Below are 235,469 nucleotides of genomic sequence, written 5' to 3'. Positions count from 1 at the left end.
AATGACGCAGCCATACATGAAAGATGACTCACAGTCCTACCCCAACAGATGGTTTTCTCAAACAACAAGATTGTTTCTCATTTCTTAATGCAGAGGAAAAGATCTACGAATGATAGAATTTGGTTGTTATTCCTTTATCAAAAGGTTTTTAAAGGCGTTAACAAAATCTTTCAGTCAAAATTTTAATTTAAAAAAATAATATTTGACTGTATTTATTGTCTTTTGATCACCTAAAGAGAGTAATAAGTAGATTTATATTTCATGGTAGGCAGGTTATAAAATTGGTCTTATCTTACCTTCTCCTTTAAACTTTCTAAATGCTTCTTGTTTTCCGGTTTGTTCTAAAGTATTTAAGGTGCTTCTTTAAGATTGGCATGTTTTATGAAAAACATCAATTTTTCTCTCAATGAGGACTTTTGCCATCATTTGGTGTTCATTCACTGTTGTCCGGAATCTGTTGTCTCAAATTCTTCCTCTCAGAAACTATTGAACAAAATATAACCAAAATTGACCTGAATGTTCCTTAGGTTCAAAATTGATCCATCAACAAACTAGGCTACTGCTGTAAAATTAAAGCATGGGTAAAATGCCATTTTTTGACAGATAGAGAGAATTGAGTACAAATGACCCCCCAAAAATCAGATCTACTCTTAAGTCTACATAGCTGAAATTGTCATTTGACGCCTTATAAGAGTTATTGCTATTGATTTTTTGCCCTTGATTATTTGCAAAAATCTATAGAAGAATCATCAGTAGTAAAATATAAGGCAAAATAAAATTTATAATCAAGTCAACATGAATATAATCATTAATAAGAGTTATTGCCCTTAAAAGATGTGTTTTTAAAAAAATTGCAGGAACTATTAGAAAGAAATAGTGAAGATCTAAGCAAACATTTTCAGCAAAATTTGATCTATCAATTCAACATGTCAGAAATGGTTAATTGACCCCTTCATAGGTGGATCCAAGGCCCCCCCCCCTTTTTGTGGGAAAAATTGGTTGATTATATAGGGAATCACTGAAGCATGACTGAAGCGGGACACCCCCCCCCCCTTTTTAGGTCAGTCACAGTCAGTGGGCCCACCTAAGGAAAAGTTCTTGATCTGCCACTGTCAGACCTTATAGAAGTTATTGCCCTTGATTTTTACACCTTTTTTTGCATAGTTTGCAAAAAATATAGAAGATCAAGAGAATTGTCAGAAGTAAAATGTAAAACTTTTACTTAAAGTAAACATTGAGGAAATAATAAATATACATTTTATAGATATTATAATGTTGCCCTCGAAAGATATGTTTTACCCATTATTTGCAGAAACTATTAGAAAAAAATCGTGTAGAGCAAATATTTTCAAAATAAGATCTACAAATAGTCAACATGGTGGAAATGAATAATGAATTCTTATTGGAGTTATTGATTTGAAAGATGATTTTTGCCCTCTTGTGCAGAAACCATGATACAGAGCAGGGACTTTTTTATACTATTTAGTATAGAAAGTCCCTGTACAGAGAGAATCTAAAAGTAGCAAAACTGGCAGTGAAAATAAGATCTTCAAAAAGACATGTTCCAAAAATCGTCAATTGACACCTCCTTGTTATATTAGTTATTTCCCATATTTTGCACTACTGTCAAGAACTAGGATTGATATATAGAAACTTTTAAAATAAACAAAAATATCAGCAAAATAAGATCGACAAATATTTATTGCCCTTTAATGGTGATTTGTTTTTTTAAACACTTCCTTCAATTTTGCCAATTATTTCGAAAAAAAACTTTAATAGATTAGTTTAAAATGTAGACAATGAAAAATTATTATCTATAGAAGATCTACAATAATGCCAACAAATAAGATTTAGAAATAATCAAACATAATAATGATGGCATCAAAAGTTAAATACATGTAATTTTAAAAAGGCATAATTTTACCAGGTGATCGATTTGGGCTCTTGGGGCCTCTTCTTTCCAATCTAAACCTAAAAAGTCGAATTATTTAGTAGTATCTTTATGAAAAAAGGGTTTAAGTAACTTGGATATTATTTCCTTATTTCTTTTTGGCACATTATTCTCTTTTATTTATATATACGCACTCATTCTTTATTCCGTAGTAAACCCCATTCGCATCCTCAATACATGTCTGTCATTCTGGTTATATATTAAATGCCTTTGTAATTCGGTTTATGTCGCGGAGTTTTGAGTGTTGAATCATCAAACATAAAATGCGATCATCGCATTCTTACTGCATTATCCGTTGCGTCCATCGAGTACCGATAACTATGATGTTTAGTAAGTAATAATAAAACGGGATTTTTTGGTTTATTGATAATGAGACAACAACACAGACATTCAAAACATTTACTGATCTTCGTAAATAAATAAGTGTCTGACCATTATGTTATTCTCCAAATCGTCAGAGTCTAGAAAATATGTGATATATTTTGTTTATCAGCTGAATTCATATACCGGGTAATATAGTTAAAAGCGTTTTTGTTTTGTTTCGCCTCCAAATTCAGTCATAGTCAAAGGTATCTATTGTTACAGATCTTTTCATAATTCTATCAATGATAATTCATGTCAGCACAAAAGTTCTGACTACTGGGCTGGTGATACCCCCGGGGAAATAAATCTCCACCAGCAGTGACATCGACCCAGTGGTAGTAAATAAACTCATTATAGATATCAGGACTAAATTTTGTATATACGCCAGACGCGCGTTTCGTCTACAAAAGACTCATCAGTGACGCTCGAATCCAAAAAAGTTTAAAAGGCCAAAATAAAGTACGAAGTTGAAGAGCATTGAGGACCAAAATTCCTAAAAGTTTTGCCAAATACAGCTAAGGTAATCTATGCCTGAGGTAGAAAAGCCTTAGTATTTCAAAAATTCAAAATTTTGTAAACAGTTACTTCGAACATGTTATATATATCTTTAGCAATTTTGGACAGATGTACTCAAAACAGTTTAACTCAAGTGTTTGATTTACACGGACGCGTAAATAAAATGTTCATATGGCATCTCTTGAGATCAAAGCTGACTCTGGATCAGCTGGGTCTGCTATAATACTGGCAACTTTTCACTGACATACATTTTTTTCACTGTAAGTGAAGAAATATAACAAGTCTCTGGTAAATGAATAGAATATAACAAGTCTCTGGTAAATGAATAGAATTAAGAGATAACTGTATTGTATTTGAAGCTTTAAGGACGTCCATCGTAAGTTTTACTGTCGCAAATTTAGTTTATTTGGCGACGCGGAGCGTTTTCTGGCTTCTGTGCCGCTTCAGAATGTAATAAAATTTGATAAAAAGAAGATTTTCAGGTGCCACATGTGAGTTTTTTGGTTTATTATTGTAGAAATTACATGTCAATACATTCAACAATTCAAAATGTCGGCTTCCTTAGTTACAGACAAGGAGATAAAGAATTTTACGCTAAATGTCATCCAATCAGAACCATTAATACAAAATAATTGCATTAGAATATTTATTGACCGTGACTGAAGGCATTTTTTTTTACGTCTGACGTCCTCGATGACAAGAGCCGTTCTAAATCATAACCAGAAAGCTACTATAATTTATGTCAAATAGAACTGGTATACATTCTGTAAGTTCTACAGTTCTACCATTAAACAGTTTTAGACCGTTTTACAAATAGATCCATGTATCTGTAGCTGTATATATTTTATCAATATAGGCATATCTTCAGTAAGAAGATATCCAAACTCTAATAGAATAATAATAAAGTCTGTACACTTTACAAGTATGTCAACGTGTGCCTTCATCAGTATCACACAGATCTGGCTTACTTATAATGATACTTCTACTCTAGAACAAAATCTGACAGTTAATATGTAGTTGTATGACAAACGTTATGATTCCAGTTATGAAGAGAAGTCAGATTTAGTCCGTTGAACTACGTGTGTTTTAGTTACACAGAAACAAGGACCACTGAACTAGACGTGTGGGTCCATTGATTTTGGTTTTATCGAATAAACAATCGGATTTTGATTTTATTCATTCAAACATACGTCGAATAGTTTGTAAAAATTACACTCAATAAAACAGTAAGATTCCAGTATCATATTCGATCAAACGAACTTTCCTATATAATCATATAAAGGCAGATCAACGGACTGATTTTTTCATATATCTGATTCTAGTGGCAAATATTTCGGTATATTTAAAGTCAAGTGTTACTTTGTATAGAATGAAAAAAAGGGGGTGGGGTTAAGATACATAAACTCCAAACAAAAGTACATATGACACTTGCATATTATCATAATGACTAGCTGCTCGTCTTTTAGATCGAATCGTACAGATAACGGGATTATGTAACTCTTACCAAAAAAAACCCTTTATTTTATAATATAATTATCATATAATCTGATAATTAAACAATCTTCAGTGTCGTAATATGCATAGATTTTACATCCAGTTTGATATCATGTCTGTCAGTCGATTTCTTTCAAATGATTTTTTTAATTCATTAAATGGTAACACCACCATAGAACATATCTGTTTTTCGGCGTGAAGTGAATAAAACCGATTGGAAATGATACCATAAACGAAACTAAAGAGTTCCTTCTGGTATGATATAATTATCTTTCTACTACACATCTTTTTATTGACAGTTTTTTGGACAAGTAAGAATAGATACAAGAGATACAAAGTTAAGAAATATACAACCCCTTTTCAGTAAAATACAGTGTTGGCTCTTTATTATATATAATGCTAATTGTCTACAATATTTAACAGTTTAACCTTTAGAAGTAGTAAATAAGCAGCCTGGTGAATCTCATTCAAAGTTTGTACGATCACGGAAAATAATTGAATTAAATTGGATTAAAAAAATACGGACAGTCTACCCTCTCGGTATTAATGATAATACCATGGGAATTGGTAATATATCAAGAACCGATTCTGTTATCATTTTGGATATAGTTTCTCAAGAAAACTGTTCGTAAAAATCGTTCTCATGGACATGGAAAAAATCGCAATCAAAGGAAATATTGGACCAACCATACAAATATTTCGGACATAATTTCTATTTCAAAGAACAACGGCAGATATTATCTGTTAACCAAGCTCTGTTCTTTACCTATAAATAAATTAAATAAAATTTTAGAGGATTGCAACACAATTTCATATTGCAGTCCTAAGTATGAAATCGTTCAAATTATAATGGCATATTTAAATAAAGTATGTCAATAAAGGTTTTAATTTTGTAAATATTGCCGGTATTTTTAACGACCATTCTGTTAAAGACCAAATTCCTGGATATTTTGATAATACTGAACTCCCTCTTATTTGTTATATTTACAAGAAATCTCCCCAGAAATATGTGTTTAATTATAGTCAATTGTGTAAAGATGTAAATATCAGTGAAAATACACCTATGTCATATAATTGCAGTAATTCCGAATACACGTATGGCCCCATATCGCATGTCATAACAGGAGACCTTAACATCGTTCGCGACCGAGAGTTAAAATCATTCCTCAGTAAAGGACCTAAATACCCCCCCCCCCCATCCCCCCGTCAATTATTACTTGGAATGAGTGTCGTAATATCATAACACGACTCACTCCGTAATTACTGTTTGAAATGGGTAAAAGCTGACAAAAAATCTTTGCACTCTTTTTTTTTAATTCAGTAATGAAGATAGTTGATATATTCCTATACAACATTTTAAGGAACATTTTACTCTTAACAACAACCGTAAAAACCCTATTTCGCGTATCAAACATAACTAAAAGAACTAGCCAAGGAATTTGTGTTTGTCCCGGCGGATAAAGCTGCTAATAATATCATTATTGTTTGACGTAAATTTTATTTTGAGGTTCTGCAAAAGGATATCAAGAATTCACCAACATTCTAACTGACTTCATTTTCAGGAAACGACATCTGTAACAAACACAAACTTTTAGCTACTTCTTTACAAGCAGAACCAAATACAATGTAAGTCCCAACTTTGTACTGGCTTCCGAAGCTACACAAAAAAACTTACAAATATAGATTTATTTCATCTTAAAGCCATTGTTCCATTACTAAATTGTCTATTCTACTTAATACTACACTTGGTACAATAAAAAACCTGATAATAAATTGTTCAAATGAGGCCTTTGAAAATAGTGGAATTAATTACTTTTGGAGTGTCAAAAACTCGTTGGAAGTACTTGATAAATCGCATGCATATGTCGTGTACATGTTACGATTTTGTACAGGTTATAACATGAACAAAAATTTTGTACATGTTATAATTTGTACAATGCTAAAATACAAGTTATAACATGTACAAAAGTACCTCGTACATGTTATAACATGTTCAAAATAATGCTTAAAAATGGATTTAACTTGTACAAAATTTGAAAATAGAAATAATTTTCTTTTATTACAACACATGCCATTAACCTCATTAATATTTTCACCATTATTTTAGTGCACATTGTTATTACCAATTCATGTAAGTGTGTACATCTACTTTTATACTTCCTAGTAAGAGAGCGCTTTCTGGTCTGCATGGTAGTTATATTCCTCATATCAATACTAGTAAGGGTTTTTCTAAATTTCAAATATTGACACCAAGCGAGCACGAAAAAGGGTCGTTTATTGCTAAAAGATACAAGCTGATGCCTTTACAAAAACACAAATACTAGATTAACTGTTCTCTTCCAAGGTAATAACATTATCATTCCAATGCAATCAATTGACACGGGCCCTGTCCTTGAGTGAAAAAAAAGGTGTTATGGTATATGTGAATAAACATGGCAGCTACGTTGGAGAAATAAAGGGATACTTGAGTAAAAACTCGGGTTCAATTATTTGCACATACAACTTTAAATGTGTCTGAAGTCCCAATGAAAGATATGAGTGTGAAAAAAATACCACACTCTAAGGAAGATTAAAAAACGGAAAGTCACAAATCAAATGGTAGAGTCAAAACTGAAACATATCAAACGAATGAATAACAACTGTAATCTTCCTGACTTGGTACAGGCATTTTCTTATGTAGAAAATTAGGGATTAAACTTGGTTTTATAGCTAGCTAAACCTCTTACTTGTATTTAAGTCACATACAATGCCATTATATTGACAACGATGTGTGAACAAAACTCAAAAGAAACAGACGCAATAGGTAAACATGTCAAACTAGGTTTACAACAGTCATCATTATACTAGAATCTTAATCATAGATAGTGCAACTCAATGTGTCACATGTCTTGAAGCAACAAGTAAAAAACTGGTTTCTAAAATATATGAAAATATAGTAATTAATGCATGCTGTAAATAATGCATCTTCTGTTCTTTTGATCATTGTTTTTTAATGTTTTTAAATAAATTTCAAATGTACAATATCTTGTTTAAATATACTTTCAAATTTTGTACAGGTTAAAACCATTTATAAGCAATATTTTGTACATGTTATAAAATGTACGAGTTTCTTTTGTATATGTTATAACTTGTATTTTTGCATTGTACAGTTTATAACATGTACAAAATTTTTGTACATATTATAACCTGTACAAAATCGTAACTTGTACACGACACATATATTGGTGATTTTGAATCTGTTCAAAGTTTTGATTTTTCTACCCTTTATACCACTTTGCCTCATATTCTTATTTAGAAAAAAATCACTTCCCTAATTAACTGGGCATTTAAAAAGTCAAAATGCGAGTACATATGTTCAAACTCTTTAAGGTCATTTTTTAGTAGCAATTAAAGGGGCACTAGCTACGAGATATATAAAAAAATCTAAAGTTTGAATTTTTTTTTGTTCAATCAATAATGAAAGTGAAATAGTGAAATAACAATTCGCTTTTTGCAGCCCAAAAGGTTCAATTTTGTCAAATTACGCTAAGAAACATTGATAATTAGTTTTCACTTGCAAGTGAATGAGTCGACCTCTTTAAATCCCTATTCATGTGAACTTCAATTTAACCCCTAGCTAGAGATAGACAACGCATGCATTGTACGTGTACTGGTTCTTTAAAGAAAAAGAATGGCAACAATGAAAGTGAAACTACGTTAAATCATTTGATTACTAATTCGATGCACATAAAATCATTCTTATACGCTTAAAAACAATGAGAAACATATATTTTTAATCTATAAAATAAAATCAAACAGACCTATAAAACTCCAATTGCACGTGTTGGTTTAATCTATTCATATCTTTATTTATGTTTACATCGCTTATATGGTCGTCTGAGGTCAAATCGATTTCTATATAGTTAATTAGATGGCGTCTGCACTAAAATACACACGAAACGAACCTATATATTATCTACCCCATGCTCTATAAACTGTTTATTTTAGACTTCTGATAGTTTGGATTAATGTCTTACATTGTTATAAATCAAATATGAGAATTTGACTCAAATCGGTGATCATGAATTTGACAGCTAGTGCCCCTTTAACAAAAGAACTATGTCAATTGGACATGCTGTGATACTATATCTGCGCTTGAATTCTTACTTGATTACATTTTTGTTCGTTTTGGAGATTCCGTATATCGTCAAGTTTTTGGAATTCCAATGGGGACTAAGTGTGCACCACTTATTGCGGACCTGTTTTTTGTATTGTTATGAGTTACTATTTATGACTAAAATTAGCAGAGACCCATCGAAACAACATTTGATACAAAAATTTAACAATTCTTTTAGATATTTGGATGATATATTGGTTCTCAATAATGACGACTTCAGTATGTATACTAACGAAATTTTTCCTGTTGAACTTACTTTAAATAAAGCTAATACTAACAATGACCACTCGATTTGATATTTATATCATTAACGGGAAGCTTAATACAAAATTATTTATGACAAAAGAGATGATTTTTCATTTCCTATCGTTAATTATCCATTTCTAGATGGCGACGTTCCCTTGTCACCATCTTATGGTGTTTATATATCTCAATTTGTACGATTCGCTCGTGTTTGTAATAACGTATTAGATTTTAGCGAGAGAAATTTATGTATTACTGAAAAATTATTACACCAGGGTTTTCAATATCACAAACTAGTCAAAACATTTACTAAATTATATCATCGGTATAAGGAAATAATTCGTAAATATAACTCAACATGCAGACATCCGTTATACGTCAGGTATTTCACATCCAATCTTTTATGGTAATATTCTTTACAAAGCACAAAAATGTCAGTATTCACCTCAAAAGCTTACAAAACCTTTAAACAGACTTATTAAGAAAGGATATAGTTACGATACTGTTGTCAGGTCATTAAAGATTGCATATTTTGGCTTTAATATTGATTCACTTATAGGGTCTTTGCATAAGAACTAAACACATTTATTTAAAAAAAAAAAAAAAAAACAGTTGTTGGCATAGCAAGGGTTATGTTCTTCTCGTATATTTTATGATAGTTTGATACTAAACCCCTAACGGGAGGGATTGTTCCTGATATTCATATGATGAAGACATAATCTTTCAATCAGTTTAATTGAGGTTCCGGAGCTGGCATGTCAGTTTACTGCTAGTAGTCTGTTGTTATTTATGTATTATTGTCCTTTTGTTTATTTTCTTTTGTTACATCTTCTGACATCAGACTCAGACTTTTCTTGGACTGAATTTAAATGTGCGTATTATTATCCGTTTACTTTTCTACATTGGCTAGAGGTATAGGGGGAGGGTTGGGATCTCATAAACATGTTTAACCGCGCCGCAATTTTGCGCCTGTCCCAAGCCAGGAGCCTCTGGCCTTTTTTAGTCTTGTATGATTTTTATACAAATTATATTATTATATATTAATTTTAGTTTCTTGTGTATAATTCGGAGTTTAGTATGACGTTCATAATCACTGAACTAGTATACATATTTTTGAAGGGGCAAGTCCCTGTGCGGGAGTTTCTCGCTGCATTGAAGACCCATTGGTGGCATTCGGCTGTTGTCTGCTCTATGGTCGGGTTGTTGTCGTTTAACACATTCCCCATTTCCTTTCCCAATTCTACAATTGTGTCGCTCTGACTGATTTGGTTTTCATGTATGTTTTTGTTCTGTAAGTTAAAATATCAAGCATGTTTTCATTCTGTAATATCTTTCTTAAAAAAACGCTTTACGAGGTAATTTTATTTCTGTTAAGATTTAAGTTATTTATCATATGTTTATCTTTCCGTTTCTACGGATATCTTTGTTGTTCAGTATTCATCTTTATCACATGGTAATTGCAAGATGCAAACATAAAACTACCATTTACTTTTGAGTCCTTTACCTTTATATTTTTTTCATAAAGAATTTATTTAAAAAGAATTTTCCATAATGAAAACGTTTACCTATATGATCTTTAAGAAACCAACCTCCTGTTTTCTCTTTTTATACTTAGGTATTTCAATCAAAGAATTTTATCATTACATACATGATTGTGTTTCCTTAGAATTGCATCATATGCCAGTGTCAGTATTCTACTGATTTACCTGACCGCGTTTAATACTTGGCATAAGAAAAGTATAATAATAATTTAAAAAAGAACACGGGAAATTCGATAAAAACTGACAAAAAAACAAACGTTGGGCCTTATCAACCAAAGGAACCAACGAAAAACCAGTCATATTGCTGGCTTGACACAGTAATTTTCTTAACAGTTTTGGTTAAACCTGGTTTTATAACTAGCTAGATATGGTGGATGGTTATGTTTGTTGTGAATTTTAGCTTGTTGTTGTGTTGTGTGTTTTTCCATGAGGCTTTAATGCTGTCTGCAGTTAGATTTATCTTCGTTTATTTGCTATAATGTTGTGTTTATTTTTATTAAATTGTCCAAGATCGAAACTAAATTGAAATATTATTGGGATGATATAAGACAGCAACACAACAATTTTAAAATATATCGGATAAATTATATACAAAAAATCGGAAGTCGTTTATCCAAATCAACGTGCTTCAACTTTGTGCTTCTGGTGAAGCTTTATTCAGCAATGTGTAATGAATGCCGTAAAGTTACGCTTTACTTCCATTTGTACAACTTTACCGACGAGGCATCGTCATGCCTTTTGTGATACAAGTAACTTCGACGAAGCCTGATTAAAAGTTGACTAGGAAAATGTCAAATAAGTTTAACTTGGTAGCAAAACATTATTTCATAAATATGTGGAAACATCGAAGAAAATATTTAAATAAATATACTGCAATGTTAATTACGTGTACATTATTTATCATTATTCAATATATAAATAAGGAGAGATGTCATAGGCGGACCAGGGGGAGGGATTTTGTCGATTATAGAGGGAATCACTGAAGCATGACTGAAGCTGCCCCCATAAGGTCAGTCAGTGGGCCGTACAAAAAGTTCTGAATCCACCACTGGATGAGGTATGATTCTCAGTATACAACTATCCAATAAAACTAAAGTTGTACATTGAGAATCATACCACATCCAGTGACGGATCCAGAATTTTTTGTAATGCCTGATTCCCAATATAATCAACCAAATTTTTCAAAATTTCCGCTTTTTGTCATCTTTAGACATTCATAATTCAATCACATTTTTGGTAGTACGCCTTAAAATTTGAAAAAAATCTTAAAGAACGCATTAAAAGGTAATAATTTGAATTCAGATAAAGGTTGAGAGACTTCTAGGAAAATTGACCATATTTCATTTATCCGACTGATGCTATCTTGATCAACTGATCACCTTCTATATCACCTTCTGCTTTTCGAAATGCTGTTACTAAACTCTGCCAGAGCATATTGCAATAAGACTCTCACTAATAGATTCGAAATGACACGATTTGTTAAATCTTTGTTATTGTCCTGGTACAAGTGTTCTGAGAGTTTTGACGCAGCATATGTATGCATACAGTTTCCTGATACGATCTAATATTAGGTTATTGAGTGAACATTTGATTCTTGTTTCCGTACACAATCTTTGAACCAAACATGCATTAATAATGTTACCATGCTTTCATCATCTTAAGAGTGGGGAGATGTTGAACATAAGATCATTTGAGGATGAGGTAATAATTACCAGGTAAAGCATCTGTTTACTTAATCACACGTGGTATTCCTGCTGTTAAAACTTTTAAAAGTAATCAAGTTCAAATATTAATATACTTTTGTAATTTCATGTAATTTCAGTATTCATGAAAATTCATTTTGTCGCCATATATACAATATAAGAAAATGTGGTAGACAACTATCCACCAGAGTTTAAAGATAAAGTTTAAATAGGATTACGTGCGGTCGTCAACGATGAAAAAAACACATAAAGGTGTAGTCGGCTATTAAAGGTCCCGAAATGAAAAACATGCCCCAATTCAAACGAGAAAACGTACGCCATATTTATGACATAACAATTTTCGAAAAAAAGCACCCAAATATGACTAATATGAACTAACGACAAACACTGAATTACAGAAACCTGGCCCCGGTGCCATAAAACTATTTGAGTAAAGTTGGACAGGTACATAAGATATGGCGGGTAAACCATTTTTGTGAGCGCTCAACCCTCACCTTACATTGGACAGTGATGCAATAGAAAAACATTACCAAAAACATGTAAAATTTAGTTGCAGTGCTCTTTTCTTCTTTGGGATTTCGGAGAATCTTTTATAGCAGCCATAAAATTTTATCAAAAGGGGTATGTTTTACTGGCATAAATAGAGTATTGCACTCTCCCCATTCCTGCTGAAAGTAGATGCGTATTTTTAAAACATCCCATACAACCAATCGAGCACCCTCCTTAGCACAAGCTACGATGATTGATGGGAAATTTCCAGATGACCATTTTCATTATCCAGTCACTCACGAGACTCCTTAAAAAAGTTGAGAAGTCTATGGGACAATACATCAAGTTTCTTAAGAAAAAATCTTGAATCTTATATACAAACCACCTGACAAAACTCTTTGTATTGCTATATGAGCCCATTTAATGGAAATAAAACATCTTCTTCTTCTTAATTTTCCTAATCACATGGCTCATTATAAGCATATCAATCAAATGAAAAATACATAAGATACATTATATAACTATCATGGATTTTAAAATACAAACAAATTCACCAAACAATTGTTGTTATGTTTTAAATTAGTTTTTTATCGTGAAAAAAAGTGTGCATGTATAGCCTGTTTGTTGTTGGACATACCTGAGACTACTATAACACATATTTTTTTTATAGCCTGGTTTGTTGTTGAACATACCTACGCGATACTAAGTAAAGCAGCTCTTTATATTGGTCTTGTGGTGTAAAATGTTGGTGATATTGATTGCATCAATTCCTTTTTTGGAGAACGGAATATGAAAGCTGTTTTTATTTTCAACTCAATTGTGTTTTGACTCGTTTAAAAAAGTGAAACTTGGCTATATATAGAAGAAGAAAAAACGTCTACACAACCTTTACTTATTGCTTAAACTTTCAGTTTAGCGTTGTTGTAAAGTGATTATAATTAATTCAAAATGTAGCCATACAGAATGTTTTAAGTTCGAAAAAATCGAACCCTTAATTATTTTTCGTCTATTTTGTAATGTTAAGAAAACTGCAATTTTGTATCCAAAACTTCGGTCATCTCTCAAACTTGAATTACATTCACGACTTGAAAGAAGAATACAAACACATTTTGATTGCACATTTTATAGCACTATTTATTTTGCATTGTTGTACATTGATCTTTTATTTCTGTCCTGTCAGTAAAGCCCAGCCAAATGCACTGCTACATATATATGTTCCAACTATTGGTAACTTCAGAGACATATAATACAACTTTTACACGTATTCACTTGGCATATGATGCTAATAGGGTGACACATATTAGCATTATACTTAATTACAAACTTATTATAACATCGTTAATATGCTCTTTACCACAGTGCTAACCCGATATAAAATATGCAGATGCAGCTTTTTTCGTATTTCTCTGTGAGGTGTATTGTAATATTTCAGGTAATACAAGGTAATTAGTGCGAATCTGGATTGCTTTACTATTTTACATCAAAAGCATACTTATAACTAAGATGTGTATACAAAGTCCTAAGTGTTATTCACCTGTTAACTTTTGGGGGGTTTTGTTTTTCTGATCTGAGATTTCCCCCTGTGAAAAAAAGAAGGAGACATTTCTGAAATGAAATGAGATATACATCAGTGCAGTATTTAAACGTATCTAATTCCATCAAATGAAATTACCATTAGATAGAAACAAAGATTTGTATAGCAAGAAGGAATAATACATGGCCCCATTTGTTACCTGAACAAACGATCTTGTCAAACTAGTTGCATATAATCCTGCCCTCTGTATACAGAAATACAGTATTGATAAACTACTTTATTACATCAGAATGCTTTACACGAAGTTCCTCTTGTCACATCTAATTTGTGTTTTAAGTTCTGGCAAGGTTCGTTGCTAGGTTCTAAATCTACTGGAAGTGACATCTTCTTGCGAATTTTTCTATCTGTATATACTCCATCATTATCCTTCCAATACTGGGTCATCAAAGTACCATTAGATACTAGAGAATCTGAACGATTTTTAAACAGAAGACACAACGAACACAGGTCATGCTGAAATAAATATAAAAAACATACGATAATTGATGTATGTCGATTAGCTTATTAAACATAGAAGATAAAGAAAATCATATGTTAAGAAATATTATATTCTTCAACAAACGACACCAAACACAGGTCAAGCTGAAATAAATATAAAAAAAAACATGCGATAATTGATGTATGTCGATTAGCATATTTAACATAAAAGATTAAAAAAAAAAAATCATATATCAAAAATATTGTATTCTCCATCAAACGGCAACCACAAACTAATTTAACTTAAAAACACACATTTAAAGTATCAAACGTTATATTAGCTAGATGGATTGTGTCTTGGTGTATTTGAAAAATGTGGTCGGGGCTTACACCAGTTTTCCGCGGGTACACAGATCTCTGTCTAAAATAAAAATGAATTAAAATAAAATTACCAGACAGTGATGCAGCTAAAAAATACCAATTAATTGAAGATTTATATAGCGGGCTCAGTTTGCAGATGCTTTTAACAGAAACAATTGTGTTATTTTTGTAAAACAATCGCTCAACTGAACTGCCATTCATTTTACTTCAATTTTTCTCTTCCTGAATCAAAAAACTGAAATTCTAACGTGATGGCTGCGATGTCCTCCTCTAGAGACAACCGAAGGTTGAACGAGAGACAGCATTTTTTTGTGATTTTCAGATGTAGATATAAGAAGATGCGGTATGAGTGCCAATGAGACAACTCTCCATCCAAGTCACAAGTTGTAAAAGTAAACCATTTTAGGTCAAAGTACGGTCTTCAACACGTAGCCTTGGATCACATCCAACAGCAATCTACATTTATAAATAATTTATTCATCTATGTATGCATTTTTTTTATATATTTGTGTTGACTTATATTGTTTTGTCACTCGTGTCTTCTGTCGAACATCTCAAGCGATTTAAGATCATTCTTTATACAGAGACGAAATTTGACGTTTGCATATTTTTACATAAAGTAAAGGAGCAGTAGATTTTCTATTTTGGTTAGACTGTTTTGTCGCAATGACATGTAACCAAGGTACCCCTTGTATACCTACACCTATTTTTATTATCTTACCCTGAAACTGGCGTTCATGAATGTATAGATGATGGGATTTACGAAGCTGTTTGACATAGCTATCCAATGGACTACGAAATATATTGTCTGTATCACTGGCATTAAATCTGGACGTTGCAATAAGTCCGAGTTGAAATCAAGAGTCAATATGAACGCATGCAATGGTATCCAACAAAGTCCAAACAAAGTTACTATTGTGATCAACATTTTCACGATCTGAAATTGGAAAAAAATATTTTGACAGGTATCTTCTTGTATATTTGATTGCAGGTGTCGTAAACGTTCGCCATCTTTATAAGGTTTCATTTATGTCTCCCAGAGGCAGGGCAGGTGCAATTTAAATTACATTTTTTTAATGACAAGAATCTTGAAGTGTAAGAATATAATTTCACACATAGCTGTAAATTGCAAATAAATATACTTCTGGTGTATACTAATTACTGATAAAAACACAACCTTTATATATGCATTTCTCCATTTAATAAAAATTCAAACCTGAATTTGAAGACTTCCTACGATACGCTTGCAGAAGATTTTCTTTGATTTTCAGAGCTTTTCGGTTTTAACGTTTACAAATTCATCATTTTCAACAAAATAAAATGAAATTAACACTTCGGATGGCAATTTCTATCATATTAATAAAGCAAAGTTTATCAAAAATTATTTTAAAGGCATATAAGCAATTTTGCTTTGCATTTGGTCAAGTTTGATCACGTTTGTAATTTGTGTGTTTTGATTTTGACCCTGTATGAATAATTGCAAGGTTCTAAAAACCAACAAACATACGTTTTTTGATTGAGTTAAGCCTGCCAATTGATATTTTATCGTGTGTTTTTTCTATGTTATGATGTTATGCTATTGTTTCAGAAAAAGGGAGAAGGTTTGGATCCATTAAAACGTTTAATCCCACTGCAAATGTTTGCACCTGTCCTAAGTCAGGAATCTGATGTACAGTAGTTGTCGTTTGTTTATGTAATTTATACGTGTTTCTCGTTTCTCGTTTTTTTTTAATAAATATATATAGATTAGACCGTTGGTTTTCCCGTTTGAATGGTTTTACACTAGTAATTTTTGGGCCCTTTACAGCTTGTTGTTCGGTGTGAGCCAAGGCTCCGTGTTGAAGGCCGTACATTGACCTATAATGGTTTACTTTTTTTTAAATTGTTATTTGGATGGAGAGTTGTCTCATCTTCCTATATCTATAAACAACTACAACATGCATGTCGGAGTAACAAAAATCTAAATATTTGAGGTATGCATTTAAAGAGCATTTTGTATTGTTATACCAAGGATTTGTATAGTCTTACTATACAAATCCTTGGTTATACTTAAATATAATGTGTTGCGTTTCTATGGACATTCAGTATATAGTCAAATTTCTTTTATTTTCTGATGGCGATATTAATTCATGTAAACAATTTGGATTGAATTTTTTAACACCCGATACTAATAAAATTCAGGTTTATATAATTCTTATCTCTATATGTCTATGGTAAAACAGCAATTGTATTGCATTTTTATTAAGTTCTTCAGCTGGTAGGTTAATAAAAGATAATGCTTTAAAGATGACTTCATATGTTGGATATTGAAGTTATTTTCTTTCTGACTTGTGCTATTCACAAATGTGTGTTAGATACACCTAGAGGTAGACCTTAGTCCGAATGTCTGTATCTAATTTACACCAAGTTATTATTATAAATAAAGTTTTCAATAACATAGGAGGAATGCTTTTACCGATTTGATCACATGTTATTGTCGTCCTGAACATGCATGAAATATTTGCCACTAAACGTTAAGCAACCAACAATCAATCAATCAATTACATGTTATTATCTATATACACAAAAGATGCAGTGTATTCAATTTCATTTATGGTGATTTATCATTCTTCACGAGACACAGCGATGTTGCGTAACTGAAGGAATAGGTATAGAAATGTCAGCTCGAGGTGGGATGGATGTATATATAACGCTAACCATCCAGTCAGTATGAGGAATTTACATCCAAAGTATGTCTTGAGTTTGTGAATGACCATCCGTTATCCTCTCTGTTCTAAAGAATTCGACCTGTAGTGCTTAATTTTATACTGTAAATATCAAAACTTGTTTCCCAATCCACTATAAATAAATATGTTTAAACTAACAAACTAATCATCCAATAAAGTGTGCCTTTTTCTTAATCATCTGTCCCATCATATTTTTTAATTATCAGATTTCGAAAAAAGATTTATGTCACTGTCCTTAATCCTCGTCTTTCTTTTTCAAACAGCATTCTTCAGATGTACTTGTTGTGCCTCTATGCTGGTTTCAGTTTCTAGTAGGTTTATTTGTTCTTATAAAAGGGTTATTGTGTAACAAAAAATAGACATCAATTTTGAATTGAGGAATACACTACCTCAGCCATAGCTCTAATTCCTAGTCTGAGTTTGGATTTAATGTAAGCCTTTTTTATGTTTAATTAGAACTCCAACGTTTGTTTTAAATTTCTTAGTTTAACATATTGTGGCCTCGAGCATCACAGAAAAGACACTGTTTGTCGTTTGCATCTTGTGCAGTGAAATTGATACCGCAAATGTTATTGATATTGGGACTAGATTTTGGTGTTATTCTACTCGTCTGTTTTTGAATAGAGTTGTCCCTACTTAAAAATCCGATTGAAGCATTTTTTGTTACAACTATCAAAGAAGTTGGTCAGTTGAAACGATTAATTTTTGTATCAATAAAACAGATATATTTTTAAGCAAATGTGAATAATCAGTCAAACTAGTCGGAACTCTTATACATTGTATAATCGTAATTTGTTGTTAATTTGTGACCTGCTGTATATCGAGTTCAAAGTTTATGTTGTGATTCTGTGATGAGAAATAGTCTTCTGGTAGTCTCATTCAGAAATATGGCGGACAACTGCACGGACAGCTTTTGTTATATTTTTATTTTGTTATACGAGCGTTAAAAAAAAATAACGAAAGTTTATCATTGAGCCAAAATATATGCAAACAGTACAATTTAAATACCAACAACCATTCTAATGAGTATTTGATAGATCTAACTTGAAGTATTCCAACCGTCACGGTAGTTTGACCACAGGAATAAATTACTTTAGCTGTATTCAACTGTTTAAACTTTTAGGAATTTTGGGTCCTCAATGCTCTTCAACGGCATACTTTATTTGGCCTTTTTTTTTATTCGAGGGTCACTGTTGAATCACTTGTAGACGAAACGAGCGTCTGGCGCAAATACAAAATTTTCAATCCTGGTATCTATGATGGGTTTATTTGTTAGTTTTCTCGCTATAAATGTAAAACATTTGACATATTGCGTTCTCAGTTTTATAGCTTGCTATGTTGTATGGAATTGGCTCATTTTAAGGGGTCGTGCAGTGACCTATAGTTGCTTCTACATGTATGTCATTTTATCTCAGTTGGAGAGTTGTCTCATTTGCAATCATATTGTCTTACTGATTTTCATAACGGTATATTAAGGACCAAATAAAACTTTTTGAGCATCGGATAAAATACGAAAAGACAACTATAATACCATTATATTCTGAACTTTCACACCAAGTTTTCAAAGGTTTCTTGTTGTTCCATCTTTGTCAAGGTGTTGTCACGGTCTCTCTCGACAAATGAGTTTTGATTTTCCCCTTTGGTATCAATATCTTCCGCCTTTTTTGTATCTAGTAAAATAAATATGAGAAAAACTTATCGTTATAAGTACCTGTCTTGTTGCCTTGTTATGTTGCTGGTCTCTGGCCTCGTTGACCTGACCTGGCATTTTTCTCCTCCATAGAATACACCCGACGATACTGTAAGTCACACTTAGAGTGGCCAATGGAATTATCAAAGTTATAAATAAAATGAACAAAGTATAAGCTCTTCGTGTGTATAAAGTATTGTCATTCCAGTCTTCTACACATTCCAGTATTTGAGTAAGATTATTGTGTCGAGCTTGGACGACTTTAAACTGGACAACATTAAACGTTATAGATACTATCCAAATGACTGCAATCATAATTGTGTGTCTTTGAGAAATTATTCTGGATTTCAAGGGAAACGCCACGGCATAAAATCTATCTATTCCAATGGCAGTGTTCGTAAAAACACTCGCAGTAACTGCAGTAAGTTGTAGAAACAATACAATTGGACACATTGGTGGAGAAAAGACCCATCTTTGTAACAACCTTGTAACAAAAGTAAATGGAATACAGAATATTGCCATGATCAGATCAGCAACCGCAAGATTGAGTAAAAAAGGACGTAAGTCGGTGCGACATTTTCTTCCTTTTGTAAATACAACAATCGCTAGGATATTCCCTACAATTGCAAGTAATGTTGTTATTGAGTATAACACAATAAATATCCCGGCCGCCTCGGGTGACAAGGCCATGCCTGTCATCGTTACATTATTAAATCCCGAGAAAGGGTCAACATTTTCAATTTGTCTTGTCACTGATAATCCTAAAGAACTATTACTTCCAGTATCAGTTGAATTTAATGCACGAATGCGTCTAAAATCTCCCAAATTAGCCATTAGATTTAAAAAGTTAACTATTCACACATGTTATTGTTTTCAAACAGCGACGTCCTTTTTGTTCCAGACAATTTTGTGATTCCTCAGTATTTGTAAACATTTTCATAATTTGATCTCCGTAATTAATCAGATATCAAACACATGCAGTCTGTGATGTTTGACTGATATTCAGAAAGTCAGAACTAACAGAAGTGCAGTGTTATATGCTCCGTCAGATATATACAACGTATAGATATGATTGCAACTAAGTATAGAAAACAACAACGTCAAACCTTGTCATCTCGGCAGATAGTATCACAAATAACCGGCTGTCCATCATAAACATATCATAAATATTGTTAAATACAACAAATAGCACAATTAATTAATATAATTGAAGAATCTATTAATAACATACTAGTATCACATAATGCATTTTGTCACCCCAAAAATGACTGATTTGTCCAGATGTATCAAGATTAATCAAATAATAATGTTGAAAGATAAAGGTTTAATTGGCATGATAAGTACTTTATACAATAACAAATTTCTGTACTGGTGATTTGAAAATAAATGAAAGATTTTCAATAGAGGTGCAGGTTCGTTTAATATTTAGTTTAAATTTAAATATGTTTGCAATAATTTCTAGGTTTATGTTTTCAGAGTATAGTTTTAAATGTTTCATCAGAAATATAAAACGGATCTCCTAAGATTCTTCTCCGTTTCATTTTTAGTTCATTCTTCTAGAAGATGTATTTTTAACTAAACCGTTTAATTAAAGGAAATTTGGCATGTCTGTTTTATTTCTCTAGTTCAATTAGGAAAACTTATTGATCAAAGTCCAACATGAAGGTATTATATCAATTAAAGATTCGTTAAAAGATCGTGGTTTACACGTGAAAAACAATAAAACAAAAAAAAAAACAAAAAACACTTGAATATAGTAGCACCAGTTGCATTTAAAGATCGGGATAGTGTTTCTATATAAGTTTTAACATGCTATAGGTTCATAAATACAAATATACGATGTCATAGTATTAGTATTCATAGAAGGATTTCAACGATCATTCCAATAGACATGAAAAAGTTCGTTTTGCGTCACAAATTAAGCCATGTTTGCTCATATTATAAATGAATACCATATACACATCAGTCCCAATTCCTTTCTACTTCAGAAAATGCAACTATGTAAGCAAACTGAATAAGGTTAAATTAAACATGAGACTAAGTGTTGTTCGATTATTTCTACAAAAAAAGTGGATATTTAAGTTGGGGATATGTTTTCTTTTGATTTCTTTTTCCGATATAGAAACGACAATTGATGAATACTAAAGTCTAATTCAGTAAATATTATGAAGCGGGTTTAGATTAATTTTGAAATGAAATATTACCAAATGTTCTTAATTACTGTATACTTGATAATAAAAATGTGAATAATTGAAATAAAAAAAAAAATGTCAGATTTTTAAAATTTTATGAAAAATTCAAAGAACAAGATGATAGGAGGAGGACTGAAAGTCAAATAGCAAAAAAATATTTTAGGAGGACTACTATCTTGTTTTTATTTTCAGGAATTTCTCATTTCTAATCGTATATGATATGTATGCCTGACATCGTCTACCTGTTTCTGTTTACGTAAAGCGGTATTTTCTGGGATACGACTGTTTGTCCTCAGCATGTTGTTTATATGTTCATTGTGTTACCGTGCATGTAAATTTTATAATTTAACAAAAAGCACTATATATAACACGACGCAATTGCATTTCACTGGTTTATAATGGACAGGTAGGGTTGTCTTTTCAGATAAAGTAGTCACGGCATTAACTTATTCAGAATCATGAGATTAAACAAAATACCAAGTTTGCCGTCAGAGATTTTTATTAAGGCAAAGTTATCTCTTAAACTTTTGAATATCTTAGACCCCAATTTTTAATTTAAAGAAAAAATACCTTTTAGGAATAAGAAAATGTTGTATGATTGGCAATGGAAACACCTTTCCGCAAGATACCAAATGACGTAGGCATCTATAAACCAATTTGCTGCTTGACGAAGATGCGACCATGGCGTACAATCGCCCTTATACATCACCCACTATTACTTGTATTACTATAAATGACCTTCTACCATATACAGAAAGCGTTCCAAATGCACTTCATCCTCGCGCTTTTATATCTCAGATATTGCCAAACACAAACTTTAAATCAAATAAACTGTTATTACAGAGATATGTCTCGCCATTTTGTAATTTTGATTATGCAAATGTTGAAATCAAAATACTTTAACATCTTATACAAGTTATGCAAGTATTCAAAGTCAATGAACCATGACTGAGTTACATGGCTAAACAATCTCCATGTAAATAAAATGTGCCAATGCTAATACAACTGCATACCAAATACCATTGACTTAATATAATTATAAGTCGTTCCCAAACCTAAATACAAACATTAACTTGTAAACTATGTAAAAGATTAAAAGTCAAAGATCCATGAAGAGGGGATGGGGCTATATAATCTCCATGGAAACAATACTTGCAAATGCCAATAAATTTGCATACCAAATATCATAGACTTAACATTAGCAGTTCATCTTAAACTGATCTAATCACAAACTAATACATGTATATATATATCTTTATTCTCATCACCAAATACATAGGTACAGAGAAGACATGCATAGATAATACAATATATTAACTACATAAACATAAAGTTTAAAGTCATTAGACTGTGACTGAGGGGTGAGGCCAAATATTCTCCATAGAAATGAGATATGCCAATGCTTATACAACTGCATACCAAATATCATTGACCTACCACTTGTGGTTCCCTATAAACTGACCTAATCACAAACTAAAACATGTAAAATAAGCAAAAGTTTCGAAGTTAATAGACCATGACTGAGGGGACAGGGCCAAATAATCTCCGCATGGAAATGAGATATGCCAATGCTTATACAACTGCATACCAAATATGATTGACCTACCTCTTGTGCTTCACCATAAACTAGACCTAATCACAAACTAAAGCATTGTTGACGCCATCGCCGTCGTCGCCGCCGACGCCGGAAACAGCATACCTATGTCTCGCTTTTTGACTCCGTCAGGCGAGACAATGAAAATCATGAAACGGAGTTTTTCGGTTTAAACATTTTCTGTTGCAAACAAAGGTTTTGAAGCCATTAATTAAGGCAATATTCTTTATTATAATTCATTCAAGTCTGATCATATTTTTCCTACATTTACGATCAGTCTTTTCTCAATTATCTCACACCTATTGCGGCTAAAATTTCTAATTACTAGCTTTAAAAAGGAAGATATGGTATGATTGTGAAAGAGACAACTCTCCACAAGAGACGCAATGAAACAGAAATTAACAACTATATGTCACCGTATGGCCTTCAACAATGAGCAAAGCCTATACCGAATAGTCAGCTGTAAAAGGCCCCGAAATGACAAAACAATTTAAACGAGAAAACTAACGGCTTAATTTATGTACAAAAAATGAACGAAAAACAAATATGTAACATAGAAACAAACGATGACTACTGAATCCCAGGCGCTACTGACTTAGGACAGGCATATACATACAGAATTAATGAGGCGGGGTTTAATATGTTAGCGGGATCCCAACCCTTCCCATAACCTTGGACAGTGGTGCAACAGTACAACATAAGAACGAACTATAAAAATCAGTTGAAAAAGGCTGAACTCATCAGATGGATACAAATAGAAATACATATAGCAAACACACAGAGTCGACGTGGTTGTTTTTGTAATTTAAGTCTTCTTTGGATGATTTCAGGCAGTTCACGTTTTAACTGGATTATGTATGTCCTTCAATATTTTACAGTTATGGGTTTTTTGCATGTTAGATGTCCACTTATATTTGAACTTTGGATAGTTGTCTCATTGGCATCTATTTCATTGTGACCTTTTAACTCTATTAACTATACAACACTTTTTAACAAATTGTTGTATATACTGAAAACAGTCACTCATTGGCATCTATTTCATTGTGACCTTTTATACAACACTTTTTAACAAATTGTTGTATATACTGAAAACACAACTTTAAAAATATTACTTGATCCAGTCTAGCATTATGGATGTGTTTTCAACAGACAGTCGATTTTGACGTAGTAACAAAATGAGCTACTCTAAGATCTCAAATTGACGACTTGTTCCTATCATCCTTTCATACAAAAGTTTCTTAAAAAGAATGAAAAGAAGATATTTCACACTGAACATAATTATGCTCTCCCTTCGTGCATGGATGATTAAAATGGTGTGAATATGTTGATCATATCTGTCCCATTGAGCTTGAAATAAGGGATACCACAGAAGTATGTTGCATATCTTGACTTGAATAAAGAAGTTGACAATGGGTCATTTGTAATACAAACTTTACAACAAAAAGATCCGTTTTTTTTTGCAATTGTGAACCATCTGTTTCTATGTAAAACATTTTAGTATCACTTTCTAATGGAAGACATATAGCTACCATTTTGCGTTTACTCTATGTCTGGTTACAATATCAAAAAGCTCATGCATCCGAAGCAATTTTCTGGATTTACAAGGCCTAATATTTGAAAGCCGAGGATGTATAGTATTGATACATGAGGAGCTTTATGCCAAAAAGTACCTGGAAATAGCCAAATCCATCTAAAGTCAACTTTCTCTGAGGGAGTTGAAATCTTAGCTACTTTATTATCAAAATTTATAAACGGTCAATTTTAGAAAAGTTTGTTATAAATCATGTTAGTACAATCATGGCAGTTACAACTTACAAGGAATCTCTTGAACGGAACGTATTAAAGATACGGTTAAAGTCATAAATTAGTTGAAAAAACAGAGTTCTCATTTCAAAATAGCATGTTTGTAAAAATTTGAGTGCGGAATAATATATTTGTACAAATGTTTTATGAATCGGTTATGTCTTGATGTTTGACAACAGACATGCACCAAATCTACTTTTTACGATAAGACAGTAATACTCTAGCTGCTATACTTGATCAACGTCAGTTTATAATGAACAACACGGTCGAGGGTTATCCGAATAGTGGATTACAAATCGCTGACCATCATAGGGTAAATTATTATATCCTCGGGTTCTGCGGAATTTGTGTTTACTCTTAAATTTCATTTGTTCGTCTTCTTTATTTTTTGTCAGGTCCTGGTGTTGTCTGTTTTCTTCGACTTATGCACAGTTGATTGTCCCATATCTTTTCACATTTTCAGTGAATTAAATTATGTTTATTCACATGTCATACACATCTAATACATAGGTTTTAAAAAACCCACTTGAAATTTAGATAAACCTGCAAAGACATCTTTATCGTTATTACAATTTTTAAAATTCGTTATCACTTATATAATTTGTTATGACATTTTTTTTATTGGAAATGAGAGATTTGGTGCATGTAACCATCGTTTGTGCTCACCGCTGCCCAATAGGGACAATTGTGATAAGCTATTATCATCACTTGGCGTCTGCCGTCCGGGTATCGTGGTCCGGTAAGTCGTGGTTCCTCTTCCGGTCGTCAGTAAACGAAAACATTCTCCTCTGTAATGACTACTTAGCCAAATTTAACCAAACTTGGCCACAACTTTTATTCACGCGGGTATATTGTTTAAAAGATATGTGCGTTGATCCCGCCTTCCAACTATCATGACTAAAAATAAGACATATGTAAGTTTTGTTTATTGTCCGGCAATGTATAGAAAAACTTCTGACTGTAGCTAAAATGTTTAGAATGTTGAGCTGTCCGATGATTATTCATAAGTTATTCCGGCCTTCCTTAGATGACGAATTATACTGGTTTATTTTTTCTTTCAAATTTGCCCATCTTCTTGAAAACTATGATAGATGGAAACTTTAAATACTAGTTGCAAAAAATGATTTTCATCAAATAAGATTGTTTTTGTTTTTTTATCTCGAAAACTGAGATCAATTGATATATAGGGATTGATATTTAACTCCACTTTTCAACACTTATGTACTATTTCGTGGCTGTCAGTTTTATTGGTGGAGGAAGCCGGATTGCTCGGAGATGACCACCGACTTTCGGAAGGAAAGCTGACTGGCATTCCTAGTTTATTAAGAAACTTTGATAAATAGATAAATATAGTAACTTGAAAATCAGCAAGACAAGACCTGCAAATAGGTCAACATATAAAAATTGTCAGATGTCTTCTTATCGGAGTAATAGCGTTTAAATGACGAATTTTTTTTAAACCTTTTTGTGTTTTGGGCAAAAACTATAGAAAATCCATATAGAAACTGTTTATTTTCCTTTTTAGGGGATGTTTTTATTTTGTAAATATTCTTTGCCGGATTGTATTATCCATAAGCTAAAACAATAGCAGATTAATAGCAGTAAATTTTTCCATATTCTTATTTGATTGCCCCAAAACTGAAGGGAAAAGAAAAGGGGGTACATGCACTTAGCGCCCGAGTGTGGTTATCATGAATAGATACCTCCAATAGAGAACATGTGATATGATTGCCAATGAGACAACTCTCCACAATGCATCAATAGACCAAATGACACAGAAATTAACAACTATAGATACATTAACATATCTCTGTTTTCCTCATTCGATGGTCTATAAAGAAATACATAAAATAGAAGGAGAATGGACGATTCCGGCTTTAACGCGGACGTCAAAGAAGACACTTTTTTTCGGAATCCTGTCGCTTCAAATCCAGATCCGATCACAATTTATAATCAATACTGGTAACTGTCTCTGCAATCATTTGCATTAGATCTCGGGTAGACAAACTAGCATATATTGAACCAGTCGTCAATCGGTTTCACGTGATGATGGCCAGTTGTTTTGGCGAAGACTTAGACTGCATTAGTTTGTGTAAAAAAATGATGTATGCATATGTGGTATTACTGTTTGCAGCAACAGTATGCTGTAATGCAGATGCCAATTATATTATAGGCACAGGAATTTCAGATATCACAGGACCAGCTGCAGAAGTTGATATGGTATGCACTGGGGTCATGTTTTTGAAACAAACATATACAATACATGTATATAAAAAAATAAATGGATTGGGTCAATATATAACGAATTTGTTGTGCCTGTTGTCCTCAAGTTAAATTTTTTTGAACTGAATGAAATTTATGTGTATGTGACGGGATTGCTTCCCTTTTAACATATAGTCGATACTTTACTAACTTAGTCAGCCGTAAGCGGTTGAGCTAAGGAAGTACTTCTTTAGCTCAGTCGATTAACGCGCTGCCTTGTAACATAGAGGTCCTGGGTTTGAGCCCCCTTGGTGACAAGCAATATTATAATGAAATTTATGTTCTCCAGTTACATTGTCACCCAACTTAAAACCCACGTTAGAGAGGAATTCTAGCTAAGGTATGTGTTGTTAGAGTCATAATGGTATAATGATTATGACTTGAGATGGGAAGTGTGACGGGATTGCTACCTTAGAACATATGGTAGATACTTAGTCAGCCGTAAGCACTTCTTTAGCTCAGTCAGTTAATGCGCTGCCTTGTAACACAGCGGTCCCAGTGGAGACAAAGCAGTTTTGTAATGAAATTCATGCTCTCCGGTTACATGTATGTCACTATGTGTAAAATTTTAGTTTAGCATAAAAAAACGACTATTTTCTTGGCACATGACGAATTTTGGTAAGAGTTCTATATATGAGACAATATCTGAAAAAGTCTAATTTTTGGAAATAAGAAAAAACAATTTTTTTTTTTTTAGACCCAGTATTTTAATAGCACAAATCGAAGAACACACATTGGGGATCTAGGAACTGTTGTCTGTAATTCAAACAATTGTTTAATAAGGAAACAATGGCTATTTTAAAAATGGTACAAAACAAATCCAGTTCTTTCCTGTTACCAAAGTGAATCAATTTTAAAAAGTTTCTAATGGGAATAAGGAATAAGTTTAAGACAATATTTGTGGTTTACTAGTATATCCTGCAATAGTTTATCAAATGCCAATTATTTATTTTAGCATTTGCAATACAAAAGGTTTAGAAATATACTTAAATATAGTCAGATATGTCGGTAACATGAAAGAATCTTGAGTAACAGCACACCGGTAACAGGACAGAGTTGGTAACAGAAAGGATTTTTCTGCTTTATTTTAAAGTTTAAGAAAAATACATCATTTTAAATTGGTCACAATTGGAAGATAACAGCAAACAATGTCATTTATCCTTTGAAACTGTATTTGCAAGATGAAAAATCTGCCTAGGTAAGGAAAAATTCTAAAATAAATTCCTTTCTGTTACTATCTACTAAACTAGAATTGCACAATGTTCTCTGCTGTTATCAAAAGCAAAAAACCTATTTTTTTATTAAATATACTGTATTTTATTTAGAAATTTATTTAATATGGTGGTGATAACTTATATTAAATAAAATGGTTGGCATATAGTAGATTAACTTTTCGATTCTTCAGTGAAATTGTCTTGAACATCCTTCCTGTTACTGATGATGGTTATGCTGTTACTTTTTATCAGGTAACATGACAGAACGTAACAGAAAGGAATTACGCGATAGTTTTTGTCCTTTTTATCACATTAAATGTAAGTGTATTTCCTGTGACATATAACTTTTAAAAAGATGATATAAAAACACACTTAATGCTGTGGTGCACACTTAAAAATATTCTCAGAAAGTGTAAGAAAAGGCTGTAACAGGATAGAACACCAATAAGTATTTTTCTATAAATTCTTACCTTGGATGGGCTTGAATTTTCAAACCTGGCCGCCTTTCCAACTATTTCTTTGTACTAATGCATTCAGGAAATGATGCTCTTCACAATACATAATGGGAAAATAACTCTTGGTCTTGTAAACGTTTCCACAGGTAAAAAAAACCCAGTGGTAACAGGAGGGAAATCACCCCTGGGGACAAATTTTTTTCTCTTAAAATTTGCAAAATTTTATTACATGCTATAGTTATAATATAAAAAGACAAATTAGGGGCAAGTTTATTATATTATATATCATATATGTGAGAATCGGACGCCTGTTTAATTAATTTGGATATTATTTGAATGATTTAGTTTTCAAAGAAACACAGGGGACAACATGATTTTAGGGGGGGTTGAACATTTAAATTACAATATTTTATTGGAAGAAATATAAGAATGAGTGTTTAATTGGCAGGCCATGGTGCATTATATAATTTAGTTTATACTGAAACTTAAAATTTTCAAAAAAGATGGTTGAATAAAAAAATAATTGCTGGTGAAGTGCGGGACATGGAAATTAGACTTTTTCAGATATTGTCTCATATGTGACTTCCACTCCATATAAAAAAACCTAATGACATCTTGCAGTTTATTCTATAGAGGTAAAAAAATGAGCTCTTCTAAAAACATACTGAAAGACCATATTCTTTCTTTAAAACATGCACATTTGATGGAAATCTTTAAACAAATTGGCTTGACTTACTTGAAGATGTCTCCTAGTTATGCCCTTGCTCCAACTGTTATTGCTGGAAAATGTAATACCAGAAGGTATAGTGTACATGAAAAAAGGGCACATCCTCAAATCAGCGCAAAATAGAAAAAGGCATGAAAACAAGAAATCAGTTCAGATTAGAATAGATAAAAGTAGGTATTGGTTGTTGTATACATCAATGAGAGAGCATCCCAGAGACCAACAAAATATTAAAAAATCTGTAAATAGTTGTGTATAATCATATATTGGGTAATACACAGACCCTGTTTTGGCATGGACATTTTTGAAAAATCTGTTTTGACACTTGGAGAAACTCTGTTAAGTTTGAATTTTAGCAATATGATATTGAAAGTATCTCAAGCCTAGAAAATACAAAAATGTGGATGATTTTGAATTTTGGCACCAACAACAATTTCTGTGAGGAACAGAAACATAAAACATATTAAGTTAGAATGAAAATTTACCTCTGAATACATACATGTAAGCTTCCGACTTAGGGCAGGCACCTGATTGACCACACTGCAGGGTTTATTTTCTTTCTGCACATAATCATCCCCAGAATATTGATCAAATTTACCTTTAATAATTTAGATGGGGTATGCCAACCCAGCACAAACCACACATGGAATACATTTGAGACAGTACAGCAGAGCATTTATTATCTCTGATATAAAGAACAGCAGTCGCATAGTGTTTGTCAATACAGATTCATGCATGCAATCTCAAGGCTTAAAGTTAGAGGTAAGAATTCAATGTTATTTGACTTTTTTTTAGTAAGTGATTGTAATTGGTATCTGTTATGCCACATTTATTCTACTTATTTTAATTGGGCTGTTTGATTTCACTTTTAAATTATTTCATGTTAAATTTTTTCATCTTTAATTTGCATTAAATTATGCATCAGTATATCTTTCTCAAAACTTCTTTGTCTCTTGTTCTGTCTGTCAAACTGTTGGCTAAAACAAGTATCATATAAGGAGTAATGTTTCAGTTGGGAAACTGAAGAGATTGTTACTGTCATGACTTTAGGATAGTAAAAATATCTTTTTTTTGGGGGTCTGCTTTTGAAAAGTTTGTGTCAGTGTAGGATTTTGTCATTCATATTTAACATTTTTAACATCAAGGACATATAAATGAAATGATCTTTTTCATATATAACATTTTTATATGACTGCAAAAAAAAATTTGCATGGTATAATGGTATCGTGTCGTCGTCTGCGTTGTCTGAAGATGCATTTAGTTTCCGGACAATAACTTAAGATTTAGTGAATGGATCTTTATAAATTTTTACCAGAATGTTTGATACCACTACAGGAAGGTTGGGATTGATTTTGGGGGTTATGGTCCCAACAGTTTAGGAATTAGGGGCCAAAAAGGGGGTCTAAAATAAGCAATTTTGTAGTTTTCAAACAATAACTTGTGTTTAAGTGTATGGATCCCTCTAAAATATATACCACAAGTTTCCATACTATGAAGGGATGGTTAGTAATGATTTTGGGGGGTAATGGCTCAAAATGTTTTGGAATTAGGGGCTAAAAAAGGTGAAATTATTCGGCCAAAAAAGGGGGAAAACTAGGTTTTCTGGACAATAACTTTAGATTAAGTGAATGGATCTCTATAAATTTTTACGAGAAGGTTGAAAACCACTAAAGGAAGGTTGGGATTAAATCTGGGGGTTATGGTCCCAATAGTTTAGGAATAAGGGGCTAAAAAGGGTGCCCAAAATATGCATTTTTGTAGTTTTCAAAAAACAATAACTTGTGTTTAAGTGGATGAATCTCTCTGAAATTACACCACAAGTTTTCATACCATTAAGGGATGGTTAGTAATGACTTTGGGGGGTTATGGCTCAAAATGTTTTGGAATTAGGGGCAAAAAAAGGGGGGAAACTAGGTTTTTTTGGTCAATGTACAATTAAGACAATTTAAAAGCAGTGTAAGGAAGGTAATTCAAAAACAGTTAATATACAATGTTTGTTATGTTCCGATTTACCTCCCTTACACTACTTATAAATTATGTATAAAGACATGTCAGGTTTTGGACTTATTTAAAAAAAAAAGGGGGGGTGGTAGTAGTTTTCATTTTTTTTTTCCAAATTTCTCAAATTCCAAAATTTTGAAAAGTTTGACGAAGAAATCTTTAATTGCACAATATTCCATAATAGATTTGTAAGATCTTGACATTTGTTTTGTGTCAGAAACTCATATTATGTCAAGAATTTAATCACAATCCAAATTCAGAGCTGGATCAAGCTTGAATGTTGTGTCCATACTTGCCCAAACTGTTCAGGGTTCGACGTCTGCGGTGGTATAAAGCTGGGCCCTGCAGAGCACCTGGTTAAGGTTTATACGGCAGTCAAACTAGGCCACAATTGCACTACAATCTCTGAAAAAACTGCAAATTTTGATGATTGTAGTGTGATCATGTAGATTGCAGTAAGGTCATGGTATGTTCGTGGTGAGATCTTTAGGATCATGATGATAGTGGCCAACATTGAACAAGTTCAAAACAATATTGATGCAGTCTTTTCAAAATCAGGTCTTAGTTAGATCGCAAAGGTCGCTGTACCATTGTAGCGATAGCTTAGTAAAAGTGTAGCGAAAGCGTGATTCTAGTCGGAGATATAACTTTACGATCTCACAGTGACGTTACTACGACCATCATATTCTCTCTTTAACCCAAAAACGATTCTACTATTTCATGTTTATACGACACTATTCAAGACCATAGTACTATTCTAGTACCCTCATGCCATCCTCATCACGCTCGTCTAGCGACCTGACTATATTCATTCTAAGACCAGTTAATGATTTTGAGTTTTAGCCATGCCATTGTCATTGTCACACAAAATATATAAAAGCTATCCAGGTTTTGTTTGTCTGTATGTAATTTGGACCTCATGTTCCTAATTTTCAACTGTTCAACCATTTTTGACACATCTGTATCATTCTCGCTATTGTTCTATAAAATATTAACATTTGATCTTATCACCAATATGTTGCTACTATGCTATTTATAATTTATTTTATTTCAGATAGTAAAAAGATTAAAATCTAAGTATGGTAACCTATATACTGAAAGAAATTTATGTATCAGTGGTACACACACACATTCTGGACCGGGTGGATTCCATCAATATCTTCTGTATGATATTACATCTCTTGGTTTTGTCAAAGAGTCTTTTGATGCTTTGGTAGAAGGAATTATTATGGTAAATTCATTTAAACATGATCTTTACGGAATATTATTTTCTCAAGACAGTAGACACCAATTAGATAATCAGGAAATTATTGCTTTTATATATACATGTATGATATGTCAATGTTAATATTTGAACCAATTTTGTAGTAATGTGATTAATACTAATACATATAAATGTAAAAATGGTTATGTCCATTTCCGTGCCACATTTTAACAATGGCCATTATATTTTACATTTTACATTTGCCATTTATTGTTTATCCAATATTGTTTTGCTACAGTTTAGTAGAATTTATATAAGATATTTATATATTTGATTTTACATTTACTAGAGTATAGATAGGGCTCACAGTAACCAGAAGCCAGGGAATATCTATGTAAACAGTGGAGAATTGTTGGAGAGTAATATAAACAGGAGTCCTACATCTTATTTGTACAACCCACCAGAAGAAAGAGCCAGGTAATGAAGGGGGTTTACATTGTTACAGAATTTTACTGGTACAGTAGAAATTAATTAGAAATTTAAGAAGAGATGTAGCCCTTTCATTGAGTCAACAGTGAATACTTTAAAAAAAAGTCCAATTGATCTTTAACAATATTCAATTTTTTATCCATCAGTCAGTCAGTCCTTTTGGTTACAACTTAAATTGGTTTCAGGATATATATGAGAATACAATCTCAGATAGGTGATCACACTTAATAAGTGATTGAAGAGGAAGATCCCTATTGATTTTATAGTCACATGGTCTAAGGTCAAGGTCATACAAAAGTGTAGATTTGTTTTTATACGACAGCAAAAAATTTTGGGATCTTATAATGGTTGTCTGTCCGCATCCGAGAACACATTGGTTTCCAGACAATAACTTTCATTTAAGTGAATGGATCTCTATGAAATTTCTCAAAAAGGTTCAATACCACAAAAGGAAGATTGGGATTAATTTTGAGGATGATGGTCCTGTTTAGGAATTAGCGGCCCAAATAGGGCCCAAAACAAGCATTTTTCTAGTACAAAATGTATCAGGATAATAACTTGTGTATAAGTATTTCGATTGCTCTGAAATTGTACCACCATGTTTACTACCACAGGTAGAAGGTTGGGATTTATTGTAGGAGTGTTGAGGGCAGTAGAATAGGAATTAAGGGCTAAAAAGGGTCCAAAAAGAAGCATTTTTCTAGTTTCCAGACAATAACTTGTGTTTAAGTGTATGTATCTCTCTGAAATTGTACTGCAAGGTTCCATACTTCAAAGGAAAGGCTGAGATTGAGTTTTGGGGTAATTGCTCCAAGGGTTTTTGTCGAGCCTGCAACTTTTGTTGCAGAAAGCTCGACATAGGGATAGTGATCCGGCGGCGGCGGCGGCGGCTACGGCGGCTACGGCGGCGGCGTTAGCTAACTTCTTAAAAGCTTTATATTTTAGAAGGTAGAAGACCTGGATGCTTCATACTTTGTATATAGATGCCTCATGTTACGAACTTTCCGTCAGTCACATGTCCAATGTCCTTGACCTCATTTTCATGGTTCAGTGACCACTTGAAAAAAAAGTTAATATTTTTTGTAATGTTAAATTCTCTCTTATTATAACTAATTGGATAACTATATTTGGTATGTGCGTACCTTGCAAGGTCCTCATGCCCGTCAGACAGTTTTCACTTGACCTCGACCTCATTTCATGGATCAGTGAACAAGGTTAAGTTTTGGTGGTCAAGTCCATATCTCAGATACTATAAGCAATAGGGCTAGTATATTCGGTGTATGGAAGGACTGTAAGGTGTACATGTCCAACTGGCAGATGTCATCTGACCTTGACCTCATTTTCATGGTTCAGTGGTTATAGTTAGATTTTTGTGTTTTGGTCTGTTTTTCTCATACTTTATGCAATAGATCTTCTATATTTGTTGTATGGAATGATTGTAAGGTGTACACGTCTAGCGGGCAGATGTCATCTGACCTTGACCTCATTTTCATGGTTCAGTGGTCAAAGTTAAGTTTTTGAGTTTTGGTCTTTTTATCTAATACTATATGCCATAGGTCAACTATATTTGGTGTATGGAAATATTTTATGATCTATATGTCAGTCGCGCAGGTTTTATTTGACCTTGACCTCATTTTCATGGTTCATTGCTCAGTGTTAAGTTTTTGTGTTTTGGTCTATTTTTTTTAAACTATAAGTAATAGGTCAACTATATTTGTTGTATGGAAGCATTGTTAGCTGTACATGTCTGCCTGGCATGGTTCATCTGACCTTGAACTCATTTTCATGGTTCATTGGTCTTTGTTTTGTTATCTTGGTTAATGTTAAGTTTATGTGACAGTCTTTAATAAAGCTTTATACTTAGGACTATCAACATAATATCAATGATATGTAAAGAAGGCGAGACATTTCAGCGTGTGCACTCTTGTTTAAAAAGTTTGGTGAGGGATTTTTTTCCCAATTTTTTCAAGGGATACATATTTTTTTTCCAATTTTTGAAAAGCTTTAAAAAAAAATTCTTTAATTGCACAGTATTGGGCAATAGATTTGTAAGATCTTTGACCACATATATTTTGTGTCAGTAACCTTTATTATGTAAAAAATTTGATCACTATCCAAATCTAGACAGTATCAAACTTGAATATTGTGTCCGGATAATAACTTTTGAATAAGTAAAAATAAATTGATAAAATTTTACACAATGTTTATAACCACAAAAGGAAGTTTGGGATTGACTTTGGGGATTATGGTCCCTAAGGTTTAGGAATTAGGTGCCCAAAGGGGCCAAAAACAGCATTTATCTAGTTTCAGAACAAAAAGGTTCATATTGCTTGAAAAGGAAAAAAGACTGAGTGGTAGACATTGATGGCATTTGAAGATGTGATTTTGACATAAAGAATGATGATTGATCAGCCTAAATCACCGAGGTTTAACTGTAAGATCACACAAACTTATCAGATGGGGTTAACATGGTTAGCGAATCAAGAAAATAACTATTTGCACAAAAGGGAAGACTAATTGAGGGTATTCTTTCAACTTGGTCTAGTTTTTTCAAGCATGTAAAACGTGCAATATACTAAGGCAGGTGTTTAGGGGGATGAGCTGGGAAATGACTCTTATGCTACCCAGATCAGGCTCTAATGGATGGCGAAGGGACAAAGAGGATAACTTTTAGATAACTCTTTCTAAGGCCTCATCATTTTGTCAGAAGCTTGTACATTGTGGATGTACTGGGGAATGCGGTTCAATGCCAAAAAATGCTACATCCTAAGCATCAGAAACAAAAGCCATAAAATCTACAGTTTAAATGGACACATACTACAACAAGTCAAATATAACCTGTACCTAGGCCTACAAATTTCGGAAGACCTCAAATGGACCACCCACATATTAAAGTGGCAAAGAAAGCAAATTCAACACTACGCTTTCAAAGAAGAAACTTGAAATACTGCCCACAAGATTGCAAAAAAAAACAGCTTACATCTCGCTCGTTGATCAAAGATGGAAAATTGAACCATAGTATGGGACCCCTACACGGTAACAAACATAAATAAGCTAGAAAGGATACAACGGCAAGTGGCAAGATTTATCACCATAGATTACAAGTCAAGAGAGGATGGGTGTGTCTCCAATATGCTTGCCCAACTGGAACTACCATACCTCCAGACAATTGCAAGACGAACAAGCTAAAGTTGATATTTATGTACAAAGTGGTTTAGGGGCTGATTCCCGCTATTGAACCAGACGAATTTCTCAAAAAAGGACGTCCTATGAGAAACATAACTGCCAAGAAGTTCGAAGAATACCACGCAACAAATATTGTGGAAAAGCAAGTAAAGAATCACTCTAAGTGTTTTGACATTCCACTCAGCAAAACACCACAATACTCAAACTCATTCTTTGTAAAGACAGTGATCACGTCGAATCAGCTAGACGACACTGTAGTGCGTGCATCAAGCGTAGAGAACGTCAAATCTGCTCTAACGCTTCGTCAATAAATCGGCGGCGCTCTCTCAAACCGTTATATTAAAGCCAGAATTGGTATCGACAACGTATGCATACATATACAGATACAGAGGATGTCGCGGTCTTTGTTAATGTGGAAAATCGGGTCTCCCGTGCACTGCTGTGTTTGCATGTGGTGGTGACTGTGAATAAACATGTATTTTTAGCCAAATAGTAGTAATTTGAAAAATGTTTTAGTACTTCAGTAATTTCATTTTGTTTTAACCAATCTATCTAAGACTCATTTTTGAAATTTACACCATAATGGTTTTTTTTTTTTTTACCGGAAGTGTGATTTAAAAATTTACAATAGAATAAAATTAGTGGTTTTGAGGATAATTAAAAACCAATAGTTTAATGACAAGCAAAAAAAAAACCAACAAAAACATTTTCTTTACATTTTGAAAAAAGTTGAATATTAAAATAGAAAATTGATATGTCTATGTCCGCCATTCTGGATATTACCGGAAGTAAGGTTTTTAAAGAGATGTCTTATACATTGTATCCATGAGAAGCACAAAAGAAAGGTTCCTGCCCAATGTAATGATAGTAGCAATACATTAAAACACATTTCAATTACCCTCCCTAAAAATAAGCTTATTCTAGTACTATATCCGCCATGTTGGATTTTACCGGAAGTAGGGTTTTTGAAGACATCTTATCTATATAATATATCCAACAGTAGTATATAACAAAGGTTGGTACCAAAAATTATGTTAGTAGCATGATAATAACACCTTTTCACATACTAGCCTTCGATATAAGGCCGATTTAAGTATGATGTCCGCCATTTTGGATTTTACCGGAAGTGAGACATTTTTTTCAAATGCCTCCCTATCTGAAATAAAAGAGTAATAGTTGCGGAAGGTCTATGCCAAATTTCATGCTTGTAGCAGGATGTGCACAATTCGTCTGAAATATGCTTGTAGCCGCCGGACTATAAGAATTATATTTGATACTGTAATCATGTCTGTTTTATAATACAATGTATATCAAAATATATCTCGTTATGTTAGAGGACTTGTTTCAAAAACTTTCTTTCAGATATAAGCATGACGTAGATAAGAACATGACTGTACTAAAACTTGTTGATGCTGAAGAGAAGGACATTGGAATGATAAGGTAAGTTTAATTCATCATTTACGCAGCAGCAAGGAACATTTCACTGTCAAGGCAATATTGGTCATATCACACACTTAATATTTGCAATAAAAGAGTTACTGTTATCGATAATTATTTAATACAAAACAGTAAGATTTCAAATGAGTATTGCCTTTATATCAGGTAATTATCTAAATAGTTTACTCTGATAAGTTTAGACATCAAAGATGATAGGGTAACCCACAATTTTATATGAAACATGCTTAATCATATTATGTACTGGTCATCATTCATATTTTAATATTTTTCAATATTTTTTAATTACTCCAAAACATACATTAGTTGTACATTTGTAATAGCAGATATTTAATTATTTTTATTTTTTAGTTGGTTTGCAGTTCATTGTACGAGTATGAATAACACCAACCATTTAATCAGCAGTGATAACAAAGGATATGCAGAACAACTGTTTGAGATGAACAAAAATGGAGGAACCTTCCCATCATTTGTAAGAAATACAATTATAAGAACCATTAAAATCAATAACTTTTTTCCAATACTTACTTGCCCATTCTTATTGCAATTAAGGTTGATATACATCCAAAATTGATTGCTCATACACCTCATCGCTAATCCTGGCTGACCCGGCCGCTTGAACTTTTGATGCATACAACAATCACTTTTCCATTGTGGCGTCAGATATTTTGATTTAAGAAGTAAAAATTTTACGGGAACCTGTGTGATATCCAGTAATGGCGAACAAATAGTGATAAGGTGTATTGCTAGAAGTTTTAAAATTTTAGTTTTACTCAATTCATAAATCTTCTTATTTTAAAATAGGCAAATGGTAAATTTGTTGCTGCTTTTGCTCAAGCTAATGAAGGTGATGTTTCTCCAAATACAGCTGGTCCAAGGTGTTTAGATACAGGGAAACCATGTGACTCACCACACAGTACATGTAATGGCAGGGTAAGTGTCTCATTTTTCATTTCTAATTTCATTTTCTTATTTAACATGTTTTTATAGACAACTGCCGAATTCGTTGCAAATCCATAAAAAAATTTGGTTTTAGTGAACGTCATTCATGTGTTTAGGGGTGTCGTCACTTCCGTTCCTTTGTTGAGCGATTGGTGGGAAAATGATAATGCTATATTATTCGTCAAATTAAATTCTTATAATTGATATTCAGAACTGCTGTCATAAGGGAATTGGAATTAGGTACCTACGGAACAAATATTATTTCTAGTTTATCCTGCACAATGACGATCACTAAGACAATTGATGAACCTTAATAGTGCAGGTATACAGGCGATCCCTTCTATCTAGTAAATGACATCATAGAGGTACGCATAATTGACGAATTTGTTCCGGTAACTGACAAACTCGAAAGTGGTCTATTATTGTTTATTGTACATTTTCTTTTAAAAGATTTTTTAAAACATGTCTGCAAGGAATCTTTTAATAGCAATGTTTCAAATGATATTTTCACTATTTCTCTATGGTTACATTTTACAATACATTGCAGAATGAAATGTGTGTAGCTTTTGGACCAGGAAAAGATATGTTTGACAGTACAAAAATCATTGCAGAAAACCAATATAAAAAGGCATTGGTAAGTTGGTTGACTACATTTTCACTTGTTCATTTAAAATTAAAAAGGAGAAATTTGTTGCATATAATATACAATTTTGTCAATTATTGTAATACTGTCTGTTTAATTGTACAATACAAATTCACCAGTCACAGAATAATGTAAAATATATCTGTCTATTAGCTTCAGGTGCACAGCATGCTATGTAAAGACTCAATTACTAGTAATATTTTTTGATATCTTAACAGATATGTTGATTTTATATATTAATTATTATTCCATGCCAACTAACTTTGATATAGGAATCACTCTACTATCTGTTTGTATGTCCATGAGCCTTATAAGTGCAACTGCTACTTAATGTCTAGACCGATATTGATAAAATTTTATACGGTTGTAGTTCACTAACTGAGGATGTGCACAGAAGAATATAATTGAGACAATATCTGAAAAAGTCTAGTTTTTGTCAATAAGAAAAAACCAGAAAAAATTCTTTAGACCCGGTATTTTAATAGCACAAATCGAAGAACACACATTGGGAATCTAGGAACTATTGTCTGTAATTCAAACAATTGTTTAAAAAGGAAACAATGGCAATTTTAAAAATAGTACATAAAAAATCCAGTTCTTTCCTGTTACCAAAGTGAATCGATTTTAAAAAGTTTCTAATGGAAATAAGGAATAAGTTTAAGACACTATTTGTGGTTTACTAGTATATCCTGCAATAGTTTATCAAATGCCAATTGTTGATTTTAGCATTTGCAATACAAAAGGTTTAGAAATATACTTAAATATAGTCAGATTTGTCGGTAACATTAAAGAATCTTGAGTAACAGGACAACGGTAACAGGACAGAGTTGGTAACAGAAAGGACTTTTCTGCTTTATTTTAAAGTTAAAGAAAAGTACATCATTTTAGATTGGTCACAATTGAAAGATAACAGCAAACAATGTCATTTATTCTTTGAAACTGTATTTGCAAGATGAAAAATCTGCCTAGGTAATGAAAAATTCTAAAATAAATTCCTTTCTGTTACTATCTACTATACTAGAATTGCACAATGTTCTCTGCTGTTATCAAAAGCAAAAAACCTATTTTTTTATTCAATATACTGTATATTACTTTGAAATTTATTTGATATGGTGGTGATAACTTATATTAAATGAAATGGTTGGCATATAGTAGATTAACTGTTCGATTCTTCAGTGAAATTGTCTTGCACATCCTTCCTGTTACTGATGATGGTTATGCTGTTACTTTTTATCAGGTAACATGACAGAACGTAACAGAAAGGAATTACACGATAGTTTTTGTCCTTTTTATCACATTAAATGTAAGTGTATTTCCTGTGACATATAACTTTTAAAAAGATGATATAAAAACACACTTAATGTTGTGGTGCACACTTAAAAATATTCTCAGAAAGTGTAAGAAAAGGCTATAACAGGATAGAACACCAATAAGTATTTTTCTATAAATTCTTACCTTGGATGGGCTTGAATTTTCAAACCTGGTCGCCTTTTCAACTATTTCTTTGTACTAATGCATTCAGGAAATGATGCTCTTCACAATACATAATGGGAAAATAACTCTTGGTCTTGTTAATGTTTCCACAGGTAAAAAAAACTCAGTGGTAACAGGAGGGAAATCACCCCTGGGGACAAATTTTTTTTCTCTTAAAATTTGCAAAATTTTATTACATGCTATAGTTATAATATAAAAAGACAAATGAGGGGCAAGTTTATTATATAATATATCATATATGTGAGATCGCACGCCTGTTTAATTAATTTGGATATTATTTAAATGATTTAGTTTTCAAAAAAACACAGGGGACAACATGATTTTAGGGGGGGGGTTGAACATTTAATTTACAATATTTTATTGGAAGAAATATAAGAATGAGTGTTTAATTGGCAAGAGTTGGTGCATTATATAATTTAGTTTATACTGAAACTTAAAATTTTCAAAAAAGATGGTTGAATAAAAAAATAATTGCTGGTGAAGTGCGGGACATGGAAATTAGACTTTTTCAGATATTGTCTCAATTCTGATCCTAAATGTTTGAGGGGAGATAATATAAATAAAATTTACCAATATTACAATATGTGATAGTTGTTTCTCAAAACTTTTAATTGGTTATACAGATGTTGATGAATCTTTTGTAATATGGAAATTGAGAATTCGCTTAAAGGAAATAAAAATTTGGTCCTACATACAACAGGGGAGATAATCCAGTTAATTTTTTTCCATTTTGCATTACAGGTAATCTTTAAATGTGTGAAACTAATATCCAGGAACATTTTGAACATTCAAAATGTTCCTGGTTATATTTTTTTTTTTATTCAAATAGAATAAAATTGTAATAAATGTGCTTCTTATTTACAGGAACTATACGATTCTGCCAAAACAATGTTGACAGGTCCAGTTGATTTCCGCCATTCTTATGTAGATATGACAAAAGTTGAGGTGCAGCTGAATGCTACAACTAAGGTTTGTAAATACTTAATGGTCTTTTGTTAGTTAAAAGCATGTTCTACTATTTGAAAATGGAATTCAAGAAAACACCCATTAACAACTTTTTAAAATGGTGACAGTAACCGTTATAGTACTTTTTAAAATTATAACTGCATGAATAGGGAATCATATAGTAGAAATAAATATATATATAACAGTAAGAAGAATATATATTATGAAATGTATTGTACTAATTTTAAAACATTAAACATGCCCTGTACCCTTTTTCTTCTTATTTCAGGTAAAAACGTGTAAACCTGCCATGGGATACAGCTTTGCTGCTGGAACAACTGATGGACCTGGGGCATTCAATTTTGAACAAGGTAAAAACATGCAAAACTTTTCAAGAAAATTATTTAAGTGAAGACTTAATTATTAAAAACTGGTAAGAAGAAAGACTGAAATATGTTATTCACACAATAAATATTATGGTAGGATATAGTGTTCATAGTTTGGTGATATTTTTTTAGGTTTAAGAAAATTGGATTTAAATAAGATGCAATATCAATATAAACTAAATAAAGGTTTGAACTTCATCAACAACAATTTCAAGATAAAAAGATTGCAATATAGGTGCTTAGATTTTGGGAGAATTATAGATTATCGTTGATCATCTCAATGAGATTGATATTCTGGATTGAGGCGGGACGGCAAAAGCGAGAAAGGCAATCGAGTTGAGATGACCAATGATAATCTGTTTATCGCTATTTTCCCTATGACGATGTTGTCAATTTCATGTCAATTTCGTTAGCAACGCAACGTGCCTGCTTAGTTTCTAGCAATAATTTTCCATCTCAAGCGAGTAGCATGATATGAAAAATTATCACAAAAAAGATCAAAGGAAAAATGCACAAAATAGCGATAATGTAATTTAAAGTTAAAAAGATGTATGTCTTTGTATCTCACTTAGGATCAAACTCAACCAACCCATTCTGGAACCTGATAAGTAGTTTCCTGAAAGCACCAACAGCTGAACAAATAGCATGTCACAAACCAAAACCTATACTACTGGATACTGGAGAGGTGAGAAAGTAGTAATAAGTATGATACTAATCGTTGAACTTTATTATACTTGAGAGGATAGTCATGTAGCATGTCAGAGTCTAAAATATTGGATACTAAAAAATTGAGAAAAAGTATCATACCAGACATCTCAGTTTGAATATACAGACTTCGCTGTTTCATTGCAAAAGAAAGGTATTATTTGTGAGGTATGCCCATAGTTCTTACGGTTTTGTATGAAAATATGAAAACTAGGATTAATACATCTATTAACCTCAGATTAGAACAAGTAATGGATTGAATGTCAAAGTATAAGTGAATGAAAATAAGATTAACACTTTATGAATTGTGTGTGTCTTTTACACTTTTCTGGGTTTACTTTAATCAGGAATGCTCAAACAAACCAAGGATGTATAGACCTAAACAGCTGAAGAACTATATTACCAATCAGAGACCTAAAAAATTGCCCAATTCATCTTAGGTCAAAAGTCATACTAGGATAAGTGAATAAGAAATGTTCTTAAAGTCCTTTTCAATATCTATTGGATCCTGTCATGAAATTTATCTTACCTCCTATACATTTCTAGAAATAATATTGGTTAAAATCGTCCTTGTGGAAACCGTGTATATTCCATATTAGGTTAGTAGGGAGGCAAGGCTTATTTCATACACAGTTGGTACTTGTGTGACGTCCCTTTATAAAAACAAAAATGGTGACAAAAAAGACTTAAAGGTTTCAACAGACAAAGAAATTGATGATGAAGATTGAAATAAATTCTTAAAACACATTTAAACCTAACAAGTTTTTATTTTTGGCATCTGTTTCTGTAGGATCAATGGAAGAAGTTTTTTAATGCTAACGGTATTGAAGACTGATCATTTTGATAGGGCACTTGTCTAAATTTCACACGTTAAGATAGTCGGCAAGATAAATTTGTTACATAGTGTGCTAGTGACCTAATAAGGCATATATGGGGTTAGTAAATTCCATATGGGGTGAGAGCGAAGCTTGAATCCCAATATGGAATTTACTGCCCCCATATATGCCGTATTACACACACTGTAACTAATAATATCTTACATTATCAGATACATAAGGGTAAGAACAAAAAAGAAAGTAAAACCTGAAGTTTAACTGGATACTGGATATGTGAAAACATGTAGTTTGCCTTCATTCTGTATTACTTGATACATTGACCAATTCAAAATGTGTCCAAAGATTAAGATAGTCTTTACATTGTTAACACATTCAAATCTTCTACCCTATCAATAAACAAATTTATTATGATATGGTTACCATTGACACAACACTTCACAAGAGATAGAAATGAAACATTAATATAATGTAATATATAGACAACTCTCTCACAAGCAAAAGCCCTAATGTTTGTTTTATTTTATCATCAATAGATGTCATCTCCATATATGTGGGAACCGGAAATTGTTGATGTTCAGTTATTGAGGATTGGACAATTAGCTCTAATTGCTGTTCCAGCAGAATTTACGTAAGCAATAGTGCATACGCTTACAGCTTCTTTGCATAATAGCCAAAGCACTTCAAGAGGTTAATACTCAAAAATTGTATCTTAAGAAAAGGGGTGGTCAGTAACATTAACAGTACCAATTTTTTTTCACTAAATGCACATTTTGACAGTAAATGTCTCTTCAGTGATGCTATTTGCCAAAATATTTTTAATTTCAAAAGATATTTTATTCATCTTAATAGCATTTTATGATTTTATCATCCTTTTTCTGCTTAGCTGAATATGATATTGTCAAAATATATAAATAAAAGTACAATAATGTATTTTTTTTTTCGTTTCGTTCTAAATTGAGATTTAATCTTATAATAGGTTGTTAAGGTCCTAGTTTTAAGAATATGCATGCATAAGTTGAAATATTTTATAAAAAGATAAATGGTAAAAATGAAAGGAAGATAAGCCAAGAAAAACAATGAAAAACAATAAGTTCTGTAATTGAAATCAACAAATTATAATGATATAACAGTTGCCATGGAAAGTTGAATACCAATCAGTATTTGATTTTCGTTTACAGAACTATGTCGGGTAGAAGAACTAGAGATGCTGTGAAAAAGGTATATTATTTCTTATATAAAAACAGGGAGGTATGAATGCCATTGAGATTTATTTCAAATAAAGTGGATGTAAGCATTATAGCCAACCATACAGTCTTCCACAATGAGAAAAAACCCATACCATATGGTCGGCTATAAAATGCTCTGACATGTAAAATATGAAATCTTGTTTGATAACCTTCAAATTTGAAAGGATTATTATTAAAAGATAATATAAAGACAGCTCACAGAGATTTGTTAAATGTATGTAAATACTTTTGTGTTACATGTTTAAAAAACATTGCCTAAGTACCTGGTATTATTACAATGTGTCAACAATATTCTGGAGAGTTAAAACATTTTTGTGCTTCAGTACTATTCAAAGGTAGTAACAATATAATAAACAACTTAGCCTGTTGTGCCCCAAAAAAGATCCTCCAAATTCTTTGACAGTAAATATATTATGGAATAGTTATCAATAAGTTGTTTGGAATATTGAAGATCTATTCATATTAACATCCCTTTTAACTTGTCTCTGTAGACTCTAGTTATGAATGGATTCCCAGCTGATACCATTCCAGTTATAGCAGGACTATCTAATGACTATGCTGATTATGTCGCAACATTTGAAGAATATCAGGTATGTCATGCTTTTATTTACATGTTATATTGCTGACCCTTTCCAAAATGTATTGACTTTAGATGTTACTTTTCATCTGTTTATGTCTTGATAAAGTAATTTTATTTTTGTCTGCTATTATGTTACTTATGGGGGAGGGGGGTGTCAGAATGAAACCTGTCAGATTTTTTATTGAAAATTTTAAAAGAATGGAGCTAGTATTTTGCTGCAGGTTTTCTGAGACTGAATATTGGATAAGCTTGCCAACCTGGAAAAAAAATCTCAGCAATCCGAAAATATTAAAGTGCAACCTGAATTATAAAAAACAATTACATTCATATATACAAGTAATTTTCATCCAGCCAAATAGGCTTATGATGCACTGTACATTGTGTATTATTATTGAAAATAAAATAAATAAATAAATATAAATCAAATTTACACTCAAATTATAGCAAGGCACGTTATCAGTTGATCACAGATTGTCTGATGGTAAAACAGTTATATAACATTCATAGGATTTTTTTTTTACTTTCCAGGCACAAAGATATGAAGCAGGATCTACTATTTTTGGTCCACACACATTAGAGGCATATATACAACAGTTTGAGATATTAGCTGAAGCCATGGCTAAGGTTTGCAATTGCTTTTGATAATAGAATGTTTTTATTGCAAGGAAGATGAGATATAAAAGAGGTCAAGCCTTTTATTTATCATGTTTACTGAATGGTGTATATGCTGATCATTGTGTCTGGTTTTATATTTTATTACATTTGGTATTGAATGCTTTTATAATGAGTTGTGCTGTGTAGAAGATTTCCAAATCTGCCAGATTATCACTTACTGTTAAGACAATACTTTACTTTATTTTTTTTGTCATTGTATAATAACGAATAGATATACATGTATAATATGAATAATATTATGTGCAAATGCTTGTTGAAAGCCATACTATCACCTGAAATACTTAAATATAGAAGATTCTGACTGCAATAAACCATACTTCTGTCTCTATTTAGGGAACACCTGCGGCACCTGGACCTAATCCTCCAAATTTGTTAGACAAGCAGCTGTCATTTTTGTTACCAGTTGTATTTGATCATGCACCTTTTGGTTCACATTATGGTGATGTTGTGGTTGATGCTAAACCTTCATACAAACAGGTATTTAAGTTGACATAATACTCAAGTTAACCAATTGGCAAGCAGTTATCTAACCTTTATTACTTCTTTATTCTGAAGATTCTACCTTTATTTTGTCATATAGTATTTCAACAAAAGAGAAGTGAGCATTGAGAGCAAGTAAAATTCTTTACTTAAATGACAAGCTGTAAAAATTATGGATGTTGTGTTTGATAATTGTGTAATGTCTTAACTTCATTAAAATAGGATAAATATTCACCAATATTTCAGGTCAGAATAAGACATGATTTGATTCTGTAAATATCACAAAAAAATCTTATTTTAATCAGATGAAGCCATTCAAGCAGCCATCAGGAGTACCTAGTCTAAGCATACTTTTTAGCTCACCTGGCCCGAAGGGCCAAGTGAGCTTTTCTCATCACTTGGCGTCCGTCGTCCGTCGTCGTCCGTCGTCGTCCGTCGTCGTCCGTCGTCGTCGTCCGTCGTCGTTAACTTTTACAAAAATCTTCTCCTCTGAAACTACTGGGCCAAATCAAACCAAACTTGGCCACAATCATCATTGGGGTATCTAGTTTAAAAAATGTGTGGCGTGACCCGGTCAACCAACCAAGATGGCCGCCACGGCTAAAAATAGAACATAGGGGTAAAATGCAGTTTTTGGCTTATAACTCAAAAACCAAAGCATTTAGAGCAAATCTGACATGGGGTAAAAATGTTTATCAGGTCAAGATCTATCTGCCCTGAAATTTTCAGATGAATCGGTCAATCGGTTGTTGGGTTGCTGCCCCTGAATTGGTAATTTTGAAGAAATTTTGCTGTTTTTGGTTATTATCTTGAATATTATTATAGTTAGAGATAAACTGTAGACAGCAATAATGTTCAGCAAAGTAAGATCTACAAATAAGTCAACATGACCAAAATGGTCAGTTGACCCGTTTAGGAGTTATTGCCCTTTATAGTCAATTTTTAACCATTTTTCGTTAATTAAAGTAATCTTTTACAAAAATCTTCTCCTCTGAAACTACTTGGCCAAATTAATCCAAACTTGGCCACAATCATCTTTGGGGTATCTAGTTTAAAAAATGTGTGGCGTGACCTGGTCAACCAACCAAGATGGCCGCCACGGCTAAAAATAGAACAAAGGGGTAAAATGCAGTTTTTGGCTTATAACTCAAAAACCAAAGCATTTTGAGGAAATCTGACATGGGATAAAAATGTTTATCAGGTCAAGATCTATCTGCCCTAAAATTTTCAGATGAATCGGTCAATCGGTTGTTGGGTTGCTGCCCCTGAATTGGTAATTTTGAGGAAATTTTGCTGTTTTTGGTTATTATCTTGAATATTATTATAGATAGAGATAAACTGTAAACAGCAATAATGTTCAGCAAAGTAAGATCTACAAATAAGTCAACATGACCAAAATGGTCAGTTGACCAGTTTAGGAGTTATTGCCCTTTATAGTCAATTTTTAACCATTTTTCGTAAATTAAAGTAATCTTTTACAAAATCTCCACTGAAACTACTAGGCCACAATCATCTTTGGGGTATCTAGTTTGAAAAATGTGTCCGATGACCTGGCCATTCAACCAAGATGGCCGCCACGGCTAAAAATAGAACATAGGGGTAAAATGCAGTTTTTTGCTTATAACTATGAAACCAAAGCATCTAGAGCAAATCTGACAAGAAGTTAAATTGTTAATCAAGTCAATATCTATCTGCCCTGAATTTTTCAGATGAATTGGACAACTGGTTGTTGGGTTGCTGCCCTCCAATTGGTAATTTTTAAAGAAATTTTGCCGTTTTTGGTTATCTTGAATACTATTATAGATAGCGATAAACTGTAAACAGCAATAATGTTCAGCAAAGTAAGATCTACAAATAAGTCAACATGACCTAAATGGTCAATTGACCCCTTAAGGAGTTATTGCCCTTTATAGTCAATTTTTAACAATTTTCATTAATTTGGTAAATTTATGTAAATTTTTACCAAATATAGTTCTCTGTTACTAATGGGCAAAGTTCATGATAGATATAATTGTAAGAAGCAAAATCGTTCAGTAAAGTAAGAACTTCAAACACATCACCATCACCAAAATACAATTTTGTCATGAATCCATTTGTGTCCTTTGTTTAATATGCACATAGACCAAGGTGAGCGACACAGGCTCTTTAGAGCCTCTAGTTTTTATCATGAAAGCGATCTAAGGAGTTAGTACTGGTACTGTAGTTTCATTCATAGACCAAAACAATAAAAGATTATTTTATTACTTCCATGCATTTTTTTCTCCAACAGATTTTCAAAACTACCACCTATAATTTATAACTATTATGATAGAAGAAATTAAACAGTTGATAAGAATGTTGTTAAATTGATTATTCAAATCTTTTTTCAGGGTGATTCAGTTGTGGTAAAGTTTATTGGAGCCAATCCAAGAAATGATAGAAAGGTAGAGTCTTTTTTTATAGTTCACAAATCTTGTATATTTATGACAATTTTATGTTTCAAAAATATATTATTGTCTCTATGTATAAAGGGATTATACATTTTGATCATGTGCATGTATGCTCTGATTGTTTTGTGTATTATTTAGGGACCTTTGTAGTGGAATTGTCTAAGTAGTCAAACTGTTTTATCACTAACATGTCAACTATGAAGTTGTGAGTTTGAATCCCACAATAGGAAGGTGCACTTGACATCAATCTTGAATGGCTAGGATTATCAGTTTTCCCAAAAAAGGTCATTTGTTCTCCATGGGCACGCATGATTCTTCCACCAATCAAAAATGACCGCCATGAAAAAGCACAATGGTGTTAAAAGTGGCATTGAAGCACAAATCAATCAATCAATCAATCAATCAATAAACATTGTAGCTGAGTGTGCTGATATTTGTGTAAATTGGAACTCTGGGCTCTGTAATTGATCAATCAATGAAAATTGTAGCTGAGTGTGCTGATATTTGTGTAACTTGGAACTCTGTGCTCTGTAATTGATCAATCAATGAACATTGTAGCTGAGTGTGCTGATATTTGTGTAACTTGGAACTCTGGGCTCTGTAATTGATCAATCAATGAACATTGTAGCTAAGTGTGTCCATATTTGTGTTACTTGGAACTCTGTGCTCTGTAATTGATCAATCAATAAACATTGTAGCTAAGTGTGTCCACATTTGTATAACTTGGAACTCTGTGCTCTGTAATTGATCAATCAGTGAACATTGTAGCTAAGTGTGTCCATATTTGTGTAACTTGGAACTCTGTGCTCTGTAATTGATCAATCAATAAACATTGTAGCTAAGTGTGTCCATATTTGTGTTACTTGGAACTCTTTGCTCTGTAATTGATCAATCAATGTACATTGTAGCTAAGTGTGTCCATATTTGTGTTACTTGGAATTCTGTGCTCTGTAATTGATCAATCAATGAACATTGTAGCTAAGTTTGTCCATATTTGTGTTACTTGGAACTCTGTGCTCTGTAATTGATCAATCAATAAACATTGTAGCTAAGTTTGTCCATATTTGTGTTACTTGGAATTCTGTGCTCTGTAATTGATCAATCAATGAACATTGTAGCTAAGTGTGTCCATATTTGTGTTACTTGGAACTCTTTGCTCTGTAATTGATCAATCAATAAACATTGTAGCTAAGTTTGTCCATATTTGTGTTACTTGGAATTCTGTGCTCTGTAATTGATCAATCAATAAACATTGTAGCTAAGTGTGTCCATATTTGTGTTACTTGGAACTCTTTGCTCTGTAATTGATCAATCAATAAACATTGTAGCTAAGTGTGTCCATATTTGTGTAACTTGGAACTATGTGCTCTGTAACTGATCAATCAATGAACATTGTAGCTAAGTGTGTCCATATTTGTGTTACTTGGAACTCTGTGCTCTGTAATTGAGACATAATTTAGTATGGTGAAACCCTAAAAATGTTTAGGTATTAATTATTTTACCCGCTGACAATGTACTTTGGTTTATATATGTTTATATTGCGTCCAGAAAACTGTAATCAAATTCTAATCAGTTGGAGAACTATCACAAAACAAAAAACAACATTGCACAATTCATTCAATGCTAATATTACTTTTGTATAAAACTTGAATTTGTATTTTCAGTGGGAGAGAACATTCCTGACAGTTGACATGTTGGGACCTGGTCAAAACTGGACAACTGTTTACACAGATGGACAATGGCCAACAAAGTAATTACTTATTCATTATTTGAGATTATGCTTATTAATCCTTGTATACAGTAGTCTTCTTTCTTATGTTCATTCCATTCCTTTAAGGCTAGTATAATGATCATATCATAGGAATAGACACTGCTAAGAATTTAAATAATGGAGAAATGACCGACCTCATTTGTGAAGGTATTTTTAGAATGGGTTATTTTACTATTGATTGACACTGTCTTTTCAACAAAGTAGATCATAAATGTCATTAGATTGGTAATAGTGACCCGTTCTCAGATATGGTTGAATTTTTATTAAGAAGTTTTTCTGGTCAATGCAAATCTCGGGTATGACACTTGCCTTCTTAAAACTTACACAATTTCCCTTCTGAGAAGATGTTAACAATTGATTCAGGCAAGTTTTCTTAGCTTAATATCTAAAGCTTACTTTTAACAGAATGTTTCTTGACAGAATTGCTTGTTAATAGGTATGGTTGTACGTTCCAAAATTTACTTCGGATTTCTGTAGGTGATTGTTTTAGAAATAGTTGAGAGAACAGGAATTTGAATATGAACTTGAGTTAATGCTTTAAATATTGATATTTTAGATTTGAATGGCATTCAACCAGCATGTTCCTAGGTGAAAGTCAAGCTACCATTACATGGGATATTCCTGCTGACCAACAAATAGGAACTTATCGTATTCAGTACTTTGGAAATTGGAAAGAAATAAGTGGATCCGTTACATCTTTTCAAGGAAAAACAAAACAATTCAAAGTTACTTCGCTCAAAGACTTTTATAAAAGAAAGCTTCAAAAGTCATCATTGAAAGAAAAAATTAGGCAGAATATGGCTTTGACAAATGATATACTTGCATCAAAATTTCAAATTCCACAAAATGTAGGTTAATTGAATTTTGATATTTTTTGTGTAGATTTCATTCCAGACTAGTTATTCTAGGGTAAATGTATGCTAGTCATATTAGTTTGCAGTGAATTCAGCAATGATTTTGTCTCTTTAATTATATTTGATTGTTACTAATTTATTTGAATTGTTTTATAATTTTGTAATTAAACCAATCTTGTTTCAAGCATTTTTCTGTTTTCTTTTTATGAATGCAATTGTTCATAAGGCATCTTGAACAATTTGTCACAATTTTAACTGATTATATTTAGATGCAGCTTTGATAACCCTATCATAAGGTCAACTTTAAATGACTGTCTCAATATGTGGATTGTTCTTCTGATTGATTCTGATGACATACCCACCAGTACAAACATAGGCAATCCTCTGATTGATTCTGATGACATACCCATCAGTACAAACATAGGCAATCCTCTGATTGATTCTGATGACATACCCACCAGTACAAACATAGGCAATCTTCTGATTGATTCTGATGACATACCCACCAGTACAAACATAGGCAATCTTCTGATTGATTCTGATGACATACCCATCAGTACAAACATAGGCAATCCTCTGATTGATTCTGATGACATACCCATCAGTACAAACATAGGCAATCCTCTGATTGATTCTGATGACATACCCACCAGTACAAACATAGGCAATCCTCTGATTGATTCTGATGACATACCCACCAGTACAAACATAGGCAATCTTCTGATTGATTCTGATGACATACCCATCAGTACAAACATAGGCAATCCTCTGATTGATTCTGATGACATACCCATCAGTACAAACATAGGCAATCTTCTGATTGATTCTGATGACATACCCATCAGTACAAACATAGGCAATCCTCTGATTGATTCTGATGACATACCCATCAGTACAAACATAGGCAATCCTCTGATTGATTCTGATGACATACCCATCAGTACAAACATAGGCAATTGTAGTTCACAATTTACCATTAACCCTTTCATAATAGAATTAATACAATGCACTCATGGTCACACAACACTCAGTGTATTGGACAATCAGTACTGTAACCATCGGTCTTAACCACTAGACCATGAACCAGTTAGATATGTACACCTTACAGTCCTTCCATACACTGAATATACTAGAGATATTGCTTATAGTATCTGAGATAGAACTTAACCTTGTTCACTGATCAATGAAATGAGGTCGAGGTCAAGTGAAAACTGTCTGACGGGCATGAGGACCTTGCAAGGTATGCACATACAAAATATAGTTATCCTATTACTCATAATAAGACAGAAATTATCATTACAAAAAATCTAAACTTTTTTTTTCAATTATTCACTGAACCATGAAAATGAAGTCAAGGACCATGGACATGTGACAGATGGAAACTTCGTAACATGAGGCATCTATATATTAAGTATCAAGCATTCACGTCTTCCACCTTCCAAAATATAAAGCTTTTAAAAAGTGAGATAACGCCACCGGTTCACTATCCCTATGTCGAGCTAAAAACAGAGTTTTTATATCGAGGCAATTGATTTATCCAAAATGATCAACAATGATGCTATTGTATATTGAAGGCTTTCCATGTCAGCTTTTGGGGTTGTTTTTATATCAGAATCATGTGTTCCTATGTGTATCTGTAGATTTCTAATGTTCTTTGGTTAATTATGCATTAATTTCACAACTTCAATACACTGGAGATCAATTTTCTGAAATCTCTTCGGGTTGTCTGTTCCCGCCGAGAAGCCCGGTGGTTCTCTCAGAGTACTTCAGCTTACTCCACCATAATAACAGACTTCCCGGTGTCCTACACGCTCCCTTGGGTGGTGTTGTGGGGATTTTTCTGGTGGTGGGATAATATTGTAAGGGACACATCTCCATTAATCCTTAGGGATCCGCTGTACCCTTGCAGTCAATCAAGGGGTGCGTCTTAACTGGCGGAATCTCGGAAGTACATACATATGATACATACTGGCAGGTTTTATCTGACCTTGACCTCATTTTCATTGTTAAGTTCTTGTGTGTTGGTCTGTTTTTCTTATACTGTATGCAATAGGTCTATTACATAAATTTTGGTGTATGGAATGATTGTAAGGTGTATATGTCTAGCTGGCAGGTGTTATTTGACTTTGACCTCATTTTCAAGGTTCAGTGGTCAAAGTTAAGTTTTTGAGTTTTGGTCTTTTTTTCTAATACCGGTACTATATACAATAGGTCAACTATATTTGGTGCATAGAAATATTTTATGATGTACATGTCAGTCTCATAGGTTTCATTTGACTTTAACCTCATTTTCACGGTTCATTGCTCAGTGTTAAGTTTTGTGTATTGGTCTTTTTCTTAAACTATAAGCAATAGGCCAAATATATTTGTTGTATGGAAGAATTGTAAGCTGTACATGTCGGCCTGGCATGGTTCATCTGACCTTGACGTCATTCTCATGGTTCAATGTTTAGTTTCCATGGTTAAGTCTGTTTCTTAAAAACTATAAGCAATAAGTCAACTATATTTAGTGTATTGAATGATTGTGAGGTGACCTCATTTTCTTGGATCATGTTAAGTTTATGTGATAGTTGTAGTAAAGCTTTATATTTAGGACTATCAAAAAATATCAATGGTTAGTAAAGAAGGCAAGACATTTCAGCGTGTGCACACTTGTCGTTAATAGATGTATAAAACTTCTTTGCCATCTTATATCAGAAGATTGCGCATATCCTTCTTTTGTTCCTGGTGGCTTGTGTCCAAGATACAAAGTAATAATAATAAGCATTAGGCTGATCCCTGTGGATACTTAAAGGTATATGGTCATATAAATCTCACATTTGGTAGAATAATTGTCATCAGTTGTCAATCAAATTATTGTGGCATTTTAATCTGGTATTTGGATTGGCAGTATTTTTCTTTGACTGTGATACATTGTGTATGCACTTCTCTCAAGTCCTTAACATTTGTATAGCTATGGTGTGAAGTTTATCAAGGGGAAAACCGTTTAAGATCAGGTTTAATTTACAGGTATCACATAAACATAACATTATCAAGAACCATAAATATAAGGTCAGTAAGATATATGCGGTGTGGAAATGAACCCCTTACTTTCATTCCATACACCAAATATTGTTGACCAATTGCTTATTGTATCAGAGGAAAGGACTTAACTACAAATACTTAAATGTTGATCAAAGATCCATGAAATAAGGTTTGACAGACGATGTACCAGTAGATCTTGCAAGATTCAGTATATATACCAGACATAATTATTCTGTTACTTGTAATATGTTAAACTGAATCCTGAAAATGAGTTCAAGGACAATGGACATATGCCAGACAGAAACTTCAGAACATACCAAATCTGTATACAAGTATTCAAGTATTCTAACTTTTAAAATATATAGCTTTAGTTTATAGATATAGTGTGTCTCAGCTGCCTGCCCAATTGACATCCTTATGTCTCTCCATCTTTGACATTCTGTGCACTTGAAACAAAATTGGTACTAAAATATTTTTTAAAGGGCACTAGCTACGAGATATATGAAAAATCTAAAGTTAAATTTTTTCCCCTTCAATCAATAATGAAAGTGAAATAGTGAAATAACAATTCGCTTTTTGCAGACAAAAAGGTTTAATTTTGTCAAATTAGGCTAAGAAATATTGATAATAAGTTATTCACTTGCAAGTGAATGAGTTTCACTTGCAAGTGAATGAGTCGACCTCTTTAAATCGGTATTCATGTGAACTTCAATTTAACCCCTAGCTACAGATTGACAACGCATGCATTGTACGTGTACTGGTTATTTAAAGAAAAAGAACGTCAACAATGAAAGTGAAACTACGGTAAATCATTTGATTACTAATGTGATGCACATAAAATCATTCTTATAAGGTTAAAAACAATGAAAAACATCTATTTTTAATCTATAAAATAAAATCAAACAGACCTATAAAAATCCAATTGCACGTGTTGGTTTAATCTATTCATATCTTTAGTTATGTTTACATCGCTTATATGGTCATCTGATGTCAAATCGATAGTTAATTAGATGGCGTCTGGACTAAAATAAACACAAACGAACTTGTATATTATCTACCCCATGTTCTGTAAACTGTTTATTTTAGACTTTTGATAGTTTGGATAAATGTTTTTCATTGTTATTAATCAAATATGAGAATTTGACTCAAATCGGTGACCATGAATTTGACAGCTAGTGTCCCTTTAAATATATAGCAGAATAGACCAGACCAATAACCAACAATTCACACGTCTGAAAACATAGACATACAAACAACTTACAATACATATAATGTAGCTCGGTCACATAAATCCTGATAACAAATTTCAGGAAGCTCTTGTTAGGAGTTCCTTATAAAATTGTTGTACCTGGTCAAGTTTTTTGTGAACAGGATGTTGAGGAGCAATAAATCTGAAAATGCATCACACAGTATAGAATGCTCATATAAATCCTTGTTCTAAATTTCATGAATCTCTTGTTTGTAGTTCCTGAGGAAAAGGATGAAAATTTCATTAGATGAACAGACATACAGGTGAATTTCAGAAACAGCATACCCCTCTTCTTATGAGCATGGAATATATACTTCCAGTTTCCTTGGGTTTTGGGAGTAATAATAAAACAGAAATATCATGTGTCAATTTTACTCAGATACATAACAAGGTTTATATACAACAGAGCAGCACATACATAACAAAAAATTATCACAATTGTCAGTCTGACAGTACAACAGACTTATATAGCTTAATAAAATACTTGGTCAATCACAATAATTGATGAAATATACGCTATAGAAAGCATGCTGAGCATAAAACTACTTTATTCATACAGATAGAGAATGCTTGTGTGAATACTATCAATTGTGTAACTTATAACCAAATAAACCATGCAAAAGAAAGAATATTCCATCGGCATTGAAAATGTGCCAGATCAGTTGTAATATTATGGTGTCTTTGCCTCATAAGACTTTTCTTAAGAATTTCCATATAAATTTGGAATTTGAAATTTTCCAAAAGATTTGTTTAAAGTACACTCAAAAACTAAACTCCATAAGGTTCAGGTAGAGTTTATACAAATCAGGGGCCATGACAAAATTTTATGACAAAATAAAGAAATCCTGATGGACCATTATATTAAGAGGTGGAACCAATTAAGAATTAAGTTCCATATCTTTGAAAAGCCGTAAGTACACTTTTAAAAAACAGATTTAAACCTAAATGGGTTAATCTTCGGATCACAGTTATCCATATCTCCAAACTAACAAAAATTTCTGGACTTCCTCCAACGTTCAAATACGAAAAAGTGCAAAAGAAAGAAATGATATATATATGAATGACTACATAAACTCCATTTTTTCTGGGAAGCGTATAAAACAAGGCATACTTACATTATATCAATAACCTAAGAGAGGATTTCACCCTTGACTTTTGTGATTCAAAAATACATTTTCTGAATTCAGAATTAAATAAAGTAATGTCAAAATCTACTCTTTTTTTGGCATTCAAAGTAAATTGAATTTGGGTGTGTTTTTTTTTATGATAATTTGATATAAGGTGACTTAACATCATGATTAATAACCAATTGTTCTATGTCAGTAACTGTCCTTCATCAAACCAATACTGTATTTAAACTTAGCTTAATAGACCAACAAATATGGTTGTTTACCTTATGTTAAAAGAAACAGGATAGAATAAGCATATATTTTACAAGCTTTACCGGTATATAAAATAAACCTGACATTTAAAAACAAAAAAAAAAAAAAAGAAATACATTTTTTGCACTCTCTGTAACTAAAAGACCTAAATTAAATACTGATAGCTTCAATAATTTACCAGAAATAGATAACAATGTACTTCTACAAATTACAACTTTAAACAAACTGGATCACAAATTCCAGTGGTATTTTCGAGAGACAAAAGGGATAAACCTAAGCAAATCTATAAGACTATAAAGCTATATTGAAAATATCTATTCAGACTAACAAACATTTCACAATCATCCACAAGCAACTGCTTTTAATTACAACACACATTCAACAGATTTCTTAAGAAAAAATAAAATTAATTATTACAAAATCAATGACATCAAGCATAAGGATACCTTTATTTTCAAATTTAACCATTTTTCATATATAAAGGAAAACAAAGTCCAGACTTTTATACAGTTGAAATCAATCCAACTGATCATTCCTTTATAGTGATTTACCTCACTGAAAGTTATTTTATTTTAAAGTTCTAAAATAGAGCTCTGTTAGCAATCGTTACCATTAGAGAGTTAAATTATTTGAAACAAGTACTTCATTTAAAGAAGAATGCACAGAACCAATTAGTTTTGCATTTACAACCAGTTGGTTTCTTCAGTGTAAATAAACTCAAATAATTTACCTTTTATCTGAACAGAATGGCCATAAGATTTACTATCCTTTTTCGTTGTAATTAATATCAGTATCTGGATCTCAGTAAATGTTCAATTTCAATTTACTTAATGCATTACACAATACAACATAAATGCTTTTATCTATATAGCTGCCATTATATCTGACAATTCAAACAATAAATAAGCTTCAAGGACAAAATATAAGCTTCAAGGTCAATCAAGAACTAAATATAAGCAAACTTGGTTATTAAACACAAATTACACAGTAACAGTTTTAGATAAAGGAATTGCTTTAACACTTCATATAGGAAAAAAACATTTTTGGCATCTTATAAATTTAGACAGTTGGGTGCAAACCATTCATAACTACATAAATAAACAGATGCATCATGTTATATTCAGATGAACATTATCTGAGTAAAGTAAGTTTGTGACATTTGTAGTAAACAGGCTTTGACACCACTAAACGTACACCATGTAAACATGCAACTACTTGAGAAGATTTCATTTTGACCATGTTAATGTACTAGCAGAAACATGTACTAGACTTATGAATTATGTGCAAGCAGTATTTTGTTCGTGATATTCTTTGTCTGCACAAAGCCTGTAGTTATAGTAATTTTAAAAGTTAGAAGAAAAGCAGGAAATGTAGTGCTAATAAATCATGTAAAATCATGAAAAAAGAACAGCATTTAAATGATGACATTATTTGCAAGTATTTTTGTGAGTAAGACAAATTTGATTGTACAAACAATTGGAAATGAATCATTTAAATGTCATCCTAATTTCCCTTACAGTAAAAATACTTTTTTATCTTTCTTTTTTGAGACTTACTTATTAGTACATTTATCCAAAAATTTCTTTTTTCAAAAGTCCAATATCACCCATATATTTTTTACAAATTTAAAATTCCCTTCTTAAAAAAGCATTATCAGTGACATAAAGACCCATCACAGAACAGAAAACTTATGTTTTATCTTGGCTTAAGCATATTAAACATTATTGCATCAGAATTCTGAACTGCACAAAGGCACAATTAGATATATTTGTTCCTTAAAGTCTATTACTAATTTCATAGTAATACAACAACAAAACATGCTTTCAAACTTGGAAATGTGTTTAAAATGAGGTTTGAACACTTCTATTATGATTATAAATGTAAAGCTGTACTATTAGACAGCAGCCCAACAACCAACAGATACTGAAATACTGACAGCATTTACTTTCTGAAGAAAACTTTAATTTTAATATGGTTTTTGGTAATTTCTATTGTATATGTTTTATCAATTACTTTTTTCTTTAAGAGAGAATTGAATTTCAAGACACTGAGCTAAAGAGGATTTGAATACAATCTATATATCAATAATTATAGACATACATGTACAAGCATATTGAAAAAATATTCATTAGTCAAGAGGGTGCAAATAAAATTTAAAAAGAACAAAATATTGAGATGCATTCACATCATCCACCACTTTCAGATACAATTCAGTTCTAATGAAAGCTTCAATTAAATAACAAACAGGAAATACAAAAAAAAAGAAGATCAGTCTTTAAAAGTATGGAATGATATCATAGCATTAAAATATATGAGCAAAACTTTTGTACATGTAGTGTGTTTACATCAACCATCTTTTTAAATTAAAGCGAACACAACCTTCTTTAAAACAAATTTAACTTGGATGAAAAAATAACACACTTGAAAGATACATGTATCTTCAAACAATTTCTATTTGAAACATTCCAAAAAATCTAAATAGACAAAATCTACTGACTATCAGTTGCAACTATATCTGACAAAATTTCTTGGGACTGTTTTGTAAAAATCTTCCATTTGAAATCACAATCGATCATTTTAAGCACATTTTATACACCCTATAATAACCAGATGCTCCGCAGGGCACAGCTTTATACGACCGCAGAGGTTGAACCCTGAACGGTTGGGGCAAGTATGGACACAACATTCAAGCTGGATTCAGCTCTAAATTTGGATTGTGATTAAATAGTTGACACAGCATAGGTTTCTGACACAGAATGAATGTGGTCAAATGAACTTAAAATATTTTTTTTGCCTTTGAGCAATTCACTTTGCTGTTGAATATTAATCCTCTCAAAAAAATGTTTGAAGAAATTTTCTTTTTATTTATGAAATCTGAAATGAGAAAAATTTAACCCCCCTCCCCCCGAATTTTTTTTCACATCCCCCTTTCCCTTTTTCCAAAACTGATCTCAATTCAAATTTCTAATGGAGTTTGCAACAATAACTACTCATTTAAATACATCATAAAATATTAAAATGTAAAATAAAGTGCTTGTTATCTGAATGGTAAAGATTGTTTTAATTTATCAGTTGGTAGTAAAAGTGAATATACATTCTATATTGTATAAAACAATGATTTAAGTTGATTCAACTACTATTCTGGACAAAGAAAGATAACTCCAATTGAAAATATCTTGCTATTGCACAATATTGTGCAATTAGATATTTCTTGCTATTGCACAATACTGTGCAATTGAAAATATTTGCTATTGCACAATACTGTGCAATTGAAGATATTTTGCTATTGTGCAATACTGTGCAATTGAAAATTTCTTGCTATTGCACAATACTGTGCAATTGAAGATTTCTTACTATTGCTGAATACTGTGCAATTGAAAATTTCTTGCTATTGCACAATACTTAATATAATAATTTTGGATCCTGATTTGAACCAACTTGAAAACTGGGCCCATAATCAAAAATCTTAAGTACATGTTTAGATTCAGCATATCAAAAAAGCCAAAGAATTCAATTTTTGTTAAAATCAAACTTAGTTTAATTTTGGACCCTTTGAACTTTAATGTAGACAAATTTGAAAACGGGACCAAAAATTAAGAATCTACATACACAGTTAGATTTGGCATATCAAAGAACCCCAATTATTCAATTTTTGATGAAATCTAACAAAGTTAAATTTTGGTCCCCGATTTGGACCAACTTGAAAACTGGGTCAATAATCAAAAATATAAATACATTTTTAGATTCAGCATATCAAAGAACCCCAAACATTCAATTTTTGTTAAAATCAAACTAAGTTTAATTTTGGACCCTTTGGACCTTAATGTATACCAATTTGAAAACGGGACAAAAAATTAAGAATCTACATACACAGTTAGATTCGGCATATCAAAGAACCTCAATTATTCAATTTTTGATGAAATCAAACAAAGTTCAATTTTGGACCCTTTGGGCCCCTTATTCCTAAACTGTTGGGACCAAAACTCCCAAAATCAAACCCAACCTTCCTTTTATGGTCATAAACCTTGTGTTTAAATTTTATAGATTTCTATTTACTTATACTTAAGTTATGGTGCAAAAACCAAGAATAATGCTTATTTGGGCCCCTTTTTGGCCCCTAATTCCTAAACTGTTGGGACCACAACTCCCAAAATCAATCCCAACCTTCCTTTTGTGGTCATAAACCTTGTGTTTAAATTTCATTGATTTCTATTTACTTATACTAAAGTTATTGTGCGAAAACCAAGAATAATGCTTATTTGGGCCCTTTTTTGGCCCCTAATTCCTAAACTGTTGGAACCAAAACTCCCAAAATCAATCCCAACCTTCCTTTTGTGGTCATAAACCTTGTGTCAAAATTTCATAGATTTCTATTTACTTAAACTAAAGTTATAGTGCGAAAACCAAGAAAATGCTTATTTGGGCCCTTTTTGGCCCCTAATTCCTAAAATGTTGGGACCAAAACTCCCAAAATCAATCCCAACCTTCCTTTTGTGGTCATAAACCTTGTGTTAAAATTTCATAGATTTCTATGCACTTTTACTAAAGTTAGAGTGCGAAAACTAAAAGTATTCGGACGACGATGACGACGACGACGCAGACGACGACGCCAACGTGATACCAATATACAACCAAAAAATTTTTAATTTTTGCGGTCGTATAAAAAAAATTTTTAATTTTTGCGGTCGTATAAAAAGGGTTTAAATTATTTTATGAAACTGGTCAATTCTACTTCAATTTTATGATGATATGTCAATGACTATGATATGACTATAGTCAAGTAAGCCATTTTACTGCAGAAAAATTGATATCAATATCTAACAAATAATTAAACAGCTTAAAGTAAAATTTGAATTGATTAGTTGCAAAACATTAAACACCTAAATAAAATTAGATGTAACTACAGGATAAGAAAAGTTTGATCTTAATATTTTTTTGAATTTCAAAACATGCAAATACTGATATTAACTTAAATACAAAGTTCAGCACAAACATACTGAATTTCACAATAAGTATTCAACTCGCCAATATACATTTGATACATCAAACTGTTTATTCCTCTTGTGCTTAAGGAATTGATCATAAAGTGCTCAAAACTAACAATCAACAAAAGCATATAATATCTGTAATGACAATATGTTTACTTGGATCAAGCATGCTAAATCTAATTATCTGTTACACTCCAGTGTTTCCCTCTCTTAAACAAAAAATATAATATCGAAAATCTAATTCCGTAAAAAGAAATGCCTCCATTATAAACAATAAAGTAAAAACAAACAGATGGAATATCCTTTTCTAACAGTAACTGACTGCAAATAACAAAAATAATGCAAAGCACAATCAAAACCAAAGTCTTTTCCCCTGTCGGCTCTGGAAATCTTGGCCTTGGATAAGCGTGAAACACAAATCACTTTTAGCACCAAACAAGAAATGGAATTCTTCTTTCAGGTTTTATCATTTCTTTCTGGAAAACTGCTTGGTCTAGCAAATTTTTCATTACTAGGTCTTGGTTTCTGAAAAAAATAAACAAATTGATCATTTCTATTTTAACCTCAGTATCAACCGACATGTCATAAGATTTACAATATACCATTATGGTATCTAGTGACAAAATTTAGTTAAAACGTAAAATGACAATTATTGACATTGTTGCTATGCAGTCTTCTACTGTCATTTAAAGTTAATCAAACGCAATGCATCTGTTATTTAGCATATTTCATGTATTATCCTGAATCAATACTGTCATTTTCAAGAAAAGACTAAGGAGATATAGGGAGAGTTAAGGTCTTTAAATCAAAGGGGGACACAGATGACGCCCCCGCTTGCATATCATATAAAGTTGTAGAGGACATAACTAAAGAACGGTACGAGTAACACTACCCAAATTTGTTTCATAACATTTTGTTGAGGCAAACTAAAGTAGGAGAATGGAAACCAACTTTGGTACGCACTGACGGATGTACATACAGACAACAGTAAAACTTAATGCCTCCTCCGCTATGGCGGGCATAAAAATGTTTAACCCACCACATTTTTGTGTCTGTCCAGTCAGGAAAGCTTAAGGCCTTTGTTTGTCCTGTATGTTTGTTTTTTTTTAATTTAGTTCATTTATATGTTTTGGGGTTTTGTGTGGCACCCATTTTTTACTGAACTAGTACACATTTTTGCTTAGAGGACAACTGAAGCCCACTTTTTTCTGCTCTATGGCTGGTTTATACTCTCTTTGAAATTCCTAGTTACCATTCTCTATTTTATTAGGAGATTATACAATGTAGCATGGTAAAGTGAATATTACAGAAGATTGTTTCATTTAGTTTTATTTTTTATTTTTTTCTCCTCCACTTCAACATTAATTTATTTAATCCACTAAGCAAGCTTAGTGTCTCTTTCAAGCCATATATATATATATATTTCTAATGACTTATAAAGGATAGTTGCATGTTTCAAGGTTCTTGAAAAAATGATGAGTAACTGCCTATATACTTAAATATACTTTGAATTTAGTAAGTAACACTGTAAACATATATTTGCTATATTGCATTATTTTAAATACAGTTGTTATAATTGAATTATACCTTGTACATGTATTATGGAGAGAGCTTTTATAGGCTGTGCCTGTTGCTCAATCCTTTTCATATCTTAATGAATAAAATATGTTTAAAATCAAATCAAATTACGGAAGATTATCCTACTAAGTATGAAAACTATATGACAAAATGTCTCTGAGCATAGATGAGTTTCAGATGGTAGGACTGAAAGAATTAATATACCCTATGTAGCCTTACAGACAGGAGGCAATAAAAAGCAGATGTGGGGGAAATCTTAATAAGACAGGAACAAAACAATACAAGTTTAAGATATTTTAAGGTCACAACACATTCTTCAAAGAATGCCAAAAGTAAATTCCATATGTCTGACTAAGCACTATGGTTTGTACTGACATTATAATATAAGCTTAAACATTATTCCAGATAGACATGGAAATTTAACCATGTCAAAAAACTTTGAATAATTTGTTCTTTTCCTATTTCCAGTGTATGAAAATTTAACCATGTCAATAAACTTTGAATAATTTATTCTTTTCCTATTTCCAGTGTATGAAAATTTAACCATGTCAATAAACTTTGAATAATTTGTTCTTTTCCTATTTCCAGAGAATGACCAACACATTTTTTCCAGATGATTTTTTGTGACTTTATCCTCTTTTAACACACCTAAAGTGTTCTAGAATCATTTACGAATATTCAAAACTTCTACTAGATAATAGATAGCAGGTTTTTCTATGAAAATACTGCAACTGATAACAGACAACATGAGTGCAATAGAATTTTTCAACAAGTGACAACTTTTTCCTTCATTCATGCCATGAAAAAGGGTGTGCAGATTATGTTAAATACAAGGTAAAGTTTCATTGAAATTCAGTCTGTAGTTTAATAATATTTGTGGATACAAAGTACAAACAGGTAGACACACATAGAAACATCCATACTGAAGACAATGAGACAAAGAACAAATGAAAAAACTGACACAACAATTACTATGCACTGCCATTTTGTAAGGTAGGGTTTTTAAACAGTCACAAAAACCCGAAATGTTAGGCAAAGGGACTCAAATGTTCTCTATCTATTATGTCAAACACGAGTAGTTAAAAGTTTCTGTGAAAGACTTACACCACTGTCTCAGGTTAGGGGAGGGTTGGGATCCTGCTAAAATGTTTAACCTGCCACATTCTGTATTCATGTGCCTGTACCAAGTCTGGAGCATGTAATTCAGTGGTTGTCATTTGTTGCTGAGTTACATATTAGTTTTTTGTTCATGTTTTTGGTACATAAATTAGGCCAATAATTTTCTCGTTTAAATTGTTTTACATTTGTCATTTCAGAGCCTTTTAATATTTAGCTGTTGATGGGTTATGGGATTTGTTCATTGTTGAAGGCTGTAAGGTGACATATAATTGTTAATTTCTGTGACATTTGGTCTCTTGTGGAAAGTTGTCGCATTGGCAATCATAGCACATCTTTTTTATATTAAGACACATAACTCTGATTGAAAGAAAGAACTTCACTAAATCTCAATGGATGTACAGAGGTTAAAGTGTAAATCTATATGCCTATTCACATTCTTAAAAGGGAAATAAAATGTGTGTGGGGTATAATTACCTGCATGGGTGAATGTTCAGAGGTTTAAGTGTAAATATGTATGCCTATTTACATCCTGGAATGGGAAATAAAATGTGTGTTGGGTATAATTACCTGCATGGGTGAATGTACAGGAGGTGACGTTCCCGGGTAATGGTGGGGAGGGTGAAATGTTCCACTACTAGTACTGCTGGTACTACCAGTACTCCTCCTCATGGGACTTGGAGGACTAAACGCTGGATAATTCACTCCTATAATTATATCCATACTTACTCTTAATACTTAATAAAAGTACACAGGCATTTTAGAAAGTGTGGAAATTAAAGAAAGTTTTATTTGGTCCTGCATATTCACTTCAAAATTTCAAATTTGGTAATTAGGAAATTATTCTACGTATAGTTATGTTTATCCATTTTTACTCAGATAAGCGCAATCAATTATGCCACCCTAAATCTTATTTTGAAATGAACTGAACTATTTTTTTTTCTGACACAGCAAAATAAGTGAATGTAAAGAAATCTTATTTTTGGATGCATATGCAAATGACTAGGATCTTTTAAATCAATACTGTAAACATATCTGCTCCAATCCCAAGTATAAGGTAGACAGGTTGATAAACTAGACGACATACCGGAATATTTAAATAATACCCCTTGTTTTACCCCCAAAACTACTAAATATCAATGGTGTCTATTTTGAGATTCAATTTATTTTTATATCAAGTGTGAAAAATCTGCATTGTTAATAGTGGGCCTGTAGAACAAATGTCAGTATCTGTGTAAATTCAAACCTCAAAACATCTTGAATGTAATACCTGTTTAACAAAGTCTGCTAGGTATGTGGTTTATAACCAGATACAGATTTTTTATTGTTTTCACATTGTTTATGAATTGAGTTTTGAAGTTTGAATACAACTGGGAATATTATAGGGCATGCAAACAATGACTACAGCTAGCACCATATACATTTACTAACCTGGAGATATAGGTCTGGATGTATTAGGAGAACCATACGGGATAGGACTTGATACTGTTCTAGGTCTAACACCATGACTCAAATCTTGCTGCTTTGTCATTTCATTAAAATGCCTGTAAACAAATGTCAACACATATTTATGTCTGCAGTAAGGATTTATACAATAAAACTTAGAGAAATCCTTTTCCTCAAGAATAGCAGTAATTCTGTATAGTTATCCTAAATATTGACAATATTGATATAACTGGCATTTGTAAGATAAGTTACTTGTCATTCATGTTATAATCTGTTGACACAGAGATATGCTATTAATAATTTAAAAAAAAGTATATTATAAATCAAATTAGTACAAAAGTCCAGACTTTATAGGAAAGGTTTACTGACATAAGAGGTCTCTAAACACATTAACTCCAAATGGAGCTTTCGTTAGTAGAAGCCATATAAGTTATGTGTATCAGCAGGCACAAATGTAAAAGCATAAAAATATTGTATATGCCAATACACATAATTAACAGCGCCTGGTGATGTCCTGTGCTAATAATACCATTGGGACAAACCTGGTGAATTTAGTGTCTCAGGTTGTATGAGGCCAGAAGAAGAAGAAATACTACTAAAACATAATTTTTACAATTGTTGAAAGGGAGACAGATTTATACATAGCAAAATGATGACTATTTCTTGTTTTTAGGCAATAAGATGACATTTAAAATCAATACCTTTCATCGTCCATTTCAAGACTAGATTCACTTTCAGACAGGTGACGACAAAGGTTTTCTCTTCTTTCCATCTCCAACTGTAGTTTTCTTTGTAGACGTAAATTTTCTTCTCTTATGTGTTTTTCTTCTTGAGCATAATGTGCCATTTTCTCTTCATCTATGAATATATTCTTTAATTACTAAATCAAATAATAAAAAACTTTCCAGGTGAATATTATCATTTTTATTCATTTTCTCACTGAACTATATAGATGAAATAATTAGTCATAGATTCAATATATCAAATTAATCTCCAATAATTTATTTTTTCTAAATTTCTAACTCATATCAACCAGGTGCTCCGCAGGGCGCAGCTTTATACGACCGCAGAGGTCGAACCCTGAACAGTTGGGGCAAGTATATGGACAAAACATTCAAGCGTGATACAGCTCTGAATTTGGATTGTGATTAAATTTTTGACATTATATGGGTTTTTTATAAAAACAAATGTCAAGATTTTACAAATCAATTAAAGATTTCTTCTTCAAACTTATTTAAATCTAAAATTAAATAGTTGACACAGCATAGGTTTCTGACACAGAATGAGTGTGGTTTAATGAACTTAATTTTTTTTTTGCCTTTGAGCAATTCACTATGCTGTTGAATATTAATCCTCTCAAAAAAATGTTTGAAGAAATTTTCTTTTTATTTATGAAATCTGAAATGAGAAAAATTTAACCCCCCCCCCCATTTTTTTTTCACATCCCCGTTTCCCTTTTTCCAAAACTGATATCAATTCAAATTTCTAATGGAGTTTGCAACAATAACTACTCTTTTAAATACATCATAAAATATTAAAATGTAAAGTAAAGTGCTTGTTATCACTGAATGGTAAAGATTGGTTGGTAGTAATAGTGAATATACATTGTTTATTGTATAAAACAATAAAAAAAACTTCATCAGCAACATTCTATATTGACAAATTTCCAATGAAGTTATTTACATAAATTTATTGGCAAATAAAAATAGAAAATGACATCATAGTCATGTCTGGCAAATGTCCAACATACCTTATCTGAAAACATTATAGATAAGATAAGGAAAAAAAGCTTCATCAGCAACATTTTATATTGGCAAATTTCCAATGAAGTTATTTACATAAAGTTACTGGCAAATAAAAATAGAAATAAAAATAGAAAATGACATCATAGTCATGTCTGGCAAATTTCCAACATATATTATCAACTACTATTCTATACAAAGAAAGATAACTCCAATTGAAAATTAATTGCTATTGCACAATATTGTGCAATTAGATATTTCTTGCTATTGTGCAATACTGTGCAATTGAAAATTTCTTGCTATTGCACAATACTTGATATGGAATCCTGATTTGGACCAACTTGAAAACTGGGCCCATAATCAAAAATCAAAGTACATGTTTAGATAAAGCATATCAAATAAGCCCAAGAATTTAATATTTGTTAAAATCAAACTTAGTTTAATTTTGGACCCTTTGGAACTTAATGTAGACCAATTTGAAAACTGGACCAAAAATTAAGAATCTACATACACAGTTAGATTTGGCATATCAAAGAACCCATTTATTCAATTTTTGATGAAATCAAACAAAGTTTAATTTTGGACCCCCATTTGGACCAACTTGAAAACTAGGCCAATAATTAAAAATCTAAGTACATTTTTAAATTCAGCACATCAAAGAACCCCAAGGATTCAATTTTTGTTAAAATCAAACTAAGTTTAATTTTGGACCCTTTGGACCTTAATGTAGACCAATTTGAAAATGGGACCAAAAATTAAGAATCTACATACATAGTTAGATTCGGCATATCAAAGAACCCCATTTATTCAATTTTTGATGAAATCACACAAAGTTCAATTTTGGACCCTTTGGGCCCCTTATTCCTAAACTGTTGGGACCAAAACTCCCAAAATCAAACCCAACCTTCCTTTTATGGTCATAAACCTTGTGTTTAAATTTCATAGATTTCTATTTACTTATACTAAAGTTATGGTGCAAAAACCAAGAATAATGCTTATTTGGGTCCCTTTTTGGCCCCTAATTCATAAACTGTTAGGACCAAAACTCCCAAAATCAATCCCAACCTTCCTTTTGTGGTCATAAACCTTGTGTTTAAATTTCATTGGTTTCTATTTACTTATACTAAAGTTATTGTGCGAAAACCAAGAATAATGCTTATTTGGGCCCTTTTTTGGCCCTTAATTCCTAAACTGTTGGAACCAAAACTCCCAAAATCAATCCCAACCGTCCTTTTGTGGTCATAAACCTTGTGTCAAAATTTCATAGATTTCTATTCACTTAAACTAAAGTTATAGTGCGAAAACCAAGAAAATGCTTATTTGGGCCCTTTTTGGCCCCTAATTCCTAAAATGTTGGGACCAAAACTCCCAAAATCAATCCCAACCTTCCTTTTGTGGTCATAAACCTTGTGTTAAAATTTCATTGATTTCTATTCACTTTTACTAAAGTTAGAGTGCGAAAACTAAAAGTATTCGGACGACGATGCCAACGTGATAGCAATATACGACCAAAAAATTAAAATTTTTGCGGTCGTATAAAAATGCTTGATTTGGGCCCTAATTCCTAAACGGTTGGAACCATCATCCCCAAAATTAATCCCAGCCTTCCTTTTGTGGTTTTGAACCTTCTAAAAAAAATCATAAAGATCTTTTATACTTAAAACTAAAGTTATTGTCTGGAAACCAACGTGTCTTTGGACAACGATGATAACATCATACCATTATACGATCCCAAAAAAATTCTGCGTCATATAAAAATTATAATATGATAATTTTTCCTATTTTTATCTTCATTGCAAAAATTCTGTTCTTACAGCTCTTCTATAAAAGCATGCAAAACAAACCTTTGATCAACTTGCTTGCTATGTTTGTAAACAACAGGTAGGTAGTCTGTTTCAGTCTGTTTAATATATACTGGAATTTGATTGGACAATAAACATTAACTTCATTCCATGTCAATTTTTATTGTCCAATCAAATCCTGGTATATAATAAAACAGACTGAAACTCCATCTAACTATTGTTTGCAAATATCCAAGCAAACATAGCAAGCAAGTTGATCAAAGGTTTGCTTTGCATGCTTTTATAGAAGAGCTGTAACAGTATTTGAATTTTAGACATTATTAAACTTCTCTACTATCATTATATACAGGAAATGAAGTACAATTCTAGGTACTGTACTTCAATAACTGGCCTTAACAAGTAGACTTTATCAGGGCAAGCTATACAAAAACAGACATCAGTCTACTGACTGTTGAATTATGGCCATTCATGGCTGATGAACAGTAAGAAAATTTTGAAAAAGGGGAATTCAGGAAGGCAAATAAAACAACAAGACTGGCCTGTTGGTCTCAGTCTTATTTGTTTCCCTGCACTTTTTTATCTGAAATAAACTTACGTTCTACTTGTGCTCTCCGCAGCATGTCTTTCAAATTATTGACTTCTCCTCTAAGGTTTTCTATATGTTGTGTTAAATTCTGTGCTGTATCGCCATTGTTCATATCACGGGGGGAAGGAGGGCCAGTCACAGGTTGGTCTAACTTTTCCTGAAGCAATCTAAATAATAAACATACAACCACATGTATCAAGTTCTAACTATCCTTTTTACAACACTAAAATGCAATTGACTACCAGTAAATGTCTTTGAGATTGAGGGCATCCATTGACGGCCCCAAATTGTGTGGTCTTAGTTTTTTGTACACACTGTCTAAAGATAATGAACCCTCCAACTTGTATCAATAATCAAGGTACTCAAATTATAGTTTATTACCTTGAACTTTACCAGCATAAGATTTCAACCTAAAATGAATATATTATACACAATAACCCTTCTTGTGGAGGCATTCTGCATGAAACAGTTAATTATTGAACTCATTCTTATTTTGGAATGTACATGTATCATGCAAAAGTAGAATTTATTTTAGGCAACTTTGGCCTTCTACAGTATTGTTATTTATAAAAGACTGACAAATTAATACAGGGTTCTCTCCAACTTTGACACAGGGTCCAAATATATATCAAGATTGTAATTTATTATAAGTCAAGTTCAACTTTGACCCCCAATTTATTTTTAATGATACAAGATTCCCATGATAGAAGACATTAAACAACATACCTTTTCTCTGCCTCTAATTTGTCCATTTTTTTCCACAACCTGTTGACTAGGGACTCTTGTTCTTGTTCTAATGCATTTTCTAATTCCACTTTTTCTCGTCTCAACTAAATACATAAAACAACTATTTGATTAATAAATCTTAAACTTCATATTATTTTTTTTGTTATGTGTAACAAAAGGATGAAAAGAAAGTTCAGACTACTGTAGAAAGGCTTGTATAGTCCGCGGTTTTATTCTCCAAAATTTGACCTTCCAGACAGGATGCGGACTATAGAGTACAATAAGCAAGAAATAAGAGAAAAATTTCAATTTCGCAGGTGAGGTGGTTTGTTTACGTTCCGCCATCTTGGTTATTGATATTGTAGAGGGTGCTCTTTTCATTTTTCAAACTAATAGTTTTAACTCATCCATATTAATAAGTTATTTCTATTCAATATCAAATTAATACTAATAAATATAAAAACTAAACCTTTCATTACAAATATCTCGTTTCTTTTCAATGCATTGGTTGAAATAAACTGGTATCTGATTGATTGAAACGATACAATCATAGTGTAAAAGACAACTGTAAACCAGCTTAGAATTGGTAAACTACAAAACGTAATCGGTTATTGTTTCGTTCCGTTTTGGTGTTTCATACTGACTAATATGGTTTGTATTAGCTTAAGACCCTTCAAACATTAATGTGATAGATATATTAAAGACTGTTTTACAAAAGGATAGAACTTTTTTACTTTCAATTGTTTTATAGTGATATCTGTTATGTACGGATTTCGACTCTCACTGATTATTTTCTTCTTTTACACATGCTTTTTAATTTTCCTGTTTAAACATACACAACGCCTCCGGGTGCGAGAATTTCTCGTTGCATTGAAGACCTGTTTGTGACCTTCTGCTGTTGTCTGCTCTATGGTCGGGTTGTTGTCTCTTTGGCACATTCCCCATTTCCATTCTCAATTTTAAAAGTTTCTAAATTGTTTTTTAAGTGAACTAGATATCATTGAGATGGGAGCCATCTCTGTGGGCCCCGCTGTGAATAATGTGCATTAAAAAATTATATCTTTACCATAGGACATGGGTTTGTCAACTGAAATCAAAGTTTTTGACCTTGACCTTTGACCTAGGAAGTTGTAAATAAATTATGACACACCCTTTGGTGTTGGTTTATAAACATGTCAAGTATAAACTTTGAAATGATAACGGTTCTCAAGATATAGAGCGGACACGATCTTTACCATAGGACACGGGGTTGTCAACTGAAACCAAAGTTTTTGACCTTGACCTTTGACCTAGGAAGTTGCACATAAATTATGACACACCCTTTGGTGTTGGTTTATATACATTTCAGGTATAAACTTTAAAATGATAATGGTTCTCAAAATATAGAGCGGACACAATCTTTACCATAGGACATGGGGTTGTCAACTGAAACCAAAGTTTTTGACCTTGAACTTTGCCCTAGGCAGTCGTTCATAAATTATGACACACCCTCTGGTGTTGGTTCATATACATGTCAAGTATAAACTTTGAAATCATAACGGTTCTCAAGATATAGAGCGGACACGATCTTCACCACAGGACACAGGGTTGTCAACTGAAACCAAAGTTTTTTGACCTTGACCTTTGACCTAGGAAGTTGTACATACATCATGACACGCCCTCTGGTGGTGGTTAATAAACATGTAAAGTATAAAGTATGAAATCATAATGGTTCTCTAGATATGGAGCGGACACAAAGTTATTACAAAGTGTTACGGACGGACGGACGGACAGACAGACTGATCACTATAGGGCGACCCGCCTTTGGCGGGGCCCTAATTAAACTTATTTTATTAGCGTTCTAGAATCATTTACAAGCAGTTTCAGCTTCTGTTTGATGATGGAAAACAGGTTTTTCAAAGAAAATACTGCAAACGACTGCACAGGATTTGAAATTACCGGAGTTTCATTAGACCTTTTCTAACAGTTACAAAAAGTTTTTTTACCTAACATTTCGTGAGGAGAAGGGGGTGCAGACTATACAAGCCTTTTTACAGTAGTTTCTTTTCAGTTCCTTTTTTTTTTCACAAACACCAATTAATTTGCATATTATCAAGGTGTTTAACAATACACCATGCATTGTTAGTTACTGTTTTGTCTTTGTTTGTATATTAAAATGAGAAGATGTGGTATGATTGACAATGAGACAGCTATCCACCAGAGATCAAATACATTTGTTGTAACAATGATATTAGCAATTATTGGTCATGTATATGTCTGCTATTTTTATGATGGAGTCGATGTACATGATTAATATGGTATATTGTACTGTCAAGTTTACATCAAGTCCTCAACAAATCAGTTCAGTAAATGTAGTGTGAATAATCATGTCCTATCAATATGGTATTAAGTATGCTTAAGAGATCATTAAATGTCTTCCAATTAACCTAAAATATTACAGGTATTTAATGAAAACCAAGACTTCCCAGCTGTGCATATTAGGGGAACTAATAACACAATATAACAAACCAGGAATAATTTCATTATAAAATAAAATCTGTTCACAACTATGTACCTGTTCAAGAGTCACTTGTTTAGACAAGGTTTCTCTTTCTAACTTTTCAATCTTCCTCATCAATTTGTTAACTTGATATTCTTGTTCTTTTTCTAATGTCTCCTCCAGTTCTACTTTTTCATTCCTAAGCTGTAAATCAAATAAGATTTATTCAAGAATTTAATAACACACTTTTTTTATAACAAAAACAACAATTTGTCCTTTATTTTGAAAGGTAAATGGCATGGCCCAAAATATACCAAAACTCTATTGTATGATTGGAATAAATTGATCCTATAATTTTTTAGGCTAAAAAGTTATTTCCCAGGCTTATATACCAATATACATTGCAACATAGATTGTAATCTGGGTGATGCAGGAAATTTATTGGCTTGAAAATGAATCTAGCATTTGGGACAGAAACTGTCTGACAGCTCTGGTTAGACAATTTTTATGTAATCTTTCTTGATTGCCCTTTGACCTCCCACTTCCCCCAAAAAGACCATTAGACATCAGAGCCATCTCCGACTTACAAAACAATACCTCCATCAAGAATGCTCATAAAAAAGGAATGAATTTCACAAAACTGTAAAAAAAAAACAAATGGCTGCACAAAACTAGGTGGACATTTTCAATGTATTAACAAACATCCTAAAAAGCCATTAAACTCTGGGTCAAAATGTTTTTTATATGTTGTGACAGAACTCTATGCATGGTATTCTTTTCAATTTTATTTACTAATCCGAGGTATTAAAAAAATCAGATGTTTAAAATAAGTAAGAACTTAATTAGTACAAAAATAAATCACATTTAAATTCTAAATATATGTATAGAAAAACAAAGGATATGGGATATACATCCATGACACAAAATCAGTTCATGCACAGCTAAAAAAACCCACAAAAAGCAATGGAACAACGCTTTTATTGCTGTTCTTCATCCTCAACGCAATCAGGTCTACAACAGAGAGCAAAAAAAAACCCTTGCACCTTACTGCACGTTTAAGACGGCCCCCAGCATCGGCTACAGCAGAATTCTTTGAAAAATAATTTAGATAGACTTTGTAAGAGGTAACACCACCTAATCATTTTTTTTTTCATTTGAGGTTACAATTTTTTTTCTAAATTTCCTAACAACACATGATCAAACTTTACCTGTGTTAATTTTCTGGACAAATCATTGGTTAAAAATTCTTCTTCTTGTTCATAATTCATAGCCAATGACTCTTTTTCCTTTTTCAGACATTGTATCTTCTTTAGTAAGGTATTACTAATGAATTCTTCCTCTTGTTCAGCTCTGGCTTGCTACAATATTTTTACAGCATTATTATAAAATGACCGATCTATTCATTTAACAAGATGTATATATTATATAGGACTACTGAAATAATCAAATGTGTATTAATTAAAAAAAAAGACACTCTTGCTATTAAAACCTCCTGTAACAGAAGGCTTTAATATGTGATTTTTTTTTTAAATAATTTGTAAAAATGTGATAAAATTCATGAGAAAAAGAATAAGATCATAAAGATGTATATATTTTTCTAGTAAAGGTATGTATAAATGTTAATATTAAAGTATTGTTTTTGTAACATGTGTAAAGGATACAAGTTTGGAGGAGGTGAGCCTCCTACATCATCCTCATGGGGATTTTGATTATGTGAGTGCTTGGCTGTTTTTAAAGTGATTATTTGATTATGTTGTTTAATATATAATTAATGATTATGTTATTTTATTTTTAAAAAAAAATGTGATTAAGTGATTAATTTGACAACTCCATGAGGGGCCTCATAGGTGGTTGGCATTTTTTTTCCACAGAATAGACTTGATTGGGCTTGATTAGATATTTTGAGGGCTGCCAAATCAGAAAATTGTTGTGAACACAGAATCCCAAAGCGGATTACTCATTTGAGGAACAATCCCTTATTTGGCGGGTTTTCCCCATCTTATAAAAACATTTTGATTTGAATCAATCAGGATTTTAATCATAATAATAGAGTACTTCAAAATCATGCCTTATTTTACTGATTTTCCTATCAAACAAACTAAAACATTGTATACACATGTACCGAAGTCTATGATTCATAGGTAAACGGAAAAAAAGTCACAGGAAAAAAAGTCACGGGAAAAAAAGTCACAAAATCACTAGGAAAAAAAGTCACAGGAAAAAAAGTCACAAGAAAAAAAGTCACAGGAAAAAAAGTCACAATATTTTTTAGTAAAATTATTTATCAGAAGTATGTTGGAATGCACATGAAAAGGTAACTATGTACATGTATGCAATAAATGATTCAACTGGAGTTTATGAATGCATAGAAAAAAAGCCATAATATACTTGTATCAGATTACTTACTCTTAGTGGTAAAGTTTAATCTTTAAAAACCATAAAGACTAATAAAAGCATAATATAATATGCTCTTTTTTTCAAAATTGACTTTTTATCAAACAGGGAAAGCTGATTGTTTCCTTTCATTTAATATTGAGCTTAAGTTGTATTTCATTGGTATGACTTCCTACGAAGACAGGAAGTGGCAGGTCTACAAAATGGGGAAGGTGTCACAAGAAGCCACACATCAATATCAACAGTCCCTGTTAGTATTAATGGCAATGAGTTGTTTGTTTAACACTGAATTGAAGGAATAATACTTTATCTTCAAACATCAAAATAACTTGTGATCAAGTCATATACTGAACTTCTAACTTGAATTCAAATTGAAGGAAATTGGTGCTGTTTAACTCACATCTCTATCATTTCATAAGAGATATAAAACAAAAATAATTACAACAAATCCTTGAAAACATGCATGTATCAATAAATATTACACTAGTACATCAGCATGTACACGTTTCTTTTTAATGTTTTGCGATTTATATCTAAATTTCCAAAGCTAGTCGTATAAAATGAATTCAAAAATGTCCATTTCCATACAAAATATTTATTGGGAATGTTTTCCAATATATGACCATTTCCATAAAAAAAAATATATTTGGAAAGTTTCTCCTATTGATACATGTATGACTATTTCATACAAAAAATATATATTGTGACTTTTTTTCCTGTGACTTTTTTTCCTGTGACCTTTTTTCCTGTGACTTTTTTTCCATGACTTTTTTTCCGTGACTTTTTTTCCTGTGACTTTTTTTCCTACATTCGATTCATATCTTAAATTTAGAAATGACAAAGAGACATGAAAGTCCTGTAAGTGACAAAAAACAACAATGACAACTCAACTCCTGATCAAAATTAGACATTTTATGAACATTTCAAAATATATAATGGGCGAAAATGCTTTTTTACAAATAAATTAACATTTAAAATTTATATGCTAACAATGTTGACACTGGCTTTCTGGAGTTCTTTTTTGTCCTCCTGTAACGTCTTGCATTTCAGTTTGTATGTTTCTAACTCCATTTTTAAAACTCTGTTTTCTTGCTGTAATGATTCAATTCTTTTCTGAAGTTGCTCTAATGTTGCTGGAGATGGTGGTTTAAGCGTAGGGCCCCCATCAATAGAGCTCGTATCACTTTCGAGCTCGCTCGCACTGTCCGCCATTTTTGTTGTTTTCTTTCAAAACGTGATCATTTGTATTTTCGAATTTAAAAATCTAACATTCAAAATACTCTGAAAATGTTTGTTATTTTGATAATCAAATTAATACGAACATATTGAAGATATTTCAAAAAAAGTATTGGCTAATCAGAGAAAATTAATTCGAAAACTATGTTCGTAAAAAGTCGGACTAATTAGTGAACTTTGCGAACTTTGCGCCGCTTCTCGTTCGATATTATTGTTGATCTGGCCCCTGCTTAGCATGGCAAAACACGTTAATGTGTCAGAATTGAAGGTGAGAGACAAAAGACAAATGAAAATTGGTTGTATTGAATGTAGTTTTATAAATGAGTCTACATGTAGTCCAGAGACAGAGTAAAGAAATTTTGGATTTCTAAAATTCTAGTCAATTTGGCACCTGGTAAAATCGGCACCACTTTTAGTAGGGTAGTACTAGTAATGGGGGTACCTTTTGAGCAATAACGGTAAACAATTCTTGCCACATGATGTAACGGTAATTTTTGGTGCATGACGATAAAATGTACACTTTCTTTATTATAGACAATACAGGGGCGGATGCAGGAATTTTCGAAAGGGGGGGTGCTAACCCAGGGCGCAGGGGGGGTGCAACACATATGTCCCGATACAAATGCATTGATCGGCAAAAATAAAGGGGGGGTGCGCACCCCCGGAACCCCCCCCATGGATCCGCCACTGCAATAAAGATATCAACTGATTTTTACGCATCACGTTAATTTACTCCCTAAAATGAGGCTTGCGATATATATAATTATTTAAGACCTCTGATATGGATTTTTTGATGAATCACTGTAAAGTTTTAACCAATTTGATGCTAATGGTAGCTGAAAAATTTAAAGGTAAATAGCATATAAAATTTACTAGAAGGGGGCAGGACCTAAAAGGAGATTGACGTTTTTTGTAATCAAAGAAAATTAGCAAATTGCAAATTATTTAAGTCTATTATAAATGAAAAGATATTTTTCATAAAAGTTTATTATTAGGTTTTGAAACCTTATACTGCGACTGGACTATATATAATAACTTACTGTACACTGATGTGAAAAATTACAGGTAGGGTCGGACTGAGACTACTATGTGTTATATAGTAGTCTCAGTGTCGAATGCCAATCTTATGGAATAGAAAACATAGAACGGACAAGAAAATAAAAGATATTAATTCATTACTGTCAAACAATTGTTCTACGTGAATTATACTTATAAGCTAAGTGTCATTATTTTTTTCAATCTCGGTCGCTAATTCATTTCGAACATTACAACAGTTCCTTATAAATTTTTATACGACCGCAAAAATTGAAATTTTTTTGGTTGTATATTGGTATCACGTTGGTCCCAACAGTTTAGGAATTAGGGGCCAAAAAGGGCCCAAATAAGCATTTTCTTGGTTTTCGCACATTAACTTTAGTATAAGTAAATAGAAATCAAAGACATTTAAACACAAGGTTTATGAACACAAAAGGAAGGTTGGGATTGATTTTGCGAGTTTTGGTTCCAACTGTTTAGTAATTAAGGGCCAAAAAAGGGCCCAAATAAGCATTATTCTTGGTTTTCGCACATTAACTTTAGTATAAGTAAATAGAAATCAAAGACATTTAAACACAAGGTTTATGAACACAAAAGGAAGGTTTGGATTGATTTTGGGAGTTGAGATCCCAACAGTTTAGGAATTAGGGGCCAAAAAGGGGCCTAAATAAGCATTTTTCTTGGTTTTCGCACCATAACTTTAATATAAGTAAATAGAAATCTATGAAATTTAAACACAAGGTTTATGACCATAAAAGGAAAGTTGGGATTGATTTTGGGAGTTTTGGTCCCAACAGTTTAGGGGCCCAAAGGGTCCAAATTAAACTTTGTTTGATTTCATCAAAAATTGAATAATTGGGGTTCTTTGATATGCCAAATCTAACTGTGTATGTAGATTCTTAATTTTTGGTCCTGTTTTCAAATTGGTATACATTAAGGTCCAAAGGGTCCAAAATTAAACTAAGTTTGATTTTTAACAAAAATTGAATCCTTGGGGTTCTTTGATATGCTGAATCTAAAAATATACTTAGATTTTTAACCGGATTTTTGTGTCAAAAATGTCGGTTATTGATTTGGGGATGTACGGCCAAACCTTTTAAAATTTTAATATGTTGTTACTGACAACAAAATGGAGGTCAAGTTCAATAATGACGATTTTGACTTTTACCGTTCAGGAGTTACGGTTCTTGAAAGTTTAAAAACCATACAATTCATTCATATTTTCAAAATCCTAGGTACATGTAGGTTGACTTAGTAATTTTTTCTTACTTTATGCATTAAGGGCACACAGTTTGTCCTTACTTTATGCATTAAGGGCACACAGTTTGTCCTGCTAGAGGGTCATTTTCTATCTAGTTTATATGTTGTTATTGTTGACAACATGGAAGTCAAGTTTGATATTGATAATCATAAATTTTACCTATTAGGAGTTTTGGTCCTTGTAATATTGATAAATGCCAGAACACAAATAAATGTTAAAGAATCCGGTTTACTGTCATTTTGACAGCTCTTGTTTATTATTGACCCAGTTTTCAAGTTGGTCCATATCAGGGTCCAAAATTAAATTTTGTTTGATTTCATCAAAAATTGAATAATTGGGGTTCTTTGATATGCTGAATCTAAACATGTACTTAGATTTTTGATTATGGGCCCAGTTTTTAAGTTGGTCCAAATCAGGATCCAAAATTATTATATTATTGTGCAACAGCAAGAAATTTTCAATTGCACAGTATTCAGCAATAGCAAGAAATCTTCAATTGCACAGTACTGTGCAATAGCAAGAAATTTTCAATTGCACAGTATTGCGCAATAGCAAGAAATCTCACAGTATTGTGCAATAGCAAGTATTTTCAATTGCACAGTATTGCGCAATAGCAAGAAATATCTACTTTCACAATATTGCACTATAGCAAGAAATTTTCAATTGGAGTTATCTTTCTTTGTCCAGAATAGTAGTTGAATCAACTTAAATCATTGTTTTATACAAGATACAATGTATATTCACTTTTACTACCAACTGATAAATTAAAACAATCTTTACCATTCAGTGATAACAAGCACTTTTTTCACATTTTAATATTTTATGATGTATTTAAATGAGTAGTTATTGTTGCAAACTGCATTAGTAATTTGAATTGAGATCAGTTTTGGAATAAGGGAAAGGGGTATGTGAGAAAAAAAATTGGGGGGGGGGGGGGGGAGGGGTGTTCAATTTTTCTCATTTCAGATTTCATAAATAAAAAGAAAATTTCTTCAAACATTTTTTTGAGAGGATAAATATTCAACAGCAAAGTGAATTGCCCAAAGGCAAAAAACAAATTTTAAGTTTATTAGACCACATTCATTCTGTGTTAGAAACCTATGCTGTGTCAACTATTTAATCACAATCCAAATTTAGAGCTGAATCCAGCTTGAATGTTGTGGCCATACTTGCCCCAACCGTTCACGGTTCAACCTCTGCGGTCGTATAAAGCTGTGCCCTGCGGAGCATCTGGTTTAGAATGAGTATATATATTCCATTCATCAGTGAATATATATATACATTCGCAAAATCGGATAAAAAACAAAATAAAACAAATTATCGTTTAAAACATGACGAAAACTTTACAGGAGTTATTGAATAAATACGAATATTTCGTTCTTTTTATGTGTGGGTGTGTGTTTGTGTAATACATGTCAAATGAAAACACATTCATTGTTATTTTGACACGTTAAACCGGTGAAGGATTTGAATTCTTCAAGGAAAAGTCCTGTTATCTCCATGCACAAGTTTCTCTATAGATACATGTAGCACAGGCCAATATTTATCATCATCTGACATCATTTTGCTAATCTACATATCTGTTTTTAGTGGTTTATTAGATAAAATTAATAGAAATCTACAGGCCATTAACTTTTTCACACCCTTTAATCTATATGCTATATTAAGAGAAAACAATTATCAATTATACTGAATTATATATATACATTGTTTTAAATAATAATTATATGTATGCCCTTTTCGGTTCGTTTCCGTCCTTTTCGGCTCTTTTTGGTCCTTTTCGGTTCTTTTCTGTAAATAGTTGGACCTTGTCGAGATCAGGTGTTTTTCAGCTCGGGATTTCAGGATTGATCCTTTCGGGATCTGGTAATTCTTTTTTTTAAATTTCGGGATGTCAGGTTTTAAATTTCTTTAAATTCGGGATTTCATGTTTTTTAAGCCTGCAATTTTGGGATCAGGACGCCTCCTACCCCCCTCTTTTGTATTTTTGGAAAAAGTTTAACGTGATTTTTCAGAAACATTTGATTTTTTTTCCCTTAAAAGAAAGTGTATATATTTTTTGTCTTGCACCAAAAATTCCCATTAATGTCATTTTGCAAGAATTTTAACATTTATTTGTAATGAAGATACCCTAATAAGGACCTTCCTACTAAGTCTATTTCAACAACTGGTAAAATCAGTACCTGGTTAATTCAGCACCCGAAGTAATTTATTAGTATATATAAATCTTGTGTGTAGCTGCAGAATGGTAACTCTAATGGTCCTTTTTTTAATTTTCTGAAAGAGCTCTAGACTACAGCCTCAAAATTATCAAAAAATATCAGAAGGACCTTAGAGCTAGGGTTCTGCAGCTATATATATTTGTTGCACGTTACAGAAGTTCCAACAAATGGAAGGTTTTAACGACCTTGACTGGCTATATAGCCCTTGCACAGTTGGTCAGAAGTTCCAATGGAAACTTACAAACAATGGGGCCACAAATTATATTTGTTTTTAAGTCTAGTTATTTGGCCAAATCTGCAAATTTGTAGACAGATATGCAAATGTATTGGTAAGACTGTTTATTTATATGAAGAAAACTTGCTGATTTATTGCATTAATCAAAATATTTAAACAAATACCAAACATTTGTGCTTTAGAATCATTTTTTTTTTTTTTTAACTAAGCCATTTAAGGGGAAATAACTCTTTTAGTAAAAAAAAAATATATACTGGAATGATAGGGAAATACATTGTGTTCTTTCAACAAAGACGATTTTACAACATTCAGAGAAAATTTTATGACTTACATGTACTCAGTAAGCAATATCCGATACACTAATAAATTCCTTTAAAAGAGTGTTAAATCCTTTAAATCCTTTAAAAAAATAATTGCAAGCTGGACCATTTGTTTATGATTTAGATTTTTAATTACTTGATTTAGTAGCTAGTTTGCTGTAGATGTACCTTTAAAACCCAATTAAGGTTAAAGCTATTTTTTCAGGGATTTGATTGGTGGGTGCAGTTCAGAAATCCATATGATACCATAGAGAAACATGCTTCTTTCCTTGGAGTAGAAATAGTTTGTTTTACAGGAACTCTGCTAACCCTCATACATGGTAAGTGTAAATATGATTGGTTTACAGAAGTAATGCTTACATTTGTACAAATGAACATGTTTATAAATGAAAACTTATAAGACTTTATATATAAATATACCTCTCTACTTTTTTATGTTTATACTTTCCCTTGATGGTTGATTTTCTTTTTTAATCAATATGGGATTTCTTGATCGCTGATCTTCATTATGTTCATTTGGTAAATATTCTGTTATAAAGTCAATATTCTAGCTCTCTCCTGATTTATTTTTTTTTTCGCTATAAGGATGTCACAAAAAAAGGCAACCATACCAGATGACATCACATACATGTAGGATCAACATGATCTCTATTCAGATCATTAAAAAATAGATATATATCTGAACTACATAGAAAATTATTAGAAAAACAAATTGCACCATTGTATCTTGTGTGATGTGATTGTTTCTCCTGTCTCTGTAGAGATGATCAAACATTTAATGAGAAAACGTCTTATTTTGAATTTGAGAGGAGATTTATCTTATTACAATTGATGCAAAGGTAGAAATTATATTTAACATTAAATATGTACTGTCACTATTAAAAACTCCTAATACACTATAAATCTAGCTACATACCACTGAAAACCTTTAAAAGATATGTTTGATAAATGTTAGTAAGCCAGCACCCCCAAAACATCTGAATATTTATTTTTTTATTTTACTGGTAACCATATTTTCTTCAAGGAAAGACACACTTTGAAGGCAGCTATAAATCACCGGAGTTAAGAAAAAGGCAATAGTAAATTAAACATATATTTAGATTTGTTATTCATTTACATACCAGGGTATTTACATTTAAGTGCTTCAATTATATTACTACAAGTAAATATACCGGAATTTGTTGGTTTGCTTTCTGTTGATCATATGTTGTGTATGATTGAAGAACATTTTCGTTAAATCACATATTAAAAATGTATTAATCTGTTCTTAAATCATGATTCAGATTCATAAGAAATAACTTTCTATTTTGATTATTTCAGCTTTAAGAAATGGTGGTCGATTTAGATGGTTATGGCTGGCAACTCTTTTCCATGGAATAACAGTGGAATGTGTTTCTTATTTCATACCAGATATTGATAATTTCTGGCATGCCCAAGGTGTAGTAACCTTCCTCGGACTCAGGCTTCCATTATACATCGCTTTAATATGTAAGTGTTTAAAATAACTTTCAATAACAGAAATAAAATCTAAATGTTCATGTGTTTGTTTGGTTTTTATTTTTTTCACCAGTCACATTTTAATAAAAAATGTTTATAAAAAATGTAATAAAAGATTTTTAAATATAATTAACTTTGCCAAACTATTTTGGTCATAATCTTAATTATCAAGACAGCACTCTGAGCAATTATGTGTTCTTTTTTCTTCTTTCATTTTCTGATATAAAATGCAATCACCTTTACACCTTAAAACTGACACTAAGGTGAGAGGCATGGTTCCATATAACTCTTTGCAGGTTTTTGTTTAAAACAATGTTTTATCAGTCCTTTCATTATGAAGTTTACAGCTGCATACTACATGGATTTACAGTAACTAAATGGATTACACTGAAACTATGTCATGTCTTTGAAGAGTGTAGTCTTTAAAAAAGTTGTTGTTGTTTTTTTTTTTTTGCAAGCAAAGTCAGGACTGAAGTGCATTGATACATAAACAGACTACTATCTACCAGTAATTCAGGGAAATAAGTCATTATTCTTCACAAATACAATTTCTTTACATCACAACTTGAAAAGGGAGATGAGATTGAATATTATTTGTTTGTTTCATTGTAATACATTACTGTACTTTCCCTTAATTTCAGATCCCTACTTTATATATACAGCCTCAGTAGCAGTGTCACACATGAGGTTACCCTGGTGGGGAGAACCATTTGCAGGTTTGTTAAAACTAGAATAACATTGACAGATTCTATTACCAGTACTTTTTATTTTTACAAAGATTTTTTCGTGTATCATAATCTGCTAGAAGAGCAAAAGATGCTTTGATTTCTCTCATCTCTATGCTGTCATAATATTTGATGTAAGCAGTAATAATCATGAAATAATCGATTTTTTAATGGGAGATTTGACACAATAGTAATCACATTTATTTCTCATACCCTGTGTTCTTACTTTGTTTTATATTGCAGTTGGTGTATCAGTGGTATTGATAGACCTGCCTTATGACATCATGGGTATAAAGTCGTTATGGTGGACCTGGCATGACACTGATCCTAACATTTACGATCGTCATTATTGGGTGCCGTGGACAAGCTATTACTTCCATGCAACATTTGCATGTGGATTCACATTTGTTTTCCATGGAATAAGAAAACTTCTGGATAATCAAACAGAAAAATGGGTCTCATCAAGGTGAGGAAGATTTTGAGTTTTCTTTATTGATCCTTCAAATTTTGGTATTTGCTATTTAATAAATCATGAAAAATCGATTTTAGATGGTAGCAAGAGAATATAATCTATCACCACAGTGTACATGTTATTTTGTTTTAAATCTATGATATGTGAGGTACAAGTTAATGTGTAGAGCCTTTTGTTAAGTAAAAAAGTCTAGACATTTATTATAGATCTGTATCACGCAATTGTTAAATCTGTCTTTCTTGTCAAATAACTAAATACCATTAATAGCTAGAGTATTTTTTTTATTTCAGTTTTTCTAAGGAGTTTATCACATGTGTATTAACTGGACTTCTTGGTATGCCATTAGGAGTTTTACAATTCTTACCAATTTACCATCCTCTCCACGATACCAACAAACTACACTCAGAAGTTTGTGTTGCTCTGCTGTTTGCTTTCTATGTTATGATCATATGGTCAGCAGACAGATCTAAATCTGAAAATAAACCAACTGATAGGAAAAGTAAGTACATTGTGTCATAAGTAGAATATACAATGTATAATTAGTGTAGACCATTCATCTAACTTCAGGGTTACCACCATTGCACTTGGGCGTAGCTATCAACAGGATAGCGTAACAATACCACCATTTCACTTCAGTGTGATAAAAAATGCACTACAGCATCCAACCGTCGCACCTCAGTGTGACCATCATGGTTGGGATTACCATCACAGTTCAGAGTCTTACATATATATAGCTAAAAATTGTTTGAAAATCTGATATGAATTAACAAGAACAGGTTTAAGTAATTTAGAGGGGTCAAACTAAACAATAATTGAGAAAAAAAAGCATTACAAATACCAGGTTATAAATGGTATGCCATACAAGTGTTTCATCTATACAAGAATCATCAGTGGGGCTCTAATGAAAAAAGTTATACATACCTTAAAATATGATATTGATAATACAATAATCTTCCATGTATTTTTATACAACCGCAAAAAAAAATTGCAGTCGTATATTGGTATGACGTTGGCATCGTCTTCATCGACGTCCTCATCGTCCTATCGCACTATAACCTTAGTTTAAGTAAATAGAAATCTTTGAAATTTAAACACAAAGTTTATGACTACAAAAGGAAGCTTGGCATTGATTTTGGGAGTTTTGGTCCCAACAGTTTAGGAATAAGGGGCCAAAAAAGGGCCCAAATAAGCATTTTTTTTGGTTTTCATGCAATAACTTAAGTATAAGTAAATAGAAATCTATGAAATTTAAACACAAGGTTTATGAACACAAAAGGAAGCTAGGGATTGATTTTGGGAGTTTTGGTCCCAACAGTTTAGAAATTAGGGCCCAAATAAGCATTTTTTTGGTTTACGCTAGGAATTAGGGGCCCAAAGGGTCCAAATTAAACTTTGTTTGATTTCATAAAAAATTGAATCATTGGGGTTCTTTGATATGCCGAATCTAACTGTGTATGTAGATTCTTAATATTTGGACCTGTTTTCAAATTGGTCTCTACATCAAGGTCCAAAGGTCCAAAATGAAACTTAGTTTGATTTTAACAAAAATTGAATTCTTGGGGTTCTTGATATGCTGAATCTAAACATGTACTTAGATTTTTGATAATGGGCCCAGATTTCAAGTTGGTCCAAATCGTGGTCCAAAATTAAACTTTGTTTGATTTTAACAACAATTGAATTCTTGGGGTTCTTAATATGCTGAATCTAAACATGTATTTAGGTTTTTGATTATAGGCCCAGTTTTCAAGTTGGTCCAAATCGGGGTCCAAAATAAAACTTTGTTTGATTTCAACAAAAATTGAATATATGGTTTTTTAGCTCACCTGGCCTAAAAGGCCATGTGAGCTTTTCTCATCACTTGGCGTCCGTCGTCGTCGTCGTCGACGTCGTCGTCGTCGTCGTTAACAATTTTTCAAACATCTTCTCCTCTGAAACTACTGAATGGATTTGAATGAAACTTAAAATGATTGTTCCTTAGATTATCCTGCACAAAGTGTGTGCTTCGATTTTTGATCCGTCAAAAAACATGGCTGCCGTTACTTAAAATAGAACATAGGGGTCAAATGCAGTTTTTGGCTTATATCTCAAAAACGGAAGCATTTAGAGCAAATCTGACATGGGGTAAAAATGTTCATTAGGTCAAGATCTATCAGCCCTGAAATTTTCAGACGAATCAAACAAACCATTGTTGGGTTGCTGCCACTTAATTGGTAATTTTAAGGAAATTTTGCAGTTTTTGGTCATTATCTTGAATATTATTATAGATGAAGATAAACTGTAAACAGCAAAAATGATCAGCAAAGTAAGATCTACAAATAGGTTAATATGACCAAAATTGTCAATTGACCCCTTAAGGGGTAAATGTCCTTTAATGACAATTTTTCACAATTTGTTCATCATATTTGCTAACTTTAAAAAATCTTCTCCTCTGAAACTACTGAATGGATTTGGATGAAACTTAGCATGATAGTTCCTTAGATTATCCTGCACAAAGTGTGTGCTTCGATTTTTGATCCGTCAAAAAACATGGCCGCCCTTACTTTAAATAGAACATAGGGGTCAAATGCAGTTTTTGGCTTATATCTCTAAAACGAAAGCATTTAGAGGAAATCTGACGTGGGGTAAAAATGTTCATTAGGTCAAGATCTATCAGCCCTGAAATTTTCAGACGAATCAAACAAACCATTGTTGGGTTGCTGCCACTTAATTGGTAATTTTAAGGAAATTTTGCAGTTTTTGGTCATTATCTTGAATATCATTATAGATAAAGATAAACTGTAAACAGCAAAAATGATCAGCAAAGTAAGATCTACAAATAGGTTAATATGACCAAAATTGTCAATTGACCCCTTAAGGGGTAAATGTCCTTTAATGACAATTTTTCACAATTTGTTCATCATATTTGCTAACTTTAAAAAATCTTCTCCTCTGAAACTACTGAATGGATTTGGATGAAACTTAGCATGATAGTTCCTTAGATTATCCTGCACAAAGTGTGTGCTTCGATTTTTGATCCGTCAAAAAACATGGCCGCCCTTACTTTAAATAGAACATAGGGGTCCAATGCAGTTTTTGGCTTATATCTCAAAAACGAAAGCATTTAGAGCAAATCTGACGTGGGGTAAAAATGTTCATTAGGTCAAGATTTATCAGCCCTGAAATTTTCAGACGAATCAAACAAACCATTGTTGGGTTGCTGCCACTTAATTGGTAATTTTAAGGAAATTTTGCAGTTTTTGGTCATTATCTTGAATATCATTATAGATAAAGATAAACTGTAAACAGCAAAATGATCAGCAAAGTAAGATCTACAAATAGGTTAATATGACCAAAATTGTCAATTGACCCCTTAAGGGGTAAATGTCCTTTAATGACAATTTTTCACAATTTGTTCATCATATTTGCTAACTTTAAAAAATCTTCTCCTCTGAAACTACTGAATGGATTTGGATGAAACTTAGCATGATAGTTCCTTAGATTATCCTGCACAAAGTGTGTGCTTCGATTTTTGATCCGTCAAAAAACATGGCCGCCCTTACTTTAAATAGAACATAGGGGTCCAATGCAGTTTTTGGCTTATATCTCAAAAACGAAAGCATTTAGAGCAAATCTGACGTGGGGTAAAAATGTTCATTAGGTCAAGATCTATCAGCCCTGAAATATTTATACGAATCAAACAAACCATTGTTGGGTTGCTGCCACTTAATTGGTAATTTTAAGGAAATTTTGCAGTTTTTGGTCATTATCTTGAATATCATTATAGATAAAGAAAAACTGTAAACAGCAAAAATGATCAGCAAAGTAAGATCTACAAATAAGTTAATTATGACCAAAATTGTCAATTGACCCCTTAAGGGGTTATTGTCCTTTAATGACAATTTTTTCACAATTTGTTCATCATATTTGCTAACTTTAAAAAATCTTCTCCTCTAAAACTACTCAACCAAATTCAACAAAACTTCAACTGAATGATCAGTAGGGTGTATAAAATAAAGTTTGTGTTTTATTTTCTATTTTGTCTAAAAACATGGCCGTCATGGCTAAAAATAGAACACAGGGTAAAATGCAGTTTTTGGCTTATATCTAAAAAAAACTCCAGCATTTAGAGCAAATAAGACTAGAAGTTAAAATATTTATTAGGTTAAGGTCTACCTGTCCTGAAATTTTCAATTTGCAATTTGCAAAAAAAATAATTTGTTGTGTTACTTCCAAAAAATAGAAAATATTCTGACCAGAAAAAAAACCATGCCCCCCTACAAGTTAAATGGTCCATGCCTAACTGTTATTAATGAAATCATTTAACTGTTTTGCTGTTATTGGAGCCTCTTGCCCCTTCTCAGCAGTGGAATAAATCCAAATCATGAATGAAGAAATTCGAAAGAATAACAATTTTATAATGTAACAATAACAATTTTATTGTTAAAATTCTTTTATTGTAACTATAATATAATAAAAATAACGTACTGCCGCTCTTCTTGTATGCATATTATATTAGAAGGAAACGTGTATACATGGTAGAACTTGTATTTCTCTCCGGCGCTCTCGGACGCGTCCGGGTTGTTTTTAGTGTGACCGACCGGAAACAGTCTTTCCGTAACTTGATGGTAAGAAATATTACTGCATTCAGCCTGTTGAAAATATTTTCCTTAATATTAGTAAATCTTAGTGTTGTTGTTCATCCAGCATTGTTGGTATTGTTTCTCCATCGATATAATATGAGGCAGGCATTACCTGTAAATGGGGACGAAGTCTGTATGAATTTTTTTTTGTAACTTAAATATTTGTTAAAAAAAGAAACGGAAATACCGTAACGTTTCCGATTTTTGTTCTGTTGTTACAGTAGGGATTTCAGTTGTGACGTTGTTTAAGTTATGACGTCATATGCAATGTAAACAAAGAAACGCTATCATCAGGTAACGTTTTTTTCATATCAAGGTTTTATTTAAATTGGTATTGCGTTCCTTCCTATTTATAATAAACTGGTAAATATATATTTTACTCAAAGATTCATACAAACAAAATCAGAAAAAGGAAGTGCATTGTAGATTTCTGCGCAGGTCCGGGATTCCAAAACATGACATAAAAAAATTGAATGATTTTGAGTTCATTAGTACAATGAAAAATTCGGGAAATTTTCCCGATTTTTTTTTTTTTTTTTGAATTTTCTACTGTTATTGGGGACTTCGTCCCCATATAAAGACTTTTTGTTTCGATTTCACCGCTAGTTCTCTTATATTCAGGAAAAATAATTAAAACATTGGAAGCACGCGTGTACGTTATTTTTTGTATATCTCTGTCAGATGTCATTTGGTTTGCATTTCCTGGACAAGACGTTCGCAAATATTATTTTATTAAGAACAATAATTGTTCTTGATAAAATAAGCGTACTCAAGCTCATGAAACAAGTGCTTAGACTATACAGTAATTGGACAAGATTGAGTTCCCACTCAAAAAATGTCCTATCATTTCAACCAAAATCGATGTTTTTTTAAAAAAATATTGCCAAGTAACTACAAGACCGATTTTTATAAAATAAACACCAAAAGATGTAAAAATGTTTCAAGTTTTATTGTTTGTTTAGTCATAATTTTAATCACTCATTTTCATTTTCTGACAAGGAGAAAACAAATGCAAATTTTTACTATTTTATTTTGGTTAGAATGCATAGCAAACTGCCACAAGATGTACTTACAAACAAAAATATATATAAAAGAAAAAATCAGATGTAAATAGACACCAAACAACGGTTTGGAAATTGGCTTATGCAGCCCCTTAGAAAAACGACTGTGGTACCATTGTTCCTATATATGTTCTTTGTCCCCTAGGCATAATAAACAAGATCAAATCTTCAATTTTTATGCCCCACCTACGATAGTAGAGGGGCATTATGTTTTCTGGTCTGTGCGTCCGTTCCTTTGTCTGTCTGTTCGTTCGTCTGTCTGTCCCGCTTCAGGTTAAAGTTTTTGGTCAAGGTAGTTTTTGGTGAAGTTGAAGTGTCCAGATATATTTTCTTTGTCCCCTGAGCATAATAAACAAGATCAAATGTTCAATCTTTATGCCCCACCTACGATAGTAGAGGGGCATTATGTTTTCTGGTCTGTGCGTCCGTCCGTCTGTTCGTTCGTCCGTCTGTCCCGCTTTAGGTTAAAGTTTTTGGTCAAGGTAGTTTTTGATGAAGTTGAAGTTCAATCAACTTGAAACTTAGTGCACATGTTCCTTATGATATGATCTTTCTTATATTAAAGCCAAATTAAACTTTTGACCACAATTTCACGGTCCACTGAACATAGAAAATGAAAGTGCATGTTTCAGGTTAAAGTTTTTGGTCAAGGTAGTTTTTGGTTAAGTTGAAGTCCAATCAACTTGAAACTAAGTACACATGTTCCCTATAATATTATCTTTCTAATTTTAAGGCCTAATTATATTTTTTTTATCCAATTCCACGGTCCATTGAACATGGAAAATGATAGTGCGAGTGGGGCATCCGTGTACTTTGGACACATTTTTGTTTTTTCACAAATACAAGCGCTATAGTGAATGATTATCCATACATAAATTGAATTGATAAGAATAAAATCACCACAATTCAAAATTTTATGCCAAAATTATATTACACAATGCACTATACATGTATGTTAGTTTTTGGATTTCTCTAGAAATAGAAATAAGAGCAATATGGAGTATATCTGTATTTTTATGCAGTTCGTGTACATTTACAAGAAATAGAAATAAGAGCAATATGCAGTATATCTGTATTTTTATGCAGTTCATGTACATTTACAATGTAGTGCATGTTTTTAAAGGCAGCTTTCCTTTAATGGTATCTAGACTCCAGCGATTTTGTTTGCTTCATGGGGGGTATAATGAGTTAAGGCAAATTATCCTACTTCTGAATGTTATATGCATTGTTTTTAATTTTTATTAATTGCAACCAAGTCTTATAAAACAAACTGTGTTATGTTTCATTTTTAAATTGTTTGATAAAGCTGCATTTTGCATTAAAAAGTTCCAAAATGTAATCAGAACACAATAACTTAGTTATTTGTAGTGTGCAACATTACAAAAATAGTAGTTCCGACTGGTCAAAATCAACTCGAGATTTCATGTGTATTAGAGTTGTTTTAGGTACAGCACTTGAAATCTAGAGTGGCTAAAAGACCTTGCCAATTGTTTGTATACATGATATAGTGATGTAAAGTTGTTGTATATAAGATATGATAGAAATCATACTGTTCACAGGAATTCGTCATTTCGTCCATTGCAAAATCTTGTTGGTTATTAGATAATCTATTTATTCTAGGTCTTTTAAAAGTTTTATAGACTGAATGAATACAATATTCAGTGTTGTACAAATTTAACCCAAAAGAAACATTTGCATTTGATATTTTTCCAAGCTCTTGTATATGCCTGATAACGATTACTAAGGCACATTAATGATCTTGTTGAAAGAATCAGAATGAACATCTGATTAAGTAAGAAACGACTTTGGCCAGAGTTTATTATGTGTAAATGTAAAAAGTAGATAATTCAGTGCCGTAAGTGTCTTCTATTTTTATATATATATATGAAACACTTCAAGTTCATAACATTAAAGGATAATCCTAAATATTTTTATTAAACTGAAACAAGAGTGCATTTCGAAAAAAATAACGTTTGCTCAAAGAAAAAATTGTAATTTATACAAAAAATATTTACCAACATGAAATACACATGTGAGTATTATTTCAGTCTGTATTAGAAGTCTTAGGTGCATGATGATTGATTACATGTACACTGTTAGTGTCAAAGTTACAGATGCTCCTAGCTTCAACAAAAACAGAGTTCATGAAAGCAATAAATAACAAATCAGTTTCTTGTCCCCACATACAACAGAGTTCCAACTTGAGGATGCCTATGTTCGAAAGTTCTCTTGTTCATTTGATGATTTTTACACATTCTTTTGTGATTTCGCAGTCATTCAAGATGCCTAGAAGAAAGAACTGGAAACGTTCCAAAGCCATCATGGGGGCTGCCAATCCAATGACGAAGACTGGTGACCAACACTCAGTAGATGACAGAGAGGAGGAGTCTGCCCTCATTTATAAAAACAGAAAAACAAATGCCCCTTGTGGGAATACTATTGAAAATGAGCCTGAGGAGTCTGTCCTCCCTAAAAACAGAAAAACTGAGCATGCCCCTTATGGGAAAACTGAGCAGATTGTACATTTCACCTCTTGTAGGAAAACTGAACAGATTGCAAATTATGCCCCTTGTGGGAAAACAAGAACTATTCTTACTGATACTAAAAGTAAAAATACTAAAGAATATGCGAATGATACACCTATGAACTACTCAGTAATAAATGCTCTTCATATTTTTGATAATGTTACGTTGACTTTTGGAAGTTTTGATCAATTTGATGGTCGTTTTTCCAATTTTACTAGAGGAAATCAATGCACGTGCAATTGTTTAATTTATTTGGCCTTTGCAACTAAGAATATAGATGACCAACAGTATAACTTAGATGATATTTTAGAAATAGGAGATCAAGTTTATCTCAAAACTGTGCAGAATCTCAAACAGGAAGGTAGATTTAGAAACATGTTATTGACTTTAAACGAAATTCCAAATGTCTTTGAAATTAGAGGACAAAAAATTATAGTGGAAAGAAAAAATGTCTTGTTTGGTACTGCTGTTCAATTTGATTCAACAAATGACTTCCTTACATTACAAGAAGCCCTTGTAGAAGCATTTGAAAAGGCTAAGGCTGCTTTAGTTATGATAGGCGCTATATGTTCTGGTGTTTATTTTGACAACGATACTTATTTTTTCTTTGACTCTCATTCACATGACAAGTCTGGTTTATATGAGCCACGAGAGTCTAAAGGCATGTCAATACTCATAGGATTCAGAGACATCCAAAGTCTGGTGAATTATATGTACTCTCACTACACAAGCATGCATATTGATTTACAGTCACAGTATGAAATTCTTCCAGTGAAGTTAATTGACATGGACAACTCATTAGTACTTCAGAGGCAGATTAATAGTTATTTTAAAGATCAAAATCGTAGAAATATAATTCAAATTTCGACCAAAGCCCTGACAGACGAATGTGATAAACGTAAGGTATATATGAAAACATACATGCAAAGAAGAAGGGAAGATCCATACATACACCAAAGAGAGCTTAATGCTAAACAAAAGGCTAGAGAAGATGATGAAGTCAGACAGAAAGAACTAGATGCCAAGCGAAAAACGAGAAGGGATGATGAAGTCAGACAGAAAGAACTAGATGCCAAGCGAAAAACGAGAAGGGATGATGAAGTCAGACAGAAAGAACTAGATGCCAAGCGAAACACGAGAAGGGATGATGAAGTCAGACAAAAAGAACTAGATGCCAAGCGAAAAACGAGAAAGGATGATGAAGTCAGACAGAAAGCAGTAGATGCCAAGCGAAAAACGAGAAGAGATGATGAAGTCAGACAGAAAGAACTAGATGCTAAGCGAAAAACGAGAAGGGATGATGAAGTCAGACAGAAAGAACTAGATGCCAAGCGAAAAACGAGAAGGGATGATGAAGTCAGACAGAAAGAACTAGATGCCAAGCGAAACACGAGAAGGGATGATGAAGTCAGACAAAAAGAACTAGATGCCAAGCGAAAAACGAGAAAGGATGATGAGGTCAGACAGAAAGCAGTAGATGCCAAGCGAAAAACGAGAAGAGATGATGAAGTCAGACAGAAAGAACTAGATGCTAAGCGAAAAACGAGAAGGGATGATGAAGTCAGACAGAAAGAACTAGATGCCAAGCGAAAAACGAGAAGGGATGATGAAGTCAGACAGAAAGAACTAGATGCCAAGCGAAAAATGAGAAGGGATGATGAAGTCAGACAGAAAGAATTAGATGCCAAGCGAAAAGCTAGAAAGGATGACCAAGTGAATGAAAAAGAAAGATTATGTAAACAAGCTTCTAGAAATAGAGATCGATCCAAGATTAGAAACTATGATAGATCAGTTAAGAGTCAAAAGAGGAAGGCAGAAGAATTTGCCTGTCATGAATCAAAATTAAAGAAACAAAAACAGCAAGGCTCTTCTCTTGAACAATGCATTGATATATTTTCTAAAAACATTATTGAAGGTCCGACTTACCTGTGCACATCATGTACTCAGACATGGTTTAGTAATTCAGTTGTTAATGCTTGTAGAATAAAGCAGACAGTTAAGGGTGATTTGAAGCAATGTTTTACTGATAGAAAATCTGTCAACAATATTGAATGGATTTGCAATACATGTTTACAATCTATAAGACAAAATAAAATACCAAGGCTTTCTGTTGCAAATAAAATGGGATTTCCAGTAAAACCAATAGAATTGAATCTGTATCCATTAGAAGAAAGGTTATTGTCATTAAGAATACCATTTATGCAAATTCGGTTGTTACCACGAGGAGGTCAACTTTCAGTCAAAGGAAATGTAGTAAATGTACCTGTCGATGTACAACCTACAATTAATTCCCTTCCTCATACTCTGGAGAAATCAGGTACAATACCAATAAAACTGAAAAAAAAACTGTCATATAACAAATGTGATTTCAGTGAGAATGTTAGGCCATTTGCTGTACTTTGTGCATTGCATTATCTTATGCAGAATAGTGACTTGTACAAAACCTCTGGTGTACAAATAGATCAAAACTGGATAAGAGAAATCACTGCTGTACAAAACAATGATGAAAGTGAAGTAGCCAATAATACCAGCAATGAAGATGAAGAAACAAGCACAGGTGATAAATTTGATGAAATCAATGAGGAGGAACTCCATGCAGGAAATACTGACACGCTTTTAGACGAAGTGTTCGATGAGACCAGTGACACAGGCAGTTCTCAGTATGTTTTTGCTCCTGGTGAAGGGCAGAGACCATTGAGTTTGTACAATGACACAGATGCTGAGTATTTAGCATTCCCAAGTATATTTTGTGGACAACGCAGACCAGATAGCAAAGAAAGATTAGTTTCTGTGCATTATTCAGATATTGTAAAGTGGGAACTGAGATCTGTAGACAGAAGAGTTGCACAGTCAGTACCAAATTTGTTTTTCAAATTAAAGAAAATACAAATGAAACATATAAATGATAGAGTAAATCTTGCCTTACGTAGATGCAAATCAGAAGGGAAAAAATGGACAGTAAGAGACTTTTTGAACCCTTCAACTGTGAATGATATAGTAAAGTTAGATGAAGGATATTACATTTTCAGATCACTTAGAAACTCTCCTGTTTACCTTGAGAAGAGAAAGAAAGATGTATTTGCAATGATCAGACAGTTAGGTTTACCGACATGGTTTGGTTCCTTTTCTTCAGCAGATACAAATTGGAAGGATTTACTTAGAATTCTTGGAAAGTTGAATGATGGTAAATATTATTCTGATGATGAATTGGATCAAATGGACTGGAATACAAAGTCCAGACTAGTACAGAAAGATCCTGTCACATGCTCTAGGTTTTTTGATTATCGTGTCCAACAATTCATCAAGACAGTTTTACAGAGTGATCATGACCCTATTGGGAAAGTGATTGATTATTTCTATCGTGTTGAATTTCAACAAAGAGGGTCACCCCACATTCACATGTTGATATGGATTGAAAATGCTCCAATTTATGAACAGGATTCAAATGAAGACCTCGTTCAGTTTATTGACAAATATGTAAGTTGTTCATTATCATCTGCTCCATCTGATTTGGTTAGTTTACAAGTTCACAAACATTCAAAGACTTGCAGAACTAAAGGTCGGCCAATATGTCGCTTTGGGTTTCCTTTGCCACCTTTGGATGAGACAGTAATTTTAGAACCATTAGATGAAGATATTGATAAATACAAGGCAATTTATAAAGAAGTCCAAACCAAGGTCGATTCACTTTATACAATGGATAATGTTGAAGATATTACTTTTGATGAGCTTCTTAACAATGTATTACAGTTAAGTCGAGAGGATTATATTAAAGCAATCAGAAGCAATCTATCTAGTGCAAAAGTGTTCCTTAAAAGAAAGCCAAGTGAAGTTCGTGTAAATCCATACATGAAAGCATTATTACCGGCATGGAAAGCAAATCATGATTTGCAGTTTGTCCTAGATCCATATGCATGTGCTGTATACATTGTTTCATATATAAGCAAGTCTCAAAAGGGAATGAGTGGATTGCTAGACCAAGCTGCAAAGGAAGCTAGAGAAGGAAATTTGGACCTCAAGCGACAAGTTAGGCACATTGGAAATTATTTTACAAATTCAGTCGAAACCTGTGCTCAAGAAGCTGTGTATTTATTGCTACAAATGCCTCTGACAAAAGCTACCAGACATGTAGTATTCATAAACACTTCTCCACCTGACAAGAGAACTTTCTTGCTAAAACAAACATCAGAGCTTGAAAAATTATCCCCTGATTCTACTGATGTAGAGTCAAACAATGACATCAAACGTTATTCAAAAAGACCAGCACTTCTACAAAACTGGTGTCTTGCAGACTACATATCTCAACTTGAAGTGAAATTTCCTGCTTCAGATGACGAACAAAACAAAAGTGAGTCAGAGAATGAGTCTGAAACTGAAGATGAGCTAGAAATGTCAAATGAGAATCATAAAAAAATAAAAATTACTCTTAAAAATGGCATAATCATTCGACAAAGAAAATCACAAAAAGTGATTAGGTATGTCCGATACAATAGAAAAACAGATCCGAAAATTTTTACAGGGAACGATTGCTACTGTTCTATCCTTGGAGAAATGAACAATCTGATCTAAAGGGAACAAACGAAACGTATGAAAGTATGTACAATTCTGTTCGAAGAATAGTAGAGAGTAAAGCCAAACAGTATGAACATAATGTTGAAAAACTTGACAAAGCCATTGAGGAAGCAGAGAATGATTGCCATCAATATGATGAAATAGCTCCTGGAACTCAGCAAGTAGAGCTTGAAGATGTTGAAGAAGGGTCAACAGAGGCAGATCAGTATGTACATTTCAACCCAGATAGACCAACAGAACATAGACATTATGATATTTCAGAAGAAGTTGGTGTAGCAGCTAGAATAATAGATGTAAAAAGTCATGCCAATCGCATTGAAGATGATGACTATTACAAGCTCATACGGTCTTTAAATAATAAACAAAGAGAATTTTTCCTTCATGTACTCACATGGATTAAAAGAAAATGTGACCCATTGTATCTGTTCTTGACAGGTGGTGCAGGTGTAGGAAAATCTGTAGTAGTCAAAGCTCTATTTCAAGCACTGCATAGACATTTGTGTTCCACCGAAGGTGAAGATCCTGATGATATAAGAATTCTGTTATGTGCTCCAACGGGAAAAGCAGCCTATAATATTAATGGTTTGACCATACATAATGCTTTTCAAATACAGCCCAATAAAGGATTAAATCAATCTCTGTCATGTGATGTTCTAAATACTCTAAGAATGAAATATAGAAATTTATCAGTTGTAATGATTGACGAAATCTCAATGGTTGGAAACAAAATGTTCTCCCTTTTGGATGCTAGATTAAAGAAAATCAAAGGCAGCAACCAGATATTTGGAGGTGTAAGTGTGATTGCAATTGGAGACTTCTTTCAACTGAAGCCAGTATTTGATGGTTGGATTTTTCAAGATCTTAACAAAGGCATATCTGCTCTTTCTCCTAATTTGTGGAAGGAGTTATTTAAGGTTCATGAACTTACACAGATAATGAGACAAAAAGATGATATAGAGTTTGCAGAGTTGTTGAATAGGTTGAGACTTAATAATCTCAATGACAATGATTTTGCTATTCTTGATACAAGGACTGTCCGGATTGAAGATCAATCATACAATAAAAACAGTACACACTTATTTGTACAAAATGATCTTGTTGATAAATTTAACAACAAGTTTATAACAAATTTGACATCTGAGAAAGTAAGTGTAAAAGCTGTAGACACCGTAGTTGGAGACTTTTCCCCTCCTATTAAAGCAAAATTGATCAGTTCTTTACCTGGAAAGCAGTCTGACACAGCCAATTTAGCCAAAGAAGTGGAGCTAGCTATTGGAATGAAATATGATCTAACAGCTAACATTGAAGTAACAGATGGTCTCACCAATGGTTCATCTTGTCAGGTGAAATTATTTGAGTACAAGACGAAATCGCAAAGACCAAGTATAGTATGGGTCAAATTTAATGATGAGAAAATTGGAACAAATACAAGAAAAAAGTATAGCCACTTGTACAGTCAAAATATTGACAAAAGATGGACACCAGTTTTTGATATTAAGAGATCATTTAGTTATAGATACAAAAATTTTGAACGAATCCAGATGCCTCTTCGACCTGCTGCTGGAAAAACAATCCACAAGTCACAAGGTGATACTTTAAAAGAAGTAGTTGTGAGTCTTGATTCTAAATGCAAAGGGAAGATTCCTCATATTCATTATGTTGCTTTAAGCAGAGTAACAACTTTATCAGGATTGCAAATACTTAACTTGAATCGAAAAAATATTGCTGTGTCTGACTGTGTCAAGGATGAAGTTGAGAGATTGAAATCTGAGGCGGTCCTTTCATTGTGTTTCAAACCACTGTATTCTTTGCCAAGTGAAAATTTCAAGGTGGTTTTTAACAATTCGAGATCTATGCATTTGCATCACGAAGACATTAGAGCAGATCCCAGCATTATGGATGCTGATGTCATTGGTATCGCAGAATCAAGGTTAATTCCTTCAGATTGCAACGAAAATTACTTATTTCCTGGATTTCAAACACCTATTCGAGTTGATCAAAATCAAAAACATCCAAATACTAGACCTCCACATGGACTTGTTGTATTCTTGAAAAATGGCTGTTTACTTCAAAGACAATTGCCTTATTCAACACCTACATTAGAATTTCTACTAGTGGAAATAATTGTGCCTAACAAAGGACTCTTCCAAGTAGTGTTTGTCTACAGAGCATCAGAATGTTCCCTTAAAGATTTGAAGACAGCTTTCCTCTATGATCTTGCTCCTACTTTGGATTTACAACACTCAAATTTAATTATAATGGGAGATTTTAACTTTGATTTGCTATCTGGACATGATAATTTCCTGAACTTTATGTTGGACACATTTATGTGCTCCCAAATTCTTACTAAGCCTACCAGATTATACACAACATTATTAGATCATATTTTCCTAAATATTGATAAAATTTTTCATTATGAGACAGATATTCTTGATGCCTATTGGTCCGACCATCAGATTATTTATGTTACAGTTCAGTTACATTAAACATATTAAAGTAAGAAGTGTAAAACCCACCACATTTTTTTGGACATTTAAGTTTGTTCAATAGAACAACCTTAAATGTCCAAAGAGGGGTTATTTTTGCTCATGGGTTCCCCTCACCATCTTATAAAGGTTGCATGGGGTCACAGACAAATTTTGTTCATGTGAATTTCACACAAATTCATGTGAAATTCACATGAAATGATTGTGAAATTCACGTGAAAAAATTCATGTGAATTTCACATCAAAACAAATTCATGTAAATGATATTCATGTGAAACTCAAATGAAATGAGTTCACACGAATTTCATGTATAAGCTCAATTCATCACATGAATTTCAAGTGAAAATTAAATTCACATAAAATTCACGTGAACAAAATTTGCCTGTGTAATTGTGGAAGGAACTGACAATACAGTTAAAAGAGTATGAATGGTAAGGGGCATAATTGGCCTCTGAAAACCAAGATTATTATATTTTGTTAAACATGTTTATATCAAATATTATATATCACACAAAGAAATAATCCACATTTCAAAATTTTGCTACATCTGGAGCCAAAAGGACCATTACCATTAATACTGCTTTCAAACATACTTAAGTTTTATAAGAAAATGTGACAAAAAATCTAAATAATTTATTGTGAAGGCTGGAAAAATTGGGTACATGTATAAAGGGGATGAGAATCTAGGATATATTTTTTGGTCCATTAGAATAAATGTTGAATAATTTTTATTGAAACATTTTGAAATGTTTTAAGAACAATAATTGAGGTATCATTTGTGTTTTATTTTTAAATTCTTTGATATTTGTAGTTGATTGATCAATTTGTAGCATATAGTGATGGCTGTGATATAATCTTGATAATTTAATAGTACAAGTATCAGATAAGATGAATGATCTTCATGTTGTTAAAATAATTGTAGAAAAATAAATCACTTCACGATATACATGTTTTAATACAGTTAAAAGTATTTAGTATATAAGCAGTTATAAAACAGGTTTAAATGTTAGCAATAACCTTTTTTTTTTTAAAGCAAGCAAATTTTTTAAAAACATTTATATTATAAGAAATAGCTCGAAGAAAAGTTCTGGTATAATGTAATGTCAGGGTCTATGCTAGGATAACAGGTGTCCTGTGCCATGCACGAATAACAAACAAGAATGTGGTGGCATAAAAACCTGATACATATGCAGGAGATCAGTCTCCCAATACAGACACTAGACTCGCATATGCGACAGTGTCGCAGGGCCAGACAAAACAAAAAAGTCATCTATGGTCATATAATAAACTTTATGGATCTGATTTAAATGATAGTTTGTTATTTGTTTCTATAATTTTTCATGAGTATATATTGTTGTTTAAGAACTCTTTTTTATAACTGCTTATGTACTAAACACTTTCAACTGTATTTTTGATTCAATTTATATGTTGATGTGTAGAGAATATTGTAAGCAATATATATTGCACTGTTATAAAATCTAACAAGGACATTTACTATAATGATTGACTAGTATGCATGAAGCATGGACTAATTCAACAGTTGAGTGAGATGTAAAAGGCTGACATTGTATATATATATATATATATATATATAGACTTTCTGAGAAGAGAATGTTTTATAAATGTATCTCCATAGAAGCATGACACATTCTATCTCCATAAAGGAAATAAATGCATTGTTATTTATTGTGAAATCAACTAGATATGTATATAAATAAAACGTAAAAAGCAAAATAGTGTGATTTTTTTCTCTTAATAAATGATTAGTTAAAAAAATTGTCTTGATCATTTTTGTCGAGCCTGCAACTTTTGTTGCAGTTAGCTTGATATAGGGATAGTGATCCGGCGGCAGAATTGAATAACTATATTTGGTACGTGCGTTCCTTGCAAGGTCCTTATGCCTGTCGGACAGTTTTCACTTGACCTCGACATCATTTCATGGATCAGTGAACAACGTTAAATTTTCGTGGTCAAGTCCATATCTCAGATACTATAAGCAATAAGTCTAGTAGATTTGGTGTATAGAAGAACTGTAAAGTGTACATGTCCAACTGGCAGGTGTCATCTGACCTTGACCTCATTTTCATGGTTCAGTGGTTATAGTTAAGTTTTTGTGTTTTGTCTGTTTTTCTTATACTATATGCAATAGGTCTACTAAAATTAGTGTATAGAATGATTGTAAGGTGTACATGTCTAGCTGACAGGTGTCATCTAACCTTGACCTCATTTTCATAATTCAGTGGTCAAAGTTAACTTTTTTAGTTTTGGTCTATTTTTTTAATACTTTATGCATTAGGTCAACTATATTTGGTGTATGAAAATATTTTATGATCTATATGTCAGTTACGCAGGTTTTATTTGAACTTGACCTCATTTTCACAGTCCATTGCTAAGTTTTAAGTGTTTGTGTTTTGGTCTCATTTTCTTTATTTATAAACAGTAAGTCATATATATTTGTAATATTGAAGAATTGTTAGCTGTACATGTTTGCCTGGCATGGTTCAATATGTTCAATAAGGCATTGTTTACCAGGTGAGCGATTCAGGCTCTTGAGAGCCTCTTGTTTTTATATATGCTGAATCTAAACATGTATTTAGATTTTTGATATTTGGGCCCGGTTATCAAATTGGTCCACATTGAGGTCATTGGTCCACATTGAGGTCAAAAGGGTCCAAAATTGAACTTTATTTGATTTCATCAAAAATTGAATTCTTGGGGTTCTTTGATATTCTGAATCTAACCATGTATTTAGATTTTGGATATTGGACCATAATAGGTAAATGTCCAATTTAAAATTTATAAGTTTTTAAGTTTAGGTTCTTAGACCACATTCATTCTGTATCAGAAACCTATGTTGTGTCAACTATTTAATCACAATCCAAATTCAGAGCTGTATCAAGCTTGAATGTTGTGTCCATACTTGCCCCAACTGTTCAGGGTTCGAACTCAGCGGTCGTATAAAGCTGTGCCCTGCAAGCATCTGGTTTTTATTTACACTGTGGTAAGTTTATCAGATATATGATGGCATGATCAATAATGACATAAAAGGTATGATTACATTTGTGTATTATATCACATAAATGTTTTGGCTTAACTTAATGTAATGAACAACATAGACTATGTTATAAATATATCACATGTTATTTGATTAACCTAGAGAATTGTATTTTAGATAAATACAACAGCGAGATCCTGCTTCATTTAATCCTGCATTATGGATTCTATGTCATTCTTGTATTCATATCTAAACCAGAGAATAATGTAGTCACAGGTCTCCACGAACCAGTAGGAGCTTGTCAGGAAACCGTACCAGTCTATACAGCATTTGGTCATGTAAGTTTGAAATCTTTAACTATTATGTTACCTTGAAAAGGGGATGATATATTATTATTCTACTTGTTGAATATATATTATTCTTCTCACTTTTTAGCTCACCTGGCCTAAAGGGCCAAGTGAGCTTTTCTCATCACTTGGCATCCATCGTTGTCGTCTTTGTTAACTTTTACAAAAATCTTCTCCTCTGAAACTACTGGGCCAAATTTAACCAAACTTAGCCACAATCATCATTGGTTTATTTAGTTTATAAAGTGTGTCTGGTGACCCGGCCAACCACCGAAGATGGCCACCATTGCTAAAAATAGAACATAGGGGTAAAATGTAGATTTTGGCTTATAACTCTGAAACCAAAGCATTGAGAGCAAATCTGACGTGGGTAAAACTGTTTATCAGGTCTAGATGTATCTACCTTGAAATTTTCAGATGAATCAGACAACCAATTGTTGGGTTGCTGCCCCTGAATTAGTAATTTTAAGGAAATTTTGCCGTTTTTGGTTATTATCTTGACTACTATTATAGATGGAGACAAACTGTAAACAGCAATAATGTTCAGCAAAGTAAGATCTAATAATAAGTAAACATGACAATCACCAAAACACAATTTTGTCATGAATCCATCTGTGTCCTTTGTTAAATATGCACATAGACCAAGGTGAGCGACACAGAGCCTCTAGTTGTCTGAATTTATGTTTTATGCCTCATATTAATTTTTAAGATATGCTATTGTAATTATAATTTGGCTGCAATTGTTCTTCTTAAAATAAGCACTGTATTTCAAAAGTAATCTTGTCACAATTCTGAGACAGACTTATTGAAAACTTAGTACATAAATTTAAATGAATAAATTCAATATTTGAATATTCTAATCAAAGAAAAATGAGTAGAACAGTTGAAAAAAAAACAGAATTTTATATGCCCCACTTAGGGGCATTATGGTTTTTGGTCTGTTCATCTGTCTGACCCGCTTCAGGTTAAAGTTTTGGTCATGGTAGTTTTTGATGAAGTTGAAGTCCAAACAACTTGAAACTTAGTACACATGTTCTTTCTGATATGAACTTTCTAATTAATGCCAAATTAGAGTTTTGACCATAATTTCACTGTCCACTGAACATAGAAAATGGTAGCGCAACCAGGGCTTTATGTTTTTTTGCCTATTGATATTGTGAGAGCAGTCTTCATGATTACCCATGATAATAATAAATAACCTTTATTTAGAGTCTGCATATTATACAACCAAGGACATCAAAATAAGCTCTAATGCCATGGCCAGTAAAAAGGTTGTCAGCTGAATGAATTTTCCTGCAAAAAGGCTTCGTAAATCATAGGAGTTTGAAGAAATTGTATCTAAGACTAATTTTTGGGCTTGTCCGTTAAAAAGATCTATTTGAGAAGACTGTGAAATGGCACACTAACTTGGAATATATGTCTAATATTTATTTTTTGTATTTCAGGTGTTGGCAAAGAATAAATATCTATGTTTGGACCACTATGACGAAGCCATTTTTGACTTCCACTGTGTGAAGAATTTACCAAAGCCTGGCACAGATTATTATACAATTTGTGGAACAAAATTTCCTAACCATGCTGAATATATTGCAGTTATTTGTGGTGTTTGTACATTTGGATTTTATTGGTTTTTCCAGATTATGACACAATCATACAGCCTTCCTAGAACAACACAAAAGAAAGTCAAACAGAATTAACTTGTTTACTATAATATTCCAATGAATATGTTATGGTCAATATTCCAAAACCCATTTTATCTTCCTGTTTAACATAGCTGCTTCATTAATGTACCAGTCATTATATTGTAAGGTGTTGGGTGTTTTTGTCTGTCTGTAGACAATTTGTAGATTGTCAGCTATAACTTTTATTCAAGTCAACCATTTTTCACAAAAGCTAAAGTATTGATTCTTGAGATGCTAGTCACACTTTTTTTTAAAGGTGAATAGGGTAAAACATATTATCTTTGCAAATATTAATGAAGTATATATTTTACCTCAAATACAGTCAAACCTGATTAAACCGGACCCTGAATAAACCGGTTTCCTGTCCATTCCGGCCGAAAATGAAAGTCACATATTTTTCCATTCAAAGTTTTTGTTAAAATACCCTTTGTAAACCGGACCCTGTGTATTCCGAATTCCGGTCTAATTATGAAGTCCCAATACTCTTAATTACATTAATTATTACCTGTCAAAACCGGTTTGTCTAATTAATTTCAATGATCGATATGCAATCAAAACATATTTGTTTATACAATATGGCTTTTCGTGATAATCAATTAGTCAGGTGTCAAACTGTGAACCTACAATCGTACAGTAGTGAGCGTATTATTTATTAAAACATTATAAACGTGTCAATTAAACGAAAAGAAACACCGAATATATCTCGGATTGAACTTACGTTTTAACTTGGATAAACAAATTAAAATTGCGGAGTACGAAATTCACATCGTGATTTTGAAATCCTGGGTTCCCTGTTGTGAACCCCTAAACAAATGACCTTGATAATGAAAAACACCTGGATGACAACAATCAATGGATATTGTACACTGTACGACAACCTTTCGAAAGTGATGAAATTACGTTTGATAATATTCTGGCTTTTTAATCGGCCATTCCAACATTTCAAATTATTGATCATGGGAGTAAATCGAAACTCTCGTCTTACAATCCAAATAACGCGAACATTATGATGCAAATGCAAACAATGAAAAACGAAGTGAAAGTATTTTAATTTATCAAATATAATTTACAATCAGAGAGAACTTTTACATGCAAAATGTCGGACATCACAAGTCATAAACTTCCGGTCAAAACGGAAACCTGAATAAACCGGCTCACTGTCCAAACCGGCCCCTTTTCATAATCCCGTAGCCGGCCGGTTTATACAGGTTTTACTGTAGTTTGTCTGTTGATTTTTTTTATTAGCAAAATCATGTAAGATGTATTTTAGCTCTTTTTTTTTTTAGAAAAATTGTCTTTGAGAGCCTTACTACCAGAAGTTGTAGTGCTATCAAAATTCACCTGGCTTAGTGTTCTTTTTCTGGAATATTTTGTAATAGTTAGTGTAGTTTTTTAGGAAATAAAACATTTACTTAAAAACCAAAAACTTTTGTTGAAAATGTTTGTTGATTAGATATAATTATGTATACTTCAATGTTGTATTCTTTTAAGTTGGGGCATATTTGGTGTAGATATAAATAATAGTGCTGAATTAATATAATGTTTGAACACTGGTGGAAAACATTTTTTTCTTTGATAGAAGTTATCCTGCCATAAATCTATGAGATTATTAATTCAAATATATGAGTTTTGTTAAATTTATTTGTTTAAAAATTGTAAATGTGTATAAAAAGGGGTATGGGATAAATGCCATTGAGACATCGTGCACAGCTCTGAATGTCTACATCGTAAGGTCTGAGGTGGAGAGTTGTCTCATTGGCAATCATACCACATATTCTTATTTTTATATGAAATTACTGTGCTCATTCAGTAGGCTTTGGCATATCACAGTAGGAATTTAACTCAGTGAGTGAACAACTAATGAAAGGGTCAACCTCTGGGCGATTACTTTCTTTGCTGTGATTTTGATAAAATCATGTGTTCAAAGTAACTTACAAAGAACTTTCTTGAAAATTCATTACATGCAAGCTGAAATGCAAGGAAAACAGTAAGTCTCTTTTGTGAAATGCACACTGATTAATGCAAAATGCTTCAGCAAATTTCATCACTTTTTGCAAAAGTAGTTGTTAAAATTCAAAAAAGAAAAAAGAAAATCAGATTTATATTAAGAACAGTTAAATTCAAACATGTACATTGAAACAGTGGAACTTGTGGTGAACCTTTTAAGATATGCTTGTACATACATGTATGATAATTTCATTAAAGATCTATGTTGTTGTTTGAAATATAAAATATATAGTGTGTTGTTGTAGTTATAGTTTTGAGTTTCTTGCTATTGATGTTAATTGCAAAAAAGGTTCACCTTTCTTTTTTCCGATTATAACCAATCATTATTTATCCTCAAAAACTGTATTGAAAATTTGTATTGCATGGTGCATGGAAATATAGACAAACATGTTTTCTGCTCTTTTTCTCTGTTTTCTGGTCGGGTTGTTGTCTCTTTGACACATTTCTATTCTCAATTTTGTTAAATGGGATAAAGTCGCTGCCTAAAAAAAGTATGTTAATGTGACAGAATTTTAAGTTTAACAACCTTTTATACTTTGTTTATTAAAGTCTTAGCTCATTAAGGACACCATTATATCATCAGTATTAAGGAGAAGTAAAATAAGTGTGGTGAGATAATGGTACATTCCATGCTTGATTGAAACAAAACTGTAAATTTTGATATGTATGTACATGTTTTCTAATGATTAAATATGGGATCTAGTTGTTGTTTACATAATCATATCTTGTTGATGATACAGTATAAATAAATAAATGCTGAATTTGGATATTGAATATAATTTTTATGTTAACCAATAGTTTAATGGGAAAAGTTGGATATTGTCAATTCATTTAAACTCTCTAATTGGAAAGTTGGATATACCGGTAGTCTGATTCATTTGGATTTTCTGATGTGAAAATTGGATATTGTCTTTTCATTTGGACCCACTAATGGGAAAGTTGAATATCCTCTTTTCATTTGGACCATCTAATGTGTAAGTTTGATATCATCTATTCATTTGGACCCTCTATTGGGAAAGTTTGATATCATCTATTCATTTGGACCCTCTAATGGGAACTTTGGATATTGTCTATTCATTTTGACCCTCTAATGGGAAAATTGGATATCGTCTATTCATTTGGACCGTCTGATGGGAAAGTTGGATATTGCCTATTCATTTGGACTCTCTGATGGAAAATTGGATATCATCTATTCATTTTGACTCTCTAATGGGAAAGTTGGATATCGTCTATTCATTTAGAACCCTCTTATGGGAAAGTTGATATTGTCTATTCATTTGGACCCTCTGATGGGAAAGTCGGATATTGTCTATTCATTTTGACTCTCTAATGGGAAAATTGCATATTATCTATTCATTTTGGACTCTTTAATGGGAAAGTTGGATATTGTCTATTCATTTGGAACCCTCTAATGGGAAAATTAGATATCGCCTACTCATTTGGACTCTTATAATTGGAAAATTGAATATACCGGTAGTCTATTTATTTGGAACCCTCTAATGGGAAAATTGGATATTGTCTACTCATTTGGACTCTTATAATGGGAAAGTTGGATATCGTCTATTCATTTGGAACCCTCTAATGGGAAAATTGGATATCGTCTACTCTTTTGGACTCTCTAACGGGAAAATTGAATATTGCATATTCATTTGAACTCTCTGATGGGAAAATTGGATATCATCTATTCATTTTGACTCTAATGGGAAAGTTGGATATTGTCTATTCAATTTGAACCCTCTTATGGGAAAGTTGATATTGTCTATTCAATTTGAACCCTCTTATGGGAAAGTTGATATTGTCTATTCATTTGGACTCTCTAATGGGAAAATTAGATATTGCCTTCTCATTTGGACTTTCTAATGTGAAAATTGAATATAGTCTATTCATTTGGAACCCTCTAAAGGGAAAATTGGATATTGCCTACTCATTTGGACTCTCAAATGGGAAAATTGAATATAGTCTATTCATTTGGAACCCTTTAAAGGGCAAATTGGATATTGTCTACTCATTTGGACATTATAATGGGAAAGTTGGATATTGTCTTTTCATACAAAGCGGCTTCCAATCCATTTATGTATCCTTTAATTGATATTGCTGTTCTGTTTGTTTATATCTACAAGTTGTAATGAATAAAATGTAGGAGTACTCAGTATGCTACATTAAAAAGTACATTTATCTTCTGATTTGCAGACTTTTATAATGTAGATAAAAAAAAAAGATGTAGGTAGACAGCAACCCAACAACCAAAATTAAAAAAATATCATTCATGAGTTCAAATATAGACAGGTGTCTAAACAATATGACAAGGTCTAAATTGTACCCAGTCTAATCTTTGTTAGTCAAGGGTTACAACCCAGTCCCCTACTCTCCACCTTAGGTAAATACAGTTTTAGATCCATAAGTGACTGTTGATTAGTTGCTGTTGTAACTGACTGCATTCAATCAATAGTGGAAGATAAATACCACATGCTGATTGTGCATTAAGTCTTAACCCTAGCAATACATTGGACATTATCAAGTGACAATTTTATGGTTCTTAATCAACTAATTGCAGCTTCAGAGTACATTTCTCGTACAAATGATGGAATGTCAAAGTATATTTTCTGTTCCTGATTTACTGATAATCACAGGTAAATGTAAAAAATGTAAATAAATAAATACCACATCCTGATTGTGCAACAAGTCTTAACCTTAGCAATACATTGGACGATATTTAGAAACAATTTTAAGTATATTTTCTGTTCCTGATTTACCAAATTTGAAAAATACTAGACTTATTTGATATAATTGATATTTTATAGGGTCTATTTATGTTGTAATGCTACACTACTGTCTTAGGTTAGGGTGAAGGTTAGAGCTTGTTGAAACCTTTAAACTGGTGTCATTTTTATGCACCTGTCCCAAGTCAGGAGCCTGTTGCTCAGTGGTTTGTAGGTGTCCTTTGTAAGTGTTCCATGTTGTTTTTTATAGATAAGGCAGCTGGTTTTCCTGTTTGAATTGTTTTACACTAATCATTTTGGGACCCTTTCTTGCTTGCTGTTTCACAGTTTGTTGTGAATCAAGATTCTGTGTTGAAGGCTGTATTTTGACCTATAATTGTTTACTTTCTTACATTGTGATTTGTCAACTCAAGTGAGACACTTTGACAAATAGCTTGAACACTTGGTGCTAATGTTTGCCATCATGTGTAGTTGACCATATAAAACCTTCATTCAAATTTGACAATTATTATGGGAGTTATAGCCATATGGAACTTATACCATATTTTGACCTCACTGACAATTTAATTTCTCATTTTAAGTCTACAGCACAAACTCATTACATTTGTGCTTCTCTTCAATGCATAACATACAAAAAAAGACACACTTCAAGTAGACATTTAAACAAGAATGTGTCCTTATTACACAGATGCCCCACTCACACTATCATTTTCCATGTGCAGCAGACCATGAAATTAGGGTCAAAACTTTAATTTGGCATTCAAATTAGAAAGAGCATATCATAGGAAACATGTTTACTTAGTTTCAAGTTGATTGGACTTCAACTTCATAAAAACTACCTTGACAAAAATTTAACCTGAAGCGGGACAGACTGACGAACGGACAGACAGACGGATCCACAGACCAGGAAACATAATGCCCGTCTACTATCTTAGGTGGGGCATAAAAAACAACTAAAGAACTAAGATACAAATAAATATCAGTCTGACAAAACAAGATTAAATTAACAGAGAAAGAGAAGGCCTCCTTGGAGCAGTATCTGCTTACCCTTCCAGAGCACCAGAAATCACTCAGTTTTTGGTGGGGTTCATGTTGCTTGGTCTTTAGTTTTCTATGCTATGTTTTGTGTTCTATTATTTGTCTGGTTATTTTTCTTTTTTAACCATGGTCTTGTCAGTTCATTTTTTGATCTGTCAGTTTGAATACCCTCTAGTATTTTTGGCCATCTTTTGAAAATTAGGGTTACTGCAAACACTTTGCATCCATTAAATCATAAACTCACTTGAATTACTTGAATGGAGTTAGAATCTATCAAGTGACACGGATCATATATGCTTAAATCTGACAATTTTGATCCTATAACTGTGGAATGACAAATCAATGAGATGGACATTCAATTAACTTTAAGCCATTTAAGGGGCAAATTGTTTTACAGACTGGAATATGACAATCTTCACCTTTACCAAACTAATTAACTGCCAACAAGACAATCTAATTACTTTAAAAAAAAAAAGAAAAACAGTTTATATATACTTGTTTATATTAATTAATTCTTAACATTAGATAACACGTACAAATATTAATCCAAAATGCCAACTTTAACATACTATACAAGTTAGTAAAACATAATAAATTCTTATAAAACTGTTAAAAAATCTGTCCAATTTTTCTAATACATTTGTACCGTGATTATTTATCTTTCTAGAAAGCATTAGAATTACTTGTATGTTACAAAGGATTCTGTATATTGTAAACCAACTTATTTTCATGGAAACATCTTTTAGCATAGCCTTTTCGAGCAGATTCCAGAGAAATATTAACTCACAATTTTCTAAAATAGTTGTTCAACTTGTTTTCATAAAAGAGAAAATTCAAATTTGTCATAATCTCAACGATAAATACTCACAAAAGAATCTGTTGTGAAAATTAGATGGTTTACAGTAGTCTATCATTTAATACAATAGGTGCAACCAAAACAATGCGTATACTACAAAAACAGACAAAAATGAATATAATAATATAAGATATGGGACAGATGTTTATCAACCTGATTGAAATACATATCGACGTCCAAACTTGGCTTACATTAATCTGACAATAGTCCTTTCAGGACCCTCTGGTTTGGTCCTCATTATTCAGACCTATAAAATTTTGAAGGTTGGAATTTCACTGGCTAATACAAAAATTACCAAAACAGAGAGTAAAACAGAGTGTTGTCAGATTCTTGTTAGAAAAGTGTTGACACAATTTCTGTATATTAACCAGATTAGATGTAAATGGGACAGTATATAATATATAGTGTAAATTCTGAAATTATTGTAAGGTTATTATTAATGTGAATAAAAAGACTGAGTGAGTATAGCAATAAAAAGAACTTGCAACCTTATATCTGAAATATATATTTGTATGCAGATTTTCCTGACATCGCAATAATTAATCTCACATTTTTGTCAATTTTTTAAAAATCGCAATAATAAATGCACAAATAATTTCTGAATTTACAGTAGTTCAAAAAACAACTAAACTGGACATTTACATGACATCATCTGGAATGAGAGCAAAAACTCAAACATAAAAAGTCCTGATCTAAATCATTATGTTGTTTACCTTCAAAGATGACCACCCTCCCTTCAGAGTTTATAAAAATTTTCCAACTACTAAATTAAAACTCTCGAATTCAATGAAGCAAAATAAAATGTCATAGAGCAAACTAAAAAGTTTCAATATGTTGACAAAATTAGTAAAAAGTATGGCAAAGCACAAGTTATAACGTTATTGAACTTATAACACAACATAAAACACCTAAAAAACAAAGTCTTCAAAAAAGGAGGTACAAACAGTGTCATTATCTGGTTCCTGATATTCCAAAATCTTTAAAAAATTGCAGTTATTTCAAAATTTCAAGCTATTAATTAGAATCAAAATCAGACACTTTTAAATGTATGTTTCATTTCCTATCCTTAATTATCCATTTCTAGATGGTGACATTCCCTTGTCACCATCTTATGGTGTTTATATATCTCAACAATGATTTGCTCATGTATGTAACAACGTATTAGATTTTAGCTAGAGAAATTTATGTATTACTGAAAAATTATTACACCAGGGTTTTAGATATCACAAACTAGTCAAAACATTTGCTAAATTTTATCATCGGTATAAGGAAAAAATATAACTCAACATGCAGATATCTTATACGTTCAGGTATTTCACATCCAATCTTTTATGGTAATATTCTTTACAAAGCACAAAAATGTCGGTATTCACCTAAAAAACTAACAAAACCTTTAAACAGACTTATTAAGAAGGGATATAGTTACGATACTGTTGTCAGATAATTAGAGATTGCATATTTTGGCTTTAATATTGATTCACTTATAGGGTCTTTGCATCGGAACTAAACACATTTTTGTCTTTTTTTAAAACCAGTTTTTGGCATGACACAGGTTATGTTCTTCTCATATATTTTATGATAGTATGATATTAAACCCCTAACGGGTTTAATATCATACTATAAGAATACTATTATAAAGCATATGAAATACAGCACTTAATATGAATTTTATAATAAATCTTTTTATTTCAAGGTCAATTATCCATATTTGGTTAGCACAGTCTTGAACTTCATACATGGATGAAAATTTGTTTTGATGATTTTGTTCATTGCAATTTTAACTCCTCAGGTATATCTCCCTAGTACCATATTTTGCATAAATTCTGGAACCTGTAAACCAGAAAGTTTTCATCATTTATCTATTATATGAAAATATTAACATAAAGTGGCTTCAAAAGATTAAGTTGAATTATATATGAGCTATTATTAGTTGTTATTTGGTTTAAACTAGTTTTCGGTAACTGTAAGTACTCTTAGATCAGTAAGTTGTGTTTTTTTTTTATTTATGTAAGTTGTATTTTGTTTGAGTTGTTTCAAATTTTGTATGTTAATGGTCATTTATAGCTGACTATTTGCAGTATAGGTACCTCTTTGCTCATTGTTGAAGGCCATTCATTGACCTATAGTAACTTAAATCTGCTTCATTTAGACTCTAATAAGATAGTTGCTTCATGCCATCTTATCACATCTCATAACTTTATACTGTTAATAATTTGCTTTTGTGTCATTTCTTTTTTTATGTTTAAAAAATGCTTTGCTAGATATTGAAGAAAAAAGCATGTTTAACAAATTAAAATATAAATAGCCTGTGAAATAAAAATACAAAATTAAAAAGAAATGCTGAACCAATACTCTCAGTTAAGCATAAGAAGAGTTTGAAGTGAACTGTTCACAATTTATAATCTTCTCTTTTCAGAAAAAAAAACTTTGAACTTTAAAAGTAAACTGATCATCAAAGAAGAGAGTTTGCTTTATCTTAAAGGGTATCTTACCTCATCTGGGTTGTTCAGAGCTTGTGCAATCATCTTTTCTATGTTTCTCATCATGGCAACTTTTTGATGTGCATTCAGAGGATATGTAACTTTTTCTGGTGTTGGACGACCCTAAAATAAAATACAGAAATGGTTACAATATTTGTAAGCATTATAAAAGAGACATAAATAGGATGTGTTTTCTTCTGTTAGATATCAAAAATATACACTTAACCCTTCTCCATGGATTTTTTTTTCTACATACTAGAATCGCATAGGATTTTTTCAATAAAAAAAAAAATCATCAGGTTAAAAGTATTGATGCAATGTGAAAACAAATATTTCATCAATGAAATTCAATTCAGATATTCTTATGGATATCCTTTTCATATTGGATACAATTTTTTCTAAGTCTGATCCAGACATTTCGTAGTCAGAGCATTTCAACTGAGGTACTACCTAGGCGTCAAAAGGCGCATTATGGAGTAAAGGGGGTGGCATCAAAAGGCGTCATTATGGAGGAAAGGGTTAAAGTAAGTCTCAGCTTCACAAAGAGAGCATTCACTCTCAATAAAATCTCATCATAAGAAAAATAATTGTATCTGTCAATCATACAGTGTTCCAATACAGTAAAAACATCAACAATCAAATATGTTTTACCATTTCAATCACATGATAATGTAACTTTTTCAAAAAGTCAATTAATTCACTTAAACGGTCTTTTGATATTAGCACTTCAGAAACACTGAAACACTGTTAAATCTAGGATATATTGTTTTTGCAATCAATAAATATGCAGATATGCAAAAAAAACTTGAAATTAACGAATAGAAAAAAAACTATCAAAGCCTATTAAGGTTATATACAAAATATTTTGTTTTTTCAAAATGTAAATTAATATCAACCATTGAATTCTAAATAAAACAGCATTGATTTTTTGTTTAGTAATTGTATCTTGTTTGGTTTTCAAGTTACAAGTAATTTTCAGGCAGAAAAAAATAAGTTTGTGTTAAAATATTTTGTTTAAACAGAATTTAATCTTCTACATGTATCATTCTTCACAATCTCACTTTTATTTTTAACCAAAATTGGTCAACTAAGCTGAGAAGTGTGACTCAACAGCTGCAGCACTAGTACATTTATCCTAGAATGATTATCTCACACATACTGCAAAGTTCTTTAAAAATAATTACCCAAAAAGATATATTTAACCTAGTGGTAAATACCCATTTTCAAAAGTAAAAAATATTTGGACATTTCTGATGATGACACATCATTATATTCTTACCTTGTACCAGAATGTGACAGAAATAGTGTGTCCTTCGTTGGGTATAGATTCAACCTGGTGCCACCTGAAATATGCATGCTATCATCATTACATCTCAAATTAAGTAGAAACTATAAGAATGGTTACATTTAAAATTGTTTTTCAAATGATGTTACCTATCTAGCAGTATGCAGTCTTCACAATAAACTATATAATCTACAGGCCCAGGGCTAAATTTTTGGATTTTTTTAGTTAGATTCTGTTGGCCCCTAGATATAATTTTACAGGCACAAGAGCAATTTTACAAGCTTTGGGTTGCTGGGTCTGAGGTTAAGCAAGAAGATTTGAGTATGATGAAAAAGCATATTTTTATTTGAAATTATCTCCCTTGCATACTTTTCGTTTTTGTTTACAAACAGTGAACTGTGTACTATCTATCTGTCATTACACTATTCAAATAGATTTATATTTTATGAAGATAACATAAACTTTCCAAATAATGGATTTTACTGACAATATGAGACTTTGTAGCGTTAATATTTTAAGAAGTAGCATACCAGTAGTTTTGATATGAGCCTTTTGATCGAGGGATATATAAGAATCAACATTAGAGTAAAATGTTCATCTTATCGCAGATCAAACTGTTGAAAAGTAAAAACAAAATGTACGCTTTAATAAGAAATGTATGATAAAGCCTTTCATTTTTATGTATTTCATAAAACAATACTAAAGCTAAAACAAACTTACCAGTATATAGGGATATAAAGGACATCACCAGGACCAACTATTGTCTCAAAACCTGTGGCATTTCGAAACTTTGGAAATTTCTCAAAATCTGGGTTATCAAAATCAACCTGAAAGATCAAAACATCACAAGATACTTCAAGCTAGAACTTAAATATGTGCTTCATACTTTTTTTTAATAGTTAGTTAAAAATTACTTTCATTTTTATTTTATTTTCTTGTTTTAGTACAATGTTGTCGTTACTGCTTCCCTTGTGAATTAATTTCAAATAAGCCAAAATTTAAATAACTTTATGAAAGTTTCCCATACGTAAACATCACATGGAGATAATTAGATCTGATAGAGGTCAAAATGATGGACTTATTGATTGATTTTTGGTTTCATAAAGCCACTTAAGCACATATGCAAGAAATGAAAGTTTGAATTAAAAATATGCAAGAAAATAAGTATATAACAAGGTTCAACTCTTTGTAAAATAAATTATTGCAAACATTTCTGCAAGAAAATTGAGGTTAAATATGCCATAAATTCATTGTTTATATATAATTTTGGAGATATTACGTTCCTCATACCTGACTTTGTCTGTCACATGGATGATAGGTAGGGTGTGGATATAAGTTTGGGAATTCTTCTGGTGGAAATAAAATAAATCTCTTATATCCATATACTTGTGCAAAGAAATTCTCTTGTTCATCATAATGGACTGGAGTTATGTTTCCTACAATGCACACTTAATTTGTAAACAAAAATACATGTAGAAAGTATATAGAAGTGCCATGCAGGTACATGTATTAACTTAAAACATAATCATTTCCATGAACAACTAGAAGTTGCACTGTGTGTCTTGTTAAGTTATCCCTGCTGATAATTCAAAGTTTGGAAGACATGAAGTACATGTCTGACAAATCCAAAAAGCACTCAAACATTAAAACGTATAGCTGTCATGCTGCTGACAAAAATTTGTTGAGTAGTTCCAGAGAAAAGTGTGACAGAAATAGTTGTTGGACAAAAGGGCATTAACTCTCAAAAACACTTTTTAACTCAATAAAGATCCTTTCAACTAAATATATATCCAAATATGTCATGAACTTCCAAGGGGCATAACTGGTTATTTACTCCCATTAAAATTTCTCATTGGCATTGTTTTCCATCTTTTAAAATCAAAATATTGTTATATAAATTTGATAACAAATTATTAAGAATTACAAGGGTGACATTACCTACAAGGAAATCTAGCTGACTTAACAACTATTCTTCATACTGTTATCGAGAAAAAAAAATAATACACATCTCCTCAGCAAGTATATATTCAATGAGCATGATTGCTCTGAGGGATACGATTGCCATTGTTTTCATTGATACATGTATTAGTACTATTTTCAAAAATAATTCAACTGCACGAGTAAAATGCTCGGTAAAATGTAATTTACGTAATCTGAATAGTTATTCAACTTTAAAGATAGCCAATCCTCGATACAAGTGTATGAACAATGTACTTATTGTGTTTTATTTTTATGCCCCATTTATGGGCATTATGTTTTTTAGTCTGTGTGTCTGTCCATCTGTCCGTCCGTTCGATTGTCCCGCTCAGGTTAAAGTTTTTGGTCGAGGTAGTTTTTGATGAAGTTAAAGTCCAATCAACTTGAAACTTAGTACACATGTTCCCTATGATATGATCTTTCTAATTTTAATGACAAATTAGAGAATTTCCCCCATTTTCACGGTCCACTGAACATAGAAAATGATAGTGCAGATGGGGCATCTGTGTACTGAAGACACATTCTTCTTGTACTATCAATTCCAAGTTTACTTTCCACAGCAGTCACTGAAAGTGAGAGAAGGTATTTCACTTCGTACCTTATCACCTATTTTCCTACGTCAATTCTAGGAGGAACCCCATTTCCAACTCTTTAAATATTTAATTTCCTTTGGGTCAGTGGGTATGACTCCTTTCTGTACCTCTGTTTAAATTGTGATCGCTTTTAATATAATACGACATCTATCAACAGAACAAGTTAATTTTTTCTCGACATATTTTTGTATTTTGATTCAGAATTGATGAAAGTATAAGGGAGACAACTCGAAGCGATTATATGGAAGACTCCATTTCGGCTGAAGGGGTTTTCTAGTTACACCTTTACGTTGTGGGCTAATTTAAATGATGAATATGATATAAAATTATGCAACAACAATAACCCCCAATAGCAGACAGACATAGAAAGGATCTTGTGAGTTTCAAATTAATCAATGGGGAGGGGATCCAGAGCAACCATTCAATCTGATACCCCTTGAAGTCAAGAAAACTATACCCATGCGCATAATTACCTAAACAAACCCTAGACTTGTGATTTGTAGCAAGGACATATATTAAATGTTAATTAAACGACCTCCATTTCTTTATGGAAGTACAATATCAAATATCAGTTTCATAACAGTGACATATAAGAAAACTCCACTTCAGTTCTTATATGACAGAAATAGATTTATCGATCGGAATTACGAGAACTCTCGCATGTTATCAAAACTGGGGAATTCCCTCTAACGTGTTTCTAAATTTATGAAAAAACTAAATAAAAAAATGTATAAATACTGCTTAATTCTGATTTTCCGTGTTGTTAAAAACATGCATATATACGTCAAGGGAAATATCCAAAACATGAAAATTATGAGAACAACATTATAGGACAGTTGTTTAAATTCAATCCTTTTGTTTGTTTTTACCATTTAAAGCAAGACAATCTTAAGAATCTGAGATGTTCCTTAATGTTTAGAATAAAACGGTTGACGTGAGGGCATGGCCCTGAGTCAATGGTAAAAGTCTACAGATTGCTTGTCTAATGAAAGCAATCGTATTCCAAAAATCATTTATTGAGTTAATCGATGAAATCTATTCTTTTTTAGATAAGAAGATATTTTATAAAATAATTTTGTTTTGTATGGCGTGTTTTGTTTTCCTATTACGGTTTTTCATTCAAAAATTGTACAAGTCAAATTGGGAACTTACGAGAAACAAAAAGTTTGATATACCTTCTTGGCCTATTAGTAACATGTTATTTGTAAGAGGACCAAAACTGTTCTTTTTCTGTTGAGCTGTTACCCAGTTCCAGTTGAATCCCAGGAAGTCTGAGACAATGTTCTTTCCAACTGTCTCATTTAGTGTCTGTTGTAGGTAACATCTGTCAAAAAAATAATACAAATAATATATAATAGATATTTACTATTGATAAAATATTACATACATGTTAAGGGTTATCATAAAACATATCCTTGTGCTTAGCTATACATGTAGTAATTGTCTATGCAAAATATATTGCTTCCACCTTTAAAGGTTTTTTTATACAATAAAAGCATAGTTTGAGGTTTTAAGCCTAATTTTCAATTTCAGATTTGTTATATGAAACTTGAAATTATTTTGTGAAAACTGCAAAAACAGGACTTGATTAGTATCTAAGTAGAATTGTTATGGATGTTTGTTAATGAAGGCCTTATGTTGACATCAAATTGTTTGGTCATGGTCTTATCTGATATAGCAGACTATATGATATGGATAATGATTTTGTTCTTTGTTGAAGGATGCACAGAGACCTACATAGCATAGTTGATTATATCTCCCTCATTTAGATTATAGTGGATAGTTGTCTCATTGGCAATCAAATCACATTTCCTTCTATTTATAGCTTTATCAAATTCTATTTAACATGATTTAAACTGTTTTGATATTTTGGAAAGAAAAATATTCCAAACCTTTGTCCTTTTGATTTCCCTTTGTTAATTTTTTGTACAAATTCATCAAATGTCAGCTCTTCTTGTTCCATTGGCTTCTTGAAGCTTTTTACGTTTGGACATTTTTTATCATCATAATATTTGAATTTTTTACTGCTTGAAAAATATGTCATAAACTTTCCATCGCCAATGTTATCATGGAGGTAATCTATGTTCCAATGTCTGGCTGATGCAACTAAATTTACATCTGGAATTACTACTGGTAACTGAAAAAATGAATTATAAACATGCGAAGTTGATTATTTATTTCTTAAGACTTTATCCCACATATCAACCATAACAGAGATTCAGGTATCCAGGTTAATGTGATAACAAGAAGGTGAAGTGTATTGTTGCATACAATTACATAACAAAAGGCTGTCAGAGGGACAGTAATTTTGGATTTTCCTGCAGAGGTTGAACTCTGATCAGTTGAGCAAGTATAGACACAACAAGCTTAAAACAACTCTGAATTTGGAATGGGACTGTGGAATATTTGATACAGCATACATGTAGGTTTGTGACACAATATGAATGTGATCAATGAACTGAAAATTTAAAATTTGACATTAACCTATTATGGTCCAATAACCAAATTGTAAGTACATGGCTAGAATCAGCATACCAAAGAACCCCAAGAATTCATTTTTTAATGAAATACCACTTATGTTCAAAGTGAAATATCTCAAACTTATTTCCATGACAGCAAAATTAGTTCTCTAAAATTAGATATGATTTAACTACTAAAAAATAGTTCTCTAAAATAAGATATGATTTAACTACTAAAAAATAGTTCTCTAAAATTAGATATGATGTTATATCTATTTTCAAATTATAATTAAATTTAATTAATAGTTCCTTTCATTTGCACAAATTAATATAGATGTGCAGCTTATCTATCAATGTCAACAACTTTATCTACTTGATTTAATGTAATGAAATGTATCTTTTAATAAAATTAGATTATTACTAAGAAAATGATATTTGCAAATGTAGACCCTCAAACATGTACAGGATCAAGTAAAAAGTAAACATTAACACACACACAACAAAATTGAAATAACACATAACAACTGTGATATCCACCTTCAAAACACACCTGACTAAAAAAATAGTTATAAAGGATAGTTTTTACCACTCTAGAGTCCAGACTAATCAATTCATTGTTAAGACTATTTATACATTAACTTATAAATTTCTGTTCAAAGGGAAATAACTCAATCACATAATAAGTACAAAAAGAGGATCAAAAACTCAACAACGAGAAAAGCTAAAGTTGAGTCCTGATAACTGAATCAAACAACATTCATTTAGTCACAAGAAACAACATACTTAAATTTAAAAATAAATGGACAATTGTTTTGTTCTATATACATGATATATGCCTGAACTTAGGGTGACAACAGGAAAGCTACAAAGCCTGAGAAACTAAGTTCTGCTACACTATTGACTAGTATTGAAAACCGTAAAAGATTCTGTAGAAATTTTAAGAATTCAATGCCAACTGATAAAAGAAGTCATTGACTTAAGATTGTAGCACAGATCCAGGAATCCAGGTAATGGCAATAATGTGTATATTTGTACTGTTGTAATAAATTATAGATCAATCTCAATAGTTGTTTTTTTTTATGAATATTGAACAATCGGTTCTTTCTTTATGTAATAATGTAAGCTTTCTTACATAGGAAATGTTGGGGATAATGCACCAATATGTTAGTTGTCTATACAACCATATAAACATTAAAGTATATAATTTTTATAAATTTTATAAATAAAATAGATAAATTTATTTTTCAAATTAATATTATTGATTTTCAATTTTCATTAACCTTAGAATTATAATCCTTAAACTATATCATGTAGGATTTTAAAATTACCACAATTGCTAATAATAAAAATAAAGCTGATTTATTTAATTTAATATGTCTCTGATCAGTGGCGTAGCTAGGTCATTTTTACGTGTACGCCCGAACCTCGATGAGGGGCCTGAATGAAAAAAGAATCGTACAATAACAATATGTCACCCGACATCCGTCAGGACGACATAACTAATTTCAACTGATCTATTTGATTGTTATCCATTATATCCAATTTATCACAAATAAATCGAAATATATGTTTGGTTTCAATCAGATATTGATCAACATTGATAAATGGTTTCATTTGTGTAGTACAACTTGAATGGCAAATTCAAAAGGGACACATAACTGAAATAATAAGCATATTTCTTACTGAATACCATGCCCTCTCAGCCGAAGTCGTAATCTCATTTCAATAAAAGAAAGTATTTGAAAGCTTGCCTCCCTGTGCAATATGTTATTAAACGGTGACCAGGCCATTGCCTGTCAGTATAAAACTCAAAAATGAACGAAAACAAATTTGATACAGAAATTAACCATGACTGAAAAAAAAACCTTCAAGAAAGTTTAATTAAATTCGACGAAGGTTTAAAAAAATAATTGATATGTAACAAATTTTAACCCAAGATTGTAAACTGATGCAAATAGAAATTCCTTTTATTCATAAAATACAGAACTCATCATATATAATTTATTCATTTTGCTCTCAATACTCGTTTGACCATAAACTGTTGAGATCTCACAAACATGTTTAACCCCGCCGCATTTTTGCGCCTGACCCAAGTCAGGAGCCTCTGGCCTTTGTTAGTCTTGTATTATTTTAATTTTAGTTTCTTGTGTACAATTTGGAAATTAGTATGGCGTTCATTGTCACTGGACTAGTATATATTTGTTTAGGGGCCAGCTGAAGGACGCCTCCGGGTGCGGGAATTTCTCGCTACATTGAAGACCTGTCGGTGACCCTCTGCTGTTGTTTTTTATTTGGTCGGGTTGTTGTCTCTTTGACACATTCCCCATTTCCATTCTCAATTTTATTTGTCCAGCTACCGTAAAATTTTACGAAGGTTTGACAAAGTTATTGGTATCTTCAAACTTTAACCACGTACCACGTAATGAACCTACATGTACATATAGTTATATTATTGACACCGCCGACAGAAATGTCTCGCTTTCGCGACATAAATATCAATAGCTCGACAAAAAATGCAAACCACATATCGAATCTTAGCACATAATGAATTGCTTAAAAAAAATTAAGGAAAGTGAGTATATAGAATTCACTGTAGATTTAGACTTTGACAGAAAATGAACAAATATATAATATGATACTAATTTTCGTCATTTTTATTTGCAATAACATGCCATTGAAGAAAGACTTAGAAGATTGAAAATTCATTTTTATTTAGATGAAAATATTTTTTTTACCCAATTCAAGTGTACGCCCCGGCGTTTTGACGTAAACGTAGCTACGCGCATGCTGATTTAATTTGGAGAGAGAAAAAAAATGACTACATGACATGATGTCTAGCAATGGAAACCGAAAGTTGACTCTAGAAATGAAACTAGAAATAATTCATTTGGAAACATACTCCATTTGCGATACGTTCTTCACATTCTGGATCATGACAGCTCAGTCTAGGTATAACTTCGGTGGCGAAGGTGTATTTTTTCACCTCAAAACTTTTTCTTCCGTCTGTGAGACGTGTTGTTTGTGACATTTTGTTTACCTTCTCAGTTATCTCCCCTACACATGAACTTTTCTAATAATACATTTTATTGTTGAAAGGTGCACAGAAGTTCATTACCCTCTGTATAAATCTGAATTATATTTTTTTTTAAATTAATATTGTGATACAATTTGCAAAGTAAAGTAAAATAGTCTAAAATAATCCTTATGGCTTGGGACTATATTTTAGTAAGCCGTATTCAAGAAAGTTCCGGAACTATTTTCAAAAAATATTTTTGATGGTCAGTGTACATAATCGAACTTTCAGTAGGACAACCGGAAGCGCCTGAGTAAGGATTTCGGCGCTCAGTGATACGGTTCACTAGACGACGTTGTCAACACGTAATGGCGGCCATTATTTGACGTTGGATTTGGCATTCCACTCTGAAAAGTTGCATTTATGACATTCTTGGATGCTTACACTTTATGCTAAACAACACAAAAGGTAAAGGTTTATTCCAGATATTTTAGTTAATTATTATCAAATAAGTCGGATCCAAAGAAATGATTTAAACGGTAAAAATAAAGTGTAAAATTATATCAAAGATGAAAATTGAAATCATTTCCTTTTCTGACATATACTAGTATTTAATCAACTATTTACTGGTGTATTATATTCGGATTTCGGTCTTAGGTATCCGCACTTGTTTCCGGAAATATTACACCCACACAAGTTGTCAACATCCGTTTTCAAACTGGTCAAGGTGTTCTTCACGATCTCCATGGAAAATATTCACGCACTCACTTCTTGTTCAGATAATAGAACATTGTAAACCTCTAACTGCAAATACGGACCAAAATGAATAAAATTCGAAAGCACGTATGATCACGTTTCATGCCGATTGTAAGTTCTCTAAAAAAAAGGGGGGGGGGGGTAATTTCAAGGCCCCAAATTATAGGCCACTGAGGCTACACGAATTCTGCTGAACGTCTCGGGTTCAACTTAAAAGTCCATGTACTAAATCATTGGAATGTATTAAAGACACCTACTTTCACTGTTGGCTATTTTATACCTGGTATAATATTTCATTTGAAAAAACATTTTTGTGTCCCTGATTTCATATACACCAACATGTTATATTCATAAAAATTAAATCTTTCATAGACAAAAAATACAAAGGGAAAGCGATCACAGTCACAGATTTCTCTTTCACATATACAAAAAAAAAAAAAAAAAAAAGATAGCCATCCTCTAAATTTATATCTCATATTTTAAAAGAAATTTACTCATTGAAATTAACCACTGAATCACCCACCCATTAGGGAGCTTACACATGCATTAACATGTATCCCCATGACCAGGAATGGCAGGATATGTTACAAATTTAATATGCCTGTACAATTTCTTTATATCCATCAATTTATATTAATCCTATAGGCTATAGTCATATATATATATATACAAACTAATTAGAAATGATAATCCATTGACAATACATTGTAGTAATTACTTTAAAAAAATGTACCCCAACTTCATTAATATCATAATATTATCCAATTAATGGTGTTATGACAGTGATGGTTCATGAATTTAAATTAAAACTAGGTTGTGAGTGCCCCCAAAATGTATAAAATTTCAGTTTGCATTGTACAATTGACATGTTAGATATTTATGTACACTATTATAATACATGTATGTTTTATTTGCCTGTAACTTTTATGTTTTGAGCAGAAATGCTAGAGGCATAACAATTTCTAATACATAATAAATATATAAAATTGAGAATGGAAATGGATAATATGTCAAAGAACCAGCAACCCAAACAAAGAGCAGACAACAGTCGACGGCCACCAATGGGTCTTCATTGGAGCAAGAAAATATGTTTTTTTCTTGGTAATTTATTTGGCAAATTTGTATTCATGTGTTGATAATAACAATGCAAAGTTTAATTTTGCTTTGAATAATTTAGTATATATTCAGCTTATTTAGTAATTGTATGTACATTTGCTTTATATATACAGGATGGAGAAAGATGTTTACTATGAATCAAAAATTCAAAACAGAGGACTTTTATATATCAACAAAAACAATTGCAGTACATGCACATGTATGATTGATATACATACAGCAGGAAAACAGTAATCAAATAGAGAGTCAACAACCAGTAATGTCTAAAGCAAAATTATTTTGTTAATACAAAATAATATGACTAGAATATATTAAGGGTAAGTAATCCAAATGTGTCTGTTCAGGGTTACAACAGTGGGTTATTTACAATGCGCTATGATTTCAATCCCTCAAATATGAAACAAAAACATGATAAGACATTTTCATGATTATGTATTAAAACTATTTTGATAAGGAAATAGACTGAAAATATCTTACATTTAACAGTCAGACAAGAAAATTGCCAATGGAATAAATTGGGAATGGAAGTTAAAATTTATAGTTTTTATTTATTTATGAAATGCACATTTATAGGTCAAATCATACACAGACTTGAAGGCCAAATGGTATACTTTTAATAGTTTAAAGATTTTATACTATTATCTATGCTGTATAATTTCAATATAGTTTCATTTGGATGTAAAACCAAATTTCAAGAATGAAGGGTACTGTAATTTAAAATTAATTTATAAAGATAAAAAAACAATATAAGGGAATTAACTCTTACTTGATGTGCATCATATCCATGAGAATGAAGTGGTTTAATAAAATTGACCATTTTCTTCAGATAAGAGAATGACTTAAGCAGACCATATTTTGGTCAAAGATGCCAATAACAATGAAATATAATATAATTTAATTATCATTCATCATTACTTTTCAATTGAATCAACAAACTTAATTTAATAATAACAAAATATTTTTTTTGATTTTCAGTACACAACACATCCTGTCAGAAAAATAATTTTACTGGAGGATGAAAATTTTGATACCTGGAATCAGCAAAATTTATATGAAATTTGTTATGAGAGATATATTCATGTACAGAATGGTAACCGAGGTGGTTCAAGAGTTATTAGCAGACATTTTTGTTGAACTTGTGCAGGATTTGAATAAATGAAACTTAACTCAGTCTTAAGCTGACTATGGGCTCAATGTGTAGTAAAAAGAGGATTTTGAAATATGCAAGACTCATCAACATTAAAATGTGCATAAGTGACAGTGAAATGTCACCATATTTAGTAAAAAATTCAGATTATTGTCTCAGTTGTTTTCATGAAAAAAAAATTTCAAAGGAATATCACGGTTGTATAATTTATAAGATTCCTCATTTTTGTTGAGCCTGCGAATTTTGTTGCAGAAAGCTAGACAAAGGGACAGTGATCCGGCTGCTAAGGCGGCGATGTTAGATAATTACTTAAAAGCTCTATATTTTAGAAGGTTTAGGACCTGGATGCTTCATCCTTGGTATATAGATGCCTAATGTTAAGAAGTTTCCGTCAGTCACATGTCCAATGTCCTAGACCTCATTTTCATGGTTCAGTGACTTCTTGAAAAAAAGGTTAAGATTTTTTGTAATATTAAATATTCTCTCATTATAAGTTATAGGATAACTATATTTGGTATGTCATATCTTCGGGGTCCTCATGCCCGTCAGGCAGTTTTCAATTGACCTCGACCTCATTTCATGGATCAGTGAACAAGATTAAGTTTTGGTGGTCAAGTCCATATCTCAAATACTATAAGAGATAGGTCTAGGATATTTGGTGTATGGAAGAACTGTAAGGTGTACATGTACAACTGGCAGGTGTCATCTGACCTGACCTCATTTTCTTGGTTCAGTGGTTATAGTTAAGTTTTTGAGTTTTGGTCTGTTTTTCTCTTATTCTGTATGCAATAGGTCTACTGTATTTGGTGTATGGAATGATTGTAAGGTGAACATATCTAGCTGGCAGGTGTCATCTAACCTTGACCTCATTTTCATGGTTCAGTGGTCAAAGTTAAGTTTTTTAGTTTTGGTCTTTTTTCTAATACTATATGCAATTGGTCAACTATATTTGGTGTATGGAAATATTTTATGATCAGCCTTCAACATTTATTTTAGCAGAACCAATAACGTATAGTAAGCTACATATACAAAAGACCCCTAAATAACATGACACAAGACGACCTGAAAAGGAATATATTCTGTGTCTGTATGCAATAGTGAAATATATTTAGAAATAAAATCATATGATGCAATGGATGCAAATTAATAAATAGTCAATCTAGAAAAAAATCCTATAGATCCCCAATGTTATGGTTTATGCGGTTTATTAAAAAAGTTGGCAACAAACTTTTACATACTTCATTCAAATAATTTACAGTAAACAAAATAACAAAAAAAAAATGAACAGGTACCTTTGAATGGATATAAAGGTAAAGCACCTAGGACAGACAAGCAATTGTTTGAAAGACTCATTGTTGAAGGCCGTACGGTGACCTATAGTTGTTAATGTTTGTGTCATTTTGGTCTTTTGTGGATAGTTGTCTCATACCACATCTTCTTTTTTATATTAGCACTAAAACAAACACACCAGGATTCTCTTTGAATTCCCACCACCTAGTCATACCTAGAAAAGCAAATGGTCACCCCCTCCCCCTATGCAAGATATATTACTATATATTTGTAGTACTAATATAGTAATTATAAATAATCATTGATCTAAGAAACTGCAGATTTGAAATAAGTAAAGTCAAGTAGATATTGAACCTTAACTGCAAACCAGAAATTGAGAACCATAAGCCGGCCCTAAAAATCACGCATGTCTTTGATAAAATTAAAAGAGCACCCCACCCCGACCCCCTTTTTGACCAAAAAAAGGAAACAAAACAAAACACATAACGATAAATGTATTAACGAACGAAAGGATAATTATGAAAGAAATCAATATGACCAAACAGAAAAGTTGTTCATTTTAAAAACTCAGCGACCGGTAACCTGGTAACAACATGCACGAAATGAATCTTGATCAACTACAAGTACGATGTCAACAAGTCAATCTCATGGTGATGATGTAGGCCTCAAACTGTTAGTTTACCAAGTAAGGCCTGTTTTGGTATAACGTTGATATGGATTCAACATATTGCATGACTTTCTTGACATTAAGATAAACCAAATTGACACAAAGAAGAAAAGATTCCAACTTTTAATGACATTTTACGTTGACATTTTCGGCGCCGGAAATTGACAACGTTGAACTATGTATTGACACAACATCGGATGGGGTCGATTCCGGCATATTCTGTTAAACAAATCAGTAGCACTTAAAATTTATTGATGTCTTAAAATATATTCATTTTGTTTCAATGATATTTATTTGATAATTAATTTCGAGAGATGAATAGCTATCGTGTACTTCAGAATCAAGGTGAAAGGATGACCACGCCCCCATAGTGGGGACATACAAAATAAAGATGACCGTTCTCCATTTCTACTCGATAGAAGTGCCTAATTTTTTCATAACATCTGCATTATGTACCAAAGATTATAAAATGAAAGTATAAAAAAAATCGAGGCGGAGATTTTTTAGAATCATCTAATAATTATAGCAGACCAATAGACGTAATAGAGAAATAGGCGAAAATGGCGTCTTCTTCATTTTCGAAAAAAAATCTATAATTTTACAATTTATTGACACATATTGATTTTTTATAGGGGTTACATATATAAGGATTCAGCTATTCTTGATCGTTGAATGAATATTTACTTTAAAAACAGAATCTTTTCCAATTGCTAATTCTACCGGCCATGCAAGGAAAAACCTTCAAAAAACTTAGACCCCTACTTTAAAATGGGTACAATTTTTTGCCCTACTTTGGACACCCCTTTTCTTTACGGATTTCGATTTGAAAAACTAGCGAAATTACGATGTAAAAAATTTAAGGTAATTGAAGGATAGGCTTTTTTTTGTACCCCTTTTTAATATCGCTATTTAATTCTACAGTGCAGAATATCGAAATCCGAAATTCTATGTTCAGATGTGAAAAAATAAGATTTTCTTTTATTTTTTTGTTCAAACATGTAAATAATAAGTAAACTCATATATTTTTCTCTTATAAATGTGCTTACAATCAACAGCATTTACCGCCGGTACTTTGCTGTAAACGAATGAAATGTTTTTACAAAAGCGCGCCATTTTTCAGCTGACGTCGGCCGACGCAAAAAAGTCCAATATTCGGCGTAGGACTACTGAGCGCCGCCGAATCACATTTTGGCCAAAAAGGCACATCCGGTTGTCCTACTGCTTTCCCCCAAAAAAGCATAAAAAGGAATCTCTGTATGTATTTATCGATACACTCAAACTATAAATAATGAGATTTGTAATATTAATATAAACAGACAGTTCAACATCAAATAGAATAGTTTCACTTGTTCATCTGTCTTTTCATATTTGTTCAATCATTTGACCGGCCCTTGACATGCCCCACACGGTGTGTTCAAGTAATCACATAATCTCAACTTGACTTTTTTCGCCAATATATTATCATCACTAATTATTTTTTTTAACAATATAATCAAATTTATCAAAAATATGGATTTTCAAATAATCAGAAAATATTTGGTCTGGTAATCAAATAATCACTATAAAAACGACCAATTAAGGTTCATCATAAGGAATTGAAAAATATGGCCGTGTTTACACCTCCAAAATTACTATGAGTACAGACAAACTGGTACATCCAGGAAAGTTTTAAGGCATGGCAGGAACTAGATATATAAAAGTTATATGAAGTCTATGTTTCAGAAATTAAAAACTTACCTGGATTTTGATGTTCATTTTTTTCCAGTCTGCAGAAGATAGCAAAATAAACAAACACCCGAGTTTCATTTGATACGGTCCACTCAGTTACACAGTTTAAACCTGTTAAATCACCCATTGTTTACAGGTGTCTATTGTCCATCTATTGTCCATTTAAATCAATACTACTCACAACATTGATTATATGAGGGGAGCTTCTCAATCGTTTTCACTACTTAGTTAATTTTTGCACCTTCTGCAGGAACGAAAAAAAATGGAAAGCAAAATCTAGAAAAGTTTATAATTTTCTGAAACAGAAAATGCATTTAAAATTTATATATCTAGTTCCTGCCATCCCTTAAAACTGTTGCAGGTGTATAGGTTAGTCTGTACTCAGAGTAAAATTTGGGGTGTAAATACGGCCATTTTAGCCAAAAGGTTATGATGAACCTCAAAAACTCCACTAGGAGGCTGAGCACATGCATAATCAAAATTATTATTCATCAGTCCCATAAAGGTTCAAAGGTTAGACCAAAGGTTAGATCAAAGGTCGCATAAGGCTATGTTTCAAATAATCTTTTTTGTTTACTTATTACAAAACTGACTATTTCTGTATTCCGCTTTTATAAATGTTGAAAAAAAAATCAATTTTGATCTTGATCATTGCGTGATTAATTACCCTTAAAGAGACTTTTAAATATTTTCCTATATTATGACAAGTAAGCGGGATTAAAACATCGACAGCATAGCTACCAAACTGAAACAGAACACTTGATTTTTATTGGAAGAAAAATCAAATATAAAAAAAGAAGATGTGGTATGATTGCCAATGAGACAACTCTCCACAAGAGACCAACATAACACAGAAATTAACAGAAATATATATATTTATAGTCAGCTATAAAAGGCTTCGAACTTATGATAACAATAAAAAAACAATTCAAGCGAGAAAACTAACGGCCTTATTTATGTAAGACTATCTATCTATCTATCTATCTTCCCGTCAAGGAGTGGACTCATATTTGAGTGTATATACTCCAGCGTGATCGAACAGCTAAAAACCTTCAAGTATGTACAGTTAAAATGAGATCTGTTTGTACAGTTAAAAACGGTGCTGTAATTTAGATGTGGAGTAGTGTCGACACGCTGACATCTTGGATGGCGTGTCGACACGCTGGCATCTTGGATGGCGTGTCGAAAGTGTTCCACAGACGGGGAAGCTCGAATATCTGGTGGTATGTTGTTCCAGGATATGATGGTGGCTGGGATGAATGAATATTTAAAGCAGTCCAGTCTGGTCCTTATCTGTCATGTTATTTGACACGGAACCACGGGTTCTGGTATCATGATAGTTGAGCAGATGGTGAACAGGAACTTCTACAATATGGTTTATTATCTTGTAGAACATGATGACTCTGCTCCTGGCTCTCCTATGTTCCAGTGGTTCCCAACCTAGTTGCTGAGTCATTTTAGTCACACAACCTGGTTCCCTCGAGAAAAAAGTCCCCCATTACGAATCTAGCAGCCTGGCGTTGTACGTTTTCCAGATGTTGGATTTGTTGTTGCTGGTAGGGATCACAGACAGCGCTGGCGTACTCGAGGACGGGTCTTACTAAAGTTGTGTAGGCTTGGCTTTTTACTTCCTGAGGACAACTCCTGAGGACAACTCCTGAGGTTCCTTCGCAGGAACCCAACAGATCTGGAAGCTTTGACTGTGATCTGGTTAATGTGCTCACGCCAAGACAAGTCCTTGCTTATGTATAAGCCAAGGTATTTCCCCCCTGGGACGCTTTCAAGGGTATGGCCATGCAGATGGTAATCGCATATGGTGGGTTTGCGTTTCTTGCTTATATGGATGGTGGTACATTTTTGCGGGTGGAACGCCATTTGCCAATCATTTTCCCATTTTTCTAATTTATCAAGGTCGTCTTGTAGCTTGGTGGAATCGCTAGTGGATCGAATAGGACGATATAACAGGCAGTCATCAGCAAACAATTTCACGTTAGAGTTAACCGATTCAGGGAGGTCATTGATGAAGACAAGAAAGAGCAGGGGTCCAATTACTGTACCTTGTGGTACACCAGAAACTACCTCTGCTTCGTCTGACATTGTTCCCTCCACTAGAACATGTTGTTTCCTACTGTTCAGGAAGCTCTCCACCCATTTGAGAGTATAGTCACTGACTCTATATTATTGGAGCTTATGGAGAAGTCGCTTGTGTGGCACCTTATCAAAGGCTTTGGCAAAGTCTAATAGTATTGCGTCGATTTGTTGGCCATCTGATAGTCCATTTGCCAGTTCATGAATAGTGGCAATCAGCTGAGTCTCACATGAGCGTTTTGTGCGGAATCCATGTTGGGCTGGTGTTAAAATGGAGTGTTTTTCTAGAGGTTCCATTATCTTTGAGTGGAGTATGTACGTGCTCCATCACTGTGGAGCAAATTGCTGTTAGAGACACGGGACGGTAATTTGCCGCAGTACTCTTGTCTCCTTTCTTGAAGAGGGGCACCACATGTGCCATGCATGCGCCAGTCTTATGGAACTTGTCCAACATTAATTGAGAATTGAAAGATGTGTGCTAGAGCAGGCGCTAATTCTGATGATAACTCTTTAGACTGTATCAAGACCGTTATTTAAAAGACCATGCAGCCGTCACAACACCAGTGAAACCTTTAATTGAATATGCAGCTATCGTATCTAAACTTACAAGCCAAAGAAAAAAATCTAGGTCTTGAAAAATATGCAAAGAAGAGCAGCACGCTTTATCACAAGCAACTGTATACCCGACCACTGGCAACATGTTAACAAAACTTTTTTTGGCAAAGTCTTGAACAGAGAAGATTCTATAGTAGACTGTGTTCAATATACAAATATCCTTTGATATGAGCGTCACTGATGAGTCTTATGTAGATGAAACGCGCGTCTGGCGTATAAAATTATAATCCTGGTACCTTTGATAAGTATTTTTTAATATAAAAATGTTATCAAAAAGACAAAAAAAAAATGAGACTTCCTATTAACTTGTAAAGACTGGGACTAGTATATCTAAACAGGAACATATATATTATTAGATACACTGTTCCCAGATCTAAATACAGGCCTACCAATATTTATGTTTCTGGTAAAGCATATCAATTTCAATATGCATGTTTTGTATACTGAATTTTTGTCTTAGGCCTAAATAAGACCTAGCTATTTGTTCAGTTAGCGATTTTTTTAATTATATTTTATCAAAGTTAATGTTTCAATATTTTTTCTATTCTTTTAAAATTTATTAAAACAGATAAAGCCGGACCGGAAAAATAGCAAAATTCTATCAAAATAGCCACTGCCTCATTATAATTTCAAAATTAAAGATCCAGGCTTCGAGATCCAGACAAGGATACTATAGTCAATACAAATCCTTGTTCCAGGTTAGCAATAGTGACCTATACTATACAAATCCTTGTTCCAGGTTATCAATAGTGTAACCTTTCAGTTCCGGTTACCTTATATATCACTACGCCGTGTTGACAGTTCCACACCTGTTTCAGAAGACCTGTTGATAATAATATTTCGTGAATATGTTGCCTTGTTCTTTTCTTGGTCTGTTTACAATGTATAAAAAACAGGCGGACAAATTATAACAATGACTAATTTAAAGTGAATTTGTACGATTAGATATAAGTTTGAAAGTACTGGGAAAGTAATGTAAACAAAGTGTAATGGCTCTTAAATGCAGAAAGTTTGAACCAAATATATTCAACAAACTTAAATGTCAGAGCTGTTTTGGAGCAAAGGAACATCATTCTGCAGAGGCTCTTCAAAATAATAAGGTATGATGACTGCATATTCCCACCTCAAAGCTATATAAATACTTTAAAATCTGCACAAATGTGACCCTCGTTTCATCAAGGATTTGTATAGTAAAATTTGTATTACTATACTAATCCTTGGTTTCATTAATAAAAGAAGGGATTTAAGAGGGTGCGAAATCTCGTCAACTGGTTATTTCAGCTATAGTTTGTGTCAATTAATTTATGAATTTACCGTGATTTTTCGAATTATCCTGATCCGCAATCGTCAGCGGTCTAAAATAGTTATTGCTGCTGTTATTGAAAATGACTAAACATGTTATAATTCAGAGTTTAGTATGACGTCCATTATCACTGTACTAGTATACATATTTTTAGGGGCCAGCTGAAGGACACCTACGGGTGCGGGAATTCTCGCTACATTGAAGACCCATTGGTGGCCTTCGGCTGTTGTCAGCTTTATGGTCGGGTTGTTGTCGCTTTGACACATTCCCCATTTCTTTTCTTAATTTTATTTGTCAAAATCATTAGATTTTTTTATCGTCTACAAGAAAGTGTCCATTTTATCGTCATGCTGAAAAATAACTGATATTAACGTCATTTGGCAAGAATTTTTGCCGTTATTTGTTCATGAAGGTTAATTAAAAGACCCGTATTTAAAGGCGAATCTTTGCTGTTAAAACATTTTGTTGGGAACCTTTATATGAAATTCACTTATTTCCAAACAGATCTGCTTTATAATTATTAAGCCAAAAGAAGTTTTATGGGTTACAAACACTTCACTTAACTTGATATAACTTTAACACGTTGAACCACACACAAGGCACACCAAGCACATGCCTCCTTCACAAACAGTTCTCACCTTACATGTTCACACCTTATACGTTCATACAGTGTAACTTTTAATAAGTTTGTGTTGAAAACTTTTTGGAGTTGTGTTACAGTTCATGTATTGTTTGAATGTCTTGCTAGCGCTTTTTGTGTACAATTCTTGTCGGAATGTTATGAAACTTATGTTTACATCATTTAATGTTTTGGAATACAAAATGTAGTTTAAAAATCAATGCCTATCAATTATATTGCAAAGAGTTATGCCCCTTAGGAATGTTGATTTATATTGAATATTGCATTGTAAGCACTCTCTATCTCATGTACAATTCTTGCAAGATTTTTATGAAAGTTTTATCCAAGTTTCACACAAATTTGAAAATCAGTGCCAATCAATTATTTTTTGAAAGAGTTAAAATTTTATTGTATGCCCTTGGAAAATTGCATTGTTTGCACTCTTGACAGTCTTGTGTTCAATTCTTGCATGATTTTTTATATAAGTTTATGAATACATGATAATTTATATTATCCATGTCTCATATAAATTTGAAAAAAAAATATTTTAAAAAGATTTATGTCCCTTGGAAATTTTGATTATAAGGAAAATTGCATTGTTTTTGCTCTCATGTGTAAATTGATTCTTGCCAGAATTTTATGAAACTTATATCATAGCTTTATATCAGCAATGTCTTTGACACTTAAGGAAAGAAGTGACCAAATATTTTTAACTAGTTATGTCCCTTGGAAAAATCAATTACAAAATGTATAACGGAATTGCATTACATGTACATTTGCTCTGAAGCCTGATAATATTAAAAAAAAATAGAATAGAAGAACCAATGTTTTATATAATTAATGAAGGGCAATTTCCATCATACCTGCCAACTGTCACTATTTGCAGGGGATTTCCCCCATGAGAGCTCCCAAATGTAAATTTTGAAAGAGCAATTTTGCACAAATTTTTAAACAAAACAGTTAATTTTACAATGGCTATAGGCTATAAACAGTATGCAGAAGCCAAAGAACAACATTAAGAGGCATTTGAAGGCCCCCTTGAAGATAATTTAGGACTGTAAGAGCCAACTTGCACGTAAAACCCCCATGAGCTTTTTGAAAAGTTGGCAGGCATGTATCCGTGTACATGTAGGAAGCTTTTCTCTCTCTCAAAACTTAGATTAAGCTTTTTAAGGTACATTTTGAATCATCAATGTAAATGAAATGCCATTTAAAAAAAATGTATTGTATTTTATTTCATGTTCTAAATTCATACATTTAGCTAATTTTACATATTTTCATTAGTTCTCCACGTTCTCATGTTCTAAATTCATACATTTAGCTAATTTTACATATTTTCATTAGCTCTCCACACTAACCATACAGAAGGTACTGTAGTGAGATTTCAATAACTCACTGTCATGACTGTGATGCACCATTTAGGAAATATATTTAAACATGTTAAATTGCATTTGCCCTAGGAATAATGGACTGTTGCCTGTATTCAATGTTAAATTTATACATGTGTTGTCCAGCTGGTAATCTTTCAAAACTGATGTTTTCTTTATAAAAATATATCAAAATAATTATAAATATGTCCATAAATAAATACATATTTCTTTTGGGTTCTGTATTGTTGGGTTGTTGTCTCACATTTACATCTTTGACTCATTTACAGCCATTTTTTATGAAACCAAGTTTGGATAGATTGGTTAAGGTTTAGATTCTAGCCAAAGCTGTTCTTTGCATCACATGAATCATACATGTATGTGAAGGGAATAATTACAATATCAGCTGTTAGGGCTGATCAGGAACATACACTACCACTTCTGTAAACAAATTAGAACTACAAAATAAACAAATCAACAGATAACCAGTACACATTTTGTTTAATTATGCAAATTGTCAAATAGAATATATCTACAAGTACATGAACATGATTGTAATTTTATAAATAAAATAGACTCTATAGCTGTTTACTCCTTAATTTGAAATCGGTTAAAAATTTGCAGGTTTTATAGTATCAATTAACTTTATTTCTGTACATTTATTATAATTTAATGATCGTTGGCTATGAAACATGTGAAATGTGCACATCTGCCTTTATCAAAAAGGTAGTAAATATCATTTTATTGATTGTATGTATCAGTGGCAATGTAATTATTTACTTTAAAGTTAAACCATGTAGGTGTATAAAGTGAAAGTGAATAAACTCCTTAAGATTCCAAAAATGTTTTTCATATTTTCATTAATAAATATCATCAATGTCCTTGTAATTATTCATCTTTTCTCCCACAAAAATGTTTAAGTAATAATATGCTTTTGAGCATAGGTGACTAACTACGACCACTGCCCTAGGGTCTGGTATGAATGTGTTGTGATTGATATGGACATGGCTAGTCATTTGGATAATCATCTTCCACATTTTCACAAGTACACATATTATTTTAAAGTATCATCAATGACCCAAATAAAAAATCTTCATGACAGGTTTAACGATTTACATTTGAAACCAGTCACCCGTAAATAATATTAAATACAAGCACCTTAAATTACCTCGTTTTATAACATTTAATTGAGTGAACATGAGGTTTATACAATGTTATTATAGAGCATTATATAATGGTACATTTATTTCTGACCATGGCCCTTCTGTCATATTATAAATGACAAATTTCTACCTCATCAGGACACACTTGTCATAGGTAGATTTTATTGTGAGAAATTTTCTTTAAAACCTACTTCTTTTGTGGTTATGTTGGTCACATTGGTACAGAACAATTATATATTGTACATGTGACAACAAAACAACATGAAACAAATATTATGGTCCTGTAACTTTTGAAAAAAAGGTTATACTAGAGAAAATATTAAGACTCCTGTATTTTCACTGATGATTTTAAGACAATGAGACCTTTAGAATGTCACACATGTACTTCACTTCATCTACAATGTATTAATTATTGATATGACTAGTAACTATGAAATGTAACCAAAATATTTACAAAATGTTTATGGATTTCATGTAGAAAGTTTGGTAAAGAAGTTTGGTCCATCTGACTTTTCCACATTTTCTATTTTTGTCAAACGGAAAGAAAACATTTTGCAATGTTTCAATATTTTCCCACTTCTGCCTCATTTTCTTTTAGTGGGGGTAATTTATTATTTTATTTTTATTAGTATTCATTAAATTCCTTTTCCTTCAAATTTTTACATGTACATTGTATAAACTTAAATCATTAACTGATGATTCAATGAAATGGAGTACCAATAGTACAAAATGTTGCTTTCATCCACACCATTTTGACTCTTTTGGATAGTTGTCTCATTAGCAATCTTAATAAATCTCATTCTGTTTGAAGTACAAAATATAGTTCATTTTATTACTAATGAGCCATTTATATACAACTAACTACCATAACAACAGATCAGAGATTCTAAGCAAAGTAAATATATATAACGGTTAAATTAAACCAGTCTACTTTACATTTATTATATCAAAGTCACCCTAAAAGGGACATTATTATTTAATGATTAGTTGCATACAATATGCAAATATATGTACTAAACTGTTTAAACATGTAAAAGTACTTGTAATATAACTTCACCTGATATTTATTTCTGTATATCTGAAATATCATTTGGGTTTCAATAAACATGAAATAATTCTACTTATCATCTAAATCGTTTGCTACTGACCTGAATGGGTTACGTCAAGGGCATTAAACACCCCATAGCAGTAGTACATTTTGTGGGGTATGGCTTATTATGTAGTATATTTACATTGTATAAATTTTATAAAATTTTGGTCCTCCATGCTCTTCAACTTCATAGATCTTCATACTGTATTTGGCTTTTTTTTTTAATTTTGTTTTGAGCGTCACTGATAAGTCTTTTGCGGACAAAGGCATGTGTGGCATACATACAATATTTCAATCCTGGTATCTTTGATGAGAATATTGTATACTCACCATTTTCAAAATAATAGGGTTAGAAGAGAAGAAAAAAAAACACTCATAATAGTCCCTCCATTTTTTTGCTCAAAACATGGGAGCATTGTCTGAGATTATTACTATTTGATAAACTATTATGAGAGTGATTCATTTTCTAAGTGTACATGCACTAGACATTCATTGCAGTGCACCAAAGCATTAACTTTTTTTTGCATTCCATTATCAAAATAAAAGATTACCAGGTACAGTTTTTAGGGGAGAAAACAGCATGGTGTATGCACATGTTTATCTGATCAAACTGATTAAATTGTTGTTTAAAACATATATTTCATGAAATTTATGTCTAATGGCATTATGCAATTGTACATGTAAGCATCAATTTGAAAACTTCAAATAATTTTAAATATTATAGTACTGATTAAATTAGCATATATTTGTTTACAAAGTCAGTAGGTACATGGAGATAACATTAGGATCAATTCTTATGTCAGGGAGAAATCTCAAGTTAAGTTTTAAACATATGGGTTATTATCTTAACACTACTTAACAAGGTTACCAATGTTTGAAATGTGATATATTATTACAGGTGAAACTTGTGTTAAACAGGGCATGTATATACTTTAAAAGAATTTAGATACAAAAAAAGGATAGACCCACTATTGTTTTGTCTTTTAATTTACATATGTTCAGTACATGTCATTTTTTAAGTTACAAAAGAAGGGTAAGACCACCAGTGTTTTGTCTTTCAATATACATATGTTTAGTACTATTCATTTTTGGAGTGGCGATTGAAGCCTTTTTATCTAATTTTAATATACCTTCCTATAAAATAAAAAATAAAAAAGTTATATATTTAATTGTGAACATGTTTCTTACAAGCACTTTCCCACACATGTTTAACAATTTGAAAGATTAGGAATGGACTCCCTATTAGATCTGACACATTCTTGATTTTATAACCATCTGTAACATGTTGTGTTGTGGGATCTGCTTTTCCAAAGATAGCTGCATACTCATAATTCATAAACACAAATTTTTATCTTTTTATTAAAAAGAAACTAGAACACACCCGCGAAATCGCGGGGAAATAGAGCGTATGTAAACTGTAAAAAAAATTATACTGACTGGAGAATTTCAGGAGCGATATCAAAAGTCAAAGGTACTTAGGGACTGGGCACATTTTTTGCCCTCCCCCTATTTTCCAAATACCGATTTTTATACCTTCTGTTTTTCTGTACTCTATGAACATGCATATATACTTTAATTACTATACAGAGAATGTCAGGAGAGGTGTCAAAAGTCAAAGGTACTTAGGGACTGGGCCCATTTTTTTGCCCTCCCCCTATTTTCCAAATACCGATTTTTATACCTTCTGTTTTTCTGTACTCTATGAACATGCATATATACTTTGATTAAATTACTATACAGAGAATTTCAGGAGAGGTATCAAAAGTCAAAGGTACTTACATATATATATATATATACATCAGTGAACGCCATGAATAGTAATCCCAAGGGGGGGGGGAGGGCGTTGAAAATTTTTTTGTTTATATGGGGAATCACTGGAGCATGAGAGGAACGCCCCCCCCCCCCTTTTTAGGTCAGTCAGTCCCTCCCCCCCCCTAATGAAAAGTTCTGGATCCGCCACTGTAAACTAATTGATAGTAAATAGCCAATATTATTCATTTTCGTTTTCCTCCCAAAATAACCAAAAATGAAACACGTTAAGCAAGTATGATGAATGCTAACTCAAAATGATAGCAGATAGCAAATTTATATACTTTATTCATATCTTTGTATGTTCAAGGTACAGAAAAGGAATTTATAGTAAATTATAACAAATACAGTTATTCATAGTAAATGTATACATGTAAGTATGTACAGAAATATATCCGCAGTGACCGCCGTTGATTATAAACCATAGGCGGATCCCAGGGGGGGGGCCTGGAGGCCCTGCCCCCCATTTCGTTGAAAAAAATTTGTTGATTATATATATGGGGAATCACTGAAGCATGAGAGGAACGCCCCCCCCCCCTCTTTTAGATCAGTCAGTGCCCCCTCCCTTATGAAAAGTTCTGGATCCACTGTAAACTAATTGATAGTAAAAAGCAAATATTATTCATTTTCGTTTTCCTCCCAAAATAACCCAAACTGAAACAAGTTAAGCAAGGATGATACATGCTAGAACTCAAAATGACAGCAGAAATAAAATTTATACACTTTATTCATAGTCTTTGTATGTTCAAAGTACAGAAAAACACAAACCGGAAGTCTAATCAGACTTAAAGTTTTGTCCAATGACGGGAAAATATCCGGACGCATTCTTTTTCGTTTTTATCCCAAAATAACCCCAACTGAATGATAATAAGAATGGATGACAAATGCGACTATACATGTTACATATAGGACACAGAGGCATGATGATTAATTAATTGTGGAAGGAGGAGAAGCGACACCCAAAATGAGGTCTTCTCGTTTAATAGTATAGATACCTAAAACAAATACAATGTACTTATCTGTGGAACCTGCAAGTCTCATGTAGAAACAAAAGAAACACAATGTCCACTTCTTCCATGTGAAAAGGGGGAGGGGGGTTGGTCTGTTGGACAGGGTGGATAAGGTACAAGTTTAAAGGATCCTGTGTTTACTCCCATTTGACGGGGGAAAGAAAAACTAATCTAATTTTATTTCGAAGTCAATGCATACATGTGATAAGTTCACTGCTCAAATGCCTTCAGTGAGAAGGAAGATTTTTATAACATGTTATTCACACATATGAACCAGTGTGCTACATGTACTTAGGCCTGTATTAGATATTGATACAAAGTTTCATTTCAATTCAAGTTAGACAGCTATACAAAACAATCAATATTCTGTTTGTTAAAACATTACCTTAGATTTAATTTAAACAGATAATGCAATTTTCATCTCCCTCTTGGAGACAGTTCAAAACAGTTGAATTCTTAGAGTCTCAGCTTGAAGTTACAAGTAAAATGTTACGCTTATTGGGATGGCATTATCAAGATGTGTGGCCTTTCTTGAAGGAAATAGGAAATTTTATCTATTTATTGCTTAGAGGTATTTCCCAGCGCTATGACAGCAGTTATTGAGGCTCCAATTCTCTGCTGATTCTTTTACATAATTTGGAATACTCCGACTACATTTGTTTGATAGTAGCTATAGACTGATTGACAGTTGTGAATACTATTTTTACAACCTCGACTCTATTTTCATCCATGTTTAACAGGTTTAAGTGACATGAGGCTGTTGAAAAGTACATGCAGAATCTATATCATAGTAAAAGTATACATGTCATTCTTGAAGATGTTTTCTAAACTTGATTTACCAATATTTATATGTTGAATAAATATATATTCTTCTGAATGTGTTGCTTTCTCTGTCTTCCTATTTGATGCTAACATATTCCTAAACCAGTTGTTGACGAATGGATAGAGAATTCAGAAGAAGATCATCATGTTGACATTTATACATGTATTAAAATGAATTATAACAATCAAGGTTCAAAAGCTGGCATATAATATTGATGATGATTGTAAATTTGATAAAACAATATAAATATACTTGCAAACTGTTAACTTTCATTTCAATGTATTACTTGACAGTCCATTCAGTACATAGATACATAATTTGGATATATATGATGATAATAATGATAATAATAATTCTTTATTTATAAAGAGGGTTACACAGTTAGCTATAAAGCTAATCTTCCCTGAGGCCCTCATGAAATACAATGTAATATAACAAACAAATACAAAATATCAAACAAACAAACACACATACATGAATAATGAAATAAAAAAATGTTATGAAATATACAATTTTCAAAACAGGTAAAAGTTACAAATTCATATACAATATTGGCATCAACAATATCATAAGTTTTAGTAAGTGTGTGAAAATTATTATGCATATAAAATCGCACAGCTTCCTAATGTATTTAATTGTGTTTTTTTTTTTGTATTTCAGGCTTCCAGAAAAGTTTCCAAGTGTGGCTACCTGTTTGTTGCTCCAGATTACGATTTTAATAATCCTTTAGACAAATCTAGGGTAAGCTCTCACTATCAACAAATATATTTGTATTTCATTCAATTTATAATGGTCAATATTTCAAATAGAAATGTGAAAGGAATTTTACATTTAACACAATCACAACACTGAAGGAATGACAAATGTTTCCTTGAACATCCACTGATTGTGAAATCATCAAAATAAAATGAAAAGAAATGAAATACACATTTCACAGATAGATAACATATTTAATTGCTTTATAATGATATGTTTTTTTAAAAAGACTCATTTTTATCTCGTTTATGTAAACTTGAAACGTAATTTATATATCTCAAGGTTTTAAACATGAAGAATGTGTTTTTTTGGGCATTCATATTTAAAAAAAAAGAAGCAACATTGACATTAAGTATCGGGAGGTCTTCCATGGATAGAATGTGTATACCCAGCTCCAACTGAACAACACTGGAATCTATCTCTTTTTGTATCAAAGTTAATCCCAAAAGTTGCTGTAAAAGTTTCTGTGTAATGATAAAGGACAACTTAAAGTTGCAGATTACAAAAATAAAGCTATCAAAATCCAGTTAGTATATCTATGTTCCGGACCATATGAGTATTTGGACCATACGCGTATGGTCATGACCATATGGGTATATACTCATATGGTCCGACCGTACGCGTATGGTCGGGGTAATTAACACTCTGTTACAGTTTACTTTTAATACTTCTAAACTCTTCATATGGTATGACCGTTCATCAAAAAGACGCTATTATATAGGTAATTAATTTTATAATAATAAAAAGATAAGCTAAATAAAAATTAGAAGTTTCACCTAGTAAATTTTACTTACTTGTCAACAATTTTAAACTATAATAAACACATTTTATACTTATGGTCATTACCGATGGTCAATATCGATTTGTTATTACGAGTGAATGGCAATATTTTGACTTAAAAAAATAACTTTTAAAAATTTCTTAATGAACTGAACAACATTACACAATTAAAAAGTAACTGGAAAGTAGGATAGTTTATTTAAGTGGTTTGTGAATATGATGTATTGCAGTCATGTTACGATATTTGAGATCTAGAGCTTCTTTTAAAAAAACACCGTAGACATATCGGAATGGCCCAAGACCTCGGTGTCACTGTACGCTAAGCTACAAAAAGGCTAGCTTTTCACTCGCAAACAAAAGGTGCAAATGAAAAGGATCGTGCACAACCAAGACTTGCAGATGAAAAAAAAAAATATGATCGGATACCGTATGGAAGTAAATGTCACCCAAGCCTACATGTAATAATGTAATTAACGATGAAAACTAACTATGGCATCAAAATTTAATTTTTACGTAGTATTTGTATTATAAAAATAATACACAATTGATTGTCAAGTTACCATCATTTTTTTTTAGATAAGTTTTTGTATTATTGAAACTTTTATAATGTGATTTAAAAAAAAATATACCTATATCGTCCAAATACTCATATGGTCCGGCCCGTTAATAACCAAACAAGTATTATACTCATATGGTCCGACCATATGCGTATATGCATATGGTCATGACCATACGCGTATGGTCCAAATACTCATATGGTCCGGAACATCTATAAATGGATTTTTGAGCATTCTTTAGGGTCCTATAAAAGGAGTCATAACCCATGAGAATAGATCCAAAATTATGGAGAATTCCATTAACCCCACTAATTTTGATTCCCAATTTTTTTTACTAAAAATTTACTTAAAATGACAAGACAGGGACCATTCTCAATTCACACTGATTGACTTCTTCTGATAATGAACCTTTGTTCTATACTGTTTTGGCACACTAGAGATAGTTTTGAGTATAATAGCTATGAATACATTCTTTATAAAACATAAAGTCTCCAAATTACTAGTTGTGTTCTGTGTAAGGTGTCTTTGGCTCCTTCCATATACATGTGTATGGATAAAGAACATATGTTTTTACGCAACAATTGAATCATCATATTAATACTGACATTGCTTATATTTCATATCCCTCTTACACACATATGCACCTGAAAAGTTTTTTCCACGGCCATCTTAAAAATCATGGTAAAGAAGACAAAAAAAAAACCTCAAAAAAAATAAAACATGTACATGTATTTAGGAAATTTGTACTGTTGTGAAGTCTGTAATAATTTATAATGAAAGGAGATGATGGTGTATTTCAATGAGGCAGCAACCCATCATAACAAAAACAGAAAGAACATATTGAAGTCAATATGTAATCTTCATTGATAGACAAGTGGCGCAAGCTCTGAATCCTTGAAGTCAAGAGAAATTTTAAGTAATAAGGGAGAGTATATAGAAATCCCAAAGATCTACCATCAACAGAACAAAAATACTGAGATATAAGTTATAATCAAATTATAAAAGCATACCAATGACATGGTCCTTGACCTTTCTACATTCACATTAACATGTGGTGGCCATTGTAAAATAACTATAATCACTGATCTGTTTGTTAATAATTTCAGAGATGGCAGCGACGATTATTTCGATTGTATGATGATGGAGAACTGTCATACTATGTGGATGAAGATGTAAGTTATACTTTTAATGACAAAACATTCATACTTCTTTAATTATTCTATTTTCAATTTTTGGGATGAAACATTGTAAATCTCATTTGGAAATTTCAGCAAAGGGAGATAAATAAAACTATTGAAATTTTTTCTTGTCTTCTTTCTATTCTGGTTATGCTAGTAATGGTACAAAAATACCATTGTGGATTACTCTAGTAAAGATTCTAATACCTTTAAGGGTGAATTATTTACATAATCAGTTATGAAAGATTTTAATTTTGGAGAGGCTTGTGGATCAAGGGTTCTCAAATATTGTAAATACAGATATGAACTGAAATTGAAATTTGCCATTTATGACTATTACCTGATTAATTTAAGAGAATGTATAATTGCCTTCTTATTAAATAGTATTGTTTTCATTTCAGCCTGACACTATACCCCAACAGATAGTAGATATGAATAAATGTACGGAGGTGAAGGATGCAGAAAAACTGACAACCCATCACTGTTCCTTGGCCGTCATCACACCAGACAAGACAACATACATTAAAGCTGCCTCAAAGGAAGAAATTATGTGGTAATGTTTAAAAAAAAACCCAGATAAGGCATCAGTATTCAGTTATTTCATGTACAGACCAAAAATGGTAGTTTTTGGAACAATTCATTTTTTTTGTGATTATCATACAGACTGTTTTAGGGATGAACAAGTATAGTGTACAAATTATATACAAATATTTTTTAGTATCTTAATTTAAAGAAGTATTGTATGAAATAAATTTTCACAAATACTTTCATTTTTTTACTTTGTATGAAATGACTAAAGCTGATTTAGTTTTAGTTATAAAAAACATAAATTTCGATGATTTCTTATAATTCTGTACATAAAACATGCAAAAAAAACCAAACAGATGAACAATTTGATTGATCATCAGAAATCCAAAATTAAATGCATACAAAAGATCTGTTTTGTCTTAAAATTAATGACTGTACATGATTAGCATTAATAATAGAAAATAATTTGCTGAATTTTCTTATTCAGGTGGCATGATGCTCTTGTAGTGTATCCCAGAAGTCTGCAGAAGCCAAAGAATAGACGATTTACCATGCCAATATTCAGTAGCAAAGACAAAATAGCAGTAAGATATTTATCTGTTTAAAAATCAAAACTTATTCTAAAATTTCACCAAGTGAATTACTCTCCTCTTCTCCTTTTCTAAATTGATAACAAATACATCTGTTTAAAACAGAACATTCCTATTCAAACTTCAGCCTGATAAAGTATATTGTGTTATTCAAGTTTTGAAAATTGTCCTTTGAGATCAATAGGAATGGATGTATGCTTGGTAAAATATGAAACAGTTCACTTGTTCTCAATCTTTGGCTGCTGATAAAACAAATAATTTGCTTAAGACAACTCAACACATTAGTTACAATGGGGTCCTATAAACAAAGTAATTTCTCTAATTGTTTTATGACATGAATTGGAAATGAACATTGTCTCATTGACACTCATACCACATCCTCTTATATCTATGGAAATGCCTTTTTGAAGATTCTAAAAATATGATACTTTATTATTTCAGCCTTTGGATAGTGGTAGATTGTCAGGTGAAAGTGCTGACACAGCAGCTGTTACTACAGGTAGATTTCAGGTAGAGAAAGTCAAACCAAAGGAAACTTATGTAACCTACCGTGGTGTCCGAAATATGAAGCACAAGGGAGATAAACACTTACAGGATGGCCTGCGTAAGAGTAGTAGTCTACATGATTTATCATCAGATGAGGTTGGATTAGATCTGGCTGCTTCACGGTATCTCAGCAGGTCAGGAGAACAGTTAGATAAGTTAAATGGGGCTCAAAATATTCTTAATGATCCAAAGGTTGTAAATAACCCCTACTTCACATTACCAAGGAATACCTGGCAAACTCTAGCTAATAATAGCCGACAGACAGCTTCACAGCCTGCATTGACACAACCACTAGCCCCACCTAGTAGTGCGACAAAGAAACCAGAAGAGAGATCAGGCATCACACGACCAAAAAATACAAATGAGAGGAACAGATTACATAGAGAGCGATCTTCTAGTCTAAAAGATTTCCATTCACAGTTTACACTGGCACCAGAGAAGGGTAATAGGACATCCTTATCTGGTATAGATAGGTTGACAACACATACTGATTCAGTTGATGGGACCAGTGATAGAGGAAGTGTAAACAGTGTGTACTCATCTAAAGACAATGAAACAGATGAACTCAAGGTAGGACTATATTAGATTTGTTTACAAGAAATGAGAATGCCTAAAATAGAATACAAAACATGTATAAATTTGTTCTCTTATTGTTTTAGTGTAAATAAGAAGTAGGCTGTTATCTGCTCTTTGGTCTGGTTGTTGTCTCTTTAACATACATGTATTACCAAATTCCATTCTCAAATTTATGTTTGTCTGTATTTACTCCAGTCAAAGGGAGATAAATGTTATTGCTTATGCCCGAAAGTAGACAGTATTTCTTCTGTTATTGTGGATCTTTCAATTGCATTCAATGATTTTTTTTGTGATATGCTTAAAAATAACTTAGTACATACAACAGGAACATGCAAAAAAGTTCTTGTAGATTGCCAATGGACACAACAAATGATTGTCAAGTAGATGAATACTTGTTTTACATCATGTAACTGTATGAAATAAAAAAAAAATATTTTGGCTTATGTTATTTACCAAGCTTATTATGGAAGGGCAAGAGATAGCCAATGTTTATTGCCAAAAGAAACTCATAGCCACTTAATGCAGTTCCCATGCATTTGATAACACCTTTTCAAAATATATTTTTAAACAAGCTATTTTCAGACAAAAGCCAATGGTTTTTAATTTTTTTTTGGAATTACTGAATAAGCATATTGATAATATAGATACATTTTATAAATCTTTACCACTGGACATTAATTATATATAAATTAACAACAATCAATAATCAATTGTTGATTTATAAATCATAAGAAGGGGAGATAATTCTTTTGAATTGATCTGTTTGGATTTTGGAAACTGCATTAGTACAACAAAAACATATACATGTATAATGAATTGACAACAAATTTATGCTGTTTATAGAAACATATACTTTATAAATATTTAAACTATCAGTATCAATGCGAAATACAATATAGTCATTTACAATGTCTAAATGATCATTTTTCTGAAAATCCCCAAAAAATGCTTTAAAACTTATTTTTATGAAAAATCTCTTATTTGTGAATTTTTTTTGTATTCGTTGTGCAGGAATTTTGTCAATTTTGCAAAAAATAGGATCTAGCTATGGTTCTTTATGTCACAAAATACAATTTTCTTAACTTCATCTTGTGTCAAAATACTGCCACTGCGTATTTTTGGTGCCACTGCTATCCCTTTATCAAATTTTTATCCTTGACTATGATAGTAATAATATCAAAATATAAGGGACAAATAGTGGTAAGTTTAGTTGTTAGGAAGTACATGCTGAAATATCCTTGTTTTTTTTCATGGCTTTCTATTTCTTTTAAAAACAATTTAAATGTCACTAATAGACCCTAATAGCTGAGTAAACAAAATAAAACATGCACCTGTTGATCATCAAAACAATGCTCTCTATGACCCCAGAGGGAAAATTGAAAATAATCACCATAAACTTTAAAGGAAGTAATGATTTTATACAGTACTCAAATACTACTCTTTGAAAATAATAAAACAGTAATGAGAATAAATCGTCCAATGTTATTATTACTTTAAAATCATGAATTAAAGTTTTTCAGTTTTTTCAATACTATAATGTCAATGTAAACTGCTTGCTATTAAAGACAGGAATGCTTTTTATATAGTAACTGATCATGATGATCACCTTCATTTAAAAAGATTCATGTTGACCTCATACTCATGATTTGACTTGATATGAAAGAATACTGAAATGCGATGTCTGAAATAATGCATGTTTCTTGCTGCAAATATTCTGAATCTTGCGTCAATAATGTGATGTTGGCAGATATTTTAAATACCAGTCAATAAAATAATATTATTTGTTGTCGTCCTATGCACAAGCTTATCCAAGTAACAACAATCTTCAGAATGCTTTTCATCCATGTACCAGTGAATCTTAAATTTTCAATGCAAGTTTTCTGTCTTTCTCATATATGCACAATAAGTCTTGTTTTAATTTTTATACGACCGCAAATTTTGAAAAAATTTTCGTCGTATATTGCTATCACGTTGGCGTCGGCGTCGTCGTCGTCGTCGTCGTCCGGCGTCCGAATACTTTTAGTTTTCGCACTCTAACTTTAGTAAAAGTGAATGGAAATCTATGAAATTTTAACACAAAGTTTATGACCACAAAAGGAAGGTTGGTATTGATTTTGGGAGTTTTGGTCCCAACATTTTAGGAATTAGGGGCCAAAAAGGGCCCAAATAAGCATTTTCTTGGTTTTCGCACTATAACTTTAGTTTAAGTTAATAGAAATCTATGAAATTTTGACACAAGGTTTATGACCACAAAAGAACGGTTGGGATTGATTTTGGGAGTTTTGGTCTCAACAGTTTAGGAATTAGGGGCCAAAAAAGGGCCCAAATAAGCATTATTCTTGGTTTTCGCACAATAACATTAGTTTAAGTAAATAGAAATCAATGAAATTTAAACACAATGTTAATGACTACAAAAGGAAGGTTGGTATTGATTTTGGGAGTTTAGGTCCCAACAGTTTAGGAATTAGGGGCCAAAAAGGGACCCAAATAAGCATTTTTCTTGGTTTTCGCACCATAACGTTAGTATAAGTAAATAGAAATCTATGAAATTTAAACACAAGCTTTATGACCATAAAAGAAAGGTTGGGTTTGATTTTGGGAGTTTTGGTCCCAACATAATAAGGGGCCCAAAGGGTCCAAAATTAAACTTTTGTTTGATTTCATCAAAATTGAATAATTGGGGTTCTTTGATATGCTGAATCTAACTGTCATGACTGTGTATGTAGATTCTTAACTTTTGGTCCCGTTTTCAAATTGGTCTACATTAAGGTCCAAAGGGTCCAAAATTAAACTTAGTTTGATTTTGACAAAAAATGAATCAGTTAGGTTCTTTGATATGCTGAATCTAAAAATGTACTTAGATTCTTGATTATTGGCCCAGTTTTCAAGTTGGTCCAAATCGGGGTCCAAAATTAAACTTTGTTTGATTTCATCAAAAATTGAATAAATGGGGTTCTTTGATATACCAAATCTAACTGTGTATGTAGATTCTTCATTTTTGGTCCTGTTTTCAAATTGGTCTACACTAAAGTCCAAAGGGTCCAAAATTAAACTTAGTCTGATTTTAACAAAAATTGAAATCTTGAAGTTCTTTGATATGCTGAATCCAAAAATGTACTTAGATTTTTTATTATGGGCCCAGTTTTCAAGTTGGTCCAAATCAGGATCTAAAATTATTATATTAAGTATTGTGCAATAGCAAGTCTTTTCAATTGCACAGTATTGCGCAATGGCAAGAAATATCTAATTGCACAATATTGTGAAATATCAAATTTTTTTTTAATTAGAGTTATCTTTCTTTGTCCAGAATAGTAAGCAAGAAATATCTAATTGCAAAATATTGTGCAATAGCAAGATTTTTTTTTAATTGGAGTTATCTTTCTTTGTCCAGAATCAACTTAAATCTTTGTTATATACAATATACAATGTATATTCACTTTTTACTACCAACTGATAAATTAAAATAATCTTTACCATTCAGTGATAACAAGCAGTTTTTTTACATCTTAATATTTTATGATGTATTTAAATGAGTAGTTATTGTTGCAAACTCCATTAGAAATTTTAATTGAGATTAGTTTTGGAATAAGGGAAAGGGGGATGTGATTAAAAAAATTGGGTTCAATTTTTCTCATTTGAAATTTCATAAATAAAAAAGAAAATTTCTTCAAACATTTTTTTGAGAGGATTAATATTCAACAGCATAGTGAATTGCTCTAAGAGAAACAAAAATTTTAAGTTCATTAGAACACATTCATTCTGTGTCAGAAACCTATGCTGTGTCAACTATTTAATCACAATCCAAATTTAGAGCTGAATCCAGCTTGAATGTTGTGTCCATACTTGCCCTAACTGTTCAGGGTTCAACCTCTGCGGTCGTATAAAGCTACGCCCTGCGGAGCATCTGGTTTTTCATGATTTTTCACACAACAACATTCGGAAGAGTACACTAGGAAGACTCAATAAATAAATTTTTTTTAGGGATTTTAAACTTATTAAAATTATGATTTTAAGATTGGAAACAGAAAGGAAAATTCATATTCAGGGAAGATAAATGAAATTTTGGTAAACAAGATTAAAAACATGCCAACCTGATTTTCGTGTAGAAATAATTGGATTTTTAATTACATAAAACTTTATTATGATAAAAAATGTTTACATAGATAATGACATCATAGATAAATTGTCTAAAAACATGATCAACATCAGGGACAACTCTGTATTCCAGATTATTTTCAACAAATTATGCAAGAACTTTGGTAAACTTGGTTATTTTATTTGATCGTGAAGATAAAGATGTATGATATTTCAGCTTTATATTTTTATAATGGATTATTGTATGTGATTTTGTAATGTCATTGCACAGAGTAAAATAATTAAATAGTAATAAAAACTTGATTTTGGAACAAAACTTATTATAAGTTTATTGAATTAATCTAAATTAATGCAGTTTAACATACAATATAAGTAGAAGGGAGTTCATCCTCGTTCATACGTACCATCTCTGCCTCATACTATAAGCTGAAAAATTATCAAATTGGTTTAAATTATGAAACAGTGCTTTTCTATACTGGTGTTTTCCAGTCTTGTTCCATATGTTTTCCTTAATACTGTAAATCATTGTATGTGGACATTTAAGAAATATTTCAAAGTTTGTGTTCATATTATCATAAAAAAAGAGCATTAAGTGCTACCTTGACCTTCAGTTTGTCCCATTTCAGTTTCTGCACTCTACTTTAAAAGTTTTCCTCATCCAATTTTTTTGAAACTTATACACAATATATGTATAAGAACCAAAGCTGGCAGACAGAGTTTGTATTTGGGTATTGAATCAATTATTATTCTAGAGTTATGACCCTTTTCAACTTTTAAAATTGTAAAGCTTTAGCCTGGGCATTCCTGTTCTCAGACACATTTTTATACGACCGCAAAAATTGAAAATTTTTTGGTCGTATATTGGTATGGTGTTGGCGTCGTCGTCTGCGTCGTCGTCGTCGTCGTCCGAATACTTTTAGTTTTCGCACTCTAACTTTAGTAAAAGTGAATAGAAATCTATGAAATTTTAACACAAGGTTTATGACCACAAAAGGAAGGTTGGGATTGATTTTGGGAGTTTTGGTCCCAACATTTTAGGAATTAGGTGCCAAAAAGGGCCCAAATAAGCATTTTCTTGGTTTTCGCACCATAACTTTAGTATAAGTAAATAGGAATCTATGAAATTTTGACACAAGGTTTATGACCACAAAAGGAAGGTTGGGATTGATTTTGTGAGTTTTGGTTCCAACAGTTTAGGAATTAGGGGCCAAAAAAGGGCCCAAATAAGCTTTATTCTTGGTTTTCGCAAAATAACTTTAGTATAAGTAAATAGAAATCAATGAAATTTAAACACAAGGTTTATGACCACAAAAGGAAGGTTGAGATTGATTTTGGGAGTTGAGGTCCCAACAGTTTAGGAATTAGGGGCCAAAAAGGGGCCCAAATAAGCATTATTCTTGGTTTTCGCACCATAACTTTAGTATAAGTAAATAGAAATCTATGAAATTTAAACACAAGGTTTATAACCATAAAAAGAAGGTTGGCTTTGATTTTGGGAGTTTTGGTCCCAACAGTTTAGGAATAAGGGGTCCAAAGGGTCAAAATTGAACTTTGTTTGATTTCATCAAAAATTTAATAATTGGGGTTCTTTGATATGCCGAATCTAACTGTGTATGTAGATTCTTAATTTTTGGTCCCGTTTTCAAATTGGTCTACATTAAGGTCCAAAGGGTCCAAAATTAAACTTAGTTTGATTTTAACAAAAATTGAATCCTTGGGGTTCTTTGATATGCTGAATCTAAAAATGTACTTAGATTTTTGATTATTGGCCCAGTTTTCAAGTTGGTCTACATTTAAGTCCAAAGTGTCCAATATCAAACTAAGTTTGATTTTAACAAAAATTGAATTCTTGGGCCTTTTTGATATGCTGAATCTAAAGATGTACTTAGATTTTTGATTATGGGCCCAGTTTTCAAGTTGGTTCAAATCAGGATCCAAAATTATTATACAAAGTATTGTGCAATAGCAAGAAATTTTCAATTGCACAGTATTCAGCAATAGCAAGAAATCTTCAATTGCACAGTATTGTGTAATAGCAAGAAATTTTCAATTGCCACTATTGCGCAATAGCAAGAAATCTTCAATTGCACAGTATTGTGCAATAGCAAATATTTTCAATTGCACAGTATTGGGCAATAGCATGAAATATCTAATTGCACAATATTGTGCAATAGCAAGAAATTTTCAATTGGAGTTATCTTTCTTTGTCCAGAATAGTAGTTGAATCAACTTAAATCATTGTTTTATACAATATACAATGTATATTCACTTTTACTACCAACTGATAAATTAAAACAATCTTTACCATTCAGTGATAACAAGCACTTTATTTTACATTTTAATATTTTATGATGTATTTAAATCAGTAGTTATTGTTGCAAACTCCATTAGAAATTTGAATTGAGATCAGTTTTAGAAAAAGGGAAAGGGGGATGTGAAAAAAAAGGGGGGATAAAATTTTTCTTATTTCAGATTTCATAAAAAAAAAAAAAATTTCTTCAAACATTTTTTCAACAGCATAGTGAATTGCTCAAAGGCAAAAAAAATATTTTAAGTTCATTAGACCACATTCATTCTGTGTCAGACACCTATGCTGTGTCAACTATTTAATCACAATCCAAATTTAGATCTAAATCCAGCTTGAATATTGTGTCCATACTTGCCCCAACCGTTCAGGGTTCAACCTGCGGAGCATCTGGTTATTTTTGTTAAATGTTATTCACCAATGTATCAAATAAATAGTGTATGTAATTGTATTCATTCACCAATGTATCAAATAAATAGTGTATGTAATTGTAATCCTGTACAAGTTTCAGTTCTTAGTGCGTAAAATGACTTGTGTTTAGTGATAAGTTTCATTCCTTCTTTATGTTTGCCCAGTTACAGTACCTGAAAATAGATACATTGTACATGTAAGTAAACAACTGATAAGCCTTGCTCTTTGATCAAATATCACATTCTTAATTAAACTCACTTTGTCAACTTTAAATTGATTCAGAGTTTGTTGACAAGAACTTCCCAACAAAATGGGGTATTGTCTGCCATAAATCTTCAGGTAGTAATAAAAGACAAGATAACAAGTACATTAATATTCATCTTTAAAATGTGTATCCTTCTGTTACTGTCACATGACAGAATACTTTACCTTTATGAAAATTACCGTATTTTGGGGGAAATTACACTCATTTATTATTACCAAGTTTTAACGGAATTTTTATTGCAATTTTAAAATGAATTTAGTTTTATCCTATTGACAAATGTATTTGTAAGTACCCCCGAAATAGTTTGGTTTCATACATGTACCTGTATCTGACACCTATTCAATTATTTGCTTGGAACTAGCAGAACATTAATCAGCTCTTTTCATGTTAAAAGATAACTATAGTATACACTTCAGATGAATCAAGGCTTAGCTAACCAATGTCAATAACTTGTCAATAACATCAAAACTTTGTGTATCAGCTTTGAATAAATAAAATTTGTAAAGTTTGTGAAATATCAAATAATTGTTTTAACAAATCCAGGATAATCCTTTACAGCTGCTAAAGAATTGATGTTTATTTAGTTTTGATTTTAAATGGTGTGGTAATTCTAATTTATCAATAGTTTTGGGATTAACTTTTTTTTGAAGTTGACACAAGATACTGAAATTCACCAAAATATTTAGACATGGGATAAATTTTGCTGCTTTGGACTTCTTTTTTTTTCAAAGTTCAAATTGATACTTGAAATACAAGTACATCGATTATATTCTCAAGAACAAAACTTTAATTGGCAAGTAAATCAAACATTTTCTGATCAGATTTATATTGAAGCATGTGATTTAAATTTTATTGAGATGATAAAATGAAGGATTATGCAAATTTATAAGACATTTACGAAGACTAGCACATCATAAAATTTTTATGATTCACTATTATATGGAAATGATTATCTGAGTTGCACAATGGATGATACAGATTATTTATATCTTATAAATCATCTTGATCTATATGTTGACTTGTACATCTGGAAAAATCGTCTAATATGTCAGGTGAGAGGGACATTTTTATACTTTCTATCAAAATATTAAGACCTACTAGACATATGACATAATTAAACATTGACTTCTCTGAACTGGATCCTTCAAGTAAATGAACAGTACTTAAATCTGTAACATATTTATGTAAAATCCAAAAACTTCGGTGTCAGCTAAAACAGAAGTTGATGCTTTTTCTCATCCAAAGTATTGTTAAGTCTGGTAATGCCTTAAGATGAAGAAATTAAGACAAGAGTGATAGGAAAGATTCTTTATAAAATCTATGTGAACAGAGAAAAATATTGAATCTCCTTGTTATATAATATATGAAAAAAAGAGAATTCATTCTGCTTGAAAAACAAAGCACAGATAAAGTTATTGTATGTAGTTTTAACTTTATCTTTCTTCTTAGAATATGAAATCCTGTATGTAATGTTCACTCTGAACTAAATTTGTACCATTCCATAGTTTGCACAATTGTCCCACCATACATGGTGCATTACTCTTACATGAGTTGACAACTGATTGCTCTTATTTGTAAATACCAAATACTTAAACATAAATACCACAAATACCAATGGTTTGTGGTTAACCTTGGCTGGTGATTCAACCAATGACATCCCTATTACCTAACCACAATGCAATACGAGAGCATAAAACCAATAGACCACGTTCAACTGATTTGTCACATGATTGAACAATTGATCTGATAACAAAACAGAGACACCTCCTGATTTGTCTCTAATCCTAACAAAAAAGAGACAAGACAATTTTTATGAATTGATAATACAAGCTATGGTTTCACTGTAAAAATAAGCATAATTACTTTAATAATCTTTATTGTGGTCAGATCTTGATCAAAATTAAAAAGAAGGCAAAAATCATCCTTGATTGTGGTCACTTCTCTTTTGAGATTTGTCAACTTTTATAGTATATAATGGAAGAAATGTTGGTTAGAATTTTTGTACAACAAAGTATCCATAAAAATTTCTACAATTCACTCATTTCTGATAGGTCTTACTTTGACATTAGTTATTAGACCTTTCATAGTGTCACATGAATTGTATTAATGTATGTGTGTAATAGATACATAATGAAGAATGAAAAAAAGAATACTAGTAAAATAATAACATTTAAAGTAATTATTAGTATTGACAAGTTTTATGTCTAGGTGATGGAATGTGTCGTCCCCGGTCCCCAGGCACCTAGACGGGTAGAAGACATTATGAATTAAATGACGTATATTGACTGTATGATTTGGTGTACATTTACATCAAATTAGGCAAATAAAAATGAGAAATACCCCCAATTTTAATGTTATATCAATCAAATAAGATTCATTATTAACTTCTTTAAGTCTTTCATCTAGAATTTAGTGGTGCATTAAATAGAGTCAAAATGAAGTACAATCGCTAACAATTACAGAAAGATTTTCCTTTAGATCGGAATCATAGCCGTTTAATTAAAGGTTATGTAATATAACATTAAAAGTAAGTACACAACCATTGTTTTGTAAGAAGGTTTAGATCTCACTTTTTATCCACTATAAGATGGATGTTTTGGGAGGATTGTAGAATTGATAGATTGGATGGTATTACACACCTGTATAATTGTGACCTGATTGTTGTATTATTTACATAAATTACAAATTCTGACAGGTATCTTATATTTAATGGTATCATACTATAAGGATTGTAGTGTTTTAAATGTACAAAATCATTGGAATTTGGGATTTTATTGAAAGGACAACATTGTTTTTAGTGTAGAAAGGATATATTTAAAATGTTTGTTAAACCTGGGATTGGTTTCAAGTAAGCTTATTTCATTACATGTTTTTCATGAAGAGTATACACATGGCAGGTATTTGTTTATTGCTGGATTTAGTTAATAAATTTCTTCTTTGACATGAGGTATGGGACAAATTGTTTGCTAATGTAATGCAGCCATTTTTGTTATGCCTCAGCTCTCTGACAGCGATAAAGAATATTATCAGGCATTGGCATCAATAGATAATGTTGAGTTTAATTCTCTATGTATCTTAGTTAGAACTTCTCTTGATAATACAGGTTTGCTCTTATTGCAGATTTTTACTCAAGGTATATTTGCATGTAGACGAAATCTCTGATTTTCAGTTTTATTATTTGGAAGCTAGATGGCTTTAACTGTTATAGTCTTAAAATTCCTAGCAGATGTTATTCTGGTTTGCTAGAAAGGATATTTATGAAATTTAAAGTGTTTTATTCCATCTGCAGAGAGAAACTTTTTTTTTAATTTTGACAATTTTCCGTGTTGTTTCTTGTTATGAAGTTCAATTTGATAAATTTATATATATGTCTCATGATTATTATTGAATAAACTTTTTTTTTTGTATGACTAGATCTTCATAATATTTTGTTCCATGAAAACAAGCTTCCAATTATATTTGAAAATCTACTTTTCCAGTCTTAGTTATTGGTCTGTAATAAATTAGAATGTGACAGTTGAGCATATGTCATCCTAACTCAGGTGTTTATAGTGTAGTCCAGATCATTTTAGAAACATTTCATAAGCCCTGACTATCTATTTGCTACAGAGTAACACATATGTATAAATTTTTTTTGTGAAAGATTATTTTGAAATCAGTGGCGGATCCAAAACTTTGTATAAGGGGTGAGTGGGTGGGGAGTGGGGGCACTGACTGCCATAAGAGGGGGTGGCTACAGTCATACTATAGAATACACAAAATTTCCCCCACAAAATGGCGGGCTCGGTCACTACAGCCCCACTCCCTTCTGGATTCAATTATGCTAATCTGAAACAGAGAAGGTCATTCAGGATTATATTTAATGCTTCATTTATTTTTTTAAAACCCAAGTTAAGGTCTAAGAAACTAACTAACTTTGAGTCATGAACCATGATATATATTGTTACACTCCTTTGTCTGGTGGCTTCAATGAAAAATTGGTCACCTAACCTACTTTTGATGTTTCACTGACTTTCAAGAAATTTGAATTCTGAGTACTAATTCTCTTATAGTTTGTCCTGTAGCCATGATACTAGTAACCATATTTTCAGATGCATCTTTCAGTAAATATTTTCTAAAGTATTATAAAATGTATAGTGACTATGACCAATTATTTGAATATTTCATGCTTTTTCACTTTGAAATTCAATTCTACTTCAATAACAGATTTATTTACCATTTGATTTAAAGAGGCTGTAATTTATTATAAGAATGAGTCAAAGTTTGTAACTGTAGATAACTTATCTTTTACTTTCACAAACCTTCAGATAGGTTGAAAATGTGATGTTATACAATCTAGGAAGAAAGAAATATAGTACAAATTGTAATCCCTGATGCAGTATTTATCTATATACAACTTGTAGTTGGTGTGGATAAACTTTTTTATCCAGACTTAGAATTTATTACTTGATTAATATTGTTTTGTAAAACTACAATTAGACCAGAGCTGATAAAACATATTAATATCTGATGGATTTTATGCATATATTGTATGTTATGAGAGGCAATAAAATTCTGTAATTATTTATATCAGTTCTGGGAGACAATTTGTCTCCAGAGATGATGAATTTGGAAAAGGTATTGATTTGAGGTATGAGAATAATTGGAAGTCCATGTTTAGTTTGCTTTGATAATTATACAGCAGACAAACATAACACTATTGGTTAATGTCATTTTAATAAATAATATTATCTTTTATTACAGATGGCTAAATCTAGTGAGTTACAGGCTGCAGGAAGATCACAGTCAGCTTCAGCCTTGCATCCTGCAGGGGGACAGGCTAGTGTAGGGACCAGATATGAGGTAATTTTTAAGAATAACATTGGGACAGGGTGAAGATGAGGAGAAAATAGGATACAAGATGCTCTTGATGAAAATCAGTCAATTATACTTGTAAAATTCTTCAAATGTTAAAAAAAAGAAATTTCAGGCTTGGGTTCTGGGATTTAATATATTGGGTAAACACCCATATCAATACACCCTCAATCATACAGGTAACCAGTCAAAGAGAGAAACCAGGTCATAATAGGGAGCAAATGGAAATGTTGGAACTGGCCTGTGGTCTGCTTATGTACAAAGTTAGATATTGTAATGCAAGCAAACAAAAGGTAAGAATAGCAAGTGTTTGCAAGCTTGATAAGCTTTGAGGTTGTGTATGCAAAGCAGAGCCATAGAGAAACTTTAGTAGAATTATCAACAAGCACTTTACAAGGGTCTGTTTACAGAGTTTCCATATACGGTTTGTCACCTATAGTCGGGTAACAATTAAGTAAAGCGAGAAGCATTCAAAAGTAAAGCAGAGAGTTTCTTTTTGATCATAGTGTAGAACTAGGTATTGGTATGCATTAAACAGTGTTAAGCAAGTTATCTTCTAGAATTATAGGTGTTACTTTTTATTGAAGTGCATCCAAAAGGACTGTCTAAATGCCTGAATTGATTTGATTTAATTTTGAGTTGGATGTTTACTAAAGTAAAGGACTGCCAATAATAAAAAAAAAGTTGTTTTAGAAATTTTATTGAATATGGAAAGATTTCTTGAATATTGCAATGCTTTGCTTGATTTCTTGTTTTATACTTTCAAATCTTGTCCCGAGAAAACTTTCAGCTTTTAAGTAGAATTATTTTGTGTGAAGTGAGAGTGAGCTAGACAGCACAGCATTTTAAAGCATGTTTAAAATAAATGAAGGATTTCTGGATTTTGTTTTACATTTAATATGTCTGTATAATGAAAGCTTAGCGACCATGATTAGAGGGTACTCATGATTTTGTTAAATCAGGAAGCCTGGGATTTAGAAGTTGATATGTAGCTACAATTGAAGGCTAAAAGAGCAAAATGGGAAATGAAATCAGAATGATTAATGCTTGTTATCAAGAATGGACTGTTAGACTTGCCAGTAACAAATTAGCAAAAATTTGTTGTTTATTCAAATCAATTTAATGCTGCTTATTGAAAATAAAGGAAAAGAAGGGTTGATTAATTTAGAATACAATATTTGCATGTTTTCTTAAATCTAATTGAATGGTATTTAATTATTCAAGGTTATAGGTTTATCTTGAACATAATAAACTTCTACTTTGATTTTAATCAGAAGTAAACAATAAGTTCATCAGAGAATAGAAGGTTAAATAGAAATATATCAACAGAAAAGATTGTTATTTAAACAATGTTGAAAAAGGTATGCTTAATCTTACGACGCCGCTGATTTTAAGCATGCCTGTGTAAGGTTGTTACTTTTGTTTTGAATTGTTATTGATACTTATTTGTGTAAGAGTTTTCTGTGTTTAACAAATCAGTTGAAATAAAATCCAAACAGATGCTTAAAGCAAGTTTAAATGTCACTGAACCATGCGTACTAGTTAAGTCAAGGTATGAATTTGGTGAAAATGTTGAGTAAAATAAACTGTTTGATTTTAGGATCTGATGTACATGAAGAAGGGCTGGTTGATCAAGCAAGGTATATCAGAGAAAGATTGGAAGAAGCATTGGTTTGTCTTGACTGGAAATTCTTTACGTTATTATAAAGATGCCAAAGCCGAGGAAACAAACACTTTAGATGGTAGAATAGATCTATCTACATGTTACGATATTGTTGAAGTCAGTATTGGTAGGAATTATGGATTTCGTATAAAGGTAAGTTCAAATAAGTAATCATTTTGATCTTAATTTTTGTAATGGAGCTAGGAATGATTTGATCTTTATTGTGCATTAATTCTTTCATCAGGTTTTAGTAAAATATAAAGAAATACCCTATATATTCAATTTGAAGGATGATTTTCAAATAACAAATTTTTTATAGTCATATACTGTAAACAAACTTATTTGCTGTGGTTAAATTTAGTGATTTTCAAATTAACTTGAGGTCAATCTAAGATTCACCTATTCTGATTATTTATATTCGTGTTATTTTTCTACTCGCAAAAGTTGTCAAAAATAAATCGCTGAAGAAAATAATTTGGTTTACAGTAAGTTGAATGTCTCTTTCTGACTTTGTTTGTTTTTAGCCAAAGTGAGGTTAAAATGTTATATTTCTACTTGTTGCAGACAAGAAATGGAGAGTATTTGTTGTCAGCAATGACCTCCGGCATAAGGAACAACTGGATGAAAGCTGTTCGCCTTGTAATGGATTTACAAAACTCAAATGTAAAATCAGAGTCTAAATCTTCTTCCACTGACTCTTCTCGTCAAGGTTCAGAAGAATTAGACCAGGCAGTTGTCAACGGTAGACTTGGCACTGCAGCTACTAGTGATAGTAAACAAGACACTAAAAAGAAAGAAAGTTTGAAAAATTCTCGTAGACATCATTCTGATATTAATTTAGCTGTGAATGTAGGACAGTTGTTGAAGGTGAATGAACTGAGTGATAGTTTGGAAGGTCTTGACCTGGGAAATGTTCAGGTTCCAGAACAATCTACTCTATCTAGGGATATAGCTGATGCAGGTGATGAACCAAAGCTCAGAATGTCTGCTAGTGAATCTGCTGTTGATAGTCTTCCATTAAATAGATTTGTAGAGGGAAGTGAAAACTTAACTCCTGTATCCGCATCAGCCAATACTGCTGATCCAACACGGCCTAAAAAGAGTGAGAGTAAGAAGGAAGAAGATGAGAGAAAACAGCGAGCAAAATCACCTAGTGCCAGAATCAAGGACAAAACAAGGTCAAAAGCTCAAAAAGTATCTTCTGATGATCTAAGAATGGCTATACCTGGGTCTGATAAAGATGATACTAAATACTCTAGTTCTGATGGAGATACAGGGGATCAGGAATCATCTCAAGCTGTAAGTAAATACTCTAGTTCTGATGGAGATACAGGGGATCAGGAATCATCTCAAGCTGTAAGTAAATACTCTAGTTCTGATGGAGATACAGGGGATCAGGAATCATCTCAAGCTGTAAGTTGTAATTATTCTTTATTCAACATGGATACAATAAAATTGATATTTGTATATGAATATATATATATATAAATGTGAGGTTTTTTTGCATTATTTTTTTTATAGTAGATACAACGAAATTGTCAGAAAAAATTATCAGCAGGACAAGATCTTTCCATTCTAATCCTGTTACCTTCACATTTAGAAATCTTTCTATTAATGCACAGGGTGCCATTATTTTCCCTTATTTTTCACTGAAATTGAAGGTTTGATATAAGATTTACATTTCTGACTATGTTAAAGTTGAGATACTGCAAAAAAACTAAAACTTGGAGTTGAGAATCCATGATTTCACAATAAAAGTATATGTGAGTCAATGAAGAGTCACTAGAGATGAAGAAATAATAGATTTTGGTCAGTTTCTATTAGTTTTTGGATCACAATTCTTGAGGACATGAAAACTTTGATTAAATAATTTACCATGATGTGTTTGTCATTATGAATATTATCACATTTAATAGTTTTTGTTGAACATGCATGAGTGCAATATTTGCGTGTTAAAAATGTGTCAATATATGCATTTATACATCATAATGTGTATATAAATTAGATTATTCTGTGCTTAGCCTTTGGACTATAAAATCTACATAATTATTAATAATATTTGATAGATCTGATGGTTTAATTTTTGTACATACTCGTTAATCATTTTTACACTTTAAGATTGTATAGTACAAAATGTACTTCAATTTTTTGGTCCAAAAGTGGCATAAGTGTATCTTGGAGACTGGGTAAATGATGCTTTATAAATAATATAAACATAAGGTGATGTGAAATAATACTTGTATCCACCAAAGAGAAAGGCCACACTTAAAAATATTTTGGTTTGCCCAAACCCTTTTCTGGACAAAGAGAGATTTAAGTGTCAGATGTTTATTAATCTTTGTGCCTATTTGAAAAAAAAACTTTTCACATCAGGACAATAAAAGATTTTGAGTAGGCAGCTATTTTCTGGCTAGGTATTGTTAGGACAAACAAACATATTTATTTTAATGGCCCAAAGGATATGGATGTAGACAGCTTTAAACCACCATATACAGCCTTTAACAATGAGCATGTATTTTACATTTTCTTTCCTTTTTTGCATAGATTGAAAGCAAATAATCAGTAAATCTATTTTAGGAAATAATCTCTTAGTCTTACTTTTCTAACTTTAGTGACGTTCTCCTACAATTTATTTATGATTAAAACATGTATAATATTGATCTATGTCTAAATGTTTCACAATATCTGCAAATTAGAAAAAATCATATTAATATTGATGGTTTCACAACACATGTGTATCTTGTCTTCTATTTATTTTGTAACATTTATTTTGTCATTGATTATTGATTATTTTTCACCACATGTTGCATATTCTTACACCTAATAACAGGACTGTATCTTTATCTGGTAGTCAATTTTATAAAATACTTTGTGTTAATGTACCTTGTAAGACTGATTGAGCACTTTGTTTATGTTAAACTAATGGAATTTAAACATTCTTATGTTTTATTCAAGTGATGTTGTGAGTGAAATTTATAAATGTCCTTTAATTTTATAGATTGGAACTTATGTAATGGATGTTGTTGACAAAGCTTTAACATGGAAAGCACAACCTTTATATCCGTACATGATGAGATACAAAGATATTTGCATTTTGACATGTGTCACATGTATGCTTTTAGTGCAGTTGGAAAGAAAACTGATAAATAAACAATGTGGATATCATTAGAATAGGATAACATATAATATGTAAATGATGTTTATGTTTGTTACAGGAGACATCCTACCATTCTTTGATGGATGATAACCTGACCGCTTCCTCTGGGGATGGCATGTTGGTGGAACTGCTAGAAACTGAGGTGGGTATATTGTATGTTACATATATTTTTGTGAGGATTTAATTTTCTTCGTGCATATCTGTGTGGTCTATATAGTTGTAGTTCTGTCACTACTTGGGTAAAGTTTCAGGTGTCACTCCAGTACACATCAGGTGAAAGGTCAGCCTTCACATCAGTACACATGAGGTTAGAGTTCAGGCATCACTTCGGTAGTATTTACAGCAATAAATGGATTTTAGAATTTTTACCTGCGTTTATAAAGGTAATCTTTTGGAAAGTCAGTCATTTTCTTCACTAGAACTCAAGATTGATCATTATATATTTATACAAAAAAGGAGATGTGGTATGATTACCAATGAGACAGCTATATCCACTAAAAACCAAATGACAGTGAAGTACATAACTATTAGTATTGTATAAACTACTAGACACTTTATGGCCTTCAACAATAAGGAAAAAAATACTGTATAGTATTGATTGTCTGATTAGTGATTGCTTTATGCCACATCAGGTACAGTATAGTAAGGTCTCTGGCATATCAAAATGTGAAAAAAATTCAAGAGAAAAAACAACTTTTATTGCTTAAAACAACATACAAAAAAACATATAATCATGTAGTCCTTGGTGTAGAAAGTGGCATATATGCGCAATTATATCCTTGATAATCAGACTATGTAATAAGATAAACTTTGTGATAGATAACCAAAGTTCAAAAACTCTTAACTGAATTGACAGGAAACTATTCTTAAAAAACAAAATTTCATAAAACTTATATATACAGTGAGAAAATTTATCACTTTTTCAAATGGTTGCAGGTTTCTGTTTAATTTCTTTGTCTTCCTATATGCATTAGTAGATTGTTTTACTACTATTTTTGGTTGCAATTTTTTAAGACAAATGTTTAGTCAAATAAGGGTAAAATTAATTGCTTTCAATTCACTTTTTACTGTGGTTATAGTTAGATATAAGCTACATATAAGACAGTGATTACATTTCACCTTACTAAGTTTAATATTTTACTGATTTTCCCAGATAACAAGGTGTAAATGTAGTCCAGATTTCTGATTTATTAAAGATTTGATTGATTTTAAACCACCCCAAAACAGCAAACCTTGTACTTAGCAAGTAGAAGTTAATTTTTACACATTTATCTTACAAGCTAGAAAGTTGAGGAAAAGATTATTTTTGATTGACAAAAAGATTATATTTACTGTAATTATCTATAAGACATGATAAAAGTAGCTAACATTCAGATAAAAGTCCCATTAGGTCAGGTAAATTTACCAGGTAAGGCCATGAAAAACATTTCCTTCATTTTCGGCAGCAGTTCAAATAGAATAAGATGGGAATTTTGTTTGATGTTTAGACTTCAGACAAAATTGTTTTTGATTTATTGTTTATAGAAATTGAAAGGGGTAGAGTTTATTAAATATGATAAAATCTTGAATCTATATAACAATCGCTATGTTTAGATTAATTGAAATTGATTTGATCCCGCCTTGACCATTGATTGATAGCTTATTGCAAGTAGCCTTTGAATTATTGATTCTTGACATGGTAGTCATCAAGTCATAAAAGTTATCTTGTTTTAAAGCTCCCCAATAAACCTAATCACTGTTTTATGGACAAAGCAATAGCATAAAATAAGGATTAGTTTTAAAGTGCATTAAGAAAGATAGATTTGATTGTGAAGCTGCCAATATTTTGACTGGTGATTCAATTTTGCAGCTATGTCTCAGAGCAAAAAATTGGTAGGATAATTTTAGTGTTTTGTTTACAGTTGCACTTTAGTTTCTGGAGAACAATTGTAAAAATGGGATAATTGATATGATATTCTTTTGTGATCTTTAGTGAAAACTCAGTCTCTTGGTGATCCAAAATATTTTCATATTTGTGCCTGACTTTGGGAGAAAAAGTAAAGACAATAAAGTATCTGAGGGATTTTAAGTAAACAGCCGTGTTGTGTAATTTTGCAGCATTTATTTATAATTCTGAGATTAAACAAGGAAAAATTATTTGACAGTTGTGGTGCTTAACACACTTTACTTTCTTTACAGCATACCTTTTGTTTACAGTATGATAGATTGATTTATTTTTGTGATTTTCTTTGATAAACAGATTGTGACACAACTGATGATTTATAAAACATTAAAACAAGACTGGATAATAGTTGGATAGGAAGGGTAATGGACCAAACTATCACTTAATTTCTCCTCACTTTACATTATACCTTAATTGGAGACATTTATATAGCAATTAATTCAGAAATGATAGCACAAAAAAATTATCAATACTCATTATTGCAATTTTCTAAATTTGTCCCTGTGAAGAAATATTCATTGTTTTAAGAATGATTAAAAGTATAATGGTAATATAATTGCAGGTTGATTCCCTCAAAGACCAGTTGGATCATACTCATGACGAAATTGTAAAATTACACGAGACAAACATGGATTTAAAGAATCGATTACAAACTGCAGTACGAGAAAAGGACGTAACACAGGTATACAAGTTGATTATCTCCCTCTAGCATGGTTCTGTCGTAGATCATTCGGCCGTAGATGAACACAGACAGATAGTTTGCACAAATATGTAGATATGATGCTACAGAGCTTCATTACAAATTCTGCTAATCTTATGTTTGCCATGGTTTGCTTTAATTTGTAATTTAATGTTTTGTTTTGCTTTCTTTAATTTTATCGCAAAATTGAATGCTTCAGAAGCTGCCATTAATACTTATCATTTAGATACTTGAAGTTTTTATTTTCCAATTATTGAAATGAATTATCTAAATGTAATATTTATATGTATCTATTACATTCTAATAGAAAAAAGTTTGATCAAAACATCTTGACCAATTGAAAATGTGTACCAAAATATACCTCATGGTATAAAGCCAATATGTGTAAACTAAAAATATTTTTTGAGAAAAGACATGTTCAATAACATAGAAAATGATGGTAAATAACTGGACTTATTTCAGTCATTCATTTTATGTATGCCACATATGTTTAATGAAATAGCATTTCATATAAAGTTTGGAACTTAAAGTACAACACTCTGTATTTATTTAAAAAAATATATATATGTTAAGATTTAGGCAACAAATTTATGTTGTCAGAGAACAGTTTGAATTAGAATTTAGGCATAGTAGATATTTTTGGATGAGATGCTAGATTATAGTGATAGCTTTCATTATGCCTGTTACAGGACATAAATCTTAATTCAGCTTTATAATAAGCTCAGGGCTATTCTAGGAATATCTGAATGAGAGTGTTGAAAGGCTTTTTTTTCATGACATCTTTTTAATTAAACCACATGATGCTAGCAACTAGAATAAATCCAATGGTTAAAGGCCTTGCAACACCTCAAAAGGATATTTTTGAGTAGCCCTTATTATGTTTATGAGTTTTAGCTACTTCATTTGCTAATTTGGTTTAGTTTTCTGATTATTTCAGTCTTATCTGTAGCCATTTGCATGTTTATTACTTTCTTTTTATATATTTTTATTTTAATTGTACAAATCTTTATTTCATAAATTGTTTGAGACAGATAATTGTGCTAATTTTGACTGAAGTGAACATTAATTATTGCATTGAAATAAAAAAAGAAATGAAATTTTCAGAAAAATATCAATACAAAAAAACAACATTATAAAGTTGAACATGTCATATGGTTACAGGAATTGAATTAACTATTGATTCATGGTCACATGTTGCTTGATAAAAAATTCCATCTTACTTTAAGAATTTCTTGTGGGATATTGTCTTGTATTAACTAAAACAGAGTAGAAAAAATGATAATGCTTTGAAAGGGCTAGACAAAGGAATGTGGTGATGGTCTTTATAAACAACTCAAGTAACATGTGACCATTGGTTTTTAGTGCTTGCTATTCCGGCTTTTGTGACTAAGCTTTGGTTAACTGTTTTTACAGCCTCAGACTGGGTTAGAAAGTCCTATAATACGTAGTATGTACAACGATCAAAATCAAGATTCTACGCAGGTTTGTATGAAATGCTCAGTTGCTATATATACTGTATATCTGCTTTATGTTTGAGGCTGAGATGATGAAATGTTCACACGTGTACTATTGCTAAGTAACTAAAAGAATGTTTCATTTGACTTCAAATCAGTTGTTAAAATTTGTAGATGTGGGTACACATGAAATCCATGTTGTGTTTTGAATATTATTTTGCTTTTGAATTTCAGTCTCTATATTATGCATGTGAGGATTTTTATTTTGTTTATGCTTTGTGTTATTTGTTTCAACTCTTGGATTTACTATGTTTATATATTTTAAACGGTAACTTCATTATGTTACTCTGTATGTGTCAAGTTAAACGTTAAAACTTTTATTCTGTCAACAAATTTGAATGCAACAGAATGCAGGACATATTGATGCATATTAAGATCCAGTTGTTAATCTGTATAAAGCTTTATATTTAAGAAGGTAGCAGTAATCCTACTGTAATCTTGTAAACAGATGTGATATAAAGTTTCTGTCTGGAATATAAATGTTGTCCTTGACTTTATTTTCTTGGTTCAGTGACTTGATAAAAAAATATTTTTATGTCCCATTTATGGGCATTATGTTTTCTGGTCTGTGTGTCTGTTCGTCTGTTTCTCTGTCCTGCTTTAGGTTCAAGTTTTAGGTTATAGTTTTTGGTCGAGGAAGATTTTAATGAAGTAGAAGTCCAATCAACTTGAAATTAGGTACACATGTTCCCTATGATATGATCTTTCTAATTTTTATGCCAAATTAGAGATTTTCCCCCATTTTCACAGTCCACTGAACATAGAAAATGATAGTGCGATGGGGCATCTTTGTACTGAGGACACACTCTTGTTTATTAATAACATAATCTTTTCAGTTCGTGTGAGTAATATTTCAATTATGTTTAGTATATTGATAAGAAGGTATTTTAATACTTTTTTACCTGGTTTATCTAACCTCGATTTCATTTTGTGGTTTCTTGCTCATATATTAAGTCAACTTCTCAGGTACATAGTAATACATCAACTATATTTTGTGTATAATGATTGTGATGTCCATCTGACCTGGAAGTTGTTTCCATTATAGTTTATTAGTCATTCGATGTTTTGGTGATTAGATCATATTTTCAGTCTCTATAAGTAAAAGGTGAAATGTATTTCTTGTATAGAAACATTTATGGTATAAATGTCCTTATGACAGGATTTATCTAACCTTCACCTCCTTTTCATCGTTCATTGAACAATATTTTTCATAATTAGATAATAATCTCAGTTACTATTAACAATAATTGACAACATTTAAACATTTAGATCTGCAAAGTTTCAAATTAAGGTTCACTCATATTTTATTAAAACATGCAAGATATTTGGGCATCTTCAGTTTTGCCTGTAAACATAACTTTTTGAATAAAATATTGTTATATGATTCAAAAAATTTCAAACAAACATTCAGACTGCACTAGTAAAACTTGACCCTTACCATTCTACCAATTGCTTATTTCAAACTTCAAAATGTAACAATGTTTGATAAAACATTGTAAAGTGAATTTATGACTGAAAATTCATAATTATTTATTTCACAGGTTACAACAATGAGAAGACAAGTGAAAGAGGCAAGAGAAACTATTCAAAAACAAAAACAAGATATCGAAACACTTCAGGCAAAACTTGCTATGTCTACATCAAAATTAACTGGAACTGAAAAAGCTCTGTCAGAAGCACTGAAAGAACTGAAGCAGGAAAAAGATAAATTCATGAAATTATCTAATGACTGGAATAGAAAGATACGTAGTTTAGAAAATCAGTTAAAGGAAGTAAATGGTCAGTTTGAACGGCAGAAAAGCAGCGTTACTGCAAAAGAAAATGACAATAAACGCCTTGATAATGAATTAAAAGCCAGTCATGTTAGATGTAACGAACTTGAAAGACAAATAAAATCGTACGAATTAGAAAAAAAAAGATTGAAAGATAATTTAGATGATACCAATAGGAAAGTAGCCTTGTTGAAAGATGAATTAAAAATGAAAGAAGGAAAACTTCAAGAAATAGAATCACATTATGAAAATCAGATTGCAGAGTTAGAGCAGGAATTTGCACAGGAGAGAGATGATGTTGAACAACACATGGAAGATCTCAAGAAGCAATGGATGGAAGCTCAACGTAAAACTGACGAATCCGACTCTCTGACAAACAATATGGCTGATATTATAGGAGAAAAAGATGAAATAATTAATCAGTTAGAAGAGAAAATGATAGAATGTGACAAGAAAATGTGTGATGTCACTGAAGATTACAATTCAAAACTGCAAGAATTGAAAAACTTGCAAACTTCGTCTAAAAAACTTAAGGAAGATAATAAAAAACTAGAAAAGAAATTGGAAGATTTGGAAAAGTCAAAATCTAAGATTCATACAGACAGAAGTAAGATTGACAGTGAAACAGAATCATATAAGAAACAATATGATGATGTTAAGAAAGAGAACATAAGCTTAATGGAAGAACTTGAAACTGAAAAGCAATCGCTATCAGACTTGATAAAAGAGAAAGCAGAGCTTGAACATGCAGTAAATAGATTAGAAATGCAAGTACAGGACACTCGTGGAAGGTCCAACGATTCAACTTCATCGGATAATTCCACGGTAAAAGAAATGATACATAATTTTATCATGATTGAATCGGAAATGCAGGAGTTGACCCAATCAGTAGAGGATATACAGACAATATTTAGTGATTATCTCTGTGATAAAGAGGAGGAAGACCATGTGGAGTTAGTGGGTGTGGCTCAAATGGTGGACGATGTTCATAGTCATTGCAACAAACTGTTAGATATTCTAAAGGAAGGATCAAAAGAGTTGGGTATGGAATCTCCTGAGAAAGACTCTTCATCTTCTGAAATGAGTAGCAAATTTGAAGAGGCAATGTCTCAAGTTAAAAAGTTAAAATCTGAATTGAAGGATTCACATACTCAATATGAATTGATGAAAAATAGTGAAAAGGAACTTACTACAAAACTACGCAATATGGAAACCAGATATCAAGGGCAGATTGATGCAATGTCAGAGAAGCTTGAAAAGTTATACAGTAGATGTGAGAAAAGTGTCAAACAAATGCCTAAAGCACAACCAAAAACCACTGAAAAGGGAAGACATTCCTTAGAATTATCAGAACAAATTGAAGCACAGTTAAGTCAGTTAGAGGAGAAAATTAGCATAGTGGAACAAGTTTTACCAAACATTAGCCTCCCACCCTCTGAGGAGGACGAGGATACAGGAAGTGAGATTGACGAGGATTCTGATAGTTTTGAAAGTTCGGAAGGAGATGGTAGTGAAAGTGATGATGAAAGTGAACCTAGTGATATCTTAAGTAAATTAAAACAAATGAAGTCACAGTTAGAAAGGACCAACAATAGAATTCAGGACTTGACATGTGATTTAAGTGATCAAACCTTTAGCTCTGCCAATGATTCAGCTGCTGATGGTGACAGTCAACAGCTTAGGTCAACACTTCAGAAATGTGGAGAAAAAATCGACAATTTAACTACTCGATTTACAGAAAATGTTAGAATGGCTAAGTCTGGTGTTGTACCTGGAAGTCTTGCTTCTGTTCATATGTTTAAAAATTGTGTGAATGACGTGAAACAGAAATTAAAGGACATTAACAAAATAGTTACAGAACATGAAGTACTAGATGCCAAAGGTCTTAAAGTTATTAACGATAAAATTTACAAGTTATTTGAATATCTTGCACCGTACCAAAGACTTCAAACCTCTGACTTTGAAATAATCGGTCAGGTTTTACAACAAAAAACAGTTTGCCAGTCTGCTCTTGTTGATAAGGAACATACTGCCAAAAGAAAACATTTAGGATATGAAGATAAGCTTCATGTTTATGCTGACAGGTTGTCAGTAGAGGCCATTGTATTAGGGCAAATGGCTTCATTAATACAGCAACACCATGTGACCAATTTATATCGGGACCAATTAATGAATGAAATAAACTCTCTAAACCAAGTTCTGTATGAACTCAAAAAGAAAGTAGATAGTATATCTCACTCACCAACTAGTGGTAATGTTGTGTCGATGTATGCTTCTGTACTTGCCGAAAAAATCATTCTTGAAGGTCAGCTGGCATCATGTGCTGTAACTGATGACCATCACCCTACAGATGATACTGCTATTTTGTCTTCACTTAACATTTCTGACAATCCTTCAATAATGGCTATGGAAGTGTTTCTCCGTTCACAAGTGGATTCCTCTGTGTATCGACAATTACAACGATCAGGAGAATTATTAGACAATGCCACTGCTCAGGTAGTCACTCGATTTCTTTTACAAGGGGAAATCACCCAAGCTTTACAAAAAATCAAAGATAAATATAGAACTGATACTGAACATGAAAAAGTTCAAGATTTAGTCATTCGACAAAGAAAATTTTGTACAGAGGAACTAATAGAGAGACATGAGACCGTCTCAGAAAGTATTGATGTACATTTAAAACTAGTTCTATCTCTAATCAAACAATCACAAAATAAAAAACAAGCTTTAGAATCATTTATTAATCTACTCAAAAGAATCTTTCAAAGACAATCAACAGAATTGCAAGAACTTCATTCAGGAAATAGCTTTGAACAAAATAAAAGTCAGCAGATTTGCTCAACTCTTCAGTCTGACCTTGATCAACTGCTGTCTCAGATACCAAAGATATTTGATGAAGTAAGTGATGCCTCGACGGATGTGGAAGAATCTGTTGAAACCTTATCTACGCAGGTAGCAGATATGTTACTTCAGAAATCTGTAACCAAAGGATGGTTAACATACATTTGTCATTTAAATCAATCTAATAGTGTACCAGTTGTAGTTGAGGTAGAAAACCAGTCCATTGATGGACATTCTCAAGCTCTTAGTCAATCTCTAATGGATGAAGCTACATCAAAGCAAACTTTATCTGTGGAATTGAAGTCTCAAAACAAAGAATCGGAAAAGTTGACAAACTTTGTCAATGCTTTACCTGATATTGGCTTGTTCAATCCTGAAAATATGGATTCTTATTCAGAAAATTTAGTAAAGGAAGCCATATTTCAATCACAGTTGACCTATTTGACCTTCAAAATGAAATTAGAACATGAACGACAAATGAGAGACTTGAAAATCAAACTAGAGTCTGGTCAAAAAGTTGCCTTGACTTCAGTAATTAGTAAAGATTCAGAAGGCGATATTCAGTCTTCATTAACTGTGTTTGAGGAAATATTAGAGACCAAGTTTGAAGATGAATGTGAAGTTCTGAGTAATTTGGATAAGGAACTTAAACAATTACAATCCATCACAAGTGATAATCCAGAACTTAGTAAAGAGTTAACAAACTTTGCTTCCATGTTTGATCACGAGCTTTCTGTGGCACAAGAAAGACATGATATACATTTAGATGTACTGCGACAAGAAATGACAGCCATTTGTATCAGAATGGAAACTGTGGCTGAAAGCAACGAAACCGAAAAAGAATCTCTGATCTGTGAATATGAGGATCGTATAAAGAGAATGCAGGATGAATTGGTGTGTGTTAAGATAGATCACGAGGAGGAGTTAGAACAAGTTAGGCAGGATATAATGACAGCTGTCTGTGCCATCAAAGCTAACGAAGAGGAGGAGCCTGATCACATAAAACATAAAATGTTACAACATAAACATGCTGTGTTGGTAAGTTATACTTTATAACATGAAATAAACGTAACATTGTGTTTGTAAGTTATACTTTATAACATGAAATAAACATAAAATGTTACAACATAAACATGCTGTATTGGTAAGTTATTACTTTATATAACATGAAATAAAGCATAAAATGTTACAACATAATTATCTGATTTTGGTATAATACTTTATAACATGACATTAAACATATAAAATGACATAAAGCATATATTGTTACAACATAAACATGCTGTTGGTAAGTTTTTACTTTATATAACATAAAATGTTTAATGTTATAACATAAATATGCTATTTTGTTAAGTTATTTCTTTATAGCAGGCATAAAATGTTACAACATAAACATGCTGTGTTGGTAAGTTTTTACTGTATATAACAAATCATAAAACAGTTAATGTTACAACATAAATAATCGATTTTGGTAAATTATTTCTTTGTAAGATGACATAAAACCTAAGATGTTACAGCATAGATGTGCTATTTCTGTACATATAAATCATTTCATATGTTTTTACAATGATACAATACAAATATATTTATAAACAACAATGATTCAATGCAAACATAAAAACTACAGTGATACAGTGACATCATGAACATGAACACAACAGAATCATTCAATACATACTTTCAAAACAACAGAATGGTTCAATAACCAATATAAAGAAACAAATTTGACACAATAAAGAAAAAATAAAAAGTAATCATGTAGATATTTTTATTGTAAGGAATGATTTCATTACCAATGATAACATTGGACAGTAAAAATTGCTAAACTGCATAGATAATTAACCAATGATGAATTGATATTTCAGATACTATTAGAAGACATCCAGTCGTCACTTGGAGGTGTCAATAATGATTTGGTAAAGAAATTGAAAGAACAAATAGAGGAACTCAAAGCAGTGTTCCTGACTATTGAGGTAAACTTAAATTTGTCTATATTTTTTATTACAAAGATTTATTTTTCTGAACCACAATCAACTGAGCATACAGTGAATGAAGTAAACATATTTAAGTGAGAATAAAGGAATCATGTGTGAATTCAATTGATAGATTGTTTGTATAATATTCGATTACAAATATTTTGTGCATATAAGTGGCAGATATGACATGAAGGATTGAAAACGCCACTGGAAAATTAGTTGGATAGGGGCAGATATTTCTAACATGCCACCTACATAACTGTTATTGTAAGGTTTCTTAAATGTGGAGGAAGCATGATACTCTTCATGCATGAGGCGTTGAATTTAATGTCACCATTCCAAAAGGATCTCTTTGTGTATTTGTACATCCTGTTCAGTCAATCAGAGGCCCATGGTTACACAGAAAAAAATATGCATTTGAATTATATGGAAAATGAGTCATGCAATTGTTAGTATCACTTTGAAAGAATCTTAAATGATTCATGAATAATTTTGTTCATTGAGTTCTTGCACATTTTTTATTTCAAAGGAGAAAAAAAATAACTTTATTTTATGAAATGTTTTATACATGTATCACATTGCCTCAGTTCCTTCTGTCTATAACACTATAAAATAACACTTTTATTGTCTTTTATTATAGGATCCAACAGATGATCCAGCTGCAGTTATGTCCCCTGTTGCAAAGGATGGAGATGTTTACCCAGATAGAAGAATATCCATCTCAGCATCTAACTTAGAGGTGAGAGACAAATTATTAGTAAACAATATAATGTATATTTTTATCCAATATTTATGTCTATTATAGTGATTGGGTTATTTATGTGTTTCAGTGTAAAAAAAAAAATTAAATGGTTCCTTAATTTCTACAAATTTTGGAATCCCAAGCATATCAGCTTCTGTTTTTGTAAGAGGAAAGAAATTTGCCCAAGCTCCAGTTAGTTCTGATTGATATGTAATGTAAAAGATATACCTTTTTTGTTGCAAGTTTAGGCTTAAGATGATGCATCATCATTTAAGGACTTATCTCATTTAAAAACCAATTTTTCATAAATTTCATTAGTTAGAAAGGATTTAAGACATGCATAACATACACATGATTTAAACATTTTAAAAGAACAAATGTTGAATGCTAATCTTTTCATAAACAGAACAGGAAATATAATAACAAATTCTAAACTTATTAAATCTTACATTTATATCAAGTATTTGGTTTAATTATAGCCTCCTGGAACCCCAGGTCTGGATATATCTCACCATGAGCATGAACTGGAACTTCTCAAGAAACAAAAAGATGATGCCCTGGCAGAGGAAATCAAAACCACAAAAGCAGGTAAGTCTTTGGAACATATTGCCATAGTTTAGTATTTTAGACTATTGAGAGTTAAAAATGTTTCTATGTAAATATGAGATATCAGAGTACTATGATTTTCTCTTAAAAGATAGAAAATAAATTATATGTATAAGAATCAATATTTTGCTGATGTAAGAAAGCCACGACCCATAGCTAATTTTCAGTTGTCAGTTAAAAATTTATCCTTCTCTAAAATGTTGTATGCTGCAGTTCTATTTCAATCTACTGCATGTGTATTAATTTCTATTAATCTGCCTGTAGATGTGAGGATTTTTGGTAATAATTGTTCGTTAAATATATAGTTATAGATAAAATTTGTATTTTGTTCCATTTGACTTTCTTCAAGTGTATATTTTTTACCATTAGACTTGCAGAAGTTTCTCCCTTTAGGATGTAAGAATGGGAAGTTTAATATTCCCCAAACACTATAATTGTATAAAATAATTGTGTTCAATTAAACCTTATTTTGTATTATTTGTTATTTACCTTAGCTTTGGACGCCATGAGAAAGGCATATGAAGAGGATTTAGAAGAAGAAAAGCAAAAATACCGAGATGCTCTGAAATCTATGTTTACTGATGATTTTGTGGAAGAAATAAGGAGACGTCATGAGTATGTATACTTTCTTTAGATTTGACATCAGTGAAAGGACAAAATATGGTGAATATGTGTTTCAGTAGTACAAATTAGAAAGAAAAAAAAAAACAACTATAGGCTACTGTACAGTTTTAACAATGAACAAAATCCTAACCTTAAAGTCAGCTTTTAGTAAACAGCAACTAATGAAAACCACTAAATAACAGACTTCTGACTTGGGATAGTCTAACAACAAAGTCATGCAATTTTCAAATTTGAAACTCTTTTCTTTCCACTATTATGAAAATATTGTTTAGTTGTGTTACTGATCATGGCAAAAATTGAACAAAATTGGACTCCTTGATCAGTACGAAGATCTTAGCTGTTAATAAATATTAAATGTATTTTTACTATTGGCACTGGCTTTCTAAATTCTTCACCAATGAAAACTGACAGTCACGTAAAAGCACATCAGTGCTGAAAATGGCGTTAATCATTGATTAATCAATCAATCCAATTTATCATTAAAACCTTACAATTATATTTCATTGCTGTTCTTGAATGTTATGTTTATATTTATTTTAGGACTGAAATGAGTAAAACAACAGAAGAATTGAAGCAGTTAAGACTACATTACGATTCAAAATGTGAAGATTACAAAGTACTAGAATCTAAGAGTGATAATACAAAATCAGCTTATGAAACTCACATTAAACATCTAACAACCAGGTAATGTTTAACATCTAGATATCATGTTTGAGAGTTCTAAATGTCATGCATGAAAGTGCTAGATGTCTTACATGAAAGTTCTAGATATCATGCTTGAAAGTTCTAGATATCATGTTTGAAAGTTCTAGAATTAATGTTTTAAAGAGCTAGATATCATGTTTTGAAGTTCTAGATATCATCAGTCAGGGGCATTACTTAAACAAGTAACATTTAAAATTACCTATACAAGTAATGTTGAAAACGAGGCTATTTTAAATATTACTTATATAAGTAACTTTTCTAAATATTATTTTTATAGGTGTCCAACTATACAGATTTTACTAGCTTTAACAAATTGTCGCAGTCATCTGGTTATTTTTCCCATGAAATATGAAACTTAATCTTTCTGAAACACTAATTGCCTTTCTGACACACTTATCTTTCATATCGACGCTTTTGGGTCAAAGATTTGTCTTTTGGGACTATTAAAATATCATTTTCCTCAAAAATCTTGAAGGTAGACAGATATAAATAGATAGAAACTTGTAAATTAATTAAGACTTAAAGTTATTTATAATTTGAAACCTAAAACAATTACATATGTTCCTTAAATAAGTGTTGTTACCAATTCTTTCAAAGATGTATAAAATGACTTATTCAAGTAATATGTTTGTCATTATTTTTAAAGTAACCCTTAATCTCTATACTCTTCTTAAATCTAATAAATTCTTCATTTTATGATATAAAATGCTGTAAAAATTCATGAAAACTACATTTAGTCTGTGCTTCTTTTGAAATATAAAATAACTCAATAGAGTTATTTTAAATTTCAAAAGAAGCATTAACTCTATTGAGTTATTTTATAACTTTTTAAAATAAAAATTACCTATAGTAACTAAAAAAAATTACTTGTTTAAGTAATGCCCCTGACTGATCATGTTTGAAAGCTTTAGATATCATGTTTTAAAGTTATTAACATCATGTTTGAAAGATCTATACATCATTTCGAAAGTGATAAAATATTAGAATACTTGCAAAATTGGAATTTTTGTCTTTTCTTAGAATCTTCAATCAGTAACACAAAAATAACACTGTCCAAATGTGCATAGCTTTCGTAACTTTTTAGAAATTGAAATGCATGTTCACATAAAGATTGTGCTATTATAACAATATCTTCTGAAAATAGTTTTATTGATTTATCATTTTGTATAACAGTAAAGTGTATTTTAGCCTTATCTCAATTATAAATTATATTTTCAGTAATCAACAATTACAAGACCTTGTCAATGAGGAGATAGGAAAGTTAAAGGACTTTATACAAAACAGAACTATGGCCTCTGTTCCAGGAAATGGTACCATAGAAGAAGAACTTTATGATGCTCAGGTAACCTTATTCAGAAGTCATGTACATTTTAAAGCTGTCTGTATGAATGTAATAAATGAGAGATGTTTGAGGTGTATAAACTGAAAAAGTCTCAGTAGTGAATGCTGTTATTGGAGTTACTAAATTGGAAGATGTATTTGAAAATTGTCTTTTAACAGTTCATTAAAAAATTGGTGAGATTAAAAAATCTTTCTAACTTGCTTGACAGTGATTACAAACAAACAAAAAGAAAAAGAGTTGAAATTTGTGATTTTATGAATTATCTCCCTTTTCTTTCAAAATGATGACCTGTTAGTTTACAAATTTTTCATGAAATTTCAGATTATGGTAAGAGTAAAGGATGCTGAATTACAGAAACTTCGATCACAAACAAAGAATTTACAGAACAGTTTGGATAGAAGTTCTGAGGTTAGTTATTTTTATTGTTTAAATGACCTATTTAAAATGTTGCATCCTTTTGGAGAGCGTGATACTCAATTTGAAGTTTTCAAGTTATTTATTTACCCAATCATGGCAAGGAATTATTTGCTTGTTTGCACTATTACATGATAAATTCAGTTATGGACATTCAAATATTTAGTCAACAATATTCGATATGCAGAAATATTAGCATTGTCACATCTCTTTCAGTGCAGATTCTATGGCCCAAGTCCCTTGGTCATGTTCTATTGACTTTGAAAGTTTTTGTAAATTTAATAGAATATGGAGTGGAAATGGGAAATGTGTCACGGAGGCAAAAACGCGACCTAAGAGTAAAAAAAAATATGTTACCATGCTTATTTCAACATGTCATCATACTATCAAAACTACACATTGTACCATGTCTTAAAGATACTTTTTATGTATATAATATATATTGAGGTTAATTTGTGATCTTTCTGTTAAATGATACCTTCAAAGTATTAAATAGGTTATTTTTTATTTATAGTATACATAGGACAAACTGATTTTGAGGATTGTTAATTAACTCTGTGCAGGCTTTTATAAAAATTAGTACAAGCGATTGTTATAAAGGATCCATATTTTTCATTTATAGGAACAACGTGTAAGCATGACACAATATTTCCAACTGAACAAGAAATACCAGGAATCCCAGAAGCAGTTAAAAGAAATATTAGAAGAGAAACGTGCAGAGGAAGCAAAATCATCTAGATCCCTGCGTAGAGGTATGTTATTATTCTTACCATAATTTGTATCAGATAGAAATGGTCACTTTGATATAAAGGAGTTTTTATCAATAATTCAAAATCAAACTTTAAATCATTTTGGAAGGTATAACACCATGAATTTCAAGACATCATACATTCTCAACCAATGGTCTTAATCTGTTGCAAGAAAAAAAACATTTTTGGAATTATTTGAATGTATGTAGAAAATTAAAAACTTAAGTGACTTAAATCTTCAGATTGATGAAGATTTTTTTGCACACAAAGTATGAGTGTTTGATGCATGCTATAATATAGTATTGGTTTATTTTCCAGCTCCATCCTTTCATCATCGTGCTAGAAGTCCAAGTCCCCAGCCTACAACTTCTCCTAATAAGAAGGATGCTGCTGAACATCACAGTAGAGATTCACATAGAAGGAGACATATTGATGCAAGAGGTAAATTTTTGTGCGAATCATATATTTTTTTAAATTTCAAAATAAATATTTGTATTGATGTTTCCTGTTTTATGTCCAAGCTGTTATCTTAAGCAATGTTACTTTTTTTAATAAAAAAAACTCTACACACTTTCAAATCTATATAATTCAATTACTTCACAAGTTTCCATTGGAAAAAAACTGTGAAAGAAAAGAAATTGAAGATGAACACATAGGATCATGGCTGTCCTACATATTTCAGATATTAAGTGTAGTTACCACAACTGTGTATGTTTATATATATAATGTTATTAATGAAAACAACTTAATATTTAAAAAAAAAAAACAGAATTTAAAAATCATATTTATTTTAAATAAAGAAAAGACAAAACCATTGCCAAATGAAATAAAGAGACTTGAAAAGAAACATTGTCCTCTCATCATTACAAATAAACATTTGAAAAAGATGGACCAACTTCAAACCCATAGCCAACAGTCGTACAGAAATTTTTTCCATTATATATGTAGATATTTTTAAAAGCAATATATTTCTTCCATTAATGTATTATTGCTACATTTCAAGCTTACATTTCATTTTGGAGTAATGATCTAGACAAATCTTCTTTTCATTTCAGGGTAAAAAGTAGTCTCTATATTCCTCTAACTCCAAATATGTTTGTATTTCTTGATTTTTTTTATACGGCCGCAAAAATTTTAATTTTTTGGTCGTATATTGCTATCACGTTGTCGTCGTCTCGTCGTTGTCGTCGTCGTCCGAATACTTTTAGTTTTCGCACTCTAACTTTAGTAAAAGTGAATAGAAATCAATGAAATTTTAACACAAGGTTTATGACCACAAAAGGAAGGTTGGGATTGATTTTGGGAGTTTTGGTCCCAACATTTTAGGAATTAGGGGCCAAAAAGGGCCCAAATAAGCATTTTCTTGGTTTTCGCACTATAACTTTAGTTTAAGTGAATAGAAATCTATGAAATTTTGACACAAGGTTTATGACCACAAAAGGAAGGTTGGGATTGATTTTTGGAGTTTTGGTTCCAACAGTTTAGAAATTAAGGGCCAAAATAAGCATTGATTGGTTAAATATTTCTCAGTCATGTCCTGTGTTTGAATTTGTTTGTTAGCTTTTTGGTCATGAATGTTTGTCTCTAATATTTAATTAACTGTGCATTTGTATTTGTCTGCCAATTGATATTTTATCGTATGTTTTTGTCGAGCCTGCAACTTTTGTTGCAGAAAGCTCGACATAGGGATAGTGATCCGGCGGCGGCGGCTACGGCGGCGGCGGCGGCTACTGCGGCGGCGTTAGCTAACTTCTTGAAAGCTTTATATTTTAGAAGGTGGAAGACCTGGATGCTTCATACTTTGTATATAGATGCCTCATGTTACAAAGTTTCCGTCAGTCACATGTCCAATGTCCTTGACCTCATTTTCATGGTTCAGTGACCACTTGAAAAAAAAGTTCAAATTTTTTGTAATGTTGAATTCTCTCTTATTATAAGTAATAGGATAACTATATTTGATATGTGCGTACCTTGCAAGGTCCTCATGTCTGTCAGACAGTTTTCACTTGACCTCGACCTCATTTCATGGATCAGTGAACAAGGTTAAGTTTTGGTGGTCAAGTCCATATCTCAGATACTATAAGCAATAGGGCTAGTATATTCGGTGTATGGAAGGACTGTAAGGTGTACATGTCCAACTGGCAGGTGTCATCTGACCTTGACCTCATTTTCATGGTTCAGTGGTTATAGTTAAATTTTTGTGTTTTGGTCTGTTGTTCTCATACTATATGCAATAGGTCTACTATATTTGTTGTATGGAATGATTGTAAGGTGTACATGTCTAGCGGGCAGATGTCATGTGACCTTGACCTCATTTTCATGGTTCAGTGGTCAAAGTTAAGTTTTTGAGTTTTGGTCTTTTTATCTAATACTATATGCCATAGGTCAACTATATTTGGTGTATGGAAATATTTAATGATCTTTATGTCAGTCGCGCAGGTTTTATTTGACCGTGACCTCATTTTCACGGTTCATTGCACAGTGTTAAGTTTTCTTAAACTATAAGTAATAGGTCAACTATATATGTTGTATAGAAGCATTGATAGCTGTACATGTCTGCCTGGCATGGTTCATCTGACCTTGACCTCATTTTCAAGGTTCATTGGTCTTTGTTTAGTTATCTTGGTTAATGTTAAGTTTATGGTACAGTTGTTATAAAGCTTAGCTTTTTACTTAGGACTATCAACATAATATCAATGATTAGTATAGAAGGCGAGACATTTCAGCGTGTGCACTCTTGTTCTTTGTTGTGATGTTATGCTATTGTTTCAGAAAAAGGGAGAAGGTTTGGATCCATTAAAACGTTTAATCCCGCTGCAAATGTTTGCACCTGTCCTAAGTCAGGAATCTGATGTACAGTAGTTGTCGTTTGTTTATGTAATATATACGTGTTTCTCGTTTCTCGTTTTGTTTATATAGATTAGACCGTTGGTTTTCCCGTTTGAATGGTTTTACACTAGTAATTTTGGGGCCCTTTATAGCTTGTTGTTCGGTGTGAGCCAAGGCTCCGTGTTGAAGGCTGTACTTTAACCTATAATGGTTTACTTTTTAAATTGTTATTTGTATGGAGAGTTGTCTCATTGGCACTCACACTACATCTTCCTATATCTATTATTCTGGGTTTTCGCACAATAACTTTAGTATAAGTAAATAGAAATCAATGAAATTTTAACACAAGGTTTATGACCACAAAATGAAGGTTGGGATTGATTTTTGGAGTTGAGGTCTTAACAGTTTATGAATTAGGGGCCAAAAAGGGGCCCAAATAAGCATTATTTTTGGTTTTTGCACCATAACTTTAGTATAAGTAAATAGAAATCTATGAAATTTAAACACAAGGTTTATGACCATAAAAGGAAGGTTGGGTTTGATTTTGGGAGTTTTGGTCCCAACAGTTTAGGAATAAGGGGCCCAAAGGGTCCAAAATTGAACTTTGTGTGATTTCATCAACAATTGAATAATTGGGGTTCTTTGAAATGCCGAATCTAACTATGTATGTAGATTCTTAATTTTTGGTCCCGTTTTCAAATTGGTCTACATTAAGGTCCAAAGGGTCCAAAATTAAACTAAGTTTGATTTTAACAAAAATTAAATTCTTGGGCTTATTTGATATGCTTTATCTAAATATGTACTTTGATTTTTTATTATGGGCCCAGTTTTCAAGTTGGTCCAAATCAGGATTCCATATCAAGTATTGTGCAATAGCAAGAAATTTTCAATTGCACAGTATTGCACAATAGCAAGAAATATCTAATTGCACAATATTGTGCTATAGCAATTAATTTTCAATTGGAGTTATCTTTCTTTGTATAGAATAGTAGTTGATAATATATGTTGGAAATTTGCCAGACATGACTATGATGTCATTTTCTATTTTTATTTGCCAATAACTTTATGTAAATAACTTCATTGGAAATTTGCCAATATAAAATGTTGCTGATGAAGCTTTTTTTCCTTATCTCATCTAAAATGTTTTTAGATAATGTATGTTGGACATTTGCCAGACATGACTATGATGTCATTTTCTATTTTTATTTGCCAATAACTTTATGTAAATAACTTCATTGGAAATTTGCCAATATAAAATGTTGCTGATGAAGTTTTTTTTATTGTTTTATACAATAAACAATGTATATTCACTTTTACTACCAACCAATCTTTACCATTCAGTGATTACAAGCACTTTATTTTACATTTTAATATTTTATGATGTATTTGAAAGAGTAGTTATTGTTGCAAACTCCATTAGAAATTTGAATTGATATCAGTTTTGGAAACAGGGAAACAGGGATGTGAAAAAAAGGGGGGGGGGTTTAAATTTTTTCTCATTTCAGATTTCATAAATAAAAAGAAAATTTCTTCAAACATTTTTTTGAGAGGATTAATATAGACCACATTCATTCTGTGTCAGAAACCTATGCTGTGTCAACTATTTAATTTTAGATTTAAAAAGTTTGAAGAAGAAATCTTTAATTGATTTGTAAAATCTTGACATTTGTTTTGTGTAAAAAAAAACCATGTAATGTCAAAAATTTGATCACAATCCAAATTCAGAGCTGTATCACGCTTGAATGTTTTGTCCATACTTGCCCCAACTGTTCAGGGTTCGACCTCTGCGGTCGTATAAAGCTGCACTTTGTGGAGCACCTGGTTATCTTTGTGCCAGCTCATACACATAACTCTTTCTTCCATTTCAGACTTAAAAAGATCGAAAAGCAGTCCCTCTATTCCATATGTATTTGATGGTCGCCCAGTAGGAAGTCTTGGGAAAAGCAAAGATTTGAAGAAATTGACAAGATCTCCTAAATCCTGATGAGATTGTATATTCAGCAAAAGATACTATAAAAAGTTGAACTTTACAGGAAAATCTTCATGCCTATTTCATGCCAAATTATATTTGTCTTCCTTTGAATTGTTTTTGTATCAAGACCATAATATGAAATGGACAGAGCAAAAAAATTACTGCCAATCATTTATCTACCATTAGATAAACCATAAAAGTTTTACCTGCAATATTTTGACGAGAAAATGTTAATAGATGATTTTTTTTCTCACATTTGATCAACCATAGACATACACTTTTCTTTATATGCCTTATGTTTACAAATATTTAAAAATTAAGTTGTCAGTTATAAAAATTTGACAATAATTGTAATTACATAGGTTGTTTTCACAACCTGTGTATAAATTGAAGTGTTCGATTTAATACGGATAAGGATGTTTTAGGAAAAAGTACAAAATAAATAAAAAAGAAAGTATTATCTGAAATTGTAAAATTAAGCTTGAAATATCCACAAAATGGAAACTTTTAAAAGATTTTCGTTATTAAAGTTTTTTTGATAATGATAGGTTGTTAATTGTTAGGTTGTAAAAGTTTAAGAGAAAGATTCACAAATAACAATACTTATTGTTTTATTCTTTTTTTCTCACTGAATTACTTATTAAATTAAACGCATACCTAAATAACCAGTGCTTTATAAAGCTACTGTATATTTTACTAGAATTAATATTTTTGTGCACTATGACAAAAGTCTTTAACAGGACTGAACCACTGCAGATGAAGGGCAATTAACCAAAAACCAAGGTTGAGACATGTACTTATTTATATTTGACGTATTTTGATATTGCTTTTGATGTGAATTGTGATAATTAACAAATGTAATATCAGTGATAGTTAACCAGTGTAACATCAGTGATTATTAACCAGTGTTATATAAGTGATAGTTAACCAGTGTAATATCAGTGATAGTTAACCAGTGTAATATCAGTGATTATTAACCCGTGTAATATCAGTGATTATTAACCAGTGTTATATAAGTGATAGTTAACCAGTGTTATATAAGTGATAGTTAACCAGTGTAATATCAGTGATTATTAACCAGTGTAATATGAATGATTATTAACCAGTGTAATATCAATACCATAGATCTGTTGCCTATATATCATGTAATACCATATCCTACACCTTTACATAGAAGTATTATATTGAAGTTATTCGTCTTCTGTATGTAGTACCATATACTTATCATTTATAATATTGAAGCTTATCATTCCTGTGATCTTTAGACAAGTCTTTATATCAAATTGTAAATGGAGCCTGCAATACAAAGTGGACCATATTGTGGGTCCATTACAGAAATTTAGTTGTCCTTCTTTCACAAGAAAATTTATTTGAAAATTGGTAGCTGCCAATATCAAAATACCCATAGTAATATATGTCCAAAAACGTTATTGGTTCATCAGTTCATCTATATGTGTGTAAGGAAATAATGATAATATGCATGTTGATTTTATATGAATTCAATTTTTCTGACTTTACAAATCCTTTGTGAGTATCAAATCAATGTTTTAAATTTCTTTGTTCAGTACCACTGAATTATACATGATCACCATTGAACTAAAAATGACCAAATCTCTCGTTTTCTCATTATTTTCTTGTATTTTATGATTCCATTTACATGATTTAAAGACTTGTAAGTGTACCATACCTACATATATATGTGTGTATTAGTGTGTTTTTGTTGTATGTTTATCGGTTGTGTGTATATGTAACCATGACAATTAATCTGTCCATTAAATTTACACCATATCCTATATTTTTATAGATATTGTGATCGTACTATATATATAATCATGTGTAATTTATATGATTATTGTGCCTTTTTATTCAGGAATTCTAGCTAGTTTATTATTTAACCCTTGAATGTGTATTTTTTGTCACAAAATAACAATTAAACCAGACTGTTTATTTTGTCTTACAAAATAACAATTAAACCAGACGATGGAATGTAACCAAGATGAAGTTGGTTCATAGTGTATAGTTTAGAAAACCAAACATGTATATTCATTATAGGATTTTTGAAGTCCCGTTGTAGATGTGTGCAAAAAATCAGTAACTTATGATATTTCATATTATCTTGTACTTAATATATAAAAGATCAATTTTCAAATTCAGATTTGTTAAAAATTATTACAATTTATGCCAACAAATGATGAGAGAAACTTAAGTTATAACAAACCAATTATTTATTATATATTTTTTTTAAAGTAAAAAGTTTTCCTTCCTGAAAAAATTACCAATATTTATGATTTACCATTTGTTAACCATATAAAACAATTATTTTAGTCATAACCAATGTATATTGTATTTACTACAATTGTTATAGACATGGAAAATCTTGAAAGAAATTGGTGCAGATTTCCATAGGAATTAAGGTTGACTTTTATAAGCAAAAAAGGTTGTTGTTTACTAAGTTATGTTGCTGTTGTAGTACTTTGATGTGAAGAAAGATTTGTAAGTCAGTGCTAAAGTTAACATATTTATTGAAAGTTAATTTAAAAATGTGTGTGGGTTGGGTAATAATTTCAAAGTCTTTAACCGATTTACAGCCAAATATTTATACAATACCATTTTTATATTAAAATAATTTAATATTTATTGCTGTCTTTGTTTGTACTTCTACTGGTTATTCTAATACATGAAATATATATCCTACTATTATAGATATATTAAATATTAAGAAAATGTGGTATGAGTGCCAATGAGACAACTCTCCATCCAAGTCATAATTTGTAAAAGTAAACCATTACATGTCAAAGTATGGTCTTCAACACACAGAACCCTGTGATTGCTGCTGTTGGTGTTAAAGTGTTATGTTGACTTACAAAGAGAATCCAAATTCCAAATACAGAATTTTATAAAAAAAAAAAAAAAGTCCAAACACTGAAATGTTTCACCTACTGACCATTGTTTTTATGTTGCAAGTCCTTAAAATAAAAACATCACATAAACTAAGGTCAGATTAATGCTGTCAGACAGACATTTTCACATTACAATTTTTTTATTCACAAAATATAATTGACCTATTGCTTATGATAATTGAAAACATAAAAAAAACACAAACTTAAAATTGACCAATGAACCATGAAAATAATGTCAAGGTCGAATTATACCTGCCAGACAGACATATACACATTAAAACCATTCCATACACCAAATATAGTTGACCTATTGCTTAAAGTACTTGAAAAACAGACCCAAAAAAAATCAATAACTTTACCTTGACCAATGAACCATGAAAATGTGGTCAAGGTTAAAAGATACTTGTTAAACAGACATATACACCTTACAACCATTCCATTCACCTAAAATAGTTGACATATTGCTTTTAGTACTTGAAAAACAGACAAAACCACAAAAAACTTAAAGTGACTATAAACCATGAAAATTAGGTCAAGGTCAGATGAAACTTGCCAGACTGACTCATCACAGTCATACAATACACCACATATAGTTGACCAATTGCTTATAGTATTTGAAAAAAGAACCAAAACACAAATTTTACATAGACCAATGGTTAGATGATACCTGCCAGATAAGACATATGCACCTTACAATCATTCCATACACCTACAGTAGTACATGCAATATAGTTGATCTGTTGCTAATGGTACTTGAAAAACTAGAGGCTCTAAAGAGCCTGTGTCGCTCACCTTGGTCTATGTGCATATTAAACAAAGGACACAGATGGATTCATGACAAAATTGTGTTTTGGTGATGGTGATGTGTTTGTAGATCTTATTTTACTGAACATTCTTGCTACATGTACTTACAATTTTCTCTATCTGTAGTAAACTTGGCCCTTTAGATACAGAGCAACCCAACAACCAGTTGTCTAATTCATCTGAAAATTTCAGGGCAGATAGATATTGACTTGATTAACAATTCAACCCCTTGTCAGATTTGCTCTAAATGCTTTGGTTTCAGAGTTATAAGCCAAAATCTACATTTTTAGCCATGGCAGCCATCTTGATTGGTTGGCTGGGTCACCGCACACATTTTTATAACTAGATACCCTAATAATGATTGTGGCTTAGTTTGGTTAAATTTAACTCAGTAGTTTCAGAGGAGAAGATTTTTGTAAAAGAGAACAAAATTTACGAAAAATTGGTAAAAAGTGACTATAAAGGGCAATAACTCCTTAAGGGGTCAACTGAACATATTGGTCATGTTGACTTATTTATAGATCATACTTTGCTGATCATTATTCCTGTTTACAGTTTATCTCTATCTATAATAATATTCAAGATAATAACCAAAAACGGCAAAATTTCCTTAAAATTATCCATTCAGGGGCAGCAACCCAACAACCGGCTGTCTGATTCATCTGAAAATTTCAGGGCACTACCCAGATAGATATTGACCTGATAAACAATTTTACCCATGTCAGATTTGTTCTAAATGCTTTGGTTTCAGAGTAATAAGCCAAAATCTACATTTTACCCCCTATGTTCTATTTTTAGCCATGGCGGCTATCTTGGTTGGTTGGCTGGGTCACCAGACACAATTTTTAAACTAAATACCCTAGTGATGATTGTGGCCAAGTTTGGTTAAATTTGGCCCAGTAGTTTCAGAGGAGAAGATTTTTGTAAAAGTTAATGACGACGGACCACGACGGACGACTTACCAAGAATTGTTGATGTCTCATGTAGTCACTTAGGAACATACCTCATCTTTAAACTAAACCTGATCATTTTGGCTTGTAACCAATGTAAAGACCTAATATTGTCAACCTAAAAGGTTTAAACAAATGTCATCCTGGAAACAACCAGACCACCATGGTGTTAAATTAAGGTCAAGGCCACATAACATATAACAGAGAGACATACTAACATAATCTTTAAACCAAATATTCATTTTTATACGACCGCAAAAATAGAAATTTTTTGGTTGATATTGGTATCACGTTGGCGTCGTCGTCTGCGTCGTCCGAATACTTTTAGTTTTCGCACTCTAACTTAAGTAAAAGTGAATAGAAATCTATGAAATTTTAACACAAGGTTTATGACCACAAAAGGAAGGTTGGGATTGATTTTGGGAGTTCTGGTCCCAACATTTTAGGAATTAGGGGCCAAAAAGGGCCCAAATAAGCATTTTCTTGGTTTTCGCACAATAACTTTAGTATAAGTAAATAGAAATCAACGAAATTTAAACACAAGGTTTATGACCACATAAGGAAGGTTGGGATTGATTTTGGGAGTTTTGGTCCCAACAGTTTAGGAATTATGGGCCAAAAAATGGCCTGAATAAGCATTTTTCTTGGTTATCGCACAATAACTTTAGTATGAGTAAATAGAAATCTATGAAATTTAAACACAAGGTTTATGAACACAAAAGGAAGGTCAGGATTTATTTTTGGAGTTTTGGTCCCAACAGTTTAGTAATAAGGGGTCAAAAGGGGCCCGAATAAGCATTTTTCTTGGTTTTCGCACCAGAACTTTAGTATAAGAAAATAGAAATCTATGACATTTAAACACAAGGTTTATGACCATAAAAGGAAGGTTGGGTTTGATTTTGGGAGTTTTGGTCCCAACAGTTTAGGAATAAGGGGCCCAAAGGGTCCAAAGTTGAACTTTGTTTGATTTCATCAAAAATTGAATAATTGGGGTTCTTTGATATGCCGAATCTAACTGTGTATGTAGATTCTTAATTTTTGGTCCCATTTTCAAATTGGTCTACATTAAGGTCCAAAGGGTCCAAAATTAAACTTTAGTTTGATTTTAACAAAAATTGAATTCTTGAGGCTCTTTGATATGCTGAATCTAAACATGTACTTAGATTTTTGATTATGGGCCCAGTTTTCAAGTTGGTCCAAATCGGGGTCCAAAAAAAACTTTGTTTGATTTTATCAAAAATTGAATAATTGGGGTTCTTTGATATGCCGAATCTAACTGTGTATGTAGATTCTTAATTTTTGGTCCCGTTTTCAAATTGGTCTACATTAAAGTCCAAAGGTCCAAAATTAAACTAATTTTTATTTTAACAAAAATTGAATTCTTGGGCTTTTTTGATATTCTGAATCTAAACATGTACTTAGATTTTTGGTTATGGGCCCAGTTTTCAAATTGGTTCAAATTAGGATCCAAAATTATTATATTAAGTATTGTGCAATAGCAAGAAATTTTCAATTGCACAGTATTCCGCAATAGCAAGAAATCTTCAATGGCACAGTATTGTGTGCAATAGCAAGAAATTTTCAATTGACAGTATTGCGCAATAGCAAGAAATCTTCAATTGCACAGTATTGTGCAATAGCAAATATTTTCAATTGCACGGTATCGCGCAATAGCAAGAAATTTCTAATTGCATGATATTGTGCAATAGCAAGAAATTTTCAATTGGAGTTATCTTTCTTTGTCCAGAATAGTAGTTGAATTACCTTAAATCATTGTTTTATACAATATACAATGTATATTCACTTTTACTACCAACTGATAAATTAAAACAATCTTTACCATTCAGTGATAACAAGCACTTTATTATACATTTTAATATTTTATGATGTATTTAAATGAGTGGTTATTGTTGCAAACTCCATTAGAAATTTGAATTGAGATCAGTTTTGGAAAAAGGGAAAGGGGGATGTGAAAAAAAAGGGGGGGGGGGTAAATTTTTCTCATTTTAGATTTCATAAATAAAAAGAAAAATTCTTCAAACATTTTTTTTAGAGGATTAATATTCAACAGCATAGTGAATTACTCTAGGCAAAAAAAATATTTTAAGTTCATTAGACCACATTCATTATGTGTCAGAAACCTATGCTGTGTCAACTATTTAATCACAATCCAAATTTAGAGCTGAATCCAGTTTGAATGTTGTGTCCTTACTTGCCCCAACCGTTCAGGGTTCAACCTCTGCGGTCGTATAAAGCTGGGCCCTGCAGAGCATCTGGTTTACATTTAGTAACTTTGAGTACTCATACGTCAGCACTTTCTGTTTTCTGTTATTTTGATGTTTGTTTGGGTTTTTTATTAATTTAGAAATAAGGACTTGGTATTGTTGCCAATGAGAACAATGTCTAGCAAAGATGTATTACAACGGGTTAACTTACTGAAAAATACAATGAACAAACTGATACTGTACAGTAAGCTATCCCTGATATTTTGTTTTATGACGTCAAAATTTGACGGGAACCTGTGTGGTATCCAGTAATGGCGGACAAATAGCGATAAGGTGTATTCAAAACACCTTAATTTATTGTTCCAGATGTTATATTAAGTGTATGATATTGTCAACATATTTTTGTGTGTGAATTGATCACAAAGATAATACTATTATGTGCTAAAGGTCTGTATTTCTCTCTGGGCACTCCACTTCTTCCACCAATAAATACTGGCTGTCATAATGCAGTCAAGACTTCTAATAGTGACATTAAACACCAACAATCCATCAATCAATAAATTTACCCTTATGTCTGCCTGTCACATTGCCTATACCCTTTAATATGTCTGCCCGTCACATTGCCTATACCCTTATGTCTGCCTGTCACATTACCTGTACCCTTGTCTGCCTGTCACATTGCCTATACCCTTATGTCTGCCTGTCACATTGCCTATACCCTTAATTTCAAGCTTTGGTCAGGTTGTTCTCTCTTTTGACTTGTGAGTACTTTTCATGGAATTGTTGAGTTTTTAGGGAAACCTTGCTTCATTTAATCAAAAGCATTTCAAATATGTGTATACCCAAACTATTTCGATCAATTAATATCACATGATCCTTTGAAATATAGATAATGTCTAGTGGCAAATATAACATGCATATCAGGACTAGGCTTGTCAATGTGATATGAATATAAACCCTGATTGCAACAAAATGCTAAGCCCAATTTTTTAATATGCCAGTTAACACAGTAACAGCAGAAAGACATTTCACTCTACCATAACATAACTCTGACATTGATGACAAGTATTTGCTTTTACTAGTAAATGCTTGGGGAGAAGCAGCAAACATTTTTTCAACTGAAGATTGAAACCCATGACCTCTATTACTCAATGCAAGCATGCTACAATGAGTTCAACGAGGAAGTGTGTAAGATATGGACCTCTAACATTAATTTTTTTATATTTAGTGATTTATACAAATTATACATATGTGCCTGTCCCCAGTCAGATGTCATATTTGTTTTTCAAAATTGTTTTGTTATAAACTAAGGTCGTTAGTTTTCTCAATTGAATTGTTTGATATTGTTCATGTCGGGGCCTTTGTTGACAACCATACAGTACAAGTTTTTCTCATTGTTGAATGCTGTACGGTTACCTATAATTGCTTACATCCTCTTCATTTGAACTTTGGTGGATAGTTGTCTCATAGGTAATCATATCACATCTTCTTCTATTTAAATGACCAGTTGGTTCAATAGACACTTAGATTTCAGGGAAAGAGATCCTGTTGTTTAACTTTTCCTGGATATAAAGTGTTCCAGCCAAACTACAGCAAAGGCTCCTTAGAACTTCAAATATTTTGTAAGCCAACACCTATCTAACCATTATGTATAACTAAAAAATCTGAATTATGTGTAAGCAACTGTTATGGATTCTTTTTTTAATGAAGTTTTTACAAATTGTCTGATTTTGTCAGTAATAATAGACTAAGATGGATTGCTCTCTTCAGAATTTTTCCATCTTGCATGTTTAAAAATCACTGTAATACATTATTCTAATGGTCTGTTCAACATCAATTTAATATTAAAATGGTTTGTACAATTACTACTGCAAACATACACACATTCATTCTAACACTCATCCAAATACATAAATGATAACATTGTTTTTATCATGATGTTGGTGGCATTGGTGGCATCATTCCTGGCATCATGGGAGAACTTCCACCCATAGCGGCATTTGGTCCCAGCAATATCTGTAAAAAAAAAAAAAATTAACAAACTTTAAGTGATGTACAACAGTCATGTAAGTCTAATTTGGTAGGTTGTTATTTGATAGTAATATTTTTTTCTTTTTTATTTGCAATATTTTATAAGGAATTCATGGTTCAACTAATAAGCAAGCACCCATAAATCTTCTCAACTAAGAACACACTCAACATGCTCAATGGTTATAAAGCCAATAGACATATTTTTTGGGAAATCTACAAATATTTGTTCCCATTATGATTATATGATCTATTTAGGATTTGAGTAAAATATTTATCAAAAGACTTTGAAGATATGGCATGTTTTTGACAACTTTAAAAACAGATTTTTGAATAATGTCTACATAGTATGCCCCAAACTTGTAGGAGATGTTTAACACTGAAGATATTCTCTAACTTTACATGTTCACTTCAAAAAATCTTGAATTCATTGCATACCATTGTTGCTCTAACCATTTTTATGTATTGATACAGATGTTGGTTTTTGTTTGATTTGTCTTTTAAATTTATCTACTAGATTTATTATCTTACATAATTCATCTCTTTAATCTAAATCACTGTTTTGAAATAAAAATTCACTAAATTTAAAAATTTACAATGATAACAGTAAATCAACTTTTTCTGTTACAACTTTTTATTTTAACATTTAGCCTTTTTGTGCTATTTATTTTTACTTTTTTTTTTTTTGTTGGTGAAAACATATCAGAGACTTTCGAAGTTTGATCATTGAATGGCTTATTTTTTTCAAATGTGAAAAACAAATTTATGAATTGGTTGGATAACAGTAGACCCTTAATTTTTTGAAATTCAGATTTTTTTTATCACCTGTCTTTCTTGCTGTCTTTGTTGTTCTTGATGTTGAGCCCTTTCTTTTTCAAACACAACAGGTAAGACTAAAAGTGTTGCAGCAGATGTGGCCACCCACAGTAAGTTCCTGGTCAGACCATATCCTTGTACTGTATATTTTCCTGATAAACTGACAGCTTGACTGCAGAAATTTCTAAGGCCTTCAGGAAACATTTCTGTTAAACCAACCAATCTCTCAACAATGGTTTCATCCATAACCTCCTGAAAATAAATTATATATATATATAATTTCCATAAAAAATAATGAAGACATCACAAATTAACACTAAGAGATATGTCATGTGCCATATACATCTGTCGATTTTTCAAAGAAGTAAAACTGTCTGAATCGATGTGTCACTGTGAAAACTGTCTAATTATGAGAAAATAAAGGATGGCAGGTAGGTGAAGCTTACATAAATGAAGAGATAAATGAAAAATGAACAAATTGATACCCGATTTATATAATTCCAAGGCCATTAGTTGGCAAAAAAAGCAGCGCATCTATTTTGGACGGGCAAATATCCACTTTTTGATATGGGAAGAGCTCTGACATCCCACAGCCCCAGCTTGTCTGTCAAAACAGCCGTTGGAAGTCAGAGTAATCTCGGACTAACCAAAAGTGTAATCTATATAAAATTATAAAACAAACGAGAAACACTTATGAACCACATCAACAAGCGACATCTACTGAACAAAAGGTTCCAGAATTAAAACAGGTGCAAACAAATGCAGCAGGTTAAATTTTTTAAATAGTTACCAACCTTCACCCTTACCTGAAACCTAAGCCTGAAACAAAATTATAGTGTAAATGTATGATGTAACATCACAACATTAGACTAACTGTCATAGAAAGACACACTAATAGTCACTTTAAAATATCAATTGACGCATGCTTAAAATCTTATTCAACACAAAACTTTAAAAAAAAGGGTGCAAACGTTTGGGATTTCAACGTGAAAGGGGACGAACGAGAAATCGGAGCAAACGTTATTTTGCCATTTTGGGCGAATAGACTCGGTTTCCTCTTCGATCGAATTTCTCCGTCAATGAATATATTTCAACTCTTACATCATCATCTTCGTCGAGAGGTATGTCTTCAATCTCTTTTGGTGGGGATCCCTGACCGTCAAGTGACATTCTGATTTTGTCTTAAAAATATCGGCTACACTCGTGTATTCGATTTTCTGTCAACGTTAAAATGAACTTGATTCGAAAATAAACGTTTACGTCTAATCAAACGCCAAACTGATTTTGATATTTTAAGTGGAAAAAACAAGAAGCCTTTCGAATGCGTATACTGGTTCTTACTACTATTTTCAGTTTCATCTCTACTTCTGTCCAAAATGAACCAGTTGTTAATTCATTCGGAAGTACACAGGAAAAATAATATGTGATTTACATTTGTTCCGTCTGCACAAGTAGATAAAATGGTTTGTATTTAGTGAAATAAATAAGCATAACTGAGGCATTTATATTCTGACAAAGTCATGGCCGGTTTTAGAGTTAGATTAGGGCCAGGTTAAGAATAAGATTTAGAGATACAGTGCTCACAGAAACAGAGAAGGTGAAGAGATTATATGAGACAACTTTATACAGGCTTTCAAAATTATAAAACTAAAAGGTTTCAAATATATATATCATCTGTTAAGACTCAGATCAAAGTCTGTTCTGTAATTGACGTCCATCCATCAAAACAACGTCATAATCAGACATGGAATTCTCTAATCTTGAGTCTAATGCAACGTAATGATTAACCATTAACCAGTTAACATTTAGCTTTGAATCTGGTTCCTTACCTGGAAGAAGAAGAAATCCGGTTCCTTACCTGGAGGAAGAAGAAGAATGAATCACAAAATGACATCCAATATAAAACATATTTACACTTTTGGTATTCAGCTGAAATTTGTCCCAGAATGACAATGGTACAACGGAACCTACTTCCTACATCAGCAATGCTTTGTACAACAGTCGACGGCTTCAAAGAGCAGATTTCTATATCTGCTCCTCACAAATATTCTAAAAGCTGCATAACATGTACATAGTTTTACAAAAAATATATGCATAGCAGTGCTCTAGCTAGAAATCAAAAGGGGCAGGGTGCCAGTGGAGGGCAGGGCACTTTTTATGATAAGAAAAGGCACTGCTCATTTTTTTGTCTACGTTTCTGTGTGTATCACGAGTAAACGAATCTCTTTTTTTATTTACTGTATATGTTGTTTTTTTTAAAATAAAGATGCTTTTCAACTATAGTCTTTAGTTCATTGATTGTGTAGTTATGAATGATATAGTACATCTTCATCAACATATTATGTTTTTACAGTTTAACTTCACTCTACCCCATATCAAAAATATGTGTTGTTTTTTTATCTATATAGGAATTATAGCTTTTAATACACCAAATGATGTAAATTTGAGAGCAATACTAATTTAACAATGTTTAGAACGTATAATTATCAAGTAGAAATTGCAATATATATTTTTTAATATGTTCAAAGACAGTTAATATCTTTAAGGTAACATTATTATTTTATTATATATTCAATTGGTAATTTATTCCATTTTTTGATACTAGATAATATTTTTAGAGCACAAATTTGTAATAAGCTAAAACAGGGGAAGTAACTCCAAAATCAATTTCCACCACGTTTGGGTTAATTAAAAACTGTGCTTGTCGCTAACAAGTTGAGATGGAAGGCATTTCTGTAAAGGCATAGTTTTATTTTGATGACTTAAATTCAATTCTAAAGTCATGAAAGTCTTCATTTATATACGCTCTTCCATTGTGACTTGGAGATCGAAAATGCCGACCCAAGCTAAACACACTCGCTGACACATTCATCAAAAGTATGACAAAAAGATACATTGTCCTAATTAAATTACCTACTTATTAACACCTTTGAAGTCTTTATCATTGTAATTAATTGTAATGACATGATTAACCTGGGGGCAATCACACAGGTGTCATATATGTAATTAACTTGGAGATCAAAAATCGATGAAACAAAATTTTACCAAAACGGCACAAGATAATTTTGGAAAAAGACGTCAGGGCAGAAGGGCGCGGATGAAGGCACCCAGGGCGCAGCTGAGGGCACCCAGGGCGCGGCGCCCTTCTATTTTGGGCTAGCGAGACCACTGCATAGGATAACAATCCACAATTTTTTTAATTAAATCACTGTTATATTTTTACTTTATTTTTCTATGCACCAATGCAATGTAACGTAATATTACTGAACATTTATTTCTTTTAAATTGTTAATATAAAGCCAGGCATGCAACGGCATGTAATAGTCAAAGTTGTGACCGAGTGCGGAAATATAAAGACAGATACGAATGTACAAATGTAGATAGATAGACCTTAGATCTACTCTGAATAACCTTAATAATGATTGAACAAATTTCAATTCTAAGAATAAAAATAAGAAATTATATACATCAAACCGGACCTTAGCGTTGGAAAGGCATCTATTTTGATTTGATGTAGCCAACCGTCATACAATGTCATAGAAAATCAACTGTTTACCTATTAAATAGTGAACAGACAAATGTAAACTCAGCTTAACTTTAGAATTATTTTATTTAATTTAGTTGCTAGCAACAAGCATAAATGACACGATCATAAATGTCCATTTTTATACGCCCGTCATCTTTTAGACGGGACGTATTATGGCATACTGTTGTCCGTCCGTCTGTCGTACCGTCCGTTTGTCCGTCCGTCCGTCCGTCGTCCACACTTCGGACAATAACTCAAAAACACTTTCACCAATTTCCATGAAACTTAACTGAATTGTTTATATCTATTGACGTAAGCTCCCTTTCGTTTTTTTTTAATTTCAGATTTTAAGTTTTGGATTTATGGGGCTTTATTCATAAAAAAAGGGGGGATTTTTAACACTTCGGACAATAACTCAAAAAGGCTTTCACCAATGTCCATGAAACTTAAGTAAATTGTATATTTCTATTGACGTAAGCTCCCTTTGAATTTTTATAAATTTCAGATTTTAAGTTTTGGATTTATGGGGCTTTATTCATAAAAAAAGGGGGATTTTCAACACTTCGGACAGTAACTCAAAAAGGCTTTCACCACTGTCCATGAAACTTAAGTGAATTGTTTATATCTATTGATGTAAGCTCCCTTTTGGTTTTTTTTAATTTCAGATTTTAAGTTTTGGATTTATGGGGCTTTATTCATAAAAAAAAGGGGGATTTTCAACACTTCGGACAATAACTCAAAAAGGCTTTCACCAATGTCCATGAAACTTTGTTGAATTGTTTATATCTATTGATGTAAGCTCCTTTTCAATTTTTATAAATTTCAGATTTTAAGTTTTGGATTTATGGGGCTTTATTCATAAAAAAAGGGGGATTTTCAACACTTCAGACAATAACTCAAAAAGGCTTTCACCAATGTCCATGAAACTTTGTTGAATTGTTTATATCTATTGATGTAAGCTCCCTTTCAATTTTTATAAATTTCAGATTTTACATTTCCGTGTTATGAATTTTTATGCTTAAAAAATGGGGGATTTTCCTATTTTGGGACAATAACTAACACTTTCACAAAATTTTGTGCAACTTTGATAAATTGTTTATATCTATTGACATGTCACATAAGCTCCCTTTCCATTTTTATAAATTTTAGATTTTACGTTTTCTTAAGTAATGAATTTTTATACTTAAAAAAGGGGGATTTTATGAAACTTTGGTGAATATATTAATGTAACATCCCTTTTGATTTGTATATATATTTCTAGTTGATCATATAAATTCATTTAAAGCATAAAAGACAAGTTAAAAGAGCAACAGGCGTATCATGCGCTAAAGCACAGCCCTTTATTATTTCTGGCATTAATCAAAACATTACTGACATTGCAATTTCAATTGGGACGTCAATCATGTGCAGTCCATATTTTATTGGAATAAGGACATGGCTTTGTTCTAAAGGGGAAGAAGAATGTCATATTAGAATTGATCTTTTTTTATTTTATCTGTCTCATTAGGTCAAAGACAAAAGATAATTGAGAGACATCTAGAGGACAATACACAAATTCAAACAATAGAAACAATTAAAAAAATCTCTCGCCAGCCTCAGAAGGGCTTGAAAATCTGTTGATTTAAATTCTTAGGAAATAAACTCCAACAATTGATGTTTGAACTATCAATGACTATTGTAATTAATTAAATATATATTTATTTTCAGGCTTCAGATGAAAATTCCTTGCAAGCCTTGGAAGGACTTATGAATGAATTCTTTGCTGGGCAAACAACTAATGAAAGGAAGAGAGAAATTGGTATAAATTATATATATAACAATAATTACTAACCTGACTTATATATGAATCTTCATCTTTTAATATTTACATTCATTTTTACCACAGTTGTCTTTGATATATTTTCAATTACAATTGTATTGGGTAACTTTCACTCGTGAATGTGTTGCCATTTTTGTCTGCCATAACTTGGAATATATATGACTACATTGCAATTGTGTACTAATACATGTATTTAATATCAACATGGTCTGTAGATGGTGGTTTCTCCGTTATAACTGTGTTGTAGTTGACCAATCATAGAATATGAATACAATGTTTCTCAGCAAAAAACAAAGGCTAGTTCATTTCTTAATGATTCAAGAAGGAAATAAAAAAGAACACGTGTTTCTAGTTTTACCTGTTAACAAATACTACAAAGAATGACACACCTTTTACTCATCTAGGATCATTGTCAACTCCAAATATCATGTTTTTTAATAAGTCCATTAAAGAATAAAAAGTTTTAAAGAACAAAAAAAGTGCTTATTTTAGTTATTGCCCTTCAGTGTACATGTATGTTGGATAGATAAGATATGTGCAATGCGGAGGACATTTGAACCCTATTCTTTTCTTTATAGCTATGTAGAAATCAAATTATGTTTATGATTTATCTTTGTACATATACATCATTATGTAAAAACTGATATTTGATACTTTTAGAAACAATTCTAAACAGTTTTTGTCAGACAAGAGATGCATGGAGACATAGTTTATACTTCTTAGCCAATACACGGAATGAATATGTTATGATGTTTTGTATGACAGCAATGGAGGTATTTATAGTTTAACTTATCCTTAGTCATGCTTGTGAAAAAGAAGATGTAGAACTTTTCTACCAATATATTTCTTTGGTCTGTTCATCTGTTTCATAGCAGTTAAAACAAAGAATTACAAAGCTAAATTGATATTTTTATAGCCACGTCTTGGCAGAGGGGGTATTAAGTGTTACCGCTGTATGCTATACATACATTTGTATGTCTTCTATATGTACATCCCAAAATCAGTTTCAGTTCTCTAACTTTAATTTGCCTCAACCAAATGTTATGAAACTTAAACGTAATAAGTATTGCCACGAAACACTGATTAATATAAAATTTGGGTGGCATCACTTTTATCGTTCTGGAGTTACAAATGTATACCCCTTTTAGTATGGAAAAATAGCTGATATCCATTCATAACTTAAACCTGCCTCAACCAAATGTTATGAAAATTATACACAATGCTTATTATCAAAAAAAATGTTTGAATTATGAATATCTTGCACTTAAATATATTGTTATTATTTTTTAGAATATGATAAACAGACAGTGGATTGGTCTGAGTGCAGAAGACAAATTAGTGATTAGATCAACATTAAACCAGTTTTTACTTGAACATCATACAAAAGTTCCAAATTATATACGAAACAAACTGGTGAAAGTGATAGTTGATATAGGAAGGATTGACTGGCCACATTTCTATCCAGACTTCTTGTCAAACATCTTACAGGTTTGTATTGTGTGTAAGAAGAAGATGTTGTATGATTACCAATGAATCAACTATCCACCAGAGACAAAATGATGTCATGGATGTAGATGCTAGCATCTGGGTCAAGATGCGTATTAGGTTCTCCATAGGCCGTAATGGTAACGTTTTCTTCTGTTGCTCAGTCCATATCGCTAACTTGGATATATATGATGGCTCATTTTCACCCATGTGGTTAAATTTTTCGGGGTACGAAGCGAAATTACTTTTTCCGTAAATGAGCAAACCCAGAGTATCCTTTTGTGATGCGGCTCCTCGTGGTAAAAAATCCCATTTTTAACACAATATGTTCCTTTTAAAATTTAATACTTTGAACACATTTCAAGGCACATTAGGGATATTGTCCCATCTATAGAATATTGTATCCATTAATGAGAAAACTACTGTATAGAAATCTTAATTTATCATACATAATTTACTAAAAAAAAAATCTGTAGCCTAGTGAATGATAGTTCATTGTTCACTATATGACAAAGTCTGCCCTTTATTGGATAAAGAACTAAGGTGTTATTTCATTTACTGTGCTTATCCAGTGACCTTTGGGGTATCACAATAGCAATGGCCAAAACAGTTTACCAAATTGCAGTTAGATTTCTTCTCCAACTAACTGATCAACTGGTAAAATGTTTTAGCAGATTGCTCAAGTGAAATGTTGTTAGTATGAAGTGAGTGCTATAAAATCAAAAGTAATACTTACCATCCAGATCCAGTTAGTTGATATCTTTGTCATTTGTTTCAAACACAAAAATGACTTACTATAGTATGAGTCACTGAATAAGAAGGTCTAATTTTGACATGGAAACTTCTATCATAAATAGATTTTATAAATAAATAGTTCAAACCATTGTTTTGTAGATGTATATTTTATAGCTCTGTCTTCTAAGACAAAGTTATTGTGTAATTATGATTCGTATAATATTTTCTATACAAATTACTGATCTGCTGGCATTAAAGGGAAATAATTTTTATTGAGTTATTGTAGACTAAAAAATTAATCAATGATACATGTACCTGGCTTCTGATTTTGCCTACAATTTTTTTCAAAATTTTAATTATCTTAAAAATAAATTTCATTGTTTCTTTTCAAAACAGAGGATAAAAGTTTAATAATCATAAAAGTAATGTTACAAACAAATTAAATGAGTAAAGTTGATATTTGTCAGACAAAAATTGTGACAACATTTTGCTGATTTTCAGTAATGTAAATTATTTCCCTTTAATGGTAGCAGATAAGTAATTGCTTTAGAAAAAAAAATCCAAATTACAATTATGCACTAACTTGTTGTTGGAAAACGGAGCTATAAATTATAGACTTACAAAACAATGTTTTCAACTATTTATTTATAAAATCTATTTATGATAGAAGTTTCCATGTCAAAATTAGACCTCCTTATTCAGTGACTCATACTATAGTAAGTCATTTTTGTGTTTGAAACAAATGACAAAGATATCAACTAACTGGATCTGGATGGTAAGTATTACTTTTGATTTTATAGCACTCACTTCATACTAACAACATTTCACTTGAGCAATCTGCTAAAACATTTTACCAGTTGATCAGTTAGTTGGAGAAGAAATCTAACTGCAATTTGGTAAACTGTTTTGGCCATTGCTATTGTGATACCCCAAAGGTCACTGGATAAGCACTGTAATACTATTTTGTTTATTTAGGATACCAGATACAAAATTATTAAAAATACTGTTTTGTCCCTTTATAACATTATATGCAAGCAGTGTCATCATCTATGTCCCATGGACATTCTCCATTTGATTTGTTTCTAGAGATACTTAGTACCACATGGCAGAATTTTTAACATCCTTGACCATAATATTCAATTTAAGTTCAATTTTGCTAGTGGAATTTAGTTTTTCCAAAATATTTGAATGCAAAAAAAATTTAACCAGGATTTAAAAAATTAAGAAAATGTGAAGAGTGAAGACTCTTTATAAAATCTTTTATGCCTTAATTAATTTGTTCTTTATATCACTTATGTTTAAACCTTTATTTGTTACCACTAATACAGTAACTTAAATTTTATATTTCAGTTGACATCTCAAACAGACACTGTATTATTAGGAGTGATAATCCTTCAAACTGTATCGGAAGAATTAGCAACACCAAGGGAAGATCTGAGTATGGCTAGGAAGGAAGAATTACAACGTCTACTGATAATTCAAGTGCCAAATATACTTAGTCTTCTTAACAGTAAGATTTGATAGAGTATGCTGAGACTGTTGAGGACTTAGAGCTATTATTGCCAATAATGTAGATTTTTGCATGATCCAATTAAGAATTATAAGTTTGATATTTTGGATTGTTGTGTCAATCTTGACTTCATGGTTTTGAAGAAATATAATAATTTACATAACTTTTGTTGCAAATAAGTAATATGTTCAACATATGAGCTAAGACGGGGCATTAGCTGTCAAAGTCATGTTCACCAGTTTGACTCAAATTTTATTTATAACATACTTCAAAATGTTTATCAAAATTACAAAAAATCAAAAATAAACAATTAATGATACATGGAATGGATAATATGTATCAGCATTTCATGTAAAATTGAGAATGGAAATGGAGAATATGTCTAAGAGACAACAACCTGAATAAAGAGTAGACAACATGTGTTCTTTTGTCTATCAAAAAATTGAGATGACATCTGAAGACTGGTCATAACGGTCATATAACCTGAAAAAAAACATAAATATAGATAGAGAGAGAACACATGCTATTGAATTTTTTAAGTCTGTTTCATTTCATTTTGTAGATTAAAAATTATGTCCATCATCTTTTTCGCTGTATAAGAATGATTTTTTTTGTGGATTGAATCAGATAACCAAATGGAATATCCTTGTTTCACTTTCAATGTTGGCATTCTTTTCCTTTTAATTGCTGAATACATATGTAACCCATCTCCAGCTAAGGGGTTTAGTTGAAGGTCACATGAATATGGATTCAATGAAGTCTGATTATTCACTTGCAAGTGAATAATTCATCAGCAATGTTTCTTAGCTTAGTTTAAAGTGGAGAAATATTGTACATGTAGCTGTTGCATAAACAGAAGGAAAATTTGTTTCCATATTTATTTTCCTGTCTTTCTTGTATAAAATCCAATGACCAGTTAGTGCAACCATTACATCATTACCAACAAAGCTCACAGTTACATTACATCATAATACTATGTTACCAACCATGGCACATAGAATTACCTGTTTATTTTGTTAAAGACGATTTAAAACAAATGTGTTTCCCTAATCCCTTGATTCAAACTGTATCAATGTGCCAACCAATAGAATTTATATAGTATGATACACATCTTCATGTCAAATGATTTAAAATTCCAAAAAATGTTATTGTGGGTTTATTAACATATTGATAGGCACAAACTAACATTGTAAATTCTAATTTAATCCAAAACTATAAGTATATGTACTTGTTATCTGTAACAATGCTTAATTTCAGATATATTAGAATCTGTTTTGGAGAAACACCGACACTTAGTTGCAGCTACACCCCCACCCTCTCCAACATCAGGAGAAAGAAATAATCATAGAGGATTGGAATCTTCAATGTTACTAATCTCATCTTCACCATCAGGTATATTGTCTGTTAAAATGTAGATAGGGGCTAAATTAGAATTGTGGAAGATGTTTTAACATTTTATTTGTTGTAGCAAATAATCTTTCAGACTTGATCGTTTGTGAAATATTATTTCCAGATTATCTAGAGTTATATCCCTTGTTTACTGATTCGTATAATTAATTTTATTGAAAATTATATCTTTTAATTTTCCTGCTATATTAGAATTGAAATCAATTAGGATATTGGTTTACTGTAGAAATGTATTATCAATAAAATCATATGCAATGAAATTAAAATGAATAGTTTTGATTTGCATTACGTAAAAATGACGATCATCCTTATTTGGAGTAAATAAACCTGTGTCACTTAAAACATGACATTGTTAAATTTTGACAGGATTGTTAAACTTTGATATAGGAAGAAACTATTAGGGGAATGTTTGTTGTGTTGTAATAAACAAGGAGGGGGTTCTTTTATTGTTTATTTGAAGTGAAACATGACATGACCATGGGTACAATGCACGGCTCAGTGTATATGTATGTCAAATTTTATGTGGGTTGATGCAATCCCAAAAATATGTTTGATTGTATCAGAAATTTATACAAGGACTGATGCTGGAGAAATTTTATATGTTAAGGGGGCTCCTGGGTATAAATCAATATTTGTTTATGCCCCATTTATGGGCATTATGTTTTCTGGTCTGTGGGTCCGTCTGTTCGTTCGTTTGTCCATTCATCCGACAATACGTCCATCTGTTCCACTTCAGGTTAAAGTTTTTGGTCGAGGTAGTTTTTGATGAAGTTGAAGTCCAATCAACTTGAAACTTGGTACACATGTTCCCTAAGATATGATCTTTCTAATTTTAATGCCAAATCAGAGAATTTCCCCCATTTTCATGATCCACTGAACATAGAAAATGATAGTGCAGATGGGGCATCCATGTACTGGGGACACATTCTTGTTTTAATATAAGATTTTGCTATATTTTTTTATAAATGAACTTTACCATATGCTTAGTAGAAAAATGAATATAAAAAAAATGAGGTCACTGTTCATTTAAGCTCATAATCTTCCTCCGAAAGAAGCATACATTTTTGTCGAGCCTTCGACTTTAGTCGAAAAAGCGAGACTAAGCGATCCTACATTCCGTCGTCGGCGTCGTCGGCGGCGTCAACAAATATTCACTCTGTGGTTAAAGTTTTTGAAATTTTAATAACTTTCTTAAACTATACTGGATTTCTACCAAACTTTGACAGAAGCTTGTTTATGATCATAAGATAGTATCCAGAAGTAAATTTTGTAAAAATAAAATTCCATTTTTTCCGTATTTTACTATAAATGGACTTAGTTTTTTCTGCGGGGAAACAAAACATTCACTCTGTGGTTAAAGTTTTTAGAATTTTAATAACTTTCTCAAACTATCCTGGGTTTGTACCAAACTTGGACAGAAGCTTGTTTATGATCATAAGATAATATCCAGAAGTAAATTTTGTAAAAATAAAATTCCATTTTTTCCGTATTTTACTTATAAATGGACTTAGTTTTTTCTGCGGGGAAACATTACATTCACTCTGTGGTTAAAGTTTTTAGAATTTTAATAACTTTCTTTAACTATCCTGGGTTTGTACCAAACTTGGACAGAAGCTTGTTTATGATCATAAGATAGTATCCAGAAGAAAATTTTGTAAAAATAAAATTCAATTTTTTCCGTATTTTACTTATAAATGGACTTAGTTTTTTCTGCAGGGAACCATTACATTCACTCTGTGGTTAAAGTTTTTAAAATTTAAATAACTTTCTTAAACTATCCTGGGTTTGTACCAAACTTGGAAATAACCTTATTTATGATCATAAGATTGTATCCAGAAGTAAAGTTTGTAAAAAGATTACTCTGTTTTTTTCTGTAATTTACTTTCAAATGGACTTAGATTTTCTTACAATCATAAAATAGTAACAAGAGGAATATTTTTATTGATTTTTTTCCTCATTGTTGTTGAGCCTGTGATTTACAGCAAAAATAGGCGAGACACTGGGTTCCGCGGAACCCTTACAAATTTTTGTTAATGTCCTTTTTTTCTGTTAAGCTAATGGGAGAAATAGAGGTACTATCGAAGTACAAAAAAACTAAATTATAGAAATTACTTAAATTTTACAATTATTTAGTTTATGTACAGCTTATTTGAAAACAATAGCAAAAAATATAGGTCTCCTAGGAGTTAAAAAAGATATTTCTATTTTAATGCCAAAAAATGGCATTTTTGCACCAAAGGGAGATAATTTGGAGCTTTTTCAATGATATTAACATTTTAAAAGTCATCTGGGACCAAACCAAATCATTTTTTTTGGTTAATTTATACCATATCTTAAAGTAATAACTAATAGTGTAATAAATAAAATTTGTAGTGAAAAAACAAATGTTTAATATTTTGCTGAAATTTTTGTACCTGCGAGCCTCCTTAATGGTCAGATTTTTTTTGCAGATTCCATCCTAAGTAACATGTTCAAGTCACCTGGTCGCCATGTCCAAATAGAAGCCTTGCCACCTCTGGATGATCAGTCGAAACTTTTATGTACACATGCATTGACAACATTATCACAATATTTTAGTTGGATACCTCTATCATCAACAATAACACCACAATTATTAAGTACTATATTTCATTTTGCTGGTTTTGGATGTGAATCAAAGTCATCTTCATCATCATCCAACTTTAATACGAATACACAATCTTTAGGAATTTTAGCAATGAATTGTATCAATGAATTATTGTCTAAAAACTGTGTTCCTGTCGAATTTGAAGACTTTTTGTTACAAATGTTTCAACAGACATTTTATCTACTACAAAAGTTGACAAAGGACAGTAGTACAAATTCAACTGGAAATAGATTGTCTGAAATAGATGAAGGGTATGTTGATATATTATATTATGTGTGTTGTATGCATTGTTATAGTTTAGAGAACAGTATAAAAATATACTCCACATTATTATTAAGAAATATTATCTATATTTAAGGGAGTTCGCTTCTCAGTTTTAAAGTAATTAACTTTTCAAAGAACTAGTTTATATAGATAGGGGATTTCTAAAGGAATCCAAAGAGCAAAAAAAATATATAGGTCACCGTGCTTGTTTTCGAGATATTAGCCATTGAAATTTTGGCGGGAAAATACTCTCTCTTGACTTTTGATAGCTTTTTCAGTTGAAGTTCTCAAAAACTGTTAAAAAGTAATTAAAATTTTATAAGACTTTTACAGATGGCTTATCATTATACATGTAAAAGATTTGTAAAAAGAAAAATGGGGGTCACTGGGCAAATTCCGAAAATCTGACAAATAATCTTAAAACGTGACAAGCCAGCTTCCTTAATTAGCTGATCTTCATTGAATATTACCTTGCAACAAAAAAGGAAAATCAAATGACCACTAAAATTCTTTATCTATATATTACTAGCAAACATCAATATACAGAAGAAAAAAAAATTTTGTTTGAATATTTATTAAATCTAACAGAGTAATATCTCATGGTATATGTTTCTCTCATATTTTCTATGTTCCATGATAATTTTAACCTGTACTTTTTCTGATCAGTTGATATTTTTTTTTATCAAAGTCAATATCAGTTTTCTTAGCTCGTTGTTGGTCAAAATCTTAAAATGATGATAAAATTCTTCCACAATGCTCTGTTGTTGCCATTGTTACTTAATATGATTTATCAAAGTTCTGTGTTAGGGGATATTATATAGAAAGAAAACAATGTTTCCCAGATCACCAGAAACAATGTCAAAGTAGCATACATATATAAGATTATAATTTTTGATAAAAATAGGTTTAAAAATCAGAAGATGCACTAATGAAAAATATATTAACTTCAAGTTACAGTTTGATTTATTATGAAATTGGACAGCACTAATTTTGGTGCAAACAATATATGCTATGGTAAATCTAGATGATAGAACTTGAAAGCTGTATTCATAGTAGAAATTTGGCTCGAAATATAGGGACCTGAATAGACGAACTAAAACTATAAAAAGATTTGCTTTTGCCTTTATTTTAGCCGCTGTTATGTTTGATTTATGTTTTGTTTCTTGGATACAAGAAACTAATTTTAAACTTCTTTTAATTTTCAGATATTTAGAGAAATTTACAGATTTTTTAAAGTTGTTTGTTAGTATACATTTGAGACGTTTTGAAAGTAATCCCAAATTTTCTGTGATGGAATTTTTAGCTTTGTTCCTTAAATACACTTTTAGACAAGTAAGTGGTATTTTATTTTGCATGCAATTTTAATTGTTGTACATGATGCTATTGATTTGCTTCTATATTAAGAATACACCTAAATGAGTTTCGCTAATAAATATTAGACAAGTTTATATGATTGATGATGAAGAAAACTGTTTTTGGAAACCATTTTACCTGAAATAAATACAGAATGAAATAAAAGATCCAACCTAAAAAAATCAATGAAAGCACCAAAGAAGAAAGCTATATAGATACATTTCTATCGTATGTTTTGCTTCACAAATACTTTTGGATTTTATAAGCTTTTATTCGTAAACATATGATGATGGTCTATTACTCATGTCTTTATTATTGAAATAAAATATTTACATGTTGGTTTCATTGGGGTCTAAGCGTGACACGGGATTGCAGATTTTTGGTAAGCGCGACACGGGAAAGTCAAATTATTGTGTCGTGAAAATGGGAAATGAGGTCTAGCGGGACCCGGGAAATGACAAGAAAATGAGAATTGCTTACATATATAGTGTAAGCGGGATACGGTAATCTGACAAAACAGTAAGCGGGATCCGGGTTGGGAACCCAATGATACCCCCTTACATGTCTTCAAAGTTAAAATACAGTGTTGACCATATTGAAACTCACAACATCAGATAAGTCAAATAGTTATGTTTGGTCTCATAATCTTTGACTTATTGAGGTTTAACATTTATTTGTTTTAACTTTTTGGAGTTAAACATTTAACCATATTTTATTATACATGTAACTGCTATGAATCTTATAATTTCCATTCTACTATAAGGTGGATTTTGTCGAGGTTTTGAAAATCACAAATCTAATCAATGAAACGAAATAATTATACAAATTATTTTCAGCCAACTTTTGATGGATATTATAATTGTTTAGATACTTGGAATACATTCCTTGATTTTATCCACACAAAGGAAAGAACTACTGAATGGAAATCAATTATTACAAGGTATACTCTTTTTCTGTTTTTTTTATCTTTTTGAAATTAAGCATAGTAGAAGTTCATATGAAATGTTAATAAGAAATCGGAAAATCAGGGCAATTTGATGTTTTGATGTTGACATCTCTTCTATTATCTCTTTTAAACAGCCTTTTTAGGCTCTGGCTAATTTTCAGTTAGAGAAAGATATCTGTCTGGTTTTTTTTTTTTGGTTTTTTTTTGTGTAGTTAAAGGCTGTTTCTTGAGCAGATACCCCGCATTTCAATTTATGCATCATTATAATCTCAGAATTTAGAGCAACAAGTTTAAACATAGTTTACCAAATTGTTATATGATGCACTATCATTAATATCAGATTTTTCCATTGTAATTAAGAATTCACTATAATGGCATTTCATACAATTATAGTTTAATTTAATTGTAGATACCAAGAAGCTTTACTTACTCTAGTATCCCATATTTTAAATAAGTTACAGTTTAAATATAACCAGTCACAGTTGGAGGAACTAGATGATGATATACTGGATGATGATGTAAGTTTAGAAATATTTTGATGGACACATTGATAGTCTAAATGTTTGTCAAATTTTGTTTGTAGACCTTTTATAGTTTACTATGCATATATGGATTTTGCTCATGGTTGAAGCTATACAAACACCTGTTGATGTTAAAATCCTTGTCATATAGTCTTTGGTGGATAGCTGTCTTATTGGTGATTATATCACATCTCTTTTTCATATTTTCTTGTTTTATGTTATTAGTAACAAAAAGAAAAACCAGCTCATGTTAAAATTGCTTGGAGAGTCTTAACATTTAATTGCTTTCAAAATGAAGACCTCAGTAAAAGTATTATTAATTCTTGTATGTACCTTTATTCTGTATTGTCGTATGTTTATTCTTTCCAAATGTTTTCATACCTTCAACTGATAATTTATTGTTGTAGAGTGAAACTGAATGGCAGCAGTTCATAAGGCAAAGTTTAGAAGTTGTGGCTAAAGTGGCTGAAATGTTAACTGCAGAAACTTTCCAGCTTTTGGTATGTTCTTTAAAAAAAAACTAAATATTCCATGTAGTTTCAAATTGGTTTTTAACAACAAAATATTATACTTGTTATTTTTGTTTTTGTACAAATTCCAATAATGATATTGCAGTCAATACCAATATGATGATTATGCTTACTGAAATTTCTCAAGGAAAATCTAAATGGTTTAGGAAACATGCAATACTATTTATTGTGTAAATAGCCATGGGAATTAAAAAAGATTGTTTTCCTCTTAAAATTGTTGAATATATTTTACATTTTATAAAGATGTTTTTATAATAAGATGCATAAGAGAAGCATTTAAGAATTCAAGGTAAATGTTTAAAGAACTAATGTAATGATTGTAAGTAGTATTAACACTGTGTCATGATAAGTGATTGTTATACTTTGACAGTACCAGCCATTCAGTGAAAACTTGCATGTATACCACAGCTTAGAACAGTATATTGCTGCTAGTGGTAATAAAAGACATCTAATAATCTCTGCTGAAAATGAATGTAGACGCTTACATTGTGCCTTGAAAGATCTGTCATCATTACTGCAAGCCTTGGGGAGAATGGCCGAACATTTTATTGGTGAAAACTTCCCACAAAGGCTGTCTGATGGGACCATGCTTTTAGAAAAGTAAATACTGCTATGTTTGTAATATGATAATTGAAATAAGGAAATAAGGAAGGTCTTTAAAATTGTAACAATATCTTTTTTTTTTATTTTATTGTTATTATGAAATCTTTATTATCATCATAGATGCGTAAATTTAGATGTATATTGAAACAAAACTTTATGAAAGTGACTGTCATATTAAAGAGTAGCATTTTCTGATACTTTGAAGATACCCAAGAACTTTTTAATATTCCTAATTTAAGCATGCAAATGGTATCAGATTAGAATAATTTTTGTGGTTATACACTTGACACAATTTTTTTAAAGAAAAACTGTTATTTGTACTACAGCATCAGACAGACAAGAGTTATGTAAGAATAGTATGGAATCTGATCTTACTACTTAACCATTTGCTTATGTTTTGGTAACTCAAAAAGAAAAGTATGCTATATCTTAAACTTTATGGAAAATGAAGATCAAAATGGTACAAATTTGAATTTGTTTTCATCTGATTGATGAATTCTATTTTTTTTTTTAAGGCTTGTAAGCTGTGTAGAATATGGTACAAAAACTAAGTTATATGAAGTCAGATCTACAGTACAGAATGTGTTAGATGCTGATTTTCAGTCAGTGTAGGTATTTTTTTTGAAATGCAGTGAAGTGTTTTTGGTCTATTTCTATGCCCCATTTATGGGCATTATGTTTTTATGCCCGACCTATGATAGTAGAGGGGCATTATGTTTTCTGGTTTGTGGGTCCGTTCGTCTGTGCGTCTGTTCGTCCCGCTTCAGGTTAAAGTTTTTGGTCAAGGTAGTTTTTGATGAAGTTGAAGTCCAATCAACTTGAAACTTTGTACACATGTTCCCCATGATATGATCTTTCTAATTTCAATGCCAAATTAAAGTTTTGACCCAATTTCACGGTCCGCTGAACAAAGAAAAAGATAGTGCACAGCTCAGGTTAAAGTTTTGGTTAAAGTTTTTGGTCAAGGTAGTTTTTGATGAAGTTGAAGTCCAATCAACTTGAAACTTAATACACATGTTCCCTATGATATGATCTTTCTAATTTTAACGCCAAATTAAAGTATTAACCCCTATTTCACGGTCATGTAAAATGATAGTGCGAGTGGGGCATCCGTGTACTATGGACACATTCTTGGTCTGGTCTGTGCTTCCATTCATCCATTCGTTCGTCTTTCGGTTTGTTTGTCTGTCTGTCCCGCTTCAGGTTAAAGTTTTTGGTGAAGGTAGTTTTTACCCCAATTTCAGTCCACTGAACGTAGAAAATGATAGTGTGATTTGGGCATCTGTGTACTTTAGACACATTCTTGTTTCATCTGTAAATCTCCAATCTTTTTACTTAAACCAATCAAATGGTACCAATCATCACTCCTGAATACTTATGGTATTTTTAGACTGTGAAATCTTTTTTTTATGCCCTGCCCTCCAATGTATGCAGCATTGGCATTAAGTGTTACCCTTAACAATCCTACTAGCTGTCTTCTTTTTCCATTCATTTTTCTGGCTATCCTTCCAGACAAAGTTTACATTTTGGCAGAGTGTTACATTTCTAGAGGTATACTCCTTTTTAATCTGAAAAATGCAAAGCTTAAGCAGGGGCATTTATGTCCTAAGACACATTCTCCTTTTATTGTCGAGCCTTCGACTTTAGTCGAAAAAGCGAGACTAAGCGATCCTACATTCCGTCGTCGTCGGCGTCGTCGGCGGCGTCAACAAATATTCACTCTGTGGTTAAAGTTTTTGAAATTTTAATAACTTTCTTAAACTATACTGGATTTCTACCAAACTTTGACAGAAGCTTGTTTATGATCATAAGGTAGTATCCAAAAGTAAATTTTGTAAAAATAAAATTCCATTTTTTCCGTATTTTACTATAAATGGACTTAGTTTTTTCTGCGAGGAAACAAAACATTCACTCTGTAGTTAAAGTTTTTAGAATTTTAATAACTTTCTCAAACTATCCTGGGTTTGTACTAAACTTGCACAGAAGCTTGTTTATGATCATAAGATAATATCCAGAAGTAAATTTTGAAAAAATAAAATTCCATTTTTTCCATGTTTTACTTATAAATGGACTTAGTTTTTTCTGTGGAGAAACATTACATTCACTCTGTGGTTAAAGTTTTTAGAACTTTCTTAAACTATCCTGGGTTTGTACCAAATTTGGACAGAAGCTTGTTTATGATCATAAGATAGTATCCAGAAGTAAATTTTGTAAATAAATAAATCCATTTTTTCCATATTTTACTTTTAAATGGACTTAGTTTTTCTCCAGGGAACCATTACATTCACTCTGTGGTTAAAGTTTTAAAAATTTTAATAACTTTCTTAAACTATCCTGGGTTTGTACCAAACTTGGACAGAAGCTTATTTATGATCATAATATTGTATCCAGAAGTAAAGTTTGTAAAAAGATTACTCAGTTTTTTCTGTAATTTACTTTTAAATGGACTTAGATTTTCTTGCAATCATAAAATAGTACATGTAACAAGAGGAATATTTTTATTGATTTTTTCCCTCATTGTTGTTGAGTCTGCAATTTACAGCAAAAATAGGCGAGACACTGGGTTCCGCGGAACCCTTACAAATTTTTTTAAAAGTGCAAAATATGGAACTTGTTATCAAATAATTATATGTAATGGAAACAGTATAGTAACGTTCAATTCCTTATAGTCCAGTGGATAGATTCCATTGAAACCTTCAGAGGATCCATGTTTTTTTTATGTCATATTTTACTCTTAGAAAAAATAAATTCTATATTAGGTTGCATATCATTTCAGACAAGCACAAGCCATAGCATCAGTTAAAGCATTTTGTCACTGGTTATCACAGTATTACAATGAAGTTAACAAAGAACCACAGATGAAGCAGAAGTTTATATCTATGATGACTACATTGTTAGAAGCTGTTACACCATTATTTTCTAGTCAGGTAATAACACAAGGGTTGAGTTTCCTTGAAATATTTAAAGGTCATATGAAAATAATTTACAGTCCAAACTACCTGACAAGTTGACTTTATATAGCAGAAAAATACCATTACAGGACACTGTCAAGATCCTTGTTACATTCTCATAGCTTGTAATATTAAACTTTGTGCAAAGGTAACATATATTGCTACCATTTGAAGCCCTTTATGTATTGGATAAGTTAGCAAAGTTAGATTAAAAATAGTTAAATTTCAGCAGTTATTTCAAATTTTGAAATCAGTATGGAAAATGAATTGGTGACTACTGTGATTTTATATTATATAAAAAATGTGACTAGTTTATTAACTCCATTTCTCATTAATCTACAGCACTACATAGATGATAATTTATCACGTTTACTATTTTCATGATAATGTTATTTTTTTTAAATTGGTGTCACACTGACCTACATTTCATGTTGGTATATTTTAGGTACCAGAAAGAATAGTACATTCTGCAGCACATGTTGTTTTATCCATAACAACTACAGTAAAACCTGCCTTTCTGCTCCAGCTTCCATGTATACAGAATTTGTTATCATCTGTAACACAAGGTACACTGGACAGTCTAACAACAGAGGTCAGTATAAATAATTGTAATAAATATAATACTTGTTTTATAATCTGCTAAAAGTGAAACATTTTAAAAACCACATCTACATAGATAAAAACCTATGTTCAATTTCTATTTATTCTCTTTAGTCTGAACAAGCATAAAATATTTGGTGGTTTCAAGGTGGTCACTTCAAGTGCTGGAGGTTATGGTTTGATCCCAGACCAAGGACAGGTATTTACTGCTTCTCCACCAAGCATTCCGCATCAATGATTTGGTGGCTTAGATTCAGAATAACCTTGAACATTAGAACCATATAAAAAATAATACACACACGAAAAAATTCCATAATAACATATTTACTAAGATTTAACCACAATAAAGTGAAAAAAGCATAATCTGATGAAAACATTTTTTAGGTCCATCAATTAAATGAAGGATATTAATTTTGCATCAACAGGTACAACTTCTTGTCTACAGATCAATGTCAAATGCCTTAATTCTTCCATGGCCAAATGAGTCTGATGCTGGTCAGAACTGGACAGAGAGAGCTTCACATCACCAGATTTATGTACAACAGATAGCTAGGAACGTGCTCCTATTGAAGTCTGAACTTGGTAATCACAAACATCTGAGGGAAGATTCTACAAGTAAGTGCTCATTGATTTTATCACATGCTGCTGTGAGCAAAAATAATTAACTACACTTTTTTTCAATAAAGCAATTTCAAAGTTATGGATCTACAATTGTTCAACTGAATAAAATACTTTTCACTCACAGAAATACATGACAACAATTATAATGTTGTAAATTTTGAATAACAAATGTGCACATCACAAATATACCATGCTGCAAAATTACTGAGTAACATATTAGTAATTACAATTAAAAAACTGCACTGATATTATTTTGACCCTTGTGGCTTTCTCGTTTGTCCGTGTTTGAAGGCGTTTGCCTCTTTATTTCTTTCTGTTATTTATGTCATTGGGTTGCTGCCCATTGATGTATGACCAACATCTCCATTATTTGCAAGACGCCATGGATGAAGTCAAAGTATTTTTAAAATATTTATAGCAAATAACAAAAGTTGTATGAAACTTAAATATGAACTAAATTGAACAGTTTCTAGTTATCAATGTATAAAAGCATGCTCAATACTCATACCTTTCTTAGAAGATTTTATATTCTCTTTTATTATAGGTAAACAAGTGATAAGAAAGGCATTGAGTATATTCCAGGATTGGATTGAGGCTGTTTCTGGAGAAGTTGTGAAAAGTAAACAGATCTGTTATCAGTCATTACAAGAAGTCATCCAAGTATCAATAGCACTGTTTCCAATATATCTGCATCCACCAGGTAATTCATGTGATAATGGTTACTATAGTATGTGACACATCAATAACATGTCATATGTTTATTTTAAGATACTAGGTTTGAATTTGTTACAAAAAAGACATCAAGTATACTTTTATTGTATGTAAAACATAAAACATCTAATAGAATGGTTGTATTGTTATATTTGTATATGCCAAAATACTTATATTTAAAAAGAAGTTGTGGTATGATTTCCAATAAGAGGAGTTTACATCAGAGACCCAATGGTGTAGAAGAAATAAACTATAGGTCAAGATGAGGCCTTCAGCAATGAGCAAAACTGCATAATTTGTAAGTCAAACTATAGTCAGTTGTTTTAAGAATTTTAAATAATCTTCGGTTCTAATTTTTATACGACCGCAAAAATTGAAAATTTTTTGGTCGTATATTGGTATGATGTTGGCGTTGTCGTCTGCGTCGTCGTCGTCGTCCGAATACTTTTAGTTTTTCGCACTCTAACTTTAGTAAAAGTAAATAGAAATCTATGAAATTTTAACACAAGGTTTATGACCACAAAAGGAAGGTTGGGATTGATTTTCGGAGTTTTGGTCCCAACATTTTAGGAATTAGTTGCCAGAAAGGGCCCAAATAAGCATTTTCTTGGTTTTCGCCCTATAACTTTAGTTTAAGTAAATAGAAATCTATGAAATTTTGACACAAGGTTAATGACCACAAAAGGAAGGTTGGGATTGATTTTGGGAGTTTTGGTTCCAATAGTTTAGGAATTAGGGGCCAAAAAAGGGCCCAAATAAGCATTATTCTTGTTTTTCGCACAATAACTTTAGTATAAGTAAATTGAAATCAATGAAATTTAAACACAAGGTTTATACCACAAAAGGAAGGTTGAGATTGATTTTGGGAGTTGAGGTCCCAACCGTTTAGGAATTAAGGGCCAAAAAGGGGCCCAAATAAGCATTATTCTTGGTTTTCGCACCATAACTTTAGTATAAGTAAATAGAAATCTATGGAATTTAAACACAAGGTTTATAACCATAAAAAGAAGGTTGGCTTTGATTTTGGGAGTTTTGGTCCCAACAGTTTAGGAATAAGGGGTCCAAAGGGTCCAAAATTGAACTTTGTTTGATTTCATCAAAAATTGAATAATTGGGGTTCTTTGATATGCCAAATCTAACTGTGTATGTAGATTCTTAATTTTTGGTCTCGTTTTCAAATTGGTCTACATTAAGGTCCAAAGGGTCCAAAATTAAACTTAGTTTGATTTTAACAAAAATTGAATCCTTGGGGTTCTTTGAGATGCTGAATCTAAAAATGTACTTAGATTTTTGATTATTGGCCCAGTTTGCAAGTTGGTCCAAATCCGGGTCCAAAATTAAACTTTGTTGGATTTCATCAAAAATTGAATAATTGTGGTTCTTTGATATGCCAAATCTAACTCTGTATGTAGATTATTAATTTTTAGTCCCGTTTTCAAATTGGTCTACATTAAAGTCAAAAGGGTCTAATATTAAACTAAGTTTGATTTTAACAAAAATTGAATTCTTGGGCTTTTTTGATATGCTGAATCTAAACATGTACTTAGATTTTTGATTATGGGCCCAGTTTTCAAGTTGTTTCAAATCAGGATCCAAAATTATTACATAAAGTATAGTAAGAAATTTTCAATTGCACAGTATTCAGCAATAGCAAGAAATCTTCAATTGCACAGTATTGTGCAATAGCAAGAAATTTTCAATTGCCACTATTGCGCAATAGCAAGAAATCTTTAATTGCACAGTATTGTGCAATAGCAAATATTTTCAATTGCACAGTATTGCGCAATAGCAAGAAATATCTAATTGCACAATATTGTGCAGTAGCAAGAAATTTTCAATTGGAGTTATCTTTCTTTGTCCAGAATAGTAGTTTTAAATTTATTTTATGATGTATTTAAATGAGTAGTTATTGTTGCAAACTCCATTAGAAATTTGAATTGAGATCAGTTTTAGAAAAAGGGAAAGGGGGATGTAAAAAAAAATGAGGGGGGGGTTAAATTTTTCTTATTTCAGATTTCATAAATAAAAAGAAAATTTCTTCAAACATTTTTTCAACAGCATAGTGAATTGCTCAAAGGCAAAAAAAATATTTTAAGTTCATTAGACCACATTCATTCTGTGTCAGAAACCTATGCTGTGTCAACTATTTAATCACAATCCAAATTTAGATCTGAATCCAGCTTGAATGTTGTGTCCATACTTGCCCCAACCGTTCAGGGTTCAACCTCTGCGGTCGTATAAAGCTGCGCCCTGCAGGGCATCTGGTTTTAATTTTTCTTTAGCTAGTGAGAAACAATTTAGCCCTTAAAAGTCATATCAGGAATTGAATTGTTTTTGAATCAGGACAATTATATCACTGCACATATTTAATTTCTATTTAGTTTGATGGTTTCTTTCCACATCACTTATTTAACTCCACAAACCTAAAGGACAAATATATACAATGCTGATTATATTATAAGTCTATTTGAAATAGAATTGAAACATCTTTTGTACAACATGTTTATGAAAAAACTGACAAATTTGTTTCAGAGGTAGAAGTTATAGAAGCAATGATGAGTTTCTTTTTATCCCTGTTCCAAGGATTGAGAGTACAGATGGGTGTTGCATTCACTCAACAGACAATTACGACATTTATGTCACTTTTTACACAGTAAGTTATTTATTTTATCCCTGTAACAATAGTCAGTTGTGTGAATGTATGCATCAGTCTCTAAAGGTAAAGATGCATTGTCATTCCTTCAATGTACACATGTATGTATCATTTACTCAAGGTATAGATGGGTGTGTCATTCACTCAAGGTGTAGAGAGCTGTGTCATTCACTCAAGGTGTAGAGAGCTGTGTCAGTCACTCAATGTGTAGAGAGCTGTGTCATTCACTCAAGGTGTAGAGAGCTGTGTCATTCACTCAAGATGTAGAGAGCTGTGTCATTTACTCAAGGTATAGATGGGTGTGTCATTCACTCAAGGTTAAGATGGGTGTGTCAGTCACTTAAGGTAAAGAGAGCTGTGTCATTCTGTCTAGGTATAGATGGTTGTGTCATTCACTCCTGGTTTAGATGGGTGCGTCATTCACTGGAGGTTTAGATGGGTGTGTCATTTTGTAATTTTGATATAAACATCAATCTATTTATCATTTCAGACAACAGTTGGCAGAGACAATTTTCCAAGAAAGTAGTGCTGCCCACAGAGTTGTAGAAAAGTAAGAATATTTTTATACTGCCATGAAAAAAATATAATTAAATATATAGGATTTTAAAGTTTTTATTCATCTGCAGCCTGATTTTGATATAAACTATATGCAATGTTTGAAATGTTTATGAATGTTCTACAGTTATTATCTATCACATAGATTTTAGATTTTGCATAAGCACCTTACATTAAAGATGCCAAGTTCCATTTCTAACAGATAATTGATTGGATCAGGATAGCATATAATACCTTTTTGAAATGATATAAAGATTGTCTTGGTTGTATCTTGTAGATTTTTAAAGATATTAGAATTAGTGGTACAGGAACCAGGTTCAGCATTCAAGTCATTCATACCAAGTGTTATATCCATATGTATAGATCAAATCTACCCTATCATTGCTCAGGTACTGTATTATATCCATATGTATAGATCAAATCTACCCTATCATTGCTCAGGTAATGTATTATATCCATATGTATAGATCAAATCTACCCTATCATTGCTCAGGTACTGTATTATATCCATATGTATAGATCAAATCTACCCTATCATTGCTCAGGTACTGTATTATATCCATATGTATAGATCAAATCTACCCTATCATTGCTCAGGTACTGTATTATATCCATATGTATAGATCAAATCTACCCTATCATTGCTCAGGTAATGTATTATATCCATATGTATAGATCAAATCTACCCTATCATTGCTCAGGTACTGTATTATATCCATATGTATAGATCAAATCTACCCTATCATTGCTCAGGTACTGTGTTATATCCATATGTATAGATCAAATCTACCCTATCATTGCTCAGGTACTGTGTTATATCCATATGTATAGATCAAATCTACCCTATCATTGCTCAGGTACTGTGTTATATCCATATGTATAGATCAAATCTACCCTATCATTGCTTAGGTACTGTATTTTATCCATATGTATAGATCAAATCTACCCTATCATTGCTCAGGTACTGTATTATATCCATATGTATAGGTCAAATCTACCCTATCATTGCTCAGGTAATGTATTATATCCATATGTATAGATCAAATCAACCCTATCATTGCTCAGGTACTGTGTTATATCCTTATGTACAGATCAAATCAACCCTATCATTGCTCAGGTACTGTACTATATCCATATGTATAGATCAAATCTACCCTATCATTGCTCAGGTAATGTATTATATCCATATGGATAGATCAAATCTACCCTATCATTGCTCAGGTACTGTATTATATCCATATGTATAGATCAAATCTACCCTATCATTGCTCAGGTAATGTATTATATCCATATGTATAGATCAAATCTACCCTATCATTGCTCAGGTACTGTACTATATCCATATGTATAGATCAAATCTACCCTATCATTGCTCAGGTAATGTATTATATCCATATGTATAGGTCAAATCTACCCTATCATTGCTCAGGTACTGTATTATATCCATATGTATAGATCAAATCTACCCTATCATTGCTCAGGTAATGTATTATATCCATATGTATAGATCAAATCTACCCTATCATTGCTCAGGTACTGTACTATATCCATATGTATAGATCAAATCTACCCTATCATTGCTCAGGTACTGTACTATATCCATATGTATAGATCAAATCTACCCTATCATTGCTCAGGTACTGTATTATATCCATATGTATAGATCAAATCTACCCTATCATTGCTCAGGTAATGTATTATATCCATATGTATAGATCAAATCTACCCTATCATTGCTCAGGTACTGTACTATATCCATATGTATAGATCAAATCTACCCTATCATTGCTCAGGTACTGTACTATATCCATATGTATAGATCAAATCTACCCTATCATTGCTCAGGTAATGTATTATATCCATATGTATAGGTCAAATCTACCCTATCATTGCTCAGGTACTGTATTATATCCATATGTATAGATCAAATCTACCCTATCATTGCTCAGGTAATGTATTATATCCATATGTATAGATCAAATCTACCCTATCATTGCTCAGGTACTGTACTATATCCATATGTATAGATCAAATCTACCCTATCATTGCTCAGGTACTGTACTATATCCATATGTATAGATCAAATCTACCCTATCATTGCTCAGGTACTGTACTATATCCATATGTATAGATCAAATCTACCCTATCATTGCTCAGGTAATGTATTATATCCATATGTATAGATCAAATCTACCCTATCATTGCTCAGGTAATGTATTATATCCATATGCATAGATCAAATCTACCCTATCATTGCTCAGGTACTGTACTATATCCATATGTATAGATCAAATCTACCTTATCATTGCTCAGGTACTGTACTATATCCATATGTATAGATCAAATCTACCCTATCATTGCTCAGGTAATGTATTATATCCATATGTATAGATCAAATCTACCCTATCATTGCTCAGGTACTGTATTATATCCATATGTATAGGTCAAATCTACCCTATCATTTCAGGTACTGTACTATATCCATATGTATAGATCAAATCTACCCTATCATTGCTCAGGTAATGTATTATATCCATATGTATAGATCAAATCTACCCTATCATTGCTCAGGTACTGTATTATATCCATATGTATAGATCAAATCTACCCTATCATTGCTCAGGTACTGTATTATATCCATATGTATAGATCAAATCTACCCTATCATTGCTCAGGTACTGTACTATATCCATATGGATAGATCAAATCTACCCTATCATTGCTCAGGTACTGTATTATATCCATATGTATAGGTCAAATCTACCCTATCATTGCTCAGGTACTGTATTATATCCATATGTATAGATCAAATCTACCCTATCATTGCTCAGGTACTGTACTATATCCATATGTATAGATCAAATCTACCCTATCATTGCTCAGGTACTGTACTATATCCATATGTATAGGTCAAATCTACCCTATCATTGCTCAGGTAATGTATTATATCCATATGTATAGATCAAATCTACCCTATCATTGCTCAGGTAATGTATTATATCCATATGTATAGATCAAATCTACCCTATCATTGCTCAGGTACTGTACTATATCCATATGTATAGATCAAATCTACCCTATCATTGCTCAGGTACTGTACTATATCCATATGTATAGATCAAATCTACCCTATCATTGCTCAGGTACTGTATTATATCCATATGTATAGATCAAATCTACCCTATCATTGCTCAGGTAATGTATTATATCCATATGTATAGATCAAATCTACCCTATCATTGCTCAGGTACTGTACTATATCCATATGTATAGATCAAATCTACCCTATCATTGCTCAGGTACTGTACTATATCCATATGTATAGATCAAATCTACCCTATCATTGCTCAGGTAATGTATTATATCCATATGTATAGGTCAAATCTACCCTATCATTGCTCAGGTACTGTATTATATCCATATGTATAGATCAAATCTACCCTATCATTGCTCAGGTAATGTATTATATCCATATGTATAGATCAAATCTACCCTATCATTGCTCAGGTAATGTATTATATCCATATGTATAGATCAAATCTACCCTATCATTGCTCAGGTACTGTACTATATCCATATGTATAGATCAAATCTACCCTATCATTGCTCAGGTACTGTACTATATCCATATGTATAGATCAAATCTACCCTATCATTGCTCAGGTACTGTACTATATCCATATGTATAGATCAAATCTACCCTATCATTGCTCAGGTAATGTATTATATCCATATGTATAGATCAAATCTACCCTATCATTGCTCAGGTAATGTATTATATCCATATGCATAGATCAAATCTACCCTATCATTGCTCAGGTACTGTACTATATCCATATGTATAGATCAAATCTACCTTATCATTGCTCAGGTACTGTACTATATCCATATGTATAGATCAAATCTACCCTATCATTGCTCAGGTAATGTATTATATCCATATGTATAGATCAAATCTACCCTATCATTGCTCAGGTACTGTATTATATCCATATGTATAGGTCAAATCTACCCTATCATTTCAGGTACTGTACTATATCCATATGTATAGATCAAATCTACCCTATCATTGCTCAGGTAATGTATTATATCCATATGTATAGATCAAATCTACCCTATCATTGCTCAGGTACTGTATTATATCCATATGTATAGATCAAATCTACCCTATCATTGCTCAGGTACTGTATTATATCCATATGTATAGATCAAATCTACCCTATCATTGCTCAGGTACTGTACTATATCCATATGGATAGATCAAATCTACCCTATCATTGCTCAGGTACTGTATTATATCCATATGTATAGGTCAAATCTACCCTATCATTGCTCAGGTACTGTATTATATCCATATGTATAGATCAAATCTACCCTATCATTGCTCAGGTACTGTACTATATCCATATGTATAGATCAAATCTACCCTATCATTGCTCAGGTAATGTATTATATCCATATGTATAGATCAAATCTACCCTATCATTGCTCAGGTACTGTATTATATCCATATGTATAGGTCAAATCTACCCTATCATTTCAGGTACTGTACTATATCCATATGTATAGATCAAATCTACCCTATCATTGCTCAGGTAATGTATTATATCCATATGTATAGATCAAATCTACCCTATCATTGCTCAGGTACTGTATTATATCCATATGTATAGATCAAATCTACCCTATCATTGCTCAGGTACTGTATTATATCCATATGTATAGATCAAATCTACCCTATCATTGCTCAGGTACTGTATTATATCCATATGTATAGGTCAAATCTACCCTATCATTGCTCAGGTACTGTATTATATCCATATGTATAGATCAAATCTACCCTATCATTGCTCAGGTACTGTACTATATCCATATGTATAGGTCAAATCTACCCTATCATTGCTCAGGTACTGTATTATATCCATATGTATAGATCAAATCTACCCTATCATTGCTCAGGTACTGTACTATATCCATATGTATAGATCAAATCTACCCTATCATTGCTCAGGTACTGTATTATATCCATATGTATAGATCAAATCTACCCTATCATTGCTCAGGTACTGTATTATTCAGATTAGTAATCATGAAAGATGTAGTAATCATGAAAAAATGAACTTTTATTTTAATGTTTCATATCATAAAAAAGTATTTTTTCCCCAAATGTAAATAAATAAGAGACTAAAAAGAAAGTTAAAATATGTAAGACTACAGTAACAAACTATTGGAAGCTATAACACCATGAAGTTGTTATGTGGTTCTGAAGGATTTGAGAAAATAAATGGGGATATTGAAGACATATGCTTACTACATATATTTTCAATCAACTTTTTCCATAGTAGATCCATGTTTCTAAAATATTGCCCACCAGATTTGTTTTTTTAAGTGTATTTCATCATGCCTGTAGTAATTGATATGATGCAACTTTGATAGGACAAATTCAAGAAAATTTTGTGATTTGAAACAAAACATGACAATATTTAGTACAAGATGAGTTTTTATGTTACAGAGACCATCACCAGATATGAAACTAGTCCTGTACAATCTACTTCATGAACTTCTGGTTCATAACTGGAGATATTTCTTTAAAAGTAACGTACTAATGAAGATGAACAACGAGCCTGAACAAGTCGAGAATGTTCAACAGTTCACATCAGTTTTACAGGTAACTCATCTTATTGTGTAGTTCAAAATAGGGTTACTTCAGAAAAATGTTCAGCAAGTTCGACCTTATAAAAGTTGAAAAAACATGAGAGTGAACACTCAGCTGTTCATGATTCTTAACGAAATTGCATGTTCTTCTTACAACAGCTATGTCAAAGACCACATGTTCAAAATCCAAACATCAATGGAGATACAATGATGCAAAGGGAATAAAAAATATTTGAAGAAAACAGTAAAGCTTAGGCCAAAAGTTTATAAACATCAACATAACTGAAAAGGAATACAAGATTTTTCTGTGGACATAGATTTGTGTGTGCAAAGGAGTAGGTTCAATAAGGCCCTTAAATGGCCCCTTATTTAGCTTAAATTTGAGGATTTATTGACCAATATCACAATGGATCATAGTTAATGCTTTGACTAGATAAGAAATAAGCCTTTTTGTTGAAAATTTACATTCCTGCATTTTGTTCATGCATCACAAATAGTACTCATTAATGGGTAAATTTTCATTGGTTATTGGACAAGAAACAACGTCGACAAAAAAGATCTTTGAACATAATGTTCATAATAACATTTTCATGTCCAGTTTGAATATTTAATTTGTCGACGCCTGCGCTCTGTTTCCTGGTCCTAAATTTGGCTCTTATTTTGACCTATTTGGGATGTAAAAATAAACAATTAAGAAATAAAAATTCGACAGTAATAGTTCTATTTAACTTTCTCACATGTCTTTAAGTCAACTTAAAACAATTTTTATTTTGTAACATTGAACTTTAAAATCGGGGCCAAATATGGCCCTTACCGACTTACTCCTTTCCCAGTGAAACAGAATTTTGCTACAGGCAACTATTCCTTTGTTTAGAAAAGATTCTGCAAGGCATTTGATTTAAAAGTATAAAAATTATTCAAGTCAAAAGCTTAGAGTGCTAATTTTGATAGGACATTTTATTTACAGTACTGATGTAAGATTTTAGTCATAGAGCACATCTTAACAAGTCAATAATTAATGTTTTGTCATATAAGTTATATGGCCTGTCTTTTCTGCAGACAAATATTTATTGTTTTCTTATTTCAGTCATATGGCCAATCTTTTCTGCAGCCAGATATTGATGTCTTCAGACAGAATTTAGAATCATTAGAAAATCTCAACTTCAAATGGAAACTCTACAGTAAGGTAATACATTGAAATATATAAACACTAAGCTTTGTGTAATTTACATTAAGGGCTATTGCAGAGTGGTAATGATGATGTAGTGAGTCTTCCTATTTGTATTTAATGTTTTTATTAAGGAATTACTTCTTCTTAATATGGATTAGACATGTATTTCCCTTTGACTTCCTTCATTCTAATTTGAAATTTAAGTGATATTTACTTGGTATTTTATGCATAATACCTAATGCTTGATCTGTTTAAAAATGAATAGGGATTTTTATAAAAGTAAAAATGCATTAAATGTGTATAAAGTAACCTTTTCCAAGCTTACATATTTGTACTTAATAATAATTATATTATTCCACTTGATTTACTGAAAATGTTTTATTTATTAAAATTCCACTAAGATAATAGTTATTTTAAAGAGTGTACTCCTTTAGTAAGGTTGTTCAAAAAATGCTACCAATAGGAAAGTAATAATAACTCTTGTTAACTTCATGACCACAATATATTTACAGCTCTTACTTACTCTAATTATTTTTATTTTAAACTCCAATTATATATATATACTGTAGAAACATTAATTTTCGTGGGGTTAAAATTTTGTGGTTTTGTCTCTCTGTAAGATTTCATGGGGATTTAATTTCGTGGTTTCCTTAAACTGGAAGTGGTTTTATATGGAAGTTAAATTTTCGTGGGGGTTTTAATTTCGTGGATATATTCTTTCCACGAAATAAACGAAATTAAATCCTCCACGAAAATTTCTGCTTTTACAGTATATATCCAAATTTACACCAAAGACATATTTTTATGCCCCACCTACGATAGTAGAGGGGCATTATGTTTTCTGGTCTGTGCCTCCATTCGTCCGTTTGTGCCTCTGTTCGTCCGTCCGTCCATCTGTGCCTCCGTTCGTCCGTCCGCTTCAGGTTAAAGTTTTTGGTCAAGGTAGTTTTTGAAGAAGTTGAAGTCCAATCAACTTGAAACTTAGTACACTTGTTCCCCATGATATGATCTTTCTAATTTTAATGCCAAATTATAGTTTTGACCCCAATTTCATGGTCCACTGAACATAGAAAATGATAGTGCGAGTGGGGCATTCGTGTACTATGGACACATTCTTGTTATTCTTGTTTTTTATATAAATACCTCGACTGATATAAGAAGGATTTTTCGTGATTTTTTGTTTATCTGTATTGTTTAAATGTTAATTTTCTTTTTCAGACAATCTTTGCACAAGGAATGTTGACACAGTTTCTCAATGTATTATTACAAGTTCTTGTACATAGATCACATGACCTTCTTCAAGAGGAGATAACTGTGACTATTCACAATATGGCATGTGTAGATTTTGAAAGATTTTATAATGACTTCCTACATCAGTTCCTATCAGATTGTGAAGGGCTTACTCCTGATCAGAAAAGTGTTTTACAACAAAATTTCAAAACAGAAAAGGTATGTTTGAATTTTTAAATAATTTCTACCCCACACTACAAAGTAGGGTATATATATATATGGCAGTCTGTCAGAAATCTGTGTTTCCAGATAATAAATCAAATACTAAATATAGAATGACAAATTTACTTAATATGTAACATGTAATGAGACAATTTATGTATAAAGCAGGTTTTGTAAATTCAGAAATCATTTATAGATACCAACCATTATGATTTTTCCGTAATTTTTCCAATTTTGCGATAAAAACTACGCTATTACAGTCAAAGTTGAATTGTTACCGATTCCCAATCATCGCCGTTCAATTTTGTAAACCACAGATTTTTATCATTACTTTTCCGTCTTGGTCCGGTATTTAGAAAACGCCAATATAATGCTTCCGGTTTCTCGGGAGTTATCGACCTATTGTTGGGTAACTAACTGACTTCCGAAGAGGCAAACTTGCAATTTATGAAGTAGCTTTCCCCCAATCACTACTTCTCCTTGACAAAACCAAAATGTACGAACAATCAATGAATGGAATACATACTACAATGTTTAACAAAATATGTTACTGCACATCACTTTGCAAGCACTCGTCAGTAATTTTTATTGGTAAATGCACGTTTTTGAATGATTACTGAAAACTTTTCAAAAATACGGAAAATTTGATAGTTTGTTACTGATTGTGTCAAAAGGGGGTTGGCATCTATGAATCATTGCGAAAATTGCAACAGGGTTATAATTGCAATAAGTTAAACCGGCATTTTTAATTTTTTTTAGATAAATTAAACTGGATTTTTTCAAAATCCCTAAAATTAAAATTGCATTTTGGTCTAAAGTTATTAAATCACAATAATAAATGCAAGCAATAATTTACAGTAATTTGGTTGCATTTACAATAAATCTATGTTCATGATGTCACTGATTGGTTGTTTCTTGTGCTTGCAGGACTTGCCATCATTCAGTCAAAGTATACAGAGATTAGTTAATGATCTGAGATATTACAGACAAGTGAACAGTAGTCTACCAGAAGGATCTGTTAAATTCTGAAAATATGCAATGTAATCAGTAATGATTACCATAAAGTATGCTGCCATTGATGATTGATGATAACCAGTTTGAACATCAGGGACATATTCAGAACATTGATAGCAGTTTGAGTTTAGACCAAACCATATAAAAAACTGAGTGCCATCAGATTTATTTTTTAAACAACAGGTTTGCTGTAGCTCTTGTCATAGACTGGTGAACATAAATTTCACATTTTATTCATTCTACCTTTTCTAAGATAGATTGAGATCAAAAGGTTACGAAATATTTAAACAGATGAGTCAGCACAATATCTTTATGGAATATATCATTATTTCTCATGTTTTGTCTGACTTTTTTATATTGAATATTTGCTAAAAGCAAAGTGGATTTTATACTATAGGAGGGAAAGAATCAACTTATCATTGCACCTGCTGTGCCAAACATTTACATTTATGAGTACTTTTTTTTTCTAATAGTACTGAATCCTTATTACAGCTATATTTATTTGTATATTGCAAAGCTTTGTTGACGTTTTTATTAGTGTATCCTCTAGAAGCCTTGTAACATGAACGAGAAAAGTTTGTTGATATCATGTGCTTGTATTACTGTGATAAATATAGCTATAAATAAACTATATAATTTGACCTTCACCTTTTTGTTAACACAAAAATTCATGGCTTCAAATGGGGTATGGGATGGATCCACATGAGATAACATTCTTGGCTTGAAAATGGAGATGAATGCAACATGAGATGTCATTCTTCAAATATTCTGGGTGATAACATACCATGAGAAAAAATGACATTAGCGGAAAGTTTTTTTTATTATGTACAGTATTAAAACCATTAAAAAGATTCAGAATGTTTTTAATTTTTACAGTATTGGAAAGAAACATTTTAACAGTACATAAATTGTAATTTATTTTTTATTTTGACAGTTTTGAAAGTTATTTATTTTGACAATATTGGGAAAGTTTTTTTTATTTTGACAGTATTGGAAAGTTGCTTTTTTGACAGTATTGGAAAGTATAGTTTAATAACTGATATTTATGTCATCGAAGAAACATTCTAACTTAACATCTGGTGTATTGTTATCATTATCACCTGGTTATACCTCTGCTTGCGGACTAAGTTGGTGAGGTTAGCACCAGCCCATTTGCTCAGTATTTCTATCAAAATATGAATGCTGTTTTAAATAATTTGCAGCAAAAGGAAATCATTTAAAAGTAAGGAATTGTAAGATAGCTCCTAACTGAAGTTGATATTCAGAGGTAGCCATTATATAGATTATTGAAGGTACACACATTGAAGTACTAATAGATTGTGGTCTCCACAGAGCCCTATATCATTTGGTACTATGTATTTAACCATGGTGTATTCTGAATAGATTTTATAATAGAATGAATTTTGGGAAACTGCTATTTCCATTTTCATGGTTTTATTTTAAAAATACTTTGTAAAACGCTTGTCTTCATATAAAAGTTTGATTCTTTGCCAGTCAGTAAATATTAAAACAAAAACAAATACTTAAAAAGTCTTAGTGTACATAAAGATATTTGTAGGACTGGACAGTGGAATTAGGGCATTATGGTGGCAATAAAAAAGATTGAATGGAAATTGTATTAAAACAGAGACTCTGCTCAAAGAATTTGAAGAAAAAGCAGAGATTATTGTTGTTATAAAAAAAAAAAATGAAAATCTGTAGCATCCACCAATAAATAACTTATTAAGTTTTTGAATATAAACCATAAAAGTTTCAGATTTTTCATGTATGCTAGGGTATAATATGGAATAGAGCTTGCACTGAATTGAAATTCCCATGACACTAAAGCAGGGCATAATTGACAAAAGTGGAGTAACAATGTACCCCTTCCATATCACCTTGTTGGTATTTTGTGCTGTATCTTTACCTTCTATGTAAGGTTTCATTGATTGATTTTTGTCGAGCCTGCAACTTTTGTTGCAGAAAGCTCGACATAGGGATAGTGATCTGGCGGTGGTGTTAGCTCACTTCTGAAAAGCTTTATATTTTGGAAGGTGGAAGACCTGGATGCTTCATACTTTGTATATAGATGCTTCATGTTACAAAGTTTCCATCAGTTACATGTCCAATGTCCTTGACCTCATTTTCATGGGTCAGTGACCACTTGAAAAAAAAGTTCAAATTTTTTGTAATGTTGAATTCTCTCTTATTATAAGTAATAGGATAACTATTTTTGATATGTGCGTACCTTGCAAGGTCCTCATGTCTGTCAGACAGTTTTCACTTGACCTCGACCTCATTTCATGGATCAGTGAACAAGGTTAAGTTTTGGTGGTCAAATCCATATCTCAGATACTATAAGCAATAGGGGTAGTATATTCGGTGTATGGAAGGACTGTAAGGTGTACATGTCCAACTGGCAGGTGTCATCTGACCTTGACCTCATTTTCATGGTTCAGTGGTTATAGTTAAATTTTTGTGTTTTGGTCTGTTTTTCTCATACTAAATGCAATAGGTCTACTATATTTGTTGTATGGAATGATTGTAAGGTGTACATGTCTAGCGGACAGATTTCATGTTACCTTGACCTCATTTTCATGGTTCAGTGGTCAAAGTTAAGTTTTTGAGTTTTGGTCTTTTTATCTAATACTATATGCCATAGGTCAACTATATTTGGTGTATGGAAATATTTTATGATCTTTATGTCAGTCGCACAGGTTTTATTTGACCGTGACCTCATTTTCATGGTTCATTGCACAGTGTTAAGTTTTTGTGTTTTGGTCTATTTTAAACTATAAGTAATGGGTCAACTATATATGTTGTATAGACGCATTGTTAGCTGTACATGTCTGCCTGGCATGGTTCATCTGACCTTGACCTCATTAAGTTTATGTGACAGTTGTAATAAAGCTTAGCTTTATACTTAGGATTATCAACATGATATAATTGATTAGTATAGAAGGCGAGACATTTCAGTGTGTGCACTCTTGTTTTTCTTTTGCATGGTTTTTTGTTAAGCCATTAGATGGTCTGTGTTTTATCTGCCACTTGTAGTTTTTCATTTCCCCATTTGTTTCTCTTACCCCTTCACTTTTTAGAAAGGCGAATATAATATAGAGATACTAGTATACAGATTTTCTGGTAATCTTATTAGATCAGGTATAGAATAAAAGGTACTGTATCTATGTTAAGCTATGTTTATGCAATTTCATCAGTTTAAGTATAAATTATAAGGTAGTCAGGACTCTAAATTACAACATAGATCAAAAGTGCTACAAATGTGAATCCATAAATGTGGACTCGTTTACCTACCACAGATTTGAACTGTATACTACTTACATGTTCCCACCACTCTCCAGAACCGATTTTTAACCGGATTTTTGTGACAAAAATGTCGGTTATTGATTTGGGGATGTACGGCGGGCGGGCGGGCGGCCGGGCGGTCGGGCGGGCGGCAATCAAATGTTGTCCGTGCATTAACTCATGAACTGTTCAACCAAAGCTTTTAAAATTTTAATATGTTATTACTGACAACTTTACGAAGGTCAAGTTCAATAATGGCGATTTTGACTTTTACCGTTCATGAGTTATGGTTCTTGAAAGATTGAAAAATGGAGTTGTCCGTGCATTTACGCATGAACTGTTCTACCAAAGCTTCCCAAATTTTAATATGTTGTTACTAATGACAGAATGGAGGTCAAGTTCAATAATGACGAATTTGACTTTTACCGTTCAGGAGTTATGGTTCTTGAAAGATTGAAAAATGGAGTTTCCAGTCGTGTCCGTGCATTTATGCATGAACTGTTCTACCAAAGCTTCCGAAATTTTAATATGCTGTTACTGATGACAAAATGGAGGTCAAGTTCAATAATGACGATTTTGACTTTTACCGTTCAGGAGTTATGGTTCTTGAAAGATTGAAAAATGGTGTTTCCCGTCGTGTCCGTGCATTTTCTCATGAACCATTCAACCAAAGCTTTTGAAATTTTAATATGTTGTTACTGATGACAAAATAGAGGTCAAGAACGATTTTGACTTTTACCGTTCAGGAGTTATAGTTCTTGAAAGATCGTAAAATGGTGTTTCCATTCACCTTGTTGCATTTACTCATGAACCATTCAATCTAAGCTTTTCAAATTTTAATATGTTGATACTGATGACAAAATGGAGGTCAAATTTGATATTGACGATTTTCACTTTCACCATTCATCAGTAATGGTTCTTGTGATATTGCCAGGACACAAATAAATGTTAATAAATCCGGTTTGCTGTCGTTCTGACAGCCTCTTGTTGAATAGATAGTTTATATTTAGTCCATTGCACACTAGAAGCCCAAACATCCTTTGAAAGAAGTAGACACAGTAGAAACAGTAAACAGCTGTAACCTTACAAAAAGTACCAACTCCACCAAATTAAATGTACTTAAAATAAAATTACCACCCAAAGGCAACCTACGTATAACTGCCGCAGTATCATGGATAAAGCTGAACTTTCTACTTCCATAACCTACATCAAACCAGATATCATATGTGTACTGAATATTAGCTCAAAGGAATGAAACCAGAGAATCAAATGAAGAAAGATGTAATTAAATCACCTGGAGTCTTTCTAGATAACTTCAAAAATGACAGAGGCACTCTTTGGGCAGAGTATTCTTTGGAATACATGAAGATCTCATTTCAACTGAATTCATTGATCCCTTCACAGACTTAGAAACAAACGGTCCAAAATAAAATTGAAAATCAGCGAAGACCTCTACATCGCATCAAATTACATGCCTCACAGAGATAGAATGAAATTCAAAACAGTGTGGCTGTGGCCATTGATTAACACATAAAATTCATCCATTGACTGGGACAATTTACGTGAACGTTTGTCTGTAACGACCACTGTTCACGACGTACCTACGATAGACATTTAAACTGTGGGGTCAGCAAAGGTTTCTTAACGCCTTTAATTATAAAATAATTTGAAAAATTAATCAGGAATAACCTTTATGTTTTGATTTATATAATTGATATAAATCAAAACATCGTGTTATTTCTGATTAATTTTTCGAATTACTTTATTAAGGTGTTGAGAACCTTTGGTGACCCCATAGTTTAAGTGTCTTTAAAAAGTACATAGTGAGCAGTGTCATTACATACAAACGTTCACCTAAATTGTCCCAGTCAATTGATGAATTTAATGTGTCAATCAATGGCCACAGCCACACTGTTTTGAATTTCATTCTATGAATGACAACAATCTTAAACTATCACTAGAAGAGATAACAACAGGAAAACCTTAACACATTATTATTGCTAGAGACTTCAACTGCCGTGACATTGACTGGATAAATATGGAAATACAAACAGGTGCTCCCGATAAACGAGTAGAACAAGCACAAATGGGTCTATCTATTAAACACGGCTGTGTC

The 235,469-nt window shown here is 31.8% G+C and overlaps 9 protein-coding genes and 1 long non-coding RNA gene across 15 annotated transcripts; 6 read left to right on the top strand and 4 right to left on the bottom strand.

The window, feature by feature from the left end:
• Positions 1-14,252: 14,252 nt before the first annotated feature.
• Positions 14,253-20,458, bottom strand: LOC143045921 (QRFP-like peptide receptor). Its single transcript, XM_076218765.1, has 3 exons — positions 19,286-20,458; positions 15,570-15,785; positions 14,253-14,503 (listed from the first exon to the last, which is right to left on the bottom strand). The coding sequence occupies exons 1-3, from the start codon at positions 20,096-20,098 to the stop codon at positions 14,276-14,278; spliced, it is 1,257 nt and encodes a 418-aa protein (XP_076074880.1). The 5' UTR covers positions 20,099-20,458; the 3' UTR covers positions 14,253-14,275.
• Positions 20,459-26,883: 6,425 nt separating this feature from the next.
• On the top strand, positions 26,884-52,014 carry LOC143045920 (putative neutral ceramidase C). The gene is made up of 19 exons (XM_076218764.1): positions 26,884-27,073; positions 30,121-30,270; positions 32,564-32,740; positions 33,063-33,190; positions 37,751-37,828; positions 38,195-38,315; positions 38,648-38,776; positions 39,333-39,419; positions 41,787-41,891; positions 42,157-42,238; positions 42,826-42,938; positions 44,328-44,422; positions 44,973-45,012; positions 45,533-45,631; positions 46,150-46,245; positions 46,630-46,773; positions 49,146-49,199; positions 50,870-50,955; positions 51,533-52,014. The coding sequence occupies exons 1-19, from the start codon at positions 26,900-26,902 to the stop codon at positions 51,831-51,833; spliced, it is 2,259 nt and encodes a 752-aa protein (XP_076074879.1). The 5' UTR covers positions 26,884-26,899; the 3' UTR covers positions 51,834-52,014.
• A 10,876-nt stretch (positions 52,015-62,890) lies between these two features.
• LOC143045917 (coiled-coil domain-containing protein 6-like) lies at positions 62,891-77,581 on the bottom strand. 2 transcript variants are annotated; one of them, XM_076218761.1, is made up of 9 exons: positions 77,333-77,581; positions 75,157-75,306; positions 74,024-74,152; positions 71,470-71,573; positions 70,753-70,910; positions 67,315-67,471; positions 66,599-66,711; positions 65,738-65,874; positions 62,891-62,998 (listed from the first exon to the last, which is right to left on the bottom strand). In XM_076218761.1, the coding sequence occupies exons 1-9, from the start codon at positions 77,552-77,554 to the stop codon at positions 62,930-62,932; spliced, it is 1,239 nt and encodes a 412-aa protein (XP_076074876.1). In that variant the 5' UTR covers positions 77,555-77,581; the 3' UTR covers positions 62,891-62,929. The 2 variants fall into 2 exon arrangements, with proteins under 2 accessions (XP_076074876.1, XP_076074877.1); XM_076218762.1 differs by lacking the exon at positions 65,738-65,874.
• A 122-nt stretch (positions 77,582-77,703) lies between these two features.
• On the top strand, positions 77,704-105,934 carry LOC143045918 (uncharacterized). Its single transcript, XM_076218763.1, has 8 exons — positions 77,704-77,846; positions 82,857-82,971; positions 83,972-84,139; positions 84,790-84,864; positions 85,117-85,339; positions 85,636-85,844; positions 103,781-103,941; positions 105,396-105,934. The coding sequence occupies exons 1-8, from the start codon at positions 77,814-77,816 to the stop codon at positions 105,645-105,647; spliced, it is 1,236 nt and encodes a 411-aa protein (XP_076074878.1). The 5' UTR covers positions 77,704-77,813; the 3' UTR covers positions 105,648-105,934.
• On the top strand, positions 93,026-101,538 carry LOC143046443 (uncharacterized). Its single transcript, XM_076219605.1, has 5 exons — positions 93,026-98,025; positions 98,166-98,392; positions 98,558-98,704; positions 99,323-99,505; positions 101,480-101,538. The coding sequence occupies exons 1-5, from the start codon at positions 93,140-93,142 to the stop codon at positions 101,536-101,538; spliced, it is 5,502 nt and encodes a 1,833-aa protein (XP_076075720.1). The 5' UTR covers positions 93,026-93,139.
• A 7,924-nt stretch (positions 105,935-113,858) lies between the features above and the next one.
• On the bottom strand, positions 113,859-124,106 carry LOC143045916 (hypoxia-inducible factor 1-alpha inhibitor-like). Its single transcript, XM_076218760.1, has 8 exons — positions 123,947-124,106; positions 120,481-120,725; positions 119,764-119,912; positions 117,309-117,454; positions 116,739-116,845; positions 116,013-116,076; positions 114,746-114,856; positions 113,859-114,083 (listed from the first exon to the last, which is right to left on the bottom strand). The coding sequence occupies exons 1-8, from the start codon at positions 124,073-124,075 to the stop codon at positions 114,039-114,041; spliced, it is 996 nt and encodes a 331-aa protein (XP_076074875.1). The 5' UTR covers positions 124,076-124,106; the 3' UTR covers positions 113,859-114,038.
• A 533-nt stretch (positions 124,107-124,639) lies between these two features.
• On the top strand, positions 124,640-127,232 carry LOC143045915 (uncharacterized). The gene is made up of 3 exons (XR_012969042.1): positions 124,640-124,927; positions 126,046-126,249; positions 126,908-127,232. It is a non-coding gene; the product is annotated as an uncharacterized LOC143045915 (long non-coding RNA).
• Positions 127,233-134,280: 7,048 nt separating this feature from the next.
• On the top strand, positions 134,281-188,277 carry LOC143045914 (uncharacterized). Of its 5 annotated transcripts, XM_076218754.1 has the most exons (23): positions 134,281-134,567; positions 143,312-143,392; positions 145,851-145,916; positions 146,324-146,475; positions 146,938-147,034; positions 147,482-148,156; positions 159,982-160,080; positions 161,693-161,908; positions 162,320-163,054; positions 164,971-165,054; positions 167,417-167,536; positions 168,968-169,036; positions 170,610-174,719; positions 175,547-175,654; positions 176,298-176,396; positions 176,879-176,987; positions 177,500-177,620; positions 178,170-178,313; positions 179,553-179,676; positions 179,998-180,084; positions 180,713-180,842; positions 181,158-181,280; positions 185,537-188,277. In XM_076218754.1, exons 1-23 carry the CDS (start codon positions 134,457-134,459, stop codon positions 185,650-185,652), a joined length of 7,776 nt encoding a protein of 2,591 aa, XP_076074869.1. In that variant the 5' UTR covers positions 134,281-134,456; the 3' UTR covers positions 185,653-188,277. The 5 variants fall into 5 exon arrangements, with proteins under 5 accessions (XP_076074869.1, XP_076074870.1, XP_076074872.1 ...); XM_076218755.1 differs by lacking the exon at positions 168,968-169,036; XM_076218757.1 differs by lacking the exons at positions 134,281-134,567; positions 143,312-143,392; positions 145,851-145,916; ... (1 more) ...; positions 146,938-147,034; positions 147,482-148,156 and adding an exon at positions 156,200-156,290.
• Positions 188,278-194,340: 6,063 nt separating this feature from the next.
• LOC143045913 (mitochondrial import receptor subunit TOM22 homolog) lies at positions 194,341-196,622 on the bottom strand. Its single transcript, XM_076218753.1, has 3 exons — positions 196,465-196,622; positions 195,373-195,615; positions 194,341-194,535 (listed from the first exon to the last, which is right to left on the bottom strand). The coding sequence occupies exons 1-3, from the start codon at positions 196,531-196,533 to the stop codon at positions 194,452-194,454; spliced, it is 396 nt and encodes a 131-aa protein (XP_076074868.1). The 5' UTR covers positions 196,534-196,622; the 3' UTR covers positions 194,341-194,451.
• A 100-nt stretch (positions 196,623-196,722) lies between these two features.
• LOC143045912 (exportin-6-like) lies at positions 196,723-230,710 on the top strand. The gene is made up of 24 exons (XM_076218752.1): positions 196,723-196,826; positions 200,597-200,687; positions 201,369-201,481; positions 201,999-202,196; positions 204,279-204,438; positions 205,696-205,830; positions 208,296-208,722; positions 209,941-210,067; positions 210,925-211,028; positions 211,444-211,552; positions 211,963-212,055; positions 212,456-212,685; positions 213,204-213,296; positions 215,465-215,615; positions 216,085-216,231; positions 216,665-216,854; positions 217,405-217,560; positions 220,104-220,224; positions 220,715-220,774; positions 221,057-221,168; positions 226,292-226,447; positions 227,522-227,620; positions 228,824-229,054; positions 229,985-230,710. The coding sequence occupies exons 1-24, from the start codon at positions 196,824-196,826 to the stop codon at positions 230,084-230,086; spliced, it is 3,408 nt and encodes a 1,135-aa protein (XP_076074867.1). The 5' UTR covers positions 196,723-196,823; the 3' UTR covers positions 230,087-230,710.
• Positions 230,711-235,469: the final 4,759 nt, after the last annotated feature.

This window comes from Mytilus galloprovincialis, chromosome 9 (assembly GCF_965363235.1).
Source record: "Mytilus galloprovincialis chromosome 9, xbMytGall1.hap1.1, whole genome shotgun sequence".
In the NCBI taxonomy this organism is placed as follows: domain Eukaryota; kingdom Metazoa; phylum Mollusca; class Bivalvia; order Mytilida; family Mytilidae; genus Mytilus; species Mytilus galloprovincialis.
Note: the sequence above shows the minus strand (reverse complement) of the source record. Positions and strands in the feature narration are given on the sequence as shown.

Bases quoted from the DNA above. Each gene is read 5' to 3' on its own strand.
- LOC143045921 (XM_076218765.1), bottom strand. From the start codon at position 20,098: ATGGCTAATTTGGGAGATTTTAGACGCATTCGTGCATTAAATTCAACT. The intron at 15,786-19,285 runs GTACTTATAACG...TTCCAATTTCAG, and splicing joins ATAACAAGGCAACAAGACAG to ATCGTGAAAATGTTGATCAC. The intron at 14,504-15,569 runs GTAAGATAATAA...TATTTATTTCAG, and splicing joins TCATGAACGCCAGTTTCAGG to CATGACCTGTGTTCGTTGTG.
- LOC143045920 (XM_076218764.1), top strand. From the start codon at position 26,900: ATGATGGCCAGTTGTTTTGGCGAAGACTTAGACTGCATTAGTTTGTGT. The intron at 37,829-38,194 runs GTAAGTTTAATT...TTTATTTTTTAG, and splicing joins AAGGACATTGGAATGATAAG to TTGGTTTGCAGTTCATTGTA. The intron at 46,246-46,629 runs GTTTGCAATTGC...GTCTCTATTTAG, and splicing joins TAGCTGAAGCCATGGCTAAG to GGAACACCTGCGGCACCTGG.
- LOC143045917 (XM_076218761.1), bottom strand. From the start codon at position 77,554: ATGGCGGACAGTGCGAGCGAGCTCGAAAGTGATACGAGCTCTATTGAT. The intron at 70,911-71,469 runs GTATGTTGTTTA...TTTATTATTTAG, and splicing joins AAATTAGAGGCAGAGAAAAG to ATTGCTTCAGGAAAAGTTAG. The intron at 66,712-67,314 runs GTATTGATTTTA...ATTTGTTTACAG, and splicing joins CTTGAAATGGACGATGAAAG to GCATTTTAATGAAATGACAA.
- LOC143045918 (XM_076218763.1), top strand. From the start codon at position 77,814: ATGGCAAAACACGTTAATGTGTCAGAATTGAAG. The intron at 77,847-82,856 runs GTGAGAGACAAA...CTATTTTTTCAG, and splicing joins TTAATGTGTCAGAATTGAAG to GGATTTGATTGGTGGGTGCA. The intron at 85,845-103,780 runs GTAAGTACATTG...ATTGTATTTTAG, and splicing joins TAAACCAACTGATAGGAAAA to ATAAATACAACAGCGAGATC.
- LOC143046443 (XM_076219605.1), top strand. From the start codon at position 93,140: ATGCTCCTAGCTTCAACAAAAACAGAGTTCATGAAAGCAATAAATAAC. The intron at 98,026-98,165 runs GTATGTCCGATA...TTCTGTTCGAAG, and splicing joins AAATCACAAAAAGTGATTAG to AATAGTAGAGAGTAAAGCCA. The intron at 98,393-98,557 runs GTGTAGCAGCTA...TGTTCTTGACAG, and splicing joins TGATATTTCAGAAGAAGTTG to GTGGTGCAGGTGTAGGAAAA.
- LOC143045916 (XM_076218760.1), bottom strand. From the start codon at position 124,075: ATGTCACAAACAACACGTCTCACAGACGGAAGAAAAAGTTTTGAGGTG. The intron at 120,726-123,946 runs GTATGTTTCCAA...TCATTTTTTCAG, and splicing joins AAGAACGTATCGCAAATGGA to TTACCAGTAGTAATTCCAGA. The intron at 119,913-120,480 runs GTTTGGAATATT...TTTTTTTGACAG, and splicing joins GGGAAATCAAAAGGACAAAG to ATGTTACCTACAACAGACAC.
- LOC143045914 (XM_076218754.1), top strand. From the start codon at position 134,457: ATGGCTCTTAAATGCAGAAAGTTTGAACCAAATATATTCAACAAACTT. The intron at 143,393-145,850 runs GTAAGCTCTCAC...TAATAATTTCAG, and splicing joins ATCCTTTAGACAAATCTAGG to AGATGGCAGCGACGATTATT. The intron at 145,917-146,323 runs GTAAGTTATACT...TTTTCATTTCAG, and splicing joins CATACTATGTGGATGAAGAT to CCTGACACTATACCCCAACA.
- LOC143045913 (XM_076218753.1), bottom strand. From the start codon at position 196,533: ATGTCACTTGACGGTCAGGGATCCCCACCAAAAGAGATTGAAGACATA. The intron at 195,616-196,464 runs GTAAGAGTTGAA...ATTTATTTTCAG, and splicing joins CTCTCGACGAAGATGATGAT to GAGGTTATGGATGAAACCAT. The intron at 194,536-195,372 runs GTGATAAAAAAA...TTTTTTTTACAG, and splicing joins AAAGACAGCAAGAAAGACAG to ATATTGCTGGGACCAAATGC.
- LOC143045912 (XM_076218752.1), top strand. The intron at 205,831-208,295 runs GTATATTGTCTG...TTTTTTTTGCAG, and splicing joins AATCTCATCTTCACCATCAG to ATTCCATCCTAAGTAACATG. The intron at 229,055-229,984 runs GTATGTTTGAAT...TTGTGCTTGCAG, and splicing joins AAAATTTCAAAACAGAAAAG to GACTTGCCATCATTCAGTCA.